This window comes from Psittacula echo, assembly GCF_963264785.1.
Source record: "Psittacula echo genome assembly, chromosome: 2".
Lineage (NCBI taxonomy): Eukaryota > Metazoa > Chordata > Aves > Psittaciformes > Psittacidae > Psittacula > Psittacula echo.
In genome coordinates, this window is record NC_137737.1 from 126,338,678 (window position 1) to 126,627,035 (window position 288,358).

Below are 288,358 nucleotides of genomic sequence, written 5' to 3' on the forward strand. Positions count from 1 at the left end.
CTTACTTTTGGCTCTGAATACTTAAATAACAGGTTAGTTCAGCAAAGAGAGTATTTTTAGTCTGCAGTGGTATGAGCATCCAATGCCAAGTGATGAATGGGAAATCATTATTACTATCTTCACTTGACAGGTTAATTACAGAAGGTGCAATTATGGTACCCAACTTCACAATAAAATACAAATGTATAAGACTTATTATGCAAACTTTCTGCTTTTCAAATTTCACCATAGTGAATTCAAAATATATGGTATCACTCAAGCACAAAGCAATCAATTAGTGTTGCAGAATGGTCTGTTTATGGCTACAATTGCAAAAGAACATAGTTCCCATTTTGCTAGATTAAGGACATGGGCTAACATCTTACTTTTGGTTTATATGTGTTAACAAAAAACATTATTAACTCAGGACTACTAGAAGACAGACCCTTCATCTTAACAGTTCCTATGTTCCCAGCTGACAACCTCCTTCCCACTTATGTGGGCTGCCCCTGCTGCGGTGGTGAGCACTTGCAAAGCACTCTCAGCTGCTGTTCTTTGAGGGACATGACCTCTAATCAGAGGGATAGTAACCATGAGCAGGGGGGAAGAGCAGTTCCTTAATGTAGGCTGTCTTGGTCTCACAAGCTGTGTCAGTTTCAGAAGAGAAAGAAATACCTACAAAGGCACCATCTTTTTAAGGTCATACTTTAGTTGTGATGAATTTGATGCTTTAAATGTCCTTGCTAATTCAGGGAGCTGTTGACATCCAACAAGGTGCCTCAGCCTTGTCTATTCCAGGCCACAAAGAGAGGGAAGAACTCAGCTGAAGGGCGGTGTGAGTTGATGGCTCTGCTTTTCCTTTAGTATTTCACACTTCGAGACAGGTTTTCCACTGGATGCGGTGCCACAGGTGCAATAAATCAACACACTTATCTTCCTTCCCCTTTTGCCTAACACTGCTGCCATTTTTGGGCAACATCTGCTCTTCATTCCCAGCCTAATATTAATAAAGCAATAAGCAAAACAGGATGTGCATTAGGAGTTTAATGGGCTTTATGTCCTCCTGGAGTGTGAGCATTGGGAAGCATGAAGTCAAAGGACACGTAACTTCACTCCTCAGGGACCCTCACCAAGCTAGTGTCCTAATGAACTCCGAGGGCAGCTCACTGCTGGGAGACAGCAGCTCATGATTTTTATTTGGGCTGTCAGAGAAAGCACTCATAACAGCAGATCCTAAACTAAAGAGCTCATTTAGTATGAGAACTGAGCTTAACCACAGCCAGATACCATTTAGATAAATCCACCTTAACATTTGTTGGTTTCCAGAGAAGAGCTAGCTACAGTTTCATGAATGAAATAAAGAAACCATGAATGCCAGGGAGGTGCAAAGCAATAGGGGAAAGGAAGAAAAGAAAAGGCAGTCTCAGAAATAATGGTTAGATTTAGGGGTTACGGCTGTCAGCATTGAAACTGTACATATCAGTGAAGATAGGGCTACCTTTTCTCACTGAAGTCATTATTCCACATAATAGGTTGCCCTGTGCCATGCCCTCCCACCCAGGGAGCAGCATTATGATCTACAGTGGGGCCAGGGTGATGGGAGCAAGGAGTAGCAGAATAAAGGCCACACCACCTGTATTAGTCATAGTGATGTTTCTCAGAGGCACACTGTTATCTTTTAGAAGATGCCAAGTCTCAAGAGGTCAGTTACAGGGAATCTACTTGAGATATTTTTAACAACTGTGTAAGCAAAAACCCAATGCTTAAGTGTGTTTGTCTGAAAAAGCTAGTTGAGCATCTTAAAAATGGGTCTAAGTTGCGATTAGGTCTATCTCCGATGCAAGTACACACAGAAAAACTCTTATTCTGAAAAATAAATTTAAGTGTAAAATGTCTCAGTTGTTCCTATACATAAGGAGTATAAAGAATAAAATAAAATTTAAAAAAGAATAGAAGAGAGAGCATAGAAAAAACAAGGAGAAACTAAAGCATGTTTTCTTTCACTACATGACATTAACCTCTGGAGATCATATCTAAGTGACAAACTAGGAGGCAAAATAATTCCCACTCCTGCAACATGTCAGACTGTGCTAGGAATTTGTCTAGTAGGGCAGAGGGAAGAGGGAGGATGCAGGAAGCTTTCTGAGTCAGCACAGGACCTCTGTATGAGCAGTCTGTCAGTTCCAAAGAGAGCTGTGAGGGCTCTCTCTGTCCTTGTGCTGAGAAGAGGAGCAGGCCCTTTCCTCCACTCTGGAGCAGAGCTGGAGCCCCTGACTCAAACGCCTCAGGGTGCTGAGGCTCTGGGCAGCTTTGAGCCACCGTTCACCCTGCAGCGCAGTGCTCTAAGTGCTGCACTCTTGCCCTAAGCAAGGAATATCTAAAGGCAGATAATCCACCAGCTAATCATCAAAAGTATCTTTTTTTTCCCCCAAGTTATTTACAAGTAAGATATACCAGATTAGTAAACACCAGAGTATTTTGTAAGGAATGTATACAGGGCTGTCATAGCCCAGCGGCAGAAAAATGAGATATGCTATATGCCTTGAATGCAAAAGCACTTTTAGTGCCTATAATTGTTTCCTAAGATCTATGCCTATGGTTTTAAGTCTTTTTTGTTTTTTTTTCCTACTGCCACAGCAGTATCAGGCATTAAGGACACATGAGATACTCACCCAATCTATGCAGGAGAGGAAGAAGGGACTTGTACTGTGCCTTTCTATGCCATTTCATTCTTTATTTTCACATTTTTTTCCTCAAAAGTCCCAGTTCCTCTACCACGCCCTGCTTTTAAAATGATAGAAGCATTCATCTGAAACTGTGGAAGCCTGTTTGAACCCAGGATCAAAGCCATGAATAAAGACTAAATCAGATTTCCCTCTCACTCTTATTCATAGAGATCTCATTTCTCAGCATCTGCTGATTTGTTTCAATGTCAACTTTCAGTGCCCTTTTGGCAAGAATTCTGTATTCATGTATAAGCTAATGCATTTATATTTGGTTAATATATGCATTATGACCTTAACCATCCTTAAACATCATTCTCCCCTCTACACTTACATGCCTTTAAGTGTGCTAGTTTTAAATGCTAAGTGACAAAGTCAAAATGCTTTGAAATAACAGTTTCAATCTGTATGAATTCCTTGCCCATATACAAATTCGAAATTCTGAATTAAAATAGAGCATTTGCTCATTGTTTTTTTCCCCCACCTGATCATTAGTTTCTCTCAGGGGAAACACACTGGCAGAATCACAAAATATTAGTGCCACAATAGAAGAAACATGGAAGAATGCCACTGAGTAAAAATATCCTCTCCAAAAGTCAGTACACAGGAGCATAAAAATGTCTGGGAACTCCTGGGTCATCATCCCCCAATCCCAGTTACTGTGACACCATAGACTTTTAGTCTGCTGTGTACCTCAGTGTGCCCTGACCACAAACACTCCTAACTGCAGAATGCAGGGAATTTAATACAAACCACCAAAAAACCCAGAAAATCTATAATACACCATTAAACAGAGTACAAGAAAAAAATCAATCTCATTGCAAGCTTCTAAGTAAATCACTGCTTGTCCAGAGGTAGTCACATTAAAATATACCTTTCTGGACTGTGCCTATGTCTCTGAATTGGTGCTCCAAGGTGTCACCTCAGCCAGTCACCTCAGATGGGAGTCAGCAATGTGCCACCTGCAATCAACACTTGTGCCTTCACAGAAAGGGGAAGAGCATTTGTCCAGTGAAAGGTCATGTAATTCAGAATCCATGATTTTAAATAAAATCATGAGGAAGTGTAATTGTTAAGTGGCAATAAAGTAATTGAACCTAGAATAATGCAGAGAAAAATAGCACAAAATAAGAGTAACACAAGCAGGAGTGATGAGAATAGACTCTCATGAGTCACTAAAATGTGACAATGTAATTGGTTCAGTAAATCTGAGAATATTAAAAATGTTCTTCAGTTGTGAGTACAGAGGCTAGGTTCCTCCTGTTTCAGTAGGCCTGAAAAGGGAGAAAACTGCTGAGATGAGGAGAATTATACTCTGAGATAAGTTCTTAAGACTTCTACTCCCTACATCTGGAGTGGTAAAGCCATTTCAAAGCCCTGGGGCTACTGTACATCTCCAGCACTTAAACCAAATTCTCTACTTAGAATATGAAAACCAGAAAGGAATGTAGTGAGCTATTCACAATTGTCTGGTCTGAAGCAATACAGTGTAAAAATCAGAGATACAAAAAAGTAGCCAGGAAAGCAGCTGGTAAATATGCACCAATGTTCAAAACAGATTTATACCAGATATGAGAGCAGGGCTTTGTTGGGTTTTAGGAATAAATATTTTGTTCATCAAGTCATGTTGTACAGCCTTAGGGTCCATCCATATACAAATAAAGCTCGCAGATCTCTTAGAGGAATGCATGCAAAATTATCCTGAAGTTATGTATTTATTTTTATAAGGTTGAAAAAAGAACCAAAGGAAATGCTCTAAGAGGAACCATATGCTGAAACATTATTCACGTTTTATCCTTAAAAACGTGTTTCTAATGTGGGCACTGTGAAAGCTTATTTCAGCAACCAATAGCCTCTGCAGCTGCTGACCCAAAGAAGCTTTCAGGCATGGTGGTCATGGAGGCTTATGTACAAAATCCAGTGGTAAATTTCAGCCTCCCATTCCGTGTTTAAGATCACTCTACTATTGCCCTGAGTAATAATCTCTGTGGCCCAAATTCTCATCTGAGTTACAGGACAAAGTGATTCTCCCATGTTCAGGACAATACTATGGGGTTTGTTCTACCCATAGGATTGAGCTACCACAAAGGACGAGCATCGACTCTAATCCAGTATCCATCATCTGGCAACAGCAGCAGAGTGGAGATCTGGTGACTATTGACCTGGTGGGTCCTGTACACAGCAGGGTTGGTGTTTCTAGTATTTCCTGAGTGTCATCAGACAGGTGGAGAGGAGAGACAAGCTGAAAGGACGCCTTCTCAAAAGGGAAAAGCAAGCAGGCACCATTTTTTCTCCCTCAGTGTCCTACTGCAGGCTCTACTGGTGCCTCCAGATGTGATTCAAATGCCTTGCTGCTGTCAATAAGAGGAAGGTGACTGTTGCAGTGCTTCTTTAAATTATAATATTCTCTATCAGATAAGTCAAGTCACCAGCCTGTGCAGCTCTTCAGCTTAGGATCACAGATACTAGTAAGATACTTAATGTCATGTCATACTGAGGAAGACCTATTCTCATTTTAGCTTTAATTAGCAGTTAAAATCATAGCAGGAAAATGGGAAATTTTCATTAGAAATACTGTTAGAATAGAGCAAGCATTGCCAGAAATGGAATTGCAAGAGGAGCTCAGGGACTGAAGTTCCCTGTTCTGTAAATGCAGTTTCCACTCTCCTGTGGAGGGAGAAGGCTCTATCTGGTCCCTTCCTCCACTCACCCTGGTTGGCAACATGATTGTGGCCTGGGTACTAAGTAAGTGCTATTTTGTCTGTTGTATCTGTGAACAAGTTGCAAAAAAGTTAGGTACCCAGCAGCGTGGGAATACTGTTGACCCAAGTGTGCTCTGGAGAATCAATCCATCCAGGCAAAGCCAGGCACTGCAGTCCTCCTCTCCCCCAGACAGTAATGTCTATATAGACCATTAAGTCCTGGGTGTTGTGCAGTGCTCGAGGACACACTGCAGAGTGTGACCTCGAGGCTCTCAGGGTGGGCTTGAAGTCATATAGGACATTGCTGAGACTGTGGCTCCCATTGTTAGCAGGAACAAACACTGAGTTTCTTATTGCATTTACTAGTCCACAGAAACCTTTCTGGTCCACAAGGACAGAGCTTGTGTTTGTATAAGAAATGCTGCAGTGTGTTCACTTTCAATATATAATATTACCTGTGTTGAATAGAATTAAATTATTTTACATATTAAACGGCTATGTAAAATTAATTCTAAATAGTTTTAAAAGGAAACTTTGCTTAAAATGATGCTTCTAAAGCAGATTTTCACTTAGATGTTTTTAGTCTGTCATTGTTGCCTCTGCAGCTATTGTTGATGGATCTGAAATGTCAGAAAATGGGCTTCCTATCTGTCACCTAAAGGACAAGATGAAGTAAAGCTTCAAAGGCAGTATTAGCAGGCTTCTTTAAGTATCAAAACTCTTATTTAGAAGTAGAAATAATACTCAACAAAGTGAAAGAGAAGACCATTAGAAACACGTGCACATGTGTACACACACACATGGAGACTGCACACACACTAGAAATAAATAAGGAGAGGGTTGAACTGAAGACTGACAGAAAGGGTGTGAATTCAATGGAGCCATATAAAACCACTGGAGAAAGCAATCCAAGCTGCAGAAGGCATTTCAGTTCTCTCCTTATAAGGTCCCCAATGCTAGCTCCTTTACTGCTCATTGTGTAAGCAGAAATTACCACTGACATGTGTTTGTGTTCTGTGAATTAGCAGATGGGGGGAGTGGTGAATTCAACAAGGGCATTTTTTTAAGTGTTGGCTATACCCAAGAGATGAAATGCTGTCCAAAGTCAGATAGTACTCTCTAGGTTATTGCCTCCTTCAAACCCCTTACTGTCTTCTGAGAAACAAAAAACCTACATGCATCTGAAACCGCTTTAGGAGTGTCTTTGACTCTATATTTGTGGAATCCTGAATACCTGGGGAAAAAAATATATGGTCCAGCCTTTTCAAAGGAGAACAGGCTGGAGAACTGGGAGGGCCAGTCCCATCCTCCCAAACATGACCTCCAGTTAGTGCCTCTGAAGAAGTTAGTGCCAGCAAAGAACTTAACCCAATGGTCTCAAAATATCAACCTCACTCAAACACAGCATTGTCTCACTCTTCCCCACTGGCAAGAGCCAGGTCACAGTATGCAGATGCCAGAGCATATGTGCTAACCACCACTTGAGGTCCCTGTCCCCGGCAGCAGATCCTACAACAGGGACAAGCGGTGGCAGACAGCCCCTCTCAGAAAATACGATTTCCTGTAGGACCCTGTTAACAGGGGGCCCTGTGCTGAGAAGTTCGACACCGCCATCCACCACTGGCGTTGGGTCAGCAATTATGTTTCAGTAACAAGCATATAATTCAAACATGAAGAGAAATATGTCTCCCAGAAGGATGACAGCAAGAAGCCAAAATACCTTTGCAGTTTTCAACTGTTTAAAGATGGTAGAAGTTAGTTTTTTGTGTAGGGATTGTAGACTAAGAAATCACGTTGTACAGCAATCCTCGAACAGGTGGAATCCTTGAATTCGCCAGTATTTTGGAATGTTTAATAGTGTTCAGATATGTAAAGCAGAAAATTTCTGTCTCTCTTCACAGACAGCAGAGAGACAGCAGTAGACAGCAAAGAGCCATTCACACTCAACTACCTGAGGGGACAAGTATTGCGTGATGGGTCTTCAGACAGAATTCAAACTACAGTCTTCAGGTGCAAACAAATTCCTTCAACCGACACTCTCTCAAGCTCCACTGCCATCATTTACAATTTGTCATGTCTTCCTGCATATTCCCTACTTTCCTACCTTGCACTCATAAAGAGGGAGGATGAGAGAAGTCCCTAGCTTTTAAATACTCTGTGGAAGACACTTCTGGAAAAGAAGACATGATAATATGCCCATCGTTCACAGTCTAAATGACAACATGCAACATCAACTTATAAATGTCAAGGTCATTTGTGGTATTTCTATTTTGAGTAAAATGGCTCCTGCTGTTTCCATGGTTTCACCTGAAATATGTACTGAGCCTCATTGTTAAGAACCTTGAAACCCAATCATTCTAACAAAAAAAATAGCCATCCTCTTCTGTACATTTGAATTTAAATACAAAGCAGGCTGTATTTGCCCTACATGGGTTTATGGATCTCTGCATTGCATTTGTGAACAAAACCAGATGTTTGAATTATCCAATTTACCCTTCTTTTTGGCATATTGTGTAATTACAGCTTTAATTATTTCTACAGCATAGATTGCTTCTGAAGCAGAAAGATCAGCTTTATTGTTTACTACACACAAAGAAATAGCAGCTTTATTAAAATAAACTATTGAGAAAACATAGTAGCTCACAGTTATAATGAAAATGAAAAAGAAACACAATACTCTTTAGAGAGAGATTTTAAAAGGTGAGCATGGTTTCAGATTGTATTCTGCATCTTCCCATTCAACTGTGGAAATACTAACAGTTATTAGGACTGCTGAATTTTCCAGGACAAAATAGTCATTTTCCCATCATTGCTGTTACTACTTAATAACTATTAATCAGAAACAGAATGCTGGAAGGAGGTTGAAGAATGACTCAAATGAATAAGGCAAAGAATAGTTTAATGAATTTTAAAACTCAAAATGCAAAGTTAAAACTGTGGATACTGAAAGACAGAAGATTTCCATATTAAGGCCTTCAGTACTGTTTGTTTTGAGTTGCCAGTTTCAGTATACTCATATTTGCAGTATCACTGGCGTAAACACTATATTTTGTCACCAAAATGAGTTACAGAGATGAAGCTCCACTGATTTAGAGAAGTTGGAGCAGTCACTGTACAGCGAGAAGCCCATTTGTCTCATTAAATGAACACCTTTACAGCCCAATTTTAAGCAGAATATAGAATATAATCAAGAGTTGAGCCAAGTCATTATTTAAATTTTTCCTTTCCTTTCCTTTCCTTTCCTTTCCTTTCCTTTCCTTTCCTTTCCTTTCCTTTCCTTTCCTTTCCTTTCCTTTCCTTTCCTTTCCTTTCCTTTCCTTTCCTTTCCTTTCCTTTTCCTCTCCTCTCCTCTCCTCTCCTCTCCTCTCCTCTCCTCTCCTCTCCTCTCCTCTCCTCTCCTCTCCTCTCCTCTCCTCTTCCTTCCTTTCCTGTTTTTCCTGAAACATATCTATCAGTAGACTGTCATCAGCTGAAGATGTCATCATTCATGTGACCTCAGCCTGTGGTATTTTTCTCTTTTGCTAGTTAGTTACTCCTTTTGCAGCTCTAGAAGACAGAAAACATAAGTACATAGAAGAAAAATTCCATTTTTTCTCTGATAAATATAGTAAAATCCCCCTACAAAATTTGTACATCTGTGCATTTTCCTACTCTTATTTAGTCAGCAATGTTAAAGAAAACTAGTGTCAGCCTGGCTTACATTCTCCATTCCTCCTGTCTGTTCCCATCTTCTTCTTTATCCAGCCTTCCAAAAACGTCTGTTCCATTGCTGTGCCAGCTATGCCAGAAGCCATAGGTTCTGGGGTCTGACCCACAACTCACTTTCTCCCTGCAGGTCCTGATCCCTCCTCATCCCAGAGGTACTTCCTGGCCGCACTCCCTACTGCCTTCCTCCCAGCTGGGACCACCACAATCACTGCACCACAAGCAAAAGGGTCTTGACCCAAAAGCACAGTTCTCGTCTTACAGCAGTCGAGAAATCCCCCATTGCTCCTGAGCTGGTTTGTACCCATTTGGTAGACGACTATTAGAGGACTAATAATTTTCTTTTTAATTTACCTGTTTCAGTGAAATATCAGGTTGTTTCTTAGATTTTGTTATTATCCAAAGCCATGACATCTCTAAGCTTTCAGCAACCATCAGTATAATTTTACACTACATGTCTATTTTAAATCAGCAAAACACTGTTAATAAAACCCATAAATACACTATCAACTTAAGTGCAAAAGAACAAAAGCACCTGAGCAGCAGGAGCTAGTAGGACCCAAACATTGGTAGTATCCAGTAAGGTTGAAATACCTAGTGGGAGCTTCTTACTTGTGCTGTGCTGTCTGCTGCATTTGATTGTATCCTAGTCCTGGAGCTGTGGCTGTGATTTTCAAGACAAATTCCCCATCAGTGTTAAAAACTTGGCCTCCCCGTATAAACTGGCTGATAGTCTGATCCAAACTGATCCTACAAAAATATCCTACTGTTACTATTAGTAGCTGATCTATTTGAGGAAAGATGGACCTAGTGTGATGAAGAAGTTAAAAATAAGCTCAGAGATTTGTGTGCTTGGCCACTCTGCTTTCTGTCCCTGTTATCTAACGTGCTCACCTTGGAAGAAACCTCTGATGTAATTAGAAGTACCAATCTGGGATTCATGCACTTACATAAAAAAGCACCTTGGGAAAGAATTTTAAAAAAGCATTTTTACCAAGAATGCCTTCCCCAGATATTAATTATTCATGCTTGTAATAATTACAGCACGGAACTGCACAACTAGCCAGCTCACAGCTTTGCATATGCTGAATTAAAATAGTTGCAGGCAGTGAAGGCCAGAACCTGTGTGATGCTGATCATCCTACAGAAATACGATGGGTTTCCTCTAGCTTTCATTCTTCACTGATAAAACGGAACATTTTCTTTTTTCTAAAATATATTCTGGCTATAGTTGCTTGGGGGGGGGGGGGGTGTTACTATTTTTTATAGCCAGACTATCTGCCCTCTAGCCAAAAACGGGTTTAGTTTCTATTTTTAAATCTCTGCATTGAATGAGTTTTTGGTTTGGGTAGTTTTGTGCTTGTTTTTTGTTTGGTTGTGTTTTTTTAAACTCAAACTCACATCTGCCACTTAAAAGAAAAAAAAGGCAAAGGCCATTGTTCACTTCATTTAGTGGATTTTTCTTAAATCCTAGCAGGTTGGCTTGGCATGATTTTGCAGAACACATAGGACACTTGGGATTAAAATCAGCCCTTGTAACTATGTTGTTAGCATCATAGCAGCATGCAGGCACTGATTTTGTTCTCTCTGCCTTGCTCCCACACCTCTAATCTCAGAGCTGACCCCATTTATATCACTAGCTTTACATGAGATTGTGTATATTGAAATCCAGGAGGGGAAAAGGCTGAGATTCTCTGAAAATAAACTCAGCTGGCAAAGAGATTAACCCATTTATAAATGCATTTTTGTCTGTTGTTGAGTGTACAGAGTTTCATCCATTTAAGGATCACAGACGTAAATCCAGATACTGACACTGCTTGGGAAGGGAGAAGAATGAAGCAGATGAAGTAGTAGTCCAAATGGATCAGTCACCAGCACAGCAATTTAAATTATTTGGGAGTCTTTTGGGAGGGAGGGAAGGAGAAGAGTGAATTAAGATCTAACATCTCGGAGCAGTCACTTGCAGCAGTTGATGTAAGAAGCTATTCTTTTCATTTCCAAGTATCACTCATTATAGGTAACCTTGGAAAACCTGATGTGCCGTTAAAAGCATTCCCAAAGTAGATGCAATCAGTCTTCACTGGCAGGGGTTTATGTAATTTCACATTTACAGTGGGGAAAACAATTTACAGAGGAGCATAAACATGAGACACAATGGCCCTCAGCCCTTTGTCAAAGGATTCCCGGCAAACAACTCAGCTGACACAGAGATTAACTAGTTTCTAAGTGTACTCATATGCTTTTTAGCATGAAGAGTTTCACCCATTCAACAATCCTGTGTCTAAATCCAGGTCCTTCTAAGCTTGAAAATACGTAACGCAGCTTATTTCCATCAAGACCATTTTTTGCACTTCTATGAAAGCTGATGCTGAAGCATCAAATACACAGGACTAGGTTTAAAAGTAGTCCTTTGGGAATTATATTCACCCATAAGACTAGAAACAGCAAGATGTGTTTAGGGTATTCCCTGAGCTGTGTATGCCAGACATGAGCGGAGGAGATGTGTGGATTCCAGATGTGTGGGTGAGACCTTTTTGCACATGGAGACCTCAATAATTGGGGAACCACAGCTGGGCAGGCAGAGCATCCATGGAGCTCAGCTGGACTGATGCGGATTCTGCTCACTCCTACATTTGGCTCTGCTTCCCTACTCTGGAAGAAGGCAAGTCAAGAACATTTATAGCTCTAAACTGTATTTTAGGCACTGTTATGTCAGCCCCAGCAGCACACCTGGCTGTAGACCTTGAAGGCTCTGCTAGTTCATCAGGGTGCATCTTCCAGGCTTGTGGAGGAGAACAGGGGAATATCCTTTCCTGGGACCCCAGGAAATCAGGCAGTACCGGGAATCAGGCAGTAGCTGTGCCTGGAACAAGCACACTGTGCTTATTTGGTGATTTCTTATAGTGACAAGACAGTACATGTTATTTCACCAGAAATGCTGGGGTTAGACTCATTTTTCACCTGTAAATATCTAGCAGTAAAATCTCCTAAAATTCCTGATAGTCCAAAAGAGGAGAATGACTTCTCCAAGAGATGACTTAGACCCTGACCATCGGTAGTTAGGATAATTTCCAATACCTTGAAATCAAATCAAAACTACATTAAAATTAATACAGGGTTAAGAAAAATTGACTGTGACCAAAATTCTTACCAGAATCAACTAAAGAACCCAGCCTGAGACTGTAAGAGGAATCATCCTGCCCTTGTCAGCCAGAAAAATGTGATGATTGCATTGTTGTCAACACTCTCTCTAAATAAAAAGCATCAAGTTTATTTTTGTACCCACTACTATTGCATGCCATATTAAATACGTGTAAAATTCTTTCTTAGGAGAAACATCAATTAAAAAAGGAAGAAAAAAGCAAGACTATGATGTAGTAAGCAAAACGTAAAAGATGTAGGAGGAAGCCAGGTAACAATCCCATTTTAGATACTTTGTTATGAGTCCATAGTCAAGGTTTTCTTCAGACACTTGCATAAATTTAAGTATGTAAATATTATATGGTCTCTGAAGGGTAATAAGAGAGGCACATAAGACAGTATAATGATCACTTCAGAAATCTATTCTACATTTAAGTGGATTTAAGGCTGAAAGCACTTGTCAATAATTCAAAAGTAAAATACATTAAGGGGCTACTGTAATTATCCAAAGCTCAAGCAATATAAACTGGAAAACTGAGAGTCAAAGAACTGATTATAAAAAATCCAGCCATGCAATCATCATTATTTTGTGGTTACTGTATAGTGTTATGACAGGGCAGAGTTAAGGCCAGCTGACTGCCCCTGTTGTGCCTGCTTTGTCTTCATGTATGTTGACTATTTTAAATGTAAAATAGCTATATATTTAAATGTAGCTATTTGCTGACCCTGGTGCCTCTCTAAGAGTCAATCAACCCCTCCAGAAAAACAGCATGGCTGTCAGAACACAAATAAGGTTATTCTCCCATGCATGCAAACATAAACAGCATACTTCAGTGAATTAGAGCAAGAAAGATTAAATTAAAAGACAACCCCTGGCCCCTGACAGCTGTGGTTCCCTTCCCACACACAGCCCAGAACAGGACATCTTGTGCGTTTGAAAACTGCCTAAAAGAAACTGATCCGTGCGTAAACTCATAGAAAACAGGCTGAAAAGGATTTCGGGAGTCCTGCCTAGCATATTGGTACACCCTGACTCCATGCAATGACTTTTTAGTAGGTCACTGTCAAAGATAGCAGCAAAAGGGAATCTATTTAAAAGAAATTACTGTCTCTGCTCTTCTTATTAATGCTTTGCCTTCTTAGCTATGACTAGACCTCTGAAGTAATAGATGTTCCTTTAGAAAAAATACCCTTTAAATATAAAGATAATGAAGTGCTCTAGGGAAAGCGCTGAAACTACAGATGACAGAATCAAATGAGATAAAACCTGTGTGATGGGCATTGGTCACTCATTCTCATGCACCCAAGCTGTTCAAAGTGACAGAGGATACCCCTGTCACACTTTGGCATCAGAAAAGAATTGTGATTTTGACTAGTTTTCCTAGTCTCCATACCATCAAACAAATCTGGACAGCTGAAGAAAAAGGGAGAAATAATAGATGGCTTTTTGCTTGTCCAGCACCATTTGTGCATCACAAATCAAAGCTGATTAATTCTTACAACTCGTGTTTTCTTCCTAGAGAATGTCCTGCTAATCAGATCGCAACAAGAGAATAAAAACTCTTCACCTGAAATTCAGCCTCATTGAACCACCATCGACAAAGATTGTCCCTGCAAGGTGACATGGTGTCAATGTGCCTCATGCAGACCACACAGCTGATGGCAAAACAGAAACAGGAGCAACAAAAATTGAAAGCCATCCACTCCATTTATTCTGTGGATGTATGGTTATCAGGATTTAAAAACATATTCTGAATGCTTCTCTCTCTGCTATCTTCACTCAGAACCTTTTAACGATTGCTCTGAAGCAGGTTGTCACAATAATGGATGCTTTCAGAGCTATCTGCCTTCCAGCTTCTTGCTGGTCACTGAAAAGCCAGTGCCTGATGCCAGCCAAGGAAAGATTTGCTCTCACAGTGGGTGTGTGACCTTACTGGTCCCAAGCCACCCTAGCAGCCTGGTAAAGGGTGTTTTCACTGTGTCCCTCTCTCTGTCCCAGGCTAGATGGTAGGAAGTTTAAGATAGGCCAGCTTGGAGGTAGATTTGCTGCTCCTAAAATGTTTGTTACATTGCATTGAGAAAATCTGTATTGCTAGATATTTTTCTAGAAACAGACTTAATCAAACTTTATCCTAATCTAAGGGTTGGGCTGCAAAACTGGATGTTGAGCTATAAAGAGGTCAAGCAAACAAATTTCTAGCTAGTGTACTGGCTTCATCCCTGTCCCTTCACAAGCCACAGTCATGGTAGTGGACAGATACCTGATCATCAAGTTCCTTGATTTTGGTCTTTTATTTTGTATTCCTGCTAAATTAGGAACACAATGAGGACAAAAAAAGCATGACAATAAATCTCAAAATCCTCCTGGTCCTTTGGGGATGGGGCAGCAGTCTAGCTTCATTTGTGTCTTCCTCCTTCCCTGCTCTTCTGCTCAGGGAGCTTGTAGTGTGTGTTAATAGGAATGGAAATGAAGCAAGCTTTCCCTTCTAAATCAGGCAGTCTGAGTAATGCTTAGTTTTTAATATAAGTGCTAGGAAAGGATTCTTGATACTTCATTGAGCTTCTTAAGATAATTAATTAACCAAAGATCTTTATTTCATTATAGAACATCAGAAAACACGAGCTTTGTCTGAGCTTCACCTACTAGGCTTTCCCATTGCAGTGGCACTCCGCTTTGAGTCTCAGAGAAATGGTAATCAGGACGGTGGAAACTATGTTAATTGTCAGACCTCTTGAATGAAAAGGAAAAGAGTAGATCTGGAATCAGATATGGAACAATATACGTTCATCGTTCCTCAAAAAGAATAATTTATTCTGTGCTCGCAGCAGTGACAATCTCCCCATTAGGTCTGATGATTAAAAATAGCATTTGTATTCATTGCAAGTAATGATCAAGATTACACTTCAAAAATATTCCTCAGTGTTTGACTGTCAGGTGGTACAAACTTGGCTGAGTTTATAGGAGCTGTGTCAATCAATTAAGCTATAAATCTGGCCATTCAACTCTCAGCAGCCCAAATATTGAGTAAACACAGAAACTCTATTAATACACAGTGATAAACATTCAGAAATGCAGAGAAAAACCTTAATGAATCCAGCTGCAGCCAGTTTTCTCTTCTCTGTAAGCTCTTTAACATGCTCTGCTTTGCAGTTCTGCCATACACTGTTTTGAAGGTTGACCCAATAACCTTGGCTCTTGCCCTATTTAATACCACAGCTTCACCTCCAAGAATCAAGGAAAAATAGTTAAAGGAGGCTCCCTCTAATGTAGCCATTAAGGGTATTAGTCATACATTGTTTAATGGGCTATGCATTTCGGCAATGCTGTGGTGAAAGCAACAAGGCAGATGCAATAAGCCGCTCTCATTTCCAAGAACGGCATTTGAGTTAAGCTGTTCCTCCAGTGGCTAGAAAAGCTTTAGTAGCTGTGAATCCTTTTTGTGCTTGGCTGCAGGTATGTTACAAGAGCATGCAAGACTGATTCGGTGGTGGTATCCTCAGGGATGGTGCCTTCCAGAAAGCATTCACCTGAGCTGTGATAATAAAGGACAGAAATAAGTCAGTGACTACATTATCCTGAACCTGCTCTAAAGACACAGAAGAACCAAGTAAAGAATTCACAGCTGAAAATAACACAAACAGGGCCAACTGGCAAGTTTCAAATTGGGAATTTTCTCTGCAACTGCATGTCCTGATGCTAGATCCAAAGTCTCCAGGCCATAAGCTACACAGAGTTGAATAGTCTGCAGCTCTGAGACAAGTTTGCTTGATCAGATTTGATTGATTAACTGTCCCCTCTTTTCTGTATGTGATTAAACTCTAAGAAATGGGGTTAAGGGTGTGTGGCCATGAGACCTCATGCCCTTCAAGGCCTGTATCTTCCTTCCTCGCTTACTGTTTCCTGTCCCTTCTCTGCCAGCTGCTCTTTTAGCTTTTCCCTATGCAAAGTCCAACATCACATTTGTAGTCAATCAGCCAGAGTGCCTTATCTCTAACAAACCCTGGGCCCAGGGGATCACAGGCACATTTGTGGGGAACATGGGAACTTTTTCTGCAGTTTGCCCAACTTTATCCCCTTTTCTCTGGCATCAGATTATATGAGTTTCCACTATGAGAAAGCAACTGTTCTGCATTTTTAACTCATTGCTCACATAGGTATATATCACTTTTATACTGGTGAAAGTTGTTCCTCAGACCTCTGAGCAGAGTTAGTCCCAGTGTTTATTCCAGTTTATGTAGCAGCCCTCTGTGGTGCTCTGTCATGTTTCGTGAGCCACGTAACACAGGGTTGTCTAACTGTAATGGATAAAGCAGGCTGAAATGTGGCCTGTTAATAGATCTGATGCAACCCCGAAATTCATAGGTCTGCTCTGCATGATGTGATGCCACCTAGGGATGCTCAAACCAGATCCAACATCAAATGTCATTTATGACCCAAACCAGGATGTTATATCTTTGCTTATCTATCCTAGTCCTCAGAGGACCCAAAATTCCTTCAGAAGAAATACATGAAGAGGAAAGAGATTCAGGAAATATTTGTTCATGTTTGGGGTGGCAGTACAGCAGTAACTGTGCTCCTACCACAGGCTCCTTGAGGATCACCTATACCAATAAGACAATAAAGGATCTGGGCCCAGATCCAGCATCACTAGTGCCAAAAGTAAGCTCCTGCTCACATCACTGGACCCTAAATTAAGCCCTCAGGCCCTGAGAGGCAGCTGCTCAGGCAATTATGCTAGGCCATGGCTAGAGACCGGGCACTGCAGTCCCAGGGGTTACTGAATATTTTATAATTCAGTTGTTAAAAAACACGTGTATCAGACATCTATCAGTTTGGGTATCCATAACCCTGATTGCTCTTGGGGAATTGAGGGAGGGCATTAGCAAAAGAGGTATTTCAGGACTGCAGGGGTCTGCCTCCAATAAGCCAATACTTCAGTGCAGCGAGGGACTTTGCTGGATGCTCTTGTTGCTGTCAGTCAGGTGAGGGGCTGCCTCACACCCTGCTGCAGTAAACAGCCGTAACAGATTATTCAGGGGTGAGCTGCCTTGTTGATGTCCCTGGCCTCCTGGGAACAGAGCAGGGCAGGGCTAGGGCAGACACCTGCAGACAATCGCTTCCTCCCAGGCTTCTATATACACAGGGTCAGGGACTTTTGCATGTGCAATAGGACAAAAAAGCTTCTGGAAAGAGGCTGAATGCAGGGAACTGGACACAGTGAGGGCAGGTTCTGACAGGCAGCTCAGGGTAAAGCTGTGATTTCAGCAGTTGGTTTGTCTAAACTGAATCAGCTGTTCCCAACACAACCCTGGAGGTATTACTTTGAAAAACTGCATCAGGAATAACACAGTTTCGTAGTTATTTCTTCAAAACAATTGGCAAATAAAACAAATAATTGTTAATTAATTTTTATTAATGATTGTTAAAGTCTGTTACGATATGAAATGCCAATAAATTCATTGTTTCTCAGATAAGAATAACAATTCCTACTTGATTAATTCTAGTCCTAACCTAGTTGATCCAAGATGAATACCAAAGACACATGGGAAATTAACTCTGTATTTTAAAAAAAAGTTAAAATAAAATTGTATAACCTTTAATAACAACAGCTGGTACTTTTTAACTGATTTAGTCTTTGCACCTATTGTATCAATGTTTGCAAGGCAATGAAATATTTCACATGTAAGACAGAGTAGTCAAAGACAGTACCTATGTGCAAGTCCCGGATGTCAAAGCTCATCTTCTACAAAGCAATCCCTTAATGACTTCCCTCAGTACCAGTTACCGCCCTCACACAAGTTCCCTGGCTATTCTAGCTGGCTGAGATGAGGCAGATAGCTCATCCATCTGGACACCATCTGCCTCACAGGAGTACTGAGTCATGCTAGTGACAGCTGAAGAGACCCCATACAAGCTGTGATGTGAATAACCCACATAGGCAAAGAAAATCCCTCTGCAATCTCTGCAAGGACACCGCAGACCTTGTCCTTAATCTCTGCGCAACTGGCGGAGTTACAGTGACGGGGCACCCGTGGGGTCCTGCCTTGTGTGGTTCAGCTGAATGGCAGGCTGGTCACTTTAAGCAGTTCTTGGTCTGTCTCATAGCTGACAGGCAGAAAGGAGATTTGATCATTTGGAAAAACAACAGTAAGCCTCTCTTGTGGTCTCTGAGGAGGTAAGGAGGCAGTGTGTGCTCTTAATTATAGCCTTCAGACTGGATCACTACCTGGGAAGCAGAGAGCAGGAGTATACAATTATATTTAATGCATATACATATACATTTAAGAATGACATAAGTCATTTTTAAAGTGACTTTGTGTGAGCCTTCGTGGAGCAAAAAAAACCCAACAAAAAGAATACACATGAGGACAGTACATTTTACTCACTGTAACCTGCATTTCACTGAGCATCAGATGTGCAAGAGCCACTTGGAATGTGGTTCCAGCAAAACTTCTTTCTCTCAACTGGCATTTGACGTCTCTTTGCTGCAATGCCTCTCACCATGTCATGCAGGAGGGAGACATCCCTGACCACTCTGCACAACACAAGTACTAGCCTAAAGTCTCAATCTGACCCAGCTAGGGGAGGAGAGGGAAATCAGAAATGAACGTGTTTGGAAAGTCTGGGTAATTTCAGCTGACTGCATTAAGGAAAATGAAATGTTCTCAAAGGATATTTTTAAAGCTTATTTTCATTAAAAATAAAACCTTCTGTGATCTTTAAAAAGGCAGTAGTAGTGTGGTAGGCATAACTGGTCAATAACTGCAATGACAAAACAGAGTCTTTGTAAATGCTGTGAATCATTTATATCAACATTAAAAAACAGCATTATAGCAACACTTCCTACTTCTGAAATATTAATGAGGAAGGAACTTAAAGTGCAGTTAACTGTCTGCTGGATTGTAATCAGGGACCTGGTTCTGGCACAGGAATTGATCAAATTTTGCTAGTACTTTCTGCAGGCTTTGCAATCTCTGCAAGAAAGGTCTGCACACCACAGTCACTCCCTGCTTTTGTCAGCCCAGAGAGGACTAATTCAATTCATTTGTAAATTAGGGTTGCAGCCTGAGCTGCTGAACTTCTTTGTCAGACAGTGGAAAGAAATAGGCACTTGAGGAAAGCAGTTCATTTTACTTTAGGCACTCAGTTTAAGATAGGATAACACATCCTGTGGAGATGCTTTCCTGCTTCTGACTAGGATCTAGATGCCACAACTGACTTTTACAGAGAGAGATGAACTAAATAAGATGAGACTCTTGATAACCTTGCAAAATGGAAGGACAAGCACAAATGGACAGCAACATTGCCCTGCTGGACAAGTCGTACTTCAGTACCTTTTGCCTTGCTCTAGTGTCTCCTGCCAGCCCTGGGGTAAGCCCAAAAACTGAGCACCATCAGTGTTATTCCATGTTATTCTCCTATGGTTTCTGTTTTCTTGGCTGGCCTTTCCACTTATCGGTTCCCTGTGCACATGTGACACAGCATAGCTTTGTCATATTTAGGCTTCCCTAGGCAACACCTGTCTTCATAATCTCTGAGACCACTACCTGGCCAAAATCACGACAGGATTCAAAATCTGCTAGGCAGAACATGAGGAGAACATGAACACACACCCACATATGTATATTTCATTGATAGCAAGTCAGAAAAAAGATCCTGAACATGGCCTGAGCAGTCACGTCTCTTTACAGTGTACTGGTGGCATATATATTCTATCTGGTCTCAGAACTAAAGGTAGGTATGTGCCTCACAATTGTTATCTTTTGCCTGCTCACAGATATGCCCAGAACCCATGTCAATTTTTTCATTATGCATACATTACATATGAATGGACAAATTATAGCCCATATTGTTTATATAAAAGTTTATAGCTAGATTGGAAAAATGTGTGTTTTCCTCATAAAAATTCCACCTTTCTGTGCTTAGATGGTGAGTGACTTTCATTATTCTATCTGTAACCACACCTTAATTACTTCGACAGCTCTTTCCTATCAACACATTACATTATTGTGCCATTATTTCATATGCTCTAAATCTATACCTTGCTGGATTCCAGAAACATGAGCACTTCTGCACTGTGTGCACTGTGCACTGAGTGTACCCTGAGTGTGCACTGTAGAGCAGGGCAGTATAGGAGGAAGAGAACCACCCTGATGTTCTACTCTATTTCAGAAAGTGCTGGTGGCCCTTTCATCCCCTCTTCTTGCTGACTGGTAAGAAACAACGATAACCTTCTTTAAATAGATTGAGAAGTTGCTTGCACTACATTAAAATATATACCATTCCTACCCCAGCTACAATTGTACCTGCAGCTAAATACTTGAACCATCTGTCCTACAATTGACTAAGAAAATTACATGAAAAGATATGTTGACAAAATCAGCAACTGCTCTTAGTAGGGCCATTTGTTTGCAACTGCTGACTGTTCTTGAAGGCTGTGCACTAGATTTTCACTAGTTGTCCTGGGTTCAGCAGTGGCAGTCAGTTTTTTGTTTTTTTTTCCTTCTTAGTAGCTGTTGCAGTACTGTGTTTTTGACTTTTGGCTTGGGAACAAAAAAAAAACTGATAACACCGATGTTTAGACTGACCAAGGATTTTGTGAGTCTCATGCTCTGCCAGGGAGGAGGAGGGGCCGGGAGGAAGCGGGGACAGGACACCTGACTCAGACTGGCCAAGGAGGTGTTCCATACCACAGCACGTCATGCCAGGGGATGGAACTGGGAGCTACCCGGAAGGGCACGTCCCCTGGTGGGGCGGGCTGTCTTTTCCGGCGGGCGGTATCGTATTCTCTTCCCTTGTTATTTCTCTTGTTGTTATTGTTGGTGGCGGCAGTGGTGATTTGTGTTATACCTTAGTTATTAAACTGTTCTTATCTCAACCCGTGGGAGCTGCATTCTTTTGATTCTCCTCCCCGTCCCTCCAGAAGCGGAGGGAAGAAAGGTGGGGGGGGGGGGGGCAGTAGACTGCGTGGTTCTGATTTACAGCTTGGGCTTAAACCACGACAGTTCTTTTGGCGCCCAACGTGGGGCACGAAGGGTTGAGATAACGACAGATCTGACCGGAGTGTGTCTAATCGTATTTGTGATAAGCATTCAGTGTTTTGGATTGATAGTCACTTGTCACAATGCTGATTTATTGGCTCTCAAAGTTGTTGTTTTTGATCTCACAGTCTCAATATGCCGTAGGTTACTTAGAGCCGGTATTTGCTGTGTTAGTGTTTTTCAAGTGTGGGGCTTGGGCTAAGGTTATTGTCTCATTATATTTTATGGTAATGACTTGTAATACAATAGAAAAATTGATCATGAAACTGATCTGGCTTATGTTCCCAGTGTGGTCACCACCTTTATACTTTGGGAGGTATATAATACAAATGCTTAGCAACTATACATCTTTTTTCTCCTTCCTGGGTGGTCAACCTATGAAGGAGACATTCTTTTACCCTCCCAGTGCCCCTTCCAGACCGTTTACAGCATCGTTTGAGAGTTTTGAAGTTTTTGAGTGGCCTTTTAATATTGTTGAGACCTGTTTGCTGATTGTGATGGGGGTCACCATGTTGGCACGCATACAGAGTGTGTTTTGTCCACAACCATTACGTCTGATCTCAAGAGTTAAGCAGAGTCAGGTTTGGGCCTTGTCTGGGGTTAGACGACAAAATAGGGGGACCGAGAGATTTTCCCCGAGGCTGGACAGCCATGAGTGGCAGGGTGTGTGGGATAGTATGGGCAAGTATCTAGGTCAGTGGGCCCCTCCAGTGTTTTGGAACTTCACCACCGAACAAGTGCAAAATCCAGAAGAATTAGTAAAACACTTAAATGAGGTGTGCTGTCATCCTGGTCATACCAGAGAGGGACAAATCATGTCAACGTGCTGGGGCTTGGCCTATGCTTACCGGGCCTTGTTCAACACTATCCAGCACCTTCAAAAGGAAGGAAATGTCCTTGGATCTGAGGGCGAAGCAACAGACAGCGCAGCTACTCCAGCTCCGAGCACAGCAGCTACACCACCCCTAGCGACAAGTACAGCCGCTACTCAAACTTCAACTGCAACAGACAGTGCAGCTACCCCAGCGACAAGTACAGCCACTACTCAAACTTCAACTGCAACAGACAGCGAAGCTACCCCAGCTCCAACCACAGCAGCTACACCACCCCCAGCGACAAGTACAGTTGCTACTCAAAGCACAGTGATAATGACTGCAGCTAAACCAGAGGACCAATTCGTACCAATATCGATTGCCCCCATAAGCAAGAGAAAAAGCAGAAAAGAGGCAAGAAGGGTGAAGCAAGATGAAGAAACAATGTATTCACCACCCAGGCCACCACCTGATCAGGAGTCATCATCCCATGATGAAGAAGAAGAAGAAGAGTTGACTTCTCGACCTCGGACCTCAACCGAGCTACGGAATATGCGAAAAGATTTTACCCGTCAACCAGGGGAGCACATCATCACCTGGTTGCTCCGATGCTGGGACAATGGGGCCGATGGTCACAAACTAGGAGGTACGGAAGCCAAGCAGCTGGGATCACTTGCTAGAGAAGGGGGAATTGACAAAGCAATTGCAAGAGAGAAAAAGTCCCTCAGTCTTTGGAGGCGGCTCTTGGCAGCTGTGAAAGAAAGGTTTCCATACAAGGATGATGTTACGAGTCGTTCGGCCAAGTGGACTACTTTAGACAAAGGCATCCAGTCTCTGAGGGAATCAGCCATCGTAGAGATGATCTATCACACCAAACCGAATAACGGAGATATACCCATAGACCCAGATGAAGTCGAATGTACACGACCCATGTGGCGAAAACTTACACAGAATGCACCGTCATCATATGCCCATTCATTGGCAACGGTAACCTGGGGTGACATAGTAACACCAACAGTGGATGAAATGATTCACAAACTCCGAGAGTTCGAAGACAATCTCACCCCTTCCATCATCTCAGCTGTGGAAAAACTGTCCCAGGATGTCAAACAATTGAGGGACGATCTATCTGATTTATCCAGCTCCTCACGTGTACCAACATACGTCTCAGTTGTTAACAAAAGACGTCCTATTGTTCAAGACAGAAGATATAGAAGGCAAACACCACGGGCCACCCTATGGTTTTACCTGCGGGATCATGGAGAAGACATGACGAAGTGGGATGGAAAACCTACTTCAGCTTTGGAGGAACGGGTACATGAATTGAAAATAGGAACAAGGGTCAAGACTAATCATCCCATGAGAGCTGCGGCTTCAGTCTCTGGTGAGCAGGTTCCCAGATGGAGCGGAAGAGCTGATTTTACTCCAGCTCCTGTGATAACGAAGAATAATCCCTTTCAACACGACTTAGGTGTCCAACGTTGTGATGACTGTTAGAGGGACCCTGCCTCCAGCCAGGTGGAGGTAGGGGATAATCGGATTTACTGGACTGTGTGGGTCAGATGGCCTGGCACATCAGTCCCGCAGAAGTATAAAGCTCTCGTAGATACCGGTGCACAGTGTACCCTGATGCCGTCAAGCTGTCAAGGGGTGGAACCCATCTATATCTCTGGAGTGACAGGAGGATCCCAAGAGTTGACTGTACTGGAGGCTGAGATCAGCCTGACTGGAAGGAAATGGCAAAAGCACCCCATTGTGACTGGTCCAGAGGCTCCATGCATCCTCGGCATAGATTACCTCAGGAGAGGGTACTTCAAAGACCCAAAAGGGTACCGATGGGCTTTTGGTATTGCTGCTTTGGAGACTGAGGAAAATGAACAGCTGTCCACCTTGCCTGGTCTCTCAGAGGATCCCTCTGTTGTGGGGTTGCTGAAGGTCGAAGAACAACAAGTGCCAATCGCAACCACAACAGTGCACCGGCGGCAGTATCGCACCAACCGAGACTCCCTGATTCCCATCCATAAACTGATCCGTAGTCTGGAGAGTCAGGGAGTGATCAGCAGGACCCGCTCACCCTTTAATAGCCCCATATGGCCAGTGCGAAAGTCTAATGGAGAGTGGAGACTAACAGTAGACTATCGTGGCCTGAATGAAGTCACACCACCATTGAGTGCTGCTGTACCGGACATGCTAGAACTTCAGTATGAACTGGAGTCAAAGGCAGCCAAGTGGTATGCCACGATTGATATTGCCAATGCATTCTTCTCAATTCCTTTGGCAGCAGAATGCAGGCCACAGTTTGCTTTTACTTGGAGGGGCGTCCAGTACACTTGGAACCGACTGCCCCAGGGGTGGAAACACAGCCCTACCATCTGCCATGGACTGATCCAGAATGCACTGGAACAGGGGCAAGCTCCAGAACACCTGCAGTACATTGATGACATTATTGTGTGGGGTGATACAGCGGAAGAAGTCTTTGAGAAAGGGAGGAAAATAATCCAAATCCTGCTGAAAGCTGGTTTTGCCATAAAACGGAGTAAGGTCAAGGGACCTGCACAGGAGATTCAATTTTTGGGAATAAAATGGCAAGATGGACGTCGCCAGATCCCTACAGATGTGATCAACAAAATAATAGCAATGTCTCCACCAACTAATAAGAAAGAAACACAAGCTTTCTTGGGTGCTGTGGGGTTCTGGAGAATGCACATCCCGAATTACAGTTCGATTGTAAGCCCTCTCTATCATGTAACCCGGAAGAAGAACGATTTTAAATGGGGCCCTGAGCAACAACAAGCCTTTGAGCAAATTAAACGTGAGATAGTTCATGCAGTAGCCCTTGGACCAGTCCGGAATGGGCCAGATGTAAAAAATGTACTGTACACCGCAGCTGGGGAGAATGGTCCTACCTGGAGCCTCTGGCAGAAAGCTCCAGGGGAGACTCGAGGTCGACCCCTCGGCTTTTGGAGTCGGGGATACAAAGGATCTGAGGCCAGCTATACCCCAACTGAGAAAGAGATACTGGCAGCCTATGAAGGGGTTCGAGCTGCTTCGGAGGTGATTGGCACTGAAGCACAGCTCCTCCTGGCACCCAGGTTGCCCGTTCTGGGCTGGATGTTCAAAGGCAGGGTCTCCTCTACACATCATGCAACCGATGCGACATGGAGTAAATGGGCTGCACTAATTACACAACGAGCTCGAATAGGAAATCCCAGTCGTCCAGGCATTCTAGAAGTCATCATGGACTGGCCAGAGGGCAAAGATTTTGGAATGTCACCAGAGGAGGAGGTGATGCGTGCTGAAGAGGCCCCACCATATAATAAACTGTCAGAAAGTGAAAGGCAGTATGCCTTGTTTACTGATGGGTCCTGCCGTATTGTGGGAAAACATCGGAGATGGAAGGCAGCTGTATGGAATCCTCAACGACAAGTTGCAGAAACTGCTGAAGGAGAGGGTGAATCGAGTCAGTTTGCCGAGGTGAAAGCCATCCAGCTGGCCCTGGACATTGCTGAACGAGAAAAGTGGCCAGTACTTTATCTCTATACTGACTCATGGATGGTGGCAAATGCCCTGTGGGGGTGGTTGCAGCAATGGAAGCAGAGCAACTGGCAACGCAGAGGTAAACCCATCTGGGCTGCTGCACTGTGGCAAGATATCGCTGCCCGGGTGCAGAACCTGGTGGTGAAGGTACGTCATGTAGACGCCCATGTACCCAAGAGTCGGGCCACTGAGGAACACCAGAACAACCAACAAGTGGACAAAGCTGCTAAGATTGAAGTGGCTCAGATGGACTTAGATTGGCAACATAAAGGTGAATTATTTTTGGCCCGGTGGGCCCATGACACTAGTACAAACACCATTCAGGAATATGTACCACACAAAATTCCAGTTATTATTATATTTTGCCATATATTAGATCTACAGTGTTGGGCATCTGCTCCAGAAGTCTAGTCTTAGAAATCTGAAATGCGTGGGTGCGAGCTGCTAAATGTTGTATTCACAGCCTGTGACACAATGATAACAGTGCTCTCAGCAAACCATTTGCACAAGATTGCAGCTGTTGTGTTTGTTATATACAACTCACCTGCAAGCAACGCCCTCAGAAGATGGTATTTGCAGAGAGGATGTCATAAACAACAGCAAATAGAAACGATTACTGGGGAAATTGCTTCCGTGTTCATACCTCTGACAAAAAAAAATTAGGAATGATGCTGAAAATCATCAAGGGAGACCTTGGAGTAACAATTCAAAATCATAACAGCTATATGTTGTTCTGCTCTTTGAAGAATATGAACATCTGCCTGCATATCGTCTGCCTTACCTATATGTGCTATTCATACCAGTGAGTCAACCCAAGTTGAAGTCATGCACTTGGTGGAGCCACACCAAGTGACTCAGCTGGAGTGAAAAGAAAATCTTCAGCTGGTTCTGGGGAGAGCTTTAGATTCCTAATCTTCACCAAAAAAAAAAAAAAAAAAGAATATATAGAGATGTGCAGTGACCCTATTTCACCTGCATAGAAAGGAGACCATCTGTGATTAATGAATATTGCCGTCAACAATAGTCACTTTGAAACTCAGTTTTTGAGACTTTAACAAAAATATACTGCAAATGAATCATTTTGCTTTATACCAAAAAGGCCAGCGAAGGCTGAATTATTTTTTAAAGGTGAACACTCCAAGAATGTCATACATTAAGTTCATGCCTTAAAGCCCATTGACCTTTAAAACAAGTTTGCACATACCAGTTCAAACAGTGCTGCCAGGCTCATGGCCATCTTCAAAATAGTACAGTTATGACAAGGTGCACCATGGTTTCAGGATAAGCTAAAACTTCTGAAGAATCAGCATATTACATATTGTAAGCCTTATGACTTTAATCAGAGAAAGTTCAAAGAATCACAGAATGGCTGAGATGGGAAGGAATTTCTGAAGGTCATCTGGTCTGACCAGGGGCAATCTAGAGTGAGTTGTCTATGATCATGTCCAGGTGACTTTTGAGTATCCCCAAGAAAGGAGAATCCACAACCCCTCTGAGCAACCTGTGCCAGCGCTTCGTCACCCTCACAGTAAAAAAGTGTTTCCTGATGTTCAGAGGGAATCTCCCGTGTTTCAGATTGTGCTCATTGCCTCTGGTCCTGTCACTGGGCACCACTGAAAATGTTCCATTCTCTTTACACCCTCCCTTCAGGTATTTATATACATGGACGAGATCTCCTGAGCCTTCTCTTCCCATGCAACCCCATGCAATGCTACTAGCCTGGGGAAGAGTGGCTGGAAAGCTGCCCAGTGGAAAAGGACCTGGGGATGCTGGTAGACAGACAGCTGAATAGGAGCCACCAGCATGCCCAGGCAGCCAAGAAGGCCAATGACATTCTGAGTTGTACCAGAAATAACACAGCCAGCAGGACCAGGAAGTGATCATCGGCACTGGTGAGGCTGCACCTCGGATACTGTGTTCAGTTCTGCACCCTCAGTACAAGGAAGACAGTATGAGGTGCTGAAGCCTGTCCAAAGAAAGGCAACAAAGCTGGTGAAGGGTCTGGAGAACAAGTCTTATGAGGAGTAGCTGAAGGAACTGGGGTTATTTAGCCCGGATAAAATGAGTTTCAGGGGAGGATTTATCACTCCCTATAACTGCCTGAAAAGAGGATGGAGAGAGGTGGGTGCCTATGTATTCTCCCAAATAACAAGTGATAGGATAAGGAAATGGCTTCAAGTTGTGCGAGGGGAGGTTTAAATTGGATATTATGAAATTTATTTTTCACTGAAATGTTTGTCACGCATTGGCACAGGCTGCCCAGGGAAGCAGTGGAGTCATCATCCCTGGAAGTATTTAAAAGATGTGTATATATGGCACTTAGGGACATGGTTTTGTAGAAGACTTGGCAGTACTAGGTTAACAGTTGAAGTCAATGATCTTGAAGGTCTTTTCCAGCCTAAACAATTCTATGATTCTGTGATTCTTCAGGCTGAACCATCCCAGCTGTTTCAGCCTTTCCTTACAGGAGAGATGCTCCATTCCCTCCGTCACGTTAGCTGTCCTTTGCTGGACTCTCTCCAGTATGTCCATACCTCTCTTGTGCTGAGGAGCCCAGACCTGGACCCAGCACTGCAGGTGTGACCTCACCAGTACTGAGAAAAGGAGCAAGATCACCTCCCTCCATGACTGGCAACACTTCTTTGATGCAAACATTATATATATATACCATTATATATTGACCATTATATATAGATACCATTAACCTCTTTGCTGCAAGGGCACACGGCTGGCTCATGTTCAAGTTGGTGACCACCAGCTCTTTTTCTGTAAAGCTGCTTTCCAGCTAGGTGGTCTCCAGCCTGTGCTAGTGCCAGGGGTTATGCAAGACTTTGTAGTTCTCCTTATTGAATTTGATGAGGTTCCTGTCAGTCCATTTCTCCAGCATACCAATGTCCTTCTGGATGGCAGCATGATCCTCTGTTGTTACTGGTTTTCCTTCCCTCAGAAAAAAGAAGAGCTCTGTCTTTGTCACCATGTCACCGCATATAGCAGACATGTCTTTAACCTGCACATACAAACGTGTGGCGGGATGCTTGTGTTCACATGGAGCCTCACAAATTCTACCAGACTTGGTGCAAAGGTCTTTCCAGACAGGGGCCTTTGAGATACAATTCTGCAGGACATCAGCAGCCCAAAAAGCCTGTTAACATTAGTGGGAATTCTGCACACTATATGCTTGAAGGCCAGGATTAATATAAATTAATATGAGCAACACCAATGACCTACATACAGGCTAAGCGTTTGTCTTCAGGACTCTGCTTGGGTGGAGATGGCTGGATGAGTCCTGGCTCTGTGCTGTGTTTTGATCCCATGGAAATCAGAATTTGAGAGGAAAGATGCCCAAGTCTTGTCCTAGCTCCATAACAGGAGCAGACATCTGGGCTCAAAATAGATGTTCTCTCAGGTCTTGCTGTTTGGATGTGCCTGTAGTGACCTCCATACGAACACCGTGAATTAAACCACTAAATAGCTTACTAATTCTGCATTTGGATTATATATTTCACCCTAATGGTGAGAGCTTTATACCTTCTGACAGCTAATAAATAAAGTTCCACTATATTTAACACATTGAGTGGCTCTGAATAAGTAATTCAGAGTCCCAAACAATTTCAAAGCTGGTTGAAAGAATGTCCTGCCCTGCACAACACAGCCCAGCTTCTGAATGGATGCAATGAATATCTGGCTTCTGCTTCAGGATTTTGGGAAGATGGGTGAAATGGCAAGCCAGTGCTACCCAGTAGCACACAGCAGACACAGATCAAGAAATCTGAACATATGCAACAGCATTATTTGCCTGAACAGTTATCCCAGCACTTCGTTTTACACTGAGTGTAAAAGGACCTTAAGCAGAAGGCAAAGGGGATAAGCTATTTGGTTGACACAGCAGTGGTAGGAGACCAGGTAAATCACTGGCATCATTGCACATGCCTGTAGGCCTTCTGCTTGCTCAGTGCACTGGGCACTGCATATCATTTGGTAAACGTATTTTTATCTAGCTGAAAAAAAAGGAGAGCTCCAATCCTCAAGAGCTAAAACCCGAATGAGCAATGCAAGAAAGCCTTTCTGAAACCAAAGCCAGAGGAAGCCTGGTTGCTACGGGAGTTCTAATAGCCATGAGCTTTTAAGACTTGTGATATGTGTATTAATATTAATTTTCACAAAGCAATCTCACTGCCAGATGCTACTCACCCAGTGTTTCTGATTAACTGAGCAGGTACATTTGCAGAACAGTTAGTGAGGAAATAGAAAAAGGCTGTATTTAAACCCTGTGGAATTTTAGCTGCAACTCAGTGGAAGTCATTATTCATGCAGGACTTGCAGCCCACCTCAGCTGGGTGGTGAAAGTCTTGGCCACTCTATCACCCCAACTAAGCAGCTTCTGAAAGGCCTTGGCAACAGCAGAGCATCAGCCCTCTGTGAGAGACAAGAGCCTCAGCATCTCCTGGCAGCATCTTGGTGGCACTGTCTGTCTGACTGCAAAAGCAGAAGAAATCCTAAATTTGGTCCCTCGATAGGAGAGGACTTCCTTCTTCAGTTACTTGCAGAATGGCTGCAGCCCAAAGCAAACAAACACCTCCGTTGCACCTGAGTTCTGTTTCCAAGATTTCCTCTGCTGCTGGAGTGATAAAACCTGTCCTTTTTATTACCAAACATTCAAATTATGCTGTGTACTCCAAAAGTGAGACACAAATCAGAAATTCATCTTCGTCCATCCAAACTGGCATGTTCTACTGTATGCAATGACAATTATTTTCCATGTAATGTTTTCTCATAGACTTAGAAAAAAACCAAACAACAAACAAACAAACAAACAAGGAGGAGGAATTCAGTTATGAGCTCCAATGAGCTCCACTGCATTTTGGAGGCTTCCACATGGGTTGTGCATATTAAATGTAATCATAGGAGAGTACATTGAGTATTCTGTAGTCAAAGGACAGACAAGGGAATGGCCGGGGACAAACTGACTTCAAGTGTAAATGAATAGCTTAAGCTTTCAAGTAGATGGTGCTGTCAATTTTCCCAATTTTAATGCAAGTCTCAAGATTTGATTTTAGTTATAAACACACATCTCTCAAGAACAAGAAAATACACAGCATCGTGACCTTTTTTCTTTTCTTATAGAAGTACAAGGTCTTTTCCTATGAAAAGATAGGGAGATTTTTTTTGTGAAAGAATACCTGAGAAAATTCACTTAAGAAAACAAAGACAAAGAAAAAACCTTCTCTGTGTAAAACTGTCGCTGTCTCGATTTTGTGGAGCTTAACTTAGACTTCCCAGCATTTTGGTCTAGCAACGTTAATTAGTGGTTATTTGCAACATGTGTTTGCATTTATGCATGCAAAAAGCATAGTGCAGTCATTTTTAGTTATCTACATCCCAGATTTGTGAGGTTGAGGAAAATCAGTGCCTGAGCTGAGGAACCACCAGGGCTTGATGCTTTCAGCCACAGGGAGATGTGGTGGCCCCCTCCAATGCATCTGCACGCAGGGTTACAGAGCTTGCTGTGGTGGTTGCTGCTTGCTGCACTTTGCAATTATCACGGAGGTTTCTTAAGCCTCACTGAACGTGACTTGCTTAGAACGGCAGAACTTGTAGTTGCTGTCGTTCAAGTCATCTTGCGTTTCCTCGCAGGAGCAAGGCTTGACACTTTCTGTTCTTTAACCTCAACCCAAAAAGTCATTTCCATATGTAGCCAGAAGATGGCACTATTATGTCACGTAAACCACGCTAAGGTCATGCCAACTCCTTACAGGCCAGAAATCCGTGCTTTGAAACGAAGGTGGAGAAGAGGATAAAGTTTTACACCAATATAACATGGCATTTCTACTCCTTTTATAATTATACTGTTTTGCTTCTTGATATTACTCAGGCACGTGTCCTGTTAGAGCCCTGCTCACCAGAAGAGCTTTCAGTCTTCCTGACTGCTGAAGCTTCCACCTGCAGGTCTGAAGTGATTTACCCTCAAACGGCAGGTATAAATTTAAAGCATATGTGCTAATGCACCTGAAGAACGGCAGAAACAAACCAATGAATTTATTTTAGGTTTTTGACAGTTCAGAGAAGGGAAAACAGTGGTCTGTGAAGAGGAGGTCAATTCTCATACTACTGCACTCGCATTGCAGATCTGCATGTGTGTGAGGCAGTGGACATGGAGTGCATGCAGCCAGCACAGCCTCCATCCTCCCCACCTCTGCTTTCTGCCTTTTCATCTTTCTGCCCTCCATTTTTACCCAGTGTGTCCTGCTTGCCCTCCTGTCACAGACCTGTGCACTCTCTGTGTGCATCTGCTTCTGTGGTCCCCTCTGCACTGAGTTTAATCACTTTCAGCAGTGTCACTCTATGCTTTGCCACCTTCCCTGTGAACGTAAAGTGCTTCTCACTGCCTCTTCTTCTGCCTCTCTGCTTCAAAGGTTTATGGGGGAAATATATCCTTTACTAATCCTGAGGAACAGGCTCTGAACCATGAGACATCCAGGGTGGCTGGGGGATGTCCCTCTTAAAGGTTTTTCTCAAACTCTCTGGGTGGTATCAATGCACCATTTTGTGGGAACTTTCGGCAGATCAGAAAAATGTGCATTTACTGAACTAGAAAAGTGAGTAAAAGTCATTTCTATTGAGGGCCAAGGGGAGGTTCGCAGGGTGGAGCCAGGGATCAGGAGAGCAGCTGAATGGCACAGAATCCTGCACCCAAGATTTTTTTTGGAAGTACCTCATATTCAAAGAACTTTTGCCAGATCTGGAGCAAGTTTTCTGCAGACTGCCAGGGTTTCTCTAACATTCACCCACCACAGATGATCTCTATCAACATTACCTCAGGGCAGTGCAGACCAACAGCATCTTCCAAACAATTTACTGGTTTCAGTCTATTTTTTTCACATCAAAAAGTCAAATCTTGCACAATTTGACATTTCCTTCAGAAACATTGCTTGCTGACTAACTATAATCAAAAAAAACCATGGCTAGATTCGTCTAAAAACTCTTTCATATGACCTTTAGTTGTCCTGAATAACAAGCAAGCAAGTAGCCTACTCTTGCAGAATCACTGGACACCATAACAACCATGGCTTGAGTAATTAGCAGCTTGTGTGCTTCAAAGAGCTGGAAAGAGCTTTATAAACACTAAATAATAAAGAGCATTAGCTCTACTGGCTAATATAACCAAAGAAAAAGAAGGCTCAGTTGACACACCATAGACATTCAGCTCTGGAGAGCACAGTGGCTGCACATTGGTTCAAGACAAAGAGTCAAAAAAAAAAAAAAATACTATCACCTCTTAAAAATTAAGAGGGACTTTAATTTAGTCCAAATTAGAGATTTAGTCAGTCCAAATACATGTGGCTTGACCTAGATGCTCCTGTGAATAGCTCCTTGGATTTTTAACTATTGTAAAACTAAGAACCTACTTGCATCCCATCAGCCCGACCAAAGGAATCATTGTGGGATAGTGGCTTACATGCAGGAGAGCTGCCTATTGTGTCACCAGCTGACACAGCATCTCAGCAAACGTACAGGGTCTAACTAGAACCAGCTCTGCTAACCCATGAGCTCTCACTAGTTCACTGTACGGGCAATAAGGCTGCTGCCCATGACCTGGGAGAGAATTAGTGTCTGCCAACATTTCCTTGACCATAGTACTTGTCATAGAATAGTGCTACAGAATTTAAACTGTCAGCAAAGTCAGGTCACACCATCATCACTTGTCCTATTGTCCCTCCAGTACTCATGGGAATGCCCTCAAAGACAACAGTGATATTGCTCTATTTATGCATTTGCACCTGCATAAAGAAGGACTCGGGCAGTGTGGGCTGGTTATAAACCACACTAGTAGAAAACAGGACATATCTGTGGCAAGGTCTGCACTACCAGAAACTCAAAGTAATCTTGACAAGGCCTGGTCTTACCACTTAAATGTAAGAAGGGGATGAGAGCTCTCACTAGGGTTTCTGAGTGACAGCATTCTTGTGACAACACATCTGGAGCAGACAGCCCAAGATGGGAGCTGTCAGCTGCAACACAGCAGTGTCATGTGCTGGAGATGGCTACTGAAGGTCCAACAGTCTGTTGGTCATTCTGTCAGAAAAGCCCGCACAGCTTATACCCATTGCACGTGCCAAGAGTTAGTTTCCTGGGTTCATGCTGTTGTTATGCAGCCATATAAAAATGTTCAGTCTGTTGGTGAGAAAAAAAAACCCATGATCACTAGGCAGAGCTAGTAAGTTGTCCTCTGATTTATTTTTTTACTTTCTTATGAGCAGGAGGCATAGTACCACTGCAGTGTCTTTCTATCTGTCAGTCCTCTCGCTTCTAGTGATGTCTGAACTTCTTGGCCAATTGTCCTCACAGATTGGGAGAGGAAAAGAACTCAAAGTTTTTATGTTGCTGCAGTTTGCACAGGAACAGCAGTGTGGCTAGAAGTAAAACACCCCAGCCATGGGGTTTTCTTTCTTATGCAGAGGAAAAACAGCACCCAGAAGCTCCTAACCAGACAGATCATGGACTCAGTGCAGCAGCGGTATGGGAGGTGGACAGTAGTGGATGTGGAAAACCCACATTTACTTTACCTCCATTTGAAAGCAAGCTTAATGGTATTTATAAAACTTTACTGTCCTTAGAGACACTGCTGTTTTTGCCTTTGACTAATGCAATTTATATATTTTCATTGGTTTCTTGCATTTTGCTTTCCTTATCCTGACATCCAGCACCTGGAATCTACTTTACTGTGTTTTATCGCCTAATGCAATAAACCTCTATTAAATTTACTAGAATCATGAAAGTTAAGTTTGCCCAGAATATCTCAACTCCGTTTTTCTTACTATTTTGAGGCTGGTTGATGCCTTTATAACATTAGTTTTCCTCAAATGGCTCAATGATTTTGAGTCAGGCAAAGCAAACATCATAAAAACCCAGTATCCTGACCACAGTTCACTGGACTGCATAGGGCCTCGGCTGCAGTTTATTGCCGTGAAATGCGTGTCAATAGAGAGCTTCTGTGACTCCCTCTTCTGCACATCATGATTTCTCTTTAAGGCTGTGTAGTGCCCAATTGAGGACCCTGACAAAGCTTAAAGGAAAATTTCTTTTCACCTGATACACTGTGGTCAGAATCTCCATACAAGGGTGTAGCTGAAAGCAAATTGGTTCACTGATAACAGACAGTTATACTAATAGTATATTATTATAATTATATATTTATACGTACAATAATATGTCACATATTATTATATTTTATTTTATTATAATAATATATTTTATTATTCTATATATACCGTATATTTTATTATACTATAAAATATTCAGGAAAAACATGCAAGAAAAAATAAAGTAAAATTCAAGTAGCTTTCTTCAGAGCTGAACAATATTGCAACTTTAGCAATTATAGGATGAACTCTTCAAAGCAAATTAGGCAAAATCCATGAAACTTAATTCCTTGGTTTTTTCCTTGTTTTTACCATTTTCTGCATATGTACCAATAAAGATGTAAAATTGACAGTTTTTTCATGACATAATAGCCATGACAGCTAATAAATTATTTCACAGGTTGAAAAAATATGAGAGGCTCTGGTGTAGTGGTTTGTGGGAGCCAGGAAAGTGCTAATTCCAATCACAAAGAGCCATTGACCGTTGTCTGCGGTCAGATCACTTGACCTTCTTGTTCTTCAGTCATCCTAGCTGGAAAGTGTATTAAATGCATTGCCCCTGGAAAATGACAGTGTGTGTTCATGCATTAATGTGTGTTTTACCGCATATAGGATATTGTACTTCTCCTTCCCCTTCAGTTTGTAGTTTCTGGTTTCCTGAAGTGTTATGCAGAATCCTGTGCAAGTGATGTTTTACATTTCCTAAACCTTTTACATCCTTGAAGTTTGAGAAATTAGATAGTATTAGCTTTCCTCTCTTGAATTTCTAAAGACATTTCAGGCTCTCCTTTTATCTAAATCATTTTATGGCCCATTAACTGAATAGATAACGTTTCTCAGTGAAGTCTGAAGAGTCACTTAACATTTTCGTCATGACACAGAGCATTTTCAGCTGGTAGGATGAAAATTTTTACAGTTATAACAACTAACAAGTGAGCAAGCCTTTGATATCAACTCCTCTTGATAAATGTAAACCTTTCCACTGAAATTTAAGCAGAAAAAATAGGTTTTTTGTTAAAATGGCATGGTCTCTAATGAAAATTCTGAAAGGACAAGGAAGGCATGAATTACTGATTTTAATAAGACAGAATAAAATCCCCCAAAGGCCTAGCTGCTAGCTTCCATGAAACTCAAAGAAAGCTTTCATATGTTAAGTAGTAAAAATATGTTTTCATGCAAAATGTAGCTATAACGTACAGTTCAACTCAAAATCAGTTTTGGAAGCTAGTTTAATCTCTGCTAAAGGGCTTTGTTAATCATCCAATTGAAAGTGTTTCTCAAGGAATCACTGCCATTAGTGGTCTGATGGCACAAACAGCCTTAATGCCTTATGTTAGGTAGGCTCATATTAAGTCAAACAGATAAGTCAAATTTCTTATAATTATTGGTAGTATTCTAAACTTTGTGCAGTATTCAAACCAGTCAACCTAAGTTATGTTGAGTCTACTGAGACATTATGTTGCACCACATGCCAAGAAAAAGGGACGTGCATCCTCCCTGGCATTCTTCAACCATTGCAAACTGGGACCCAGTCCTGTAATGTCTTGGAAATGTTCTGAGCTGACATGGATGGGATGATAAAATCCTTATGATCCTTTTAGGGAAATAGAAGGAAAACTAGGTTTAGGGGTTCAAAAAGTTCTGCAGGTCTAACATTAGATCTTTGGCTAATAATCAGTTTTTCTAAAGCTAATGAGACCGTTTACATTCTATAGTATTGGTTCTGTGGGAAATCTGCACCTGAGTTGGTGTAATTCGCAGTGGGTCTTTAATTTCTTAATTTTCAAGTAGCTACTTGTCTGGAAGATATTTTTTAATGAAGTTGCATTAGGAAGGGAGAAAATGTGTTGGCCATTCACCAGTAACTAACAGTTAGCATGTACCGTAAATCTTTAGTGACCACATTCAACAACTACTGCATAAGAGTATGGCAAATTATAGTCCATTGCATAATTATAAATCATGAAAACTTCAGGGTATGTTTTGAAAGACTGTATGCTCTCTTGGTCAATACCAAGTAACAATATTTCATTTCTAGAATTAGTCCCTATTATTACTATTCAATTTCAAGAAATCATAACTGTGTACTCCCATGTTACTCTTCTTTATTTTACAGTTGTTCCAGTGTCTACTTCTGAATTTCCAATGTGTATTAAACAGATCACTTAAAGCATGCAACTTCTATTTCAGTTCCTGCCTTATCACAAAGAAACAACTAGGCAAAACAGAAAAGAAGCATCATAATACCTGTGACATTGTTTTCTTATTCATAGGCTGCAGATGCTAATATAGGTTTAGAACCTCTGTGCAATGAGAATAGTAATTTACTGAGACAAAAGGTGTCTGATCTGCCAAAAGAAAATTCTGTAGACTTACGATCTTATAGAGAAAATGAGGGCAATCAGAAGAACTAATCAGCTTTTAAAGTGATCTCTGATCATCTTCAAACTACTGTAAACCCAGAAAGGAGTTAAAAAAGAGTATTCCTTGCGTATTTGTCTTTGAAAGCACCCACATGAAATGAGAATCTCAAATGAGCATTTACCCCACATGGTCAGAAATCTTTAGGATAGTAAAAAGGCTTTGAAATGGTACAAAATAGCAAGGAGACTACATGTGAATTAGGGCTGATGTAGTACTTTCTACTCTGAAAATACTACTTATAGAATCATAGAATAGTTAGGGTTGGAAAGGACCTTAAGATCATCTAGTTCCAACCCCTGCCATGGGCAGGGACACCTCCAACTAAACAATGTCACCCAAGGCTCTGTCCAACCTGGCCTTGAACACTGTCAGGGATGGAGCGTTCACAACTTCCCTGGGCAACCCATTCCAGTGCCTCACCACCCTACAGTAAAGAACTTCCTCTTTATATCCAATCTAAACTTCCTCTGTTTAAGTTTGAACCCATTACCCCTTGTCTTATCACTATAGTTCCTGATGAAGAGTCCCTCCCCAGCATCCTTATAAGCCCCCTCCAGATACTGGAAGGCTGCTATGAGGTCTCCACGCAGTCTTCTCTTCTCCAGGCTGAACAGCCCCAACTTTCTCAGCCTCTCTTCATACGGGAGGTGCTCCAGTCCCCTGATCATCCTCGTGGCCCTCCTCTGGACTTGTTCCAACAGTTCCATGTCCTTTTTATGTTGAAGACACCAGAACTGCACACAATACTCCAAGTGAGGTCTCATGAGAGCAGAGTAGAGGGGCAGGATCACCTCCTTTGACCTGCTGGTCATGCTCCTTTTGGTGCAGCCCAGGATGCGGTTGGCTTTCTGGGCTGTGAGCACACACTGCCGGCTCGGTTCATTTTCTCATCAACCAACACTCCCAAGTCCTTCTCTGCAGGGCTGCTCTGAATCTCTTCTCTGCCCAACCTGTAGCTGTGCCTGGGATTGTTCTGACCCAGGTATAGGACCTTGCACTTGGCATGGTTAAACTTCATAAGGTTGGCATCAGCCCACCTCACAAGCGTGTCAAGGTCCTTCTGGATGGCATCCCTTCCCTCTGGTGTATCAACTGAACCACACAGCTTGGTGTCATCAGCAAACTTGCTGAGGGCGCACCCAATCCCACTGTCCATGTCACTGACAAAGATGTTGAACAAGACTGGTCCCAACACCGATCCCTGAGGGACACCACTTGTTATTGGTCTCCAGCCGGACATCGAGCCATTGACCACAACTCTTTGTGTGCGGCCATCCAGCCAGTTCTTCATCCACTGAGTGGTCCACCCATCAAATTGATGTCTCTCCAATTTAGAGACAAGGATGTCGCGTGGGACAGTGTTGAACGCTTTGCACAAGTCCAGGTAGATGACGTCAACTGCTCTGCCCCTGTCCATCAGTTTCGTAACCCCATCACAGAAGGCTCCCAGATTGTTCAGGCAGGATTTCCCCTCAGTGAAGCCATGCTGGCTGTCACCAACCGCCTTGTTTTTCATGTGCCTTAGCATGCCTTCCAGGAGAATCTGCTCCAAGATCCTGCCCAGCACAGAGGTGAGACTGACTGGTCTGTAGTTCCCTGGGTCATCCATTTTCTCCTTCTTGAAAATGGGGGTTATATTTCCCTTTTTCCATTCGTTGGGAACTTCACCTGACTGCCATGATTTTTCAAATATGATGGCCAGTGGCTTAACAACTTAATTTGCCAGCTCCTTCAGGACCTGCAGATGGATTTCATCAGGTCTCATGGACTTGTGCACGTGCTTACCTCCCAAGAGACAGGAAAGTCTCATATTTTTGAAATATTTATTGTATGACTGCATGCTGAAATGGGAAGCTGTGCAGTCCATCCTTGAACCATGAGCCAACAAAAAGAGCCGTCTTTCCCTCAACTGACACACCAACCATAAAAGACTTTAAGTAAGAAGTTATAGAAGGGCAATTCAGGTTATTGTAGCAAACAGCTGCCTCAGCATGATGTGGGACAGATTCTTGATAAAAAAAATCCTCAATAGCCACCTGATTTCATGTATGATTTGACACCCAGGTGATAAAGAAACTCACCATCTGACACAAAGTAAGTTAGCGCCTATGATAGTCCTTTTAGAGATGTGATTTCAGCAATGTAATCATTGAGAGAACTGAAAGACTGAATATGTCTTAGCTTTTTTGTAAGACTATCAAATAATGCAATTTTCTTTCTACGAATCGCCTGAGCATCTTAACAACCACTGGGCAATAAGTAACAAAGACTTCAGGTATAATATAACTTAATATAAGAAGAAGAAGAAGAACAGTATCACAGAGACTACACAAAGTGCTGCCTGTGTGAAAAGGCATGGCTTTCTGAACACAGGCTGTGGCCAAATGGCAAGCAGATATATACTTCCCAGGGGAGAACATAAAAAGTCAAAGAAAGGACTATTACAGTGGAAGGTGGAGGGTAAAAAAAGAGCATTCACGGACTCCTGCACCCATTATACAAGCAGTAGAAAATGTGATGTATTTTCCCTTACATTGTATGATTTGAGGTAAAACTAAGATTCAGGTAGTAGAAGGAATCACAAAAGCAGCCAAAGCAGAAGTTACTGAATATCTAAACACATCTTTACAGCTGTGTGCATATTTTCACCTCTTTCTGCTCGTTAGCTCTTTATTCTAATCCTCTTTCTTTTACTCCCCCAAGCTACTGTAACTAACAATGTTTGCTGCCATATCACAGCTAACTATGCTGTCTCATGACTTCCTTTTCCTCTTTCTGCACTTATCTCATCCATTTGCATTGAAAGGTCTCAGGGACAAGGGACACTCAAATACTGTGTTTTCTTAGTACCTCTAGGCCAACTCTGGTTCCTGAACTGATTTATAAGGCCCTAATCCACTCACTGTAAGAAGCCACAGAGTATCTTGACCAATAGCGCTTTTAAAATAGATTATAGCCACTCACTGCTGAGTTTGAGACCAAAATAACACAATATATCAACTTTTTGTGACATTTATGAGAATACTTGCAATGTATCTTCTAAATGCCAGAATAAAACAGGCTCTTTCTGATCATTTCTTATGTGCATGTCTTGATAGAATCCAAATACTTTTTACAGTGGGCACAGAGAACTGAAGCCCTTGAAGGGAAATATTCTTTCTGTTGTGAAATGAAACTCCTCTCTGTTTTCCTCAGGCATGTTAAGTAATGTGTCCATGTGTCCTTTCTCAGACATTAAACAGATTGATGATTCTTTGGTAGTGGGGTAAAGGCTTGCAACTGAAAAGCTGTGAGCTCCTGGTCTGGGTAGAGCTGCTGTAAGTAAGTAAATTAAAATAGACATGAACAGCAGATAAAATAGATGAGAGAGACACAATCTGAGATTAGTGATTGAAGAAGCAAACATATCCCAATAAGACTGTGAAATAAAAATATAGGGACTCAAATACACCTTTTCTAAGGATAAGTCTATGTTGCAGTCAGAATTGTGACTACAGCATGCATACAGCTTTACCTTTAAACTAGCTAATACAGATGTTAATATCCATGGAGTCCAGCAGGAGCCACCAAATACCCAGAACAACACTGAGTGAACAACACCCATTCATTACACCAGTGGTCTAAGGTAAACACAACACTGCGTTCTCCATTTATTTGTTACACCAGAGGTCTAAGTTAACTCAGTTATCTATAGCCAAGAGATTTAACAAAGCTTGATGATTAGAAGATCATCATTAGAGATTTTTCAGGTTATTCTATACTGCAACTTCTGCCCCTGAAGGCAGAAGACGACAATGGAGAAGGAATGGATGGGGAGAGCATTGCATAATTCATATGAAACTGAATTCAGTTATACTGCCATTTTGTCTAGGGCAAAAAGGTCTTGAGAAGTCCCTCATTCTTATTTTTTCACCCCTCTTGCCTTCATGCAATTTGCTTCCCGTGATGAGGTTAGAGCCCACTATGCTGTGCTCATGCAACTATGTGGAGCAGTGCTGCAAAATAAATCACCATGAGTAGGAATTCCAAAATCACACAAGGAAGGAACTTCCCAAACTGGCTTTGCCAGCAGAGAAAGCAGAGTACCTATACTGTATCATAATTTCTCCTACCAAAATTGTTGCATTCATATAAATGGAACTTAAAATAGATCAGCTTTTCTGTTACGGTGGGAGCCAGGGTATGAAATCTTGATCCCAAAATTAGACCACTGCTGTAGATGAACTTCTATAGTCTTATTTGTGCTTATCTTAACCAAACTAGTGAAATCAGGTTTGCCTCTCTTATTTTCTCCAATTTGTGAATGTTAACAGAAACATCAGTGTATTAGGAGAAATCAGTGGAGACCTTGTGAAATGCAGTGTGTTAGTACAGAGGCAGAATTCTATACTAGGATTTTGCATCTTTTGGTTCATCAGAAAAATGTTAAATAAACAAGACCTCTGTAGGCACTCATCCCCTTTATATATAATATACATTCTTGATATTTTTAATTGCATTTCTGTATTATTGTTAGACCATATCTTCTAACTCCTAAAAGCTAGACTTACATAAGCCTGTGTAACCAAAAATTTGTCTCACTGATGTTTATATGGCTTTGATAATAAAGATTTTTTAAGGCATGTAAATGAGTATATTGTGTAAAGTTAGGCCATACACCAGCTTTATGATGAAATCACTTGTGTAGTGTCCTTATCTGAATTTCCATATTTACTTAACAAAAGGTTTCGCTGGGGTTTTTCAGTCCATATTTACATAGATCCATCAAAGATGGCATAGTTAGACTCAGGATGTAGCTGAAACCAGACAATAGCACAGCATGGTTAAGGTATTGGGCTGCAGCTAAAGTGTTTTGTTAGGAAGATCTGATAAGTGCTTAGACTTTTTGCTAAAATAAAGACCCTAACAACAGTGGGAATTCAACAAGGTAATCACCCTTAATGCAGACTGTTTAGAGCAATTAGAGGTGATTGGCAGTGTCTTAAAGCCCTTAAACAGAAACAACATATAAAAAGAACTGACCTCAACTGGATTTCAGCGTCGTTGTCTATTTCAGTCTGATGCATTATATCAACTGGTTTAATGCACATAAGAGTATTTTTTTATTGCTGTTGTGGCTATAAAGCATTGTTACCGAGACTTAGTCTGTTATAGAAATATTAAAATGCTTCATGTGATATGCAGCCTTATCAGTAGAGAGTGTAAATAAAGAGTTCGTACTTGCCAAGGGATAAATCTCTCTTCTATGATGTCCATGAGGTGTTTGTTTATCAGTGGATCAGGAATGCCGTGGGGAAGGCAGGGAAACAGTGACAGATGATCCAATAGTAGAATGGACTGCAGAGTGTGTTTTTAATGCAAAAGCAAACTTTGTGCAGGCTTATTTTCGACCAACTCTGAATTTGTGCCTATAAATAACACACAGAGAGATATTTAAACTACAGTGGATGCAATACTCTGATTTAAATCAATGCAGGCATACTGAAGTCACTGAAATACGAATACCTTTTCCTTTCCCAAGGATTAAGCTCATAGCTCTAAGTGGAACTAGCTAGTGTAATGAGTCACCAGGGTAGTTACACACACTTTAGGAGCCTCGGCAGGGTACATTTTCTTTGAGAGTGTCTTTTGGGCCCAAATTAGCTGAGGCATCATAACCACTGATATTACAAAATGCTGAGCAGTAGTCTGTCCTGGGTAAAAGGGCTTTTTGAAATTATGAAGTTGTGCTTATCCAGGTAGAGACAGGGTATGGCCAGAAAGACAAACCATCTACATGGATATAATATGGTGGTCCAGGTCAAAATTGCCATACTCTCACATGAAATGCAAGGCTAGAGTAGTTGTGTGCTCCTAAGTCATTGCAGTGCAGAACTTGCGTGGTTTAAAAGTTAAAACCTGCATTTAGGGGGCAATAAATCATTAAATCGTGCTGTCCTGGTGACTTTTGAATCTCCAATACTACCCAAATTCTGTATGCATTTTTTTGTATTTCAATTTCATCCCGTTTATATTTTTATTTTATTTTTTGAGGTTTTTTATTTTTATATATTAGCATTTAGGTTTAAGTTTATACTCTTTATAGTTACACAATGCTTTTCTGTTGGTATAAAGATGTCTTGTGCTGGTCTGATTTAGTCTGTTCTCAAAAGATCTGTATTAGTATGTTACCACCACTGTAGCAGTATATCTCTTAACTATGGGTGTTGGGAGCAGTTGTGAAAAGATGTAGGAAGGGAACAACCAGTCCACCATGACAGTCACCCCAGCCAGTGCTTCTTGGGCTCTGGGGGGGGGGGGCAGTGCTGAAATGCACAGCTGGATACATTCCTTTGGCAGCAGAATTTACACAAGGTAATCAATGTATATCTACAGGTTCAAAATAATGACCAAAGGGAATAATAATCCTCTGCCAGTTGGAATCCACAGTGGGGTGGATATATGTCAAAAGGCTTTCTCTGGATAAAATTTACATGCTGTGTAACATGTAGAGGGAGTCCAGGTGAGTGGGTCAGACCAGAAGTTTATCCATTGGGTGACTGAACAGAGGCAATTCTCACCCTTCTGTAGATGGGATTATGCTTGCTACACAAGCAACTTCATTCTAAGTTTCGTTTGCATCTTTAAAGCATTAACTAGAAGCAGAGGTTTATAGCTACTTAGAATGTTAGTTAATTAAAAAAAAAAAAACATTAAATTAACATCCTTTCCTTGCCACAGGGAGCAAACAGCCAGAGGAAAATGAGTTTTATTAACTCTCATAATGTCAGTGTTGATTGCATCCAAATATTGGATCCATTATTTGTCGGTCCCCAAGGAACCACCTTGAAAAGCAAATGGGTCAAGGATTAATTGATTGGTGCAAGGTTCTCCCTGCCAGTCATGGTTTTGCTACTGTGCCATTTATTTGAGTATTTGCAAGACAGGAGAGTCAACGTGCTTCAAGACTAGGTTGTTTTTACACAGCACCTACCAGCATATCACCCTCCTTTTTACTGACTTCTGTATAGTCAGTGACATTACTGCAACCTTTCAACAGTTGGGAAATGCTGTTACAAAAAGCACTCGTCTCAACTGGGAACAATTGAGGAATTTTGTAACAAAAGTTTTGGATTTTTCTTTTTGTTTTTGAGGGTTTTTTTTTTTTTAACCTCATGCTAATTTGTAGAGATGGAGACATTACCTGAGAATGTACACCCCTCCAGGAAGTTCTTACCAGGAAAGGACTCTCTAGCACAGGAATTTGGAGAGACATTTCCACCCCAGACTAAGGAATTAGGATTAGGACACTTGGCTGGGATGTTGAAGACCTATTCTTCCTCTGCCCCAGCTTTGCACTAGCCCTGGGCTACTTCCAGAGGAAGAGAATTTTCCTCAATCTCCTCCAAGAGCTTTCACCACAGATAAATACACCATTGCTTTCTGGGTGACAAAGCTGTGTTATTTTGTAATACTGACAAATTTATCAAACATCTGTTTGCTATTCCTATAGCTCCTAGGCAGATTTTCCACAAATTCTCTCTTGTCTGCAACATCAATGACATTTTTCCGTCTTATGTTTATGGGTGAGACTGGAAGAATAATAAGTCTACAAAAAAAGAAGGAAACATTTCTGCTCCCTCAATTGCTTCTTTGTGGAGGATCCAGGAAGCATCACTATTAGCACAAAGGAATCAAAGCACAATCAGGAATGAAGGAGCAAAACTGCTGTGTTTGGTTGCAGGTAGCCAACAGTTCATGTGCATTAAGTGATCAAGTCACAGCTTCACATCTCTCTCACCCTTGTTAGCCTCTTTTTTGGGGGGAAGGGAATTGGTTTATGATTTCTTTAACCTTTTAAAAATGCTTGGTTCCACCTCATCAAGGAATAGAAGGCTGGGAAGAAACATCATGTAGCAATTTTCCAGTCAAGAGATTTCGAGGAATTTTATTCAGTTTTTATTACAAACAGCCCTGAGCTGGAAATAAAAGTGGCAAATCCCCACGAAGATCCCATTGGTTTGGTGTCAGACATATTTTCTAACCTACAAGGAGCAGGTACTCCTGCAAAGTCTGAAAACACCACAGGTTTAGAGGAAGTAGATAAAAGCAATTGCTTCCACTGTGCATTTCTGTCAGATGTGTGTAAATTTTCAGGGATTTGCCTCATTCCCCACACCAGGCCAAATCATCTCTGTCGTATACATGTTGACTCATGGGCATGCAGTCTCAAGGAGGGACTCTCAGCTTTCTGAAATGAAACAGAAATGCAGTTTTTCCTATCCCTTAAACTGTCTGTACAGTGCATTTTAGTTTTATTTTAGCTCCTTTTCAAAGGAAAGTTGGGAAGCAGAAATGGTTGAAGGGAAAAGAAAAAAGGTTTATATGGTATTTTTCAATTACAAGTTCACTTATGAGTCAGCATTTCCTAGCTCTTTAACAGAAAATGTTAAATATGATGTTGAAGCAGTTCAACACTTTGGATATGAAGACTGAAATGCTCAGTTTCAAAATACACCATTATACTAAAAATAAACAGTGAAATGTGAGTGTAAAAATATTTTTTTAAACTATGCACAAAATCCTTCTGAATGAATTAAATAGGAGAAGCACTATAAATTACAGCACTTTGCACTGTGTTCCAACAAAGTTTAAGTCTCATCTGCAAAACTCTAGCAACAGATATAAACACAGGTTTTCATTAAATATGTTTTAATTTTACATCTTCTCATGTTACTAAGAGCTGAACATTGTGATTATAAAATTACTGAAGCATCTTAAGCGCAAAACTTTTAGGAGCTCATTTCCAAACGTCTTTTGTCCATTTCCATAACTATAGTTTAACACTGGCAATGTGAATGAAACATGCTCTGTGCCAGATTTGAAATCCAGTTTATTTACTTTATACAGCTGATAAAGTAAATCCCCAATAGCAATGGTAAACTGTGAGCCGGCAATGATCAGCATAAGCGTTCATAGTTCCACATCACTGAAAGGTAGGTGATATGCCAGGCCGCTATGATATACCCCTCTTGTCCATTCATTAAGATTCTTTCTCAATGGTATGCTGCTCCCTTAGCTGATCTAATGCAGCTGCTCATGGGCACATCCTCTGCAACACACTGACAAATTTACTCTAACAAATTAAAAATGCTTTAAAAAATAATCAAAAAAACAGCCATAAACCAGCACCATGAATTATATCAGCAACAGGAACACTATAAAAAGCAAGACAAAGGTGTTTTATGCAGTCAGTGTAACAAACTTTGTGCTTGCTTATTCTCAAAAGGCTTAGCGAAGTTTCTACTTAATAAAGCGAGCCAGCCTCTCCTTAAAGTAGGTGATGTTACTGGATATTAACACTCACAGCAATCTGCAACTTGGAAAGCTGCATGTATTTTAGACAAGCCAAATCCTCCAGGGTGGCCTTGTTTTGTTAAAATGGATAGAGAAGCAGGTTAAAGGGTCTGAAGATAAATAATAAATGAGTAACAGCTCAAGACCACAATTAGGGCAAGTTAATAAGCATCAATTTCAAAAGATAAGGAATTCATCTGTAGAAGTAACCACCACATGATAAATGCCCTACTACAGGCTTAATGGGTAAACTTACTTGGTATTACAGTTTATTACAAAACAGAAAAAAGGTTCTACATAAGAAAAGCATAAGTAAAAGTCAGATGACTAGCATAACCTTTCATAAAGTCATGCAGCAGTGTTTACCTTCTTCACTGTATACTGTTCCAGTACACCCAGAGAATGCTAAGAGCAATTACAAGGCACATCTGCAAACATTTTCTCCCTTGCTTTTTCCCTTGTACTGCCTCAGCAACCACATTTTAGTCATGAACCTATGGGAAAAAATATAGCAGAGCATTTGTCTGTCCTCCTGTCACACAACCCGAATCTTCAAGAAGGGATCTTTCAGGCATAACTAGCTTTGCTGTGTGTACACCACTGTCATCCCATTCTCAGCTGAGAGGTGAACCCCTTCTGTGGCAATTTAAAATTTGCTAATTAATAAGAAGTATACTAAATTCTGTTCCAGCTAGACTGGTAGGTCTTCTCAAGGCAGCTGGAGCAACCTGTAAAAAAAAATAACATTTCCAAATCAAAAATGGTGAGTTAAATTAGATCTTTCTTCTTGTTTCTTTCCTTCTTTCCCTTCCCCTCTTCTATTCTTACTGTTTATTTGATCAAATTGTACTGAATGACAAAACATCCCTCTGATACGTCTGGCTCCTGCTGAGCATACTACCTTATCTGTCTCTTAATCCCATCTTTTACAAAATGGAATGCTGTGACAAATCACAGCATTTCATACTGTTTTAAGTTCCTCAGCTCTAAATGACTTACTGCTATTTTACCTTTGTTAAAGGATACAAGTCTTAGAAAAAAGATAAAGTATGACATGAGATCAAAATAGGACAAATTATGACTGGTAAGAAACAGAACTTTAATACGTGATTATAAGACAATGACAACAAAACGTCAGAAGAGACTTTCAGAAATTAAGATGTAAATCACATAATTAGTCAGGACCGACTTTATGCCTACAGCACTGCTTTAGAACACTTCAACCAAGTGCAGGTTTTCATCATGCTGACTCCAAAAATGGTAATTCCATGGTCCTGCCATAACCATGGTTTATTGAAACTCGGTAGAATTATCCTTCAAACTTACTCTCTGGGTCTAGCAGGCATGAAGCCAATTTTTTTACATGCAGCTTTAGAGTTGAGAAGAATAGCCCATATTTACAACATAGCATATATGGGAACTTAGCAGCTCAACCATCTTTTTTTTAATGATGGAACATAACACTGCCTCAGTAGCATAGATATTCTTCTACCTATCAGGTAGCAAGGAAGCGAGTTGGTCTCTAGCCATGAAGGCATCTTTGCCTAAAACATTTAGAATAAAGAGAATAAATAAGAGACTATATCATTGTTCTCTTAAGGAAAAGTAGTGCTAGGAGTGATACATACATGCGATAAGGCACTTTAATAGAATGATATCCTCCAGCTATCAAGAATTTAAAAGGCAAGCATTTTTCTTATTAAAAATAATTACTTCATGAAACTGCAAGCTCTATATCAGCCCCGGAGTATAATACTAACACTAATGCTAATACTAATAACAACAACAGCTACTATCCGAGAGGTCATTCTACCAGCCACTGTTATTGCAGTCATAGTTTCTGTTGCTGAAGCAATGAAAAAGGTAGTGGATGAGGTAACACACCTCTTTCTGAGTGAAAATATTCTTGTTAAGGACCTGGCACAATGCTGATATCTACTGGCACCTCCAAAGAAATGCCAGGTGGTATCAGCTCAGGTAACCAACATATCTCAGCTGGGTGATTAAATGGATTATGGCCTCATTTCACAAACATTTACCCAACACTCAGAGACTGTTAGAAGCCCAGTGATTCTAAAATACAAATTAATACTGGAAATAATAGATCTATTTTCTTACATATTTAAATGGAAAAGTCTTCACAAGGCAATAAATAATTACAGCATTTGCAACTGCCTTTTTAAAATTTGGTACAATCTCTCAAATATCACTTAAATGACAGTTTGTGCTGGGAACTGGAAGGAAGAAGCAGATATCGTCACTAAACTAAGTATGAATAGAGAAAAAAACCATGAACCCCATGCTATGAGCACTGGATATTTCCAAAGCAACAGAGATAGTAGTAACTGGCTATAATTTTGAAAGGCTCTCAGACAGACAGTGAATGGCAGTGAATGATTGACATGGTCCGTTAAAAGCCTGCTTGATGTCAAACAAACAGCTCTGCTTTTCACTGTTGTTACAGGTTTCCCATTTTCCCAGCTCACACCACTGCACCCTGTCTGCCTGAGATAGAAGACTGTGGCAATCATTGGTGATTAGCGTGATAAACTCAGTGTTAATGATACACAACGGTGTCAGCCCTTATGTTCATGTATCACCTACCTATAGACCTGCACACTCCCAACAATAGTGATTATGTTAATGATTGATACATTCACTTTGTGTCCTTTCAGATCAGTCTAAAAGGCAAACACTTATTGGTCATCTTTATTATAAACCTGGCTGACAAAAAATCTTATTGGTGCTATCAAAGCTTATATTTTCTCATTTTTATTTTTCTCCAAATCTTTGAGAACTGGTTTTGCATTAGGCCATATAGCCTACATACCAGGAAGAATGAATGTATGCATGTGCAGTACTTCCTCTATATACTAACAGCAGCCTGAAATTCAAGATTCTTTCTCTCAGTCTCCATCTAGTTTTTACACTATTGAAATTCTCATTAAATCAGTTAGAGTTTTGCCTCAATGAGGACAGGACAGCTCCTGCAAGGATGATTTAGCCCCACTTGCGAGGTCATTTGGGTGGTCATTGTGTACATAAGGGTTACTCACCAATGGGTGAAATAACTAGATAGATCAGGGACCACTAATGTTTTGTTAAGGTTTTCAGTTCTGGATTACTGCTGCTTAGAATACGACTGATGGTAGCACCAGGTGACAGCTGGTCACAGACAGTGACCCATGAAAAATGAGCTGGTAGTAGATGTCAAGTCCTTAGGGACCAGACATCCAAGTAGGAAAGGAGAGTGGCAATGGTAGTAAACCCATCAGGGTCCAGCTGAGTGAACAGTAAGCATGAACTCCCAAAGTGCTCACTTTGTGAGGCCAGGAGGGCCCTGGAACACTGCAAATGAATTGCCCTACTTGCAGGTATAACTTTCATTTTCCATGCTGATGGAAACCTGTGCTGTTAATTAACCTCTCATTTATAGCTGATGAAACTGCTTCTTTGCTGCTGTGGAAACATTCTACCCCTTCCCCATGTGCAACCTGGTAAAGGAAAGCCGGACACATAAAACGTGGGATTACCTCCCTGTAACACGTGTGACCTGAAATAGATTCTTCCGTTTGTGTTAAAATTAAATTGTTAGGTTTAAGAAGCAGTGACAAGAAGAACCCTTCCCGCAGGGTACAATTACACTCATTGCCATGGGTTTTTTGGAGGGATGACAGCAATAAAAGTTGTTCCAAAAACAACTTGATAAACTTACAGCAAAAACGTTACTCCAGGGATTGTGTCAGCAAAAAGAGTTGAATGCAAGCACAGCTCATTAAATTCCTAAAATGCAGGTGGCAGGAAACTTGAAGAGTGTATCAGGAGTAGTCGTTTTCTATACTTGTCTTCTTTTCATATTCTCAGTAAACATGGAGCAACAACCACTCAGAGAAATAATTTCTTTAACCTCAGACCTGAACAAGTACTTGTATTCTTATATCATTTCCCAAGAAAGACAAAAATGGTCTTATGTCCTCTTTCTGCTTGTGTGTAAAGGAGACTTGAATTATTTCTGGACATGGCATTTTTTTGAACTTTGAGAACTTATAAAAATGTAGACTTTTTTCTTTCCTTTCCCCCTCTAACTTTCAAGGGTATCAAGGATGATTTATGAAAGATGTAGCATTTCACAGAAAAAAGATATTGATATATTTCCTACATTTCCTCCAAAATGTTGACTGGTAGACTTGGTGCATTTATTGTGGTTTTTTTCCAAATAACAGAGCTGATGTATTTTCTATGGACTTTCTCCAAAGTGTTACCCTGAAGAGATACCTAAGTATTAGTAAACATAAGCAAATGTATGTAAAGATGTCTTCGTATTTAGCCTTATTTTTCAGTATCTAGCTCTTTGAAGACACTGCTACGCTCTGGTTCATACTGTGGTTTTCCTAGACAATTAAGATCTGCAATGTATATGAGCGTACATGTGAAGGACAGAAAGGCAGACTTTAAAGACAGTAACTTTATAGACAGACAATAAAGACCATTGTGTTTTCCTATTTGATTTCCGTAATATTTTATTCCTAATTTCAGTGTTTGTGGATTAATAGGCTCATTTTCACCTTACAAGTATTATTTAAACATATTGATTTAATCCCCTACTACAGAACTAGGTAAGGTCTGATTATGCCTCTCTCCAAAACTGCAAAAAAAGAATAGACAAAAAAAGCCCCATGGAAACTATCTCAATCCCATATTCAGGCCCTGGCTACAGTTATTCTATGGATATATGTGTATACACACACACTCTATATATATAAAAATAAATATAAATTAACACAAACACCCATATGTACGAACAGAATTAAATTCTCACTCTGTACTATTCCAAAAATATATTTAAAGATGATTACCATATTATTGATGTATGGTTAATCTGTACTTATTTTCTCACTAACTAATCTTTCTTATTTTTTGTTATTATAAATGTTTTACTACATTGTTTGGATTGTTTGGGGTTTTTTTGCTAGGCACTTTGGAAATCAAAATCCCCTCAGGTGAAGATGTTGCATGAGAATGTCAGCTCATGAAAATTCAAATGCTTCACCTCCTCCTTTACTGCAGTCCTTTCTTCAGTGTGAGTTTCTTTAAATACTTACCTGAATTTTCCTTCAAAATATTATTTTCTTTTTATAATAAAAAGATTAAAATGTGAGGATTTTAGTTTTGAATTGAATCAAGCATAAATTGGAGATATTTTTTTTCCTGAATTTACCAATAAAACAATACATAGTTGAACACTGGATGTTAGTAAGCTTCTACTTCAGTTCACTGTGAATAGTTGGCATCAAATGTTAGATCCATCAGTGACTATAAATGTGGAAGACACATATTACATGCTATTTTTAGGCCATTAGTGGTTATTTCTTGTAAGCTCTTTGCTGAAAAAAACTCACCTGCATATTTGTTAATCTGACAGCAATGAGCTGCAAAATACAACCAGAAAAGCTATAAAACCTGCTTCTTAATGAAACCACTAAGGTTTTTTGTGTTACTGAGATTACTTTCAGCAAAGCAGTTGAGTAAAGAAAGTTTGACATTAGGCCTTTTATAGTAGACACTCAGTAGGCCACAAAACAATGCTTTCAAATTAATCAAACATATTTGGTTTTTAAATTGGGTTTGTAAACCATGTTACTTCATTCCATATCCTTGGAATAACAGCCCAAGGCAGTAAGAGAAGGTGCTGTAGGCCCTGATGTTGCAAAAAACCCCAACCTCTACGAGTAAACATAGATTTCTTGGCAATTAGACTGGGTGGACTGAATTCCTCTCTGACATGATTTACAAATTCATCCAACTTAATTTGCTGATAGGAAGCTGAGCACTGTACCTTGGTCATTTGGTTTGATTTGTATCAGAAAAGTGTACAAAAGAAAATGGAGCTTCTCTATCTTGCTCTTGTCATCTCTCAGATTCCTGTTACTATATAACAGGCATCCTTTTCCTTTAATTACTTTCTTCACGGCTTGAGAGTTTTGATGACTTCATTAAGCCTTGCAGTGCAGTTCCAGTCCCTACCCATCTGATTAATTAGCCCAAACCTTATTAACGTCCTAATTCCAATCAATAATGCACTGATGCTGAACTGTGCAAGGGCAAACTAAGGATAGCAATTTTATCTGAAGACACAGAGCCACATGTGCTTTGTTTTTTCACCTGTAATTCTTCATAGCTGCAAAATTAAAACTACTCAAGAATATAAGTAAGAATATATCTGTACAGGAATGCATCTTGTCACACCTGTCCCACACTAACCACATCTGGAATAAAACTTACAGTGACAGATGCATATTGGTGGCACCTCTGTGATGAGATGCCTTTTTCATATATCTAACTGTTGCTGATGAAGAATGGTACCCAGTGTGTAGGAGTTGTAGTCTCCTGTGCAAAATGCTGATGGCACCAAGAAGGCATGGCAGACCCCTGCCCTCCCCTACACACCCTCCCTTAACATGTCTGGAGGCAGGGAGAACCAGCTGGTCTATTTAACTTCATTTTAATGATGCCACTGGAGATATTTCAATGCTGAAGGGTTATTTCAGCAACTGCCAGCACAGCCAAAACAGCACCCAGCTAACTCAATGCAAATTTCACACTGGGTGGCTAAAATGGGACTGGGAGGTGGTGGCATTTCTTTTATGGCCCTCAGCTCCTCTATGCTAACTCTGTCACTGCACTGATGCTAGAGGCCTAAACACTACCCAAGTCTTGGCGAAAGGAAATCAGCTGGATTTTTTTCTTCCCAGCATGAATGTGCTGTCAGAGAATTCAGCACAGCCAGAGCAGCCATGAAATGTGTCAGGCAATACTGTTTCTCAGGCTGCTGCTTTCCCAGTCGATGATTGACAATTGCCACCATTTCATGCGTTTTCATCAAAAGTGTTTGTTAGACCTAAACCCTGGTTGGTTTTGTTCATTTCAGTTTTTCAGCAGCGTTTACAGTGAACATGACATTCAGGGGTCTCCAAAATTCAGAAGATTGCATATTAAAGTACTGGTACCTGTTGTTACGAAAAGCATTGCTCTTGTCTTCATTCAGTTCACTTCAGTTAGTCTAGTCACTTCACTAGTCTAGTGTAGCTTTCTTCAGCTACAAGGAGGGGGGGAAGAAAAATAATTCTTTACCATTTTTTCCACCTGTAGTACATAGTCCTGGTAATAGCAAAGACAATAAAAGATAACAGCTTACAGCACACCTCTCAGCAATACAAACAAACCATGTCTGGTTTTCATCGTTGGAATTTAGGATAAGACTTGGTGCCTAAGCCTGATGCTTGCTGCTAACTATCCACCGTTTACTCTCCAAATGGAAACACACAACTTCCAGACTAAAAGCATCTGAATAGAAGATCTTAAAATCACTGCAGTGTGCTCAGAATGTCTGCAAGAGGAGAGCTGCACAGGTAGGATAGCCAGTGGCAGAACACCAGGGATTCTAATTAAATGCTATTGTTATTCTTATTTTCACTGGGTTTTCATTTTCTGATCACATGAACAGCTTTTTTTCTTCTCATTAAGGTCTGCCTTGCTAAACAATCTATAGTACCAAGTACCTCTATTATGCTTTCCACAGGCCACTGACAGTAAACCACAACTCTCTGTACAATACAATGTCTTGGAGGTAGTGGGGATCAAAGACTCTTAATAGTGCTATGGTGAGGATCAATTGCTCGGCTGTATAGTGCAGGAGTGTCTCCTGAGCCTTTCAGTGCCTGCCTTGCTTGCCTTTGTGTACAGTATCACTGATGGGGAGTGACACTGCTTTCTTAGGGAACCTTCCATTAGAGAGGCTGCTTCCAGGCAAATCCCGTGGTGGAGTGTTTGGAAAACAAAGCATGGGAAGAAGTGGGCTTTTATCACATTTGGTCATGTGATTGATAAGGAATCAGACACTTTTCCTGGTACTCAGTAGAATCTCTACAAAAGTATTTTCTTTCCTGAAGTATTACTATTTCTCTGAAGTTTTAAATATAAATACCTGGCATCTCACTCACAGGGTAAATTTCCTAATATAGAATTTAAGAAAAATTCCAAAAATTCCTTCGTGTCTGCATTTGCTAGAAGGTTTACATTAGCAACTGGTATTTGGGTATCAATGGCTTCAAGCTACCTCCTAGAGTTTCCTAAAGGTGTGAAATCACACTTTTACATGTGTCTATGCTGAGATTTATACAGTAGGCAGAGTTAGGCCAGGGTAGTAATTGTGTAAAGCTTATCTTGAAACAAAGCTGTAGATGAAGTTTCAACCCCATGGAAAGTGTATCTATGCTGCAAGCAGCTCTGTTTTTGAACAACTCCTGTTTGTACCTACATATTCGCACGCTTGTCAATTTTGAGTCCAGCATCATGAGGTGTGAAGTAAGATTTCATCTTTACTGATGATGGTCTTTTACTGAACAAGCAGAATGTGGGCTTTTTTCTTGCATTAACACGGCCCTCCAAAGCCGTTCCACAGATCCTTGGCTCCTAACCTCCCTTAGGAGGGACAGCAATGGATGTGTGACACATAGAACTGCTCATTTGTTGGAATTTTGAGTCACATTGCCCTGGAAGGAACTTATGAGAAGCTTAACATCACAGTCTTGGTGGCTAAGCACCAGGAGATACGAGGAAGCACCCATAAAAGAGGGCATCCAGCCTCTCTGCCTCAGCTTCCCATCTGCAAGCTGGAAAGGATGTGCTGATAAACCCTAACAGCGGACTACGAACTCCAAGAAGGAGGGGAGCAACATAACCTGGCTTCACTGGCAAGTGGTTATATGTAGCTAGAGAAGATATGAGGAAATTATATTGTTGCAGAGTTAAGGTGCAAGTGGAATTCCAAGTTACCCAGATTGCAAACACTTTCTCTGTCCTGCTAAGGTTCACAAACACGTGTCCCCAGGCAGGAAGAATTTAAGCCAGTTTTGCTGCTGACACCTGAGCTTTGTAGGGGAGTCATGCCCTGCTACTGCCAGCACAGGACCCTGAGGGTGTGCCAGAAAGCCCTGTTCTCCTAGGGCCTGCACAGGGCGTGCTTGAGATAAGCATTCAAGCAGCTTGTAATAATCCTTTCATTCATTAAACCACAGTTCTGGCCTCTGAAACATGCTCTTCACCTTGTCTCTTCCTTCCTTCTCTTCTCTCCTTCTGCCGTTGTTTCCGTTTCCTCCCCACCCTCCATTACTCCCTTGACTTTTACCTTGCTCTGATAAGATGCCTAAAAAACCCAGCTTCATTTTCACAGATATTCAGGTAGCAACTGATACCTTCTAGGTGTCCTTTTTTTGTCCATTACCTGTTCTTCCCCCTTTCCCATTACCCCTCACTCCACTTAGAAACATGCAAGCCAGATAACCATCACAGGACACAGCAAGCCTGCCAGCAGACAGCACTGAAAAAGCAATCAGCTCCCGCTGCCAAGCCCTCACATACATCACAGAGCTGTGGAGCTGAGCACAAGTGGCTACAGGAAGAGAGGACAACAGGGAACAACAGGAGTTTAGGCAGGCATACAGAGGCTGCCATTCCTTTCCCAGGGTCACTTGGTGACAGCCTGTTTCGTCATCTCCTTCCCTCCGTGCAGACACTAATTTGCAGGGCTGCCCTCTTTGTCCTGTTACTGCCACAGAGGCGACAGTCACCACTTCTGACATTGGGCCATACAGCTTCTTGTGGGAGCCATGTCCTCAGGGAGCCATGCCCTCAAGGACTATATGGAGAAGTTCTTCCTAATCACTGTCTGCAAATATGCTCCCTACACCATGAATGTCATTATCTGATCTGGTATGTATTTCCCTGCAATGTGACCAAACCTGCCAACATCAAGTGATCATAGAAAGGTTGTTATGTTAGGTCCTGCAAAAGATTTCTATCTAGTGTAATGGAGGAAGGAACAGCTTAAAAGAAGGCTCCAAGGACAGCCAGAAGTGTCAGGATGGCAGGAACCACAACATGGGGTTGACTCTTCCAGCCCAGACCTTCCTTTAAGCACTCCCAGACTGTAAAACAATCAAAGTAAATACCAATAATAATTACTTAGTAGTTACTCAGCAAAACATGATATTACTCTATTACTTTTGTTTTCTCAATACTCTTATGAAAACCTGTGTATCCCATTCCAATCCATGTTATCCTGTTTCAACAGTAGCTGCTGAAATTACTTCCTCATGTTCCTTGGGACTGCAACAACAGGCTAGTTAAAACCTGCCTGGACTTCTAATACTAAAGCTCCTTCTCAAATTATACATTCTCATACCAGGTGGTTAGCTACCTGACAAAGCATTCATAGCTTAAACAGGGTGAACTTGCTTGTCAACTATGGTAGCTTCATCACGCATTAAAATCTTTTTCATTCCTCAGGTGTGTTAGGGTGGGAGGGGAGGAAACCCAGCTCAACAAAATCCAGAAAAGCAGGAAAACAGCTGGCTGTATATAAAAGAAAGCAAAAAAACCTCGAATTTTTCTGTTCATTTTCCTTCTATTCCTTCCTTCAAGTCTGTGGAAAAGTTGTTCTAAAGTACTTATAAGGGATGAGAATTAATAAAAAAATTGCTACAAGAAGGAAAGATCTGGTGAGCATGGATGTTATAACCCTATAAACAAGTGACATATTTCAGGTTAGGATCCATCTCACTCAGCATTTATTTTAACAAGTGGATTGCAGTGCATAAAGGACAGTGAAATCCCCCTGTTCCCAATATGCCAGGGGCCTGAGCTATAGCTTTCATTCTAGGACATTAATGGAAGATTCCTAACCAGGCTGAGTTTACTAAAGCAAAAACAACTCAAGGTCACACTTCTCAGGATGAGATACGTTCAATAGAATCACTGAAAAGGGCACATATGTTCCATGCAGATGTACTTACAGATGTCAATCATATACGTTCTTACATTTTGAAACCTGAAGTGTAATGAGAGTATATTTATGTTAAAAGGCATTAAAAAAATCAAGAAATCAATTTCTGGTAAGAAGCTTTCATATAAGGGAGAGCGAATGTTCTTTCCAGCTCTTTGGGTCCCTTTTCTTTCTTTCTTTCTTTTTTTTTTTTTTACTTGGAGACACCGTGATGAAGTACAGCAGGAGCTTTCTAACAGTTTATTGATGAGAACAGCCAAGGACATCTGTAGTCTTGAAAACCCGCCACCAACAAAAGTAAAAACCAACCTCAAAACCATGAAGTGAATTTTAAAAAAGGCCACAAAAAGCTCAAGTTCACCCCTCCTGGGGTCTCCCATGGGAATTCTTCAAAAAGTTGCCCCTTATTTTCTGCTGAGATTTCCTGTATCAGTAATAAACCAGCTGATGCCCTGGGATGCAGAAGAATTCAGCCTGTTCCTTAAAATAAAACATGCCATAAGTGGAGGAAGCAAAGTTCAAGTGCTGTACATGGAGCATTATATGTTTTCATAAGAAGAGTAAAATATTTTCAGATATGGAGATTCTGGTCTCTCATTTCAGTGCTGATCCATGAAATTCCCAAGACAAACTTCACAGACACTGGTTAAGTCCAGTCTGGAGGGTCGGTTATAGAATTTACCCTTCAAAGTTGTGTTTTTTCTCAAAAAAAACCCTGCACAGTCCAATCAGTGATGGACAGAGAAAGAGTTTTCTTGACTCACTGATAGAAAAGAATCAGAAAATGAAATGATCAGTTAAAATGATGAGGATTAAGAGAGGTCAGAATGGCAGCCGGACCTCTGGCTAGAGCATAATGGACTTTGATCTCCAACATTAGCCAAACAGTGACTAAAAAAAATTATTAAAATTGTACGTGTATACAGTCATGCACACACACCGCCCCTCCAATCTTGTAACTGCAGACTCTATAATCGTTTCACAACAGCTTGCAAAGGCACTGGTGTCACAGTTCTATTAGACTCCCTTTATTTTCTACTTCATTAGAAATATAAAATTGCTGAAAATTAATGTGTTGACATTATCTTTAGTTAATTAACGTATCAAAATATTTATGAAAAACTATTAATGTGCCTATTTAATGAATAAAATTCTGTGTATTGCAAAATATGAAGCGTGATGTTCATTTCGCTTCAGGTTTCAGTTCAGACTTCAGTCATGTGGTTTGTTATGCTGTTTTTGCAAGTTCAGGCTTTTAAATCAAGTAAAAATAAAAAGGTATTTTTTTCAGCTCTGGTGAACTTCAAACCTGGAAATATATAATATTCCCACTGTAGTTTATACATTTTTACTGTCCCTACTGCAACATGCCTTTCTAAATACACAAATACACGTTTACACATAAGAGAATTAAGAATCAAAATGGTCAGGAGCAAAGAAGAATATTTTAGAACTTAGCTGCTAGTGTGACAGGAATAAATTTAATAATTTTATATAATAATTTATATAATAAATAATAAATTTAATACAGGAATAAAGCGATGAGATAATGAAGTGTTCCTCTTTTAAGGAATGCTATCTATGTACCTTACACCACTGCTCTCCAGTGGCAGAGGAGTACTGACAAGGTTGCTGTCTCTCATTGTGCCATTCCTAGCTATCATGCATAGAACAAGGCTAAAACTTTGATGGTTCATTGGAATTAGAATTGTTTGTTTAATCTTTTTGGATTCTTACAGCACATCCACTGTGATACTCTCTGAGCATCCTCTAATATACACTAGCACACCAAAATGCTCAAGATGGAAACTTTCCTTACTTTGGATTGAGCCAATGAAAAAACGCTAAACAGTGGTTACAAATGTGTTGATCTGCTGCTTGCAACACTGAGATTTAGAATAGCTGTCTTGTTCCTTTATTGCTCTCATCCCCCACCCCACCCCCCACCATGAGCTAGAAGTAACTATGTATTGTAGAGCACATAAAGCAAAAGAGGGCCCCAAGCAGCCTATAGAAAAGACATGTGCTGCAGCTCCCTTCCAACCCATGTGCTGAGTCTCCTTTCCTTGGAGAATGTGCCATAATTGGAAGAGAAAAAGCTGTCTGTGGAAAGTACGTCTTTGTATCTCACTTCCGTATAGTACTTCTTTTTAGGCCCTTTTAACATGTATTTGGGCTATACTTTTGTCATCAGTCTCTGCAGTGCAAGGAAAATAATTTAGCTGATCTATGGCTCTTTTTTTCCCATTTGGAAAAATAATTATTGCTATCTTCATCTGTCTTTACAAAAGCCTCTAAGGACAAAAAGTGTGAATTGCTATCACATTGCTACATTAAAATATACCTGTTGTAGCTCTCCCAGGTTTCTGATGGTGTCCATCAGCCCTGCTCCCCCTTTTAGTGCCTTAAGATGACCATCTTTCAGCAGAGGAATGACTGTGTAACAGAAGATTACCAACATAGCACCAGCACCTCCCTCTGTTGCATGTTCTGGTCGCTGTAACAGGGCCTTGGAGAAGGTGGCAGTGAGAAGTCAGTAAGAAAGAGGTTTGGAAGAGACCAACCTGCACAAGAGCCTGCCCTGCACAGCTGGGAGCCAGAGGTGCTGCAAAGACCAGCCCAGTCTCGTCAGAAATTCCAGGACTGGGGTCATTGTGCTGCAAAGAAGCCACTGTAATGAAATCAATAGGGACGTTTAAAAATACCTTTACATGTCAATTCTGGTGTTAGAACAGAGCAGGTCAAAGAGGGTTGACCCTCATAGCAGGTTAAACTCCTGAGGGTGGAGATAATCTCACAGCAGGAAGGGAGGAAAGTGCTGTGCTTGCCTGGGCCGAGCTACTTTCACACCCCCCATTGTCAGCTTTAGGCTACAGAGCCGGCCATTGTCAGAGTCATTGTCATTATTATCTTAAAATCTGCTGCCTCACATTCAGTCATCTATCAGGATAAGACCCAAGACCCTATTAGTGCAGACTCCCAGAAGGAGGGGAGGAAACTCATAGACAAATTAACATTCCTGCTGTTACATCAGCTTTGTTAATTCTGACGTGACATTTAATTGTATATCAGATTTTACACCCTTTCCCATCAGTCAGTCAGGCAAGTCTCTTCCCAGAGTTTGTTCGGTTTTTATTGCCACACACACTGAACTGCCAGGCACAAACACCAAGGAAGCTGAGCATTAAGCCTCTCTTGGATGAAAACGGTATGCCCAAAAGGCACAACCGACAATGTGTCCTGGATGGGTGTGTGACATCTGTCTTCCTGCTCTGAAGCTGTATTTCAGGAAGCCAGCACCTTCACAATAAACTGCAAATCATGTGGAATCATGTGAAAGAATGTCACTCCATCCTCAAATGATGCTTCCAAAAACAGGATGCCTAAATAATAGAAAAAGCCTTTACCTGGAGAAGCTTCCATTGCAAATGCACATTAGAGATTTGAAAACAGTGCTCAGAACAGTCTGTGTACTTTACTGATACAAAAGACATGTTAGAAAAGCTGTGAGTGTTCATTTCTCACCTCAACAAGTCAAGGCCCACTGGGAATCAAATTCCACAAGATTTTTGCCTTGCTCTAGACGGATGGTCACAGAAGACAGGCTGTCATTTGCAATTTTAAGTTAATTGAATATTTTTTCAGCAACTGCATAAAATACAAAAAGAAGTAATAAATGGAATTTGTCCTCTGCCACCTATTCTTTTTGAGAAAGGAAATATTTGATCTTGATAGAATCTTTGAGTCAATAGATAGCAAAACGAATGTGTCGGTGGTCAAAAATACCCCAAAAGACAAGAACAATTCAGAGACTTACAAATTGTTTGACTCCTTATTCAAGACCCATACTAAAAACCTGTGATAGTCAAAAACCCACTTGCATCATGGCTGGGTATAAAAACCAGTTCGCTTCTTGATATATTACTACCCAAGTGAATAGAAACAGGTGGATGCTCTCAATAGTCCTATAGCTGTTTAGAAAAATAAATCTCTAAAATAGATGCAGGATTAAGTAAAATAATCCAAACTCATGAAATTGAGTGTGAAAAGCATGGTCTTTAAGGTGATGAATAGTACTAAAAGAAGTCTTTACCCTCTGAAGACGGTTAACTGAGGTCACTGCCTCAAGCTTTGAAAGCTTTAAATGTCATGTTTAGGAACGGAAAGATGGATTGAATTTTAAAATTTTTGCCCTTTTTTTCCAGCCATATATTAATCCACTGAACCGTGTAATTCTTTAGTTTTCTTTCATTCCACACTCTGCATGTGATGTCAAAAAGAGAGCAGGGAAGAGGCTGACATTGAAGTAAAGTAAGTTTAATGCTGTCCCCTGGCAGGTGTGAAGGTGGGCAGGGGGTTGCTGGCCGCTAGCCTCGCATCAGAATAGTTACAATAGCAGGGTAAAAGCTCTTTCTTACAGCTCTCCAGGGACTGGTATGTATGCAGCAACACATAATGCCACTGAATCCCACTGAGGCACTGCTGAGGAAGGCCCAAAAAGCAAGGAGAGATGGACATATGCATCATGTTGGACTGCACATGCAGAAGGGTTGAGGAGAGGCAGAGTTATTGGCCTGGTCTCGTCAGTGGCCATGCTGACCCCACCATGGGGCCACACAGCCATGATGAGACTCGACTAGGCTTTAACTATGGAACCTCAGATTAGATTCCAACAGGTTAAACTCCCGGCAAGTTTCTAATGACTGCAAAAACTCCTCTTTGACCTTGGGTGTTATAACTATTTATGAGGTTGACCTTTAATTACTCTCTCATGTAGAAATCTTTGATAATATGTCTTTGAAAGCTTGACAAATATGGACTACACACTACAGATCAATACCAATAGAGTAACACTACAAAACAGAGCAGCTTCCACAAAAAATAGATGCTAAAATGTATTGCCAGCAAAACTGCTTCAAAGGACTTATCCTTTCAGCTGAGCACTGTCAACTCTTTCATATTACAGAAGGGTCTAGGGAAAGTAAAAAAAAAAAAACCATAAATGCAAGTGATGCCTAACAATAGTGCACCATAAATACAGGAAATGGTATAATCCACTGGTATAAACCACTATCCCACTGGGGCCCAAGGGAATCATGGCTGTCATCAGTAATAGGACAAGATGAGTGACTGCCATCTGCCATTGCTGTAAAGTCTTCTGCTGATCCTCCAGATGGGGCTGGGAAATAAACTGGTGGCATTGAGTACCTAGTTTGAAAGTCATGACTTCTGGAAAAGAAGCTTTAGAAGATTCATTATCTTTTGCAACATTAATGCCATCCAAAGGAGTAATGAAACTGAGAGTGAGTGAATAGTTATTGCTTCTATATTCAGTTTACTGGAATATATAGTATTGCTTGGTTTTTCAAAAGGACATTTTTAATAGACATTACACATATGCATGGGCATACCTACATGTACACAAAGCACATATAAGTGCATATACATGCACACAAACACAAAACAGAGAGTCAGTGAGATTCTGTTAAGAATGGAGAATAGAAAATACCTACACAATGTAGAGTAGGGGGTTATCAGCACAACCATACAGTTATATAAGCCGGAAGTAAATAGGAATCTCATAATCCAGAATACTTAATTTTTATTTTAACCCACTTAAGTATCAGTAACTAAGTTTAATACTTTGTGTCATATGCATTATGGAAATAGGTGGGGATTTTTCGTATGGCAATGATTAAAAGTGCCAACCTGTATAAACACAATATGCAACACCTTTAGCCATCACTACATTATACAGAACTGCTGTTTGTTCCAACCTAGTGAAATTCTGCTGCAAGGAGGATGAGTTCCAAAGACATCGTTTGAGGAAAAAAAAGGTGAAGATAAAATTTAAAGGATTTTCTAATAATTTTGATTTCCTTATTGCTGCTAGAAAAATAAGTGATCCATCTACCAGACAAATCGAATCAAAGAAAACTGTCATGGACCTTTGATCTTTGGATTCTGGGGAATGTTTTAAATGGTACCAGTCACTTTAGGTTTTATCTTCTGAATTTCCCCCCAGTTAAATTATTTTCTCTAATTCAGAAGAACAACTGTTCTCCCTTAGCCCTCCCATAGAACCTTTTATCATAATATGCTGGCCAAAACAGCTCCCATGAGACAGAATCAAAGCCATAAAAGAAGAACGTTTTTGTCATGCCAGGCCCTACTGCTAATGTCTTACAGTTACAAAACCAAGAGCAAACTAAACTGAGTTAGACAGACCATCTGACTGGATCTGGCCAGTTACTCTAACCACAATCAACATACTTTTAAAATTTGAATATTATACAATTAAAAAACACCCCAACATACATAAACAAGCTATGTTAACACAGGGATAACAGTGTCATAATGGGATGGAAACACAGAAGTAGTTTAAAAGCCCTAAATCCAGGCACCTTCCCCACACAGAGTTAAGCTCAGAGTGGTTTTCTCTGAGGCTGCCTCCCTGTTTGCAGACCTGGCACCTGAACTCTCTCCTGGATAGAAAGAAACTCCATCTCTCCTTTCTCAAACCTCCAAAAAATTAGGCTGAGTGCACCTTTAGGAAGGAGTTGGCAGAGGGGGACAGGTGAAGAACCCGGATGCTTGGGAAACAACCAGATGTCTCTCTTTTCCAGGAATTTTCCCTTTTCCTGACATGCTTTTTCATGGTGAATTTTGTTTTGTGTGCACTAGAGTAACTGTGCATGGAGTCTCTCTAGCTCTGAAACTAAGGGAAAAAAGCTTAGAAGAGGCATGTTGAGGCTTAGAAGCCTATTGTGATAGAAAGAGAAGTAAAGTAATATCTATACAAAGTTTCACACTGCCCTTGACCATAGGTTGATCAATGTCAGAAGAAAAACTCATTTTGACTAGCAAAGTTTTGCATCAGCCTTGTTACACTCTGAAGAAAAGACACCTGGCAGAGGCCTGTCTCTGTTCGCCTGACTTCAGAGCCGATGTGCGAAGGCTTCTTTTAACTGCCAGCATGGGGAAAGAATGAAGCCTTAGAGAAGGCAGTTCTACACACACCAGGAAATCAAGATCCAAGCACTGCTGCCGTCCAGGGCAGAACTGTCTGTCTTTCAGCACTGCATGTGGCTTATGGAGGAAAAGGCCCTCAACCCCATCAGTGTCCTTCAGCACTGCTATGTCTAGCACTGCTATCTCCAGCACCCACTGTTCCTGTCTCACCCATCCCCAGTAGTATCAAGAATATGATGCTGCCAGCCTCTATTCCCATTTGCTGATGGGTACATCAGTGGGAAATTGCCACATATCAGGTGGGGGGAGGTTCATGAAAGTGAATGGATTCCTCTTTGGTTATTTCCTTGGGGCTTTCAGATCACTGTAAAAAAAGAAAGAAAAAAAATTCACTTTTCATTAAAAAAGTCATTTCAGTCTGTTGGTGAAACTGATACTACAGAAATACATATTCCTGTGTGCTGCCTTCCTGCTCCGTAATGGCTCTTGCATTAGGGACTGGGGGTGGGGGAGCTGTTGTCCATTTACTTGAGCAAAGATTGCTATTGAATGAAACCTTTAATGGGGTATTTATGCTCCCACTCAGCTAAGAGCTCCACTTGTGGCAGAGTAGTGTTTCCCTCCACCTTGACAGCTATTAGAGAATCAATACAGGTAATTCCTCGGCTGGCTGTCAGCACCCTCCAGCTGTGGGGCTACCCTGGCTACTGCGATGGGCTTACTTGTGGGAAAGCAAAACTCTGGAGAGCAGCCTGCCACCACATCCCCACCACCACTGTGCTGGGTGAGTGTCCCCCAAACCATGCAAGGCCAAGAGGGAATGCCACTGACTTCACCTGGATTAAGAAAAGGATGGACTTGACCATTTCCCCCTAAAAAGAGGGGGCTCCACAGATTGATTTCACTTCAGGGGTTACCTGTGAATTGCATTTTTGGCCAGTATAACCCAAGAATTCATCCTTTTCCCCTTCCTTGATAGACAAGGGGCATTTTCTCTGCTACTGCATTTCTGTTAATGACCAAGGTGTCTCCTACTGGCATTCTCACAACAAGGCATGCAACAGTGCTCTCTACTAAATTGCTGGGCTAACCAGAGGTCAGTCCTGTGAATTCAAGCCTTGTTTGTCATTGCTGCAATGTAGCTAAGCTGTGATTTCCAGGATAATCCCTACAGCAAGAGCTGCTGCAGAATGACTGGCTGGGGATGGAGATGGAGCAGAGATGCTTGGGTTCTGCTGTAGGAGAGGCAGAGATGCCATGATACTGTCTTCTGGTGCTCCCACGTACGCCCAGCTGCCAACACCCTACCCCTTTGTGGGACTGGCTTTTCAGAAAAAGCGTTCACTGGTGGACATTTAGCCTTTTTAAAACTTGAGTTAAACACCATAAAAACACAGCCAGATGCTGGTCCCACTGAAGATCTGGATGTATTTTACATGAGGTCAGAAAAGAAGGAAAGCAGAGAGCAAAACCCGCGTCTCCTGATACCCTTCATATGCTCAAGGCCCTTACACTATGTGCATCAGGGAAAACCAGAAGGGAGAAAGTGCAATGGGATATGTGTGTGTGAGGAAAGAAAGGCTAATTAATGTGAATGTGTCCGTAGCGGTGAAACAAGCACCAGAGCTTGCTGCAGAGGCATGTAGGAAACTGGGGACCCCAAGAAATGGCTTTCTGAAGGAAGGGACAGCCAGTCAGGGCTTCCCTGGTGAATGATCTCTCTTATTTAATGGACAGTTGGGCAGTAATCAATAGCTGTGTTTGTGGCATTATCTTCAACTCACTAAGCTCCTTGCTTTCCCGGTCCCTCAGTGGTTAACCACCTCTCTCTTTCTTGAATCCCCAAGAGTGCAGCAAGGACAGGGGTTGGGATGGCAGAGGGATGGGGACCAGGTGTTTGAAGAGCAGGGAGATGCAGGGAAATGCCGGAGGCAGCAGATGTCAGTGGCCAGGGCTTTTGTTCCCTCCAACTCCCCAGCCTGAGCTCTGGGACCACTCTTTTGTTTTTGTCTTGCCATTGTCATTCACCAAGGAGGGGCTTTTCAGGAGTTAGCCTCACAGAGGCTCATCTCTCTCCCCACCACCCCAATCAAACAGTGACTGTCCTCACCCTCTGGTTTCTATTTAGACCACTCTCCACATTTAAAAAACCCTGACACAGTTAATGCAAAGAATTCAAAAGTCAGCTAGCGTCTTACAGGACTGGTTTGTCCCAACACACTTGACTTGCTGCTCCCCTTGGCAGCACCATTTTTAATCCTAGTTAGGGGAAAGAAGAGCCAGGGTGCACAGCCAGGTAGTTTCTGTAATCCTTTGCCTTGGAAAATGCAGTGAGAATTGAGCCCTCAGCCAGGGAAGCCAAGCTACAGCCAGTTTAAGCCAAACCGAGTGAGTAATATGGGTACCTATTGCTCTTAGTGTGTTACTACAGTCACTATCATGGAAAATAAATGGCCCATAGTTGATGATACTAAGAAACGCAAGAGGTGGATCTGGTATAGCATGCAGAAAGCTGCAGGGATAGCCTGCTTTCTGCATCCTCAGCTCGGAAATGACCAGCAGGACCATTACTGAGTATCATGGTGTCTGCTCAGGAGGAACCTATAGCTGGGGCTTCTCAGTGAAAGGACTGAGCCCTTACAGTTGACTTGGTCACAAATATCCTCCCTTTAGTGGGACTTGCAGTGCAGGCTCCTTAATGCACATGGCCTCCTGTGCTGTGTAGTTGTCCTGGGAACATGACTGATGGAAAAGCACAGTGTGCACACACACCCTCTTTCTCTCCTGTTTTCTGTTCGTGAGTAAATACCTGAAACCCAGCTCCTGGTTGAGCTGCTCATTCATGAGGCTGCTGTCAGCAGGGCCACAGAAGTGCAAGCAAATGTGCAAATCCCAGGAGGAAAACCTCCGTTTATGGGCACACTCAGGGTTCATGAACGCCACAGGAGCATTCCTTAATCTAAATCCAAACTCTCCTAAACCCTGCCGAGCAAGGGTAGCAATGTTTTCAGTGACAGGCACTGCATTTTCCTCGCAGGAGACGAAAATCTGCTGCAGGCTGGGGGGATAGCTCAGCCTGCCCTCCCTCCTGCTTCCCTCTGCTAAATTTCTCCCCACCCTGCTGTGAAGTGTGCTGCTGGCCAAGTACCACCCCCAGGGCCCCCCAGCACAGCTGGGACTCCCTATTCAGAAGGGAGAGGACGGTGCTATAGGGTAGTTAAATGCTACAGGGTAGTTAAATGCCTTTTTTAGTGCTCAATCCGGATCCATCATCTTGCTTGCAAGTGGGAGTGAACTCAATCCAGAGCTGAATGGCTTCAGCTTCCATGAACTACTGGGACACTTAAGGCCCAATCCATCAAGACACTGGGTGCCTTTGACTTCTAATGCAGTCAGCTGCTACACAGCAGGACAAGAGCTAGAATTCCCACTAAGAGACAGTTTGACTCTGTAATGACTTACAAATGACGCACAAAACACCCTTCATCCGTTTGCTACTACCTCAAATACACAGCTCCAATACATCTGACAGGAAACAACCTATAGCCCACTGATGTGTGCTATAGCTTCCAATAATTTATTTTCAACTTTTGCATAAATGTAATTGTAATAATCTTACTTAGCATCAAAATTTATATATACAGGTTTAATGTGCAAGATAACCGGTACCTTCAATCACACGTACAAGCGAAACCACATACTCTTTTTTACAGACAACCCATCAAATACCGAAGAAGGGTACTAATTTTCTAGTACAACATATTTGGAGTTCTTCAAGCAGAAGTAAATGCACTACAGAAGATACACTATTTAAATAACCCTCATTTGCAAGAAACAAGGAAATTACCTGCTTGGGAAGCTAACACTGCATTTCATAGCACCTTGAAGCCATTCCTTGTCCTCAATATTTTACTTACAAGTAAGTGGTTCTGTAAATATTTTAATATTTTTACCATGAAAACAATGAGGACAGAGAAACCTAAGGTACAATAAAAACTGCATAAAAATGGGTGCAAAATCAATATATTTATAGATACATTATCTACACAGTACAATTAAATGTGCAGGTAACTTTTTTTTCCTAGTTCTATGCTGTATTCAAAGAGGTTGTTAAGGTTGGCACAAAATAAATTTTCTCTCTTATGTGCAAAGTCCTTGTTAATCCTAGCAGATCTAGGATATTAAAAGGGAATACCATTATCTCAGTAACATCAAACTACCTGTGTTAATCAACCAACTCCAGTGAGGGCTTCCATTATCCCTCCTGGATGACACACAAAGTCCCACTGACACTGGGAACCCCTCTTGAATGTACAGCCCCCTGCCAATTATGCTGGCCACTCAGTGATAAAATAGACTTCTGCACTAATTACAGCATTCTCTATACTCAGTAATGCTTCCAGCTTTTTGCTAAGCCTCCATCAAGCTGATATTTCACATTGCCAGGGAATGCCATTTTGTTAAAGATTTTTAACAAAGGCTCACCTGGGCCCAGAATGCAACACCTCTATGAGGCCACTCGACTGCTTGTGACCCACCTGAGCACTCTCTGGTGACTGGGACTATCTTCACATTTGGTCCCCTCAGCTGTGAGAAGGCAAAGCCAACCTATACTGTCTCTGCTAACTGGCAGCTACTCATCACACCCTGCTCCTCTCCCTCATGGCCAGTCAGCATCCTCTGGAAGAGACGTCTCAGTGCCCTGGAGCTCCCAGTGGTCAGGCAGCTGAATGAAGGAATTAAATACCCCTAATGTTGGTGCAGTAGTCAGTATCTTTGAAGCAGTTCACATTTAAATAGAGCAACATTAAAAGACTTGCAGGTTAAGGTGAAGTAGACCCCATACTTGGTTATGCATTCTAACAAAACAAAGAGGTTAAATTGGCTTTGGGAAATGCACTTGTTAAAATCATCCCTCACACAAGTTTTGGTATGCACTGCACCAGGCAGTCCACAAACATGGTACATTAGAGACATGGAAACACTCTTCACAGTGGTGTTTGTGCACAAAAGGTTCACGGGAGGCAAAATTCCTCCTATCTGTGTTTCCCTGATGAGAAAATTAGGGTATGGGAGGAGAGAAGGGGAAAAGTGGGATAGCACATCTTGGACTTTACCCCAGTCCAGGGTGGCATCAGGGTATCCAGGTGAGAAACTATGCCCAGGGTCCAGAGGACTGGATGTACCCAAAGAGTCACTGCGAGGGAAAATGTCCTCCTGTGATGTGCACATAACTATGAACAAACACATGCACGTAGACAGATACACACATAAGCTGGCCAGGACGTGTCCGCAGGGTTCTTGACTAATAAGCATCATGCATTTTCAGGTGGACTTGGTAATCCTCCTGCTCCAGGAAGTGCTCGCCGCACACAGAGCAAGTGCACTCCTCCTTGCTGTGCATGCGCCTCACATGGCTGTCGTGGGCTGCGTGTGAGGCAAAGACTTTGCCGCAGTACTTGCACTTGAAGGGCTTCTCCCCTGAGTGCTGGCGGATGTGAGTGCGCAGGATGCTGGATGCGGTGAATGCCTGAAAAGGTAAGGAGTTGAAAGTAATCCATTTTCACATATGTATTTCCCAGATTCAGTTAATCCAGGCCCATCAGAAGCACTGTACTCTGAAATTAAGCCCTCAAATAACATTCTCAGATAACTTAAGGGAAAAAACCTAACCTCACAGCAACAAGGAACCACGCTATATGGATGTGGCTGAGTCCATGGAATTAGATGAATCTCAGAGAAAGATTTCTGACCAGACACACCAGTAAATACCTTCTATATGTCAAGGGGTAAGAAGTCAATACTGTCCTAATTAGCTTTGCAGCTCTTTTATCTTTAGGGAACATAATGCAGCTTTTCCTTTCAGTTTTTATTTTCAGTGTCAGATTCGTATTCACATACTCTGGCACCTGGGGATTCAGGTACCAGAATTCATTCATGCAATTCAGCATCTATCTTTTGAGGTTTCATTTTCCCCACTCCATCATACTCTGCTCTTCCTTCACTCACACCCTTCCAGCCTGGTTCCCTACACACATCTGAGGAGCAAAGTGTGCACAATCACACTCTGCTCCCCTTGTAAAGGCTCATTCTTTATTTGGGGAGAAAACCCTCTCACCAAGACTGGAGCAGGAATGCTGCAAAGTTTTGAGTGTTTCCCCCTTTTTTTCCCCCAAGAGAGACACTTTCAGGCCCCTTGCTATTTGCAGACCACACAAAATAAATCCTCTTTAGCACCACTATGTTGCCGAACCATCACAAGTTTTCACAGCGTAGAGCGATACATGTCAGATACCGTTTCACTAGAAACCTTAGAGCTCAAACAGACCTGTGATTCCTATATAAAAGTCCCTGAAGACATATATTGAGAGGGCCAAAGTGTGTTTAAGGGCCAGAATGGTGATATTGGCCTCAGACTTTTGCTTTAATCACGATGTCACCCAGATAATGAGTAATGAGTCCAGGAAAGCAAAGCGGTTCCGGAGTACAACCATCATTAGAGGTAAAAGAGGCAAAGAGGAATCACGACTGCATAGGAGGCACACATGAGGATGCTTTAAAATAGCACCTGGCTTCCCAGTCACAGAAATGACAGCTATGTCCCAGGATAGCTGCAGCATCCTGCAGCTGTAGGGCTAAAGGTTTAACCTGATCCAATCTGCAACAGTCCTAACAAAATGGCTGTGTGCTGGTCAAGAGTCCCATGTGTATTAAGGGATCTGTTCAGATAGCAATCTGTAAAGCTTTGCCATCTCTCCCTGTGATCAGAAGATTAAAGGATGACATTTCAACTTAAACTCTGCCTACAAGTGTTTAGGCTGTCTAGGAGAGAAAGAAATGCAATAGCCAAAGGGATCTTCTTTAAGTATAGGATACTTCTGCTCTGTGTTAGTCCAGCCAGTCATTAACAAAACTTCTCTTTCTCCAAAATCAGGAGGACTTTGCTACATGACAACCGTGCTTCTGCATTGCATGGACACTCCCCAAAGCACCTGGAGCTTTATCGATTATTATACGATAGGAGCACGTATCGATTTTCACCCAGCAGCAGCATGTATGTTCATCCACCTTCTGTCTTCTGGAAAAGCTGTCAGTGCTCTCACTGGAAGAGCTCATCTGAATCATTCCTGTTGTGAGCATCATAGCTAGGCACATTTTTGATCAGTGCTGTATGACTTTACTCATGTTCTTTTTTAGATGAAACCTCCATGTCCCGTTGCACGTCAATGGCCCTGTTCCTTCAAGCATGCAGAGTTCTATCACGTAGGTTCAGCTTATGGGCCAAATCTATTCACTGCACTCCAGAAACAATGCCAGTAATTTCAAAAACTACCTATCTGATGAAAAAGCGGAATATTGCATCTATCTGTATGCCTTGGATGGCAATTGAAATTCTTTTAAGCTTTCCTAGATCCTTTCCCCACAGCAGTTCTCTCAGCTAGAATGAAACACAAATTCCACAACAGAAGGAGACCAGAACCTGTTTCTTCAGTCTCAGCCAGCCCTGTCACTTCAAGTCACAACTCTGCCTGGAATATAGCAAACTTATCTGGTTATCGACTTAAATAGAAGACATTTTCTTGAGAGAAAACAGAAAATAAGCAGAAAAAAAAGTAAAAAATGAAATTGAGATTGGAAAGAGCCACCCCCCCCCCCAGGTCCAGTGTGATGCTAAGCATGGCAGAGGACAGAGGGATGCAGCAGAGCACAGACGGGGCTTTGCCTTACCTTGTTGCAGTACACACATTTGTAGGGGCGCTCCCCAGAGTGAACCCTCATGTGTTTGCTCAGGCTGGAAGACTGAGAAAAGCTCTTTCCACACTCTGAGCACTGGGAAAGAAAAAATGGATAATGTTAAAAGGAAGCACAAAACAGCATAGTTCAAAAGAAAAAAAATAGGTATATAGAGTATGTGCATGTATTTTCCTATATATATTTTATATATATTTATACAATGTCTATGTATTTGTGTATATACACACACTAGTAATTTAAGCAGTAACAATTTCAAATACAGTCAGAATTTTTATCTGGTTTTAAGAACTTTTTTTTAAAAAAAAGAAAAATCATGCGAAATGTCAAAGCTTTTTTTTGTTGTTAAAATGGTTTAATTTAAAATCATGCTTCAGAACACAAACAGACAATACTGACTTTTGGTAATCAAAATCGAACATTTCTGTAAAATCACTTTCTTCAGAATGTAAATCAAGCTCCAGCTGTTACTTTTAATTTCAAAAATATTAAAGCAATCATAATAAATCTTAAAACAAAAAATAAATCTTAAAACAATAACCATTTATTTTTCAGAAATGGGGAGTCAGTCACACACCTAAGCTTACAGCTTGATCTGTCAGAAGTGCCTCTTGGCAGGAGTGAAACAAGTAGCATCCTCAAGCTGCTGCCCAGCAGCCAGCAGGACAAAACCAATTCACAAGAGTCACTTGAGAGATTTGCACTGATTCAGTGCAATTTATAAGAGCCCCAAACCATTTTCTCGCTACAATTGGAAAGAAATTATCTTTCAGAAGTTCAAAGCAAACTAAGCTATGACTGATCTTGAAAGGTGTTTATTTTTTACTGACACATTTTCCATCTTTGCTTTTTGAGTTGATCATTTTCAAATAAATGTGATATATTCAGAGTAAGTTTTATCTTATTGCCATTCTAAAGTATTTTTTTCATACACATTTCAAAACAAATGCTCTGGGAAATGAAATTAATAAGAATTAGGTGGTATTCAATGCCTTATTTAATAGAATAATATTTTTCACCTGTAACTAAATCAAGCTGATGTTCTGACATTTCAATATTGTTGATTTAGTTGAAAAAGTTTTCCCTGAAAAAATTTACATTATTACAGGAGTATCTATAAAATAGGTATTTTGAGGATTTTTTCAGGCCCAATTTAACTGTGCCATTTCAATCACTGGAACTCGATGTTCCCAAGCCTTCAGGAAGTCTGGTTTTCCATCCCCAGTGATCATAGAGAAAACTGATGCTATAGAGAGGCATTTGTTGCAGATGAGGAAAGCGTCTCCTCAATTATTTGTTTCCATCAATTGAAAATCTGCTCTCCATTGACTGTAAACCTTTTAGCTCCTGTTTTGTTTAACAGACCCAGATGTCTGTCGGTTCTCAGGCTGAAGGGTGGGAATGAGTGATAAGAGACATCATCTCCTCAGATCCAGGACAAGTGGAGTACCTTCAAATACAAGTTAGCACCACACCGTGTCAGAAAAGCAGCAAAACCCACAGGCAAACATCCAAAGAGCTCAGAAGAAATAGTTTCGTTTCAAGGCCTCGCTGAGACTGTGGAGTTCATTTTTCCAATGTAAATCCATTAAATTTCTCCAACTAAGCTCTGCTGCAGAAGACAAACTCCTGTACAGGCAAAGCAGTCCTTCCAGAGAACTGCTAGGGCAACTGGAGGAGGGAGAACACCATCAGCATCCTACCTCAGCCAGAAAGACTCCCTAATTAGTTCCCCCGGAAGAGCCAATACCTGCGGAGAGATCCGGAGCAGGCTCACCTTGTGAGGTCGGTGCCTTTCGTGAACGTGGAGAACATGGATCCTCAGCCTGTCTCTTTTTTCAAAGGACCGGTTGCAGAGGTTACACGGAAATTTGCGGTCCCCCTGGTCCACACAGCGGGTGTACTTGAGGTGCTTGTCCCGGTAGTACTTGTAGGCAAAAACCTTGCCGCAGCGGTCGCACTTAAAGCTTTCCCCGGCTTCTGTACGAGAGAAGGGAAAGGGCCACCTCTCTGTTACATGGCAGCACCAAGGGCTCCTTTCAAACCTGCTGCATTCCCAGAGCTGGTACCGAGTTAGGAATTAGAAGTCTCAACTTAAAATTCCCAACTTATTGGGAGAATATTAAGGGTAAATGGATTCTGGCAAAACCATTAACAAATACCCATCGGTTCTCACTGCTTCACTTGCCTATTACCTTTCTAACGGGGGGTGGGGGGTGGGGGTGGGGAGTAAACTGCAGCCCACAGCCTTGTATGATCACTGGGTTTAGCTACCGACTACAGCAAGGACAGGAGTTCATCCTTGGTTCTCTCTAAACAGGGAGAGAATGTGAAAAATCAACTCAAAGTCGCATGCAAAAGCATCTCCCCACACAGAAACACTGCCAGGTGTCTCATACTAACATTGTCCATAAATTTTAGGTCCTGTCCCAAAAAGAAAGGTAAACTTGCACGGTTTTTCTAGATAATTTTAAAAATGCTGTCGGACAAAAGCACATTTATTTGGTGGGGTTTTTTTTGTTGTTTTTTTTTTTTTTTTTCTTTTTTTTGTATTTAACACTGTTCTCAACCACTGAATTTGGAACAACAGTGACAGGATATTTTTCAAACGCTTACGCATCCTTTTCTGCCGTTAACAAAAGCAACTTTGGCTTAAGCCTTAAAATGAAACGAACGATTTACGTGAACCAGGCACCTGAAGACAACATTGCAAAATTCTCGTGTCAATCTGGCTCTCTGCCTCACTGTGGCACCTCTCCCTCTGCAGCCTGCCCTGCGCTGGCATACACCCGTTTTCCCTGTACATAAGCTTTGCTTATAAGAAGGGCATTTATTTTCTGAGCATTATAAGCAGAGTTATTCCGGGAATAAACGTGTTTGACATTTGAACTGCAAGCCATGCCGGCATTATTGGATCTCAACGACTTCTGCCTGCCACATTTACTGAGTGTTAATTGCACGAAAAATATAATAAAAGCAGGCATGTGCGATAATAAGATAAAACAGGACCAAAACCGGAATGCCGCTCAAAAGTCCCTCTTGTCTCAAAATGTGTACCCCCTCCCCTCCCTTATGCAGAGCCCAGCCCCGCACCACCAGATGTTTTACAGCCGTCGAGCGAACAACTTCAGCTCCCCCATGAAATGAGAACAAGAAGAGGAGACTTTTGCACAGAGCTGGCAGAAGCCCTCGGTGCGGTCCCTGGTGCCGAGGGGAAGCTGCTGCTCTGGGATACTAGGGTTGCAGGGAAGGGAAGGGGCAGGCAGGGCCGGGCACCCTGCCACCGGCTCACCGCAAGGACTGGGGAGCGTTCGAAGTAAAACATAGATGGAAAAAGGTGGTGCCCGAGTTCCTTTACCTCCCTTCGTGCGAGCCTAGCCCTGGCCAGACGCAGCACCATGGGCATGAGGAGCTGGCAGGCTCACCTTCGGGGTTCTCCGGGTGCTTCTTCCCCTCCTGCCCGTCCTTCAGGCTGATCGGGATGCCCAGGAACTGCACGTAGCAATCTCCGTACCACACCAGCAGCTCCTGCTTCGGCAAGATTTCCTTGCAGCTCTCGTAGAATATTTGCCCCTCGCACTGGATAGCTGTCAAGTTCTGCTCCTCGGGATACCTGGCACAGTTCACCAGAGACATCCAGTTGCCAGAGGCGCCTTTCCCGTCTATGAAGTGGCTCAGGCGATCGCAGTCAAAGATCTGGAGAGCAGGGAGAACCCGATCAAGTTTGACGGATCCTTCCTTCCCGCACATGTCCCGCTCGCACCGATCCACCCCCCGCACCGAGCCGAGCCCCTCTCGCAGGCTAAGGGAGTGGGGCGGCCGAGCCCAGCGGTGCCTCCACTACCTCCCACATCAGCGAGTTGTCGTCGTAAATCTTGATCTCGCTGATGCTGACCACTTTGCCTCGGAAAGGGCCGAAGCGGACTCCTTTGGGAATGGGGTCCGTGCAGAAGACTCCGACCTGAGACATGTCCCCGTACTCCACCTGCAGCACCGAGAGCCCTGCGGGGAACAGGGCAGGCTGAGCGCGGCTTGGCCGCGGCTGGGCGAGGAGAGAGGCGTGGGCAGCGCCGGGCCCCTACCTTCGGGCAGCTGCAGCGAGTCCCTGTCGAGTGGCGAGGCGAAGGAGGACTGCGCAGCACCTGCAGAGAAGGAGTCCGCAGCACCTGCAAGAAGAGGGACCCCTTCTTCAGTCGGCAGTGCAGGTGCAGCGGGGCAGGGGGACCGGATCTTGCTGGGCCCGACGGCGGCCGGAGCTCGAATCACTCCCGGGTTCTCCCGGTGTGAGTTCGTAATGCAAGAAAACCACGGGGAAAGGAAGCCCGACGTGCCCTCGGCGATGCCCGGTGGACATGGCTTCCGCGGGACCACCCGCACCCCACTCAGGGGACTGTCCCCAGGCCCCACCGTACACCCGGCCGCAAGGAACGACCTTCCGCCCCGGTGCTCCTCGGTGCCCCACCTGTCGCAGGCAGCCCCTTGCGCACAAGCCGGAGACCGCCTTACCCGTGCTGGCGGGGGACAGCCGGGGCCCCGAGATGGCGTGTATGCTCCCGGCCAGCTGACTGCTCCGGAGCGCCCCGTATAGCACCGCGTTGAGCTCCTCCTCGGTGAAGTGGTACCTGTGGCTCTGTCCCTCGAGCGCTCCGGCCTCCGGGCTGCGGGCAGCCTTGTGCGGGGGGCCCAGGTAGAGCGGTGGCGGCGAGACAGGGGCCCCTGCCCCGACGAGCGAGTCTTCCCTGAGAGAGAAGGGGTCCTGCGGCTTGGCGTAGTGGGGCAAAGGGAGGCCGGGAAAGGGCTCGGCGGGCAGGGGTGGCGGCTGGCTCAAGAAAGTGGAGGCCCTGCTGAAGCTGTAGTGGGGCAGCGGCGGGGAGGCGGGGAGCATCCCGCCCAGGGATTTTAGGGGCTGGAAGAAGTCGGGGGCCGCTTCGAAGTACTGGGCAGGAGGGTGGAAAGAGGGGTAGTAGGCAGTCCCGAGCGCGTCTCTGTAGTCTCCGGGGACCGACTCGCCGGCCAGGTACAGAGCCATGTCGGGGCGGGAAAGGAGGAAGGGAGGGAGAGAGCTGTTGGGAAGCGGAGGGGCAGACACCCGGGGGGTGTCTGGGGGTCCCGCTGCGGGGCGGGATAGAGGCGCTGGAGCCGCCGTTCGCTACTGTCCGCCGCCCGGCGCCGTCGAGGCAAGCGGATGGCCGCCGCCGGACCGCGCCGCTATATGCGCCGGGGAGGGGAGGGAGAATAAGGGGGGGCAGGCGGGGACGGCCCGCCCCGGGGGTCGCGGAGCCCTGGGAGTGGGCGAAGGGGGCTGTCCCGACCGGCGGCCCCTACTCCGGGGCGGAGTCGCGGCTTTTCCCCGAGCGGCCTGGCCGCCCCTCTCCACGTCGAGGCCAGCGGTGTCAGAGGGGCGAGGCGGGATACCCAACCTCCTGGACCCACCGCACCTGCCTCTCCAAGCCCAACCGCTGGGCCCGGCCGGGGCGCCGGTGGCTCTGCCGCTCCTCAGAGCAGAAGGCCGGGGTGCCGGAGCGATGTTCTCTCCGGATAAGCACCTACTGCCGTGGGTGAACACCACGGCCGGAGGCTGTCGTGCTCCCCAGCCGGATCCACGGCTCCCGCGCAGTGTCTCGGGAGTTCCAGGCGTAGGGTTTGGATATGGAGAATCAAACTCATCTCCAAAATTCCAATGACACAGCAGCATACTCTCAGCCACTGTAGGTTTCACGGGCATTGCTGAGGTGATTTTAGTTTACCTTGGAGCTGTCTGTTGCTTGCCTGGCAGGACATCGGGCTGTTGCTGGGGTTTCCCTGGCTCCACGACCAGGCCTACGCCAGGACCTGCTCAGAATGGGACTAGAGGAAGACATCTGGCCCTTGTCCCCCCGCAGAGGTGCTGGGTGATCCCCTTCTGCAGGGTTTCATCCTAGGTTTTGTGGGGTTTCCCCTTCTAATCTGCCCTTCCTCCCACATGGCTACATGCTACAATTGCTATAACAAGGGGACCTGGAAGGTCCTGCAGGATTCCAGAGGCCCAGGTGTCATTGGAGGATGTCATCTCTGCTGGTGTAGGGAGATGGAGAAATCTTCAGTCCAGGGCAAAACCCCATGGAAGGTGGGTTACTGCAGACCCCCTGCCTGGGTGACACTGAACATGCAGGCATGGAGAAAAGGGCCAGGATGGGTTGTGCTGCACTGTAGAGAGCTTGGGAACTTGCACCCATGGGTCCCTCTCGGAGCAAAGCAGCATTGGACTTCCTGGGGCACAGCACAAGACAAACTGCACCAGACACAGCTGGAGAGGGGAACAAACACGGCCAGGCCCGACTCCTGGAGGTTTATATGCCATTTGAGTGGTTATGGTTTAACCTTAGCCAGCAGCTGAGCCCACACAGCCACTCACTCATTGCCCCTGCATTGAGATGAGGGAGAAAATCGAAGAGTAAAAGTGAGATTGAGATAAAGACAATTTAATAGGCAAAGCAAAAGTTATGTGTGCAAGCAAAGAAAACAAGGAATTCACTCACCACTTTCCATCACAGGCATGTGTTCAGCCATCTCCAGGAAAGCAGGGCTCCATCACATGTAATGGTTACTTGGGAAGACAAAAGCCATCACTCTGAATGTTCCCCTGCTCTCTTATTCTTCCCTCAGTTTTATAAACATCCCCCCCCCCCCCCCTTTTTCTTCTTCCCTCAGCTTTACATGCTGCGCACAACATCATCTGGTGTGGAATATCCTTGTAGCCAGCTGGGGTCAGCTGTCCCAGCTGTGTCCCCTCCCAACTCCTTGTGCATCCCCAGCCTACTCACTGGTGGGGTGGTGAGGAGCAGAAAAGACCTCGTCTGTGTGCAAGCACTGAATTATCGACACCATTTTCAGCACAAATGCAAATCCTAGCCTCAGACCAGTTACAACTCTACCTCAGCCAAAAGCAGCACAGGTGTGCTATAAAAATTTATTCATGTAGCTCCATGTGATCCTCTGTAAGACACTGCCTTCATGCCAAAGAAGGGGTGTATTAGGAATCACTTGAAGCGCCCTCAGACAGAGACTGTGGCTCCAGACACGGTCACTGACTGCACTTGACCAGAGGTAAAGCCTTCCTGCAGTCCTTATTTCTTATCTGGCCTGAGTGAAGTGCTCCGAAACAGAGTTTGGGAAAGAATCACTGGCTGCCCTCAGGGAATGAGGGTGTTCGGAGCACAGGATCTCAAGCATTGTAATTCCTCCTACCAAAAGCTTTGAATTGGAACCTCCCCTTATTTTTTTTTTTTTACTCAGGACATAAACACTGAGGCAGCAACACAAACACACAAACACTACTGAGAGGGACACAGAACTCATTCAGGCTCTCCTAGCTTCCAAGACCCCTTCTACAGTCAGACCAGGACAGCTGTGTCCCCAAACCTTCGTACATTTGTGTACTTTGCATTAAATGTACTGGTCTAATTCTCCTACCTACAAACTCATTCTCCATCCTAGCCCAAGACAGAAGTACAGAGTACACCAGGGACAGCCAATACACACAAGGCTCAGGAAAAAGGTAGGAATACAGCCTTCTGAAACTTGCTTGAGATAGTCCCTTAGCTTCATTTTTTTTTACCTGTCTAATTTTTTACTTTCTCTGTGTTGTTCCGAACCTGTTACTTGTAAGACAGAATTGATGCTCTATTGCTTTCGTAAACAGTTTCAGGCAAGCAGTTTAGTATGGCTTTCTTGGTGCAGCATCAGTAGCATAAAAGTAGTACCAGCATTAATCAGATTTACAGGAATAAGCCTTTGAGCTCTGATTGTCCTGGGTTCAGCAGTAGCAGTGTCATGGTTTAAGCCAGTCAGCAAGTCAGCCACACAGTTTCTACTCCCCACCCCCACCCCCGGAGGGATGGGGAGGAGAATCGAAAGAATGTAACTCCCACGGGCGAGATAAAAACAGTCCAGTAACTAAGGTATAACACAAATCACTACTGCTACCACCAATAATAAGGTGGTAGGACAAGCAGTCACTTTTTGTCCTTCTTAGTAGCTGGTGCAGCGCTGTGGTTTTGACTTTCGGCCTGGGGACAGTACTGATAAAACCAATGTTTTCAGTTGCTGGTCAGAATGTTTACCCTGACCAAGGCCTTTGTGAGTCTCATGCTTTGCCAGGGAGGAGGGGAAGCCGGGAGGAAGCAGGGACAGAACACCTGACCCAAACTAGCCAAAGAGGTATTCCATACCACAGCACGTCATGCCCAGGGATGTAACTGGGAGTTACCCGGAAGGGCACGTTCTCTTTTCTGTTGAGCTTGTTTCCGGTGGGCGGTATCGTATTCTCTTCCCTTGTTATTTCCCTTATCATTATTATTATTGGTGGCAGCAGTAGTGATTTGTGTTATACCTTAGTTACTGGACTGTTTTTATCTCAACCTGTGGGAGTTACATTCTTTCAATTCTCCTCCCCATCCCTCGGGGGGTGGGGGAGTAGAAACTGCGTGGCTGACTTGCCGACTGGCTTAAACCACGACACTGATTGCACAGCAGTTTGAATTACCCTTAGAAATTAAGTTTTGCCAGATAATCTGGAATCCTTTGGCTACCCTGTGTCCAGATATCACAGCACAGGATGAGGAAAAGCAGCTTGTGAAGGAAACTTGCTCATGTTTGATTCAAAGAAATCACTCCACAGTACGTACTGTAAAGCACAAACTGTCATTGGTGCCGGGAGCACATGGGGGGTCAAACCTCCATGCACATGTCCAAAGAAGAGTAAATCTTATGGGTTCTTTTATACCTACTTTTCATCTTGATATAATTTTATCTAAAGCATACATTCATACAATTTGGTAAGTTACATAACTTTTGATTTTCTTATCGTATTGTGCACTTGGTTAGGGCTAAAATGATAGTCGATAGATTAGTATTAATCAGAATTCTTATAGCTGTTTACCTTTTAGCTTAGTGTTATTGATTAACTGCTAATACCTGCGAGCTAAGTGCTTGGTTCTTCGTTCAAATTGTTATCATATCTTGCCATTAGGGATGTCCCTGCTTATAAGCAGATGTCAGCAGATGCAAGGCTGCCTATGTACCTGAGTTCTAACTTTTTGTATATCATGCCCTAGCAGGAGGGCAGGTCCTTACTTGCAGATGGGTTTCTACTACTAAGCGTGTGCAGTAGTGTTTTTAATGCTGAGTCATACTCATGCTAAATAGCAAAGTTATGTCAACTAAGGCCTAATGTCTTGGATTCAATTGGAGATTCAGAAGAGATGAAGACAAACAAATACAAGGTGAGATTTTTTAATTCTCCCCATTAGTTAAATTGAAGACATGCCCAAAAATTAAAACACTCTTTTTTAGAAGCCTGATGACACATAGTCCAGGATAAGAGAAGGGCTTCAGGCACTGTTGTCACTGTATTACAGATAATCTTTAAAGGCTTTCATCCCCCAAGAGGTTAAAGGCATTTATTGCACTAAAAAAGTCCCATCCTCGGGAAGAGATGTGTGGTGAGAGGAGCAGAAGGACAGCGGTGCAGAGCCACACCCAGCAGACAGGCCAGCCCCAGTCACAGGGATGCTCCTGCTTTTTCCTGGGAATTACTGGGAATTCATCTGCCAAAACACGCCAGAGGTTGGTTTTGCTCAGTGTGACAGGGGAGCAGCTCTATAAAAATAATATCAGCTCAGAGGTGCTAGCCCTGATGTGTTTTCAGCCTGCTTCTTCTGCCTGTGGATAAAAGGGGCAAGCAGAAATACAGATTCACTTTGAGGGGAAATCTCTGGCTCACGCACACTCTACTTGATCTATTTGTTCCCCCTCCCTGAGAGTCTCTCAGACTTTTGGTTTGGGATTCTGTTTTTCTTTTGTGGCCTCCTCACACCAATCAGGAAATGCATCCCACTAAAATTGGAGCACCTTAGGTCCTCTGGACTCCAGGGCATTCCTTAAGCTTAATGCCTTCAATACAATCAGCCATGTTTTTTTCTTGGTCATAACATCTGTCATGAGCCCACCATGCTGGCCAAAGTCAGGGTCATTATCAGCAGTAACAAAGAAGGCTCAGACTGGGACCAAAGACAGAGAAGGGTTACTGGGGTCTGCCACACCACCCAAGTTTTTAGCTGCTGGGGTGATTTCTTTCGCAGCTGAGACATGTCTCGAGAGTCTGTCCTTAAGTGGCACAGACCTCAACGCCCAGCTCTGAAAGACCACCATTCACACAGGTTCATTTGCACTGTAATTCCAACCTGGACCTTTCCTGACTTACCTCTCGTAGGGACTTTATCAATCTGTGATCATTCTTCCCTCTTTTAGCTGGCTAGAGTGGAAATTCTCACTGGGACTCTGGGCTGACCTGTATCAAAAGCTGTGATTCAGCAGCTCCTGCACACTGCAGGAGCCAACAGACAATGCTTGGCTGAATCCCCAGCAAGAATTTATAAAAGGTAAGAGGAAACAAAGTCACCTATACCTGTATACCTGTTACACCTACAAGGCCACAGGACTGCTCAAGGCTACTTTGGGTTCTGCTTTTTTCAGTGCAAAACCTTACTTTTTGTGAAGGCTGCACTGTGATTATTGTTTCAGGCATCAGGTTGGGAGTTCAGTCAAGAGGCCTAGTCAGGTTCTACTTAGCTACACTTCTCAGCCCAAAAGCCAAGGCAGAGGGCAGATACCCCTGGCAGCATTCTTCCCTTGCCATAGCCTGAGCTCACATGCAGCCTTCCTCCCACACAGGGTACAACACATGAAGAACCATGATAAGCAGCGAGCAACAAGCTGGGGAATAATTCAAAGGCTCTGGGCATCCCAGTTCCATCGCTGTGAAAAGTCTGGTCTCCAAGACTTTTCATAGTGAACATATGGACTACCATAAGAAGGACCTGTCACTTTTTGTCTCTTTTGTTGTGACGTCAGGTTAGAGCAACATGTTCGTATCACATGCATTGGCTTCTGTCAACAAAGCTTGATCCAGAAGGGAAAGGCAGCACATTTCTTTCATTCCGTTACCTCGGGGGTCATCATTTTTAGAATATTATCATATTTAGAATGATGCCAGGACTTTTAGTTAAAACTATTGTAAAGACTTTTAATTTCCTTTCAATATGAATAAATTATAAAGTGATAATTGCGCCAAAAGGTGAAGTTCCAATAGGAAACATTTTTTGTCTTAGTATAAAGATGCTTTCTCTACTTGTTTCTGACCTCACATTGGGAAGAAACCTCCTCCTTCCTTGCTTTTCTTAATGTGGAAGTATTTTCCACCTGTCCAAGGATCACCATAATTTTGCCAAAGTCAAAAGAACTGTAGGATAACAGAATCATAGAATCATAGAATAGTTAGGGTTGGAAAGGACCTTAAGATCATCTAGTTCCAACCCTCCTGCCATGGGCAGGGACACCTCCCACTAAACCATGTCTCCCAAGGCTCTGTCCAACCTGGCCTTGAACACCGCCAAGGATGGAGCATTCACAACCTCCCTGGGCAACCCATTCCAGTGCCTCACCACCCTCTCAGTAAAGAATTTCTTCCTTATATCCAATCTAAACTTCCCCTGTTTAAGTTTGAACCCGTTACCCCTTGTCCTGTCACTACAGTCCCTAATGAAGAGTCCGCCCCAGCATCCTTGTAGGCCCCCTTCAGACACTGGAAGGCTGCTATGAGGTCTCCATGCAGCCTTCTCTTCTCCAGGCTGAACAGACCCAACTTTCTCAGCCTGTCTCCATAAGGGAGGTGCTCCAGTCCCCTGATCATCCTCGTGGCCCTCCTCTGGACTTGTTCCAACAGTTCCATGTCCTTTTTATGTTGAGGACACCAGAACTGCACACAATACTCCAAGTGAGGTCTCACAAGAGCAGAGTAGAGGGGCAGGATCACCTCCTTCGACCTGCTGATCATGCTCCTTTTGATGCAGCCCAGGATATGGTTGGCTTTCTGGGCTGCGAGCGCACACTGAAGCCGGCTCATGTTCATTTTCTCATCGACCAACACCCCCAAGTCCTTCTCTGCAGGGTTGCTCTGAATCTCTTCTCTGCCCAACCTGTAGCTGTGCCTGGGATTGCTCCGACTCAGGTGTGGGATCCTGCACTTGGCATGGTTAAGCCTTGTTTTGGTAGTAATAAGTGAATAGTGAAAGGTTAACAGTAGTTGGAGGTCTTAAAAATAACTCTAGCTTCCAAAATTTTTAATACGAATAGCTTTTCTCCCACATCCATTTCCCAGAGAGAGCAGAAGATCATTCTGATAAACAAGCATTCTTGTAGCAGCTTTTAGTTTTATTCCTTTTTTTAAATTGACCAAACATTCCCAACTGTTTTAAATTAACCATTTGGCATAGCAAGGGGAACCAGCCCTTAATTCTGCTCAGTCCTGCTTCACACCACCTGAGGTCTGCCTCTGTTGAAACCGTCAAGACAAGACACTCATTTTGTTCTACAATATGAAAAAGGTACTCCTAATAAACTGTTAACCTATGTGACAAACACTATAAAAGGACTTGAGAGTAACAACTAGTTGGAATATGTAAAAGCCTTCAATACAGAAAGCCCACTGGCTTTTTAAAAGCTGCCTATTCATCTACCCTCTAGTGCTTTAGTACTAAATCTTAGACCCTTCTAGGAATAAAAGAAGACACAACAGAAACACGTTGAAATCTCTAAAGCCATGTAAAACCCGAAGGCATTAAAATTTATTAAATGATGCAATAACAACAGAATTCTTTATTTACAATAGCATTATTTAACATCAAATAAGCAAATAGCATCAGCAAAGCAATATTAACTTGCATAAATGTATTTAAAATTTCTCTGAATATATCTACCTTTGCATAAACTGCTCACACTAGAAATACAAACATCAATGCAGGTGAACAAAGTGATGTTCAGAGTCAACTCCGTTTTGAAAATAAATCACAACCTGAAACACTGTAAGCTTTCTCCTGAAGAACCATAGTTTATATATTGCTTAATTTTACCCTTGTATAATCTTTTCATATACACACATCTCAGATGCAACTTCATGATGAACTGTACAAATAAAACCCACAAATGACATAAAGGGAAAAAAAAATTAAATGACAGTAAATGTGTGAAGAAATGTGTCCATCATCTCTATTGAACAACATAAAGATTAAGTGATGATGCACTTATTCCAAAATTGTACACAATTCACTATACAAATATAATACATCAGACAGCTATGTAGGAATATACAAGACTTAAAAACAGATCTAAGGCATTATGCTAGATTTTAGCATTTTGAGGTTCTTGCACATAGCTTTTACCTGTAGTAAGAAACTGAAAAGATTTTGTTTTAGTCTACAAAGAAACACCAGGGAGAAAATTCTAATTAAAATCAAAGCCACTACAGTAAATTTTCTTTTGTGCAGAGAATGCTTTTGCTCTTAGGCAGCATACTACCATACAAATACTAGAAAACTTTTAAATTCACACCAACAATTAATGGCTTAAGTTGCATTTCAAAACTGATTGTGTATCTTTGGGTTCTGCAAGTGGAGCTGTGCCACCCATTTCATCTGTTAAGCCCATATGAATTCCACTTTTAAACAAAGATTAAAAAATGTATTGTATAAACTGCAAAAACATTGCTTTTAATTAATACAGGCCCAAAGGGATACCGGTGTGGGACAATATTTTAAGATTGAGTACAAATTAATTCATTGTAGCAAAACAGCTCACTTCACTTTTTAAACTTACCACATTACATGAACACTTAAACAGGTCACACGACCGTGTATATATGCTTATTTTTCACATTATGCGCCTTTCACATTTAGTAATGTAAGTAGAACACTGATTAATTGTTCTGTTAAACAAAATCCAAGTACTTTCTCCGACAAGTTTACTGTATACAGGATGAAAAATACTGATAATGAAGGGAATTGATTTGGCTTTTTTGTTTCTATAGTGATCAATATGATCAGAAGATTCCTTCACTCACTTCTCTCTTTCATTAGTTAGAAGACGACTAAAGTCACGATGAACCCAAATGGAGCCAAAGTGATAGGTACAATCTCCTTTCTTTCAAAATGGCAATGGATGATGAAGTATCATAATTACGGCAGATGATCAGGGTTTGCAGGTCTGTTGTGAAATGGGACAAATTCTAACTATTTTGTCCACTGTGAAAAAGAATAATCTATCTGCAGAGGTTACAGTTAAGAACTGAAAAAGAATGGAATAAACCCAAAATTATTTTAAAACTCATTTACACTTTGTGGTGCATAAAGTTAATTCCTTCAAATTTATATATTTCTTATATAAATATTTTTTCTGTCAGATATATAATGCAAGTTGAACACAGATGTCGTTGTAGCAATGAAGCTGTGGAGCTCAGAACTGACAGTTATTTTGGGTTCCCATCAGTACGTAAGAGGACGGCTCAGCTGACTAAATATTCTGTTTAGGTCTGGTAACAGAATGGTGGCAGCTGATAAATGTTGTTTCTCCAGAGCAGTGGCACTGCCTTCCTTAGGAACAAACCCAACTGTACATTTCCTGGGCTTTCACCAAAAGCCTTCTACAGAAGCAGCCTATTTCAAACCACTTTTATCATATTTTCCTCAGCCTTAATAAGAGGAGAGCTGCTATTTAATTTCAACTCCCATCTGAAAACCACAACAAATTAAATGGCAACAGAACAAACCTTTCAGTCCCCAAAGGTATGGCTGAGGAGATATTATACAATGCACTGCATTTTACCTGACTGAAAAAAATTGCATTCAGGTTAGAAAGTTTGTAGATTAGGGGTCAGCAGAAAAAAACCCAGACATCAAAAACATCAATTTCTTAATATTTCAAGTCCTCAGAAACTGATATTGGTTTAGTAAAAGATTATTCCAACCACAGTGGGCAAGAAAAAACCCACCCCCTAACAGTGGCCTGCTTAGTAACAGTAAGTTTTACTAAGATTTGTTACGAAAGGATATAAATATACAAAAATCAAGAATTGGTTCCTACAGTGGCTGCATATAATATAGGTTAGATAAATGACATTATGAGCAGAATCACAAGGTTTAGAAAATGAGAAGTCTCAAGCCTACAAATTAGGTCTAATCAAGGCATTGTGATCCTTTACAAAACACTTTTCCAGGAGACACACACGGCTAAGAAGATATCTAATTTAATACTGAAGTACCTCATTTGGAATCAACTTCACAACATGTATATCTCACAAAAATTATACAAGTAAAACACTTAAGTTTTCAACTTAAATTATTGCTTGTTTACATATAAACTGGATTTTATGTACCTTACAAAACATCCTCGTAGTCCACACTGCTCTAAAATAATCAGAAACACACGATAGTGGTGAAGTCTGTAGTGATATATGCTATAGGTATTACAGGAATTGAATTGTTATTTTCCCAGCTAAGGGGATGGGAACCAGAAATTATTATGCTTTAAAGCAGGTATCTTGAACTCTTTGATATTACGCACCAATTCTGCCACTACCATAATCAGTACATGCATTACCATTGAACTTTGCTGCTCAGCATCCAGTAACTGGCCGTCCAGATTGCTGGAAACACACCTAGGGAAACAAAGGAGTAACCTGTTCTTTTACTCTATTAGAAAGAAAAGGAAGATGACAGAGGTCAGCAGAGCCAGGTAAAAAAATCAGGATTTGCTGATTGTTAGGAATTTAATTAAATAAGAAAGTAACCAACTTGTATTTTTGGATTCATGACTTGCATTATAAACATTACCACAAAACCCAACCGAAACGCCCCTTATAAACAGCCCTCTAACAGGGTAATTTTCATCTGTTTTACAACTTTAACCCCATTCAAAATTGGTCTGTATAGTTTTCTGCATCGGTTCATCTTCTCTGACTTGCCAGTGAAACCTGCTCGTTGGAGATGTCTGTATGTACCAGACGTTGCCTCTACACCCTCCTCCACGCCTCTTCTCTGCCCCAAAATGCAGGCCTTAGTCTAAAACACCAGTTTTCAGACAGAACTGAATCCTTTGCACCAGACTGAGTAAGCCAGGGAAAACAAAGCAAAAAAACCCCACGGTCTAGAACTAAACAGAAACAGAACAAGAGCATGGTTGGTTTTCCTTAAATACATACATTTAAATACATTCAATCTGACATGGTTTATGAAAATTGCCTGTCAACATTTACTTCGCAGGAGAGATCTAAGTTGCACTAAGGTGAATGCAGTGAACAGACTGAGCAACTGTCTGTACGCTAGCTTCAGACTGTCAAAGAGGCTGCTGTTCGGCAACAACCGCCCTGGCTCCCCTTGGGAAGGTAGGGCTGAGTCCTGTTGGCAGCAGGCAGCCGCCACTGGCGCTGGCAGCTCAGTTGGGTCACGACAAACAGACGCAGCTCTTCAAACCAGTAAGGATTTGGGGCGTAAGCCCAGTCAGCTGAAGAAAGGAGCAACCAAACCACCCTCAGGGTCAGCAATATTTCTGCAAAAAAAGAGAAATTGGAGAAAAACAAATGAATTTTTTCTTCTGGGATAGTGAAGATGAATAGGTCAACGAGAGCTGGATGCTGGATTGCAGCAGCCACCATCAACCATACATTGGTGTATTACTTTAAACCTGAAATTTAATTGGAATTTAAAAAGCTAGATTATTCTTTCTCTACACTGTTACAACTGACCTGTGATTTAATTCCAGGGATATCAGTGGGAGGTTAATTTTGCTGTGTTCTTAGGTCCATAATTCATTCCAGTTATCATGGATAACAACTTGGGCTCATCTACCTTTGTAGACTCCAGCTAATGCCACAGCAGTATGGTTTAAGATGAATCTCAACCTTTGAGTATATGCAAAAGCTCTCTGTGTTACTGCTGTATCACCCGTACAAGAAACAACTATCTTGGTTCACTTTCACCTCGAAGAATCATAATAAAAAATGGAATAGAGAAGTAAGAAAAGCTGCAGCTCCTGACCCCTAGCGATGTTCTTTACATCATACTTAACTATGTATACATACCCTACTACCTACCTACTAGCAGTGTCTTCACAGACAGTACAAACTATTTTCAGACAAGTTGATTATATTGTACTTTCTTATTTAAAAACAACCCCTCAGGATGTGGTTTTCACAGTTGTTTTAAGACTGTCCCTTCCCGTGACTGCAATCTGTGTCTCTTTGCCTTCCTCCCCTTGCAAAGTCTTGCTCCCATGGGGTGCTGTGGTCAGTCAGGTCAGAGAGCCAATCCAGCCAAACCCCATTTTTCTCCTCCCCTGGGGTTGCTCTTCATTGGTATCCTGTGGCTCCAGCCGTGGGGTGGTTCTTTGCTCTTAGCCTCCTGCTGTGCATGAGGAAGGCCCCATTTGCTCTGGGACAGCACAACAGTAGGCAGCTTTCTCACTGTTCCACAACATCAGCTACTGGGCTGCCTTCTGGAAGCTGTCTACATCACACTTCCCTCTGCAGCCACACAAGGCCCAGAAATCTATCTTTATTGACAAATAAAGTCAGTGTCAGGAACCATGCCACGATTCAAGAAAGCAAGGTCTTATATTTTGAATATCTGCTGCTCCCAGTCCGGCTGGTAAAGCTGAAGCTTTTGGGGGCAACCACGAGCATGGTCCAGAGGCCAACCCAGTGAATCCTGCTCCTGCTCCCTCTGGCTTCATCACAGCATAGAGACACCATGCTTGCATCCTTCATGCCCTGACTCATACGGACATGTGGATCCTCTTCCTAACACATTGAGAAGCAGTTCAGGGATGCTGCTAGTGCTTTTTGATCACAAAGTGTAGAACAGAGGTGAAAGTCTGAAGATGTCCTTATCTTCAGAGTGAACATTTAGCAAACAGTATCTTTATAGAGAGGCTAAATAAATGCTTCTATCAATTACCTGAATCCCTTTTTAGTCAGATGTAACCAAAGCAAACAGGACTTCAAAGAAGTGTGTCAAATTATTATTTCCAGGCTGATAGCAAATATGGGAAAAATTGCTCAGAATAACCTCCATGACTTCAGAGCAGAAAAAGAATCTGAAAACCCCAAAGATCATTGACTATAAGATTACTGCTATACTGTATGAAGTGGGATGCCTCATAAGAGCCTCGCCTAACAAACAGTATTCTTCAGATATTTACTTTTAAGCAGGAGCAGGATCAAAATTGTCTTTTGCCATGTGAAATTAGTTAATAAAAATTTGTTCAAACAATGGCAAAATAATATATTAAACTGTTCCAGTTGTAATTATTTTTAGCTCTACAAGTGAAGGACAAGTTGTGCCTTGAAAGAGACAGAAAATCCTGTCTTCTGCTTACTTTTAAAACAGCTTCTGTTAAACATCAGTATCATCCTTGTTAGTCTTAAGCTGTAGAAGTTTTATCCTTAACATGTTAAAACAAAGTGGAACAGTACTAAGCAAACAAATTAAAACAGTAAATGTAGAGATCTGACATCCATAGTTGTACTGGTTTCAGCAACAGCATGTTATTTCCAGGTTACTCAACTCTGAAGAGAACCGATCACAGTATCACACAGTATCACAGTATGTTAGAGATTGGAAGGGACCTCAAAAGATCATCTAGTCCAATCCCCCTGCCAGAGCAGGAACACCTAGATAAGGTCACACAGGAATGTGTCCAGGCGGGTTTTGAATGTCTCCAGAGAAGGAGACTCCACAACCTCCCTGGGCAGCCTGTTCCAGTGTTCCATCACCCTCACTGAGAAGAAGTTTCTTCTCAAGTTTAAGTGGAACCTCTTGTGTTCCAGTTTGTACCCATTACCCCTTGTCTTATCATTGTTTGCCATTGAGAAGAGCCTGGCTCCATCCTCATGACACTCCCCCTTTATATATTTATATACACTAATAAGGTCCCCCCGCAGTCTCCTCTTCTCCAAACTATAGAGACCCAGCTCCCTCAGCCTTTCCTCATAAGGGAGATGCTCCACTCCCTTAATCATCTTTGTCGCCCTGCGCTGGACTCTCTCCAGCAGGTCCCTGTCCTTCTTGAACTGAGGGGCCCAGAACTGGACACAATATTCCAGACGCGGTCTCACCAGGGCAGAGTAGAGGGGAAGGAGGACCTCTCTCGACCTACTGACCACCCCCCTTCTAATACACCCCAGGATGCCATTGGCCTTCTTGGCCACAAGGGCACAGTGCTGGCTCATGGTCATCCTGCCATCCACTAGGACCCCCAGGTCCCACTCCCCTACACTACTCTCTAACAGGTCGTTCCCCAACCTATATTGGAACCTGGGGTTGTTCCTGCCCAGATGCAGGACTCTACACTTTCCCTTGTTATATTTCATCAAGTTTCTCCCTGCCCAACTCTCCAGCCTGTCCAGGTCCCGCTGGATGGCAGCACAGCCTTCTGGCATGTCAGCCACTCCTCCCAGCTTAGTGTCATCAGCAAACTTGCTGACAGTACACTCAATTCCCTCATCTAAATCATTGATGAATATATTAAATAATACTGGTCCCAGTACTGACCCTTGAGGCACTCCACTAGATACAGGCCTCCAGCTGGACTCCGCCCCATAGACTACAACTCTCTGGCTTCTGTCCTTCAGCCAGTTTGCAGTCCACCTCACTACCTGATCATCCAGACCACACTTCCTCAATTTAGCTATGAGGATGCTGTGGGAGACTGTGTCAAATGCTTTGCTGAAGTCAAGGTAGACCACATCCACTGCTCTCCCATCATCCATCCACCGTGTTATTTCCTCATAAAAGGCTATGAGGTTGGTCAAGCATGACTTCCCCTTGGTAAAGCCATGTTGACTGCCCCTCATAGCCCTCTTATCCTTGACATGCCTTAAGATGGCATCAAGGATAAGGTGTTCCATCACTTTCCCAGGGATGGAGGTGAGGCTGACTGGTCTATAGTTACCCGGGTACCCTTTCAATGATACAGTTGTTGAGATCAACTTCATGAAACATTGAAAAAACCCTCAAATTTGTCATAGAATCATAGAATAGTTAGGGTTGGAAAGGACCTTAAGATCATCTAGTTCCAACCCTCCTGCCATAGGCAGAGACACCTCCCACTAAACCATGTCTCCCAAGGCTCTGTCCAATCTGGCCTTGAACACCGCCAAGGATGGAGCATTCACAACCTCCCTGGGCAACCCATTCCAGTGCCTCACCAGCCTCTCAGTAAAGAATTTCTTCCTTATATCCAATCTAAACTTCCCCTGTTTAAATTTGAACCCGTTACCCCTTGTCCTGTCACTACAGTCCCTAATGAAGAGTTCCTCCCCAGCATCCTTATAAGCCCCCTCCAGATACTGGAAGACTGCTATGAGGTCTCCATGCAGCCTTCTCTTCTCCAGGCTGAACAGCCCCAACTTTCTCAGCCTCTCTTCATATGGGAGGTGCTCCAGTCCCCTGATCATCCTCGTGGCCCTCCTCTGGACTTGTTCCAACAGTTCCATGTCCTTTTTATGCAGCCCAGGATACAGTTGGCTTTCTGGGCTGTGATGTCAGATGAGTTTCTCAGGATCTACATTTTTCTTCAGTCAGTGCTACGTTAGTAGAATAAGAGTAAAATCAGATGCAGTCCAGTGTGTCTTTACAAAATAATTAAAGAGGTTTTAAGAATTTACTTTTCTCCAGGTAAGACAAAACTCACCAGTGGCTATCATGCGTGGCCACTGTCTGTCTCACTGTCATGGCAGTGACTCCACTATTTCAGTATCAAACCTCACAGATTCCCTGTCCAAAGTCCTGCCACTCATTTCCTTTCACCTGCTCCCTCTTCCCTGGCTTCTCCCCACCCTCTCTCATACCTCTTCTGTCACATCCACTCTCTTTTCCTTCTCTTTTCAACCATTCTTTAAAATCATCTACCTCTTCCTTCTTCTCTAGTCTCCTTCACCCTCAACAGCCTTATGCCCTTTCTTTCCTCAGTGGTACCTGGTATTTTCTTCTCCAACAGCATGTGAAATTTCACTGGTTAGGGAATGCACTAAGTAGGAAGATAAAGCCTTGGTATTTGACAGCTTCCACTAAAGCAGAACGAACATACTGCAGCTTCTTATTCATCATCAAAGTGACCATGCAAGGGTTGCAGAAGAGACACACACATCATAGAATGATTTGGATTGGAAGGGAACTTAAAGACCATTTAGTTCCAACCTCCCTGCCGTGGGCAGGGATACCTTCCACTTGACCAGCTTGCTCCAAGCCCCGTCCAGCTTGGCCTTGAGCACTGCCAGGGATGGGGCAGCCACAGCTTCTGGGCAACCTGTGCCAGTGCCTCACCACCCTCACAGGGAAGAATTTTTTCATAATATCTAATCCTGCCTTCTTTCAGTTTAAAGCCATTACCCCTTTTTCTATCACTACAATTGCCCTTGTAAAAAGATCCTCCACTCACTGAGGCAAGGACTTGTATTTTAATGTCAACCATGAAGGTGTAAAAAGAATTGCCTCCAGGAAGTTTTAAACACACAGGTGTGCAAAAGAAAAGAGGGGTACAATAAAATAAATGTATGGTTACTTTTTCCTCTGTACTTCTGCATTCTTTATTTTCTTGACTAATCAAGAAAAATGTATCATTAATCTTGATACATTTGCAGTAAAATTTTCTTAATTTTCCCTGATATTAATTTTTCTTTAACAGTAGAAAACTTTGAATTTCACTATGGAATTCAGTGTAAGAAGAGAATTAGTTTAGCTCCATCTTTTCAATTTCAACACTGCATACAAGAAGCCGACAGGAAACAGCGGTGCAAGGGGCGGACAGCAGGCAGCTTCCAAAATGGGAGTTCCTGTAGGCACAACGGGGCACAGCTGTCCGGTTTGATTCCCGCAGAGACCTCAGGAAACCGACTGCATGAATCCTTCCCACCATGAGACCTGGGGGGAAGAGAGTGGCGGCGGCCCCTAGATGGCGCTTCGCCCGCGCCGCTCACGCACCCGTCCCGGTAACTGCTGTTCCCTGGAAGTGTTCAAAACCGTGTAGAAGAGGTCCTCAGTGACATGGTTTAGTGGCGGACTTAGAAGTCCTGGGGTAATGGTTGGACTTGATGATCTTAAAGGTCTTTTCCAGCCTCGTTGATTCTATGGTTCTGTACATAAAGTCTGCTGAATGTGAGTGTTAATTCAGTAATGTGATGCATTCTGTATTATTCACTTCAGCAGTGCTAGTGGGATCTAAACAAGGAACTTAATATAGATGTCGCCAAAAGCAGAATTAAGAAAATTAATAGCAACAAACTTAATTACTATTAGCCCGGGGACTTGTAACTTTGTAAGTAAAAAGATACTGTATCCATTCTAGATCACAGCGTATTCACTGTTCTGTTGTCTCTGTATGCTTCTGTATGCAATTTCTTACCCGTGCTGCATCTCCGTCCTGCTTTATCATATCCATTCCAGGCAGCTGGTTTGGAAAAAGATTGCCTCCCCTCATAGCAGGATCATTAACCTATTGGTAACAAGATATTAAAGGAGAATGAATTAAAAAGTACATTGGGAAGAGGGCTGGAAATGAAAAAGCAGCATTACAAACCACTTTGCTACTTGCATATACCAGCATTTACTTTTGAGATGATGTTCAATCAGGGAAGTGACTGTATAGCTGAGTACCCTTCTTATGCAGCACGTGTTTGACTCATATTATTCTGCTTCACTGACAACAACAAAGATTTCATTCCTGATACTATGACCCTTGTGCATATTTTACAAAGCAGGCTCCATAAATTAGGTCAGTATTATATGAAAAGGACATGTCTGCCATGAAAGTCCTGAAAGCAGAAACACGTAACTACTTTCCTAACCTCAACAACACACAGCTTTTCTGCTTGCAAACCACGACACAATCTTTTCAAAGCCTGATGAGATAACATGCAAGCTGAATTACACCAACTATTGACTTAGTTTTAATGACACTTATTTTTCTGCTTGTAAGCAATGGGAGAAAGACAGCGTTAAATGGGAAAACGTACAGCAGCATGCTTTCCTAAAGTATGATCTCAACAATTTTCTGAATGCAGCCACAGGAAAGTACTGAAGCTGTGTATTTCTGCACAAGCAAACAGTCTGTCATGCTTAGTTATGTGGAAAGCGTGATTTGCCAAATTTACAGCATTGCTTTCTTAATCAAAGGATTAATCTCACCATGTAGGAACTGGTACAAAATACAAAATGCAGCCCTTCAGCAAGGTTCTGAAATACTAGAAAATCCAGCTTTCCTTAGCAGTTTTACAGGGAAAGAAACCTCTTCCTAGGGAGTCTTCGTTGACTCAGTTCTCTCTGTTACTTCCCTCAGACTAGATGGATACTAATAGCAAAGATGTGCCCCTCCAGATCTTGTTGGAAGAAAAAAGATGCTTTCTGTGTCACCTGCCCTTTATGAGACTTACGTTGTAAATAAGAGGAGATTCTGCCACTGCACTACCTTGCTTCAGCTACAACAACCTGCTGCAGCAAGGTGGGGAGACAGTCTTGAATTTACCACACCAAAGTCTTCTCCTTTCAGGTCCTTCTGACTGTTGTTTCTGTTGATATTCACCGATTTTGCAAAATGTCATAAAGCTAAATGCAATGACATGCAACCACCTAAAGAGGTGGTTTCAAACACTGCCAGAGACAAGACTGCAGTTCAATAGGAAAGGTTCCAAACGTCAAATATTTTTGCCATGGGAGCTTTCAACTCTGAAAAAGTGAATTAAATTCTGCAAGACTCTGAGTGATGCTTTCTGCTTCTTAATAAAAATGGGCAGATTTTTAAATCTAAATGTCAAAATTCAAATCAGAAGGGAAGAGAACCACACTAATTTGCTCAGAAAGCAAGCAAGCAGAGAGCTTTGCAGCTTTATTACATGCATTTGACTAAGCAACAGAATCCATGTTTGGAAAGTGTTTTCTGCTATTATTCAGCATTCATCAGAATGCACAGGCACAAATACATTTTCTGTTTGCTCAGTAGACAACGGAAGATAAAAATAAAAAGCATAAATAAAAAGACTGCAGACTGAGCCATCAGCAGTTTTGGAAGGAAAAGATGACTGCATGATTTGCATTGTGGCAGTTAGGACAGGTATGGGTAAAGAAGATGGTTCCAGGATGCATGCCACAAAAGCAGCAAAGGCATCAGTGAAGTTCCTATCACAGGATCTCTTTACCAGTAACAATGCAATAATCCTGACTGGCATGATATCAGATACAAAAAAAAAATCTACTGTTTTGTTATATTACATTTACCTCAGAACTCCTTGAAAGACAACACCCCACATTCACACAGTAACTGTTCTGAAATAACAATGTAATTAGAAAAGTGTGGAAAAGAACAGAGAAATGGAAGGGGTTTTATAATTTTCTGAAGACAGGTCAAGTGGTGTTATCAGATATGAAATCTGACTAAAACAAGACAGTAGATGTTTTGCAATTCCTGTGCGATTAACACATCAATACACTTTCCTGATAATAAAGCAAAAGTATACACAAGGTGTCTAATAAGAAAAGCTTGCTACCACTCCAGAGCTCCTCTCATCCATGCTGAACAAAATCAAAATACTGTTTCAAGCTAACTCTTTGTAGATGCTTGGGAAGTACTACTCTGTGCAAATTAATAAACATCTGCTTGGAGTGGACATCTAGATAGGGGTTTATTTCATATACTGAAAAGCCTCTTTTGCATGGGTTTCAACCTTTTTCTCTGATAGTTCAGTAAACAACACAGATCCATGACGCAAAATAAACAACAGGAACAAACATGGCAACAGTCCCTTGTGCGAACAAGAAAATGAGGATAAGGAGACAGTAAGTTGTGTGAATGGCGTAACATCAGGAAGGTTTAAACTTCCTTGATGCCTGGGGAAGCTGTTTTGGAAACAGGGGACCTGCAGACCTGACAGGGTTCCTGGTAACAGCTTCCTAGAAGACACACTAGTAAGAGCAGCCTGAAGAACTTTTGTATCATTATAGGGAAGAAGATGATAATGAGACAAGGTCTGATTCCTGTAGCACATAAAAGAGTTTGTTAGCATCATAAATAGCAAGTCAATTTTGGGCATAATCTTAATTTTTTTAGTTGGTGATGCTGGGAGCCTAGGTTGTAAACAAGGTATGTTGGAGATACACAAGTATGAGCAGATAAACAACGAACTTAGTATTTCTGAACTCTGGGTATGTCTGTGTGATGCAGTATAGTGTCACAAAGAAACAGGAGACAGAGCCAAACCAACCTGTTTTGTTTTACTAAAAGTAATATATAGAATCATAGAATAGTTAGGGTTGGAAAGGACCTTGAGATCATCCAGTTCCAACCCCCCTGCCATGGGCAGGGACACCTCACACTAAACCATGTCACCCAAGGCCTCATCCAACCTGGCCTTGAACACCGCCTAGGATGGAGCATTCAGAACCTCCCTGGGCAACCCATTCCAGTGCCTCACCACCCTCTCAGTAAAGAATTTCTTCCTTATATCCAATCTAAACTTCCCCTGTTTAAGTTTGAACCCATTACCCCTTGTCCTGTCACATATCTGCTTCTTACTAGGTAAATAAACCCAAGCATAGCTTTTACTAACAGGTAATACATATGACTTCCAAAACCATCGATAACATGCAAAGTATTAAATTGTTTTCAAAAGCTAGTACACGTTTTTACTGTACCACTGTTACTCACTGTGGGTAGAAAGAGATGAGCATGTGAAGTTAAAATTATGTATTATGGAACAAAAATTGGCATTGAATAAGTAAGTAAAAGTGTAGGTAACAGTGTAAAAAAACCCTAGAGAATGAATGAAATGGCAACAGTCAGCAGAATTAAAGAAAATGTCATTTTGAAAATTATGTTACAAGAAAAAGTTTGGCACAGCCTAAGTTAATTGCTAAATAAATGTGTCAAATTGTAAAACACTGTGCCCTGAAAACAGAAAAATATTATCAATTTTAGTATTTAAATATACATTCTTTTTACTCAGGTCTCTCAGAAAGGAGAATGTAAAGCAGCACAGCAAACATTCCTGAGGACTAAAAAGTGTTGTCTTGTGGCCCAGAAATGGCCCCTCAGCTGTCAGTTGGCCACTTCTGACCTAGATGGAGCATGAAACATTTGCTTGCAGAGTTTGCAGATGACACAGTGCTGCGGTGGTAAATCAGGAAGAGAACAGGTTACTGATACAGAATGAGCCAGAGCACTTTGGTTAAACAGACTCAATCTAGAGAAATTCAATTTGATGTAGACAAAAGGAAGGCAATACATTTGGGAACAAAGAAGGCAGGTTTCATCTATGTCGAATGTGCTGAGGATTTAGGGATAAGGGTTTCAGTATGTGCTCCCCAGTGCGACTTTGTCACCAACAGAGCCAAGGCATCCCATGTATTATTGAAATAGAAATTACAAGCAGAACTTGACTCTACACAGCACTCACAGTTAAATCACTGTCTCTGGTTACTCTGTTCATACTCCTAGAAGACGTTACAACAGTGGAGTTTAAAGTAGATCTACAAAAGGGACGGACAGCCTAAAAAACAAATGTTGAAATGGCTGAAGAACCTCAGCCTATTCACTTACTGGAAGTTAGATAAACGCTATCTTGAAACAAGATCTTGTATCTAACAGGAAGGAAAAGCAGTGTGACAACTGTGCCAGTGGAAACAGTAGTCTGCATGGACATCTTTGAAATAAAACCAGACCTCTTTCTGTAATATAATGTATGTTTCTCAATTTGGGTTCCTGGGAAAAACTATGTAGAATGGGCATGCTGAGAAGTCAGACTGGGTTGTTACCTTCAAATCCCCACTCTTTTCTTTTCTGGTTTTACTACTGTTTTACTACATTAAATGTGTGCAATAGTATGCACTTGAGAATAATAATAATAACAAAGTCAGCTATAATTGGGCTTAGCAACTGGGAATATTGGAGAAGGTGACAGATCTGAGAGTATCAAAATTACTTCAGGTTACCAGTATGTGGCAGCTGTAAAAGACAAATGTGATCTGGGGCTATATCTGTCTAGAGTATTCCAAGAGAAATGGGGAAGAACTAGTGTTACGCACGTGGCTATGGCACTTAGGAAATACTGATTCAAACTGCAACAGGTGCAGAAAAGGAAAGGGAATTTGAAGCCTACAAGAAGAGACTGAAACACTGTGGCTTGTTTAACTTACAAGGAAAACTTCAAGAAACCCAAATCAGAACAATCCAACAATCTCAAACCACAACAAAATCATTTTGATTGAATGGCTCTTTTTAAAATACAAGAAGAGAAAAGAACTATTTAAGCTAAAGGACAATACTGGAAAAGTAAATACTCTTATCTAATTTAGGCTAGAAAAAGGACACACATTAACAAGCTAATAATATAACCAGCTTTAAATTGGAATGTTATGATCTCAGAAAAAAGGTTTACAGTATTGTCCACCATAGCAGCAGAGGCTGCCTGAAGACACAAGAGGTACTTTCCTACCAACATTTCTAAGAAAAGTCCATAATTTCAAGCCTGTGTTTTGAACGAATGGGAATTCAGCTCTGAAACAAACATGAACCTGTTAATTAAGAGGGCTTGTTTGTCATATGCTCGTTAATGCACTGTGTGAGTTTAACTGCAGGTCAACGAATGGAAATGTTATTTTCCTTATTTCCGATACCTTAAGCAGCAATCTCAAACAAAACAGAGTATGTAAACCTCTCAGCAGAAAAGAACAGGATACTTACCTATCGATTCAACAACCTATTCTATATGCATCACATTACAAAAAGTGTGGATCTTGTCCTCAAGCCATCTTGATAGTTCTTGAAGTTAACTGCCTATTGTCTGGTACTACACACACAGTGGCTATAGAAGCATCTTTCACACACTGGAAGCATCATTCACTCTTACCTCTGGGAAACAGTTGCCTGCCATTCAGTCCTAGTCTCTACTGCTGAGAAAATTAGCAAGGCCACTGGTGACCTACAGCTGCACTATGGAAACTTACCTACTGAGGACAGGAGCTAGATCAGCACACACTTTCCATGGAAGTCCAGGAGCAACTACATGTGCTATCTACAGTGTTGCTAGGTCAAAATGGGAGATTTAAATGTAAAAGTGCTCTCTAACTCATTGGTCACATTGGTTATCTGAGTGCAGAGCTAAAACCAAAGCCTTTTTATCAGCATAGTTTCTCAAGAAAACTAGTATAAGAAACGTAATGGCTTACAGCAGTTACAGCCCAACACAGCAGACCTGAAAAACTACCAAAGTCAAAGCAAATCCTCTGGCTGTCATCTCATATCCTTAAATTCTCACCTGCTCAGGACCCATGGAGGACAACCCTGATGTAGGCACAGAGGTCGCTGAGGTCATGCTGATCTGCCCTGTCATCTGGTTCATGTTGTTCATACCACTTGTGTTGGTTGCCATGGATACACTGATGTTCATGTTATTGTTGTACATGCTGGTGCTTGCTTGCTGCCCAAAATGTGGTGGGGACTGTTGTGAAAACATGCTACAGCAAGGAATGGAAAAAGCAGTGTGTCAGACTTAGAATGCTGAAGCCACTAAGAAACTATTTTCTTTTTAATATATCTTAAGCTAGAATTGATATATACTATCATTTATTCCAACTTCAAAGGAAAAACTAGGTTTTGACTACATTAATGTCTAAGGACTAGATTTTCAAAATTTAAGGTTCCATGTCTGTGCACAAAAATGCATGCCTTTGTGTGTGAAACTATGGCAGAGTACAAATCTGTTATGCATGTGCAATAACAGCCAATTAGCTGTCTAAATGGGCTGTGTATGTATTTTAAACACATTTGAGAAAGTAATTTTTGGAGAGAAAGGAAACACTTTTTTCTCCCTCCAGTGTCAGCACAGCACAGGACTGTTGAGCTGAAGTTGGACCTGGCCTGATAACTGTCTTTTTGCAAAAGAGGTGTTTGCACATATGAATATCAGATTTGTACATACAATTATGGGAAGTGGGCTCACAAGTAGAGACATGCAATTGTGCTGAAATCTATTTACAAAATCTTAGCATCAGGTTTTGAAAATGTGGCACTGTAAGAAACAACATAAAGTCTAAGTTAATTACCCTCTGTGTTACTTTAAGGCCATTTCAGAACAACTTAAGGAGGAGTAACTGTGGAAGAACACATCCCAGGTTTTATTCAAAGTCAAGTGCTTTCTGGATAGTATCTTCCTTCTCATTATGTCAGAAGTCATATGAGAGATTGTTACATTTCCTAAAACAATCTTCACTGTTTATATATCAGTCTTTTCTACTCTTTGAGCATAATTCAACAGTCAGTGAAGGAATTATTACTGACAATTTATCAGCTTAGAGGATCTGCATTAGACTGAAATATTGTGGGAGGGATGTGTGTCAGATGGCACACAGTAACCACTTCTGTATCAATGCCTGACTTTTACTTCCCTGTGAAGCACTTCTGCCACAGCTCAGGAAATCTTTCAGGGTTAACACTGAGCCTTGCGCTTGGGTAGTCCATTAGGTTATTGCTGTGCACTGTGAGGCTTGGTGGAGTGCAGTGGCATTCTGGGCACAGGACCAAACTTGGAGAATCCCACCATTCTCTTCCTTCCAATTCCATGTCTTTTCAGGCCACCTAACCCCATTTTTAAGTTGTTATCTGGATGGCTGAAACAGTACACTACAGATCATTGTGAATACTCAGTGGCTTGTGTAAACGCATCTGACATGTCTCCGCAGTAGAGCTGCAGTTCAGCAAGGCAGCCTTTAGTCTTACTGAGCTGCCCCTGCTGCCGCTTCAGCAGAAGCCAATACAGTGGGAGCTATGCCTCCTGCAGATGCTTCAGGAAGACAACGAGGAAGAGGCATGGACAAGGATGATGATAAGAGATAAATCAGTTGCTTTAAGGGGAACTTCATTTGGATCAGCCTCATCACTGAAGCAGTGGTACTTTGGGTTTATTAAATCTTTATCAACCAGCAGGAAAAATATTTGTTGCTGGGCTGAGATAGTAAGAGCAACCTGAGAACTTCAGGATGACAAAAGCACTATGCTAGAGACAACTGTGTGCACCTCAGCGTCAAGTGATAGAGGTTGTACACCAACCTGATAGGTCCTCCTGTCTTCCACTGAAAAGCACAGATCATTGCCATCTGGAACCTTGTTGCTGCCTACTGATAGTGTTCAACATCCAACCCGTTTAATGTGGACAGTCTGATTATTACAGCTATACCAACTGGGGCATGGGCCTCAACTGAAAAGGCGACTGCATGTGTCAGGCATGCTATGATGCTCTCAGAGAATGAAAATTATATGCTGACCCCCCCAGTATGTGCAAGCACTAATGGATTGAACCTGGTTGGACTCCAGTGCTTAAAGTGGGAGGTGATAATCCAGTCACCCCAGTTCCGGAGCAGTAGGGAATGTATAGGCTCTGGCTCAGCTGATCCAGCCATGTGGAAAGCAGTGTGGGAGCATAACATGAAAGTCATTTGCAGAAGAAATGCATCCACATAAATATTAGGGACTGGAGTTCACTGTGTAGCAGAGGTGCTTCTCAAGGACACAGTGTTTTACCAGTTATCACAGACAAAGCAATGCATTGTGTGAATGCAGGTCTTTTAGGTATGCACTCACTTTGCCTTGTATGAAGACAGAATTTAAACCAATTTGTCAAGCCATATTGAAAAGAAATCTCTTTTAGGATAGCCAGTTAAAATCAAACGACCAACCAAGCAAATAATTACATAAAACATAGGTTTTGGACTAGATGTACCTGTTTCCACCCATATTCCCTTGTGCCCACCCGTTCATCTCTGTAGAGGACTGATAGGCAGGATTAGCCTGAGACTGCTGAATCATGGGGCTTTGAGTATGAGCCAGTCTTGGGGACATCAGTGGACTCTGAGGAGTGGTGGCCCCTGTGAAGCCTGGATCGGGCTGCTGACTAATACCTGAAAAAATACAATGAAAAATTTAGCCGCTGTACGTTCAAAGTTAAAAGAAGCCAAGAGCTCATACCTGCAGACATGTCTTTACACAGTCCTACTTATGTCATCTGGAATTTGTAACCTTGTGTCTTAATCTGGCATCTAGATTACAAGCAAGACTTAATCAACTAATACTGTATGTACAACCTTAAAAATATAATTTTGCATAAGTATGTTGGCTACCTGTGTGCTCTAATCAATCACACAAGTGGTCTGTCCCCTCTACAGACCAAAAGGAAAATGCTAGTGACTTTTTTTTGAGTTTAGTCTGTTTTAAGTTCATCACAAACAGCATACTCAAGAGAAACAAGTCACTCTTAATGCTGGAGTAAGAATCAGGTGGTACGAAGGCTGTCCTTATATTCACTGTCTGTGTGACTTAACTTCCCTGTGTCTCTGTCTATATCATAAAATGATCACATAATTCATTTTCATAAAGTAACTATAAATACATGGAGGGAAAGCACTATTATGATTTAGAAACCGGTGTAAAAGATAAAAGATCAGTAAGAGTAGATAGCAAATTTAGAATTGGATGGACATAATTTGTTATAACTGCAGAACCTGTTCATAACATATTATTTAACTGTATTACAGCTTATACAATACTTATAAATAAAGAAGCTGTATAAGAGTAAATGTGTGGACGTAAGTGCCACATGCATCCCCAGAAGAAAGTGGTGTGCAGCTTTGTAGAACATACAAACAAAATAGTATTTACTACTGTATTACACACAGGTACAGGGACATGGAAAAGAATGCTTTATCTGAAATAGAATTTTTAATATTGAAATTCAATAGTTGTTAATTTTGCATTATAATGTACACATGAAGAATTATATTTCTTGGGGAAGAATCTGATATTTAAGCAATATCTCATTATAAAAATTAAAAAGATTAGGTACAGCTTTGCTTCTGGTCACTTTATGCTTCCGGCCAACAACAATTGGTATCATTATCTTCATTTGTACTTTTATCATATAAATTGATTTAACTCAGTCTAAATTCAGAGTCCCCCAAGCCAACAGATACACGTGTTGATGTGTGCATACACACTTTTAACTGCATATAACTGTAAACAAACACACACATCACGCTTCTGCTATTGCTCAAAAAAGAGTGGTGCTTGGAGAATATGTGGTACTAGAGCTAGGAAAAGTGGAAAGGCCCTATACTGCATCCCAAAGGGCTCCAACCCTCCATGTTTCCTATCATTCCCAGGGAACCAGGCAAGAGGGTGTGTGAGGGTAGCTTGGACCCAGCACTGGGTAGGACATGGAGGAGCAAGGACTGCTGACATGCCCTTGGGGGGTGGAACCAGTACCATAGTTTGGAGGAAACGGAAACTGCTGTGCGTTGGCCTGCGGGATCCGCGGATTGCTCATGGTTGCTGGTATGCCACCGGCGGCCACCATGCTGGGGGTCATACTCAAGCCCTGCCCTCGCATCATCAGTGTCCGCTGCTGCTGCACCTGCTGCTGCTGCTGCTGCATCTGCCGCTGCCGCAGGTGCTGGCTCAGGATCTCCCGCTGCCTCTGCGCCAGCATCTGCGCATTGATAGGGCCCTGGAGGGAGAACCACCAACACCTATCAATAACCCTTCCTAAGGCCAGCTGACCAGTGGAGGCATCTCCACTAGAGCAATCTGGAAGATTCTAGCTCTTTTTACCCCCACCACACAAGTAACAATCATATAAAATGGGAGAAAATAATCCCATTAATAGTTCTCCTGGGAAAGACTTCCAACAGTGCAAGAGTCAAAAAGTGAAAAAATACCAGTGTTTAATGTTGCAGTGATTTGTAATTGCAAATTTAATAGCTCATTTAAAAAAACCACATCTTTAGGAAATGAGAAGCTTGGTTAAAAATGCAGTTGTATCTCTAGTAAATAACTAGCCACCCCATGTAAATATAGGAAAGATTCTTGGAAATAAAAGAGTAAAATACTTCTTATCATATAGACTGCATTATTTGTATTAAAGCTTTAGAATTGGTTGTCATGGATTTAGTACATACCATTATTACTGTATTTAACTGGGGGTGGGGGTGGGGGTGGGGGTGAGAAAGAAGAAAACAAAGTAATTTTTTTTAAGTGCTATTTCTTTTACCTGTGTTGGCACTCCGGGTCTCAAAGACAGATTCATATTGGAGACACTGCTGATCTGATTTATCAGTGGCTGCCGATTCTAAAGGAAGAAAACAACCCAACACCAAACCCCAAAAGTTTTTAGAAGGAAAACAAGAAAAGGGAAATTTTATATACAGAGGTATGTGCATTTACTTTCCCATCAGGTGGCTTGAGTACTTAGTTTTATTTAAGTATTACATATTATATATATTTAAGCTGGGCGTAGTTTTCTTGCTCAAGTCCTACTATTATTCATAGAATCCTGTTTCTTAAGGAGATAATACACTATACAAGTAACAACATGGGCACTAAGCTGTTTACCAAACATGTTACCTTTACAGTTCCTGTTCCTTTTGAGTTTGGACTGGACTGTTGAGGTTTACTCTGAATTAGACCCTATCCTGATGTTTGAAGGTAGAAATGATCTTTCTTCCTCCACTAGAAAAGCATTGATATCTTATTTATAGCACTATAAACCTATTTATATAAAAATGAAACTAGAAACAACAACTAAAAATGATCCTCAAAAGTAGATCAAGGCCAAGTGAAAAAGAAAGGATGTAGGGAATGGGCAGCAATAAGCAAACAGAAAGAGTTGTATAACAAAAAGCATCACTGTAGCCTTGCTCAAAGAATTAGTGAGGCTAGGCTTAACTACTAGGCACATTTTTGCACAGTATTATAGAAAAAAAAACAGAAAGATGCAAAAGAAGATCAAAAAAGAGAATGTGCAAGCTACCACCTCAGCAAAACTCATGATGGCTAGTGTTTAGAAGTGGAATTAGGCTGTAACTAAGCAGGGTACACACTTAAGACCTGATCTTAAGCTGACAGTAGGTGCCACTCAGGAGAGACGCCTGTGCCGGCGTGGAACCAGGCATGGAAGGGGCTGTACCTGCTGTGCCTGGAGCCTGTGCTGCAGCTGGAGCCGCAGCTGGTTTGGCTGGTTCTGCACGATGCTGGCGGGCCGCAGGCCAGGCCGTGGCTGCATGCGCAGGGCTGCATACCCCGGGCGCTGCCCCATGGCGTGGAAGCTCGGGTCCTGCATGGGCGCGTAGCTGCCCTGCGCCATCTGCGCCTGCGCCGCGTACTGCTGGGAGAACACTGGAGCCTTCTGCTCCATCAGCATGCTCGACTCCTGGCTGGGGAAGGTCTCAGGGTCAACAGCTTGGCTCTGCAGAAATACGTGAACAATAGAAATAGTTGATGGGATATGGCTTTTCACAAGATTTTACACGACTAATACAGCCACCCTGCAAAACCAACCTTCTAGGATGTGAATGTTTTGAAGCAGAAAATTATACAAATTATCTTTACCTAAATATAAAACTTACAAATAAACAGCATTGTATTTTTGAGTGCCAAAGCGTATTCATGGGGACAAATTCCTTCTCTCATTTTATTACCCCTTTATTTTTTTTTTTAACAAAGACCCATAATCTTTGTCATGTTCTTAACACAGCCTTTGTATCATTCTGTTAACAAATGAAAACCTGAAATGAGAAACGCTATATCAAAATCTGTAAATGAAATGATGGCAGCATATTTCTGTCACTGATTCTGAGATAAATTCAAAGACATTACAAATGAACAACTAAATTTTTATCAGTACATTTAAACAAAATAATGGCTTCAAATAAAGATGCCCGAAAATATTACAGAGGCTGGTGTGAACAGAATGCCTAATTCTTTCAGGGCACTTTAGCACAAACTGATTATCCATTAGCATAAAAAGGCTAACACAGTTCTAAACTCCGTTCTAGATACTCCCCTAATATTTGCTCTAGCCAGAATAATTTTATAGCTTATTCCATGCTGACCTTGGAAATCAAGTTACTCTAAATTTCACGCTCTTATGAAAGAAAGACTGTAAGCTCCTACATAATGTTTTATGGCTATTTAAAAAAAAATGGTCTAAAATGTGACAGCTCTCTTATTTGCAAAACTCTTTTAACTGTTTCCACTGAGATTCTAATTAAATAGAAATATATTTACCTCTCAGTTTGAAATAAAGCATTATTCATATTTTTTTGGTGATGATGTTTCAAAAGCTATGTAATGTTGCATGAAAGTTTCACACTGCAATTGAAGCTCACCAATAAATTGTATCTCCATCTTAACACCTCACTGAGTTCTGTGTTGTACCAAATAGGATTGGAGATAGCTCTCTCATGTTCAAGACAGGACTTCAGTGGTCCTATTTCATATCTAAAATGCAGAACTAGTTCAGAAGTTATGCTCAGGGTGCTGATGAGGGCTGGGAAATGAAATGGGCATTCTAGGCTCTGAGAATATTAAATCATTATGGAGACATGCACAGCTGGTTTTGGAAACAGATTTTTGATGCCAGAAACATCAAAACCCAACTTTTCCCTAAAATCTTTTTTACTACATTTTTTTTGCGCCATTGAGGACTGAAATGGACAAGAACCAACTGGAAGCCAACAAAAATAGCTGTGAGGAGAAAAGAAAGGATGAGAAAGAATAGAACAATTTCATGCTGGGAAGTTTAGGAAGCATGTTCATTATTAAAAGAAAGTCAGTTTTAAGTGCTTAAGCTTCTTCAGGTGAAATTCATCCCTTAACACATATTAATCAACTAAGAGAAAAAACTATGGGTGAAATGGCATGTTACAGGTTTGCTCATCCAAAAGCTTGTTGCCCCCATTGCACAAAGGTCTTGATCTTACTCCTCTGCTCCTAGGTCTTCATATTCCTTGTTTTTCACCTTTCCTGTACCTTGTTGCTGACTGCAGTCTTGCATTTCTCCCACACGGCTGTTCCTCTGACCACCATATATACAAGCAGAAACCTGTTAGGTTTTTTGGTTTTGGTCAGGTTAGCCACATAAAGCCTAGTGGCTCAGCACAAGTCAGGAGGAAAGCTAGGTGAGGGTGGCAGAGGAAAGACTAAACCTGAGGCTGAAGGAAGCTTTTCAGGTTATACTAAGCCATTAGACAGAGTCCCACCAAAATACGTAACTCCATACTAGCTTGCAAGTAGAGTTTTTTATTCCCCTTCTTCAACACACATTTTACCTCCACCTTGACACCGTATCGTTTACACACAACAACGTAACACATGCAATGCAATGTCCAATATACCTGGCTGACTAGTTCTGGTATTCCTAGAGCCCTGTCGATTTCTTCTAAACCATCAAAATTCCTTAATGCCATGTAAAGCTGATCCAGGAGAGCACCCTCGTCACTTGGTGACTCTGATGAAGGATGATTACACAAGAGATCATCTGGTGAGCTGCCAAATGGTTGCCTGTGAAAACATGAGCACAGCATTGGTAAACAGCTGCTGAAAACCCATGAAATAGTATCAGAGGATTAGTATTCAAATTGAACTAACAAGTGGAGACAGAAATTGTTTTAATCTCCGCCAATTTTGTTTAGCAAATTATTCTGGATGAAAGTTATGCTACCCAAAGAAATAACTAAATTCCATGATTAATGCCTGTCAAGACCCTACAAGCATGGTGTATCCAACAAGTAAGCAAGCACACCAAAGGTACTCTCAAGTGGCTTTTTCATATTACAGGATCAGCAGAGGAACAAAGTCAGTAGTTTTATCGTCACTGAACACGGAAGATTAAAGAATTTTTAACTAATTGCAACTTTAAATTTCAGATGTTAGGTTAAACATCACAAGTAGAAGAATTTATTTCCACTGACACTTTTCTTAACCGGTTTTCTATCAGACTAAGCAGGGCAAAGAGGTCACAGAGAAAGGTCCCAGGGACTGAGCTTGCACAAACCAAACATTTGGAAAAGCTGGCCAGAAACATGAGGGAGCAGGGAGAAAAGGACATTCCCCTTTTTGTTTGCAGCAAAACACTGCATCAGCTCAACCCATCTTATGGAACTGCACACTTGGGTACCAGTTTATGCACTTGGTTATGTGCCTCAGAAGGGTGTCAGCAAGAATTTGGATACTGTCAAGCAAAGTGTGCTGGCTCTATAAATCCTACTTACCTCACCCCTGAATTTGTATGCAAAGCACACTCTCAGTTACAAAGGCAGAACAGAGGTTTATCCCGAACCTAAAGGACAAAACTTACCGAGAAACAAACTAAATCTGAAACAACACCTTATCTGCAGTTCACACAAGCCCTACTTCATGCACAAGACTACAAGAGAAAATATAAAGAACAAAGCATTTTGCAAGCAAGAGCAGCTACTATATGCACATCATGGAAGAATCTCATCGCAGCTAATTACTGAGAGACAACAAAAGCTGTTACACATGGAGGAAGGAAACAGCACTATGTGTGAATCCTTTTTACATGTCTGTTTGGAAAAACAAAGAAACATGTTTGTGTGTTTAGTTTCCATAATGAGATATATGGTTGCCATGGAAGTCTAATCTCTATGTCAAAGCTAAGCAGAAGGAAAAAGCTGCATCGTCAGGCTATACACTTAAAAAAGCAAAGGATGGCAGGGAAGAAAACAAAAACATATTCTTTTTAATTAGATCCTGGACTGTAAAAAAATAAAAATAAGGATATATATGATGCACCTTTAAAACGTCACAAAGTATTAATCAATCTCATGTATCTATAAGATTCTATAAATCTCACAGATGGAATTATAAATCAGTAAATCACAGGATCATAGAAAAGTAAATCAGTAAACGGGAAGAACAACAAAAAAATCCTTTGAGTAAAATTGTTTTCAAACTTTAAAGATGTCTTAGAAGATGGGATCTATGATCTGGAAAAATCATTGATGAGGTTAGCCAAAAAACCTCCCTCGAATCGTAGATGGACATGAGTACATGTAATAAGAAAAAGTTTAAAACATTTGCCAAATTTCTGTATGTTACATAATGACAATTACTTTGGGTTTTTTTCCTCTATTTCTTTTATATACCACAATGATAATGTTTAATATTTCTCTAAAAGAATTATTTTTACTCACAATTTAATTTTATCAAACTTAATACTCATAATGATAATCAGATTATAAAAATACAAATCCCAGAGATTAGTAAAACTGGAAATGGCAGCACTGAGCAATTTGTCATCTCTGGGTGTAAATGATCAAAATACGGTTACTTTCAGATGCAACACAATGGGAATTCTTTTCACCATCTTCAGCTACAAGGAAATACTGAGAAATGCAAAGTCAGAAATGCAGAGATATGCATTTGGAAGAATTCTCTGCCTATTATTTGCTACTCAAATGTGGCCCTGAATTTTATTTTATGGTGCCACTTTTTAAGTGGATAATTAAGTTATGCAAACAGTGCTTTTGTCATATGGACACCCTAACTAGGGGAGAATTAGCATTAGGAAACAGCTTGAAAAGCATGAAAAGTAGCAGAGAAAATGACAGACAAACTTACAGATACTAGTTTTGGACATTCTTTCATAATGAAAAATAAGCAAATTTAGTCAGAAGATTAACCTTTCTTCAAACAATTTTTTCCAGCTGCTTCCTTTTAATTTTCTTTTCAATGCTCGCCCCATTTACTACTGAAAAAATATCCAAACTTCACTGTGGTACAGAACTTCCAACTCTTCCATTACATTATATGGCAAAGACAGCATTTATAAGTATTACTGGAACATGTATAAATTTCCTGAGCATAAAATACTGCAGGCATTAAAATGGTATGTAGAACTTTGTTTCCCAGAGGTGTATAAATTATAGGCCTGGGAAATCTTTCCATGCTTTGATGGAAGACTAAGACTCACCTGTTCTGATTACCAAAAGTTGCCTGATCTATAGGCAAGATGCTGTCTGGCCATGGTGCAGTCTGATTTGGAGGTGCCTGTTGTTGGCTATACTGAGGTCCTCCTATATTCATCTCTAATTCGGATGGCCCTAATCAAGGAAAAAAAACCATATAACTTTTGTGACAAGAATCTACTTTCATGTTAATGCTTTCCATTAAATTATCTATGTTACAGTAAAAGCATACAAAACCACCAAGACATCAGTAACATCACTATTAAAGTATTACGAGCTTTTGTGAAAAACTGCTCTTAAAATTTGAGAAAATAGCATGAAAGCTCTGAAAGTGGTTGAAAACCAAAAAATAGCAGATACAACACCATAGATGCAAAAATTAGTAAGATAAGCATGAAGAAAAGACAGCATATAACGTCAGTATCATAATGTACTTGCTTTATGTTATCCTCTTTCTTTGGCCACACCACTGTGGAGCTATAGAGTAGCAAAAATTGTTCTTATCAATACATGTATTAAAAGTCAGTGTCACATACCTTCCTCCCACTTCCACAGGAAGCTTTCACTGTGGAATACAGCTCTCATCAAATCTATAATTGAACGATTTTAGTTTGTTTTTTCCTTTTTCTATTTTCTGCTTCTGACAATCCAGCGCATGCCAAAAAACCCAACTCCACATGTGCCCTGACTTACCCATATTCATGACCTGAGATGGAAGCATCTGCCTTGGGCCAGGCTGGTTGCTGGGTCTCAAGGGGATGCTGGCCGTGGGGTTGCGGATCATGCCTGCTTGCACTGGCCTGTTCATGGCACTAGCTGTGGGTGCACAGGTCACCCTCACAGCAGAAGCCTGGCTTCCCCAATCTCCAGATGTCATGGCAGGCCGAGGGGCACTGCCACTGATCATTCCTGCACAAAAGCCAAACAAACTTGGGTGCCGGCACATAGTTCAGAACATCATAGCATAGTACTGTAGCATTATTACTGCCTGATGAGCTGCATTTTTAGCACCAAAAATGTAGCAGTTTCACTCAAAGCACATTGTACTACCACTGCCCATCCAGATGTGCAACACTATAGAATGATGCCTTATGCTGTTTAGTCAAGCGACTGGAGATTATTATACATTTTACAAGAGGAAGATCCTTTTATCGTTTCCGAAACGCCGTTCAGAGTAAGTGTTCCCACATGCAGTCTGCAACAGGTGCTGAGCGTGTGTGGATAGGCCTAACTTCCTTCCTCAGGAAATGAATCACGTTTGCTGATGTGTCTGTCAATGCTTTAGTTTCCAAGCACTAAGTGAGAATGAAGAATTGAGTAACAACATGTTATCACTACACACACTAACAAATTAGGAGGATTGAATTTAAATTTGCATTCTGCAAACATCTTTTGGTGAGTCCTTTCATTCAGGACCTAGACTTCTTAGCTTAAAGGCTCACCCAGACAATCTCAAACCAATATACAGTGCAGGGAAATTACTCACAGGAACTTTCCGATAGATGCTGAAGTTCATTACCGTTATTTTAGGGGAAGTCCTCCTACATCTACTGTAAACAGCTGATACAGTTTATTTACACTTGGAATATATAGAGCACTATACTCTGACAGTAGCCAAAAAAACCCAACCAATCCCTAACACAAAAACCCCCAAAACTGTGAATGCAAGTCAAAAAGACTTACATTCATAGTATTCAAACATTTCAATTTTATACAGTCAAGACAGCAGATAAAACACTGATTTCAGATTGGACTACTGATCTCAGTTGCATTTTGCAACATCCTTAAATGAATACTAAAAGCCACACAATAATTATTACTCATCAGTTCAATTATCTGGTGATAAATAATCAAGGAGAAAAAACTCTCTGAAGAGGGTCATTGTTTCAGCTGCTGTACAAAATTTGCTTCAGTGTTACATCCTCATGTTTGTTCTATTTGTGTACATACTCTATCAGATGAAATATGTGGTGTGCTACAGCAAATGGCAGGAACACAGATAATACTCTAACTTGTATACATAAGATGAATAACATCCTCTAATATGTGTACAAAACATGAAAGTAATAGGACACTTGAAAGACTACAAGTTGACCTCTAAACTGCTTAAATAGGATATTTCAGTGTCTGGCAGCACGTCTTTTTTAAGACTGATGCAAGCTAAACATAAAATGTTCACAGTGAACAGCCATCTGAAAGGACTTAAACCACCCATTTATTCTTTGCAGTTGTTGCACACTTAAGACAGACTCAGACTATGCACTAGTTGAAGTAAGTTAATCAGCCAGACTTTTCTTGCGAAATCCGCTGTGATACCTTTGTACAATATTAGGGTAACATGAAGAAATCAAGGCACCACAGATCAGGCATACTCCACGACAAATGGTAATACCACTGCAACATCTGATGGTTCCCAAAAAGTTTACGTTTCAAAAAATGATGAAAATATTAGCATTTCTTTAATTTAAAATGAGAACTAAGGCTAATAAGTAAAGGATAACCCCAGGACAAAACCAAGGCCTGTGGAGATACACGTCATAAGGGCAACTATATTGCACATAATTTTGTTTTCAAAGAACTACCCCTAGAGACAAGCGGTTCTTTTATTTGCTTTTCTGAGGCAGAAAGATTGGATTTTTAGTTACGTAAGCCTCAGATGAATCTGGAACACTGATGGGAACCAACTATAATTGCTGATACACTGTTTTCATCTATAAGATTTCAGGTAGGTGGAAAGCAGTGCATAAGGAGCAGGACCAAAAATATACAGAAACAGAAATTCAAAATAATATGCCAATACATAACAGCCTATGATTTTTACCCAGACTTTTTGGAAAGTACTTAAAATAGCTTGCACTTGTAATAACCCCAATTTATAACATTATATAACCCCAATACATAACATTAAGTTAAGCATGCTATATTCTGTTACTCAAGTATATTTGAAAAAAAAAAAAAGTAAAGTCATCTTACCTGTGCTGCTGTTGCCTAAAGTTCCTTGATTCCCTACCATCCCTTCATTCCTGCCCATCAGTCCTGGCTGAGGTATCACTGAATAGGGGCTGCTCGTTCTTATGGGTGGGAAAGTTCCTGCACCTGTTGGGTTCTGCAGTGTGATGTCAAGTGGTAAGTTCTGGTTTGGTAATAACCTGCCCAGTTGCCCTGCTCGTGGGTTATTAAAAGCTAGACAGGAGGAGCAAAGAAAAAAAGCAAAGTTACAAGAATGGAAACTTGTTAAAGAAAAAAAGAACCCAAACATACTTGAAGCTCTTAGGTTGAGCTATTTAATGCTGGATGATTTACCCACTCTATTATATCTGTCTGAGAAACATCCCTTGACATTTTTATGTAAATTTCAAAATGGAACATTCTGACACTAAAACAGATATAACATAGATTTTTAAAACTTTAAACGATGCAATTTAACTGACAGAAGAGCCAGTACAGCAAAATATACCATTATGTGATATGCATACTAGTGCCAGCTAATCTTATACCTAGTAGGACTGTAATTGCATGCAGATGTCATCCTGCAGCAGATTGTTAGGAATTATCTCTATTTTGAAGTTTTCCAGCATAAGCTGTGCCCCTGAAGAAGTTATCAAATTTAAGGACAGACTGAGTCTCTATCGGATCCTGTAACCCTATTTCTACATCTCCCTCTTTTTTTTTTTTTTTTTTTTTTTTTTTTTTTTACAATAAAAATAAATACTGCAATGATTCAGCAATAACAAGTAAGTGGTACGGAATTAGAGCCGTGCCACCATAATATTCCGGTAAACAGAACCGTACATGATGGCTACTGTCACCTTTATATAACTATTTTCTTCTCTTGAAGTGTTTCGTGCTCTTAAAATCAGCTTCTACAAAGAAAACTGCACAGTCTGTCAGAACAGTGAGCTTCAGACCATGAGTGGCAAGCACCTCACTCTGTGGTCTTTGGGCAATGTTCCAATGTACGAAAGCATCCCCTATGTGCACAACTAGTTCTCAAACATGAATCAAACCCTGACCTTGTACCTATGATTCCATTTCCAAATCATACCAACAAGATACACAGAAGTAAATTAAGTATTTTTGTGAAATTATTATTTGCAATACTTCCTGATAGCTTAGGCTAGGAGAGTGTCTGATATAACAGCATCCTTTTCATATTCACCACATTACAAAGAAGTTAAAAGAAATTCTGTCTTATTTTAGATCAAAGTTCCGATACTTTCAAAATTGATAACCCAGACGAGGTTTACTAAGCTTTGTAAAAAGTACAGAAACATCTTATTACAAACGTCTCTGCTTTTCTTCTTATTTTATAAAACCGGACTACAAGAACTCACTGTATTTATTTATTTATTTTTAATTTAAGTTCTCTGCCTGGCGAATTTGCTTATATGCATGTATACGAAATATATCACATCACATACACCTAACCATGAAATTAAGATTTTGTCTTGGATATCTGTTGAAACAAGCAAAAAAACCTTAGGAGACAAAAAATTACTTTCCCAAGCTGAGAGGCATAATAAAGTCTAAGGATTGAACCAAAACTGAGCTTCAGTGACGGTTTCAGAACAGTTTGCCCCAGAAGTTTAAAAAAAATCACATAGAGGAGTAAATTATCATATGGGTATTTTTTGCCAGCACCCACTGATCCTACAAAAAGGAAAGCTGGAAATGCAGCACAAAAACAAACACCACAATTGATGAGATGTGTTGGTCTGCTCTTGGTCAGGATGGGACATGTAAAAATAGTTCTATATATTAACAGATAAAAATATTTTAAGCATTTTCATGTAAAACCTATAAAATGAAAGTTGGTTATTTCTTCAGAAAAAAAAAAAATTAAACTCCATAAACCTCTTTTGGAATTATGTCTTACGTGACATTCATTTTACATTGCTTTTCTGTGAGCATGTGAAAAGCCACTCACTATTTCTGTGCACCTGTTTTCTGTATGCTCTTCTACTGAAAACAAGGCAGAAGTTCCCAAGGGGAATAAAGCATAGATACAAGACTAAGCTTTGGGAAAAAAAGTTTTAGTGTTTTAATTTACCTGGGAAACAGGATGCTGCTAACAGAACTGCTGCTAACCACACTGAGACAAGTCTCATTTACGATCATACTGTTACTGTACTGCCAGTAGCTGTGAAAGCAGATTTAAAACTGGCTTAACTCTGGAAAGCCAAAAGGCTACATACAGTGGAAGAAACCAGCAGATACTGCTTTAGAAAGAATATGCCAAAGATTTCAGGTGTACAGAGATTTTCTTCTGACTTATGTGCTGCTGCTGCTAGAACCCCCATACTCACAAAAATGAGTACATTAAATCACAGCATCTCTTTCTGAGCAACACTGATAACAAATGATAATTTAAGGATCTGTAGTGGTTTAAATATGAATTTAAACATTAATATTTGCTATTAACAGTAATACCAATATTTATTTAAACATTGCTAAGTAATAATTTGAGTTCATTTGAAAGTGACATAGTGTTATTTTAATATCAACAGAATTGCTAAATATATTATCTAAGCCCTATGTTTTATTAGAAAAACACCAGCGTACATTTGAGAAAGTAAATAGCTGCTGCCATTCTAGCCAACAGGAGAAAAAAATGAAGCAGTGGCTTTTTATGCTTCAACATTCATAGCTGGTAAGACTACTGTTTTGCTTGTTTTCCATTATTCTATGGTGGTAGACCAACATTTCAACGCTGATTTGTAAGTTAATTCATAAAGTTAACAAACACTATCAGTTTGAAGTGACTCAAAAGCCACATTTTCAAATTAAACTCGGGCATTCCTCTTAATCATATGCCTTTCTATTAATCTTGTGGGTTTAGAAGATGACTCTCCTTCACACTTAGAAAAGTCTCTCTTCTCCCTTTTACTGAAAGAGCTGCTGGAAATAAGATCTGCATCTGAATGCACATGTTCTCCATGCCAATGTCCTCATAACAGCAGCACCACCTATAACCACAGCAGGGGACATTTCATTTAGTTTGAGGGTACCCCTTTAAACTCCTCAGAGGGCTTCCAGGATGCTGCTGTGTGAATTAGACATAACCTCCCCTTGTGTTATGAAATGGGATGACCGCAGATGGCGCTATGTCATCACGCAAGACCAGACCAGGAAAAGGAGCTGCCCGGTTCCTCCCCAGGCAACCCATGGGCACCCCGATCGCTGCTTTGGGGGTTCACAAGCTTGATGACACATGCGAGGAAGGTGGACTCACTGCTCTGTGAAATCCTCATTGCTGGTTTCTGGGTGGCCACAGCCGCACCAGGGCTGCTGTCACTGGTGAGCTGCATGAGGTCATTGATGATGGCTTGCTTGTCGACCGAGCCTGCTGGAGCGCCTGGGCGGCTATCTGGGAAAAGCTGCGGTAACTGGCTGTTCTGCAGGTCATCCAGAATTTCCTCCAAGTTATCCAGTTCACTGCCTGGCTGCAATTAAAAAAACACAGACCCATAGTACACATTGCTGCTCGCCTGCTGTTGGCGTCCTGCTCGTGCTGAGCCAGGCAGCTCGCAACCATTACACCTGCACTGGCTTCGGAGGTTTCCTGCAAGAAGCCTGATGGTGAGGCAGCTCACAAAGTTGTTGGAAAGGGACTGTGTAGGCTCCCCAGGGCTCATCTGCCTTGCGTTAGGGAAGTGCAGTGTGGCACTGGCACCCCTTTCCTGACACCCTAGCATCAGGTTATATAAATCCATGTGATCTGTATCCTTTGGGCAAAGGGGAGATGATCCTATGCACTCTGTGATCAGCGCAGACAGCAGGGCTAATCTGGTACGGACAGAGATCCAACAGTGATGAAATGGGGGTTTATGTAGGTATAACCAATATTCCTTTCAGCACTGTTGTATTTCTAGTCTCTTTATGACTTGATTGAAAGCATATGATGGAAAAGTTGCTTCATGGCTAAAACAATTCCCCATACACATTTTCTTTGTTACATTCAAAGCTTTAACACTGAATAACTCTATATAAGTTAACTGGCAAGAAATAGACATTTAAATTAAATTCTATAAATTACAACCTGTCAACTAGTAACTAGATTTAGGAATTTATTTTGCTTGCGACTTCCCAAATCATTGAAAATAACTTCTCTATGATAAGAAAAGAAAATAAAAAAAAAAAAAAAAGAGAAATCTAGTTATATTCAATTCAGTAAAGACTGTCATGAAGTAAAGATAAGGAAACAATTAAGTTCATCCTACACTAAACACTGACCTGCGTGTTTTCCTTAAAAATGTTGATTTTCACCTCCTTTTTTTGTCAGATTGTTTTTCTATAAGCCCTCAGAATCTTTTCCTGACTGAAACCTGGAAATTCCACAAGTATATTCTCCAATCCTAAATCTTTAATGGGATAAAACTCTTTTGGGTAATAATTTCCAACAGGGAGTCCAGTCTTAGTTACCACCAGGTTACACAGGAAACATTTCATGACAGTATTTATAATATAAAAGCTACTCAAAATCAATGCCTGCATTAAGAAATGTGCAATCATGGAAGAGAGGCAGAGAATGAGCAGCCAGCCATAAAGGATGGGGAACTGAGGACACCACAAACATGCACACAACTGAAATACAATTCTTCCTGTGTTTTTCTGTCCTTGTTACTTATTGAGAGCAAGCTTACACCGCAGAGCACAGGATAACATAGAGACACCTGAGATGGCTTTAACCTACCTACTGAGGCTCTCTCAGCCTTGCTAGGAAGCACTGCACATTAGTCTGTACTAAACTCTTGCTGCCACAGCTAACCTGCTCCTGGGGACGCCCAGCTATTTTATTCTAAGGTAGCCAAGATGCCTCAAGGTTACATCTCTACATACCTTTTTTGGATGACTGACTGCAGACAAACACAGTATTACTCTTTACTCCTTCCACATCACCTAGTCTTACAGATCAGAATGCACAGTGCAAAAGAGGAAGGAGTTTACTCTGTTAAAAGGCAGCATGTGGGCGATCTGGAGGCTGGTGTTATTGGCAAAATGGTAGAAAATCACAGAATCAGAGGGCTGGAAGAAATTTAAAGCCTCAAGGCAAAATCAGTGTATGCCATTGCCTACAGAAGTTCATATAGCTGCTTGTAAAGACATCCAGTGACAGAAAATCCACAGCTTCCCTGGGGGATTGGTTTCAGCACTCTGCCATCCCCATTATTCAAGTGGGTTTTTTTTTTATTTATGTCAATGCAAAAACTCCCTCAAAAACTCATTCTCAAAAATGTCCCTGAAATTTAGGCCCTTCCTCCCAGTTGCATTTTGAATTTGGAGAACAAATTGTGTTCCCCTTTTCTTTTTCTAACCTTTTCTGTATTTAAAACATATGCCTTTTTGGGTTTTAAGCTGAAGTTAATAAGCCATCTAAACTTCTTGAAATCTGTTCAGCATATAACCTGTTTTCTAAACCTCTCATTACTCTTGTTGCTCCTGTGGACTGTCTTCAGTTGACCCACACTTTTGCTGAAGTGCTGTGTCCATAACAGGACTTAAGATAAAGCCTTACAACTGCTGAGTAAAGTGGAATACTTACACATAGTACACTCGGATGATGTACTCGCAGTACACTGTGATTTTTTTTTTAATTACATGACATTACTGACTCTCACTCATCTTGCGCTCACTATGATCCCTAGACACAGCTCTGAAAAAGTCCTATCTATTTGCAGACATTCAAGTATCACATGCAGCTTTACAGAGCATACGCTCTATTCTCCCATCAGGTCATTTAGGTTAACTAGAATACGGAGCAGCTGTAGATCAGAGAATAGTTTGGGTTGGAAGGGACCTTCAAAGATCATCTAGTCCAAACCCCCTGCAATGAACAGGGACATATTCAACTAGATCAGGTTGCCCAGAACTACATCCAGTCTGCACTAGGTCCTGCAGCACCTCCATTCTGACAGTGAATCCTTCAATAACTATCTTTCAATAACTATAAGGATTTCCAAAGTTTCCTAACCACTCACAACAGTTTCATCTTAACCAACATTTCTAACCTGCTTACAAGAATGCCATGTATAAGAGGGCCAAAGAGTAAGAGGGCCAAAGAGACTTACTCAAAACAAGACACATGGCATATGCTGCTTCTCTTACTCCAAAAAGTCTGCTACCCTCTTGCAAAAGGAAAATGGGTTGGTCCAACGTTACCTGCTCTTGACAAATCCCTCTGCTGACTTGCAGCCTTCAGGCACTTACATGCAGCTGGATGGACACAGCACACCAACAGAAAAGGTAGAGCCATCAAATGCGATTATAAGAAGCCTAAATAATTGTGTGGACAGGTGATAAGCAGATTCAAGAAGATACTCTGAGAGACAGTAATGAGCAATTTTTATAGGAGCCACATTTTCAGCACTAGGAGATCTGGTACAAGAAAAAAAAAAAAACAAAACAAAAAACCAACCAAAATACAAACCCAAAATAAAGCTGGAGAAGAACATATTGATCCAAGTGTGTCAGAAAACTGCACTCCCTAAGATGCTTTAAATTCCCCTCAGGAAGTGGCAAAGAAAGGCCAAATACAACAGATATATTATAACACAGTACCTAACCTTACCTTCCCTTTTTTTGCTTAACATAATCAATATCAAGTATTTCTTCTTTATTTTTTGATGAGGGTTCTCAACTGCTGCAAAAGCTCCAAGATGGATTTAAAATTAACACTAAGCTATAATGTTAGCTTAAGTCTTTCCAGACTCACCCTAAAATGGCACCATATGCAGAAACTAGCATTAAAATATTTACTTGGTTACTTTAATGGCATATTTCTTTTCTTTATATTCTGTATTTATTTTGTTAATGGTCTAAATTGAACTTTTTGTAAACAGAAGGCACACCTTAACCTCCCTGTAAAACAATTATTTGCCATGGATTATAAAAATAAAATATGCCTGATAAAGTGCCAGTCATCACAAGGAAGTTCTCATGCACATATTTTCACTACCTCTGAGCAATGCAATTACAACAATCTCCATAGAACTTGGACACCAAGTGCCAGAAAACATACGACAAATTATGCTTAGTAACAATTTTGCATTTGAAAAGTACCTACTTTCAAAATACTTATTTGTCATGTAGAGAAAGGCAGATTAAAGTGTTAATTGCTTACAGAGTTTTTTCAGCTCTACTGAAAAGCAGTTACTCCTCAACATGAAGTCTGGTTTACAAAAGTTGCTATGTTAAAGTCTAGTTTCCATGGATTGTAAAGGACTGGATAAGATCCTAAACTCTCTGGAGATCTCTTCCAACACAAGCAATGCCCATGGCTTGCACTAAGACCCTGTATTCCAAACTTCATACATGTATACATTTCCTTTAAAACCATGTGTGACAGCAGCACCTGGGATTTCTTCCTTACAACATGATGACTTTTGGTGGGGGCACAACTTGAAACTATACCTTGCCTTATATAAACCTCAAGTTTATTATTTACCTCTCTAGCATGGCCAAAGCATTTGACCATAAAAAATAATCAAATCCCTGCTCCAAACTGGCAATAAATTAAAGGATTATAAGAAGCAAAAAAACCATAAATCAGAGGGGGCATCCGTAAAGTCTTTTTGTCCCTGGTAACTGCAACAAACATGAAATTGGCTAGAAATCCTGTAATATTATCAGGCTAATCTTCTATTAACTTTTCGAAACAGAATTCTAATTGAAAGAGATTCAGAAAATTGAATCCCCATTTTAAGGTTTTGATAGAATTTCAAGAAGAAACCAATGGCCTTCATGAATTTAATGGAGTTTGAACATCAGGAAATAGGTTTTTGGAAGATGAGTGGTGTGTGTAAAGAGAGTATGTTAGTACGGGGAAGATAATGGTTTCCACATAAACCAAGAGGACACCAGAGTTGATAAAGTGTGTGAGGAATACTCAAACAATTTATGAGTTTTAGGACAAAAAGATACATGCTTAAGAGGACTTCTGGAGCAGCACTGGTGGAGATTGTGGCATTGCAAAGACCCTGTCAAACAAGCTGTCTATATTGTCTACTGGTTGAAAAAGAGGAGAGCACATTTAGAAGGATTATATTCCACACTATGCCAATTGCTTTCATAGAAAATAATCTACTTCATCTTTCTACTTCTTGGTTTCTTCATCTGTAATATGAATATAATATTCCATACCCAATTTTACAGAAGAAAATTTTGCAGTACAAAACAATGAATAAACAAAATGTTTCTTTAGCAAGATAATACCCGACATTGTTCAGTGCATGATATTTCTCTGACATCCCCCTACACTTTCACTCTCCTTCCCCTGAGTTGTTAGCTGGTCCTTGTCATATTTGGCCATCTGCTGACCTCTACAAGCGCAACTCCCAACCAGCATCACCATGAGGTGGCTGCAGCCAGAAGCACAATGGGGTTTTTTTGAGGGGCAGCAGAAGCAGCAGTGCGCAGGGAAGGAAGGTGCAGCATGAATTCCCACCATGCAGCCCTGCAGTAGCTGGTGGGCTGGCAGGGAGAGTGGGAGAAGGCAAGGCTTACTGCTGAGGGAACACCCTACAAAACAGATCTGTAGCAAATCAGGACTTGTGTTCCCACTGCCTTCCCTTTTAATAGTGGAGAATAGTATGAGCACTTGTGGTGCTTGATACCAACAGTCCTACTACTGCTGGTGCTATAGGAAGAGCTCTGCTGAGCCTCCTGAGCAGCTCTCTTTCACCCTCTCCCCCACCGCTGCCTTAACGGGAATAGCAATCAGCCCAATAAAGCTTGATAACCATCGTCCCACCAAGGAAGGGAAAAAGGTACAGTGGCACTGGAAATATCTCTGCCATTTGAGAAAGGCTTCCTGTCAGTTGCTGCTCTCTGCAGAAGTATATGTTTAAACACACTACCTAGAAGAAGGCTATTTTTAGTATAGTGGCGCACTTCAAAGCATTTCCTGCTCAGAAAGTCAGACCAAAAGTAAAAGGAGAAAATGTAATGGCTCTGCCACCTCCCAGCACCCTGATCCCCCTTGCAGAGGCCATCGCACTGCCACTCCGCTGCAGTTTCCAGAGAAACTGCACACTTTAGTGACTAATTACTTAAAAGTACAACATTCCTCAGGGAAAAGAAGTTTTAAATAAACCTGCAAAATAGGTAACAAGCACATGGCTAATTTTTACATACGGAAGAAGGAGGGGGGAAGGATGCAGGAGGATGGAAGAATTTAGCACAAGAATCTGTGTTCTAGTCTCGTACTAAATAGTTCCAGCTTTGATCTAAATTTAGGCAATGAGCACTTCCTGTGGGAGACCATCTTCCAAAGCTGAAGAGTTTTTGATGCTAAATATTTTCACTGATTTTATAATTGAGGTAAAGTGGTTATTTGTGTAAAGGCCTCGCCTTCAGCTAGATAAACGCTTACATTATTTTATATTCCCCACCACTTCCTCTGTTACTCCACACTGGACTTCTGTTTACTCAGCTCCAGGTTTCATTACATTTTAAGTAGGTTTTAAAACTATTTACAACCAACAGGAGCAACAAAAGCGCTTCAGTCATTATCCAGCAGCCTTCCATCACAGCTGTGGGACTGTCTTCTCCTTAACTCAGTGCTGAGGAAGCCTAAGCACTTCAGCACTTCAGCCCTTACCGCTTTATCATAACTCCTGCACTGCTTTGTGGTTTTCTGAACAGCCTCAACTCCTGGACCTTCCTGCATCTCTGGTTCCCTCTTTCCTGGGAGATAATCTCCGCCTTCAAATTGTAAGAAAAGGCAATACATCCACAGTCCATACTCCAACCCACTCAAATCCCTTCCCTGAACTCAGAAACATGAAGCCTAAAAATAAAAGGTGAATAGACTATTCACTTTACAAAGTTCATAATACTGAGGGCCTGATTTTTTAATGCTTGAGGTTGGCAATGCTTGGAGACACTCCAGTCTCTTTCTTTAAAGTTAGTCTTATAGTTACATGTTCACACTTAGGGTGAGATGCAACTTGCCTATCTTTAGTCATGAAAAAGTAAGGCAGCTAGTTTAAACTAGGACCTAGGCTACAGCTAGTCAATGGGAACATCTCACTTTCCCTATTTTAGATACACATGAGGATAAGAAAAAAACAACAACCCTGAAGTATTTTTCTATTTTTCCATTAACAATAAAAGGAGTTCTTAGGACTACCTTGGACTAGAGAACTAACTTCTAGAAGGGACAAAACCTGCTCTTTGTAAATGGGTCCACAAGCTAAGTGACTGCCTACTCCATAGAGATCATGACAGAGGAAATTTCAATTCTTTTAGAAATGTAATTCTTGGGGAATAAACCATCTGAAGGCCATAATTTTGGTCTACTTAGATGGACATAATTGTTTTTGCGATTACCAAAACTGAAGACTGAAGGACCCCTGCCTTCAATCCAGTATTGACTTCTGCGCATGTAGGATCTGAACTAGGAATTGAAATCTATTACATATTTTTGAAACAGCTTACTCTTGCCAGTTTAGCTGTGGATTTCTTGATAGCTGCGTTTTCCTAGCCTAACAAACCATGAGTCCTCCCTCTGCAGGCACTATTAAATAGCAGCTGCATTCAGAACTAAACTAACATTCACAGTTGAGGATAAATCCCTGTAGAAATTAGTGTAATTTGGCTCAGTTTCCCCCTAAAGCATGGGGAGGACTGAAAACCACAATTGCTCCTACATAATGGCAATAGCTGTCAAATTCCGTTGAAACAAAAGTAGTGAAGTAACCTTAGGAGATGCCTGGATAACTGAGATTTTAACAATGCTTCATCCACAGTGTAGTGGCATGTTTGGCCTCTATGTTTTGTGGTTATAACCACTGTTGAAAGAACTATCTGCTGGTTAGAGACTGCTGAAAAGGCAAAGAAAAAAAAAATCCAGTGCTGTGACTAGGGCTAAGAAAATGTTATCCATCCCTCCCCTCAGTCTCAAAATACAAAATATAAAAAATTATATATTTACACATACACAGTAATGGACATTCAACAGATTCACAGAAATAAACAAGCTTAAACCCAGTCCACACATTAAAAATACACAATATTTTAAAAGTGAAGGATATGCCTGTGAATGAGGGAGTCATGAACATTTGCAGTGTAAGATCTGATTATGATTTACAAACTAAGGCTTCATGCACAAGGCACTGTCTAGGGATTAATGACCAGCTGGGAGAGTTGATAGTGTAGGACAAAGCTAAGGATCATTAACTCCAGCTAGTTATAAACTCCCTTAGAAAAGAAAATGCCTTAAACTAAAATTGATATTGTAATTACCCATTTTATAAATAAAATAAACAGTAATATTGAAGCAGCAAATTGCTTTTGCTGTGTCTCTTTTTCCTGCAAAGATCTGAAAACTGGAGCATTCTGGGTGATGTGAACCTGCTTTTAGAAAGTAAATTCTTCATGAAAGCCAGTGAAAGAATACTTTTTAGCATAGGTCCTGACAACATACAGCTTATTAGTAAGCTGGGCAGCAGAGCAACATGAAGTCACACAGAACACAAAGAAATTTTGAATGTAAAATTCAATGTAGATAACCTTGCACAGGGAGAAATGATCTCTGCACTTAACAATAAATCATCCATAGGAACTTGGGGTTGAATATAAAATGTTTTTAAGTAAAAAGAAAAAAATTACAACAAAACCTGTGGGAATTTATTTGCCTTGATTTTAATTTGCAGGTCAAGCACAGCACAAAGATCAGTAACACAAAGTTGGTATCGATTCTTTGAAACAACTCCCGTCCTTGAGCATGCACCTGCCTTCCATTGGAGAAGTGTAGTTGCTATGCTAGGCTAGGTCAGGAGCCCATCTAGCCCACAGCAGTTCAACAACAGCCTATAGGAAAAGCTGTCAGTAAGAGAGCATTAATCAAAGTATTTTCTCCTTCTCTGACTACCATCTGGGAAAGGTTCCCCAGTGTTCAGTCCCTGCGTAATCCATCTCCCAGGAAGATTCTGTTCTTTTAAACAGAGTGATTATCACAACTTAGTAACACCAACTGGGAAACTGAGTGAAGACTGGATTTCAAAAGACAGGTAACAGCCTACTGGAGTGTCAAGAAATTACTCTCACAGGCTGTCAGATGGCAGGAATGCAGGTTTAGAACATCTCACACGTAATGCAAAGATTTGCTTACCTGTTCATTAGGCTCAAAGTTTATCTCTTCTTTTTCCGTTCTCATAGGTATTAACTTTGTGCTACCGGAAGGGTCTGCCTTACTGTCCAACCGCTCCAGTTTTGGGGGTATGTCTGGTAAACCAATATCTTTAGTATCATCTTTATCTAGCAAGTAGCGAAGTAGTGCATTATTATTCTTCTTAGGACTCGCTGGCTCCTGTTTAACAGTCATCTCTGAACCAGGAGCTGTGCTACTGGACTCCTGGCTCAGTTCTTTGCCTGTGGCCTCTGCTGTGAGCTTGGCCAGATCTACAGGAGAACTACTGTCCTGCAATAGTCTGTGCAAAATTTTATGCTTCTCCTTGAGCGAGGTTCCATGTGCCGAACTAGACCCAGGCAACCCTCCTGTGGAGTCCTTGCTAACATCTCCCATGGTACTGGACAAAGGCGAAGGCTCCATCTGATCCGATTTGGTGGTCAGCAATTGCAAGAGCTTTGTCTGGCTTTTTCCATCATGCAATTTATTCTGTCCATCAGGTCTCTCACCACTGACAACCGGTGGCATGTTGCTATCGCTATTATCTTTCTGTTCTCCTGAATGGCAGCTGCCCTCTGTTTGTCCAGTTGTACCTTCTGATTGCTCCCCATATAGTCCAAAGCAGTCTTTAGAGTCCAGGCTTCCCATCTTGCTTAGCTGGGGAGGATTCATATTCACAGGGGAATTTTGTAAATTTCCCATTTTCAGGTCAGGTGAAGCCAACGACGATCCCAGAGAAACACCATGGCCCTCGCTGAGGGCCTGAAGTGCGTTCAGGGAACTGTTGGTGTAGTTATGGCTATTTCCTGTGCTGCTGCAGACTCCCACGGGTGAATGTAAGCTCCCTGCAGGGGAGAACTGACTGGGTGGGATGCGAGGACTTCCTGCCACTCCAGGGCTCACACGATGCCTTGGGGAAAGCATAGAGTTTGGCTGCCCTGGGTTCATGCCAGGGCTACTTTGTGAGGGGCTATTCATTTTTAGTGCATAGTTACTACCCTGAGGAGTGGACGCTTGTATGCTCGACACATGGTTCATTCCCCCTGAACCACCAAACCTGCCTGCTGGCATGCCCATTTGTTCCTTTGGGCCATTTATGGCAAAATTTATATTGCTACTGATGGTCATATCCTGACCTGGGTTCCCACTGCACATGGCCTGATGGGCAGGGCTGCTGGAGCTAATTGGGTTCAATATCTTCCCCATTCCTTGTCCAGTCAAATCCTGATTCATTCCACAGACATTCTGCTCTCTATGTGGCAAGGGGAAGAAAAACAACCCATTAGCTAAAATGATAGTGGCCAACTTGCAATTACCTTACAGAAAAAGAAGCAAAACCCCAAACCTCGCTTTAAAATAACACAACAAGCCTACAATTAAAAACAAATCAACAATTTGACAAAAGTGATATGCAACACTCAACATGGCTGCACATTAACAGAATGGTTTTTCAGTAGTTCATTAACAGATCAGTGGAAGAGTGGAAAACCAAAATTATACCTCATTTAAATGACAGTCATTAGAAATGCAGATAGGTTACAATTTCAGACTCCCTCCCTTTAATGTGTATCTCTTCTCTACAATTCAGCAAGAGCTAACTTCTAGAACTGACAGAAATCTCATCTGAAACATATGACCCAAACAAATCCATGTTTTACAAGACAGCTGTGGACAGCTGTTTGCTGGAGTTTTGAATTTCTGAGTTAGCCCCACCACAAGGCTGGAGTGGGCTATTTGCCCACCAAGTTCATAGTGAAAAGACAGTTGAAAAAGTCACATTTCTACACTGCCAGAGTATTTCGATACTGCTCCAAAACAGCATGTGAGCCAAGAGAACTACGGGATATTGCTTCAGAATGGGAACAGCCTGTTAGCAATCCAGTCTGGCACAGGCATTTAGGAAAAGAGAAAAACCACATATTTTAGAGATGTAAATTGTAAGACGGAGGAAATAGAGGAGACACACACACAGAAAAAGCTCTTGTGAGGGCACTTGATGGTCACTTCTCTTTTCCTCAGTAGATTGCAATTAGGTTATGGGAGGATGCAATATACTTTTTACTTCTGTGCTAAAACTTAAATCAGGAAAATCAGACATATTCCCAAATGCTAAAAGCTACAAAAGAGACAGAGTCAAGTAAAGTAGGAAGAAAAACCAATGAGATTTTGAGAAAAATCAAATCAACTCTGGACTTCCAAGAAAAAACAAATACTAAGAATAAACATTCTTCATATTTACTTTTGATGAGACAAAACCCATTCCGACTTGCACAGGATAAGTTCAGACAAATCTTTGCATTTTGCTAAGGCATGAAAAGTGAAAGAACTGAAGCATACAGAGTAGTGGAGCTTGTTACTCTGAATTTGTTACCTTAGGTGTAAAGGCAAAGGTGAACAACACTAACTATAAAGAGAGAGGTGAATTTTAAGAACGTTATTACAAATACAATAGTACCAGTGTTCTGCTGAAAAAAAACAACAACCCAAGTATATTGGCAAATACCATTTTTACCTTAGTGCTGCTTTTTTAAAATTTAAAATCTAGCACTTCATGAAATATCAAGTATATTCAGCAATCCAACGAAAACAAATTTCAGACAGCTTTTACTCAGTCATTTTCTAAATCTACCATCTCTGTAAAATGGTTTCAGTTTTAATTATGTTTACAGCTGGTTTGCTCCTTCCAAAAAAGTGATATTGTGGATACAGGGAAACAGCATTGTCAGTATAATCAGCAAATAAAACCTGAAACAAAATCTATTACAAATATACCAGGACATGCAACGACTTAATTCAAATTTTATTGAAGTTCTGAAGTCAGTGATTACTTGTCCTTGACTTCAAACATATTATTGCCTGTGCCTTTTTAAAGAAAGGCTAATAGTGGTGGCATTTCTCAGGACTGGACATATGAACGCCACTACTGCAGCCATCAGAAAAGACAAGGAATGGAGACAGACAAGGAGTTAAAATATGCATCTGCTTAAACTGCAGTTCTACTAATCATAACATTCTTTAAAGAAGACCCAGGCCCAACATATGACTGACTGTGAACTACAGGAATTTAATCCTTCAAAAGTTTTTTAGATTTAATTACACTTGGAAAGTTTCTTGTGTCAACTATGCAAAATACAGGAAATTAAAATACTCAAATTAAGAACATGAGATTAAAGGAAATTTTGTATGTTTAATGGAAGATTTTGATGTGAAAATCCAGCATGCCATTTTTAAGTCCTGAAATAACCTTATATCCTTTTCCTGCTGTAAGCACTGATTTCAAAAACTTACTTTGTTTTTATGCTATCAGTTCTAAGACAACTGAACATCTATCAGCCTTAAACAATCTATTTGCTTTGGCAGCTTTGTATTTTCCCTGTCCCTTTCCCTTTGCAGTGTGTGGATGTAATAAACTGCTCAAGATTACCTGTGAAGCATATGCAAGGAGATTACGAGCTGAGGTTCACTGGTCGTCTGAGAACGGATGAGCTTGCTTTTTGTTTGGGCAGAAACGATAGTGCCATCAGACAAAGAAAACCGGTAAACAGGACTAAATGCTAGTCCCTGCCTCAGCACTGCAAGCAAGCAAAAGAACAGAATTAAACTGATGAGAAACTACACAGGTAGCTTGGCTGCTCAACATCTGATGTTCTAAATCCACCAGCACTGGTACCACAGACACTGTATTAATTTAAAGAGCAAAACAAAACCAACCCAGAAGAATAAATAAATAGATGGAATGCATATAAAATAAAAGATCCCACCTACCATAGGGTGATCAAAAGAAAACTCGTAAGAAGTGACAACAGCAACAGAGACTACAAAATATAGAGTAATTCAGGAGTGGACCAAGAAGTCCTTGATGTCAAATATGTGTCTAACTCCTTTTGTTCCCCATACGTGTTTTTTCATCTGTATCATCTATATCACAATGATTAATATAAATGCCTTTAGTTTCTACATTATCTGTTTCCACTAGCCTGTATCTTTCCCTCCTTACTGCCTGCTGAAATTCTCTTGTAACAGTAACTTTCATTAATTTAAAAAGTACATAAATCTCTTACACGGGAAAGATCAGAAATAAGAAGAAGTGGAATAAGAAATCATTACTTTTTAAAGAACAAATACAACAATATACAGCTCAAGCAAATGATAAATACAATTATCTCAACCAAAAATAGGGCTGTGCTATTCTTCCCCAGTTTTGATATGTCTGCACTTCAGGTTTGAGGTTTACTTCACTGAACGTATTCTGCAGCCCTTAAGTTTTCAGTGTAAATCTGAACTTGAAAAAATTCAATTCTCTAACCTCTGCAGACCTCTATGACATTTCTTTAATTAAAAATTAAAATCATGTTACAGAAAAGCAAATCTCCAAACATTTATTCTACCATTCACTCTTTGTCACCAGTGAAACAAGTCTGAACATTTTCAATTCTTAGTCCAAAAGCTATCACATTAGGATTGCAGGTATGGCAGGAGGAAAATACTTATCTTCAGAACTTTCATATAATGGTTTAGGGAAAAAATAGGAATGAAGCACTACAAATACTTTTTCTTTTCCTATTTTTCCATATATACACATTTTCTGTGGTTTTGGTTTTCTTTCCTTCCCCCCCAATTAATAGTATCATCTGATCTGCATTTTATTGTTTGTTTTTTAATATTTCCTCTTGCAATGAAATGACATGGTTTTCCAAGTGTGGCGTTATTAGTCTCCTCTACAGAGCTAGCAGATTTTCAGCCTTGCAGAAATGGTGAGGATTGCTTGCCTTCCCTGTCCCCCCACTGTTACATATTGTTCTGCAAGGTTTTAAAGTATTATTTAGGCAGTGAGAAAACAGGAAGCACAATTTAAACAACCAGAAGGGGGTTTTCAGAGTAAAAATGTAAAGAAAAACAAAAAGCTACAACTGTGAAACAATACAAAGCAAAATTTCACTGTTAGGTGTGTCATTGTTTCAGTTTAACCTTTAGGCACCAGAAGGTCCGAAGCTCTTAACTTTAGCATATACCGCATCAGGAAATTCCAGGACTCAATGCCAACAGGATACAAGTGAAATCTCTACTTAAATCATTTTCCAAACTAATTCTTTAAGCAAACAAGAATGTTTCCGTATTCCTTTTCAGGAAATGCTATTTTTCTGACTGTGGCCAATAAAAACTTACCATATATTTTGCATTTTATACTGAGAGTTAATTTGAAAGTTTTGTTGTTTATCAAGCTAATGCTGGGGTCTGGTTTGGTTCTTTTTCCACACTGGAACTCTGAATTACATGTAGAAGGCCACTACTTTCTTTGCTGTTATTGTCAAACATAATGACTTAAAAAATGCAGGGGGCTCCTCAGTCAAGTACAAAGATGCTAAGACCCAAGATATGCCTTGTTTTTCTTCTCCATGCTGCAAAGCAGGGGAAGGAAATGTTTCAGCCATTACTCCTCTCTAGTGCTGGATCCTTTGCCACAAAGCAATTCCAGAGGTTTTTCCTCCTCCTCTTATCACTCACTCTTCACTTCTACAAGAAGTAAAGAGCCCCCTCATTTACACTAATTCTACAGTTTATATGATGATCCTAAGCCTCCCTTGCAAAATGATATAGTGTAAACTCCAAATCACATATATTTTTATCATTTCACAGATAACTTAGAGAGGACCCACTCAAACCTCAGCACTGGATGTAGGAGCTGCTAATTTGGCAGCGAATCATTTGAAGAGGTCTGAAGTAACAAGTGGCTGGATGCCATTAGAGAAACTCCTAAATTACCCTTGGCATAGACAAGTCTTACCTGAAAATGCTCTCTAAACCCCTAATTTAATTTCATTCCACCTTCTTCAGTTCTGTCTGAAATCACAGCATAAGGCTGTGAACTTTCAGCACTCCCACTGTACATAACCCAGAAGCTGTTATCACAGAATTTCTGTGCCCCCACATTCCCAAAATGAAACCTGAAGGTTTCATGAAAGCAGAACATATTAAAGAATATTTAACTAATGCTGCATGACTAAAGCTTTTTGTATGTGTGTGTACTTGGTGGAATAATTTGAGATTCCAGTTACAATTTAGTTTCCAAACCAGCATACCCGTTGACTAATGATCCTGGCAACTGTTTGCTACAGGCGAGCTGTAAACCCTGTTCTACAAACATGAACCCAAAGTATGATGCACTTGCACTGGAAATGTTCAGTTATTCCCAATTGGTTTTGAAAGGACTTTCCTGTGGACTATAAAAGGTTATTTGTTTTTAGTAATTTTGATCTGTGTCACTAGAATTATCAGTATTAGGCTTTTATGAGAAGATATATTCCCACACAGTCACTACTACAGAAATCTCATGGGGAACCTTTCACAGTGCAGGTACTCTCCTACATCTTACCTACCATAATCTTGACTGGTAGATATGCTTGTGGTGTATCCTGTAATACTTATCAGGTAGATACAGTACAACAATGTACGTTTCCAGATAGCATGAGTGCTGCATCACATAGTACGCATGCCGCAACACACAGAAACACTGTGTGTTTCTCACAGGAAATGTGGCAGCTAAAGTCCATTTTTGTAGAGAAAAGAAATACAGGTCAATGAACTGCCATGTGTGAGCTGAGGTTGTGAAGAATAATGAATAGTTAATGTTTTGATAAGGAACATGTAAGGGTCTTTCTTTCTAAAATTACTGCAACAATTTGAAGATTTAAAGTACCCTCCAATATGGCACAGTTATAAGAAGCAGGCTAAAACAAACAGGGAGAAAGGTACAAAACTTCTCTAGAGAGAGTCATTAGTCTGTCAAGCAAATCAGCTTGAAAAAAATACTGTCGGTAGCCCTTGATGGTTCCATGTAAACATAACAAAGAGAACACAACCAAGAGATACAAATGACAAACAGTTTAAATATAGAAAGTGCTAAAAATATGAATCCTAACCTTCCTGGTGATGCCTCTTGGCAAAAGATATTTCTCCCTCATGCTGTGAATGGAACCTCTGGATGCATCTTCTCACCAAATCCTCCCAGCCAGGTTTCATAGCTGCCCGCATGGTACTTGTGTCCAGTGAAGTTATTTTGCCTGATATTAGATAAAACATTTGTTACAGCAATTTCCCCTTTGAGATTAAAAAAACCCAAAACACAATGAAGATCTCCTATTTCACAATACCTTGTAGATCCTGGCGAGTAGTAAAGCTCTCTGATGAAGGAAGAAGTGGTCTTTCCTTCATTGGAGCTCTTCTTGCAACACAAATCAAGCAAGACTGCAAATCTTAAAGAAAAATGTTACTTCAGTAATTTGCACACAAGAGGAAGATTCTCTTTCCACAAAGAATGAAGAAATATTTTTTTAAAAAAGTACTTAAAATCTTTTTGGACCAAAAGAATAGATTTTGTGCCAACAAAAGGATAGGCAGAACTCAGTGGTTTTACATCTTCATTGTTTCACACAACATTAAACAACACAGGAGATGTGGATTTGTTTTCTTTTTTTAGAAGACAAATTATCAAGAACTCCACCACAGCCCATAATTACTGGCACATGTTTATGCATATACCTGTACAGCAACCACTCAGAAAATAAGTAATAAAAAGAATATACTGCATGCACAGAGAGCACATTTCTTAAACACTCACCATTTCATACCTTCTAAGCCACATTTCTTAAACATGCCCCAAATGCTTGCTGTCCCTTGAGAAAGCAGCTTCATAATAAACCATTTTTACTTATCTGAATAGTTAAAATACAATCTGAGGAAATTTACCTGCTGAAGTAGTAAATGGTAAAGGAAATGGTGAATCACAATTGTCTTCAAATTCTAAGAACTCGAAAAATTGCCCATTGAAACTTTCCTCCCAGTCAGCTACATTCTTCTTACAATTGCGGTGGTACAAAACTAGGACATTCCTTTAAGGTAAATGCAGTTTCTCTCAAATTCAGTTGTATTGTTTTAACAAATAGGTGCATGCAAGTGTATACACTTATAATCCCAGAGGAAAGTACACTTCTACGGTTAAATGAAAAAGGAAAATTCCTGAAAACTCTTCCATTTTTCAGGATTTTGAAGCCTCTTTATCAACTCTACCTCACTTTATCAACTGAACCAAAACTGCTGACCCACAACACCATGGAAAGAGAAAATACTAAGACAAATTGAATGCAGTAATTACCTTCACCATCTTCCTTGAATGAATTTGGTTGAGAAACAGCAAAGCACTGCATAGTTTCATATTTTTGATGTGCTTCCTGGTTATCATGGCCTTCTTCAGCATCAGCAAGAGGTTTTACCAGCATCCGACAATTAAAGGTATGGCTATTACGCCTAGGAGTGTCACCAGACCAAGATCCCCCGTTCACTAAGCAAAGTAAAGCAAAGATCACATAGTGAGATAAAACCTGGTAGCAAGCATTTCTGATGCTTATCCACAGGAAATTAATCAAGGTGTTTTGCAGACTGGTTGGGAAACAAGTTCATTTAACAACAATAACCTATTATTAATATTAGAGCCCAGAACAGCACATAACAAGGTAATTTATAAAACTAACAGATGTTAAGAACACTGTCAATTTGTTCATGTATCATGGGTTTTTTCAAGTGACTTTATAACAACATAGTAGAAAAGCAGAATGAAAGTCTAGGTATTGGTGTGTGTGGAAGTTATACAGTACAGTGAAAAGCCTACTGGATGGACAGTTGATTTGTATTCCTGGAAGAAATAAGGTGATATGTAGGATCTGCCCAGTCAATTTTAAAGTGGTTAATACATAAGAGACAGCAGCATTGTTTAAAAATCTGTGCCCAGATTAGAAATAGAAAGAAAAACTAATATGCATTTATAAACCCAGGAAGCTATACAACTGGGAATATATTAAAACATATAATCTCAGCTACAACAGAAAAGACCAAAGGGATCAGAATGACCTGGGTGCAGCAATGGATAGAACTGAAGCCTGACACAGTGCTTAAGGCAAGTAAAAAAGGAAACAAAATCCTGAGATGCACAAATATAGGTACTGGACATCAGAGTGAATTAATGTAACACCACATAAGGAAATAGGAAGGTCATATTTAAAAGACTCTTCACTTGCCCTCTTCAATCACGAAATGCAATAAAGGCAGTAATTTATGGGGTTTGGTCATTTACATTTTTGATTCTTCAGGGTTTAGAAGTAAAGTCATAAATGCTAAAGTGAAATGCATAATACTTTTTAAACTTCTGTAACTGAGGCACCCAGTATTGACTTTCTCTCTTTTTTTTTTTACCTCCTCCAAAAACCAATAACATTAAAACCAATGCTAATATGAATACAAAAATGGTTGCAATTAACAAAAACATTTTTGAAAGTCAAGGGTAAATACTGGATAAACTAAAAACATTGAAAACAAAATTCTAGCATAAGGAGTTTTCTAATTTTTCTTTTATATTCCTGCTATCTTGGGCCATTCTTAGCATAACCAGCCTACAGAGAACTATCAGAGTTCACATAGCTAATGCTGCCTTTTAGTGATTCACTCTGGAGATCCATCAAAAGTATCAGCTAACATAAGTTACTGAGAGTAATTTTAACAAATAAGAATCTGAAGAGAGCAGAGGATGCTTTTGAGAATAATATTAATCATTCATACAGCCTATATATACATTAAAAATAAATAGTGTATATGATGAAACTGTAAGTAGTGGAAGGACATTAGCTTAGGTTACTGAAATGCTGATTTATGAAATCAAAGTTAAATAAGTAATGGTATGTTATGAGGAAAAGATATATACCTAAAGATTTTGGCAGCAGGATTTTGACGAATTCATTGTGGTCCCCTACATGCAAGATGCTATATATGCTTGTGTTCATTAGCTCTTCTTGGTTGTACCTCAGGTACTGTGTCACATTCTCAGAAACAAACACAACATTACCTTCTGGGTTCACTACAAAGAAGAACCCATCTAGGGCCTAAAGGAAAAAAAAAAAAAAGGCACACAGGGAGAGAAAGAGAATGAAGGAGAGAAACACAATTAATATTTGTTATTAATAACAAAATAAACAGAAAGTAAATATTCCCTTCTGATGACATAGCTGAATCTTTCTGCATCCATCCCAGTTCTTATATTCTTGTCTGTAATAGCGAAAGACACATTTCAGACTGAACATCTAATCTCACTTATATCAAACCAGTGTAAAAGCACTGAAAGGTGCACACGTTGCAAAATCATGAAACCTGCACATGAAAACAAACCAAATCGCCCACCCCAAACAAACAAGAAGCAAAAATAATGGAAGAGGTTCCTATATATCTACCTGACTATGAAGTAAGAGACCTGGTCCAGAAGCTGGTTCTGCTAAACCTAGAGCCTGTTTGCTCCTCTGTGCAGCACAAGGAGACTGATTCCAGGAAAATACATTGCAAAATGGACATGCACAAGGCAAGAAAAACTGGGAGGAAGAAAGAGAGAGGCTTTTTCCCCACACCCAGCAGTGCATCTTCAGAGAAGTGATGCCCATGCAGCCAGGAACACAAGGAATTAAAAGAAGAGCAACAGGAGCTGAGAGGAGGCAATGAGCAGTGAAGCAGCTTTAGTCTACTCCCAGAACTGCTTTCATTTTTTCGTGTGACACCAGTTTAGTTCAGTCCACACACGATCCAGGGAACAGGAACCAGACTTTTACCTCTTCAACTCAGCTCCATGGTATTCCAAAGGACTTTAAAGTTTCTGTGAGGAAGTGCCTAAATGAATCAGTTTTGCTGACTGTTTTCCCCCCCTTATCTCTTGTGACAGTGGCAACCCAGCTGAAGCATTCTTTCCAAGATATCTGCTGTATGTTATCTGAAGCCTAAGCCAAATACTACAGTACTGCTACATGATGAGGATAAGCAAAAATTTCAGTATCAGTAAGAACTTCTCCTGCAAACTTCCTTAAGATGCAAGCATGACTGTGTATTGTAGAAGTACTTTAGAATACATCCCTCTTAGCTTTATGTTACATGAGCAAATAAAGGAGGATACATTTAAACATGAACACGAAAGTTTTTGGTCTAAGCATTCAATTAACAGTTAACCCATACAGACTTCGGCAGCTTTGCTTGATTTATTCACCTCTTGATGGATTGGTGAGAAATCCCTAGAACAACTGTTAGCTATTGCATCTCCAGGGACAGAAACAAGTCAGAAAAACTGGCAACCCATGATCCATTATGGCTTAATTAAAACTGAGTGGATCCATACTAAACCTGAACTCAGTTAACTCACTGCAGAACAGTCTAACAAGGAGGAGCTGCCATAACAAGTGTATACAGGCATATGGCATTTTTTGATAGACATTCAAACCTTGGCTGGGCTGGGACCTGAGCCACCTGCTCTAGTCAGAATTGCTTTCAGAGGGAGGTCCTTCCCTGGAGCTTCTGTTCATGATTTTGCTAAAGGGGAGGGATAGTGAAAGCCCAATAAGCAGAGTGGCTGAGCCAATGGTTGCCAAGTGCTTTGTTTGTTCTATTATTAAATTACAGAATAATAAACCCCACAAATAAATATGCAAGGATATACCTTTCCTGATTGCCTCTAAGATAAACTAGGTCTTTCTTTTTCCTCTGTTAATTGCCACAAATTCTAATCTCTAACTTTAGTTTTTTCCCATTGCCACCTTCTTGTTTCTGATCATTCTTGGTTCCTTCTCTAAATTCACTTTCTTTGGAGAGCTCCCTCCTTTCCACATACCTTCATAATATTCATGACATTTTCCTGCTGGCTAGTATTTATTTTAACCAGCAATGATTTAGAAGATTTAATTAATTGAGGCTCTAATACAATTTTCTATCACCATCTCTGCAAAGGATTAGTGTCTGAGACTGCATTTCAACACTGCTCAAAGCCAGTGAAAGCATGACCTCTTTGGTTAAGTCCTTTGTACATCATGACAGGTCCCTGTACCATCTGAGGATATAAAGAGCTGGACCAGAGAGAACTGAGTTAGCTGAAAACTAATGCAAGAAAAAAAAAGAGAAATTAAAAAAAATAATGCTAGCCACATCAGTCCCTGAGCTGGCCCATCATTGTGTTTAGAGCTGGCAGAAGGGTGTTCTGTGTTTAGATTGTATTTAGAGCTGGCAGAAGGGTGTGGGTTTGGCTGAACCACTCTGCTTGGCAGCAGTCAGCACTTACAACAGTTCAAAGGGATCGCAAAACCAAAGCCATAGCAGATGTTTATTGCAGTCCTAAGGAGAAAACTTTCAAAGGCGGGGATGGCAAGCAAGAGATGATGACAGTTACTGGCATCCCACAATAGCCTTCAGTTTTCCCTATTTCCTACTATGGCAACATATTTGGCAAGGAGATGCTCTATACTGCTACCTTACAGATGCTTCTTGGTTTGACCACAGAAGTGGTCATCTAAGCCTAGAGTAACACAGGGCCTTATATACTAATTTCCCATTTCCTTCTGTTCTGTTAATAAAATAATCTTGTAGGTAAGCACCTACAAGCTTTTGAGCAAGTTAATGCACCGAGCCACTTAAATATTTTAGAAGCTTCCACTTCTGCAATAATTCCTTAATTCTGCCCCAGATGTATGCCACCACAATAAGCAACTTATCTTCAGAGCTACTGGGACAATGGGGGAACAATTAATGGACAACATGCTGGAAGAGAAAACAAGATAATAGATATTATTTTAGACGATATACTGAAATGGGAAATAGATTTGTGTTTTTTGAGATGCTGTCAGCTCTCTCTTGACTGTGTTTTCATCCTTTCTCCCTATCTACTTTATGCTTTAACCAAGAAATATGTTAAAAATTCCTCAGGTGCAGCAGCTGCATGATGAATTTTACTTACTTTCTTCATTCAGCTGGAAACAGTATTTTGAGGATTCTTCAGTTTTAGTCTTTAATAAAACCAGACAATAATATTTTTAAACCAAATCAACTAATACACTGTTCATCAGGTTTTTGAAGAGGTTGTATAAAGGGGTTCGGTAAAGATGAAATAACTTAATTGCATTTCCTTAAGGAGATAAAGACACAAAGAAAGTATCTGTAGTCTTTTCACAGCAAACATACAGCAACTTTCAGTCCTTTTAAGTTTCTTGGTGCAAAAGGACTCTGGTTTATTAATTTAGTTCCACAATCTTTCATTGTTAATATGCAATGGTTTTACTGCAAAGGAAAACTAAATTAAATGGAATAACGGAACAGACGGGTGATTTTACATGTCATGTTTGCTGCAATAGCCAATCATACAAGATAAGCAGGGGAAAAAAACCCACCTTATCCTTATTTTCCCTCTGATTAAAACAGTTTCTTGCAATTAAATTAATAGAAAATTAGAGATAAATTTTAACATAGCAATGTAAGACATGAATGTTTAACTTTGTTTAATAGCAAACCCAACAACATTTGATTCAGTGAGCATGTATAATAAATATTAAATAAATTAATTTCTTACCACTACATTTCAAAGAAGAATGTTTTCACTCCAACCTGTCTACTAATCTGCTTAGTATTGTAATTTTGGAGCCTTTATTTTGCACATAGTACAGAAAACAAGGCTTTCATCTAACAAATCATGAAAAATAATGCAAATACTTAAAAATGTTACAACCTGCATTTTGTTCCTGCAAAATTCAGAAATGATGGAATAATTATGCTTCTGTCAAGTTGGTTCCTTTAGCTCAATTCAGAGTTTGTGTTTTATCTAAAGTAACATTTATTCTCCCTTACAGATAATGTCCAGTCAGAACAGGACTAAACAGTTTGCAAGTGAGCTTAAGCAGATAAAGCAGTAGTGCCAAAGGACAGTAGCATATGACATTAGGATCCCAGATAACATACCTACCCAACATTACTAGCAATACATTTAGAAGCTAGGTTTTAACCATGCAGCCTTCTGGGATATCAAAATAACAGCTAAAATCAGGCAGAAAGCTTAACTGAACAAACTGAAATGCATCTCTTGAAAAGAAGCTTTCCTAAATTACTTTCATATTCTAGAGGAAAAGAGACATGCTGTAAATGCTGAAATGATAAACCATTAAAACAGTATAGCAATGATATGCAATTTTAAAGTAAGGATTATTCATGTCTATACTACTGTATATGTAGGTCAATGTTTAGGTAAAATACGTCTTCCAAATCTGTGCCTTAGAACAAATAAAATATGCACATGCAGACACCCAAGACTTGCAACCAGCTGAAGCCCCCCACATCATCTTCATTACACAGAAGCAGAATTACCTCTTTCTCTGCCTCTCCCCACCCCAAGTTATGGAGAGTTTCATCACTGAATCCAATAGAAATATGCTGCCTGCTCTTAAATGACATAATCCTAAGTAGCCGGGATGGCTTGTTTCCCTTCAACATTCCTTTACAATGACCTTTGACTGCACTTTTTCATTTCATTACACTGCTCTTCATCCTAGGGGGAGCAGACCTGGGGGAAATATATGAATTTTGTGTTCTTCACCTCAAGCATCATTGGTCCAAGTGCATCCTTGTCGATGACACTCTGACCCGTAGATGATACATCTGCTTTTTGCACTTCATCTTCATTAGCTGCTGCTGCTTTTTCTGCAATAAAGAAAACTATGTGTTAAATGACAGAAAAGTGCTAAGTGATACAAAAGAGCCCACAGAGCATTGAGAATAGCTATGAAATGGTTACAGTGCATCAATTCTGAAAATGAGATTAAATAGTCTCCCATAATGACTCAACAAAAGCATAACTGTTGAGTCTCTGTTTCACTCTTAAAAACTCTCTGTTTCACTCTTAAAAAAAACCTATTTGCCTCTTAGTTTTGAAGTTTTATGACACAAATAATTCCTGCTGGTTCTATGCTAGATATTTTACTAAACTAAAAAACATATCACTGGGCAAAGACAAGGGCTGCTTATGAAGGTGTGATGAGTAAAAGACAGGATCAAGGTGTATTAAAAGGCTGATCTACAAGAGCATGCAAAGCTCACAGCAGAACAACTTTTCCACAATTGCTATATATATAGAAGGGAAAGCATAAGTCTGCAATCTACTGTTCCAGTACTGAGAAACAGCAGCCTCCTTTCTGTTCCCATGCCTCCACCCACATTTTTACTATCACATAATTTTCATACTGCTTTATTTACAATATGTTATTAAAACTACATACAATTTCAAGTGCTGTATTTGAAAATTAGAGGCAAAAAAATAATGATTTAAGGTTTCTGGAACATAATGCCACATACTGCAGTATGTTATATACAGAGAAAAATATCATACCCCACTCCAAATGTAACCGATAGTCATACACACTGGAACTTTCAAATCAAAAGAGTTTATAGTTGCTATAAAATAATGGACTGTATTAATTTTTCTATTTCAAGTATGATACTGGTTTTAAGAGAGAAATAATAAAATTAACAAATCACTACACAAAAAACATAATCTACATTGTAACTTAATGTTGCTAGTTCTATACTTAAAAGTCTTTTTTCAAGCAATTATGTAAAAGCTAGTGCTATATTACAATCTAGGATATTACAAATAATTAAAGATATCTTATTTTTAATATTATGCATTAAATTATTTTAATAAACATGCAAGCACACTGAAATTATGATAACAGGAATTTCTGCCTTCTACAACAACAAATCAGAAGATTCACTGTACGAATTACTAAAAGTACCATGTGCAGATGGAGCAAAGGCCCTTTGGAAAATAACCCTTAGTGAAAATTAAAGCATCAGTCATACAAATTGAAATGTATCCAAATGTACAGTATTTTCCACTATCTGTAGATCTACAATACTGCAGCTAAAGTTCCTCTGAACAATTTCCTTGGCAGAGGTTACAAGGTCAGTGTGAATATATGCTGCTTAGACATACAATAAAGGAACTGCTTCTGAGAACCCCTGGGTGTTCTTCTATCAGTGCTCACCTGCTAGCAACAAGGCTTTGGTCATTTGGGCTGTCTCATCCCAGATTTCTACCATTTCTCACTTTCATGAAAAAAGATCCACTAAAATCTTACCTGTCTTCTTAGGGTATGTTCATACACATTATAACACCATTGTGAATAATGATTAAAAAAAATTGTTCTGGAGATGGACTGTTGCAACTAATGGAAAGATTTGAAACCACTTTGATTAGCATAATCTGATAGACATAAATACACTAGAAATAACTATTAACCTTTCCTCTGCCACTTAAGCTCACCAAGATACAAAATTAGTATTTCTGGGTTTGACTGATGACTGCAGTGGGATTTTTTTTAGTTCTTTTTCCTTTTTTTTTTCCTCTTCTATTTCTTCTTCTTTTGGCAAAAAGCAGAGATTAGGTGTAACAGAGAAAAACTGAACAATCCTTCCCATACTACAATATAGCAGAAGTGGCACCATATGATGATGCGATACTGAAAACATGTTCTAAAAATTGTGAAAGAATTCTAAAAGATGCTAAAAATAGGGCTGAGCTTTTAATAAAGTCAGTGATGATATTGTTTCCCATCTGTTCCTGGTAGCATAAAGTGATCCCTGGTTTCACACTGCAAAATATTATAATGGCTACAGATACCAGTTTCCTGCTTTCATTCCTTCACTGCTTCAGCCATTGATACCATCTTGAGTATCAGAGAACATGTGATGATTCTCTATGTGCTAGAAATCGAGGGGACGCAGATATTGTCCAGCAATGGTGTGCAAGCACATTCATTACAGTGTTCCTTCATTTCACAAAGACTACTTTTACTGACTATTTTTCACATAACACAAAACATTTGCTGAAGATATTTTTCACTCTTAAAACCAGGACTTCATACAAACCACCCATAACATATCTATCAGAACAACTGTTCTCTTTCATGCACGCATCTGAGGTTTTATACAGAGAAATAGAAAGCTTTCAATTACTATGTTGGCAATCAACACAGAAGCTGCAATGCCGAGTAAGACCAAGGATCTCTCAAGCCTCAAGTCTCACATACAGCCCCTGACAGCAGCATGAAAATCGTTCCCTGTTTCTCCATTTCAACCCTTTGGTCCTCAACTGCTCCTGTTCCATTACCACAACCATTCAACCTCTCAATTTTCTTTTCCCTTAGACATGCCTTTCCACAGAGGGCCCAACACCTTTTTGGGATCAATAAACACAGTATTTGCTCAAGAACAGAGTGCTATGAATGGAGAAAATATGAAAATACTATTTAGACACAAATGTTGTTTACCTGTCTCTCCCAGTGATGGTGGCAATGTACACACTACTTGTGATGTCTGGCTAGGCATTCTGAAATATTTATAAATCACTAGTGCTTCAAAATGATGGACTTCATAATGGGATCTGTAACTCAATTGTGTTAGAAGATGGAGAGCTTAGAAGAGGCTACACATTCAGGCCATTGGCTCCGTATACATTTATTTTTGTGGCGCTGTACAGGAAACCAATGGCCTCAGACAACCTCTGAGCAGGACCATCGGTAGCTTCTGTTGATGTTATAAACTGCAGCTACTGATAATGTTCAACTACAGAATAAATTATCCACTTTTGACAGAACCACAAAGCCGCGTGTGAAGACTATCAGCACATACAGGCAAAGTAAGTGCAAACTCTGTCAGCAGTGTCATCCTGACAGCCAGGCATGGGGAGCGTCTTGAAATGCAAATCTTTTCTTCAGCAATGCAGCACGTGGGACTAATTGAGGATAAAAATTTGTTGCAGGAACGTTGGAAAAGAAACAACTGATACACGAATTTCTAGTGCCGACAACACTCACATATTTTTCACGAGTCAGTATTTTTTGGTTTTCTTAACAGTTCCAGCTTCTGGTGTTAAGAACTGGTGCAAAAACATAAAGTTTACTTTTCCTTTTTTTACTTCTCCTATCTTTTTTAGGTTCACTGGGGGCCCTACAAACAAATCAAAAGCACAGAGAGTTTATTATTTCTACACTAGAGTAATGATTTTTGAATGCTAGGGGTTAGGAAAATAACTGCAGAGGCTCAATCTTGCAAAGCCTCTCAGAAGCCTTTTTTCCAGCCCCATGGGAATTGCTGGTATTACCCTGTGACTAACCACAGCTGCTAGATTTTTCCACTGCAGCCGCTAACAGGAGAGGGGGAGCCGGTTCCCTGATCTCACTTTTCAGTGATGCTGCCTCTTAGAACAGCGATGGCCCTGTTCAAATGTAAAGCACTGGGAAATTGTTACCAGGCATCCTACAGGCACAGAGGCTAAAGCAGAGAAGAGGTTTAGCATGGAAAAAGAAATACAGCCTTGTGCCAGCAGAGGAAGTGAGCAGGGTGGAAAGGGGCTTTCCGTGGCTTCACCTCCACACAGGGAATTCTCTGCTGGAGCAAGAGCATTATACTAGAAACTGGTCCCATCCTTATTAATATGGCTACCAGGGATCAAGTGTATTTTATCTAAATTACAGTGGAACAAACTTCACACACATGAAATAATTATTAGCTCTGCTCAATTAAGAGTTTAGCCTAGAGAGAGAGAAAAAAATTCAAATAGAATAGAAGTACTCCTGAGAGACACACTACAAAGAATATATACATCCAATTATGTAGCATTTTAGTGATGTACGTAATTTAAACTGTGGATATGTTTATAACTGCGTAAGAAGTAACATACTAAAATACTTCTTAATATGTTCAATTGAGCATCTTCCTAGTGTTCATAAACTGTATTTACTTTTCTATATTAATATACAGAAGAAAGAAGGGAAAAAAAGCCCTCACAAATATTTTCTGACAAATTGATCAGTGGAAAAGCCTCGAGCTTTATTTGCAGCTCATTCCAGATTCTGAAAGCAAACCTTTGTGAAATCACATTGGTTTAACAGAAATCTGTAAGTCAGAGAAGAGAAGCCAAAAGCAATAGTTTGAAGTCTCCTGCTACATTTTAACTTAGGAGGCCTTGGTTTTCCATTCTCCCAACTCAAGCTATGTCAGTTCTCTGGATTTCTGACAGCAGACTCAGAAGGTGCTACTGATGGGCATCGCCTTCTCTTGGTTGTGTTTCAAATCCTCCCTTCCTACAGGTGGGAAGGCAGGACCAGTTGAACCACCCCAAAAGCTTTCTTTGTCTGTATTCAAGCTCTACTCCAACTTTCTTAATGAAACCAGCTACAGAACTATTTCCCTGTTGATGCTCTCTGTAAAACCAAAATGTATTTTCAAAGTAAAGAACGAAACTGTAGCCTCTGTTGGGACTGCAAAAAGATGAGGAATAGTCTAAAAGAGAAAATTTACATCAACACACATTTAGTTTAGTTCTTCACAGAAAAAGAGGAGCAAAAAAGAGATGCCGGTAAAACCCTGGACAGGGCTCTACAAACTGCCAAGGAAAGAGGTCAAGAGAAGAAAAAAACCCAACTGTAACAGGCAGAATGAGATTTATGATCCAATAGTGTTTAAAACAGGTTTTCTCAGGTGCCACATATAATTCTTGTTCTTCATAAATTTCTGGAATTGCTACTGAAATGCCACATCCATCTCAAATCATATACCCTCATTTATACAATAATAGGCAAAAAATATGAGGAGTTTTATTATAAAGGATACCAGAAAACTCAACTCTGCACATTAGAAAAATTACACCAATCAAGAAAAATCCTTATAACAGTAACAGCAACATCACTTGAAAGTGATTGTAAATGCTGTACGTTTAAACATGCAATGAAATTTTACACTGCAACTGCCTTGAAAACAACTTATCTTCTTGATTTTTTGCATGCATTAGCCACTACTTTTGTCTTGCCTCATTCATATTTGTAATTTTACCCTGTGTGATACTTTTGACCTCTCCTGAATTGCCATGCAAAAATAAAATCCAAACAAACAGCTAAGGAAACAGTAAAAGCATGTAACTGGCCAAAGATAAGGGTACAGTATAAAAAAACTAATGTTAACATATAATAGAAAGTATACTTAGCAAACTGCTAAATTTTAGTTGCCATTACAGTTTTAGATATTAGATGTAATAGCATTCGAAATATTAAAGAACATTTGTGTATGACTATTGCTAAGTAATAATATTGACTAATGATATTGCTAAGTCATGATATTTCAAGGCCAAGCTGGAAGGGGCTTTGAATAACCTAGTCTAGTGGAAGGTATCCCTGCCCATGGCAAGGGCTTGAAAGTAGATGATGTTTAGGGTCTCTTCCAACAGAAACCATTGTGAGAACGTACAGGAGGCTTCTAACATGAGTAAGGCTATACAAGAAGTACCTTCAAATATATCAACTTGAATAAAACCACCCCATATCCCCTCCAATTCACCCTTCCCCCCCCCCCCAAAAAAAAAAAAAAGCTTGTATTTGGCAACGTGAGTAGTTTCGGATCACTACAAATGGTGACGCAAAGCAGTGAAGAACATGTAAATTATTTTGTTGCTGGTCAACCAGAGGCAGGGAAAGCAGCTCTGCCTTGGAGCTGCGCAATTCCAAGCACTATGATCCATGGCTCATATGGAACTTGATACCCACATTCATGTTCCTTACTCAGTTCCCATTGACTTGACACAAGTTGTTTTCATTCCCTGAAAGCAAGTAATTTTTCAAAAGACCAGTGCCTAAGAAACAGCAACTATTTCAGCAATCAGTTTTAAGACTGGATTATCCCATCCCTGTAAGTAAAGTTAGCTACTATTTTAGGGAAGTGATTATGTAGTGAGGTTGCTCTTTCATCATACAGCATGCATCTGTCCAGAGCAAAGAAGCTATTAGGCTCTTGAATACACTTTTTTCCTCCAGAAACTAGAGATCAAGTCTTACAGGAAGAACTATGCAACATCTCAGGAAGGTTTTAGGAGGTAAAACAAGGGAGAATTATGCATCTGCACCGAACTAAAATTAGAAAAGCTGCCATATGGCTCTGTGAAGCCAGCAGCACGTTCTTATTCATTAGGAAGCATTCTGCTAACATAAAAACACAAGGCCTTCCTGTGCTCTCCAAATGTGTTTATCTTTTCAACATTAATGCATGATATATCATCAGGCTGCTGAAATCTCCTGCAGTGCATATTAAAAAAGCACAGCTGCACTTTTTTTCAGCACGTTTATTCACTGCGAGCAATCTAAGAGGACGGCTTTGCCCACCTCCTCGACATACAGCCCTCTTGTTAGCACAACTTGGATAACCTTCATTTGGAAAGGACCCCATGCCCACCCACCTGCTCTCCTACCCAGCCCAGCAGCACCCCATGCCTCCACTCATCACATCCACATGGTTCAGCTTCACATTTACTACTGCTGGTGGAAGCACACTTAAATGGCAAATGACCCCAGGGCTTAAGCTAAAAGCCCTTGGAAAGCTGTAAGCTCAATTACTCGCTCAGGAGTAATAGCACTTAAAACGCCGAGAATCCTTCCTTGCGGTGTTTTCAACTTTTAATTGGCACAGCTGCTTTCCCGTCCCACACATGCTCGGTCCACCTTCCTGCTGTAAAGAAGCATCAGTAAGAAATGAGCTCCACAAAAAGCTTTGCTCTCAAAACCACCAAATACAAGCAGCAAACTTCCAGTGGAGCTTTTCAAACTTTGAGTGATGTCTGCTCCTAGAAACTTCAGTAATAGTATCCAGTGTATAAAATTTTCATGGACACTGAAAGTAAAACAAGCACTGGAAAACCATGATGGATTCAGGAATATCAACAAACGGAAGTAATAATACATAAAATTAATACTAGTTTCATTTATCTTAATAAGTTTTACATGTCTCCATCATTCTTTTCTTCTACAAGTCAGCAGTTTTGTCACCCAATGCAACTTCTATAAGAAGTACTGACTGAGAAATAATTGCCCCCAGCTCAGTTAAACTGGAACAAGGACAAAACAAGTGAAATTCAATTCGCCAAGAATAATATTTAACGGCTGGACAGAAAGAAGTCTAGTATCTCTGTATGTTTTTTTTGCTAAATACTTTAATAGACATGCTACTACCTTTTCCTCGGGTTCTTCTCTTCCCCATTCTCATTTTGCCTGTCTTTTCTGTCATCACATGTATGATCCTTTTTTTTCTCTCGTTATTACAGAACCCAATGGTCTACACCTTGGAAGTGAGGAAGAGGACATGCAAGAGCAATGGAAATGCCCCCTCCCTCCTCTCCTCGCCCCAGGAGCCAGTTGGCTCCAAGCCTTGTGAGCTGGAGGATTTCAGTCCCGCACTCCTGGCACATGGTTCCATTCAGAGCACTGAGGGTGAGTCTCACCCTTTATAAATGCACTTAAATAGTTTCTCTGGAGATTTCTATCTCTTGATTTTAACAGTGGCAACTAGAAGTGACAATGTTATTTACAAAAATAGCATTATCTGCAGAAATATGTACTTACTATTCCCAGATTTGTCTATCGAATGCACTGGCAGAGATTATTCACATCTGAAATCACTTCAAAAGGTCACCAGTTTCTGGTAAATTAAGGACTGGGGAACTGAAGTAAAACCCAGAATTACAACACACTTGCTGCTACTTAACTGAAGAATAAAGTGTCCTATCCGTGACTCCAAGTCCTCAATGGCGTGATCCATCCCCAGCATGCAATAAGAATACAAACCATCACAGCAAGTAAAATAATTTTCCTGCTGAGATTACTGATAAATAAAAATACTAGAAATAAAGGCACAAAAGGACAACTGTCATCCTACCATTTCAGTGGAATCTAAAGTGAGTCTAAAAGAAGCCCTGGATCCAGAAACTATTTCTCACCTCATGCCTCATTTTAAACTGTGAGGGTATGTCAAAGTACCACATTGTGAGTGGAAAGTTGTTTTTCATCTCTTGAATGTATAATTAAGCTTCCATTACAAACATGAACTGCTGGACATGCTACAACATTGACCTTTTCCACTAAGGTTTTAAAAAAAGTGGAAAATAATCTAACTTGGTGTAGTTTTCCTCCTGTAGAATTTTTAGACAGGTGTTAACTTATTAAAATATTTGAGTACATTCAACATACAATTTTATATAAAACAAAAGGGTGTGCTTAACTTGCAAGCTGACAAATTAAATGTGTCTGTCTATATTGATGTTTTTAAGCTATATTCTTTCCTTTTTCCTCAAAAAAAAAAAAAAAAAAAATCTTTCCAGTTATACTGACTGACTAGAGAAAGAGCATAAATAAATTAATCATCAAAGGTGCTACCTGCCCAGGAGACGTCCTTAGCAAAAGGCCGAAATCCAGGATGGTGCTGAGAATTTGTAATTTTCATTGGTTTAAAATGCTTTTTTAAATGCTGGGGGGTTGTTTTTGTTTTGTTTGGTTTATGTTTTGTTAGTTTCTTCTTTTTTTTTTTTTTAACTTAACATTTCCTAGGAATGTGTAGTAATCAGTATAATCTCCAATCTCTGACTGGTTGCGGTGTAATTTAGGCTATTTTATAACTGCTTAAAATACAATACTCAGACAACAAAGGAATACACATGGCAGATTAAACACATTGCCTATCCCTATCGGTGCCTTACCCCAAAATACCCTCAATTTTATCAGTCACTTATTCTATTCTGAAATCAGATAAGCAGATTCAAACATATGTATCTGTAGCTGTATACACAAATATATATCCACGAAACAGTTTTACCTCTGTTGGCATTTAGATGACTTCAAAACACTCACATAAACTACTCAGCTGCACCTGATATCAAACACCATGCATCCATCAGCACTGACTTAAAATGTAGTACATTAATATGGCAGAATTTCTAATAAAAAACCAAGCTAGCTGACCTCTGCCCCGAAATATTAGACACAAATATTTGGCATCACTCAGTTTAAAAAAGTAATTATTTTCTTTGGTATGTACTGAATTAGGACAGAAAATTTTACTGTATTTTTTGGCATTTACAATTTTATAAGTGTTAGATAGTTACTCAATGAGTAACCTCATTTTGTTTTGATAATTGATCTCTAAAAACATTATTAATGTTTTCAAAGACAAGAAATAAGGCAGGATCTGATAAGTTTTTTCAAAGCAGGGCTCCATTGCTATCTCAGAAACAATATATTGCCTTCACAAAAGTTAACAGCTCTCCAGTTGGTTCTTTGATGCGCAAAAACACAGGCAAGATTTTGAAAATATAGATACAAGGGTTAACACTCTTTAGACTAGAATCTGTGGATGCAATTGCCAAGCTAATTAAACTTACAGGTTTCCAAAACTTAGGCCAAAATAACATACTGGAAAGGAATATTAATCTAGACAGCCTCCGTTTCTTGAAGCCTTACTCTTACATACTCAACCAACTGTTAAAAGGAAACAGATGACTCCCTTTTTTCGAATGCCACATCGTCATGATTACAAAATCTCTTATTTATTTTAGGCTGCTGAAGATAAATCCTTATGACACACCAACAGGCAAAGATCTTTTTGCTTTTATAAGTTGCCATCAACGACTGCACAAGTTTTCAAGAGACCTAATATGGCACACCAACAAGAAATATGATGGATCATGGGCTCCCCATGATCCCATGAAAGAAAGCTTCCATAATAAAGCATAGGCCAAATTGGAGCACAGATAATTGAAGACAGCTAAGGAAGAACAGAACAAGTTTAATTTAATGTGTCCATGCTAACATGTATAACAGGGCTCCTACTGCTTCTAATATTCCAAATTATAGTAGATCTTCTACAAAAAAGCTCTAAATCATTAAGGACAAGTAAAGTTTTCTTCCTATAATAACCCAGTGTTCAGAAATAGAAGCTGGAGCCTCTCTTCTTGCTTGTCTAAGCCACCATCACAGGCCACAGCTAAACATTTAAGTCAATTTAGAAACAGAAATGTTCCTGTTACTGCAAGGAAAGTCGAAGGAAAAATAAAAGCTTCCTAAAAGAACCTGTTTACTGCTTCCCAACACTAACTATTCTATGATTCTATAATTCCTATTTATAGGAATGTTTTAATCCAAATCCTTTGTGAAACAGTGTTTCAGATTAATTTCATATAGTTCAACAGTGGCTACATTACTTCAGGTATATTATGAATACAGCATGGTTCTTGGAAGGATGGCAATGACTACTAACACCTATCGTTTAAGATATTCTCTAAAATTAAAAGATCTTTTTTTATTACCCCAGAAAAGCTTGGCTTATCTTGTTGCTAAGACTTACATCCAGACAAAGTCACTTACCTCATTTACATTAATTTGTTCTGTCACATCTTAAAATGCCTACTAATAGAACTGATAGGTACAAATAGGCTCCCTTCAATAGACTGAACCATACTTACAACACAATTATTTAAGCGTTATCATTTCTTGTTCTTTATTTCAGAGTCATGAAGTTGGGATCAGCACCTAGTCTTAAATAAGTCAGCATAATTCATAAACAAAAAAATAATTAAACCCAAACAGTACTGCTTTCTCTATTTTCTCAGTTCTCCTCTGAGAAGAAACTGAGAAGTTCTCCTCTGAGCTGCCCTAAAAACAGTTCCCTTAACCATGGATGACAAGCAGGTCACTGGAAAGGATGCTCCGTGTCCCCTTGGCACAAAAGCTGGTAATGTAGGTCTGCAGCCAAGCCCATTCATCAGATTAGATCAAAAGTGATAATTCATAACTTTCTCCTCAAGTCTGCAATTTACTTATTTGCTTGCAAAAAGGAATACAGATGCCTGCTTCTCACTTCATCCATTAAAGCACTAACAGATGAAACCTTTTAAATAATAGTTATTTCCACAGGATTACGGGTCCACTTGAGCCTAAACATTTAAAGGTACAGGGATTTGAGCTAAGGATCTAAATTCTATGCCATTTGTCGATCTTGGCCAAAGTCCTTATTTAAAAACCAAAAAAAAAGCCCCAACAAACCCACCCCCCCAAAAACCAAAGAACAACTACCTCCACCCCCCAACCAAACAAAAAACACAAGAGAAGAAACTACCCCCCCACCTTTGGAAAAGGTTTGAGCTGTTGACGTAAAGGATATATATCCCTTGTCTGAGCTTCTAAGAACAAATGACAACTCCCAGGATCATTACAGAACTCGGGGAAAGGAAGAGGATTCTTGCACCATAACTCACAATGACCCTGAGAAAGCCAATATCCTCCCTCAGTTATATTTAATAAAGGTTTTATGGACTGGCTTCTCTGCCTGTATCACTGCCACAAAAAAGCCAACAAACAAAAAACTTACTGAGCATATTTACATTTTAGATTGCCAATTGCAAACACATAATTATAATTTGAACATTAAGTACAATGGCCTGGCAAGCTGTATTATAATGTTCAGTTAAAATCAGCATCTCTAGCAGCTACACAGATGGAGCCTCAACTTTCAAGCTTAACAGTAATCACAATAAACCTTGATATCAATCAGTGTAACACTCAACGACTCATTAGTAAGTTTTGTCACATACCCTAAAACTATTTAATGATTTCCTACTGCAGCACTAAGAGAAATAACAATATCAGAAAGACAGCAAATGGAATAAAACTGTCACAGGTATGGTGATGCTGGTCCCAGAATTATGGGGAAAGCACACTGAAGGCTAGAGAGAGCATAACCGGGAAAAAAGTGAAAAACAAAATGCAGGACAATTATTAAAAAGGAGAGATAACAGAAAGGGCTGGAAATTAAAGCCCTTCAAGAGAAGAGAAAGAAATAGGGGAAAGCAAAGAAAATTCATTCGACATAAAATACCATTTTTGAGAGCTAGAGACATTCAGAAAAGTCAAGAGGGATACTAACAAATAACTAAAGATAGAAAAATAAACATTCAACTATTTCCTCCTAGCTAGAGGGGCAAGGTTTTGTACAAAAGAAGGAAGACAGGAAGAATTTTATGCTACTGGCACAAAATACCTCAACATTTTTCCACCAAAAACCAAAGCAAACAAACCAAGAAAAATCTAAATGAGGATCCTCTGAGTTTTCCGATCTATGTTTAGAACTTACAGCCTTGGTATCTCTTCCTCCTCTTTCTTTTTTTTTTTTTTTTTTTTTTTTATTTCCAAGTGAATCAATTGTTATATTAAAGCACACTTCCTCTTCTATGTTGAACATAGGCCCAGACCTAATTTGACATAGAATAACCTGTCTCTGGAAGACATCTCCTTCAGAAGGATCATGGGAATTGCAGGTTGTTCCAAGTCTTTCTAGGAAATTGTGCCTCAGAAGGAAAAGTACCAGTAAAAAGCTACTGCTCTTCACGCTCACAAAGCTTAAGACAACAAAGGACTGTCTACACAGATCTCTATAACACATCCCAAAATGTTTCACCAAGTGACTTCTGCATGATGCCAAGAACCTTCTCTGAGTTACAATATATATTTTGAAGGACATTCAAATCTGTTTGGGAGAGCTGATAAAAACCACCAATGTCTTCATTAAGTTGCTTCAAATTTCGATTAACTTTTCACTAAGAATCTACACCTTACATATGAGTTGGCTTTGGCCACAGATTCCAGCTGTTAGGCTGCATCCTGCCTTTGTGTGTTAAGGAGTCCTCTGTGGCAGGCATGCTGCGTAGCTCCATTTTGCTTTGCATCAGTAAGCAAAGCAAGGTTTGCAGGGACATGCCTTTCTGCTTCAAGATGAATAGAGCCTCAGTGAGTAGAGGTGCCGCACTGCTGTTTCTTCCAAAGGGGCATATGGATATTATTCCAAATAACATGGCAATACCTGAAGCATCTCCAGTTACAGAGTATCTACTTTGAAAGATTCCTACTTTAGCAGAACTTAAATTTATGTACTTTTCTATCTCCATCTTCTGACATTTGCTCTGATCTTGTGTGAGCTAAAGAATGGTTTGCTTTCAGAGGGAAGAGAGCGAGCATGTGTGTCTTTAAGAGTGTGGCACACACACTAGAAGTACCCATTGTCTTGCAAAATACATACACATGTGCCAAACACACTTCCAATGATGAAAGGGAACAGAAGGCATATATGTCTTGGCTTTCTAACCATCTGTCTGAGGACATTCAACAGTGTACAAGCAGAGCAAGTAACAGATCATTTGCCACATCACCCTTCAAACTTCAGTATGTTTTTTCCACAGCTGTACACTGTGGGCTTTCATAAAAGAAACTGAAACATGAACAGTAATTGTTTTTTATATCCTCAGTCATTTTACATTCAAGGATCCCTATTTCTAACTAACTGTCCATATGCAGAATCTTTTACAGAAATAACAAATTGCATGACTTAGAACAGATGCAATTATCTTGGTTCTAGTTTGAACACAGAGGAGCCTTTGATCAATACCTCTTTTAATATGCTGTGAATCCACAGGTTTTCAGAATTCAAACATGGTATGAAAGGCATTGCACCCTATTGTGAGTAAATATTATATTATCACTTTTCAGGCTGCAGTCTTTAAAAAGAAAAGATAAAAGCTTTGTAACAAAAGCTAGGTTTCTTATAATAGATGATGTCATTTTGACTGAAGTATCATCACTACTCCCAGCAAATTAATTTGCTATTCCATAAATTAAGCTCCACAGAGAGAGTTAAGGTAACATGAAGTCTCCTTCCTCATTTACTTGCTTTACATACTGCTGAGATTAGTACATTGCATTCACTAATCTAAAGTGCATAGCAAGCACTGGTGTTCTATAGTCAGCACCTTTTACACTGCATACCTTCTAACAATAAGTGACTACAAACACTAAGACTCAGATCAGAAGCTCCCAATCCTTCTTTAGCACCTAAAATCAGTGTTTGTTATTGACCAGACACCTCTGAAGACAGAGCAGCTGGTGAGAAACGCTAGGCTCGAGAGCTTAGTTCATACTGTGGAAGGCTAGATGTCAGCCCATATTTCTGTATTTTATTTTTTTCCCCAAATTTAGAAATCTAAATGCATTTATAATGTTTATAGTTCATAAGAGATTACACAATAAACTGCAGGAGAAAAATGTTAAAGTGTGCAATAACAGTTTTAAGTGCAATCTCAGAATAGCACACTATCTGCAAGGAGGTAGCCTCCAAAATCCTAAATTGCAAGAAGAGATGTCTCCATCTTTCCTATACAAGACATTTTTACTAAACTCCCAGAAGTACACAGACTATTCTATGATCGTTAAATTTTAAAGTAACAAAAAAAAAAAAACTTCAATGAACTATTTCTGCAAAGAACAAAGAGGGAATACTTGAGATATATCCCCCAAACCATGTTAAATACAGAAGATGCTCAATCTGTTATAGCTTTACCCAACACTGGCATTACAGACCTCTTAGATTGCAACCGTCCTTGCAGCAACAGAACATAAAATAAACAACCAAGCTCCACTTCCTTGCATTATTTTCTCTTTTGATCATTTAGAAGTTAAGAAAGAAAACAAAGTAAAGATCAAAGAAAAGCAAAATACAGGTAAGATGCAAACCAAACAAACAACTTTTCCTGTAACACCTGCCCATAATTACTATTTCTACTTGAAAAACATCACTGTCTTAACAGTTAGAAGTGAACACTTAGCTTCTTTTCAACTTTGAGCCAAAACGTGGAGTCAAAGCTTAGCTTTCTGGTCTAAAACTTCAAGCAAATTATCTCTAGAACTGTCAATCATCATGACTTAGAGTCAATCATCATTGACAAAGTTGAAGCCCACAGACAAGAGACACATTAAGTGACAGTCATTGACTGACACTCTGCCATGCCCAACAATACCAAGACAGCTGTAGGCAATAGCCCATGGCTCAGTCATTGCTGGCACACTTGGACCCATGTTGGAGGGGGCCCCAAGGACCTTTGTGGAGACTGATCTTCTCCTCCCAGTCAAATAAAAGAACCTGCTCGGGCTCACCACTCAAACTCACAAATGCTACTGTGGGGGTAAGGGAGGGAATGGAAACTCACGGCCCGGAGGAGGGCAGGGATGGTCGAACCAGGGATTTTCAACAGCTGCCTCATTTCCTGCAGGTTAGTCTGCAGCCTGCACATCAACACCTTTAGGACCACTCTATTACTGGTTTTAGTCAAAACAAACAGTAACAAAATTGACCTAAATCTCCCAATCAGATGATGAGTAAACAGTCTCATTAACTTTGGGGAACAAGGCTATATTTATTCTAAAACAGCAGATAGGATTTAAACCATGATTAGGAAGCAAAAATTACAACAATCCCCTAAATCCTATTAAGTGCTGGTCTCACAATTTTGATTGCCGGTTTGATGATTATTTTTGTCTGTTTTCTTGAAGCAGGAAAATCACAGAATCACAGAATGGTTTGGGTTGGAAGGGACCTTTAAAGATCATTTAGTCCACTCCCCCTGCCATGTGTAGAGATATCTTCCACTAGACCAGGTTGCTCAAAGCCTCATCCAACCTGGCCTTGAACAGGTCCAATGATAAGGCATCACAACTTCTCTGGAAAACCTGTTTGATTGCCTCACCACCCTCACAGTAAAAAATTTCTTCCAATGTCTAATCTAAATTTACTCTCTTTCATCTTAAAACCATTGCCCCTTGTCCTGTCAGTACAGGCCTCAGCCAAAAGTCTCTCTCGGTCTTTCATATAAGACCCTTTTGTGTACTGAAAGAGCAAAATAAGGTCTCTTCAGAGCCTTCTCCTCTCCAAGTTCTCTCAATAGTTTGAGCCCAGTGTGGACACTATTTTATGTCATAAAGGCATCCTCAGCTACTCCTCTCATAAATCATATTAATTGGATTATAACATTGCTTCAAAAAAAAATTATTGGTATAGCTAAAACACCATAACTTACATGTAGATAAGGCCTAAATCTTATCCTGCATGTTACGCCACTCTGGTAGAATAAGCAAACCCTGGGAAGTTCCCCACTTGGTGAGTCTTGCTGGCTAATTATCACTTTTCATCAGAGCCAAAAAAGAAACTGATGGTCTGCATTACCTAAAACCAGTTCAAATTGTTCAGTGAATCAGTAGTTCTCTGGAGGCATGCAAGTAGTAAAGTCAACACAACTGGATATTTAGCCAAGACGCTTTACAATGTACAGAGGAAGATCAAAGACATTTTCAATGCATCAAATTCAGCTGTAGGTAGAGCAGACACCAAAGCAAAATCAGTAATAGATTTTTTTGGGGTTTTTTTGTAAATGTTCTGCATAAATTGTTTGACTTTACAGCACAAACTCCTCTGACACTTAATTCAGTCTTAAAATCTTATCAGGCTGAAAGTACAGCAGATAGAAATAATAATGGGCATGCAGAACTCCTTCAAAAATATATTCAAAAATTGGTATAAATTTTAAATCTCCTTCCATCTCAAATATGATTAACATAAAAAATATAATTACAGTAAAACTGACCAACTAGAATATTTGCAACACAAAAATGAACAAACAAAGCCCAAATCTACATATGCTTTCCTGTCTTAATATCCTGATTTGCTAAGATATTTATGCACATAACTTTAAACCTTTAAGTAGTTCCACTGATTTAACAGGGATTACTCATCTGCTGAAAGTTAGGCAGTTGCTTAAATACTTCGTGAAATGTGGATCTAAATTCAGATCTGATAAATTCAAAGTAGCAGCAGCCAAAGTAACACCTCATTACAGCTTTAAGACCATGCTGTTTTCCTTTAGCAAGCAATTTTACTTGCAGACTGGCGCTGGAGGCAACAATAGACTATCTGCTGAAGTGACCGTGTGATTACAAAGTAGTACTGCTACAGGGAAGCAAAAACTGGTTTTGCTATCAAATATGAAACCAGAAAAAGATGATATATATCATTAACAACAAGCCTTTTTAAATTCATACAGGTTCCATAGCTCTTGCATGTCTCTCTTCACTAAGTACTCCTCCCTCTGTTTAGCTTTCACATGGTGATTCATTCTGTCCAAGGTCTGTCTTGTAAAGCTGTTCTGAAAACAAGATCTGACAACTCAAAAGTGTACCTTAACAGCTACACTGATAATCACCACTCTGATATCCCTTCCCTGTACTACCGAAAACTGACCTACAGAACATAAAACCTCTTCAGAAACTTGTGACACATGAAAGCTGGACTCTACAGGAAAATGGAACCAAGGGTGGATGAAGAGGAGATGCTGGATTTCAGCAGGTTGCAGACATTCAGGCAAATTTCCACCAGTGCTGAGGATGGCTTTTCTACTCTCCTGAGCTGAGGCTGATATTGAACGAATGTCCTTAGCTTTCAGGTGTCCCTCCTGCTTCCCATGTGACAGAAGTGCATAAGGGGTTACTGCATACTATCCAGTCATTTCAAGGCATTTGCAGAATGTGGATCATGTTTTGTATCCTTCTTCCCCAGAAATCTCTTTTAATGTTAAGGGAAAATGCCCAATAAAACCCAATCATCTCCCCTGATAATATTTCTTTTGTGAAGAAGTAACAGTGATGCTATGAGTAAGTGCTCCTACCTAAAGAAGATGATTTTGAGAGACAGATGTACCTCTCTTCCTTTTTAGTTGTGGTATTGTCATGTTTGGTTGACTGAATGTGGCCTGGATTGAGAATTGGAGTCGATGATCCCTATGGGCCCCTTTCAACTTGAGATATTCTATGATTTGGGGATTCTTTGGCACAGTAGGTTATATCCCACAGTACGTAAATCTAAATAATACCGGTGGATGCCACCCTTAAAAAAGGCTACAGAAAACAGAAAGGCATGGAGGAGGAGAGAAATAAAAGAGATGCAGACCTGGAGTTTAATAAAAGGTATTCAGGGGACTTGAGGGGTTAAAAAAAAAGATAAATAAAAAGAAGTCTTGTACTTGATGTCAGGACACATTCTTCAGCATTCATACTGAAGGGGTCAGAGGAGACTGTTCAGCTAGAGAAACTGCTGAAGAAGCTTAAGGTGATCTTCAGTATCCTCTGTGTCCACTGCATTGCTGATATCCAGAGCAGAGGGTGAAAGCACAATGAAATAATGAAGGAGATTTCAAAGCCTGGACCAATAGATGGTGAAGCAGTGAAACGTAATAAATAACCTCTGCTTTAAAATGTGAGCTATTTACCTGCATGAGGTTAGCATGATGGATAAAAAGAGCTTTAAACTAAGGGTAAAGGTTTAATTTTTATATGCTGCTTAATATATAGAAGTAAAAAATATCAGCTAAAGGGGGACACAGCAACCAAAACAATGAAACAAAGCCACTGACATAATAAGGAGTCAGGCAGATGACAAGATTCAAGGCAAAAGACCACCTTAGGTATGAAATCAAATGAGACTGATGTGAAACAGTTCAACTGTCTGTAAACAAAGGAAGAAGAGAACCCAGACTCCTTTCATTTGCTCTCAGAATTTTGTTGTCTTCAGAGATAAGGAAACATTTTCAGCAGTACTTGTACAACTGAAATGAATCTGTCTTAAGTGCTGAAGTATTTTCTTAAAAATAAGGTAGGATCCTAAAACAGGACACTATTTTACTAAATACATTTCTTAAATACAACCAAATGGCTTTACAGCTTCTTGGCTGTCTGGCATATAAAGGAACATTTATCCCCAGTGGTCTTTACACTATGCTAAAACTAGCTTCTTTTTAATTAAACACTTGCAAATCAGAACTTATTGTGCTTGTACATATCTGTGTACATTATGAACACATCTGCAACATGTATGACTAACAACCATTCAAAGTAATTTAACATAGCTGCAAATAACACGAAACCTTACACTTTCATGACCATGTAACACAACCATAAAACCACCATTTCATATCACTTTTGTGCTATAAATAAAAAAATTGAGTGATTTTTTTCCAAGTGCTCAAAATACAAGTCTCAAATCCCCAGCAGAAATGTCCATTTAGGATTTACATGAATACAATGTCTGTTTCATCTTCATGCTAAAATCATGGATTTTCATCTCCTCTGGACATCCACAGATCTCTATCAGTGTGAGATAATAAGGTAACAGACTTCAATAGAAAATTCAGCTTTTGTAAAGAAACTTGTCTTCATTTTCCCCAAGGGCTGAAAACATTTCAAAACCCAGATTAAAACTACACATAATGTTTATATCTTCCAAATACCTTTAATTCTTCTAATTAATTCAGTTCTATGCATATCTTTATAACTTGTTTTCAAATTGTAATAAACCAAATCTCCAACATACTGCAACTAAAGAATCTTTGAAGTATATACTATGAGAAATGATATAAAGATAACAGATATAGTATTGCAAATATATATTTGCATATGAAATAGATCAGGATAACACTATACTAAATTACATAGTATTACTAGGGCAAAAAATCTACTTCTTTTTTCCAGCTACCAGCCCAGGAATCTTGACATGGGAAATGAGTATTAATCTGTATTTCTTCCTTCCTTGTTTTCACTCCTAGAACCTAGAATAAAGTCTCCTTGTCAAATCTCAGCAGCAGCTATAAAACTTGTTGCTTTCATTGGCTTTACAAGGTATCTATAACTGACTGCACTTCTGTAAGTAATTAGACCTTGATGTGCATTTTTGTTTATAGCTGAAAAAGAAAAAATTGCGAAGAATTTTTAGTATTTATTTCAAAAATCCAGCCTCTTTACTAAAACTAAATAACAAAACTGTAAAATCAGCTTTCACTAATTTAATCCGGTTTTTGAAGAAAAGCAGAGCAGATCCACTACACAAAAACTGAGCCATTTTAATTTGTCTGTGTTAATGTATAATCACTCAGGAATTTCAGGACATTTATTTAATTTTCTTCTACAGATATCTAATGTTACACTAAAAATCAACAACACACCTGTAAGAAAATGCAATTTTAACCCGAGTCTCATGGCACTGTATGCAAGTATAGTATTATTTTCATATAATAATAATAATATTAAATAATTAATAATATTAAATTAATAATTAATAATATTAAATTAAATAATAAAAATACTGTTAAGATAATGGAAGTGTTTTGCTGTTATAAAGGTCTTCTAACATGACTTGGCAGTAGAAAAGCCACCATAAAGATTTGGAACAATCTGCACATATAAATATATATGTGCAAAATTCCCAATGTGAGGTGATAAACTACCTAAAAAACATAGTCAGACTAGGTCTTCAATCTGTTTGCCTTGCTTAGGTCAAGGTTTTTGTGGCACTCAACAGAAGTATAGGTGTACTGTACTGGTTGTGCAGTTTGAATGTTTACTATACGTGAGACCTCTTTCTTAATGAAATACCTGTTCCAAACCAATGCTGCATTTGAATTTTTCTTAAAAGGAAAATCTTTTAAATTTGCCATTACAAAACCAGGTGTAGCTTCTATGCAGAAATCGGTATCAAACTTTTAATTAGTTTAAAGGAATAATTTCAAGTATCCTAATCTTTGTTTCTAGGCACTGAGATGCTATTAATGTCCACCTTGAGGGTCTCAGTGTTTTGCAATGGCCCTTTGAGAGACTTAAAGTCTAGTCTGTAACAGCTATGAGTTTTATCCAAAGACTCAAGCAGTTGTCAGACAATCTAATTGTTCTCAGCTGAAGAACCTTGTGCAACAAATCAACATCATAAAGAGTGATTTAGTATCTTTATTGCTCAAGGGTTGCAAACTACTTCTACTTGTGGAAATAAACAGTATTCATAGCACTTCAGTCTGTCTTTAAATTTGCATTTTTGGTTGTTTTTGCAGTAAAGCTTTATGAGGCTAGAAAATTAAGTGCACATTCAGCTTTGGTACAATTCTGGTCCATTATGACTTAAATAATTTAATGTAACCTGGTCTGATGAGTGAGAACATTTTATAACAATATGAAAAATGTTTTTATGATATTGGTCCTGAATAACAAAACACTGGATGTGCCAAAGTTGCCATTAGTTAGAGCCAGATTTTCAGACTGGATTTTCTAGAGCTGCTGAGAGAATTACCAGATGGGCTAACAGACTTTTCTCTGTGCACCCACTTCCCAGGAAAAAACTTTTTTGTCCTTATTCCTTCTCAGGTAATGGTAAGGAACATGTGTCTCCTGATGACAGCAAAACAAAAATCCAAAACTGAAAGCAAGAAAATGAAGAAGAACCAAGCATAAGGAAGAAAAAATAAAGTCTCAAAAAGCCAACAAGAAATGACAATGGGCAATGTGCAGCATTAAGAGGTATACTTCCAATATGGGTCACGGCAACTTCACTAGAATATCCGTGTAAAAAATTACTGCAACCTAATAGCAATAACAAGAGAACAAGCTAAGAAACACGAACATTCCCAAAAATTAATCAGTTGGAGCCACTCTGGAGGCAGTAAATACTATTTGACACTGCCCACTTTACATTTAGTTCTGAAAAGGCTGATGCCTGAAATGGCAGATCTACTTGTTTTAGAAATAAACCTATATCTAAATTATACATCTAAGCTCCACTTCTGTAATTTCACACATACGGCATAGAAAAGGAAGCATTATTTTCCACAGAAATCACAGAATACTGAAAAAGTGAAAAATGTAAACACGTTCAAAAAGCAAAGGAATCTCTCTAAACACAGTCTATAAAGAGATTGAAATCTTTCACCTTAAAAGAAAAATGATACACACCTACTTTAAGAATTTGATTCTGCCCCAAACACCTGCAGTGCTATTCATGCCTGCCCAGACAGACCTGTGCCACAAAACCCACTTTCAAAAATTTCAAGTTTCTAAATGATTTCATTTTTTTTTCTTTAAATAGGACATATATGTAAAGAAAAGAAATACAAAACTAATCTTCTAGACAAAGAACAGGAAGAAAACTGTCACGTTCTCTGGTTTACATCTATAACAAGACCCTATCTAGAGATTAGAATAGTTTCAAATCTATTGTAGTTGAGGATATGATGTCATCATTTGAGGGACGCAGATAATTTAGTCCACAATATCTATTCATACCAACAAAAGAAAGCAAATGGGGGAATGTAGAATACTTTCACACCCCCCTCTCCTGGATCATTCCTATTTTGCATGGATTCATCATCCATGTAAGAGTATGCAAGTACTCTTTTTTCCCCCCAATGCCATCTGCTAGTTAACTTTTGTAAAAACGTAAGTCATTTTAGTTCCATTAGATGCATGCATCGGACTGACTTTCTCTCTCTCTCTGTAAGTTCTGAATTTTCTGTGAGACTTATTTTTAAAATAGTAAGATACCACACTCTGTTCACCTGAACTACAGCAGTTTTCATTACTGATTAATGAAAAACCTGGGAATTTGCTAAAGAAAAGCTGAAGAGACCATCAGGTTTGCCAAAAATAAAGCAATAATCAACATAGAAAATATTCAAAGTCAATTAATTAGTCTTCTTACCTTGTTCTTTTATCTGACGAATTTGCTTCACAGTTTCTTTCAAGATTGCACATTTGTCAGGTTTAAAGTTAAAGTTGTCAATATCATTAAAATTTGCAAAAATCAGCTCTGCAAGTTCTTCTATGTATTTATTCTCTTGCTCACGATTGCGTTTCTCAGTGCTTCTTTTAGGGCTGGAAAAGGATTTTATTTAATGTCACTTTGCCTGCCTTCTGCCCAGCTCAAAGATGATTTCAAAAGGTTTGAAAGCAGTTTAACAAAACCAGAGACAACTGTCCCCTCTCACTTCAAAAGTCTAACTTACAAGTTTCTCAAGCAGAGAAGGAAAGGAGCATTAAAAGACACTACTTCTCCCCTGCTTCACTCCCAGCAGTTACATTATTGTTTCGAAAGAGGTTTGAGATTTGAAATTCAAAACCAAAGATTAACTGGATTTGAACATTTAACAAGCATCTCTCCACATAGTGTTGAGAATCCAGGGAGTATTATATAGTGACAGTGTAAGAGGAAATAAAACAGCTTCAGAAGTTAAACCAAATAACACATACTCTTTGCCTCCTTGCAAAATTATGACAGACAGTTGCAAGAAGAACTGGTAAATGAGTCGATATGCTTTAAAATCTATTTGTGTTGGTAATCCAATTGCCATAAAACTGAAAAATATTTTTCAAGTCTCTGATTATGATGAACAAGAACTGCCAGATTGAGTGACTGAAGACTCCTTGCAATGATTACCCAAAAAGATTTTTACATAGCTCCTAAATTGTCACCTAAATTTTGTATTTCGGCACTACACTGGATTCAAACCAACCAACCAAATAATAATAAAAGACATAAGCCCCCACCCCAAAGCCACATCAATACAAAATTGCTGCATCAGAGTAGTTTGGTATTAACTTCTCTTTAGCAGGAACGTAAGTTTGTTATTTTCTAACTGAAAAATGTGTGCACATGTAACAATTAAAGTGTTGCTTTTTCAGTGTCTTCAGAAATAAACGGTCTAACCTGGGTCCAAGCTGATCAGGATCCTTGCGCTTTCTTGACTCTGCTCTGGTTGGGTCAGAGGTATTTTCTCCCATCCCACTCATCTTGAACACATATCAGCAACTAAAAAGAAGAAAGGGCAAAAAAAGGTTATGGTGGAAGAATCATGAGCTCTCTGTTTTCAAGTTTCTCATTCTATGCTCAACTTAGTTTTTACTTGGCAAACTTATCATTTGAAATAGAGTTTGTTTGAAAGGTACCAATAAAAACTCTGTGTTTATGACACCACAAAATGCTACACAAAACTCCTTCAGAAGGAAATTCGTGGTGGGCAAGCAAAGTGTTCTCATCTCTTTGACTGCTACCAGATAAGTACGTTTTGTGCCTGGGTTGCTGAATTTTCATGGCAATTTTGCAAGGTTGAATGAGGAAAGACAAAAGAAAAGCCATAATGCCACACAACAAGAAAAACACAACAGAATTGAAATACATTAAATGAAATGTGTATCCCAGCTACATGAAAAGGTAGCACATGCAGCTTTAGTTAAAAATCAGAAGATAATACTTGCAGCACAAGAACATGTACAATACTGTAGAAACAGAACATCTGTCAGCACTAGAGATCACTGAGGAACTGATAAATATTTTGTATGTATAATCTACCTCATAAGGAAAATAACTTGTCAAGCTACCATGTGTTAAAACAACACAAGCTTATTACAATTTATGCAATAAACAGTCCATGGAAATCCTGCCTTGCTTCTGGCTGTCTGTTGTCCTGTGCACCATAGGGATACACAAAACTAACTTGCTCCTTAATAAATATCAATATTCTGGAGGCAGAAGTCACTATTATAAAGGGCATAGGGAAGTGATTCATACCATGCTAAAATAAGAGCTGGAGCCTGTAATTCTATGATCACTTCACACCAACATAAAATGGAAATCAGGTATCAAAACAAGGAGATTTACCAGCTTCTTCAAGCCCTTCACTTCTGTCCCACCAGTTCTCTTTCCTCTGCTGGCCCAGTCAGGATGCACTGCATATAATGAGGGAACTGCTGTGGGTAAAAACTGCAGTGCTCTTTTGCTTTTCCTTTTTGACTCTTTATAAAATCTAGCTGTGGATATTCACAGGTAATAGGTGTGCTGGCAACAGGATGTTCTGGAAATCTAAGTTTTCTCAACGAACTGGCTGAATGAAGATAGCAGCAGAAACAGCCTGGAGACTGTGATCCAAGCAGTTCTGCAGGGATGCTGAGAAAGGCTACTTACTGAAACTTGAGCAGGCAAACAAAGACTCCAAGCCATCTCAGAACTGAACACCAGCTAAACTTTTTCTAAACTAAGTGGGGGTTTTGTTGTTTTGTTTTGTCGTTTTTTTCTTTTTTTTCTAAATACTGCTCCAGTTTCATGGAAAAGACTGGATCATGCCTGAAACACAGCTCCCAGCTGGTCTTTGAATGGCTGGTGTCAGATTCTACTTCAAAATACCTTTTCTCTATTGAGCTTACCCATAGAATGGTTTGTGTTGGAAAGGACCTTAAAGATTGTAGTTCCGAATCCCCTGCCATGGGCAGGGAGACTTTCCACTAGACCAGGTTACTTGAAGCCCATCCAACCTGGCCATGTATATCCATATGCATATACACACTGCCAACCTTTTGAGAACAACCCACTGCAAGAAGAAGAAGGGAGCACTGATTCTGCAGTAAAGCAGAGCTGAGCTCTCAAAGGGAAGACATGCCATCACAAACTCCATCACTGTGTACTTGCTGGAGAACTCTGTAAATTCTCCAGTGATGCAGTCAGGGCATTCACAGTGTCACACCAACACCGACCTTACTGCAGAGCATGAAACATCTACTGCAGTCTTCAGTGTGGCCTGTGAAACTGGTTGTTCCTTAAATCAGTGTCTTCACTGATTTCTAGCCCCAGCAGTCATCCACATGTCTATTCAAATACAAAAGTAGAAATATACATCCGTCTGATGTGTTTCACGTTCATGAAAATATGCAGTATCACAAGTATGACAAGTAGAGCTCCAAGAAAGGAGCAAGATACTATTACTGTCAGTAATTAAGAGAAGTTGTTAGGAGACAACAGTTCCACATCTCTGTCAGTGGAAAGATGGAAGTGTCCTTAGGGCTCTGTTCAAATGACTAAATTTTTTACTGACCAGGGTGAGAAAAAGTCAGCATAAAGAAGCTGTACATTCCTGAGATCATCTGACCTCTGAGAAAGACTCAGATGGTGGCCTAAAGTTCAGGTGGCCTAAAGGCTGGGGAATCCCTTAATTTCTTATGTTTCCCAAGTAATACCTGAGAAATGTAAACCAATTCACTATTTTTCTTGAGAAAAGCAAGCACAACAATTCATGAAAATCTGTCGAACATTCAGCTTTCATCTTCTTCCCCTGAGTAGTAAGAATTAAAGCCAGAGAAAAACACTTAGGGGGAACAACCCCTCCACACCCCGTTCCTCCACAAGAAAGCAAATAGGAACAGTCAGTGACAGTTTTCCCAGCTACTCTGTCGGGGTTACTGCAAAGGGAAGTGCATTTTTGCAGTAACCAAAGTTTCACGGGCAGCTCCACCATAGAATCATAGAATGGTTTGGGTTGGAAGAGACTTTAAAGCTCATGTAGTTCCGTCCAACCCCCCTACCACAGGCAGGGACACTTTCCACTAGATGAGGTTGATCAAAGCCCCATCCAGCTTGAAAACTTCCAGGGATGCGGCATTCACAACTTCTTGAGGCAACCTTTTCCAGTGTCTTACGACCATCACAGTAAAGAACTTTTTCCTAATATCTAATCTAAATCTACCCTCTTTCTGTTTAAAGCAATTCCCGCTTGTCCTAGCATTACATGTCCTTGTAAGAAGTCCCCCTCCAGCATATGCCACCAATGCATATATCAATTCTTTTCATTCACACTGATGCTATTCTGTAGGAATTCCACTAGATCTACAGTATCTGCCTTCAAAAGACGTATTAAAACTATCCTCCCACCACAAACATCTTCAGCCTTTTGTATTTAAGGGAACAAAAGCGGTATCATTATTATGAAATTAGCACCTTCTCTCCTTATTAAACATAGTAAATGGTTCTAGACAAATAAATCAGTTATTTTGTTTGCACTTACATGCCATTACGTCTTTTCCTCTGCAGCCTTATCAGCTTGTTCTTAGAATGAGTTACCCGTTTCTTTTTACTCATCATAAATTTTTCTGGAAATCCACCGCCTACTACCATGTTTGCTTTCTGCCCTCCCCTATGTCTTCATTAGAAATTACATTCTATACCTCAAAGATCTGTACAGGCTTTGCAGCTCCTATGCTGTCTATGACCTGGTGCTCCAGAGCAGATGTAAAATCTAGCTTTAGCAGCTAGACAGACAATACTAATGCAATCCAAAAAAAATCTCACAGGCCAAAATGAAAGTCACTAAGCAGTATCTAGTACACAGTACTAAAATCAAGAGGATGTACCCACAAACTCTATCTCCCTAGGGATTATGCAGCTGACTAGGATAGGTTAAATTCTGCTATTCTTTGGGGATTAAGGAACTAAAATCTTCTCCTGAGTTAGAAGAAATGAGGAGAAATCAACTTTTATAAGCTGTGCATAGATAATCTGCTGCCCTGCTCCTCCATAATGCTACATACCAAATACAATAGCCAGAAACTCGGCAATGGATTCAGTTCCCTCTCGCAGGATTTCAAGCCTGTATTTTTCACCAGGCAGGACAGCCTCCTAGGTGGTAGGCTATCTGCTTGTGAAACCTGGATGTTCAAGAAGTTAAGAGGGCACTGCAGTGCAGTAGGAATCTTTAGGTTTGTAGACCATACTACTAAACTCACAAGTACTTCAAACACTGTCTTAAGAGAAGGGTAGCTTCTGCTGAGAAGGGTAGCAAACCTGTACTTCCCATTTCTCAGCACTGACTCCTACCAAGTAGAGTCAAACAGATAAGCATCCTCCAGCTTCCTCATGTCTCTTAAAAAGAAAGCAGCTTTTTTTTTTGAAGCAATGTGGGGATTTTTTTTTATATAAGCTAATTCACATTCAAGATCTATGAATATCAGTAGATGAAGATGTCTGGAGGATTTAGGTACCTCCACAAATTTAATGTGGCATAAGCAAGGAACTAAAACATTTTTCAGAAGAAAGTACCTCTGGGCACATGCAGTACCTAAGAGCAGGCACCTAGGAAACTTTGAAGTGAGAAGGGGAAAATCTCATGAATTTAGATTGAATTAATAGATGAATTGTAGACATGCATACTGTGCATGTCTACATGACCCACATCTGTGGGTCAGGAGGAGCCACACTGCATATTCTTAGGTTCTTCCCTAACTCCCTCCATAGATATTAATTTATCAACCTCAAAATTTCTTGGTTATTGATTATTACTAATAGTTTCATAATACACCAAGCTGTGTGGTTCGGTTGATACGCCGGAGGGAAGGGATGCCATCCAGAGGGACCTCGACACGTTTGTGAGGTGGGCTGATACCAACTTGATGAAGTTTAACCATGCCAAGTGCAAGGTCCTACACCTGGGTCAGAGCAATCCCAGGCACAGCTACAGGTTGGGCAGAGAAGAGATTCAGAGCAGCCCTGCAGAGAAGGACTTGGGGGTGTTGGTCGATGAGAAAATGAACATGAGCCAGCTTCAGTGTGCGCTCGCAGCCCAGAAAGCCAACCGTATCCTGGGCTGAATCAAAAGGAGCGTGACCAGCAGGTCGAAGGAGGTGATCCTGCCCCTCTACTCTGCTCTCATGAGACCTCACTTGGAGTATTGTGTGCAGTTCTGGTGTCCTCAACATAAAAAGGACATGGAACTGTTGGAACAAGTCCAGAGGAGGGCCACAAGGATGATCAGGGAACTGGAGCACCTCCCATATGAAGATAGGCTGAGAAAGTTGGGGCTGTTCAGCCTGGAGAAGAGAAGGCTGCGTGGAGACCTCATAGCAGCCTTCCAGTATGTGAAGGGGGCCTACAAGGATGCTGGGGAGGGACTCTTCATCATGGACTGTAGTGACAGGACAAGGGGTAACGGGTTCAAACTTAAACAGGGGAAGTTTAGATTGGATATAAGGAAGAAATTCTTTACTGAGAGGGTGGTGAGGCACTGGAATGGGTTGCCCAGGGAGGTTGTGAATACTCCATCCTTGGCGGTGTTCAAGGCCAGGTTGGATGAGGCCTTGGGTGACATGGTTTAGTGTGGGGTGTCCCTGCCCATGGCAGGGGGGCTGGAACTAGATGATCTTAAGGTCCTTTCCAACCCTAACTATTCTATGATTCTATAAAAAAAATCCATAACATTAAATAAATTAATATTTTAACAGACAATCTAGGGACTTTTAAAGTTGTTCCAGAACCACACAGACAGCTTCTCAGACCAGAAAATACATCTCCCAAACTTGAAGTGTGAATTTTTCCAGGAAACATGACAATTCAAAACTAAGAGTAGAATGATTAAGTCAGAGGCTCAAAGTTTTACTCCAATAAACCTCCCCTATAGGGAACTACCTTAGATTAGAAAGCAACATTCATCCTGCTCCTCTGATCTTTTCATACATCTCTGCAGGAATTCCCAGAAAAAAACAAAGACAAAGAAATTGCACAGTTCGGTTCATTTAGTGTTTTAGAAGAAATGGAAATGTAGTATCAGCTCTCCCATATGTCTTCTGAAACAAGTTGGCAAGGGTTATTAACATGGTAAAGAATAGGAAAAGGATTAACCAAATTGGGAATTAGTAAAAAACAAAACGAGGAGTAATCACTGCATTGAGGAGAGACAAACAGAGACATATGTTTGTTAATGAAAAAAATAGCATCATGATATGTCAGATGCTGAACTAAACCAATTTTTATTTGAAAGAAAATGTCTTACAAAGCTGAATTTGAATGCATGTCTTGCAGAATGAAGTGTCATGCAAGCCCAGGCACTCCCTTTTTCATTGTGTAAGTTGTCTGGGAGCTGTACTGCACTCCAAAATACAAATGTAATATCCCAATGTGGGATTACTATTTTGCCTTCAGTGCTGGTAGCAGATTTTTCTTCTCAACATATATTTAGGTTTTGTTCCATTTGTCCTACAAAAAAACCCCTACAACAATAACTAAGAGCCAAATTTCTAATGCCGATTCAGATGACCCTCAAGCTTCAATTCCACTGGGCATCAATGAGGAGCAATGGAGCAACGGAAAAATAAATACACCCACCGCAGGGTTTTCACATAAGGAAGGAGATAATTAGAGAAGCAGAATTACTATTACTAAAAATACCTAAAGAAATAATTTTAGGCTCCAGCAGATGACCTGTACCAACAAGACGTCTCAGGTAAGTAAATACTTTCTTTGTATTTACATTTAACACTGTAAGTGCATTGTACCACTTTCTCCATTTTGCTACCAGAGGTCTAATCATCCAAAATACTTATAGACAAAATCACTGTCTATTTTTTCCAATCATTAAATGTAAATCACAAACACTGAAATATTAAATCAATAAACTCTTTGACACTATATGACTGCAATTACAGTAATTGAGACCTAACCAGTTTCTACCAGATGCTGGGATACTGAAACAATACAGCCTGAAAGAGGCTTAAATTCATTTTTTCTTGTTATCAGTAATAAAACAATAGTTTCTGCTCTCATTGTGACAGCACATCCTCCTTCATATCCTCTACCAGCAACCTCTCAGAGTTAGAGTACACAGGCTTAACCTAATTATAAAGCAATAGTAAACATTCATCTTTCAAAGGGAAAAAAATAAAACCATGTGAACCCAAAAATAAAACACTTGGGAGAAAAAAAAAGAAAAACAGAGTCCCCACGAAGGAGGAGATAGAAAAAAATCTAGCACAAACCCCTTACATGAATTTGTAACATCTCCTCCATTCCTCAAATGCCACATAGGAACATGGGCATGCAGAGTAAACGTTCCAGCACTGATCATCAGCATCAGTGAAAGCAGCTAATCATCCAGAGTCAATGCAGAAGAAGATAATGTGCATTTTATCTCTTATCGGGACAGGCCATCTTCCAAACAAGGCCTGTTAAACTGTCAGATTTATTATAAGCCTAACAAATGCAGTTAAAGAATAAATGAGGATTACACCTTCAAAGCTGCTATTTCAACCTGAAAAGTAGCAAACAAAAGGTAAAGTACCATATAGCAGGCAATCAGGTAGCAATACTATACTATCAACCTTCCAGCACACCAATACCTGCATTTAGTGTAGCCTCAGCTGATAAACATAGAAGTGATTTATTAAAGTCACTATTTTATGAAGTAGCAAACAGTAAAAAAGATGTTTACCGACTAAAAATATTGTAAGTCAATGAAAAGTTAGGCAAAAATTTTCTCTAATAACCCAATTTAAAAATGTAAACAGCTCATATTCCTTTGGTTAATTATACACTAAACATGCAGCCATCATAATTCATAGTGTTTTCCTGTGAAGTTCTCATGACTAGAAGCTTTCAGTCTTGGTTTCAAAATTACTGATGTACATCAATATAGCATTTATTCTGGTAGAAGCCAGAGGAAAGTTGGAAGTCACATGCAACTTCTGATTCTTCACATTTTTTCCTGCTCATGAACTCTTTTTTTCACTGGCTCCACTTCTGAGCTGGAAAATATTTAATATTGATATACACTGCAGTCTTTAATCCTTTTGAAGAAGGCAATATTTGCTAGCCACTTTCCCAGGCCTCAGAAGGAAGTCGCTGTCAGAGGCAAGATAAGATTCTAGATCAGAGGCTAGAGCCACTGGAGCCTAGGGCCAACCTTTCATTGTTCAGCCACAGCAGCTCAGGAGGAAGGGTTGCTTTGTCTCCAGCACTTTTCATTGTAGACCCATCAGACTCCCAACCAGTTAATTGAGCCCACCTACCCAACACACCACACTGCTATTGGAAAAGCTCAGCCTTGTCATGTGCAAACTGTCTCTTCCGTGGGTATTTCAACAAATCCAGAGAGAAATGGATAAAGGTTTGGAAAGGAGTAATAAAATAGAGGTGAAGAGCAGGGGAAATGAAAGGAGCAGGAAAAAAAAGACTTTGTGTCTGGTAAAATTAAATTAAAGCAAGAATCCACTGCTAAAAAGTTTGTCAGAAAAGAAAGTTAAAGATATAGTAAACCATCCTCCTCCATCCTTTGCATACATAAGCTACATGTTCTACAACTAACTTACTGTACCCATTCTTCGTCACCGAACACCTGGAATTGGGATACAAACTACCAGTCTGCCAAAATAACAAGACGCCCAATTCCTTGGTTGGTGATGGTACCCTCAAATTAGAAATATAAATTAACTTCTTCAAGGATATGCTTTTTTCCTGAAACAGCACAAACACTTTCACTGTAGATGAAACTGCCTCAAATCTTTGGCACCCTACAACAGTCATTTAGTATAAAGTGAACAGAAAACAGAGTTTCTATGAGCAAGGTAGTAGCTGCAAGCTGAAAAACTAGTCACCTTTAAAGGACTTACACTAAAATCTGACATGCACCTGTAGCCTTTTCTATTTGAAAATAACACTTGCTACTTAGAAGATACAATTTTGTTTGAAAGAGAGTCTATTATAGGTAACATTAAAATGAGATTCATGGTAATTCTACTTTACTCTTGAAATCCAGAAACTAGAACTAAGAAGATAATTTAGTAGCAGATGCCATTGAGCCCATGTATAAAAGAAAACTGGCTCCAACACCTACTACTCACATTTTTGCTCAGTCTACAAAGCTATAACAGACTATAAACAAATGTTTAAGCCAAAGCCTTCTTCCTCAACAATATCTTTTCCCTTACTACTGTATAATGGCTTTAGAGTGGTGTATTAGACAGTAAGAAGATGACATATTCCATTTGCAGCCTGAAAGCCAATAACGCTCATGAATTTTTTACCTGAAAGACACTTCAAGATGCCACCGGGAAGATAGTCTAATAAACACATTAGGCTGAAAATGGGCGGCGGCAGCTCTTTTAACACATGCTGTAACAATCAAATAAATGGCTAACATTAATGTTCAGTGTTACAGAGTGGTATTTAATAGGATTTTCTTTAATATCTACCTAAATCGTGAAGGAGAAAAAGGTTTTTCTCAACTACTCAAAACCACAAGTCTGAGAAACCCCTGGTCCTGCCTGAGACTTTGCAAAACACCCTCCAGGCTGGTCCAGCACTGTAAGATGGCTCCTACCTTCTGTATTCCCATAGACAAAGGCTCTTAACATAGCCACTCAACTGCTTACGGATTAGGCTACGTCAGCCACCTCTAATATGCCCAAGAATAGCAAGATTAGACTATAAGAAGAAAACAGAGAAAAAATATCAGAGGAAGAAAGTATCTTTTTTTGGTTTTTTTACATAACATATAACAGGTATGCCCAATTCCCACTTTTAAAGAGGACAAAGTCTGTTTTCATCGAAACAGTGTCAAAGGGGAGGCAGGCTGTACCCACCACAAAAAATTGTTCAAGACTGTATAATAATTTCAGGTTTGGGATTCTACCTCTCTCTTGTTATTGAGATTCTTAATACTCAAAGACAAGAGAATTGCAGCTTAATACCACTAAAGCTCTCCATAAAACACCAGACTAAAACACCACGATACAATGCCAAAACATTATCTGTAAATATGCCAGTCATTATTGTGTCATTTTGTTTGTGGTGCATAGATAAATAAGAAAACAATAAAAAAACAGAGAAACAAAAGTAATTCTAAACCCATTTAACCTTCTAGGTTACATTTGATAAGTATCAAATTACGGCTCCAAAACTATTAAACGTGCAAGCATTTTCACTGGAAAAGGAAGAGCTGAAATTCCCCCCAAAAAATGTTTATTTAATCTAGAATTTTTCTTACAGCGCACAATTATTAACAACTTTACTTAAGAGACTGATGTAGAAGCCTAGTATTTCAAATCTAGTGTGATTTAAAGTAAAACTTTGCAAAAAACATAGCTGACAAATGAAGCAAATCTAACAACACAGAAAAGGGTAATACTACAGGAAAATTTGTACTTAAATAGCTTTTATTTCCAGTTGATGATACTTCTGGAACAGTGAGTTAAGCATATTTTAACTTCTACTCAATCCTCTGTGCCAATACCAGTTTCAAAACTTATTTGTCCACTAAAATTCCCACACCAATTTGCCCCTCCAGAGACCACCAAAGAGCATGGGGAAAACCAGACCAGAGAGAGAGGAAGACTGAAAACTGCTCTCGCAAGCGTAAGGCACCATGGAGAAACTCAAATGCAGGAATATTTTCTAATCTCATAAACATAACTGATACAATTGCATAGATTACTAAGAATACCAGTAATCTCATATAGTTCAGTGTGATTTTCAAGATGTCTATTTTAGCAGTGAGAAAAACATGAAAAATCACAATAGATAAAGGCATTTAAACATCTCTGTTGCATGGGTATGCCTACGTTAGGATTTAATACCAGTTAACTACCTGTCAAATACCAGTCTGGTTACTTTAGATAAAATATATTCCATTAATAAAAATATCATGAAACTCCAATCCATAAGGGTAAAAAGTAAAAACCAGAGGGCGAGTCAGAAAGAATAGCATCATGTTTCTGTACCAGTTGTATTCTGTAACACAGTTATCAAATCTATACATGGAGATATCAAACCTATCGTATTTGAATTGCATTCCATCACTTATCAATTTTGATTTCAATGACTTCACACACCTAGATAGGTGTCTGTCTTCCTGATCACGAAGATCAACTCAGCATCTCTACATGCATAGGTGCAATATGATGTGCAATCAAGCCTGCACTGGAATCTCAGCAAGAGATGTTTATGTTGCATGCCACCTTCCATAGCTCTAACCTGGTCATCAAAATAAAGTTCCTTCAGTTCTGGAGTAGATGCTGTTACTGAAAACATATGATTTTACCAAAATTTTTGCTGCCGTTCAGAAAACCCAGGTTTGTGTATCTTCTCTGGTGTCTCATTAAAAACTGAACCCATGTTTCTAACTTTCATATAGCTGCAGCACTAACAGGGTTTATTTTTCTCTTCTACCCAACCACCTATTACTAAGAAGCATGTTGAAACTTCAGGCCATTCTTCCGAATGCCAAGCATTGAATTAAAACTCTGACTTGCAGGAAGCGTACCTAAACATTATCTAAAGCATTTCTACATATTTTGACATTGTTATTGTGGCAAATGAACAGCCTACTCCACACATACCTGCAAGATACACTTATATACTCCGCACTTTATTCTAAAATACTGAGATACTCTCATAAGCATGGATTTTGTTTAACAGTGTATAACCATAAAGTTTCTGTTTAAGAATCAAGAATTCAAGCTTCTTTGTTCCAAAAGGTTGCAAGTTAACAACAGACCAAACACACCTATATACAAGTTAAATAAACGATAGCACTTAGCTTCACAAATGGCCACATTCATAGTAAAAGAAAAATTCAGCTTCATGTTGACATCTTCTGTCAGCCACGGATGTGGCTGGTGCCTACATGAGGTTCAGAACTCTGCACTGCTTCTTGAAATTGTACACCCAAATCCCCCTCTTCAGCACAGTGCCTGGCTTACCCATCCACTCTGCTTCTGAGGTGCATTTAGAGTATTTACCACAGAAAATTCCATGTTCTCCTCAGGCTAAGATGGCTTGCCTCAGCCTTGCTCCTAGAGGGTGTCCTGGTGAGAAGGACATGGTCCCGTCTGTTGTGGGAGAGACTAGATGGGGTTTGGCTCCTATTCCTATTCTGTGTTTGCATGAGCAAGTAGTTTCCTCCAGCAACTGCTTCCTGCTGATTCTGGTACCCCTGCCAGTATCATCCATTTATGCTGGAGCAGCAGCATAAGAGTTGGGAAGTGAAAAAAATTATATTCTTTTTTCTTATTAAAGTTTGAAGAACAATCAGTCTAACACATGCTTTCTGAGAGAACACAGCTATATGCATGAACTACTACACTTGTATCATCTCCCAACATGCTGAATTACAGTTTTGTACGTAATACAGGTGTACATTAGATGTATGTTAAACTCTTGGCAAAGCCATTGAGAGTACTAAGTCTGCACATTGTTACTAAGCACAAAAATCAAAATTAATAGAATAAACTCTGTCAGAGACCACACAAGTGTCTTCCAAACACTCATGAAGTACCATTAACTTGATAAAAATTAAATGTCCATAGTAGCCTGTACACCCTAATAAAATACATTCTTAATACATCCATGAGATTAAAAACTGATCTGTGAACATAAACACCCATTACTAATTACTTCAGATTTCATGTCAGTCTTCATTCTATTTGCTGCAACCAGCAGTAAGAAAAGAAGATGAAAGTTTAATTGTATTTTTAACACATCTTAAAGGAAAACAACTGCCAAGGAATAAAACCTTGTGGACACAAGCTTTGCATCTACAAGTGTGTGTGTATATACACACATGCATATATAAATATAGACTGTTACCAAATAAAACATATATGAGTGGCTACATGAGTCAAATGAAAGAGACAGTGACTGATCTGTCATTAAAGCTAATAGCAGATGCCTTAGGAAAAAGTACAAGGCAGATGCAGAATGATCCTTCTCCCTGGTATCTCCTTTCTCTATCTCTGACAATCAATGGTTTAAGCTTAGCTGTGGTGTTGCTGTCCCTCCTCCTTCCTATGAACCTATCTTCAGTTGTGCCTAATTCCTTCTTAAATCCATATATACCTTTAGCCTCCACAATGCTTACAGGCAACACCCGACAAGCTTTACCATAGCTCCTTTAACAGCAGAAAGGACATTCTGGAAAAAATTGAGGAGTTGTAAGGGGAAGTCAGGACTCAGCTGAAATAAATCAGAATTTTGTCACTGACTTCACCAAAGCTTCAATTTTTTTTCTTCCTAGACTACAAGATGTCAAACTGTTACTTCTTTCTTTTCTAGGACATAAATCATTCCATGAGCCTGACACACCTATGCTTGCATCCTGCAGCCCAACGAAAACAAACTTAGTCTACTATTAAAGTTGAATATTCTTTATCAACCATTTTAATTTTTTTTGTAAAAATAAACTGAAATTAATGTGTTAATGATAAAAACATTTATAGTAAAGAAGACTCACAAGTGCTAAGAAGGAATTAGCATATATTCCAAATATTTTTAATTTTGAAATATAATTACTAAACAGGGGATGAAACAGCCACTCCATTCATAGAAGGAGTTGACCAGAAACCTGCAATACACTGCCCCAATGTCAAAAATAACACCCATTTAAACTAGTTGGACTGAATACCCAGAAAAACTTCAGGAAAAGCAACAAAAATAATTTTATTACCATGCAGTTCTAACAGAAGCGTCTTCATGAGCATCTTGTGTTAGATGGTTGCCCAATCACAGCAGTCTATGTTATTAGGAATGGAAAATCAGAGCATTACAGTATCCTGATGAAGTTTCTTTGGGGACAGCATGCATGGGAGAAAAGGAAATGGGAACAAAGGAAAAGCAAAGAGGAGACTCAGGTACAACACACACTGCAAATTAAGTGCATTTATCATAAACTTTTGGTTTGATTCTTCATTTAGGATTTCATCAAATTCCTGTGATCTTCCTTACATTCTGTATCCTCATATCCCAACCAGCCCTTCCCAATCCATTACTGTAGAACTCCAGCTATCAGGGAAATTACCCACAGGGTCAGCCACAGACTCCTGCATACTGAGAGTTGCCCACTTCTGAAAGACACAGGTTTTCAAATCAAACCTTCAGAGACTGAAGTTTTACCTGCTTATTATAAGTAAATAATAATTTTCAGTCCTATTCAGACATCCTTCTAGGCCTGCCATAGGTGAAGGTAAGGAAGTAAGGAAAGCTAAGGAGGAATGCAGGCAGTAAAACAACTCCACCAGGATTCCCTCTCAGGTACAGTGATTATCAACAGTCTTTTCATTTAGTCATCTCAGATAGCTTGGCTTGTAGACCCACTCCTTAGCCCCTCTTATTACAATTATGGGGCAATTCTATAGTATTTATTTCATTTATTAATGAAGTAGATTCTGAGAATTAAGGTTGTTTCCACACCTTTCCTCAGTTTTTTCCATGTTATTAGTCTAAGTAAATAAAGAAAATGGCACTAAATGAAGCGCAAAATCTAACCAGGCAGTTGACTTCCTAATGACATTTGTCATTAAATATCACGCTAAGAACTCTGGAGTGAAATGAAATATTTCAAAGTACTTCTCTAGCTCAGGCTTTCCAAGATGGGCTTTTTCCTTACACCATGGTATATTTTGCAATGCAGTCATGTCTTCCCCCCTTGTACTAGAAATTCACCTTACTGAAGTAACAACAAAAGATTTATATAAGAAAAAAGGGAAAAAAAGCACAACAACTTTTGAACATTACCAGTGTCATTTGTTGATTACAGTAGCATACAGGATTTAGAAGAGTGGGCAAACAATATGACGCTGGTCAAAGACAGTGCTTGAAGTTTTATACTTGCTATATACTGTACTTTTGTAAGAAAATATTTATGAAAGAAAACACCTCGATTTGAGTTTTGTGAGCACACAGAGCCACCTGAAGAACACAGGCTGCACAAAATGCTGATTTTCTCAAATCTCCCCCCTTAACACATCTTAAAAGGCGTCAGGCAAATCATACTGACTTTACAAACAGCAAAAATCTATTTTTTTACAAACATAGGTGCCAGCATTGGAGCAAGCACTACTCAGCCTCCACTATCTTGTTAGATCTTCTGTAATGAAATTAAGGAAGAAAACACAAGAAGCAGAGAGGAAGTTTCATTGTTCTTGCGGCTTTGACATTTGGTGCCGCAAACGTGACAGGCTCTCAAGCTTCTACTCAACGGCACCACCTGCCCCGGGCCTCTGTATCAAAATGTAGGTATTTTGCAATTAAAATAATCAAACCTAGACAAAAGAGAACAAGCAAATAAATAGCACTAACTTGCTTACGGTTCTGGCTCTGCTCTCACAGTATGAAATAACGTCTCTTCAAACACATACTACATTAATTTGAAAAACAATAATATTTTCCTTCCCCCCTCCTATCTCAAAGTAGCACAAGTTTTTCAAAGTCCTAAATAAAATAAGCTATGGCATTTCCTGTATGTATTTAGTTGATTATTAAATGGATTCTAAGCATGATAGTCACCACTGCTATTTCAATATGATTCTGGGAAAACATACTTTAAGCAAACTGACAGTGCACTGCAGTAATGATCCGGTTTATGCATCTTCTCAATCCTGCCCTTAAGTTTGGAGGCAAAATTCTAACAAAGTGACAATGAGTAATCCTATGCAAAACCAAACACTTCATTTTATCTTTTTATTTTGGTGGCCTGGGATTAGTATTATCGCTGTGAGGTGAAGAGCAATGCTGGGTTTAATGCTGTGTACAACAAGAAAATAAAGCCAACAAGCCTGCAATAACTTCCCGAGCAGGGGAGACAGCATACTATCTTCACTGACTAAAAGTAACTATCCATACCCTTTTTTCAGGGGATATTATTATTTAATTAATCTGCAACATTAAATGTTGCCCTCCGAAGGTTAGAAGAAAGGTAAACATGCCAAGATACTTAATGACATCAGCATGCATAACCATGAGATAAATACAAGGGCTGAAGATTAACTGAATGTCATTCCGTTTATGGGATCACATACCTGTAAAGAAAACTATTAAGACTGGGGATAGAGAAAGTTATATAATGACTACAGATGTTTCAGTGTGTTTTGTCTACATAAGCTCTTGGTCAGAAAGAGAAATCTTTATTGCAAAAATATCTCAGTTTGACTTACTCTGTACTTTTTCATATGCGTAGAAATTACTGAATATTTAACAGTAATTACTGCAATGAAAAAGACACTCTCAGGCTCCACCTCCTCTTGACAATGGGAAAATATAGATGGGTTTGTGTGTTATTCTGGATGCCAGAAAATTTGCTTACAAAAATATTTCCTGTGCACTGACTCAGATATATTTAGTCTCATAAACCCATAAAACTGTCACAGGCAACCACAAGTACACCTGTAGCTATAAAAAAGGGGGAAACTACAGAAACCAGAAAATCCAATTTACATTATTTCGTTGTATTTTTTGTTTAGAAACATTATCTTTAAACTCTCTTGCTCAAAAGAAATTAGCTCTTCCTCCCACTCCTCCAAACCCACAATCCCTCCTTGTCCATCCCCTCCCTGCTCCCCCCACCCAGACACCTATGATGCACACACAGGAGCACACGGAAAAAGAGAACACTAACAATGAAGCCACGGCACTTCAGAAACACACCTTGTCGTCTTCCAGCCTTTGCAGTTGAAGGCAGATCTCACTAGTTTTTCTGTGTCTTCAGATCAAGATGTAGATAAATTCCCCATCCATCACACTGGCTTTTTATTAAAAGCAGGAGTGGAAGGGGGGGGGGGGAAAGGGGAAAAAAAAAAAAAAAAAAAAAAAAGGAAGGGGGAAAAAAAAAAAAAAAAAAAAAAGGAGACAATTACCAGTAAATTTACAGCCTTAAAAATATCAGCTCTCCATTATCCAAACCAGTGTTATGTCTTGATGTAAACCAAAGCACATGCTGAGTGAGGACGTGCGCACCAGCAGCTTATCATCTCTGTCATCTGCTTCTAATGACAGCTGACAAACTGGCCACGTTAATCCTTCCCTAACTGCTGATCAGAGAGATCCCCCTTTGACAATCCAGCATGGTGGAGTACTCGAAAATTCCTCCTGCTTCTGTTCTGTTGCTGCTCTAAAAAGCAGTTTCCTTTTCATTGAGATAATAGCCTTTTCTGCAGTCACGTGGTGCCCGGGCTACATTAGCAGAGCTTGATGATAATAGACAGAGTACCTCCCCTCCCTCCCTTCTGCTGATTTTAAGGGTACAACTCCAGGAGAAACCCAAATCCAGCACACTTGAAATCATTTTGCATGTTCCTCTATCGAGAAGCAAACTCTGCAGCCAGTGAAGAAGAGGAATACATGTGTTCTCAATACTTCTTGCATCAAAACTAATTAACAAATACATTTTTAGGCAGTGCCTTCATTGAGGCACACACACTGATCATAAACATGTCATATGAGACTAAACTGAATATTAAGCATGCTCAGTGCGGAATAGCTGGCGTGCTAGAATTACTCTTTTCCCCCTATAGGACTTTCTTTTTTTATTTTTGCCTGTAATTTTAGTTCTGCTGCAATAGATACTCTTCTCTCAGCAACATCCTATGGTTCAACCTCTCCCAGCACCCAACTCTCCTGCAAATAATATAAAAACACAAATAACAAATTACCTGCACCACAACCTCCAGTGAGACTGCCTTTTTGAAGTAACATCATTTATCTTGCTTGAACTCAGTATCCTGACAAACATCTCAAGCATTTTTTAAATACACTCCCTAGTGGGGAAACCTACCTAAGCTTCAGCTTCAGAGTTCCCATCCCTCCTGAGTGCCAAGCCCTGTTCAGAAGGCTTCCTGCTTCTAAAAGGCAAAGTATACAGACAAACATTCTGCTCTGTCCTTCCTTCACTGAAATATTCCACAGACTGAAAGCAGAACAAACCTTTCTCCTTCTGGGCTGGCACACCATTTACCTGTTACCTTGGCACACAGCGCAGCCTTCTACATGACATTTCAGCACTGGGCTTTGCAAACTGTTTGAGCAAGCTGCGGATGAAGTATTTTAAAGTAATTTTCAAGCCCACAAAAACAACTTTGTACCTACTCTTTTCCAATCTGAGGAAGAAAAATAATTATCTTCCTTTCTCCTTCTACTTCCATTTTTTCCTAGTACACCAGACTATTCTCCTTATAAACAATGTTGATTATAAACTCACAGTTTATCCAGACACTGGAAAAGTTAGAGACTGTGGGTTTACTTATAGGAAGATAAAGTGGAAATTATAAGGAAACAGTGGCTGCCCTGTTTGCCAATGTTGCCCCATCACCATCTGTTTACTCCTCTCCCTAGGGACAGCTTTACTCTGGAAAGTGGACCTGTCCAAGGCTCTGAGGGAATCCCTCCCTGCTCCAAGGCTACAATCAAAGCTGAGGCACAATCTTTCTGCTGCATGGAAGCTGGAACGGAGCAGGAATGGGGCTCCTTTCTGCAGCACCACAAATCCTCTTTTCCACTCCTCCCTTTTCCATGCTTTAGAGAGAATCTGTGAGAAAGATCCTCAGTCCAGGAGGAAGTAATATGGTTCCGTAAGGACACCATGTAATACACTATATTCAGTAGTAAAACATACACACTGATCTTTTTTATTGCCAGTCGCAAGTATGTTCTTCCATCTCAAAGCACCACACTATAGAGCAAAATGAACATTATTCAGAGCTACACATAACTTTAAGCCCAGTAGCACGTGAACTGCTTTGTTATCCTTTTATTAAAACACATTGTCAATTCCATTTTCCATAGTAATTCCTTAGCTGAAGAAAGGTACATCAAATGTACTATTTAAATTGGAAAATTACATAAATGTGGAAAAACCTGTGAAGATTACAGAAAACATCTTTGATATTCAAAAAATATATTAATAGAGAACCACCAGAAGGAAAATGAGCTTTTACAAGAACACACACACACACACAAATTACATCACTTGTGAAGTACAAATCTAAGGAAAACATAAAAAATGGGAACATACAAGTCAGATACCATAGCTAGAACTGTACTGCTGATATTTACAAGAATCATAAGATGAGAAATGCAAAGACAACACAATATGGTGAGCACAAATACAGTAATTACAGTGCTAGAAAGGAATTAAGTGTAAGTAAAAAGGAGGTGACAGAAAAGGGTGCTTGTATATGAACAGAAATACGAACTGAAGACTGAAAGCAGTGAAAGTATACAGATGTTGTTAAGTTGATTGCTTAGTGAAGAACAGAGTACAGATAAAGCAAATGGAGAAGAGGGAATATACTACTGCAGTGCACAGACTGATCCTACACAAAAAAAATAGGAAAGAAGAAATGAGTGGAAAAAATATTCCTGGTAGAAATCACTAGTATGAATATAAATAAGGAAATCTGCAACTGCAAAGGAGGAAAGGCTATTTGCTTTTACCAGGGAGAGGATACAGGCTTCCAACGGTAACGACAGAATTGTTGTTTTCTTCTAAATAGAGTTTCACAAGAATTGTACACAGAATTTGGGCATGAGCAGGTGACCTTTGAAACTAAATCTGACAATACAGATTTTTTCCTATTACAAACATCTTACACAGCAGAAGAGGTTCATCTAAGATTTCTTTCAGAAATATATTTCATTGATGCTTCCTATTGTTCGCCCAGCCACAGGTGGCTTTGCAGTAGGCAAGAGGGAAGCTGTACCTTCACTACAACATTCACAATCTGTATTTTAACATGATAAAATAACTGAAGTTGACAAAGCATAAAACTGCTTTCACTGCACGCATTTCACAGTTCTCTGGAGCCTGTGTTTTATTCTTCTTTATTTTTTCTTAGGAAAGAGTGAATTGGGCAGAGGCGAGGACATACCACACACTATCACGCTGTTTGCCCTTCTTCTAACACATCTGCACCTGAGGCAAGGATTAGTAAAGGAATCCCAACACATCTTTTCAGTCTTTTTAATACCAAAGCATGATTTTTCAGTCCCTTCCCTCACCCTTTATACCATATCCATGATGATCAAATTCTACCTTCATAATCCTTCAATCCTCTCAGTTTCGAGTACTCAAAGGGGGTACCATAGTTGCCAGCTGTAGCGCTGGCCCTTGTTTACACTGCAGAAAAGTAAGACACTTCAAGATGTATTTGAAAGATTACAAAGCTGACTCACTAGGCTTTATTCAAGGCAAGAGGCCACTGACTTTTAGGAAAGCTGAATAGGCAGCCTTAAATACTGCCTGTGAGAAAGACTAGAAAGGCAATGCCCCACACCGGCACAGAGAACAACAAGCAGAAACTACTAGGACTGACTGCCAAGAAGCACAATAAGGATATTGCCGCTCAGGTCAGGAACAAAGACAGTACAATTATTTTTCATGTGTTACATTTCAATAATGTAGAAGCAAGCATACAATTTTCAAATATTACATCAATTTTTAAAAAATCCCTCTATCTGAACACTAACAAAACTGATTGGGTTTTCACATCAAAACTGGAAACCTGTTGACTTTTTACCAGTTCAGGAGCTCCTAATTGACCATTACTTGAAAACCAAGCAGATTATTCTTTTTCTGTCACCAGCTGAGGAAAAACAAATACAATAAATAGGTAAGTACATATAAGTAAATAATTCTTGGTTTTCTGACCTTTGAATCTTCTCTTGAGGGACACAAGAATCGTACCAAATGTACTTCCACTGGAATTTGGAGGACTGGGCATTTCTCACAATCAGTCTCTGTCTTAACAAGACGTACACCTACAGTGCTAAGTACCTTGTGATTTCTGTCCGTTGAGGGCAATGAAAATGTTTCCCCTCCTTTCCCAGTCTCTCAAGATTTTGCAGCTGACTTCTCCTTGTAGTATGAAAACTTCCACGCTTCTTGAACACAGTTTACAAAGGCTCTCATAACTTCATAAGCGTGCACCCAGCCACCCACTTGAAGTATTCTGTGTGCAAGTTTCTGCAATATCTGACTGGAGAATTCAATACTGCGGTTTGCGCTATATATAGCAATTAAGTTCTGTGTGGGCATGTCCATTGACAACTGAGCTTTTTTTTTTTCTTTCTTTTTTTTTTAATACAGGTTTGATGACTATGGTTAACTGAGATTTTTGAGTAATGGTTGGTTGTGATTCCTTCCTTTTCTTTTTCTTTTTTAAATATCTACTGCTTCACTCCCTTACCTTTAATGAAGAAGGCACACAAGAAAAGAAATGGTCAGCTCCATTAGCTCAACTAAAATAGCTCAACTATTTTTCCTCTTGCAAACTAAAAAAGTGTTCAGATCCCCTCTCAGAGTCTCTGCCTTGAGGTGCTTGGTAGTGCTCTCTATAGGTTATATGCAGCAAGGTGCTTTCTGGTGGGGATGGGCCTCAACCCACAAAAAGACAAGTCCAAGACAGCACATTGCTTCCATCCGCACTGAGAGCACACAAGAGGAATCCAGCACAGGAAGTTGAGCAACCAGAAAAAAACAGAATGGAAATACCACAGCAAAGAAATAAATGCTGTAGTAACAAAACACATTACATGAATGCAGTAACATCTAGTGCTACCATCCATTTTTAACAGAATGTAGCTAAATTATGAAAAGTGCAGGTTTGGGTGTTTTGGGGGGAGGGGTATTTGTTGGGTTTTGGGTGGTTTTTTTTTTACAAGAAATTGCTTTCAGCTGTACAGATTGTGCCTTTCAGTGAATATATTTTTAAAATCAACTCGAACTCATTATTTCACCTCATCCCAGCACAGAAAAACCTACATGGGAAAAGACTTCTGACAATAAAAGGTTCCCAAAATCTGCAGACCAACAGCTGGCAAGATTCAATGGCTGAGATTTAAATTAGACAGAAGTTCAGACTAGAAAATATTTATTATTAACAGGAAAACCAAATCATACTAATTCATTCAAGGATAAGGTAAAGTTTTCTCTCACGGAGTCTCATCTACAAACAAATATATTTCTAAATGACAGCATATGACTTAATCAAGGTAGAGGATTAAGGAAGAAATCATTTAGTGAAATTTCATGGTCTCTGGTAACCAGGGAGGGCAGCATAGTGTAACACTCCATCTAGCCATAACAGCAACGCTGTGTGAACTCAGCAAGATTTGATCAGTTGCCTGTGGTTTTCCTTGAAACAGAAAGTTGCTGTTGTGTTTAATGCAAGTAGGACCTCTACCTTTAGTTCAGGATACAGCAAATTACCATACCCGATGACAAATACATGGGTTTCTTCTCCTAGACCTCTCTGAAGAGAAAGTTAACATTTTCAGTAAGTCACAAAAATCTCATGTTTCATTTGTGTTCAGTAGTTGTCTTCTAACTGCCAGTGGCTTGCAGACATTGCTGTGCATTTGAAAAGCCAGTTCACATGAGGAAACAGAGACTGTATCTGGCAGATGCTGAAATTCTGGGGTTTCACATGCCTCTAAGAGACCTCACTGAAGAAGGAAGATGCTACCCATTAAAACTAGCTTCACATGGGAAAACTGAAACAGGGACAGTAGCTCTTTACAAATTTGAGAATAAATAATAAGCTAATTTAATGCTGCATCATCCACTCTAGCCAAATCTTACTAACATGTCAAACAGCAGTAAGTCAGTGGAAATTCTGAACAGTAAACAGTGATAAAGGTAAACACTGATGAATGGTAAACACAGAGGACTGACCTCTTGCTTTAACCATTCGGAATTCAGTACACAGTAAAGCAGGATCATGCCCCAGATTTTAGTATTATTAAACATCTATAATATCAGTGGATGATACGAGGTACAGAAGAAAAACTAAAGAAAGTTAGCTTTTCTACTAAGAGTTTTAAAGTGTTGTAGTGATAATTTCTATCAGTATCAGGCAGAACCATGAAAAAATCTCTGTTTAACTGAGCCGAAGTACAAATATTCCTGGAAAACTACAAGGGCTGTCAAGAGATAACACTATTTGAGGAGGCAGAGACTGCAGCCTACCAAGTAAAACAAAAGTGAAAGAAGAAGCAGCAGCAGCTGGAATTAATTTGATTTACAATAAAATAATTAAATACACTGATATGAAATAAAAACCAACCTCAATTGGTATGTGCTCCTTTCTATAATGAGGTTGATGCAACAAAACTGAGATTTAACTGAAGCATTGTGAAAATCGAAAAACTCAAAATTTCACTTGGTGAAGGCAAAAGATAAAAAAACCCCCTTGTGCTAATACAATGGCAATCACTGAATGTAAGGTATTAAGGAATATTTAAACAAATGACAGTTATTTGTTCAACATAAACCTGACATGTTCACTTCTCATCCAACTAAAGTGCAGGTTTGCTACTAGGGCCAGTAATAACAAATGACAGCTCTAAAACATGGAAGATAATGAATGCTCAATTCATCTAAATAGAGAAAAAGCAAAATTTAGGTATACAAGTAATTTGCAGCAGAAACAATATGTAACATTCTAACAGAAACCTAATTCTGAGCAGAAATGCTACACTATCTCAAATAACCCCCAATGTGGTTAGCACTGAATATTAAAGTCTGTGATAAAAGAGGAAACATGTCTTGGTCTATTGCTAACTCTTAAGAGAAAAGTTCAACACACTAAATTCCAAAACAGAAACCTATGTTTCAACTTCTCCTTGTTATAGGTTTTTCCTAAAATGAACTGCAAAGTAGGTGCACATGTATAACTGAAGGGAAAGGCTCAGAAACAGCATACAGCTCAATCATTTTAATCTGAAATTTTTAGCACAAATAGCAAAACCTGTCCCATCCCGAAAATCTCTACACACACACATTGATGTTATATTGTACATCAATATGAAAAGTTAAAGTCAGACTCAATCTTTGTAAATAGATGGCAGACGCTTTACAACTGCTACCAACTGAAAGATCTTCCAGCAGCGTAAAATTAGTGGCCTGTACCACGTTTAAACATTTTGAATTTTCCACAAAAGCAATCTCAAAAGCATTAACTCAGTCTAACAAAAATATCAACAATATGGACTTCAGCGTGTTGTACTGAAGCACAAGATTATACAAGGTCACTTAAATGAGGAGAAAAGTCAAGTTTAGAAGAACACATTGTCATGCTTTGCTTTTGGCAAGGAGACTCCCATCTTCGTCTTTCAAACACATGGTTATCATGACTCTCTCATCTTGAACTACAGTACTTCACAGTTCACAGGACTACTTCTTAAAACCCTTAGCAAATCATCTTTAATATCCAATTTATGAGTTATTTAGATTTTTACAAATTGCCTGTCCTAGGTTCTTAAGAACCCACATTTTCTAAGCTGCAAGTTAATAACGTAATAATACTAACATTATATAAGCCATTTACCTTGAGTGAAGAGGGTATCCTTCTGAGAAGAGATCAGCCAAGTCCTGGAATTAACTGTCCTTTCTCCTGTGCAATTACTTTCCCCAAACTACAGAGAAAATAGGCAGGGCATGCAACACATCAAGATAAAAAGGCCTCATAGAGAATATTCAACAGCAGCATAGCTTAGCAAAAGAAGAGAGAGATGATCTGTAAAATAATCTGGTCATAAAGTCTTATATGGCTTGCAAAATCAGAAAGCCAACCACAAGCCAACAGACACCCAAAGCAATGGGGAGAGAACTGATGGTTGGAGGCTCTGTGCCTCCAAACTGCAGCTCCCTCTGAGAAGCAGGACGCCCCGCAGGGCCACCTTCAGGACCAAGTGTACGGCCAATATCATTGTCCACGTGGAATCCAGCCACAATGTTGCTGAACAACATTTCAAGACCATCTTGCGGTTTTGTTCTAGGATGTGCATTTTTAGCAGCTGATTTAGATACGACACTGCAGTGCTAAATCTGACTGCTAAGGCTGTCTACGGCCTTGGACATTGAAGGATGATTTTCTCTTTAATACATGTGCTGGGAGTTGTGGGTTTGGAATGCTGTTGTTTTGGAACATCTACCCAGACATTCTGATAGCTACTCAGATTTTGGAAATTCCTTCTAACTTAGCTCAGCAGAGACAAGGTTCAGGGACAGTCACTTTGCTCTCCCAGACAACAGCTTACCAGGGGAGGATATAACACAATTTAAGTGAACAAAAGCCATTAATTAATATTAAAAGGAGTTTTGTTCTCAAACTGGAGTTTATAAGCATGTTTAACACTGCAAGTGTTTGCTGATAGAATCATAGAATAGTTAGGGTTGGAAAGGACCTTAAGATCATCTAGTTCCAACCCCCGTGCCATGGGCAGGGACACCTCCCACCAAACCATGCCACCCAAGGCCTCAATTATTCCTGTTATAAATATTATAAATATGCTATAAATATTACTGTTTAAGCAAAATTAAGGTATTAGTGGGCAGCTGAAGGATGCTTTTTTTTTTTCTTGAAAAGCCTTTGAAAAAAACCACCACCTTTTTCATTCTTTTAATCTTACATGGGAGTGGGTGCAACATACAGTGATGACCATCCAGAAATGTAAGCCCTTCCAAATCAGTAGGTAGATATATCTAAAGTAAAAGAAATTTTAAAAAGCATGGAAAGAAGCCAATAAAGGATGGCAAATCTATGCCCCTATTAACAAAGAGAGATGCAATTTCTTAAATTACCTGCTGCCTGGAGACTCTGGATTTAACACAATTCTGAATATGCTACCTGTCCATACTATATATAGGCATATACTAATTGGCACTGAGGAAGGGTATACGTGTGAACACTTTTTGAGAGAAGCAACAGGGGAGAGCCATCAGTGGAAGTAATGACTGATGCATTGGGGACTAAGTAAGAGGATGACTTAAAATGTCTCAACTTTAGAAAACCAGGCCATACAAGAGAGATTACTGCTCCTGGCTGCAGTGTTGTTCTTCTCTATTAAAGCAGGGTTTTAAAAAACCTTCTGTGATGGCAATTTTATTTTATGAGTTCAAATATTTCATAATACAAGAGGGAAAAACACGCAAAGGGAATACTGAGACAGTTATACCCCTACATATCACTGACACTAATATTTGTATTTGCAATGGAGATTACTGAGAAGGATAAGGAAAAAGAAGAGGAAGTGATATTAGGTTTTAAGTACTTAGGAAGCCTCCATGACACAGGGTCCCTGCAATCTTTAATACGTCTCACTCACTTAATATCTCTGCTATATGTAAGTTTGTATAGATGAATTATCTTTATTAATATTTAGCCTGCAGTACCTCAGCCGCTGTCAGAATTGAAGCTTTGGGCAGATAAGAAAAATCAGAGCAGCAAGGTCCTTAGACTTCACAGCTGTGAAAAGTGCTAGATGAAAGAACAAATAAATACATAGAACAACCAAAATGATGCTAAAGAATAATGGAAGAGAACCAAGATGGAAGGCAACATGAAGGGAAATACTTCCAAGCAGATGGCTCCTTCTAACCAGACAATTTACTAGGGCCTTAAAGTACAATCCTCTAAACCAACTGTATAAAGACATGTAGAGGTAATTTTTCTTCAATCAATTTTTTCAAAAATCTCTTACGTAGGCATAACACTGCTTCCATCACAATTTCCTTTCCAGTAATATCTCCCCAGTCTTTCCAACCAGACATGACTTCAGCTGTAAAACTGCACTTCATCCAATAGTGAAGTAGAGAACCAAAGTTATCCAGGAGTCTTGTTACCCCCCAAGGGAGTTTTAAAATCTGTGCAAGAACCCTCTTGCCTCTACTGTTAGTACTGAAAAGTCTGGGCCCATCCCAAATAGTTAAAGGCTTTTTTTGATTTAGCTGAATAAAATTCTGACCTAATACTTGGACTTGGATTAAAAGCCAAGCACTTCAAGTTTATGCTAATGTCATGGATTTTGGATTTCAATGCCTCTGCTTAAGACCATCCCTTAAACTCTTTCAGAGTCCAAAACTGATACTGAGAAACCCAATTACTGAAGTAGCATATCTCCGCTTGTATACCAGTTCTCCAAAATCTGTGCTGGTTGCATACTGATTTCAAAGTACAGTTGAAGATGTTCACATTGAAGTATAAATTCCTAACTGTCTTGCAACATGGCTATTCTTGCTTTCCATAATTTTGTTTCTACCTATATGTGGGTGTATATATATATGTGTGTGCATATATATATATCTTATCTTGAACAATACACACCTACATTAGTAAAATAAATGCTAGAAATAGTAAGCAGAGAACAGGGTTTTTTTGCTTTATATACTTGGATGACAAATAGGGCCTACTATAAACCCTAGGTAACATACTAAAAAAAATCAGTTTCTTTCAAAGCATACGGCTGGCATTTCAAATATCAGGAAATGGATAATAGTGAGTATTAGTAATTATCTGGAAGTCAAGTGATCTGTTACCCTGTAGTAACCCTACAACAATTTTGATGCTATGAAATTCTAATTCCCTGATTCAAAAGCCAATATTCTCCCCACCTCTGATTATTCTTTCTAATCTTCTCATATTCATTCTTTATTTTAAAAATGTTTATTACTTTGAAAACTGCATTTGTACTTGTCAGAGGAAGCTGAATATTAACACTTGAAACCAGCTCCTTGGAGATACCAAAGTTTCAATACTATCACACACTAATACACCTAAAGATTATATCAGATTTCATACAACAAATACTTCTTCTCTAAGGAGAGCTCTGAAGGTATGACTTCTATTCTCAGGGGGAAAAGGAACCGACAGGATTTCTATAACCCTACGGTCTGCATGCTGTGCATGTCATGTAGCAATAAATAATTCATATTTTGACCTTATGGGACACCTTTTACTCATGGATTTCAAAGAGCTTTTGCAAAGGTGGATATATGTTTTATTATGAGCAGTTTATAGATCTCAGGATGAACAGAGACATAAAATGACCTATTCAAGGTCATTCAGTAAGCCAGGTGTATATGGGTAATACCAGGCATGCTACCTTTTTAACTCAGGTCGCAATTTACAGTCAGATACTGCCTTGAACTTCAACAAGACATATGAGAAAGCACAATGGATGTTAGCTCTTTTTCAAATAGAAAGTCTAAATATATTCATGGGGAGAAAGAAAAAATTACTAACTCTAGGAATGTGGTACTAGGACAGTACAGAAATGCTCCATAATCAACTTGTGCAAACATCCTGGAAAGGGTACTGGCTCCATGGGCAGAGCTGTCAGAATCTGCTAAACAGGGATCAAATCTGTCCTCTTTCACACTGAGAATTTCCTGGAGACCATATCAGATACCAGACTGGGCCTGAAGAAAGTAGTAGCAATTGTAGTATACTACTACATGAATTGTACAGAGAGGTACTTCAGTAGATTACTTTCTGATATTGATTTTATGGCACCTTGTAGACACTTCAACCAGAAAATTATTCATTTTAGAAAGAGTGATTCTAGTTATAGCAACTTTACCAGAAGCAGATACACTATTAGGACTAAATCTGTATGAACCAGAACTGAGCCACATCAAAAATTCTAGGCAATCTCAGATATTCTTTCATAATTCCATGAGCTAAGAAGTGGCTGAAAAATAATAAAACACAAATGTGCAAAAAGTTTTGTATGGAAAACTGTTTAATTGCAACCCCAAACTGATACATAAATGTGAGAGTATTTATGAGACTGCACCACAGTGGGAAGACAGTTTGCTAGTTATCACCACAGTAATAATGCTTTGGATTAAAGAGTTAATCTTGCAGTTCTCTGAACTGTCTTACCTAACATTAAATCCAAGGCTCCATTCATCTCCTTAACTATAAAGATTATATGTAAAAGCTTTCTTGGAGTAAGATCAGAATATTCTTTACTTTTCAGATGGAGTCTTTATGTTGTCTCACTGCTGAGAATTTAGAAGCATACAGAACATAAAATAATCTGTTCAACTGCCCTGTGAAGTGCAGCAGTAGTAGGAACCAAGGTTCTTCTGTGTTAGCCAAGAAAGATAACAAAGAAATAAGCCTTGGGTTGCTTCTTTGCTTTGCTTGTATTTGTTTCTTTTTCCTTTTCCCCAAAGAAAGAACATACTATAATCTGCCACAGAGCGAGCTTACTCTGTTCAAATAACATGATGTTTAAACAAACCAAAGATTTATATTTTAAAGGGGAAAAAAATTATCACTACTGTTATCACCACTGGCTTATAACAATTGGTAGTAAAACACTCTTTCATAAAAGGTCAGCACTTCAAAGCTAGATTTGACTAACACTACCACTGGAATGTTTCCTTTACAAAAAACAAGCTTTCAATAAAAAAAAAAACAAAAAAAAAACAAAAAAACCCAAACAAACAAAAAAAAAAAAAACCCAAAAAAAAAACCAAAAAAAAAACAAATTCAGAAACCACACACACTCCTTATTGTGCATGTACTAAAATGAGATAAACCCAAAACCTGGCTATTGACAAACCAAAGTATCGCTGCAGAAAAAAGACCCAACATCAAACAACAAGATCTTTGTCTATGCTATCGGAATGAAATGGACTTAAAAGACATACAGCAATGCACTGATAAGACAGATTCACCAGAATTTTCCTGGGATTAATTAGAAGGGAATCATTTTAAATCCTTTTCTTCTTCCAAACCTCTCCAAGCTGAGTTTACACCATTTAGGTAACAAATGCAAAGGAGGCAGGGAGGCATGTACTATTTTCCGATCAAGTCATCCACAGTAAAGCAGTATAGTTTAGAGAAGAGAATTTTTTAAGATTTCAAAAATAAAAAGCTCATTTGGAAGACCAAGTTGAATCTATTCCTCTGCACAAATGGTGTCCTTCAGCCAGTAGAATGAAATGTGCATATGTCATCAAAAAATCCCTATGCAGGATTTACCAGAAGCTGTCAAAAGTCTTGAAATTTATGCCATACTGCAAAAATATTTTAATGTAATGGAGAGATAAGTAATGTTTCTTGGTGGAGTTCAGCCTCCGATTCCCCTACAGCTGATGTGTAAACAGGAATATCAGCAGCAAGGGCTGGGATGAACACAACCCCCCTTGCAGAAGGAGCTGGACAATCATAATTGCGACACACAGCACATGGTTCACTACCATTTGCCCCATACCTTCCTTGTATTTAAGCTCCTTACCTTTCTTTTTTTTTTTTTTTTTTTTTTTTTTTTCGCTACTACTACTTTCACCACCTGTGCTTAAACGGAAATTATTTTAAGCTTATTAGTTGTAAGTGGTCACATCTACAAACACGGGAAGGGCTGGTGCTTGGTGCCAATCAGCTTTCACTAATCTGCACCCTACCAGTGCTCCTGCTGCTCCTTGGGACTGACTGTCAGGAGGTCAAAACCTCCCCTGAGTCAACGGGGGGCACAAAAATCACATTCCTGCCTCTTCAGCTAAAAGCAGATATCAACCCAATTCCTGTGTCTACAGAAAATGAATGTCCCTTCCCCCCCATCCCAAGGTATTTGTTATGTCATGTATGTTGTGCAAAGCCAGTGATCTCCATGGCTTAGCTGAGTACATGTTTGAAGAGAAAATCTCTCTTAGAAGATCACACACCTCGGGACCGGTGATCTTCATAAGATCCTAACTCCTACAGAGTTCCCAACTCCTTTACAAATGAAGAAAGCCAGATTCAACACTTTCTTGTAATAAATATTTCACCTTAATTTTGGTACTCAGTGTAAACCTGCACCTTGTCTACTCTTCCAGTAGCAACTGAAATGTATCAGGGAAAACCGTTATTTTAGCTAGATCTGTATGGGCAAATTATTACTTTTATTGTCCAGTTACACAGCCAGCACTTAGCTTGCTGAGCAGCATGCAAATAACTGTGCTATACTATAACTCTAATACATGTATTCATTTATTTGTAATGATTATGCAATGGTTTAATGACAATTTAAGAACTTCTCAACATCCAGAACATTCCTGTGACACTAATTCACTTGTAGCAAGCTGAATATTACTGGTATAGAGGTAATGGTTCACTCTTGCCACACTCATTTCAAACTCAAGTTAGATCAGATAAGTACTGCCACAGGTGAGCAGTGATTTGATATAGGACAAGGAAAGATTCCACCAGGCGTTGAAAGTTGTCTTCTGGGAGCAGAAAGAGCACATACTGCTTTACTTACGTCTGTATGTGAAATGCAGTCTAAGAAATGACAGCTTCTGTCAGTTACTCTTTCAGAGCACATACATAGGAAAACTCATTAGGTATTTAGATAACATTGAAAGGAAACTAAGCTTACACATACTGCATACAGGCGTTTCACCTACTTACCAGAGGGTAGATAAGAACTTTTTGTGCAACTTATAATGGAAACCTTCGTACTTAGCTTTGAGTGATACTAGAACAGTCATTTAACTATTTTATTTCCAGCAATGATTAGGAAACACAACAGTCTCTGCTATACTGTGCAAAGAAATAATGATCAGAATTAAAAGAATATGCAGGGACTATAAAGCATGCGTCACTGGTTAAAGTTTTAATATATCTCTCACTTTGGTTGATGTGTTAAAATGCTTTATGTTTTAAAGAAGCATACAGGGTATTTATTGAGTAGCTATAACTGTTGGAGGCATTTCAGTTACTGGCATACAAAACTAGTTAGTTTATTATTTACAAAAGAGCTGTGAAAAGTACATGTCCCGCAATTAGGTTTCTATTTTAATCAATGAAACTACGGGAATAATCCCATAATATTTTAATACCGTTTCACTAATATTTCAGTAATAACATTTCAATACCTTTTGTACTTCAATAAGAGTTTGGAATAACATAACTGGATAAAACTGTTGTCTTTCTTAAGTATGAAAACAATCTCCTTAATTCCTTTTCCTTTCTACTCCATATATTAAGAACTTTTTTTTTCTCTACAGACTTATTTTTGCTTTTGCATCTCCCAACTACAAGAAATCCAGAATACCTCTATGGAGTTGATTACTATCAGGCAGAAAGCCGGCAATAACTGCCCCTTCTTCCAGGAGGAGTAGTTGTCATGCAAACAGCCCTAATTCATACAAATCATTAATACAACAGACAACCACCTCACGTTAAAGAACTACACGATTACCTTTAGATTAAGATTACTGAATTATGTTTTATCAAGATCTGCTGGGTAACTGCCAACCCACTATCTCTGGAAGAGGCTGGCTGTAACGCCTGCAGCTCGGCCTCAGCAGGGAGCACAGGGCAGCACCAGGACTCATGAGCCTCCTCTGATGAGCTGGGTTCAGGCAAATTTTGAGTGTGGCTCAAACCTGGATATCCACAGGCTGATCATCAGCAAAAAGAGAGGGCTGCACGGGTTGTATTTTAAAATTATTTGAAGTTTGGGTTTTTGGTAGGTTTTCTTATTTTGTGGGGGGGGGATTGGAAAACTGTAGAAGGAATTAGTCTAGGACAGGGTGTGCTGTTTGGCATCTGAGAAGAGTAATTTTCATTTCACTGTATTTTAACAACCAGGAAAGTTTCAAAATCTTGTGTGACCGGATTAAACTCCTGTGGAAGAAGTCACTGAGCTCTTTAAGTGCCTTCAAGCTTTCATTAGCAGCTCTTTGCTGCAGGTATGGGCATGGCTAAAATGAATACAATTTGTCTCCAAAAAGAAATGGAATTAAACCCAGCAGACTATGTACAGTGCAAGCTTCAGCATGATTTAGAGAGAAAAAAAACAACCAACCACACTTTATTTTATCAGTATTTGAAAATGCTCTCGACCTCCAAAAAGCATTTTTCAGTATCTTATTTAGCTTATTACCATATGCTTGCAATTTCTACTCTCAGTAGAAGCCATTCTGGAAAACCAAAGGAAAATTTTTGTGAACCACAGATATAATAAAATAACCTCCTCCATAAAATGGTCTAAAAGCTTGGATTGCTTCTGCTCCACCTCCCCACATCTGGCACACGCATCAGATTACAGGCCAGAAGGCGAAGCGAAGAGACGGAAAGGGAGATAGTGGCTGGATCACAACTAGAAGGAAGCACGCCTTCTATAATTCAGGCTTTTTCCTTCAAATGCCAATACGTCAAAGTGTGATAAATAAAACTTAACATGGGAGAAGTCCACATGCATGCACAGCCACACAAACACCCGAAAGGCAGTGAATTACATGAAACGTGCTTGGATGACTTCAAAACTATCACTCTGTGCCAAAAGTGCAACTGGGCTCCTGATTTTGTTAACTGACAAAGTTCACAGGAAAACAGCGATCATTCATCTTTTATTCACAAGACTCTGTAACTTTTTATAATTTGTCAAGTATTTCACAGGTACAAACAAACCTGAAAGCCCTGAATTGTCTAAATGCCACAATATTATGAAATAAATAGTTTATTGATTGGTCTTTTTGCTATTAAATTTTGCAAACTAAGTTTTGCAAACTCAGAACTCAACCAGAAAAATGCATGCATCTACACAAGGATGTAAGGAGCTTGTTGGGAGCATTGTTTCCCAGACCTCTCTCTGAAGCCATATTCTCCTCATCTCTTCAGTCCCACATCAGCAGCACAACAGCATAAAACTTCCACCGAATCTTTCAAGCTTAGCAATAAATCCGCTGCAGTCTGAATTATGAAAATTCTTCAGACCATTTAAATGATTTTTTTTTTTTTTTTTTTTTTTTTTTTTTTTTTTTTTTTTTTTGTTCCAAATGGACTTGGCATGCTGGTCAGGAACTCAACAAGTCAAACACGAGTAACAAAAGTGGAATTCTTCTTGCTAAGCTAATTGATGGTCCTACAAAAATGAAACAGATAACTGCATATTCAAAACTTTCAAAGACATGCTGTATTACAGTTATGGAGCTCCTTCCCCTCTGTGCCTGGTGTAATATGATCATAATTGCTGTGAAAGGGCGAGAGACAGACTATATGTTAAATCCTGCCATCTGTAGGTGCTTTACACAGTTCCATTTGCTGCTATCGGGTCAAAAGTTTACCCTATTTTTGCTTGTTCATAACCAATCACACAAGTCTCTGTTACGTGTAATCTTTGACCCACTCTCAAAGCAATTTTTCTATTACAGTCATATGATTACATTGAAAAAACCCCACACATTTTATTAAGAATACTGTTCTTGTTGGTTAGCTTATAATTATTATTATTTCCATATTCAGTAAGCATACTGAACTGACCTTGTTCTTCCCAGTTAACTCCCTTGGAGCACAACTGTAATGCCATGAATTCTAGCTACAAAATGCTCCAGCATTTCTGGCTAGTTGCAATCCAGAACCACAAAAACAGGTCTAGAAAGAATTCACTGTACCTGTCATTTTAAAAGGAGGGGGAAGCAACTGCTCAGTTTGTCCTGATAGCAAGAGAAGATGTTCTGTAAACATTTAAATTAATGTTCACAGTGAAAACAAAAGTTGCCTCTGAAAATTAGGATTATCATAAGAATATCCCTACATATTTACTTTTAAAATTAAATATGCAAAAATATATTACATGGAAACATTTATGCTAGTGATATTATGATTATTAAAATATCAGAGGAACAAGTAGTCCCATGAACAACAGAATTAATTAAGACTCATCTCCCACAGATTTATACCCTCTGGTTGGTTGACTTGGGTGCTTAGAAAGGTGAAAGCTTTGAACAAAGTTTTTCCCACAGTGGGAACATTTGTTTAAAGTATTTCTTTTCCCATCACTAGGATTCCCAGGCAACTAGTAAGATTATTTTATGCTGTAACCTTTTCCTCTGTCAGGGTACCTTTAGGTGCTTCCACCTCATACACTCAGCTACTTATTTTCACAAAACTTGTGGGATCTGAATTATGAGACCTCCACTGTGCCAAAAAACATGATCAAAAACACCCAATATGTTCAAAAGCTACTAAGAGGAGATGAAGGGACGTGTGCATGTGCACAAGTGCATGGTCCAACCTCATGAGACTTGCTTCTATAGCAAATGAGGCTAACAATAAAGGAGACTATTTAACATCATTATAATTTCACAGAAGGCTAATTTAGATGGATCAAAGTAACCAGCTGGCTATACTAACAGATCACCTGAAAGTATTATCACAATATTTAAATCCATCTCGTAGATTTTGCTAGACAGTTTCCAAAGGAAAACAGACACACAGGCCCTGCAGCATCTGTAAGGAAAGAAGCTAAACACACACACACACACTGCTTTCACAACTAGTTCCACTTTATTCACTCAAGCATGGTAATATATAGCATACAGATATGGGTCCAAGCTATGAAGTCAAACGGCAACTATATCATTCGCAGTGACTGCTTTCAGTCACTATAAATTTCATTCTATAAACAATCACTCCCCAGGCTGCTTCCCAGCCCAACCTTGCACCCAAACATTCCCTGGCTTACTCAAGACTCAGGTGCACTATCAGCAATTGTTATTCTTCTTCTTTAATTATCCACATAGCCAGAACACAATGGCTTGCAGTTCCCACAGGCCCCATTTATCTTCTAATAGAAGACATACAGAGACACTTTTCTATAGACACGCATTTTACTGTAATCAATGAATTGTGATATTAATTCTTTTTAATCTAGCATTTATGCGTGTTCTGTCTCCAAGAATATAAACACAAGTCACCACTCACATGAAAAGTTGCTCCATTTCATGTTTGACTCTTAGATGGTAAACCCTTTATAAATGTAACAGAGAACAAAAGCAAGCTCATGCCACTGAGAACAGTTAAGTAATATATATATTACTATAATATATATTACTATATATATTCATATATATAAACTAATATATTATATATTATTATATAATATATAAAATTTTTATATATACTGCAACTTCTAATGGAAACCTTCATAATATAAGTATAAACCTTTCATTAAAATAACAGTAATGTATATATTAATATTTACATTAATATATTAATATACTATATATACCAGAGAATAATCAAATAACAGCATTTATAAACAGGTAATAAAATTTGTTCACATACAAAATTCAAACAGTTACAAAATTAAATCATTTACTAAAAGACAGAATAAAAATTATGCCAAGGAAATAAGCCAAAATATAGATTCAAAGGCCAAAATGGTCCATATCATCTCACCTCTTCTACAACAAAGAGCATAGGATTTTACTTATCAGCTCCTAAAGCAAGTCTGATACTCTGGCATCCGCCAGCAAGGTTTATTGCACTTAGGAACTGTTACCCACTTCACTCAGCTTATCAGCAGCAAAATGGGTGAAGAACAGTGAAAAAGCCTGGTATAAAAGAAGAAACAGAGAAAACAAGGCAACAGAACTGACCCTCGAGAACACAAACAGGAAGGCTGAAGGTACACAAAGGTATCTATGTGTCTGAACACAGGGAAATTTTTCACCTTGGCAGAAAAGTTTCAACAAGAACAGACCTCAAACAACTGCAAGAGACAGTAAGACTGAAGGAGTGAAGCTGAGAACTCAGGAAACCTGACTCAAACCCCAAGGTGATCCAGTAGCATGGAAACACTATAAGGGCATTTGCTAATTTGCCTAAGTTTGTGCAAGAAATCTGGAAAGGGACTTTTTACAAGGGCATGTAGTGGCAGGATAAGGGGGAATGGCTTTAAACTGAAAGAAGGTAGATTTAGATTAGATATAAGGAAAAATTCTTTACTGTGAGGGTGCAGACACGAGAAGAGGTTGCCTCAAGAAGTTGTGGCAGCCCCATCCCTGGAAGTGTTCAAGGCCAGTGTTGTGGTTTAAGCTGGTAACTCAGAATCATGCAGTCGCTTGCTCACTCCCCACTCTTCTTCCCTCTCCAGCCCCCTGCTCCCAGCCAGATGTGGAGGAGAATCAAAAGAATGTAAATCCCACAGGTTGAGATAAGAACAATCCGGTAACTAAGGTACAATACAAAACTACTACTGCTACCACCAATAATAATAAGGATAATGACATAATAATAATAATAATGTAAATAACAAGGGGAGAGAATATAAAACTAAAAGAGGAAAGGGAAAAAAAATCCCACCAATAAACACAAGTGATGCACAATACAATTGCTCACCACAAGCCAACCGATACCCAGCTTGACCTGAGCAGTGATCTGCCCTTCCAGGTGACTCTCCCCCAGTTTATATACTGGGCATGATGTGCTGTGGGATTGAATACCTCTGGCTAGTTTGGGAGTTTGGGTCAGGTGTTCTGTCTCTGCTCCCTCCCTGCTTCTTGTGCCCCTCCTCACCGGCAGAGCATGAGACTGAAAAGTCCTTGATCGGGGTAAGCACCACTGAGCAACAACTAAAAACATTGGTGTGTTATCAGCTTATTATTGTTCCCAGACTAAAGTTGAAAACACAGCACTGCACCAGCTACTAAGAAGGAGAAAAATAGCTGCTATTGCTGAACCCAGGACAGCCAGGTTGGATAGGGCTTTGAGCAACTTGTTCTAGTGGAAAGAGTCCCTGCCAATGGCAGGGGGGTTGGAACCAGATGGTCTTTAAGGTCCCTTTCAACCTAAACCACTCTGTTATTCTCTGATCTCTTCACATTTTTCCCAGTGAAAAGAAGTGATTTTTGAAAGTTTGCAAATTTATACTATTCTTTATATTAATGTGGTGATTTGGAGAGTTCAACACTGGTCTTTGCAACTGGTTAGCTGACTCATGTGGGCCCTACTCCTGATAAGGAGAAACAATCTATCCCTAGCAAACAGATCCTCCATGCTAGAGCCAGAAACCTTACAGGATATCCAATGAAGCTCAAGGGAATTTGCAAGTACCTTGATCTCATGTAGGTCCACAGAGAAATTATATGAGGGAATTACGATGCAGGAGAATTGGTTTCATTCAGTTTTAAGAACAACTCTGCTGTACATGCTAGAGGCCAGGCTAATTGCAGTAACTCTTTACAGCAATGCATATATTCCTCTATTCAACTGTATTTGAATTAAGTCATCCAGATTATTTGTATAAATACACATATGTAAAAGTAATAAGATTTTTATATCATCAGCTGAATGAGAAACACAGTAAATCGAGATCTAAAAGCTAGCACCCTCTTCATGCACAATTTTTCCATTATTTAATTTTCACCCAAACCGTCTTCGTTATCACAAGAGCTTAATGGTTTCCCAAGTGTGAAAATTCTTAAAACAGTGAAACTGAAAAAATACAAAAGCTAAAAAACATAAATCATCCAAAAATTTACATCTTAATTTAGTATTTAAGCTTATGATGATAAAAATACACAATCAAGTGTGGAGATAGTTGTTAGAGGCACTTGTTTTGGATGACCTGTATAGATAAAAAGGTATTCAGTGCTTTCATGTAATGAGTATGCATATTAATTCACATAATAAAAACTTTACAGACTATAACTGCAAGCCAATGAAGAGTACACGCACATTTTTATTTTTTCATTATCTTTTTTGTTATACATACATGTATATATAGACAGAGAGAAAGAAACACACACACACACACACAGAGCTTTCCAGCTTCCCATGCTTTTTTCAGGTTTAATAATTACAGTCTCAAACTAATTTCAAAATTCTTCTAAAAGGCAATATAAAAGTATAATATCAAAATCCACTCAAAAATTAGTATTTGACTTCTCAAATGGCAATTAGAAGTTTGAATCTGTATTACTTCATATGCAAATAAGATGCTTTTTAAATGGCATGGTAGCTCGCAATTTACAACAGCATTTTAAATGAACTGTTTTAAAGGATGTGGTTTTCTGTTAAAAAAGGTCCCTTACTACAAGGGGCTTGCAATCATATTTGTGTGGTTGGATGCAGAACCTCCCACCAGCTAATTCTCACAGACTCACTTCCTAGTCTTCAGGATAGTCACCAACCTGATCAGACTGCACATGCCACAAGTAGCTATCCTAGAAATACTGTCAAGAAGTCATCATGGAAGTAAGACTGGACCACGAGATAAGGGAGGCTTTTCTACCTGACCCCTTTCACTCTACCTTCTTCCACTACCCTGAAGGCAGCCCCCTGAATTGGATTGTGGCAAGCCTCCAATACAGCCCAGTTGCTGGGCAGCACTGGCTGCTCCAAAGCTGCTCTCCTCCTCCTTTCATAAAAAGCAGAGCAGATGGAAATTTCCTGTAGGCTGGTCTTGGCCCACAGACCACTGTTTGGACCATACTCCTCCATGAATAAGAGCAATCTATTCATTGCATCAAACTGACTAGCCCTACTGTCCTCTTTTACAACACAACCTCATCCAATCCCTTAACTCAGTGATAAAACAGGGCAATGTGAGCACATTTCATCGCCTGTGCTTGGGCTAGGAACTAAGCCATGAAGGAAAATATGGCCATGTCACGCTAAGCAAAGAAACACATTAGTAACTCTGGCAAGCACCTAAGATAAATCTTTTCTGAATGACTGAAGGCAATGTTATATTGATGTTTTAATAAATTATTATCCACATACAGAGACAGAGTATGCAGAAGCAGGAGCAGAAGCTGTGCAACCATCCTCTTCAGAGTGGAAGCTCTATGTTCTCTAAAAACACTGGAAGACATGGATAGGAAAAAATCCTTCACACAATTAAAAATGTTACAAACTTTGTTGTGTCCCAAAAGTTTCCAAATTTTATTTAGGGTGAAGCCCCTCAGTATATCGAACCACCATTGTTTTTTTACAGGACACAAATGAGTTCTCACATCCATTGGTCTTCCCTTGTCTCCCCTGCTAAATTACAGCTAAAAGCACTAGGGAGCTTGAAGCAGAACTCTGTCCTGATTTCTGTTCCCTTCATAATCACTGTCAGATGTACCATGTTTTTTTCTAGAGCAGCTGTTAAGACTGCTTTTGCTTTTAAAACTCAGAAAGATGAGTCAAGTTTCTAGTCATCATTGAAGCTCTTCTGGTTGTTCCAGTGACAACAAAACAGGTTAGCCAGCTTTTCCTGAAGACAGGAAAACTTTGGGTAACACAGGATAAAATAGTCCCTTTAAGGATTATTAACTTTATTGCATAAAGTCAAAAGATGGTCACTATGAATGTACGATATTTCATAATATCTAAAGTAAGTATTCTCCACTATTTATTTGTTAGTTTAAACAGAAAGCTAGGAAAGGGAAGGGAAATGTTTCATATTATGTATAGGCCAGAGTAATGTTTGTCGAGCTCTGCCTAAAGGTTTCTCACAGGTCTTTGCAAAATGCTGTGCTACCCCTCACATGAAAAAAAGCCTCTCTCCAAGGATCTGACACAAAGAAGAAAAAGCCCACCATCAATAACCATAGGCAGCAGGTGCTGCAGCTTCAGTAACCAAGCAGAGCTTCCCTGGAGAAACTCCCCTGGGAGACCTCCTTTTCTATGGAAAGGCTCCTCACTAGCTCTTCCCAGCAAGCAGAGTACGTGGGGAATATTCAGTAGGTATTCAAGGTCAGGCTGGACAGGGCCTTGAGCAACCTGGTCTCGTGGGAGGAGTGGTTGGAACTAGATGATCTTAAGATGCTTTCCAACCCAGCCCATTTTATGATTCTGTGATTCTATGATTTGCTGCTCAATGCTATCAGCAGAGACAGAGAAGCGATGACAAGCTTTTTGTGGATGAAACGTATACGTCTCTCCTCAAAGGCCCCAAGCAGCCTAAAACATATTTGAACCAACTTGAGAATGTACAGGAGCAGAAGAGGAACTCTTTCTTATCCTTCGTACTCATGCTTTTCTGCCATAGTAAGTGCTTGAGGAGACTCAAAGGCAGGATGGGTGAATAAACTTGGAAAAAAAGCTCTCCAAAAAAGCTGAGCAATCAGTCCTCAAAAAATTAATGATAAAGGACTTTGAATAAAGCCAATTTGTAATGGAATGTAAGGAGGGAAGTCCCTAAAGAGAAGAACTGTCTACCAGCTCTGCAGCAGGTTTTGCTGCCCCATGCAGTTTACCATGGCAAGAAGCCAACTTGGCAAGGCTCGCTCTTCTCCGAGGAGCCTGGCAGTGCGCCAGCCACATTCACAGGTCTCATTGCTGCTGCCAAGCTCAAGGGGCAATCAAAGATTCTGTTTTGTGAATCTGCAGATCTGGTTATGACCCAGAATATGTGTGTTTTAAAATGTTCTTAAGCAATTCAAGTTCCCTCTGTTTATACAGTGACTGAACAGGCGAAACAGAATACTTAACCCAGCTAGAGAAAATGAGCCACAGATTGTTAATTATATGGCTATTTGCACTTTGACTGGAAGAGGAAGTAAGCTGGTTGTAACTACTTTGGGCTTTACTCCTGCAACTGCATTGAAACCACATTTATGACAGATGAAACTATGCAATTTTATATAAATGTGGGCACTTCCTGTTTTTGAAACAAGTCCTCGGCTGCTTGCCCTTACTTCATGGTAACATTGCTGGAACCAGACTGCATTAAATGTGCTCAGTTCTGAAGACCAGTCTTAAGATCTTATTTTACTATTTTTAAACATATAGATAAACCTCATATATTGGACTGCTGCTGTCAAGTACCTCTATTTCTAGGACCTAACCATACTCCTTAGGCATTAGAAAACACATATGTTTACCATGTGTGAGAATGAAACGCCCAGCTGTCACCCAGGGCGTGCTCAGTCCCTAGTGACACGGTCACGATCATGCTCGGACAGGGTGGCAGGCGCATCGCATTCCCCCGAGCAGGAATTACACACATCGGCAGATCAATCTTTTTCCACTCAATATGCAACATTTCAAGTAATTTGTAATAGCAGGTTTGTTACTTTGCACAGTACGGTATTAATTCTTCATTGTGTCATGTATAAGTTCAATTTTATAGACACTGAGTACAGGGAATAACACAGTCCTCCTGGCATAAATCAAAGAAAAACATTGTTTAAATAGAAATAATTTTGAAAATACCATTTAACAACCCTAATAAGCAGCAGTGAGTTTCCAGTGCCTTTTCTCTTACTTTGCTACTTATGTTAATTGGATCTCACACACCAAACTTCTGCAACGAATACAGTTACATAAATCAGCCCTCTGCTTTTCCATTGACAGTCATTTTCCTAAAAGATTACAGCACGAAGACTGATCATATTGTTCAACTGAAAAGCAAATGCATATCCAGTAATTCCTAATGATAAAATGTGATAATTCTTACTTACCAAAAAACCCAACCACATTTAATTTACAATGTATTCCTCCAGATTTAGTTCATGACACACTGCTTGACAGTCAAGTACCCCCCCATAAATGCAGGATATTTACAATCAAGATCACCAAACCACACACAAATGACAGCATTTCTGCTACCTTTGTTTTGATCTCCAAGACCACAACCTCTTATTTCTGACCATTAGATCGCACCCTTCAACTATAGGAACTTGCCAGCTTTGCAGTGCTATCAGGGAGTGAATAATTACAAACCTCTTAGCCTCAAATTAGAAGAACATAAAATACAGATTCAGTTTAAAAGTCCTTAAGCAAAAACCTCCAACTAAAAGAAATGCTAAAGCTGAAATTTCAAATTCAATTACATGTGGTTTGATTTCTCTCACTTAACTTTGAAAGTAACATGGTATACAGTCTAAGTCATGCCCTTCTTAAAAAAACTTCCTTTGTTTGTCTTCTTCCTGCCTCAAGTCAAGGCACGGTTTTGAAGGGGCAGAGAAGCTGATCTGCAACTAGAAGAGGCTGTCCCTTTTCTAGGTCATCTTCAGCACAGATATTTGTCCGATTCTGCAGTTAGCAAGTTCAAAGAGTTGAAAAGCCAGCCAAGTAACCCAAACAAAAATGCAGTTAGCTGACCACTGGTTTGGCTTCCTGAGCCAACTCACCCCAGAGTCACAGCGGCAGTGGCACTGGCATGAGGGAGAGGGGGCAATACCTCAGCAGGGAGTCTACAAGCCGTTAGACCAAGGTTAGCTGCAATGATGCCACATTTGTGACATCTCCACAAAAACTGGCCCCATGTTCAGCCCCTGCCCTCCAAACAAGGGAGGACACATTAAAATCCAATTCATGGGATGCAGTCCCAAGTTCCCCAGGAGCCTCACTGAGCTATAAAGATCAACTCCTCTTTCAACTTCTTTTTTGTCTGAAGTCTTACCGTTTCTACACAGAAGCAGTCAAGTCCAGATCTCTGCAAAGCTATTCCTAAAAGGAATGTGAGCATTTCTAATAAGGAGAGGAAAAAAACAAAATAGAAAAAAGACTTAATGAAAGCAACCCAGATTAGCTAAACGATACATCATAGTGGAACAATTCTGCTGTTAAAGATCATGCAGATGTTACGATGGAGGCAAAGAAAGTCTTTCTTTAGCTACAGCACAGCTGCTGCATACAACTTCAAAAAGACTTGGCACAGGACTTCAGCCACAAAACTTCCCCCTCACTTCATTTCATGCACGTCATCTGAAACTTCAGCGAGCTACACCAAGGACAAAGCTGACATAAGGGGAGTTTGGAACATCTTATCAGCAGTGGGGCAGCTCCTTGTGCTGCCAGTATTCACATGCACCTTCACAAAACTCGACTATACATCTCCATTCCTCCTCAACCCAGCAATCCCTCAAAAGCAATGATATTCCACACTGCTGTCCTTCTTATTTATTCTTGCATTACCTTCTACTTAAAAGAAGACAGCTGAATTACCACATAGTTAACATATATTAAAGCTTCAAAAAGAGCCATAATAAAAAGGAATTTATCTGTTAAGGTAACACTAGAAAAGTATTATCAACTTCTGGTTACATACTTCATACACTGAGCTACTCTAAACAGACACGCTGACCATGAAGCTGAAAATGCCATAGCTTATAATCACATTAAATGTACATCTTTAATACCAGTCTTGTATTTGCCACATTATTGATGCACTACAAAGAAAATACATATTATCTGTCTAAATGAAATATTCAGCTTTTCTCTTTAAATGTCCCTTCAAATGTATTACAGCTTGGTACAGAAGAACATGCATTCATTTTACATGTTTAACAGTAAAGCACGCAGAACTTAATTTGACTTCCATATTAACATTACACTTGTGATTTCCTTTCAGTGATGATATCGATAGGAGATGTACCTGAGAAACCTGAACTGCTTTAAGATGCATGTATATGTATGAGATTAAATTAAGGCATTCCTGATGCATGAGAACAGAATCTTAGAAACTGTTTTTAATTTCTCCCTTTTTCTTCTTCTATTAATTCATATGACATCATCTCGTTGACTCTTATGACATTCTTAGTTTCCACCATGTGAAGCCATAAACCAATTTGTCACCTACAATATTCTTCCCACAACTGTGAAGTTACAGCCAAAGAATATTTAGTCCAAATGAGAAAACAGCAGTAAGGGCAACTCAAATTCTGTTAACATTTAAACTTTGTAAGTAGAACAGAGTAGAAAAAAATGGAGAAACATGGAAATACACACAGAAATGCACCAAAAGAGGGTTGGGCTTTTTTAAACTATTCAGTCACTTCATTACTAAGAACTTGGTAAAAGGCTGGAAACCCACAACTTTAAAGAATATTAATAATGTTGATTAAAAGCAGTGAATAAAACTCATTAAAATGAAAGTAAAGCTTGAAATACCAGAAATATTAACCACAGTATTACTGTATTCATGAAAACGTAACACTTCAAAATTATCTACTTTAATAATAGAAAAAAAAGAAAATAAATATGGGCACTAACCCCTCGACTCTACTGGTTTTTTAAAACACCATCTACTTCTCAGAATTAGTAACAGACTCGTGAAACTGAACCAATTTGTTCAACAGATGTTTCAGTTAACGCAAATGAATTTTACTTTTCTATTGTAGAAATAGCGCATGCTGAATAAAATTCCACTATTATTAGCAACTTTCCAAATATATTAGCTCAAAATTAGCTTCCATTTCCATTCTTTCCTTCTTTCACATAACAGAAAACATTTTCCATGCCACATTAAATGTGCTACCTAAATAAAGTAGGATCATTGATAAAACAAGTCGTCCTCCTCCCCCTGGCCCCCCGCTTTATGGGATACGCAGGAAGGGCAGAGCTTGTATTTTTCTTGGCTTTCCTTTCTCTACATTAGCCAATAATATTCCCAGTGTAGCTCTGCCAGTGTGCTGCCCTGCAGGCCCACGACACCCTGCTGTTCCAATCCCGTGATCTTCTCCAGCGGGCTCTACAAATTGTGCCATCCTTTTCTAATGCATGCTATTGCATCAGTCTAATGGCAACATAATTTTTAATGCTCTAGGTAAAGCAAATAATGCAATTTTGAACTTATGCTTGTAAAACACAGATTGTTTCCCCCATGCCCCCTCCTGCCTTTTTTGTTTATGTTGAAAGATTTAAAGCACGACTCACACTGCACAGCAGTAGTCAAACAAAAATACCTCAGGTTTTCTTAGAAAGCAGCACTTAAAAATACTGCTTGGCTCCTCAAGCATTACTGCAGCCTTCCACAGAGCCATATGTAGTAGATCCCCTACAAGCAGGCTGGAAGGGGAATGTGAATTCTTACTCTGTGTATTTAATATAATATTTAGCCATTATCAAAGCTTCATAGCTTTTACTGTCTCTCTCTCTCTCTCTCCTGCAATGGAGTGTAACAGCTTATCTGGCAAACATGCTCACCATGTTTCTAGGCACCAAAGACACACTCTTGGTTAATTCATAAAATCTGATCTAATGTGAGATATTTTGCACTCAGATTAGCTAAGTTAAAACAATATTTAGCTTAACCATGTCTTGCCCAAAAAATTCTCTATTATCTACTGATTACAACAGCATTGTAGCTAGCTATGGACATCACACTGGGAAAATACAAATCCTGAGCCTGAAGATGAAATTCTGACCTCAAGCCATTCTGATAATGGGTATTACATACACTGTCTACTTCGTATTTGATATAATAACTAGGCACAAGAGGCATGTGCCTGCAACGAATGATGAATTTACATGTTACTTTGGTTTTACATACATATATTATCTGAGCTCAAAGCATCAAAAAATGCTGTGCTTTGTGCACCCCAATCAGATTACGTGATACAAACATCTACACTAAAATCAATCTGCAGAGGCAAGCATTCACAGGAGGAAATATCAGAAGTACATTTTAGAGAAACCTAAACTTTGCCTTTGTTTGCTTCTTTGGCACGGTATACCCGCAGTTATGTCATACCATTTCCACAGCACCTCTGCTTCATTCAGCATACAGTATTACCACTAATGAAAACAGTAATCTGTTTTACTTTTGGTATTTGGCGTATGGTCCAATACCTTATTTACTGCAAGCTACTCAAATTTTCTTTGGAAGATGGCACAAGTAATTTCTTTGTGAATTCAAGGGTGCAGCTGAGTGTTTCATCAACATAATGGTTAGTCCTACTGTTACTCTGTTACTCCTTAGAATAACTATTCCTATTATTCCTGAATTCTTAAGGAAAGCAGTGACAGCTTTAAGGTCAAAATGATTCTTCTGTTCTGAAGCGAACTTTGTCTCCAGTTTGGCGTAACTCAGACCTAATTTTTTCATAGCACTTAGCATTGCATTGTGCTTTATATAGCACTTTCAAACCTCAACCCTCACTGCCTCACTCGCAGTTATCAGTGCTCAGCACTTTTCCAAATCAGATCCAAAGATCTCAAGTCATCCGCAAGAAAGACAGACACATCCAGTTAGCAACGACATGAGAAAAGCCAGGATTGAGCAACTTACCTAGCATCACCTAGGAAGTCTGCAGCACAGCCAGGAAGAGAGTCCTGTTTGCCAGGGCAGCATGCAGCTGCACAGAGCACCAGAGTGGCTTCTGCCTCCTGCAATCCCCTGCCTCGCCCACCACACGTGTCCCGACTTCTGCTGGAAGTGAGGCAGGGGTACTACAGAGAACAGCTCTCTCCACCGCATCAACCAGATTCATTCCCAGAGCAAGTCCATCCTGTGCAGGGAACAAGGCAGGGGTCCTGTGGGAAAAAAAAACCCAGCACGTCAGTGGGAGGCAGATACCATTAAATTGTAAGGCTTCCTCATGAGGGGCCAAACAAAATTGCTCTGCAAAGACAATCTCAGTGTTGACGTTCTGTGACTTGGACACCGACACACTACAAAAAGTTTGCATTCACCACTTCTAGAAAAAGAAATTCACACCTCGCACCTTATATGATGCAGTCACAGACACCTACAAGTAACAGCATTGGGTCCGAAATCTTTAGATATACCATGCGGCTGCTGTGGCAAAGGAGTAAACCAGTCGCAAATGCAAAACAGTTTTCTGCATGAGGACTAGCCATAGGTGACGGTTAAAAACATATTTTCAAGGATCTTCTACTGAAATCAAAGAGTGTATATTTATATTCTAAGATCTCTATAGAAAAAGACCTTCTAGAACAAACTCCTCTGCCCATTTTCCTCAAGCCACATCCTCCAGCCCATGTTGATTCAAGCCCTAGTACTTCTTCACTACTACCTTCAGCACCCATGCCAAGTCTCTCCTCACCCCTATCCCGAGGGTTTTCATCTGTCCTGGCTCTGTCAGTTCCAGGCTTAGCTGGCAGTGCCACAGTCTCCCCTTGACTCTCATTTCTTCTTCTCTCCTTTGTTCCCAAGTGCACCGTCATATTAACTCTCACTTTCACCCCATGTCCATCTCCCCCGTTCACAGTCTACAGTATTTTGGGACTGGGACCATGCCAGGGACCTGTGCATGTCAGTGCCCCATTAGTCTTCTTCTGGCTGTCAAATGCTGGGGTACAAGGCATCAGTTTCATCCCTCAGCTCAGCCTTCCCCTCTCCTTCCAGGCCATACAGCGCTCACATGCTCAAGACAGCATGTGACAATGGTGCTTTCTTTAAAAGGTTACAGTTTGGTTAGATCTGAGATTTTCACAGTGCTGACAAAGACAAAGCCATGACTCATAAGTCACTCTTCTTCCTCAGTGCCTATCTCCAGTGCTTCCCACACTGCCATCAAACTCCTAGGCTCTGCTTCAAAGGGAGGGACACAGAGCATTTCCTAAAAAGGTTCTTTAAAAGAAGAGAAATAACTTTTTCTACATATTCTTACAGATAGCTAAATAATTTTGGCAGGGAAACAAATTAAACTACATGCTACTGCCTAGCCCCAGAGGCTTTGCAGAGTTATAAAAAACTCCAACCAACATCCTATACTGGGAAGCATCAGGCATCCTTTCTTACTGCAATTTCTGGCACTTGTCTTTCAGCCCGTAATAGCTTAAGTCACTCAGCTCACTGAAATGAGAACTGTGCAAATATTAACACCTGAGACAAACTCAGTCAAACTGAGGAGCAGCGGCTGCAGATGGACAGTGCCAGAATGAACGCTATGCAAGCTGTCTTTGTCTTCACCACCAGGTTTATTGCATGCCTTCAAGCAATGTTCAAACAGCATAAAATCATAGAATGGTTTGGGTCGGAAGGGACCTTAAAGTTCAACTAGTTCCAACCCCCGTGTCATGGGCAGGGACACCTTCCATTTTCTCAAAGCTCTGTCCAGCCTGGACTTGAACACTGTCAGGGATGGGGCATCCACAGATTCTCTGGGCAATTTGTGCCAGTGTCTCACCACCCTCACAGTAAAGAATTTCTTCCTAATATCTAACCTCCCCTCTTTCATTTTAAAGCCATTTCCCATTGTCTTGCCACTAATCTGGAAAGGCCATTATAAAAAGTCCCTCTCCAGATTTCATATAGCTCCCCTTTAGGTACTGGAAGACTCTTATAAGGTCTCCCAGAGCCTCCCTCCAGGCTGAACAAACCCAACTCTCTCAGCCTGTCTTCATAGGAGAGGTGCTCACGCCCTCTGATCATCTTTGAGGCCTCCTCTGGACTTCTTCTAACATTGGATGACAGCACACAGTCCAGCTAGCATTCCTTCAGATGCCACCATTTTAATCCTAGAGGTACTAATGCCTGCCTGAAAATTTACAGCTGCTCAGGAAACACTTCTAGGTCACGAAAACCTGAAGTAAAATAGGTTAGCTTCGTTCCCAATGAAGGTCACACACAGCTAACGGAGCTAATTTAAGCAAATCCATTTTACTTCCCATTTCCACTAAATAAGGAGCAGTCATGTATCAGTTACAAAGAGGGAGGATAACTTCTTACAAGACTATTGCTTGTGGATCATCTGCCCCTGCCCAGAGAGGAAAAAACCTTCTTGTATGAAACCCTGGGAAAATTTTTCTTTCATTTTCTCCATTTAATTACTTACCTCAGCATGAAAAACATACTGTCAAGTAATATACAGAAAGAAAAAAACCTCTCAAAACAAATACATTCTTTTAGAAAAAAATCCAATTTACAGGGTTTTTTTACTGAGCTCTTAATAGCAAATGACAACAATTTCCCAATGGCTATTATAAATACTTCTGCACAGACACAGTCCAGAAGAGGAGACCAAGAAAAGATAAAAACAGTATCACATGCTCATGGATGGATCCAAATTATTATTATTACTGGATTAAATGCACTATGATGTTTATTTTTCAATAAGAAATAATTATTTCCAAGGAATGGCTAACTATTGCTGTGAGATCATATTTTGTCTAGAGACATCTGATGTACCTAATTTCAAAAAGCAGTTATTAACTATGGCAAAAGAAGTATGTGACCCACATGTTAAGTCCTAGAACATCCATGTTTATTTTTACAAAAATAATTTGAGAAGCTTCAAAATCAGAGTGTAAAACTAACGAAGCATTAAAAGCACATTTCCTATTTCAAAAATTACTAAGAAATACTTTTATCATACCTTGAATTAAACTTAAGTAGAGAAACTGGCTATCAAGCATCTATAATAGCAAGATTCTTTTCTTTATGGTCAGAATAATTTTCTGATCACTAGTTCCAGTAAAGAGGAAAAATATAATTAGGTGGAATGAAACTTCAGTACTTTAATGTTCAATCATGGAAGCCACACAAAACTTCTTCCTTAAAAAAGAGAGCAGAATTTCACGCACTATTTCACTTGGCAGAGTATAACATATTTGCTGTCAGCAAAGGACTTTTTTCAATGAAGAAAAAGGAAAAGAAACTATTTCCATTCATACAGCATTGCCCAACTGATCAGAAGTATCAGACACTGGCAGTTGTCTTTCAACTGTAAGCAACTGTGATAGATTCAGTTCCTAAAGACCACTATATAGTGTTCCTAAAAACTCATCTGAAATCCAGCAGATCTCCAAAAATTATATCTGTTTGTTTCACATTACCTAATCTGATTATTTTGTCATCAAAATTAGCACTTATGGGCTAAAACTACATCAAGTAGGAAAGCTTTAATGTAAAGCAAATCATAAAACACTGATAATGGGAACGCTTGAAAAGGCTCTAGGACTGCATGTATTTTTATAAAATTTGTGAATATATAAGCATCCTGTTATATACATCAGGAAAAAGGTGAGGCTCAATACAGTGAACTAATCATCAAAAAGACTAATCATCCTCAGGACAAGTGTATTCTCACAAGGACTTAAGCCAGCTGGCTGAAATGTATTGAACATCTTACTCAACAGTGAAGATTCATCCAAGACCATTAATTCATTGATTCATTGTAAGGTATGATTCTTTTTTTTTTTTTTTTTTTTTTTCCCTAAGTTGTATTTTTCAAGTGAGAATTATACCCTGAATACCTTCAGCAGATTTTTATTTCTAATAGAGTTATCACAAAAGCCACGCCAAAGAGTGTATACGCTATGATCAGTGTACTGGCACCATTTGATGAGGGATTTTTCTCTACATAGTAAAATTAATTCTGTTATTAAGTTTGTTTAGGGAAGCTGTTCTTTAAATCATCACAAGGAACATAATTTGCTACAATACTAGAACTTTCAATCATCAAAAATCTCCAAATCGTGCTTCTCGTTCTGATTTCAAGAAGTATCTCAAAGAATTGTAGAGTACAACTACTGCTACATTAGCATCAACACAAAAACTAGTCCAGGCACTGATCAACATGTATAGTGTAGTTTACTCTTTTATTTCAGTCTGTTCAAATAATATAATATGAGTTCAGTATAAAACATTATGTTTCTTATGCAAACAAACAGACTCTCACACTCAGGTTACTGCTCCACAATACATTGAACACAGCTGCTCACAGCTTGTCCTCACACTGAAAAGTAGATTAAAAGGGAATAAAAATCTTATACCTGTACCCCATTGATTTTATTGACTTGGGGCATAATATAAAAAAAATAAATTAAAAGAAATCTTGAGTTACCAATACTGACAACAGCACCTACAACTTCCCACTGCTGGGGCACAGCATCCTTAATTTTATGGCTCATCGTCATACAAAAAGAAGCCTGTGTTTTGTAAGCCAAGTCTGACACAATAAGCACCCACAACACCAACTCTCTACTGCTAACCCGTTCCTCATGGCAAGTCCAATGGAATTTAGCTTCAGTTAAATATTTTTAAGGTTGAAAGCATCTTCCATTCTTTACCAAGCATCTAGGGAAACACTGGGTACAAAATGAGTCAAAGTATCACACCTTTATGGACATCAGCTACTGCATCCCACTGACTTTCTCAGGTCAATTTCCAGCACCTTAAACACTATTCTGACTGACCTGAAGTTGGTCACTCCATAAGCACTTATTTTAGACCAGTATTTAAATTCACCCCACTTCATGCACTTTGAGAATGTTTATCTTAGTTTGTGAATGACAATGCCAAAAATAGTTACAAAGCTAGTAAAGGTTATATACTAGTACGCTATCCATATGGTATCAACTAAAATAAATATAGCCTGTTAAGTTTTCAAAACAATGCACTCGAGTCTCAGATTTGTGAAAAATTGAAGTTATATACTTATGTGTGGGTTTGTTGTTTGGAGTTTCTTTTAATTAAATCACAGAGTTATAAAACCAAAATTGAGTAACAGCACATACATAAGGATATATTGCATAAAAGCTAACAGAACGTCCTTTGAATAAATGCAAATACACCTGTAGTATTTTCTGGCCACTGAACTAGCTCTTAGGACATATGTCAAGAGTGAAGATGACTCCTGGCACACATTTGGCAGTACTGTACCAAAGCAAACCTTTTAAAGTTATCCCACTCTTATTTTCATGGCCAGGAATACGCTGCGTCCATTTGTTTTTGTGAGCAAACCCCATTTTTACTATAGGGTTTTATGAATATTTTTAAATTATGCTTAAGTTTTCATCTAGGTAACTTTCAGAAATTCATAAATATGTGACGAAATTCGTACATTTGCCAAAGACATAAGACAGATCTCCAGAGAGCACAGGAATAAAAAAAAAATTAAAACTGACAAATTTTATTGCTCCCAAACACACAAAATGCATGTGATGCACAGGTTCTTTAGTATAACAATGATCGTCAAATTTTATTATAGTTTGTGCCTCATTTGTGAGACTCTTTGAATAAAATGTCTTCTTTTTTTATACCATCTTGCTACTCCAGTAGTGTGCTTATCTTTAGAAATTGTAGGTTTTGAGCCCAAAACCCATGATGAGAAGGAGTAGAGCATATTTTCTGACAGATACTCTGTGAGCAAATGAGGGTTTGGTGCCTCAAAGCTTGACAGCTCTGATCTAATACACTGATTTCTCCTCTACTCCCTGGGCTACATTTGTAAAACTTAATAATCTGCTTTTTGAAATCTCATGTTCAAACCCACAAATCTTTCCTCTCATGGAAATACCCCAAACACCACCACGTTATTCTGGACAGAAGTGTCTGAAGTGTGCTGTTACACCAGGGTGCTAAGCCAACCTAACAGCTAACTATTAAAAGGTTTTTGTGCTCCAATCCCATTCCTTGCATCCATCCTATCCTTTAGTAAACCTGTTCAGTTCACTAATTTGGCATAAAACCATTTACTTTTTTCCTAAAATTAATGAATTAAACCAGTTCATAAAGGGCAGAGAAAAGTTTTACAGCCAGCAAGAAGGAGGGACAACCTAGCCAAGATTGTGGATAAGATAAGAAAAAAGACTTTGATTTCCAGAAGTAACCAGGTTTTTAGCTCTACCAGATTAAGTCAATTTATCCTGCACACCAAACCTTCTCATTCAGCTGTTGATGCTTCTCCAGTTTGCATAGATAAATCAACACCTGCTAGCCCAAGGACCAGAAATCAGGCATATTTGCTGTCAAGTGAGTGCACCTGACTAAGTTAAACAGCCCCTCTAAAACAGATACCTCTACTGCCCAATAACTATTGCCATCTCCTGCTTCTCTCCTACTGAGTGTGAAGAATCTCTGAATACCCAAACAGCAGTTTCCAAACCATAATCCATGGTTGATAGCCATGATAAGCGGTCTATAGCTAGTCTGGCAGAACTGTATCATACACCATAACTGTAAATTCCTAAAATTCACTGGGCTATAGCAGTAGCCAGCGAGAAAGTTTTGTACTGGGGGGAAACACCCTCGGAAACTTACGGATGCACCTAGTGATAAAGCTTGCCTGGCCTGTGTTCTTGTGCATGAACTGAAGAAAACCCCCAGTACAGCTGATGTCCGGAACAATCCTCATTCTATGGCCTCAGTGGTACTGCTGTCATCTTCAGCCAGTGAGGCTCGTAGTCATGAACACCACACACTTAATACACTTCAAACTGGATGCAAGTCTTTCAGCAAAGAGGAAAAAAAAACCCAGTAGCTTCAGTATTTTGGTTCAAACTGAGCTGCCTGGTTTCTATTGTTTTTGCATTTCTTGCCAAGCATCTTTTTTTCTTCCTTTACGCCAACTCACCAGCAACTCGCTGTGTAATTCATGAAGCAACAGCTTCTTTATCACATAATCTCCCCAAACGTGAAATGGTTTTAGTACTTACCTTCAGTGGCAGTTACGACACAGAAACAAAGAATTATTATGCATTAATCCCCTGAATTTCTGACTCAAAAAGAATGTACAGCATTTAAATACAAGGTTAAAATTAAATAATTCTAATAAAAAATAAGGTAGCCCATACTATGTATATGTATTTATATAGATATGCAGACATGCATATATATAAAATTACAAAATATATGCTATATATTTACATCCATTATACAATAGATAACATCTATATACTTACATATATATATATATATATATATATAATTTCTACTTCTGGCTAAAAAAAAAAAAAAAAAAGAGCCCCAAAATTGCTACTGAGTTGCTCAAAAATCAAGCCAGCTCTGATTTTATGACTAAATTTCATGACTCATTTTCTTCTTTGGTTCTAGGATCTTTCTGCAGACACCCCCAAAAATGAGGAAACTGCTTTTGAACACAAATGGACTAAACTGCATCTCTCACAAGAGAGAGAATATTTTAATTGTTTCAAGTGTTCCTGAAGCACATGTGGAATCGAATGGAAAAGGTGCCGTATCTACAGCTTAGTGCAACTGCGGTCCACAGCTTTCACCAAGTTAAAGTAATGCTCTCATGCAAGGTAGGGTGCAAAGAAACCATCACACCTCTTCAGAGCATCCTGAACACCCCCACACCACATTTCCATCCTCCTCTATTTCCCAGACTCTTGATCCACCGCAGCTGCTCCTTGAGTCACACGAGCACTCCTCCTCCCTTCAGCCACTTTTTGGGAAGCTAAGGGCCTTTTACACGATTGCTACCTGACTGGTTTGTAACCAGGCAGGCCAGTTTTACTGCTGCCTTAATGATTGCAAATGACACGACTGAATTTTCCAGTTTTCTGAGTGGCCACACCACCAGGGGCTGCGTGGAAACGCGGATGCACACGCCTGGCCACAGCCCTGCAGGCTCCCAGCCCTTTCACCACATCTGTGCAGTATCCTTGGCATGGTTGGTGCCACTGCACACATACAGAACATCTGAGCATGCAACCAGTAATCTTCAGATGCATTTTTCTTTTCAACAACTGGCCAGTTGGCATGCCTAACTCTCTATTTTTCTCCTCTTGCAGGATGATCAGCCCCCCATTCCTATCAATAGCCTGCAAGAAGTTTTGTAAATCATCCTTTGGTAACACTAGGGCTTCCCACACCAAATTTCTTCTACGTCCTCTTTCATCCCACTTCCCATGCACCCCAAATCCTCATTCCAATGTATCTTTCTTCTGTGCAGGAGGCAGGTCTTTCAGAGTGCCAACTTTTTGAGCTGCTCTAGGAGGATGGGTAGGGAGGGAGCTGAGGATATTATCCTGGAAGGTGTTAACAGCTACCATCAAATGATTCTTTGATCTCCAAGCAATTACAGAGCTGGGCCTGCTAACCAGATGCAAGGGGCTCCCCTCTTTCCCCTCTTCTTCCTTCTGCATCCCAGACGGACAGAAATGCTATCAACTTGAGAGCAAGGCCCTATAAACCAATTACAGGTTTATTTTGAATTTAAAAAGAAGAAAAGGATTATTTTGCTTTCCTAAGAGATGTCAGAAATAAGTCTGCAAACTCTGAAAGAGACTTTGGTAACAACTCCTGTCTGTTTAAAAGCTGCCTGAATATATGCAATTTGAGTGCTGAAGTTTAACAACCTTTAAGGTTCTTAGAAGTTCTTATCACAATCATATATAATAACAAAGAATTCTTTTAAAGCATATGAGATTGCTTTACAGCTTTCTACTAATTAGTACTGCTTTTATTATATAGGGCAAGAAAATGACAATTTTTTCCTAAACTGGCAGTGAACAGCCAATTCAGTAAGCTGCGTTTTTGTTTTCTGTGACAGGGCAGTGGAAAAATCTCTTTCATTTATTAGGTCTACAGAGAACAAAGCTGGCCGGGTGTCAAACCTGCTTTGTAAAAGCCCAGATCCATTCAGCCATGTGTATATTTCATAATTCTTTACAACCTGTTACCAGTATCAACTTCACAAAAGCTGAACCTTTGGTGTCTTCCAATGAGCATTACTGCAACCCTTTTTACAAGGGAGCAAAAACCTGAACTGACAGTTCAATACAGGGGAAAGAACAACCAAGCAGTGGCAGTGCCAAATTAAATTCTTCTTAAAATCAAAGATATCTTCCCCCCCTCCCCACCTCCAGATGAGCTTTGCATAAAGATATAAAACAAGATCTCCTACAATGGTGGATGAGCAAGCTGGATAACTATTTAAATTTTAATAACTCTTCTCCAAGCCTCACTGTTGTGCACCTATGCTACTTAAAGTGCCAGTTTCACCACCTCACTCGTGATTGCAGGGTAGCCAGAACTTGCCATGGGGCAGACAGAGCAAGGCCTTAAGCTGAAAGGGTGCTGATGGCAACCTGATATAGAAGAATGATTTTTTTCTCTAGAAGGATAGGGCTTTCAGGAAGGAAAAAAAATCCTACCATGGTGAAGTGATTGACTTGCTTTTAACTACAACAAAGGTGGATTCCTAGATGGCTTTGATGAAATGATTAAAATGCTCTGCCTTGATAAAAAGGTGCTTTGCACATTAAATCAGGTGCACACTGTATTACAACCAGGGAAAAATATTAAACTTCAGTTTTCAATAAACACACCCAACATCACATTCTTACATTTTCTAGAGCAGAAGTTATGAATAACAGCATCCACAACATTTCTTAATTTCAGACTTTAAAATTGAAAGAACTAATTAATAATTCTATTCAACTGAAATATTCCTGCTAAACTCATGGCCCGGTATCTGCCCGCACTGAGAGCACTTGCTTTAATTGTCCCATTTTTTTACCAATGGATTCTGTTGCATTCTTTACGATAAAAAGAACTGCAAACTAACTCACATATGTTTCCCACATTACTAAGTGCTGTAAATAATTAGTTACAAGTAATTCTTGTGAAACATTCAGTACACTTCACATAATCTAAAGGTCTAGTGTCCTAACTTGGTACTAAGTTTGCAATGCTGCAAAAGTGCATCTGACACACACATGAACATCAGCAGTCTTAACAACATCCTTCCATACAAGTTACATATACTTATCAATTCAGATAAACATGCAAACATGCACACAATTTTCTTCAAAGTTTAATAAAATCTGCAGAGTCTTTAGGTCTCCTGAAAGTAAGTGTGATTTTTATCACCACCACTTAAACAGTCCTCTTTAATACTCCTCACCATGCAGTCTGCAGATCACAGGAGCGCAGAGACTCTGAACTTAGTTTTATTTGCACAAAAGCACAGGGAACATTACACAGCAGTGTTTCTCGTATGGAGGAGAGCAAATCTGTACTCCTCACACACAGATTTGCCACAATTCAAACTTCAACCATAATTCGCAGATAGCTTGAGGGTCAGGATTAAAAATTTTAGAAGTAAACAAAGCCAGCATTTCTGAATACAACATAGAAATATTTTAGCACCATTTTTGGAGTACAATGTACAAAACCAGCTCATCTGCCTTTTAGAAATCCGCTGCAAACATTCAAACTCTCCTAATCTTTGTCCCTCGCTTGAAGCAAAACAGCTTTGTGTTGCCTCTAAAAATAGGGAGGGAGTAGTGGGGGATGGGAAGGGGAGAGAATAAGAGGATAAGTGGGAGTAAGAACTGATACACCACACTGGCATTGATTTACGAAAAGACCAGTGAATTGTATTCTTAGACTATGGCTTTCCTATCAAAGTCAAGCACATACACAATTATCAAATAAAAAGGTCATCCTGTACTTTTTATTTTGTACATGCACATGCAAAGGAAAAAAAGGAAAAGTTTTGTTTCATCTGTTACCAAAACCATCATTCTGCAGTCAACACTTTTAATGAAATACAGGCCAAAGGATTAGTCAGAACAGATCCATGGAAAAACAAAGGAAATCTGTATGCAAATACAAGCCCACCACGTAACGAAGCCCAGGAATGAATCCTGCTTGATTGAGTACCTCTGAATACTGTCCTATAAGGGTCCCTGAAATGGCTCCCACTCATCCCAGCTCCAGAGCAACTAGCAGCAACTTTAGTAGCCACTGCCCTGAAGAAAACAAATGATACTAATATCATCATTAAAGCAGTAACTTAAGTATTCTTATTAATAAATGTGTCAGAAATATAGTCCATGTGTGTTTAAAGTCTTAAGATTATGTTCATATTTTTTTAGGGAAGAAGCAGACAGGGACCCAGCAGGGAAGGCTACAGGGAAAGCTACAGGAGAGGTTATTGGTCTCAAGGAAAGGCTCCTGCAGAGCTATTGCCCAGCTGGGAAAGACAAGCTATTTGAAAGCTATGGTGTAACAAACAAGCCAAGAGAGTCAGCCAGTCATACTTGTCGCAGGAACATTCTGGTGTCGTGATGAGCCAGAAGCTAGCTGATGGACAGGCATGAGCACATAGCATCACCAATGCAGCATCGCAGGCCTTGCCCAGAGAGGCGGAAGCAGCAACCCAACGCTTTCCATGGCTTAACATTAGTCTAATCTCAGCTGGGTCTTTGCATGAGTAAATATGACTCTAGGAGTTTTTCTCAGAGGGTTATTTTTAAATACCTGACCATATGAGCTTCCCTGGAATAGGAAAAAAGGGGAGGCAAAACTAAATAGTCATTACATGTATGTTTAAATATAACATTAAAAAACCCACAAGACATTTAAACTGACTAGAAATGTTCACTTTCATTTTAATTTTAAAGCTGGCAATGGACCCGGACCCAGAAAAGGTTATATTCTGACTGAGATGCAGCAGCGTGGAGTTTCTAAACCAGTCTTTAAAACAGTTCAGAAGAAGGAGAAAAAAACTTTGCTGAAAATCTCTCACTTAGAAAAGTAGCAATTTGGGTTTGAGTCCTTATTCAGGGATGTGCTAAAATCACCCAGAGCTAGATGAGAAAGCTCAAATAGGAACGGCAACAGTAGGAAGCGCACAAGAGAATGTGGCTGTAGAGAGTTCAGTTAACAGCAGCAACATTAGCAAATAAGGTCAAGGAGTCTGACCTTGAGTTTTCTCAATACTGCTTTCCCTGCAAGAAGCATCTGCACTAATGCCAAAAAGTCACTTGTAAGCCTTTATCTATTTCTGTTTCAAAATATAGACGTAAACACATCTAGTTATAGGTAAATCGTCTAAAAGGAGGCAGTGGAATGCTCAGAGAACACCTGGTCACAAGCATCAAGGATTATCAAGAGACAAGGCTGAGACCCTGAATGAAAACACACCTAAAGGCACATTTTGGAAATACTGATCTAACAACTGTATTTTTTCTGCAGCAATTGTTAATATATTTAGAATTAAATTCTATAACACTACCTAAAATTACAAAGCAAGCAGCTGCTTGAAAACACGCTTTCAGTATATAAAGTATTTGTGTATCAATTAATCTCAAATCAGCTGTCCCTTACTGTTTACTTGTGATTTTTATGGCTGTCACTATCAATAATGCATGCAAAAATTTTCATAGTTCTGCCATCATGCTGATTAATTACCCATTTGCTGAACTTGTTCTGAGCAAAATTAATTCATTTATCTATGATTCTATTAAACAAAACTGCCTTTTTAATAGGGTTTTAGCAATGGAACTGTAAAATTTGACAATGGAGCAGCAAAGTTTAAATATTAAAATTACATTATATGGTCTCTATATATGACAGTATTAGCCATTGAAAGCGTAGCACTTCTTCCGGTGTGCACATTACCTTTCATGGTCACTGTAATTGCTTACTCCCTCATCTTCTCTTGGCTTTCCACCTTTGGCATTTCAGATCATCAGAACAAACTGATAATTTTGTTTCAAGGAGAAAAACACCAGAAAGAGCCAACCCCAGTGATACTGGTCAATACTTACATATTTACTAATTTTAATCTTTGGATAGTCAACACATTTTAATTTACTATGAGCACATCTAGATTTCTGGAACTGCAGAGCTTCCCTTCACACGGCAGAGCACAACAAAAAAACTCTGTGCTATCTGTCTTAGACCAATTTCCTTTCTGCTACATACACACTATCTATTTGAGATGATCTGATAACTTACTTCTGCGTGTGAACAAGTACTGCAACTAATGAAGTTTTTGGTGGTTTATTAGAGGGGGAAGGAAGAGGTACACAGTACATAGACTTCTAACCAATCTCTGTGTTGCCATACAAATCTTTCCTACTATGGCCATTCTTAAATGTTCATTTCAGTTCCAAAGCACCAATTTTCTTTCTGAGCTTGTAAGATTTTTCTCAAAGTACACAAATAAATAAAAAAAAAAAAAAAAAAAAAATATAAAGATTCACAACCACCAACAAAACAAAAACCAGCATGAGCACTCACACGAGATGTATAAGTGTGTGCATCTAGGTACAGAGACAGAATAAACCTCTCTATACCCACATTTTTGAGTATCAACAAGTTCTGTACTTAGTCATATTTGCAACACCACTACGGGTCCCCGTTGTGCCCCAGAACCCTTCTTCTCAGACAACGAATGTATTTTGGGTTCCATCACCCAAAACAGCTGACAAACGGCCGAAGGCAATGAACTGAGACTGACAGGGGAATGAAATTAAACATTTAATATTTACAACTGAGGACTTGGGGTTCCAACCATAAATAAGCTTTCTTTGGAGTTGTTTTATCCCTTGGTATTTATAACCAGTTACAAGATAATAGTTAATTTACCATGAGTGTAACTGAGTATCTGCAGGAGACTAATGCCATTAAAACATCTGCAGACAGCAAGTGGAAGTCAGTGATCCAGGGCTACAGCTTTCTGCTGTTAACTTTGTATCTTGAAAGAGACACTGCTTCCCTTCCAGCCATATAAAACTTTTCAGCATTCAAGAGAGTCCAGTTACAAAATCACAAGAAGAAAAAGCATGAAAAACCCTCACAAAATCCCTTAGCACCATCAAAAACAGGTTTCATGTGATAATAAGGGTTATCATATTATTCACTTTGCTTCCATATTAGTATACTACCCCAAAAAAGTACACAAGAATAGAAAACCAAGCTCTTCAGTTAGGAGCTAACTTAACTTGCCTGATCACATCAAATGTCCTCACACGAATAAATTAAAACGTATTTAACCACATACATGCCTTTTTCCAACTGTGCTACCCTCTGTGCTTCACTACAATATTCACTCTATTCAATGTTTTGTCTCATTTTCATTGCCCAGTGCATGACTGCACACACCATTTATTGCAGTAGTCAGAAGTATTCGGTGTTGAGTATTACTTTCACAAGAGAACTTTCTATTAAGCTCATCAGTAAGCTGACCTGCTTCACTTATAGCGTCATTTGCGTTTAGGATGAGCATTATGCCTGCTTCCAGCATGAGCAACAGGCAGTATATAAATGTAGGTGGCTATTATGGAAACTTAGGCCCTTATTTTCCACAGTACTTGGGAAATGAATTTATTTAAATATTCAAAGCACATCACTTCCTGACTCAAAGCACAGCTTCTCCTTGAGAAGACTGAGTGCTCAGCATCTTTGCAAATCAGCCCAGAGCTGAGCACATGCAAGAAAGATGCATATTTAGTGCCGACCACCTAAAAAACTGAGTGACATGCGAGCATCACATGGGAAGTGGGTGGTAGAGCCCAAGGGCAGAATTCAGCTCTTTACAGCTGCCTTGGTCAGGAAACTATTTTCTGACTGTGACCCTTGCCCTGTTCCATTCTCACCATCCATTTTCTCCTACCAGCAAGACAGCAATCCAACAGCACCTCTATGAAGAATCCATCATATGAGTTAATTAAAATAAGGGTCCAGTAGTAAAACTGTAGGCAGTGGCAAAGCTGAAGCCCGTGGTATAATGCATACACAGCCAGGGAATCCAGCTACACTTGCACAAATAACCTGTTTTTTGGCATTTCTAACTTCTGCACCATACATTTTGCACCTGTAAGTATTCCTTCAGGTTTTTTTTGGTATGTCATTTATTGTGTTTTGGAAAAAGCAACAGCAACAATAATAAATCATCACTTGGCATTATGACTGCACGCATGACGAAGACAGGGCAAGCAAACACTTTGCAGGCCCAGAACAGATCTCCAGCACCTTGAGCTCACAAGGCAAGCAAAACCAATCAAGACAGCCACCTGTGCTGGGTTCACTTCACAGAAACTATGAAGGGCTGAAAGACAATCAGTGTCTAATCTTTGTTTTCATTCTTAAATAAGACTATTTTCTGAAAGTATATGCCCCCCTGCCTCCTCTTAAGCACAGCATGCAGTACCAGACACCTACCACAAAAACGTGGTAAAGATGGAAGCAAATGAAAATCAGATTTCATATTCACATTAAGATCTGCTGGCATAAATTATAAATGTTACCCTAACAGTTCATCTTAAAATATTACCTTCTCCCATTCTTTCCCCTTTCATGTGGGTTGTCAGCTTTACAGGCCACAATTTTTATGCAGATTTATTTTTATTTATACATATATATAAAAAAGTACATGTTTCTACATGTTTATCTATCTTATATATAAATAGTTTTTTATGTTTTATATATATATATATATATATATATATAAAAATATAAAAGACTTTAGCCAAAATTTCATTTAAATATTAATAAATCAGACTTTGGGGAGGGCGGACAGGGAAGACAATATTTTATAATTTACGTAAATGAAGCATCCATTTTGGATGCTTTGGAAAAGAATAAAGCATCCATTTTGGAAAAAATGGGCATTTGATAAAAAACCTCTCAACTAAATATGAAATACATTAAAAATAGACTGCAATGGCAACCTCTGATTCTTTGGCACCATATTTCTTGCTTAACTGCTCATTTATGGACTACTAGCACAAGCTCCAATACAAATGGAATGTAATTAAACATCCCCAATTCAAGATGCCTGTGAACTAAAAATAATAAACTCATTCAGGTCTCAAATGAAAAGCCAGATGTTATGAACTGGGGATTTCATACGATGATGCTTTGCACCTTCCCTTTTGGGTTCCCTTCATGCTATTAAGATGTGTAGTAAGCAAACACCTGACCACATTACATAGCACAGATTAGTAAACCAGATCTACTGTGATCCAACAATCTTACCACAGGAAATAAAACTAAATGATTTTTTTTAATTAATCTTTGAAGTAGTGCTTTTCTTCATAGAAGGACATCTGATCTCGATTGAAAGTTGCTGTGAAATCAACTCCTGTATATGGCAGTGTAATGTTCTGCTGTTGTTATCCTTCCTATAAAAACTTGCACCTTTAGTTTTGAATTAAATTTATCTAACCTTCCTGCCCCCAGATCTGCTTATGGATTTGTTTGCTTAACCTATGGGCCTGCTATTGCAGAACTGCTCATTGTGTAAGAGCACAGAAGCAGACGAAGGTCATGTCTTCCAACTTTGGCCTTGTCTTTTTGAAGAGAAGCACACCCAGGTTTCTCAGCTGTTCTCTGATTTTTTGAATCAGAAGATCTACTTGGAGCAGTTCCAATTTATGAACCCAACTTGTGGGTGCCAAACTAAATAATTACTGTAGCTTAATACAGAACTTATACAACATCCTGACTGCTGCAATACATCTTTCCTCTGCTCTATGCTTCCTGTTTACTTAACCACATTTGTATTAGTTCTTTTCACCAGGAGGATTTGGGAACTCCTGCATTCAAGAGCCACCCTTTGTTATTTTGTTTCTGGATGTAAGACTTCATATTTGACTGTGTTCAAATGCACATTTTGTTAGCTTGCTACCACTTGTCAAGTGACCCATATGGCTCTGTAGTACTTGCTTGTTCTCTTCACTGTTCGTAACTTCAAACACTTGTATATCATTTGCAGACTTTTTTCATGCAAAGTTCAATTTCATATCACAAAACTCTAAAGGGTATATGACCAAATAAGTAACTCTGTTCTATGGGAAACTGTTGCTCAGTAATGCATTAATTAGCCAGTGTTAACATAGCAGGTATGTATCACTTTGAGTTTGCCTTGTTCTGTATTTTTAAATTTTGTGCAAAATCAGCCCCAACTGTTTGGTCCATGGGACCATCTAAAAACTTTTCCAGAATGAATGACTGTCATGGGTCCAACTACACTTTCAATACCACGGTACTCAAATCCTCATCATTTGCTTTATCTGCATATGCATTTCACTGTGCAGAATGACTGGAAGAAACATGCACAAATTGTGACAGCAAATGTGTTTTTATTTAGACTACAGCTAGAGAGCTCTTTCAAGGAGAAGAAAGTCCCGATTCCTACCCTTTGTTCCCAAGTCTGTTTCTGTTTGGGTTTGGTTTTTTGTTGTTTTGTTTTGGTTTTTTTAATGACTCTGGGTTAAAAGAACAAAACCGAAAAATACTCTTAAAAAAAGATAAGGGAAGATTGTTCTGTCCTTGCACAACTACTTCTGGAGAGGAGGAGCTGGACAACAACCTCTGCACTTAGTCACCCAAAGTTTATCTGAGCTCTGTTCTGGAACATATGGTATCTTAGTATATTACATGAAAACTACTAATTGCTCCTCCAGATAAAATCAGAGATGACCATGTCAAATAAACTGTATTGGCTAGTATTAATTATATTGCACCATTTTTAATTCCTGGTTAACCAAGTCCTTGGTCAGCCTTTTCAAGATTTTATCTAAGTTTAGAGTCAGGCTGTTAAGTCTAGAATAAGCAGCTCATCCTGCCCAAGACAACATTAAATTTCTTCCAAGTATATCTGGATTTTCCACATGTGACAAGTTTGGGGGTAGTGGTGGAACACAAAAAAATCAACAGAACTCTGCAGAAAATACCACAGAGTTTTAGACAGAAGTTGGCAAACTAACCCCGTATGCCTAATGGCTCTGCTGTTTCATGGCCTGCTGAGCCAGTAAAGGCAAGTGGTTCAGCATCAGCTCAGGATATCAAAACACAGTGAGTTGTTTTGGAGTTTTGTTTGGTTAAAAAGAAAAAAAAAGGAGCAAAATACATTCCTCATTTTCTGTATTGTTAATTGATAGGTTAACTTTCTCCGTGGGTTGCTTTGCTTCTTCTTGTCTTACAATCACAAGCTTCCAATTATAGATTTGTCTTTTCCCCCTCACCTTTGATTTGTTACACACCATTTCCAAACTGGCTTAATTCTTTCCATAATATTAAAACTTTTAAACTATCACTTTCCTCCGTGGGGTGTCGGTTTGTTGTTGTGGGGTTTTTTTGAGCCATTCTTTTTCAAACCACGTGGCTTATCATTGTATATTTCACACTTTCTGCAGTGTAAAATACATAAATATAAAGCTAGGTAAACATAAATCTGTGTAGATAGGGAGGAGGAAAAAAAAAAAGTACCTAACTGGTTCAGACTTGATCATGCCTTGAAACTTGCAGCACTTTCAGTTGCGTGTTTAATCTTTCATTATTTCACACAGTGGGATGTAATGCCTTTTATTCAGAGCAGGATGCAAAATGTCTTCTGTAAGGAAGTTGCCATCTCTGTGTTTAGAACACTCAAAGTTACAGTACAACCAGAGGGAGACTTAGTATGTACTCCTAAGCTTGAAATCTCCCACAGTATCTTCCTCTCCTCTTGCTCATCTCTTGGAGGGTCAGTCATTCTCATCGGTAGTGTGACTTTAGCAGATCTTCATCTTACACTCTGTCATAAACATTTAAAATCATTTCCCTGAGGGTTGTCTGAAAAATCATAGATAATTAATAACACCATTGCTGACAACGTCAGATGTCCTCAATACGCTTAGGTCTGTTTCAGTTTTCCGATCATAAATCTACATGTGAGGTGGAGGGAATTTTTGGTGGTGGTGTTGTTTGGGGGGTTTGTATTGTTTTGTCTGTTTTTCAAAGCTTACCTTATGGAAGCAAATGCTCCTCAGAATAGACTTTGGGGTAAAACATTATTACGTTTTCACACACATTTTTCACACAAAATATTCACTGAATTAGCAGTACTGCTTAGCACACTACCTTCCAATTCTCTTACAGCGAGAGATGAATCTTAAAAGTCTCTTTTCATCAAGGAACTGAAAAGAATGGGACAAAAATTTGTGATGGCTATTTTTTTTTTTTAATAACTCCCATAGCTTCCCCACCTAAAATACTATCAGTCATTAAGGTTTTTTTTAAATCTCATCAAGTGCTTTTTGATCTTTGGATTGTTTTGTCTTATCCAAGTTGTTCACTTTTCTAGCACAGGAAAAAACCTAATCAGGGATTGTATACATAGTTGGTTTTTTCTCCCCTCTTCTTTGCTATATATTTATAACCTGGATCAGATGTCCACACTGGAAAAAGCACTCTAAAAAGTCCACAGTGATTTCACAAGAGACGCCTTAACTTGATCCTTGGCTCATTTCCATCTAGCTGCCTTTTGGGGAAGAAAGTTCACTTCCTTCACCTCCCTTCATTTTATTGGAATGGAAAGTGAACCAAAGGGAAACAGGAAGATTCCAACCACAACACAAAGGAAAAAGAAAAAAATCATCTCCAAATGAGAAGCAGAAATCGGCGAAACTGAGGACTACTTTAGGGGGGTTTCTGCAGCACAAGTTAATCACAGCTGTACTCAAATTAGTGCAATTACAGAATTACCATCTGCATACCAACACGCAGGGCACAGGGACTCCATCACTGCTCAAAATTGAAGACGAGCATCGCTAAAGCCCTCCAAAATAATTTTACTTTGTTTTCAAAGAATCATTGAATCCCTAAATTTTGTTAGCATCTTCTGTGGAACATGGTCATAATTGCATAAAAATGTGGACGGTTTGATTTGCTGATGGCACCAGTTAAGAACAAAAATGCTTTGGCTTGGAATGGCTGGCACCCTGCATCCCTGCTCACCGACTTCAGTGTATCTTACCCACCCCAGCCTGTTTCCATCATTACTGATGTACTAAAGATCTGCCATGCATAAAAAAAGTTATTAAATTAGCATCCTAATCTGTAAAAAAAAAAAAAAACCAAACAAAAAAAACAAAACACACACACACACAAAAAAAAAACCCACACAAAAGCACTAAACTTCATTTTCCTTATTAATAAAGTGAATAAAACAGCAAAGCAGGACAATGGAATAATATCAGTCCACAGAGATATAAACAACAGAAGCCAGGCTTATTCATTTTCATTAAGGAGAGAGGAGAAACAAGGAAAAATGAAGCTATGCTCTCAAAGTAGAAAAAGACTAATTAAAAAAAGATGTTTTATTATAGAAGTTATAAGACATTTTATACATTTTCGATTTTTTTGAGAACTTAACAAAACTGTAACTAAAAGCAATAAATATCAGATTATCACATTTGCAATTTGACTGACATAAGGAATGCTTTAAATGAAAACCTTTCGAAGGCAGTGACAATGTTAGAAACAGATATCAGATAGTTCTAAGATTTGCCAAAGAGGCTTCATCTCATCACGCAACAAACGAGTTTCTGAGTTAACAGAAAAGACAACACATTCGCAAGCAAAGAAAATTCCATTTCTTCCCAATTATCTAAACAAACAGATAACATTACAAATACGAAGCAGTAGTCCTATGGGAAAAAGCAAACAAACTCCTCATTAAAAAATGTCCTTTGCTAAGCACTTCTACATACACTGCAAAAGTGACCAGCCTACTGATGCTATTATGCAACCCTTATTTTCATATATGCATGTTGATTTTCATATACAGTGAGGAGTGATGAGACACAATCAATGATCTAATTAGTATCAAGACTCAAGTCTTATACAATTTCCCAGATAGAGAAAATCAAGACATCATGTCACTCTACAAAACAAAAGCAGTATGAAAGATTTAGATGAGCCTATCCTCATATACCAACTCTGATTGTGATGGTGGACTGATGCTTCCCAGAAAGCTGAAGCATTTTTGCCCTGCAACTGCACCTGAACATTCCTTCTCCACTATTGTATATAGAAATAAAACCTCTCTGCTCTGACACCTGGACACAAACTACTTGAAAAGTCTTATTAGCACAGAAAAATAAAAACATTTACATGGAGGATTACACCCAAATAAGACACACCTACAGAATGCCTTTGAAAGAGCCTACAAAGTAACATTAACAAATAAATGAATTTGCAAGCCTGTTCTGAATTAACTTTTGTTCTGAAGCAACTTTAGTCCATCATCTCAGACTAGGCTTTGACTTTACTAGTGACAATGTCATGAACCTTTGAAATCTAAATTTAGCAGTTAATTCAACATGAAAACAATAAATTGCTGACTTCAAACAGCCACCTTGTTTAATGCAGATTGCTGAAGGTAAAGCTAATTGTAAAATAGTATGTGCTTGCTAAACAGTCATTCAACAAACACTATGACTAACAAATCTCACTTTCCTACATGTTTGTGCCATGAGGCTGACTTTGTAAAGCTCTTCCCATGCTCAAGACATTTATGAAATCACCCTAACTTAGGCCAGCTCCTTCGAGTTTCACACTTTTCCTTCTTCAGTTAAAGTACTAATAAAGTCTCCCTCCTTTACTTGACCTTCTGTTTTTATAAATGTCTTTGAGACATTTATTTCTCCTCCCTTTGAGATATTTGCCAATATATATTAAAAGGGCTAATAATTCAAAACGAACAAGTGATGAAGCCCTAAGACAGGCAGACAGCCTAATCATAATCATTCCTTTTAATGCAAAACAACTGTAACCATTGCACTCTTGAGTTTTATATGGTCATTATTAGATCCTTCCTAGGAGAAAGGTATCTTGGTACATAGGCAAAGCATGGAAACTTTCATCACATTTGTGTTGTACTACCTGCAACTCACAAAAGCTGATGAGAACAGAGAAATTGCACTGAATCACAGAAAGCTTGAAATTCCGGAAGCGCCCAGTTGAGGTTCTGCCTTGCCTGGAAATTAAGAGTGATGTTGGAACTGTTACCTATTTTGACCTAATTAACTCCTTACTAAAACTGTAGTGAAGACAAAGCAATTTTTCTTCCAAAAGTGCTAAACCTCACAAGTTAATGCTTAAGCTTCCCCCTAGGCTTTAACTCCATTAACTAGAGGTGTTAATTAGATCGAGCTAGGTAAATCAGTCAGGATCACACCTTTAAAGCCTGGACTAGACAAGGCCTAACCCTCATATATATTGAGTGGATAGATTTATTAGCATGCTTATTAGCATAACTGACTAGAAAATATCCCACTAGGCTTGTAAGCATCAACGCCTGTAAGGTGCAAGAATATAAACAGATTAAAAGTTTATTGCAACAAAAAGAAGTGATGACACTTACCTTGGGCTAAGTGAATACATACCAGTTAAACTCAACATACACTTTTCCTTTAATTTGACATAGGCTACCATCTTTCAGTGTTACTTAAATGATAAACCTCTAGCTGTAATATCTCTAAATGACACCTTCAGCAAGGTATTATCTGGTACTGGGTTTGGCTTCTGAACTCAATAATTCCAAACACAGTCCTGGTGTAAGGAATTACATCCATAGCACTGTGCATTTGTTGCAAGATCAGCTAGATTTTTACTGAGGGATAATCTATTCTGCACACTTGACAAAAATAATGGCAAAGGGGGATACATTTAACAGGTTAAGAGTATGCACAGAAATCTGAGGTTGGTCAGTTAGACAAAAACTTGCTTGCACTCTACGAACACGATTTCCCTTACTCCAGACTTAATAAGACTTTAGATTCTAACCGAGAAGAAAGAGCAGCTCATTACTTCCTGAACATTTTAGTAACATGTGAGTGAGTTGCTCTGGGGAGGGGCAGAGTTCGGGCCACGCAGGCAAAAACCTGTGTTTTCCTTTTACTGCAGCTTCAGGTGCAAAAATCCTAGATCAGCAGCATGTAAGAGCATCAAGAGCACAGACTACTTCAGAGATTATTACAAGAGGCATTTATCAATTTAGTATTTCTATTTTTAAGAAAAGATAGAACTCCAGATTACCTTCTGCACCAGGAGTTCTCCAGTTTTTTGAAGTTGAGCAATTTTATTTGAGGCTATCACACAACTGGGAAATCTTGCTGCAAAAACTTTGAGCATATTAAAATGTTGTGGTTTTTCTAGAGCTATCTTGCTGGAAACAGTCCTTACATTCATAGCCCTCTGAAGATGTTAAGCATGTGCCAAGACTCCTATTTTAGGCTCATCTTCCATCTATCTCCCTTATAAGGACAAAGTTTTCCAAGTTTGAATCTATCCAAAGCACTGATTATATATGAAAAATATCATGCTGAAAGCCCAATTACTGAATAAATATTAAATTAGTTTTCCTTAACTTTTGCAAAATAATATAGACTATTAAAAATATAAACGCAAAATCCCAAGTTCAATTTCTCTCAACCAGTACTACCTCCTTTCAGAGTCTGAACCCAGGACCAAGTGCAACAACCACTCTTCACAGAGCTTAAGAAATGCATATTTTAATAGTTTTCTAATTTCTTCCCTTATCCAACAAGTAGTCCAAATATAGGTTTTATAGAAGATTTTTCAATGGACTGTGGTAAAATTGCATTCTTATAGTTCTAAACTGGTTGTCCTAAAATGTTGCATATATAATTATTTTTCTTTAAATCTGCTTCACATTAAACAGAAAAGACACAGCAGTGCTCTAGCCAAAAATATAAAAGAGTATTTCTACAAACTGTCCATCTCTTAGGTGAGTTAAGGCAAGATACCAGTTGTACGCATGTAGCGCCTCACAAATGATGTAACCAGCAGCAGAATTCCAACCTTATCAGAGATTTGAATGCTCTCCTGAAGACAATGTACTCAATTTTTCTTCCTACTGAATCTTTCTTGCCTTGGCAAGTCATGAAACTTCAGCTCCAATCTCATTAATGCCTAGATTTATCTGATACTATTTGAAAATAGCAAGATTTTCAAACATTGGCTATAACTTCACCGTTCCTATTCATGAAACAAAATAAAACAGGATAAAAAGTGGAAAATAAAAACATTTAAAAGGTACTGTATTCACCACCTTTTTATATCTTTGCAGATTTAATATCACTTTAGGAAAAAAAAAAAAAAAAAGAGCTGCTAAGTATGCATACCTCATTCAATTAGCAAGAGTTACCTATTTGTAACTTTAAATTATAATCCAAAGCCTGGCAGATTTTGGGTTAGGGGCAAGGTGATCTGATATTTTGGTTTGGTTTTTAATATATTGGTCTACAAACTAAAACACAAACCAGAAACATCACCCTCTCACACACACCACCACCACCCCCCCCAAAAAAAAACCCCAAACTCAAAATAAGATCCTAAAACAGCAACCATTTTCCATCCCTGCCTACAGCTGAAATATCCAACCCTTATAGCCTCCTCCTCTTCAATATGCAGAATTGTGGTTGTAGCTAAAAAATGCTTTAGTCAACTGAAAACAAAAAAGCATTCCACTGTATTTTTAATTTGGCTGTATCTTTATGGCCAAACTTTGTTTGCAACCTTTACAAGTCAACTGTTTCAAGCAGATGGGAAAGCAACATGGTATTCAATAGAAGGCCAAAAAAGCTGTTTTAAGGCAATAAAATGAAGAAAGCATTACTCTACTGAATCCCAATTATGGTAGCGAGCACTTTCTGAAGATCATATCCAAGGTAACTGAAAAACTTGAAACCTGAATAAACAATTACAGACTAGAAGGATAGGCATCTTGCCATTCTGTAGAACAATTAGGAATATTAATTTTTCCAACCTACTTCCAAAAATCCAACTCACGCGCTTTTCTAGTTTTCATCTGTGATGAATTTACCCTTTCAACAGTTGTAGCCTTCTCCCCAAATAATAACTCTACTTAACTATTTAATGTACTCTTTTATATGCAAAGTGTTGTTACATATTTTATAGAAGAAAAAATTTGAGTTCGGATGTTGGGGGGGTCACTCTCTCTACAGGTGAATGTAACTGGGAGAGCTATAAATCCTAGAATTTTTGCATCATTCAGGGAAGGTGGGATACTAAAGTTCTAAAGCCTTTCTTATATCAAAAGTTTATCTGAAAGGTTATTTTACAACCACTATATCACTAAATAATTCCTCAAACCTCACTGTTGTCTAGTAAACCTGCAGAAAACGATGAAATTTTGCCATGTATGTCAAAAGTAGACAAGTACACATTTCTGGTCTGTTCCCAGTTCTTTGCAGGATGATTCCCTATCTCGAGGAAGGCCAGAGGGGATAGGCATGTTACAAAGGGATGCCATTGCTTATCGCTCCTCCTTAGTACATTCTCTTTTTATTTCAGTCTTCATGAAAACTAAAAATCATAAGGCTTTCTCAATAAGTTAATCCTGCTACAACTAGATCAACTTTTCGTGTGAAGAAAAAAGAAACACACAAGAGGCACCCCACGGAATTGACTGTACACACACCATAGCAACAACAATCTGTTCAGGCATGCTTGAAACCCTACAGGTTTTGATCTTTCTGTTTACATTTTTAAACCAAAGGACATGGCTTAGAACATGGAAGTGCACAACAGCTACTTAAGAGTCAACATGGGGAGGCAGGAGTTAAATTGCAAAGTCTATCATAAACAACTACTGTGTCCTTGGATCAGATGAAATTCATTTCTGCAGAACTGAACTATCCGTCTTGTCCTCTATGATCATGGTTGAGGAGCTGGTCCTTAACAAAGCTAGATAAAACAGATCAGTACATAATAAAGTTTCCAAGGTATGTGATACTTGGTAGAGAGACCAAAGGTTAAGGAAGAGACTAAATTATGCCCTCAACCCAAGCAGCAACCCAAAGAGATCCTTCCACAAGGCTTGTATTTCCACAGAAAACTTTTCCTTTGGACAGAGAACAAGTAAACCTAGGACCTTCCATAAACATCTAGCATACTACACAGGTATTTGATTTAGGAAGACATGTCAACATCACTTCAGTAAAATAACCTTGCTTTTCAGTAAACACAGTCAAAATGAAATTTCTAAGACACACAAGGACTCTAATATTTCACTGAATCACAAATCTAGAAACCTTTCTCAACTTCCCAAAGCCAATTTTGCCCCACATGTAACTAAAAATTTAGGAAAATGAGCCAAATTGGCAAGAAAGTCTCACAGCCTTTTCTTGCTCACAGTAAGAGCATCTGAGCTTGGCATACATCAAGTGTACTTTATGGCAAGCATTCTATTGTGTAAATATTTATGAATAATTTCTTTGTATTTAAATTAAAAATTCAAATCAAAATACAAGGCTGCATACCACAAGGGTTGTTTTAATTAGTGTAATGAAATTAATTCATGTTAAATGTCAGCCCATTTAACCCAACCAGAACCTGCGTGTCCAACAGATTTTGAATAAAAATGCCATCAGACCATATTAGTGACAGAAGACATACCAAGCCCTCTAGGAAATATAGAGAGGTCTTATTACAAAAAGATAGGTTTGGTTTTAGAAGTAATATTTTGGCATGGGTAGGAGTGAATTAGCATTACAGCCAGTGAATAAATTCACCTGAAAACCAAAAACTACAGCCATGTATTATTAGCAATGCTACATACCAAGTTGTTCCAGCAAGATCGTGCCACTTAAGACATAATCTTTTCATAATTCAGCCACACAGATCCCAGAGGCTCAACCCACATTTCCTGATTTCTATAACAAAGAGTGTCATTAGCTACCAGCATCATCAGGAATGCAGTACTACAGTAACCATACTTAAAGAAACCTTTCATCTAGTTTGAGAAAAACAACAGCTTGGTGAGACTGGTATGACAAGTTAATCAACTTTTAAGCTATTAACCATTAGCTTCAAACAAGACAGCTCAACTAGTAAGCACAGTCATACATGTACAGAACCTTTGCTGAACTCAAGTTAATACGAGTATTAAATGTTCAGTTTAGTCTGCTTATTCAGATTCTTGACTTCAGTTTAGTCTGCTTATTCTAATTCTCTACTTCCTTTTGTTTTCATTTGATTCATATATCAAGTAATGCATAATTTTGTATGATTTAGCTGCTAAACCAAAGTCTAAAATGAGGTTTTCCTTGCTACACAACTCTACCACTGGATTTTTACATAGACATGGATTCAAAATGCCTTTTACTAATAGACTGCCGCTCAAACAAATCTGTGCTGTTGGGTTGGGGTTTGACTTTTCTAGGTCTTATCTTGCTCTGCAAGTTGCGTTTAGCTGTTGATTTTACTAAAGCATTAAAATGTTCTTCTATACTTAGAGTCAGTTGAGTCTTACAACTTCTACTAATCTCCTTTAATTCCTTACATTCCTGTATGTAATTTTGCTATGCCACAGCCAGTCTAGTTGAAATGGGAGCCAAGAGCTCTGCATACAGACCCTCTGACTATGTCTCTTCTTGTTGCATCTTCTGCCATCTTAATATGTTCTATTAAAACAACACTTCTGCTTATACTTTTACCTTAGCTTGTCCTTACATCGCCTTTTTCATAAGGTAGATACCTAGAACAACATGCATGGATGAGGAGCACACTGATATAAACAAATAAAGTCCCTTAAGCTCCTCATGTAAAACACACAAAAATTGTACAGTATTAAAAAGAAAAATGGGAAAAATTAAAAACACATACAGCTGCTGAAGAATATTGTTCCTGCTTCACCTGACTGGATGCAATATAGGTGGGAGGATTCAAGAAATGTCTTCCAGCAACCCCACAGTTAACTTGCCTGGAACATAACCTCCACTTCCAACACCACTCAGACGACTAACACTTCTCATTACGTACCCAGGCTGGCTTGTGCTACTGCCATCGATTTCATTACAACACATGTGCACCGAGTTTCTAGAGATCACAGGTTAAATAATAGAGATAATCCTGTTGCAGTTATCTGTAATTTGTTCACATATATGTTGATTATATTGGCCAGGTTGGTGGAGTAAAATCACTTGCATGATGGAGAAGCACTGAGTGCTGTTCAGCCAAATAAAAGCACTGAAGGTGGTACTGCTGGCAAAGAACTTGATTTTCTTTACTTGCAATTCCTTCTCTATTTTGTTTACCAGCGGTGTTGATATGAATGGCTGCATCAGTAAAATCTGCAACCTTCAGGAAATTACCTTCTAAAACCCTTTTGTTTAAGTAGTTAAGATTGATTACAAACATTTATCTCTGCCTGTTTAACTTCACAGAAATAGAAAGAAAATTACCTTAAAAATAATTCAAATATTATTTTCAGAAATCCTGATTATTTTTATTTTTAATGCATTTTTAAATGAAAACTAGAAAGCTCCTCAGCCTTCAGTGGCAATCTTCTCATTACCTTGCTTTTTTTTTCCCCTTAACTGATTCTTCAGTCTCCAAACAGCAACTACGCTTAGTCACTGAAGGTGTCTACTAGAGGAGATTAAGACAGTTCCAGTCATACCCTGATTAAATCTACACACACCGAGCAAATTAACTTTAATTACAAAGTTATCAAATGTATTTGCCTTTACAATTTTATTAAACTTTTTGGGGTTTCCACAGGGATACCCAGGGAAGCAACATATGCAAAACTGCAACATACCTGCCAGTTGCAAATTTTGACCCAACTGGCCCATGTCCATCATGGCTGAAAAAGAGAGAACGTCATATCTGAGAAATGAAAACCAGGAGCAGGCAACTCAGACATCCTAAAACTCCTTCTTTCAATACATGTCTCAATTGTTCTCAAAGACCCTGTTTAGAATTAAAGCCTCGCTCTTCTGCGACCTGCACAAACATAAGGTGACAGCCTCTCTCTTGCAAGGTTTGCCAGGAAAGTTAATGGCACCCTGCAGGGGTTTCCTATTATTCTCAAGACTGCTGTTTGCAGGGTAATAAGAATCTGGTTAGAATTTCAGTAGGTTTGGAAAATACCATAATCTTCTAGTATACCTCACCATAATTCTTTGTCCAGCAGTTAAGTATATAATACACACACACTAGAATGAAGACATCTAACTACCAACAAATGCATTATGCCTAAAAGCTTCAGAAACCGTGATATTTGAACCCTGTAATTTCAAGACTTGCTTTTAAAAGACTGAAGTTTCTAGCAACTTCAGGACATTTGTTTGCCAAAGTTGAATTTGGCCCAGTGTGAGCCAGGCCATTGAGATGAAAATGACAGGCATACCCAAAAATATCAAATCGCAGTATCTTTTCAACACAGTCTCAATGTCAAACAGCAACAATGAAAAAAAGACATAATACAAAGACCTATTGAGGTCAATGGGACATTTCAAATAACACTGCTATGTACTTTCTAACGAGACTTGCAGTAACCCTTATACTCAACTGCCTAACTCCTTTCATCATAAACGATCTTGAAACCTTTTCAAGCAGAAGTGCTTACACCTCAGTGGTTTACAGTATACCTTTGATATTCAGCAGAGGAAATCCCCATGGGCTATATAACAGTTTTCATTTTGTCCCATGAAATTCCTTTCAATTTTGGATGATGTATAAGCTGTTAAACTCCAAATTTTTCTCCTCTCTTGCATTCCTGCAAATTTTTTGGCAGCACACTATAGTCAAAACCAGCGGTTATAAAGCTGGGCTCACTTTACCACCAAAGCAGCAATGGAATTGCCAGAATCATTTTAACTGGTCAGCAGAAAATTCTTTCCTCCTGCATCTTCTCAATTTGCCTTCCAAAAGTCACTATGTAGGTCAGAAGATCCCTTACTTCCAACCATGACACAGTGATCCTAAAAAAACAGGTACAGTGCACAGCTACAGCAGCCAATATTCCACAAGGCGGTAACAAAGAGAATCATTTCCTTAAGTCCTGAACAAGGCAAAAGACTGCATGTCCACTCATGACCAGAATTTTTCTTGCTCATCCATCCTACTGAAGACTGATGTCAGACAATTATGTAGTTCAGTTGAATACTCTAAGACATCAAATGCTGTTGTTCAAAAATTGTTTCCCAAAAATTAAGCCCAGGAATATTCCTGCACAAGGTATCAGAGAATGCAATTTAGGTTATACACTCAAGACTTTGAAACATGGGAAACGGTAGCTTAACAATCATGAGTGCTGCTTTGGATTCTACAGTGTCATGCAAATGCATTCTGATTGAGTTTTTTTACTCATGTAATACCATTCTTTCATTATCATCTTTACCATGTAGAAAAACAATATACAAATGTCTGAAAAGGGCGAGTACAGCAAGCAAATACTAGCAGACCAGGACACTCCCATTGTAACAACTTCCAGATGAAGAACATACTCTCATTCAAAAATTCTCAATTCATTACCATAGGAAGATTTCTCCTGGTAATATGTTGTTTTTCCTCAAGATGCCAAACACTTTTTTGGTATTAATGAGAAAAAGCAGCTTTGCTCTGGGGAACCTTGAACTCTGAATTCCCTTTCCCCCTGCCCTCCTGCTTCAGAACAGAGAAGCACAGAACAAAGGTTTATGCTACAAGAGAGCTCACAAATAACAGTACCACCAGGATACAAACTACATTCTTCTGCCTCAAAAGGAAGGATATAGATTGCTTCACCACACTTTGAATTAAGAATAAGACACAACCCACATCCAGAGCTGAAGATTTCAACTGATCCTACCTCAGGAAATCTCAGAGCGGCAGCTGCTACCCAAGCCAGAGAGATAATCTCAAAGGGGCAAATAGCCTGCAATTTTCTTCTTGTTGCTTCCAAGTGCATGGAGTTATATCTCCATGTAAATTTCCCCAAACTGGGGAAATTTACACTGCGATCATTGCAATACTAGCAAAGAATCACAGAATGACTGAGGTTGGAAAGGACCTCTGGAGGTCATCCAAGCCCAACCCCCTGCTCAAAGCAGGTCAGTTAGAGTGGGCTGCACAAGACTATGTTCAAGTGGGTCTTGAATATTTCCAGGGATGGAGACTCCACATCCTTTCAGGGCAATGACCAAATTGTATGCCATTTTTCATTTATGATGAGCCCATTCAAACACTGTGTTTTGGCATTCCTGCCCTGCTGAGCTTTGGAACATGAAATATTCATCCAGCTTTAGAACTATACATTCGTCAAAGCCACTTGAAAGATTCCGGCTTTCCTGAGCACAGTCACCAGACTCTCCAAGCAAGACTTCTTCCCAACTCTACTTATATTCATATAATCTATCCAGAGGCTAGAGCTCAGTGGCTCTGTATGGCTACATTAAAACATTCAAAGTGTTTACACTTTAAAAGAAAAACTGGTAACTGCTATCTGTCCTTCTATGCAATTCTAGAAGGGAGACAGACCTGATACAGTTCATAGTAGGCACATTAATAAGAATAGCTGAACAAGACTTGAGTAGCTTGGTAGCTCACATTCGGAATATCAAAGAGAATGAAGATCTTCCCGCATGATATCCATGGTATCCCAACAAGAACTTCCAGAAAGCTTGAGGAAGTCCTGGCTAAACTAATGAGACATAGCCTTAACAAACAAGATGCTGGAATCTTCATAGACCTCTCAAAGATAACTGATTTTGCTTCAGATGGAACTGACAAGAGGACAAGGAAAAAGGCTTATCATTTGCAAGGCAGAACAATTCAGTCCTGTGCTCCATCAGAACTTCTTATGAAAATAAGAAAGGAAAACCAGGAAGACTTCTCAAAGTAACTTAAACAGGGATATTTCTTCAAGGGATGCCTAAGTGAAGGAAGAAATCTACCAAGATGAAAAAGTAGCACTTTTCTATTATGACAGAGACTTGAGATACATGGAGAAAAAGCAACCCTGGTGGAAGATTTCGGCCCTGCATCAGACATCAAGCAGTCCTGGTAGAAGAAAACACCATCTTCACCAAGAAGTACCAGTATGTCAACGCTAACACTGCAGGAACAGTCATACTTTGACTCACTCAAAGATGAAGGATTCAGTACTGACTCCAAGATATGTAAACCTCCAGCCTTAACCTCACAGAACTGGTGTGACTCTAACACAACAGGTGTGCCTGCTTAGAGAAACCCTCATGAAATCTCTTATCCCCCTGTTTAGCCATCTCTGAGAAAGCAAATAATGTTGGGCTGCACCTGGGAATCTTTGATCTTTCCTGCTTCAGGGAGGAGCAACCATCAGCCCAGACAGATGGATGAAGTGGGTCAGAGCACTTCTTCATGGCATGAAGCTTCTTTCAATCAATAGATCTCCTGTCTTCTGAAGCTGGCTCTTGTAACCAGAACTTGTGACAGAGCCAACTTCAAAGCAGGAGTGTGCTACTGAGACAGCACCTACAAGTTACAGCAGCTTTTCATGAACTTTTCCATTAAGAATCATCTCAGATAGGTTTCACAGACTTCCCACAAAATCTCCATAGAGAGTTTAGAAAAGGGGAGTTGGGGGGAGTGGAATGCTAGAAAACAGGCCCCCTGAATGACTGTCCTACAGCAAAAGGCATTTCAAAGACCAAATGATTTGTTTTCAACTACCCTACTTCTTTAGGGTTTCCCCAAGGCCACCAACAAGACAGGACCTGCTCACTCTGCCGATAATGAGATACAAAAATCAGGTGCAGTCAGAGAGCACCCTTCAGCACACACACAGCCTCAAGCACCTCAGAAGCACACTTCTTCACACAGCAAGACATACGGCCTGGGCAGCTCAAGAGACAGCAGTTACTAGAAACAGGGAGTCTGAGGGGCAAAATGTACATATGGTCATTCTCAGGCTAAGCACCTACCGATTGCCATCAAACACAGATGGTACCAAGAAACAAAAACAATCCCTAGTGCCCCACATCTTGGTAAAAAAACAGAGCTTAGCTAGAACTTCCCTAGCAAAAGTAACTCCTAACTCCCTTCCGGTAAAAAGGAGAGCACAGCTGTGACAGAGAGACACTGATGCTGCTTCATCTGCTGTATCTTTGTTGAAAGGCAAAGCACATGCACTCTGGGCAGCTGCACACATCTGGTATTCTGCATGTGCAGCTACCATGGGCAATCTGGGCACACACCCAGCGTGCAAGGTTTCAACTCAACAAGAACACAATGAAATAATTACATAACAAGAAACGGCCTTTAAAAATCAAAGCCAAAAGCCACTAGATTCAAGAGGTCTGCTAATGTCACAGAAACAGCATCACAGTTACACTGAAAAATCCCAGCTTTGATTCATTGCTGCTGTTTTCAAGTATTTATAGTTTTCTTGATGAAATACATGTAAGAAACTATCAACCAAAACCTGAAAGCTGCCAGTATAAAAGCAACTCAGACTTCTTTCAACCCCTTTTCAACAGAGGGGTTAGAACTAGATAATCTTTAAGGCCCATTCCAACCCAAACCATTCTATGATTCTATAAATTTAACCATATTAACCTTTTTTCAGTTACTGTTTGCAGTTCTGCTATTGTACTTTGATAATATCCCAGTTGGTATGTCCCTAATAATCAGTTACAAACGCTGGGCTTGCTCAGAATCTTTAAAGGCTGAATCAAGGAAAAAAAAAATTTAGCAAGCTTAATTTCCAGCTCAGGAGATAGCCTTATTTAACAAAGCGTATGTACTCAGTTAAACGTTACGTGAATGTTTTCTAACGTAAAAAACATGTATTTAATCACTGTTCTCAAAATCAGAGCCACAAAAAGTCCGTACGTGGAAATTTATTTATTGTTATTTTCAAATGATTCCACATGTACACTTACTCAAGGGTAAGAACTTAAGTTTTTCAATACAGCAGATCAAACATGAAAAAAGCTGGGGAAAAAAAATGCAGTAATAGTGGAAGATTTATCTAAGAAGAAAATCACGGCAGTCAGTGTTAAGATTTTTACAGTACCAACACTATTAAAATGCATGTTCATGTTGTGGCCAAAAGAATTATATTATAGGCCTACAAATAAATGTAAAAAGGCAGCAGTTTCCCAAACGGTGGCCCAAAAGGCCATGGTCGGCACATGGTCCTATTTAGAGTATTTTCCTGTAAGTCCCTATTAGAAGTGCATGGTGGTCTTGAATATATTGACAGAGCAGAGCCTTTCCACTGCTAAAAATTTCTGGAAACCCCAGCTCAGTTTAGGTTAAAAAAAGTACGTTTAAGTCAAACAGTTAACCTTTCCTTTCATACCTATTTAATATCCATTAGAGGTTCCATAGAAATGGTACTTAAGACAAAATCAGTAATTATTTAATAGTGTTTTCAAACATATTCAAGTTATTCTGGCAAATTGGTGTGTTTGGAGCCGTGTTCCTTATTTATAGGGTGAAATGCAGAGGCTGCTCACACTAATCAATTATATAACCCTTTTTTACACCTGAAAAGCTAATATAAATTCTCCAGGTTTTTCAAGACCTGAAGGCCATCTCATTAATTAGCCTTATAAGCCAATTAAAAGATGGTTTTTAAGCATCACTCAGACAATGTTTTGTTTAAATAACTGTAAGGAAATACCATTCTATTCAATATTTAAATTTATAGTTTCAATGACTCACTGAAATTTTACAGCAGTATTTACTATCCTTGGCAAGCAAATCAGAAGCATCATTTTATTCCTTAAGTAGAGTTAAACTCTATACCAAAGTGAGCATATAAAGCAAGATTTGCGAGAAATAGACCAGCTTTCATCTACCTAAGGTCAAATATGACACACAAGTGCAGGAACTAAGCGGAAAGTTATCGTTCACTTGAGCTAAGCCCATGCACAGGAGCAGTTTCTGCCCACTGTAGAAACTGAGGAAACATCAACTCAGAATCTGTACCATAACATGTATTTTTGCACTGAGTTGCACAACAGCCTTTCAGGTTGACATAACACTCTTTTGAACGTGGCATGGATCTATATATACGCCAGTGTGTAGTGGACCACAATATTATGCATGGCTGATAAATAAACCCATGTTAAAGGGTCCATCTTCAGAAACAGCAAAACAAAAATACCTCAAATACAACATGCTCTACTAGTATTTCACATTCGGAACCTATCAATAGCTAAAGTGAACTCAAGGCAAGCTTGTTACAAAGATACACAGCTGTAAGGAGAAGAAAGGATGCTGTTTGTTCAGTCTCACCCACCTCCAGACGGGATTGAGGGACTTCAAATCGCTAAGAATTTCACTATTATGATTGTTATTAAACTTACTATGGCTTCATAATAACTACATCCTGGCAATAATAATATTGCTCCAGAACTGAGCTTCTCATCTTCTTGATACCTACTAAAGTTTACTTTTTACTTTGTCCACCTGATAAAAAGCCAACGCACTTTGCCAAAACACACATATAAGATTGGCAGCAAGTAGGTATGTATGTTCCAGACTGTATTTTCTACAAAATAGTCAGATTTACACTGTACTGTAAAAAGTCTGATTTTTCTTCTTAACTCAGCTGTATTGTAACCTAACATTTTTTTGCTGTTTATAGCTTGATTGGCATTTATGTAGTTTTATGACATACAAAATGCTGCTGCACACCACCATGCACCAACCTTTGCACACATGCATAGTCTACCCAAAACTAAAGCCACAAAATAGGAATAAATCTGTATTTTTTCGTAACAAGTTTCAGACATTATTTATTCAAGGTTAAAATATTATTTTCTTCCTGTAATGGCAACTTTTTCAAAGTTTGCTGTTATCATCTCTACAGGTTGCTAAACACTTTCAGGGTACAAAGTCACAAGTTCTGTGGAATGCTGCTCTGTGTACTCTGCCACTGCCAACACAACTTCCCTAGGTAACACATGCACCATACAAACATCAGCTGTAACTGCAGAGTCACAGGTCTGTGCTTTTAAGTTTTGTTAACAGGTTCCACTTTACCATGAAAAGCATCCTCTGGGTTTTCTGCAACCACAGCATGTGCAAGTGAGTGCATCCCTTCCGTGCAGCCAAGAAGGTTTAAAAGATAATCTGGGATGTCAAGAAATCACAGGATTTGTGCAGAATTTAATGGAATAGAGAACAGTGTTTTTCTGCTCTGTGATGCAGTGAAGAAGCATGTCAGCAGTCCCTCAGTTTTAGTATTCAAAAGTCTTCATAAAAAAATATAAAGAAAATTTTTTATTTTCAAAAAAAAAAATTCTTCCAAGTAGTATTATTCTACATGAACATTATACTTCCATTGATTTATCCTATTAGTAAACAAATATATATGGTAGCATATTTATTTCTATTCCTTGGCACACACATGCATTAAATCTCAGTTCTTGAAACAAGTCTCCTTGCTAAGTAGGATTTCAAATAATAGCTGGAAACATTCGGGTTTGTCTTCTATGTTCAAAAGTTAGTACAACATATGTTTAAATGACAGAGTCCTTGCTGAGCATTCCTGCAAAACTCAAATTGTGCTTCATAACATTCAGAAAAGCCCTAAATGGGAGAACAGGCAGCCTCCTGACAAATGAGCCCTCTTCCAGGGCAACATATCCCATGTCCGACAAACTCTGCAATGTACACAGGGGAAAATGGCAAGGATTGCTTAACACCCTAAAGATCAATACCTTTGCACAAGTGGCATGACCTAGGAAACTAAGCATGGAAATGGAAGTCAGCAACTCTTCAGTTTAATGCTGGTGCAGAAACAAACATGTATCTTCCTGGTTTCTTAAATGAAAAAGACTGATGCAGAGTTATAATTACAAAAGTGTTGCAAAGTTCTCGAAGAAATATATACATCCCAGTAAAGCATAGAAGTTTCTCAAGCAACAAACCATTGCTGCCTCCAGTTTTAGGAATTTTAGCAGTTAAAAAAAAGAAAATATTAAAATTGGATACTGTATCTCTTTCAAAAAAGAAAGCATTTCTCTAGTGTTTTGATTAGCTCAGCAAAGAGAACACATCTCCAAAGGGACATTCTTCCAAGAAAAAAAAATGCATTAGTGAATACGCCAAAACAAATAAAAGCTCATACAAAATGACACTGAATGATAGGGGTATTAGAAACATGGACAACTAGAGCAACAGCTCCAACTGTCAAACTTACCTTTCATATTTAAAAGATGGCAAAATTTAAGTTACAGACCATATTTAAGTTACAGAGCATTATCAGATTTTTTTTCTTCTGGCTTATCTTAAAACAACTAATGAGAGATTTTAGGAAACACCATGTACAAACATCATGAGAGAAGAACTATACAAACAAATTTTAAGAACATTTCTCATTGCAATCATTTAGAACACAAAAAAAAAATCCCACAGATAAATTTATATCTGGCCTAAAAATGTCTTGCATATATACTGGAGGTGCCCTTAGAATTCATTAATTCTTCTAATTTCCTCATTTATTTTAAGAGGATTGAAAAAATCTTAATTGGCTGACAAGTTCAATTTTTTGTTTTCTAGTCATAGTACAATATTTTAGTGTCGCAAAAATTCTAACTAATGCTTTAAAAAAAACCCTCAAGTATAACCTTATGTCAGTAGGTGTGCTCAAAATGGCACCAGAAACAAACACTATCACACCCACGATTTATAATTAAGGAAAATATTCTTCACATCTAGTTCACTCTAGAAAGAATTGAACTGCTAGAACAGGCAGTTCTGCAGCAAAGCCGAGAACCATCCTGACCTCTCAACTCTAGAAGCCTCATTCATTAAGGTTTTCTACACGAACATGCAAAACCAATAGTAATTAAATAAAAAGGAGAGGTTAAAAAAAAAATAGCAGAGCAAGTACCCAAGGCTGCAGCCTTAAACCTAGTTTTAATGTGAAAGAAAAAATAGTTCCGAAGTACTTCTGACAGTAAGCACAAAATGTTAACCATATGATCAGTTGGAATATATACCTGGTTTGGCTGAGGTCTTTCCTTCTCAGTATTGCTGACTTCTGCCCAAGAGTTAATCAAAATAAGCTGGCCATATCTATCGAAAGTACAAAAAATATGTAGCAACTATAGCTTAAGCTGAAGACAGGTAAATTTGTATTGATTTATAGAAGCAGGTCTTCTTTTTAACCCTGCAAACAAATTAAATGTTCTAATCAGCAAGCAAAAGTAGACAATTTTCAAACCTGCATGTACCCAAACACACAAATGGAAAGAAAGGAGATGCAGTAAAACCTGTTCCGACATGCTGTACATTAGAAATCTGACTCTCATATTTCATAGGAGCCAAACTAAAAGAAAGATGCAATGAAAAGCAGGTTAAGAAAAAGGTAGAACAAAAAACAAACAAAGCTTCCACACACCATGGTACTGAGGGAACACATTAAAACACATTTTTGTAGTTTAAAAAGGTCAAAAGAAAATTCCCAGAGAATTTATTCTTAATTCTGTCTTTAAACACACACACACACACACACACACACACACACACACGCCCTTCACATGTGTCCTTGGATTTTAAATTAAACATACCTTCCCTTCAGATCATGAAATTGGCAATGTCAGACACAAATGTTTGGCTAAACCAAGATAACTAAACCAAACATCCATAATTTAGCAGAAAAGTTAAAATGTTAGAAACTAAATGAACACACAAATAGTAATAGTTTGCCACGAGGATTTGAATTTTATATATGGCAGTCTTCTGAAATTACAGAGCTGAAGAGCGACAGCATGATGAAAAATTCCAACAAAAAGTAATTTCAAATGCAACCAAATGCACAGAAAAACTGCTTGTCCTTTTGTGTACAGCCCATTCAAATCTGGCTTTGCAATCACAGCTATTTGTAGGATGACAGGTAATTATTTACGCACAAGTTTCAGGAGCAAAGATGGACATAATATACAGTTAAGGCTGGAGAATGAAAGGCAGCTGAAACCTGTGCAGATACACTCCAAAGCATTCCCTATGCGGAAAGCTACTTTCACAAGAATTCCCACTAATTTACAACAGCGGTGGAATCATCCCTGACAGCTGGGCTGAGATTTTACTCTGCTGTTGGTTATATTACATTCCTAGCAACAAAACTTGTTGACATTAAGGTTGGATAGTAGAACTGGCACTAGAATAAAAACCATCCTGCATATCCTTCCAACGTTTTTTCACTACTGACAGCACTTGAATGGCCCAAGAACTTTGTTTAGAAGTTTAAGTACAAGACAAATTTCATAAAATGTGATCAAGGAAAGGAGTCTTATACTCTGCCTTACAGAAAGCTGGTGTTTTATTTGCTTTTCATTGGCATAAGCCAGTGGTACTTTGTCATTGCTTTTGAAGTCGTCCACCCATTTCTACTTTACTTTCCAGTTCCTAGAAAATGCATAAACACCAGGCCCAAATGTTTCAGGACTCATTTTACCCGAAGGCCATTCCTTAACGGGACGAGCTCACACATGTGGCTAACTATATTAAGGAACAGGATTAGTATCTGAAAACCGATCAACATCTACATCACCATTGAATGGAATAACTGAAATTACTGCACCATCATTCATCGATAGGCCCACAATCAACTCCAAGCATCGCTCACATGGTACATGAGAACAAAAACGAGGCTTTAAAAACTCAGTTGTTTTCCTAACAGGGTTGTCACTGTTGCAAGACGTGACCTGGAAAGCTTATGAGGTGCAACTGAGTACTTACTCAGCTGGAAGTAATAGAGTGATACTTTCACAACAGCCTTTAAAAACCAAGTGTGCAAGTGATGTAACACCATAAGATAGAAAAAGGACAGGAAAACAATGTGTAGAGCAGAAGAATTAAATACATTTATGTAAAAAGTAAAACTGTAACTCTGAAGGGTTTTTCTCATTTTTTCATTTTCTCATTTTTGCTGGTAATAACAGTGCATATTTTAGTAACATCCATTTGTGTATTACACTTGGGAGACAGCTAAACACTCATTTAATTTGTAGAACAGCACTAGATGCAATAGCCCTATCTTTCCACTTCTGCCAGAGTTTATAACACTTTATTTACTTGGTTATTTGAACCACGAGAGGCTGGACTTTTAGCTGCTTCTACTGACCAAATCCCGAGATATACGGAATGTATATAAACACTTAATTCACATAATTATGTTGAAACAAGGCTGTACATGTAGATACTAAAACAAACACAGACATTCATGACTACTGAAATCACCATTTTAGCTCTCAACTTAGGAGTTTGGGAGCAGAAACCTTAGGATATACTCACACATGAAAAATAAAGAGTATGTGTTAATTTAGACTTTCCTGGCTATTATTGATGCAAACAGTGCAACACAAATTTATGTACTTTGAGATTGCAATATGTTAACATAAAACATGTTCTTAAAGGATGGTTATAAAAATATCCATCATAGTATTTGTAGTCAAATATACAAATTAATATATTTACAACTGAGCCAACATGCCATAACAGTTTCTTTGCCAAAAACATTCATCACTTGAGTAGAATAAACAAGTATCTTAAGTTTTTAAAGCTTTCTGCAGTTCAAATGTCTCGTTTTATTTCCCTTCCCCATCCACATGCTTCTTTGCATTTATCGCCATGATTATGTTATATTAAAATGCACGTAAGTTCTGCATTTGGTAAATGGGAGATGAGAGATTTTTCATAAAACTAGAATCCTGAATGGTGTTCAAATGTATGCAGATAATATTACTGGTTTTGTAATGCTGGCACAAATTAGGTCCTATTCATTTTTATGGTTTGTTACCAAAGGGAAACAAAGAATGAAAGTGCTCCATTTGGTTTCTTTAATGCAAAATAACAAAAAGTATCAGAAGTACAATTCAAAGTGATGCTCATTTGAAAGCTGAGGAAAAATATTTGCGAAAAAGAGAAGTGTTAACGTTTCAAGCTATTATTTGAAAGCTCTTAAGGGAGAAGTTGAGAGAGGGAAGGACAGGATTACAAACATAGTCTTATAAAGTATAGTGGAGCAAAACAAGTGTGAGTGGGGGGTAGGACATTATGTAAAAGGAAATACATAAATGAGTCAACACTTACATTTATTGTTTTAAAAATACCCATGAAATTTTGTTTCATCATCTAAAGCAGACTTTAGTGAATTCCCTCATCATTTTATTGCTGTAACCACAGGTCTTTTTCCCACCATTTTGTTTTCTCCAGAATTAAATCTCATTTGGAAGAAGATAGTAAACTTGACAGGGCAAAAGCGATGGCACCTGGTTTCTGTTCCTTTCCATGCATCTTGTCACCACAAGGAAGTGAGAAGGGGGCACCACTGACACTGCAGACTGCTCAATATTGGACTAGCAGCACTCTGATTTTCTAAAAGACAGCATTCATCAAAAACCACTAACTTATCAAAACAAGTTACTTTTCAAGAACATTCCAGTTTGAAGAGAGTCTTGTTGAGTAGCAATCAGGATGAATCTGAGTGAGGGTGAGAGTATCAATCCAAGACAACCCACTGAACACTCCCTAGTACTTACTACAGATGTTTAAAACCCTAAGTTGAATTGGACAAGTTGGCAATTTTACAACTGAAGTCCCTGTCACTACAGGAAAAAAGCATAAAACTGGCTGTTTGTTATTTCAGAATCTCTTCCCAGCAGCCCATGAAAAACTTCTGAAACCATAATCTCATTCTCACATGTAACAAGTATATATCAAATGTCTCACAATTTGTGAGAAAGGGAAAATAAAAATCTGGCTTAGCCCTGATTAACTTCTGACACTTGTTAAAGTCTTAAACCATGTTTCTTACTCTTCACTCCCATTTCCTAATATACTCCCATGAATAGGGGCTGACAGCTGGTGTGAGTGTACAGCAGGAGCTGTAGGACCATCAAAGGACTCTGTTTTTTAGTTCTTCCTTGGGAGACACTTTCCAGATGCATTAGGAAACCAAGTGGCAGAAGGGCCAAACCCAAGAGACAGCTCAAGCTTCAGGAGTATTTCACTTGTTTGTCAAGGATTCAGAGACTGGCATAAAGAAATATATATCATAAGAACTAGCTGAGTTAGTACAAAACCTTAAATTATACACTTGATTATGGATAACTGGACTCTGTCTGCTCCTTAAAGCACCATTACAAGAGTTTCTCAAGAGCCATCATAAGGCAACGAAAGAAAAATACAGCATTATGCTCCTCAGGTGGTCAAAAGCTTCTCTATTAGAATAAGATGCTTTCAACTCCTTTCTATAAAGCCTAAAGATTGGTTGTACATTTTTAGGTCATGTTTTTGGTAAGCTTTTACTTTCTCCACAGCAATTTAAATTACAAGTATATTTTGTGGTAAAATTTTAATCTACTGAAATATAAATCTGCATAAAAGAAAGACAATTAAGCTTCATCTGCAAAAAAATATTAAAGCTGCCAATATAAAATGCACACATGAAAAATTAAGCCTATAAAAATATATAATGAAAGACATCTGGCACAAATGTCAGTTTTTGCATGCTTGTTTTGTCAGCTGTCAAATCATGGTAATACACGATGGTAAAAGGCACACTGACAGCAACATTCTGGTATTTTAGAGAACAATCATAAAATACATGCAGCTATAAGAAAAAAATCTGCATTGCTACCAAAGTAACTGAACAGGGCTGGTGGTCTTCAGAAAAACTAGTAACGGTTAATGCTTCTGACTCTCAAATGGGAGCCTGTGCAGGACAGGTCCCAAATCATTTCTTTCCCACATAAAGTGAAAAGTTACCTGGATTTCTGAGCAATTGCACATGCAATCCTTTATAGAGTTATTGTAGCTAAATACTGTTCCAATAGAGCAAATTACATAGCATCAAGAAATGTTATTCATTATTTGCTTACTCTTGTCAATAAAAAAGTCTTAAAATATATGTAAAAGGGGAAAAAAAAATTGTCCAATGATTTCCTGCCTGATTTCATCTAAAATAAGTCAATTATTTTGGTATGTTTTACCGATTTAAAAAGCCAGTGTTTTTCCTCCGTGTAAAACACAAGTTCCAGATACACTTTGCACTTGTACATAAGAAGCACCAAAACCTGAAATGCTTCACGATGTGGCCCTGTGAGTTACCTGCTATGATCCACCCAGACCAACAGCAAGGAGTTAGAAGGAAAACTAGAACATTATATTGATACAGGTTTTGAATTTAATACTTTTCTTCACCAAGCAGTAACTGAGCAGTAATACCGTGGGACAAAAAAAAAGTAATTGTCTGAGATGATGCTACATACCTGAAGATTTTATATAGCATTATAGTCATCATCTCCTGGAAACCAAGGGAGCAGTAGTAATAAGAGTTAGTCATAAAGACTGCAACCTAGTTTCCTGTTAAATATATAATCATGCCGCAACAAAAACACATTACTTTTAAATAACCATTCCTTAAAAAGCATGCCTGAATTTTTTTCTGCTGTAGTCAGGAAGCTAAATCAGGCTCGCATTTATTCACATACCAGGCACACTGTGCCACTTAACTTTTAATGCTGAGGAAGGTGAAATGAAGAAAGTTTTCACTGGAAAGAAAGTTTATTTCCCATTTGATTGGCATTTGTTTCTTGCCTTTTGTTTCTTCCTTTGTAAAGTTGATTTCTTCCTTGATGTTCTGAAGAAGAAAAGTTTTAGCCTTTCTTATACTAACTGTACAGTGAGAAAGAGAGAAGACGGATGAAACAAAAGGGATGAAACTAAGACTCCTGGCTAGCAGAGACAGTGTAGCAGGCACTGGATTTGGCGGGTCCTGGTGGTAGCTGGAAGGGCTTTCATGGGGAAACCCCAGTATGAAAAATTTATTAGGTGTCATTTTTGCAAGATAAACTGAAACAAAGCCATCCAACCATCACAGAGTTTAGAACTAAAGAAACCTAGGTTAAAGCTGGCTTACAATCATGCTGAAGAACCTCTGGGGCAAATAAGAAGAAATTGTGTTTTCCTGAAGTACAGCTGGCCTCACCAGAGGCATCAGACCTGATCAACAGCATCTTCTACCTCACAGAAATCTCTGATGAACACAAAGGTGGACAGTAACAACTTGAGTTTGTGACATTTCTCTATACCACGTTACCATTCAGAGAACTTTTTCTTCAACCCCTTTATGGAGTAACACTTAAAATAGACTACCTACATAAATATCACTGCTTTCACTCATCCAAATATGAATGAAGCACATAATAAAAAGTTCTCATAGTGGTTTATGTCTACAATCACCCGTGCCAAAAGATATATACACACATATATACCTCACTCTTTTCAGTGAGTTTTTGTTATCACCAAGACTATTAAAATGGAGCTTTCCACATGAGCAGTAGCTCAGTGAAATATCACTGCCATTTCAAATGCTTTCTGTATAATATCAAATACTGCCAAGATACTTAATCAGACTGATTATCTGAGGCTGAAACAAACAACTTGCAGCACTGACAGGCAAAAACATTATATTAGACATGAGGAAGGACAAATGAAGGCCTGCAGTGCCCCACTGCCAGAGAACACTGTAGGTTTTCTTACTGCCTCTACCTTGAAAATCAACAGAGACTTATAAAAAATAATGGATGTTAAGATATGGCATTATGGCTAGCCCACAGATGGAAAAATAAGACTACAACTATCAGCAATAACTTTAGTACAAAGAAAGGATCTGTAATCTGCATATTCAACCTAAATTTCCCTATGTAAGGCTTTTCACACTTTAAAGAAAAGGAGTTCTAAATTTTAATTACTCATATATCTCAGGATTATGCTAATATTGTACATTACTTCTATCAATACCTTTTGAAGCATATAATGTCTTGATACAACGTATCTAATGATTTTTAATATAAAAGTCTGAAGCCTCACAGTTTCTCTGCATCAAGCAGTGTTTCAATCTCCAGCTGACAAGCAGAAAGAGTAAGGCACGTGGAAATCCAGTTTGACAAACACGCCAACACCTCTGCACTTGACCGACTTTGTGCCCTCAGTCATCCATAATTTTGCTCTCCCGCAATGATTTTCCAATGCCAAGTCGGGGTTGTCAACAGGTAAGTTCCTTCTTTCACTGACACTGAAAGAAGTCATCTACTTGACCATGTATTTTCTTGCAACCTGTAGAAGAGCAGTTTCTTTGGGGCAGTGGAAGGAAACAGCAAACACACACACTACCCCACGAATACACATAGAATCATAATGTTTTGTCTCTGTCACGATCACAAGTTTCATTTCCTTTGGAAACCAGACTGAAAACAAGAAGGGTAGAGAATATGCATAAATACACAGCTATAGGATTCATTTATTCTCACACCTTTTTATCTCTCCTACTCACTTCTCAGTAATTTTTGGTCAGCCTTCCCTGTTTCACTGTACCGACCATCAAAGAGAAGCTCAAGAAGCATTTTGGCATCCATGTAATTCTTGTAAAAACACCAGGAAGTATAATCCTCTCAAAACAAGGATCCTAGGGAACTAGGGAAGCAGTATTTTGGCTTTTTACCAACCATTTTACAGCAAAGGTAATTAGTAAGTTACATACCATTGTAAGCACACTAGCACAAATCCAGCTTTCCTCACCACTTGCTCTCTTCTAATGATGCCAAGATCGTGACAGGCTTACTTAGCATGGTTATTGTTTCCAATTTCAAACCCTTACACTTAATTAAGTTTCAGCTCTAGATGATCTATCTTAAACAGCCAAACAAACCAAAAATACTCCAAACCCCATTACTTCACCCTTTTTTCCCCTTCACTATAGCAACAATGCATGCAAAACACTTCAGGAGGATTTTGTTTGTGTTGAATGGCTAAGATTTGGTTAAGTGCATGTGATAAGCTACTTTTGAAATAAATTACACAGAATAACATACATTTCAGTAACAGAAAGTATCCAGATCCTAGTCAGTCTGTTCATATCAAGAGAGAATTACATATATCAGGAGCAAAAGCCTGTGACAGAAGTCATACAAAAAAATAAAAGATGACTAATCGGCTGTTTCATGCATATTAGGTTCAGTCTTCCATCACCTGACAAACTGGAAGATCTGCCTCTCTCTCATAAAAAATCCTATTGCCTTTTTGTATCGAGAAGTATCTGACATTTGCAACTGCTTTTAAAGTTTTATATAATACATAATAACACATGTCCCTCCCTCCCCCATGCAATTCCAAGATTTCCATTCAAATGCAGAAAGAAGAGCTGAAAAGATCGGGACAGTGATCAGCATCTCAATACTCCTTTCAAGAACCAACAGGAAATGATAACTAATGAAAAATTCCAAATATTATTAATACAGGAAAATATGTCCAGCTTTGACAACCAACTCAGTCATGGAATAAACACTTCCATCTTCAGTAGCCGCTAAAACTCTTTTACAGGCTTTGACAGAGAACAGAATTCATTTCCCCTTTACAGCTGCGCTGCTTCAAAGTCAGTTAAACATCAATGTGACAGCCTTACTTGTGAGAGCTCAGATATTTACTATATTATCTTAGCCGGACATGAGCAGAAAGCAGAGACTGTGAAGGCAAAGAAGCAGGGGGGAGAGAGGGAAATCGAGATTGTTTTTCTTAAACACCTTATGAAGTGTTCGCCTTAGTTGTTGCCAGAGAGTTATTTTTTCTTGTTTATTTATTCTGTATTCAAAGACCCGGCTAACACAAACTGCACAGGTCTGAAAGCAAAAAGTTCACTAGGATAGAGCTTGTTTGCCCAGATACTGCATGGTTACCAACTTCTCACTCTGCAATACAGTATGCTTCAACCAATGAAACTCAGTTGCCTGAGCTATTATCAACACTTACAAATTAAACTACTTTATTTGCAGCTAGCCATCACCCTACTGATTTTCTTATTAATATCTAGAAGACACACAGCTAAGGTTCTTATCCTAATTTCTGCAAAGAACTTTCCTGTACAATCCCTACCTCAAGACCATTGTGAAGCTAAATATATCTTAATTTCACACAGAGCAGCAAGCACAGTAATAAGTACTTAAGAGTAAGCAGGAAGGAGTACTGGCCAGATGTCAAGCTGACCCTAACAATGTGTACAGGCCACTAAATTGAGTATCTTGAACAAAAAATAGTCACCAGATAACTGTGGCAGCCATTTGCAAAAAGCGATCAAGAGTATTTCCTGACATTCTGTAGAAAGCTGGCTGCTCACATGATGATGGCTCTGCTTACTTCCAGATGTTTAATTGCATTAAAGAAAACTAAAAATACAGCAATCCATGCTTTTACTACTGGTTTCCCATGAAAGCAGTTGTTGCTGACATTGGGGAAAATGACATGATCACAAAGACGTCTTATGAATTACCTACCCAAACTGCTAACCAAGGATTTGCTTAGTGCCAAGTTCTTTCATGGCAAATGATCCCTCAGAATCACAACTTAGAAAAAATTCCCTACAATACTGAAGAAGTTTTCCATTAGGACTTTGAAAATATTGATCATTTCTCTATGCAAAAAACAAAAAAAAAAAAAAGAAGAAACACCAACAAAAAACAAACAAACAAACACAAACAAAAAAAAGAATCTGTATCTCTTCCTTTATTCTTATTTATCTGTATTTCTTCCTTTATTCCTTTATTCTTCATCTTGTACATAAATGCAGAAAAGAAAATATATTTGGAATACAGCCCAAACCAACAATCTACTATTAAAATATATATATATAAAAAACAGTAGCTATAAACCCCCAGATTATGGAACTCTGTCTGGGGACGGGTGAGCAGTCGACAGAGAGTTTGTGGGTCAGGGTTAAAGGGAGAGCAGCGATGGGGGACATTACTGTGGGAATCTGTTACAGACCACCTGATCAAGAGGAATCTGTGGACGAAGTGCTCTATAGGCAGATAGGAACAGCCTCATGCTCACAGGCCTTTGTTCTCATGGGAGACTTCAACCACCCTGACATCTGTTGGAGTGAAGGTACGGCCCGGCACAAGCAATCCAGGAGGTTCCTCGATTGTGTGGAAGACAACTTCCTTCTGCAAGTAATAGAGGAGCCAACAAGGAGAGGTGCCGTGCTTGACCTCGTGCTCACCAACAGGGAAGGGCTGGTTGGAAATGTGACGCTCCAGGGCAGCCTTGGTTGCAGCGACCATGAGATGGTTGAATTCGAGATCCTCAGAACAGTGAGAAGAGCGTGCAGCAAGCTCACTGCCCTCGACTTCAAGAGAGCAGACTTTGGCTTCTTCAGGAACCTGCTTAGTAAGGTTCCATGGGATACAGCCTGAGAGGGCAGGGGGCCCAAGACTCTTGGTTGTAATTCAAGGATCACCTGCTCCAAGCTCAGGAGTGTTGCATCCCAACTAGAAGGAAGTGCAGCAGGAGGGCCAGGAGACCTCCTAGGCTGGATAAGGAGCTGCTCAGGAAAATTCAAAGGAAAAAAGAGGCTTATAGAAGGTGAAAGCAGGGACAGGCGGCCTGGGAAGAATACAGGGATGTTGTCCGGGAAGCTAGGGACCAGGCTAGGAAAGCTAAGGCCCAGTTAGGATTAAACTTGGCTAGGGATGTGGAAGATAACGGGAAGGGATTCAATAGGCACATTGCAAATAAAAGACAGACTAGGGACAACGTAGGCCCCCTCCAGAAGCTATCAGGAGAACTAGCTACCCAGGATTTGGAGAAGGCTGAGGTTCTTAATGACTTCTTTGCCTCGGTCTTCACTGGCAAAGGCTCTGACTGCACCACCCAAGTCTTGGAAGGCGAACGCAGGGACTGTGAGAATGAAGACCCTAGGCCCACTGCAGGAGAGGATCTGGTTCGAGACCATCTTAAAAACCTAAACGTGCACAAGTCCATGGGACCCAATGAAATCCATCCGCGGGTCCTGAAGGAGCTGGTGAATGAAGTTGCTAAGCCACTGGCCATCATATTTGAAAAATCATGGCAGTCAGGTGAAGTTCCCGACGACTGGAAAAAGGGAAATATAACCCCCATTTTCAAGAAGGGGAAAATGGATGACCCAGGGAACTACAGACCAGTCAGTCTCACCTCTGTGCCTGGCAAACTCTTGGAGCAGATTCTCCTGGAAGGCATGCTAAGGCACAGGAAAAACAAGGAGGTGGTTGGTGACAGCCAGCATGGCTTCACTAAGGGAAAATCCTGCCTGACCAATTTGGTGGCCTTCTATGATGGGGCTACAGAACTGATGGACAGGGGCAGAGCAGTTGATGTCATCGATCTGGATTTGTGCAAAGCGTTCAACACTGTCCCACGCGACATCCTTGTCTCTAAATTGGAGAGACATCAATTTGATGGGTGGACCACTCAGTGGATAAAGAACTGGCTGGATGGCCGCACGCAAAGAGTTGTGGTCAATGGCTCAATGTCCGGCTGGAGACCGGTAACGAGTGGTGCCCCTCAGGGATCGGTGTTGGGACCGGTCTTGTTCAACATCTTTGTTGGTGACATGGACAGTGGGATTGAGTGCGCTCTCAGCAAGTTTGCCAATGACACCAAGCTGTGTGGTTCTGTTGATACACTGGAGGGAAGGGATGCCATCCAGAGGGACCTCGACACGTTTGTGAGGTGGGCTGATGCCAACCTGATGAAGTTTAACCATGCCATGTGCAAGGTCCTACACCTGGGTCAGAACAATCCCAGGCACAGCTACAGGTTGGGCAGAGAAGAGATTCAGAGCAGCCCTGTGGAGAAGGATTTGTGGGTCTTGGTTGATGAGAAACTGAACATGAGCCGGCTTCAGTGTGCGCTCGCAGCCCAGAAAGCCAACCGTATCCTGGGCTGCATCAAAAGGAGCGTGACCAGCAGGTCCAAGGAGGTGATCCTGCCCCTCTACTCTGCTCTCATGAGACCTCACTTGGAGTATTGTGTGCAGTTCTGGCGTCCTCAAGATAAAAAGGACATGGAACTGTTGGAACAAGTCCAGAGGAGGGCCACGAGGATGATCAGGGGACTGGAGCACCTCCCATATGAAGATAGGCTGAGAAAGTTGGGGCTGTTCATCCTGGAGAACAGAAGGCTGCGTGGAGACCTCATAGCAGCCTTCCAGTGTCTGAAGGGGGCCTATAAGGATGCTGGGGAGGGACTCTTCATTAGGGACTGCAGTGGCAGGACAAGGGGTAATGGCTTAAAACTTACACAGGGGAAGTTTAGATTGGATATAAGGAAGAAATTCTTTACTGTTAAGGTGGTGAGACACTGGAATGTGCTGCCCAAGGAAGCTGTGAATGCTCCATCCCTGGTGGTGTTCAAGGCCAGGTTGGACAGAGCCTTGGGTGACATGGTTTAGTATGAGGTGTCCCTGCCCATGGCAGGGGGTTGGAACTAGATGATCTTAAGGTCCTTTCCAACCCTACTGTTCTATGATTCTATATTACCCCATGAAACAGCCTGCATAAATTAAGTTTTTAATTGCTACTCTTATTTCATTTGAACCCCAGCTTTGGGCAGGCCAAGTTGAAATTCTAGAGAAAGCCTGATTTCTGGTCATATCATTTGGCAACACAGGTAAGTTTATATTCAGGAAATCTCCAGATCCTGGCTAGTAAGAGTTTGAGCTTCCTTTCACCTACTGAAAGGTCACCTCAGGGTCAAGGAAAAGGCAAATCAAGATGCACTTCACCTACCAATAATAAAGTCACTCTTCTTCACACCTGATAGCAGCCCTGATACAAAGATTTCTCTTGCACAGTAATATTATGTACCTAAGGTTTCTCTCTGGAAATTGTCTTGTGTGAACTCCCATACCCCAGACTCCCCCAGCTACTGCAGCTGGAGTCAGAAAAGACACTTCATTTTATATTCCCCCTCTAGGAAAAGAAGAGAAGCAAATCAAGCATTCCCTAAGAAAGCTTTTTTACCTCTGCATCTTGAATCCACCCTCTTTCCAAATAGCTCAAACAAATGACCTTCAGGGAATGCTACAGACCCAGTCAGACTCAGGGGATGAGCTGACCTACAACTCTGCCAAGGTGGGGAGATAGTGTGTTTAGTTTAAGTGTTTACTTGTTAAAATCTTAGTGTTTGGAGGGTTGAGGAGGTTTGTTTGGTGCTATGCTGCTGTACTCTCCCTTACTCCAGCACTACTATTTTTAGTAACCAGCAAACGGGTAGCTGTAGGACCTCTCCTATCACCAGAAAGCTATCCAGCTGGAAGTGGCAAAGCAGCCTAACTCATGCATGCTAGTAATTCTTCAGATAGAGGCTTGCAAGACCAGCCCTGCTTGCTCCTGCTGCAACCAGCACTTTGTTATATGCACTTTAATGCAGTGGGCAGAAGGGCTTTTTTGCCTTTGTAAACAAAGATCTGATGGAAATTTTGTAAAATAAATCTGAATATTTTCCCTCTTTATAATCCTTATTGCACCATGTTATTTACATCTCTGCCAGCTCCTAGAAAGCACAGGAAAACTTCCATACCCTAAAAAAAATCCATCCCCCCCACGCGTACAAAACTGGTGATTATGTTGTTTTACCCAGTATTTCCTTCCCAAAATCACAAGCCCTCAGACCTGGTCAAGACTTACATTTCCATAGCTATTACCAGTTTCAAAAACATGACACAACATATTGATACGCAAAAATTAAAATTTGATTACAAATTGATATACATGGAACTGTAGAAGAATCAACATATTTGTGTTCTTAAAGAACCTTCTTTCTCAGAAGCAACAGTAGGTAAATTCTGTTAAATATGCAATTCAAATTATGTACAACCACAGTTATCCAAATCAGAAATCTTGGGTGAAATACATGCACGTGGTACGTGACACACTGGCAGTGGAAAGTTCTGCAGGCCAGGCTACGCTCAGAGCAGCACTGGAGCTGGGCCCACGGCTCATTTCAAAACTGATGTCAAAAAGTCTTGTGAGATTTCTCAGCATATGCAGTGCACACTGCACAGTTTGTCTCCATTCAATACTCCTGGAGAGACACTACATGCCGTTAAAATGATGTATTATACTAAGCTTTCCATAGCATTAATTTATATCCTATGACATAATAAACTATAGATATTTAAAAATTCAATTTAATTTGTAAGGTAGAGACATATGTAATCTGCTAAAATATACGTGTGCATGGTATATGGCTTTTAAAGGTGAAAAAAGTATAACAGCAATATGCACAGAATATCCAACATAAAATAGAGTGAAAGTAACATGTTGGAGTGAATTTATTATTAACTGAAATCCTGCCTTTACACCACCCATCCCCCCCTTCAAGTTAATTAGTAACTGCCAAATATTTCCTTTATGTATGACGCAGCACAAAACATTTCAGTATTTGTATTTCAATACTTTGCAAATTAATTTTAAAGGTTTTGGCAGGATAAACCTTACATGCATAAACTTGCAAAATATTCAAGCTGCTGTTTTGTCTACTTACAAAAAGCAGAACTTCTCCCTTTGGTTCCACAGTCACATGAATGTCATTTAATAATCTATTATGAAAAAAATTGCCATGGTTTAACCAGGGCAAAAATAAAGATTCTTCTTTCTGGGGCACAAAACATTAATGTAAATAAAATAAACACAAAACAGAAACTTCTCCATGCATAAATAACACTGAAGACAAAACAGATACTAAAACCTTAACCCCAACCTCCCCTCCCCCTCAGGTAAAGCAGACATGTTCCCCTTATCCCTCTATTATATTAATTTCCAATTATACAGATGATGGTAAATAAAAGGATGGAAAAAAAAAACATGCAACTTTCAACCTCAAGGCAGATCCTAAAAATAAGCCCCATTCATATAATCTCTTAGTCATCAGGTGACAATCCTAATTTAAAACAACAAATTCTCCATTATAAGGTGATAGCTAGCAACTCTAGTAATTTAAAGACATCCCATTTTCCTTGAGGTTAACCAGACAGCAAATCAAATAATCCCACAGAGGATTCAGAGCAGACTTGACCCATTACTGAAGTGTTAAATTAGAATTTCAAAGAATAACTCCATAGTCACCCTTTGCAGAGATAATTTTTAATTCTTCCTCTGTGAAATGTGAAGTTAAGTCAATACTCAATGTTTTATCTCATAATATAAGCAGACAAAAATACCGCTAACTCAAAACAATCTAGGTTGATTCTTGTTTAATCAAATAGCAAAAGGCCATTTCTCCAACAGTTTAATAGGTGAATTTTCTCTAGTATTTTCTACAATTTCAGTATTAATTCACAACTTGGATAAAAGCAGACATTTTGTTTACATTTGATGAAGTTAAATACATAAATATATTTTTATTCGTTTTCCCTACACAATCCACAAACACCAGTGAATCTAAATTCTGCATATGGAGAAAGTAACGAGGGTTGACCCCATTTTACAGCTAAGAAAGTGAGGGACATACAGCTAAAATGACTTGTTTAGTACACCTCTGGCAAACCTGGCACTGAAGAGTAAGATCCTGGTGCTCTAGCAGAAGGACTAGCTCCATCCCTGTCATTACCCATGTAAGATCATTCCTGCGGGTATAATTATAGGGAAATTCCCATCACATGCTGGAGCAAACACTGACAGTCCCCAAATTCTACAAATGCTTCCTGCCACAGCTAAATTATCTGTTGATTAAACAAAACTTGTCCAATATGTTTGATTTTCATAGCTGATCCTCAGCCAGCCTGAATAAATTGTTTCAACTGCCTGTTCTACTTAAGAACAGCAGAAGCTTGACACAGTAAGTGCCATAGAGCCCATCACTGGCATGGCATAAGAGTGGCTAATATTACCCAGTACCGTTAGCAAAGCAACAGGACAGAACTAAAAACTGACAATACAATCAGTACAAACTACAACATAGAAATAAACATATACACAGAGAAAAAAAAAAAAAAAAAACCTACACATTTTCAACTATTAAAATATTAAATAAAAAAATATCATGTTGTTGCAGGTATGCACCCCCACAGAAAACCACATTGTATTAATTTATTCAGCTCCTCATAACATTGTCTGTGTAAGAGAATACCAGTTCCTTTTTACTGACTTCCTTCCCTGCTAGTGATAAGCAAAATGAGTTAAAAACCAGTAAAACAGCGTTGCCTTTACATTCAACTAATGCCAGCAAGAAATATTTTCAACTAGCAGAAAAAGGGTTGACCCAATATTGGATTTTACATTTTCATCTTTCTTGTATTGCTAGTTAGCTCAACCTTTCGGCAAGAAACCCTCCTATTTCCCTTCTCAGAATCTTGTCTCTCAAAAAAAGTCCCTCCTCCCCTGAGGAAATACTAAGGGCAGGCTCACAGTCTTCCTTTCTCAGCTTCTGCAACACAACTTGAGTAAAAATGATTTACACAAGTGTAACAGAACAGAGTACAGCTCATTATGAAAAAGTTACTGCTGAGCTCATACAACAGTATTTCCACACAATCAGAACAGTAAGAACAGTCCCCAGATCACATTAACAGCAAGAATTCATGGCATATGGCCCTTCCCACCCTAGCAGAAAATACTCACTAGTGGGTTTAAATTTTTGAAGGTTTATTTCTACCTTTGCCAGACATGCTAGATACAGTTCGCATTTTTACCTCTCATTTGCTCTGAGAGCTAATATGCTTCGATTTGATCTTTTCAGGGTTTTGAGAATTCATCAGTTTTAGATGGTAAAATACTTCACACAGACCTTATCAAAGGATTTGGGAAAAAAGATGGCATACACAGTGGCAACTATGTGAAACTTTAATCTGTACTGTATCTCTGTAGTCAGATGTATCCATTTAATTATGGACAATGATACCTCTGATACAAGGAACAGAGTTGTGCCTATAATGGATTTTTCATTTCAACCACTGAACAGGAAAAAAAACATGCGTACTTTAAACTGTTTCAAGTTGTGCAAATACTCAAGTCACCGGGAAAAACGCCTTGTTTCAGATAGCTCACTTCATGTCGAAGTAGGGTAAGCTATCTCAAAGCATTAAGAGCATCCACTAGGGGATTTAATTGCTAAATATATCTGTGAATGTATACCTTAGCTTTCTTTGCAGTCTGAGAAGACAAACTTTTGTATAGGTAGCAGATAAATAAAAAAATTAGATCTTAAAAGTGGGCAAGTGAAAAACTACTGTCCTTTACTGTAGGGCACACACAACAGATAGGGCGATCACAGCGGTGTGTGGCAATCTGCCCTCCTGTAAAATGGGCATACCCCCATTTCCATATGCTGGCGCCCATGTAGGTACAGGAATGGGCTCCCCAGCCCTTGCAGTCGTCCCAGGTGAAGTAGGTGACTTTGGGAGCCACTCTCCACCATAGCTGTAAAAAGGTGGCAACCAGCCCTGTACCAGCTTGGTGCAATGGGAAGAGGCAGGGCTGCCCTGAACCTGGGAGCAGCAGGGTAAACTGCAGCTCACAGGGAGGAAAAACAGGCATCAGGAAGCAGACAAGCTGTCCAACCCATCATTAGTTGTCCCTCTGCCTGGGGCAACCGCCCAGTGAGAGTCCTCACCTTGCACTCTCGCAGCTACCCACTCTGAGAGGTACTCAATAGCCAGGCCATCTCCCTATGGCTGTTGAGTGTTTTTGTGAATCTAGCCTCAAAATCCAAAACTTTTAATTTCAGAATTTCCTAAGCGAGCTATTATAGCATTTCTAGTTAGTAGGGAATTTTCCCCCCTTCCTCAACAAAGCTCCTTACGAAATTCAAGCCATTCAACTCATTTATAGCTTCAAGCTAATCAAAAGTACATTTTCAGTATGAAATTCCCCCTCAAAACAAAAACACACAAATACGTGCAACTCATAAGAGTCTCACAACCATGGATCAAACTGTCCTGACCCAAAACATCCCCCCTCCTACATATGCTGCCTGAGGGCTGACTGATGGCAAAGGTGGAGAATGGACTATCCCAAAGCTGTATCAGATTGTATCAGAAGACCACAACACACAAAACAGTTCTCCTGGAAGCTGGGGGCGGAAGGAAATAGCTCAGAAATTGAGTGATGAAGCAAATAAGAGGAAGACGAAGTAGGAGGCAACTTCGATAACTGTTACTGGAATCAAGCTCAGCAGCAGCAGGCTGTTACTTTTTTTGTTTTTTCCCCTCTCTTTCGTTTAAGAAGTGCCCACAGTACCTAAAATAGGACCAGAGCACCATACGCATGGTTCCATGCCAACATTAAGAAATAAACACACACTATTGCGTACCAGATGTGCTATACACACAGTATATTTGACTAATCAACAAAAGTAGAAAATTCATTTCACTGTTTAGGTTGTGGCACAAAACCTGTGCTGTACAGTAGTGGTAGTAGTGTGTTAAGGGTGTGACAGTGGTAGAATAGCATTTCATATCAAATGGCCCAATTTGAGGTGATTTGAGGGTTTTTTGCTTCTGTACATTTGTCTTGAGTATGTTTTAAGTCTGGAATCATAGTGTTATGCAACAGACTCACAGGTATTGATTCCTCAAATATTTCAGCATTGATTAACAGATTAGAACTTGGACAGTGACAGAAGAGTGAGCTCATGAGGAAGGGAAGACTAAAATCACTCAGGGACAAGTAATATTCTAAACATCAGTAGTCACACATCAAGCTTCACATATCATCAGCTGCACATAAACCCTATTCCACTGCAGGATACATTCCGGAACTTACATACTGTAACTCCAAACAGAAGAAGTTTCACACGAGTCTGTTCAGCAGGACTGAGCAATAAAAACACAGTTAACCAGGACTTGTGAAGAGAAGCCAAGCAAAAAACCACAACTGAAAACTGAAAGGCCATAAAAATTAACCCAAGTGAAATTTCATATGTGTTGGCCACCTACTTTTAGAGAAACGTAGATGTTTTTATCCCATTTTAAAATACTACTGAACTGTAGCACCACACAGTAATTTCCAGCTTAAACCCTGAAGAAACGTAAGAGACATCTCACTTTTATAGCAGTAAAACAGGTTCCTAGAGATTGAAGGACAAAGGAATCTAATGCAAAAAGGGATCTACAATTCCATGTTACTTGCAAGGATGATGATTCAAAGTTTAAGTGAGAATATCCAAATATAAGGAAAACATGCTAAAAAAAAAATATGAATGGAAACATTTTAACTCCCTCTGACACAACTGGTGTTTCCCCTCAAGGATAAACTGATTTGCAATACCTACTATAAGAATAATTCTTTTCTCAGTTCTAATTTCAGATATCCCTAGATTGCCTATTGTTGTCATTTGAAATATAGAGTTTGGTGTATGCAGAATGCTGTAGTTTATTGAACTGGGATTGCTGAAGGAACAAAAGTACTGGTAACAAAAAAAGGGAAGAGCCTAGACCATAAAACCAGAGATGCTGGAACAGAAGAACAGAGCATATTCTTAATTTATCACTGCCAGAGTTGTAAATAGTTTTACCAACACATTTACACACTGTCAGATACTGTGTATGTAGTAGGAGTGTCAGAACCCTTTTTTGCTTGTGGCAAGATGACTTCAGAGGACTTTGCAAAACATTTTGAGTAGTTAAAGCTCTTCACAATAATACTGTAAAACTCACCAATATTTCTAAATCATTTTAAAACTTTCATGACTTCTCCAAAATCTTTCATGTGAATTTTTCAACACCCAAAGTTTGTTTTAAAAATAAAACCTGCAGTTTCTTCCCAGCCCAGTTAATATAAAGGTAAATTAATCAGATGGAAACACACTGTGCCACACTTTATACTAATCAGCTGCAAATTCACTTACTATTCTCATCACATAAGTCTTCTGAGCCTAACATCCCAGCATTGTGACATTATAAAAATTCACCCACTTTAATGTGCAGAAATATCCATGAACTTCAAATTATTGTACTATAATACTGTCAAATAAACAGACTATGGGAATTCGATTTCCAGAAAGCCAAGGCAAAATTTACTGGCCTTAATCTGAAATACCAGTGTCATTTTCAAGCCCTGTATTTAATTAATACTATTTACTGTCAAGAGCCAAGCTGGGTAAATATTTCACTCTTCCCAATTCAGGGGCTAAAGGCAGGCCCAGAGGAAAATCTGTGCAAGTAAATGCATCTTATCTTCTTTGATGATGCAAGTGCTCAGTTGTCCTGTTCTTGACCTCTCTAGAATTCCCAGGTTCCAATATTGATGGTACAATGTCATCAATCTATATTTAAAATATATATTGATTTTCCATGAACGATAATGACAGCTATTTCTCTGCAAATGTGTATATACTATACCTTTGATCATATAAAAAAAGGTTCCTATCAAGGTAAGAAATGAAAAAGTCTTAGAAAAGCCCATTACTAAGTCAAAACCAATATTTAAGAAGTGAATAAAATCAAGTTAGCAATCTTATTTCCTAAATATTTTTTATCTCACTGAAACCAAAATGTTAAAAATAATCTTCCAGAACACAGCTACATACAAAAGGCAAGCTTCAATCAATTGAATGACAGTGTTTTCACCAGTTCTGGATACACATGAAGTTTGGTTCCATCAATTTAGTAAAAACGCTCACTGACAGAGCACTCCATTTAAATCAATTCACAGTAATTAATGAGCTTTACATATTTAATACTGGTTTACTCCACATTTATAATGAAATTGAACATCGTGGACTCAAAACTAAAGTACTTTAAAACTGCTTTCATTATTAGCAAATCTAGTTCTGCTAGCTGCAAGCATGATGAAATTTCTCTTTACAATACTCTTAATTTTCATCAATTTTAAAGTAAGTGCAACGTATTACCTTTGTGTAAATATCAGGTTTTCCCACAAATATAAACCAAAAATTTCCATAAGCTCCCTTTTCCAATTTTGAACACACACACACACAAGAAAGAAAAAAATTAAAAATAAATAAACATAAATAAATTAAAAAAAAAAAAAAAAAAAAAACAACACAAAACACCAACTGTGGGGTGTGATCTTATAAATCTTAATAGATGCTCATTTCTCAATACTTCTGTTCTCATTGTACCACCCACACAGAACTTCACTCTCAGATTAAGAGTATCATTTTAATGCTGATTGCATTAAATTCACTATAATCAAGCATCCACTTTTACAGGCATCTTTATAGGCAATTCATGTTAACTAGCATCGCTACTGGAGTGACTGAAAACAGAAAAATCTCACCATATTTCATGCAAAACAACTCTTCAGTTTCAAGGTCTAGGAATGGGAACACATTCCCTTTATTTATCACAAACCACTTCAACATAAATTAAATATCTCTCTCAGATGCCTTTGCAAATAAGATGACCTGATTCAGTAAAGATTATCCATACCTGTGATCAATTCCTGCATTTTATTTCAGGCATTTCAGAAACACAGCTCCTGTGGGAATTAAGGTGATCTGAAGTGAATCTCCAGAGATCTAGATAGGCACCGTCCCAGTTTGGCTTTGCATGCTGATAGAAGTGAGCTCTCTCTTACTCAGGTTTGATATTTAGAACCTCACTTAGGTCATTTAGGTCCCTCACTTGCACCCTTAAGCTAATACTGAAGGCTCTTAAAACTCGTTTCAGTAAGGCACTCTATTTTCAGTACTGCACTTTATTTTCTGACAGCATTCTTTTTACACACAGATGTATGAGGAGGACACAGTCAAAAAAGAGACATCTGTCAGAATTTTCTTTATCTACTACTGCTGTAAACAACAATAAGGAGCACTATAACTCAGAACAAAGAGACATAAATATTTTCTATCTATCATACTTGACACTAACTACAACATGAACGCCAATGAAATCACTACAAAGTTAGATTGAAACAGACTCTCCAGATCGAGAGTGACAGAAAACTGAGATTTCTCTAATCTATGCTGCTTTTTTTGCTGCAGCGTGTTCCTTACAAAGCAAGCCATTTCATGAAAAAAGAAAAGGAGAAAGGGGGCCGGGGAACGTTTTCTGACTGAAAACTTCAGACTAGGAACTAAAATTAGTATTTTTAACTGTTTGGGGATTTGTTTTGGTTTTTTTTAAGTCTAAACCTCTCATCATCCTAATTGCATGGCTTTTTGGTAGCATACAGCAGCTACTTCCCACCATGTCAACAAATAATATTCCAAGGGAGCAGCCACAAATTCTGTCATTTCCATTATTTCTTATCAGTTCATATACACATATTTTAAAGACATTTAAGCAGTCCAAGATTCACACTCTTATCTGTTACACCATATAAAAGTAGATCCAGTAAGTATTAGGAGTAGTTTACCTCTCCAAAGAACTCCATACAGTTGTAGATAGGCTGAACATGGACAATTTCAGTCACAGCGATGGTATAGTCTCACAAGACACAGTCAAACACAGCATCTATTATTCCACAAGCAGCTCCAATCAAAAGTCAAGGCCCAGATTTCTTAAATGAAACTCCAACTCATATATCCTTCAGACAGAAGTATAATTTCAGATGGGTATACTGGTCAAAATATCTGATAACACATCTGATCTTGTGATGGAGGTGAACATACAAGTATCTCCTCATACTCAACAGGACTGACATCCTGTACTGTACATTCTGAAAGCAATGGAAGAATTTCCAATGACTCAAAGGAACCAATATTTTAAACTATTCCTTGTCTTATGCAACCTACTTCTCCTGAACTAGCACATGAACACATGGATAACTACTCACTTCAAAGCAAAAGGGAGAGAGTTCAAGTGGAGAACTACTTCTCTACATCATCCTTGTCTTTCATGGGATCCATTTTTTACAATGGTTTCTTCCTTACTGTCATCACCAAAGACTTTATATATAAATATTTATCTCCTATTTGTTCTTATTAAAGGTTTTGGACTTACCAAAACAGCAACTATGTTTTTTAGACAGTAGCTATAAAGGCACTACATTACTTTTTGGCACAGTTACAATGAAATTTATAATTTTGGTGCAGAATGTGGCAAGACTAAGGAAAAGGAAGGGGTTTTTTACCTCCGCATATATACATGTATTAATTAGGGAAAAAAAAAAAAAAGGCAACTATATGCAAATTGCTTTTTATTTGAATATTTACCTTTTTCAATTTTTACCTAATGAATCTCTTTTTTTAATGAAAAATTACAATTAAGAGTTGAAAACAAACATACTGTCAACTTGTCAACAAGATTTCCTGTTCTTTTTGGAGGGTATTGGCAGTTACAGTTTGTGTCTGTCTGTATTACAGATACCTTGTTCATTCTGAGTCCTATTCGCTAAAATAATTAAAAAAGAAAAAAGCAGATTCCTCCTATTTCCTTTTTTTTTTTTTTAAGCAATTTGCTTCAATGATCTCAAAACCAGCTTATTATGGAGAAGACCTGCACATGCACATTATGATCATTATGCAGCCCAGCTAAGTAATGTAAATAAATAATAAGTAATATAGTGTAAGTAATAAGTGTAAATAAGTAATAACATCTATGTGGGTGAGCATTTTCAAGTTAATATAATACATAAACAAACTATTAACCAGCATTATAAACTCCATTGAACGCAATGAACTACAAAGTGTTTTATCAGAACAGCCAAGGGAAAATGCAGAAAAAGCAGAAAAGCACTGGAAAGCTTCCTAATCTGTTTTCATTCACTGATGCTAGAAAAAGTCAGTAAGTTTAAAGAAAAGCACTGTTAGCTTGCAAAAACTGGTCAACATAATTAACAAAAGAGGAAATGATACTTCATGTGGACATACATAATTTTTCCCATAAGCGGTTGGCATTTTGTAAACAGTTATCCCCCAAATAACTAAAAACCTTTTCAGCAGGCTAATTTCCCACCTCTATATTTAGCATGCAAGCCTCAAAAATACATATTTCTGACCTTAATAAGTCACTCTGTGTGTTAAAAGACAACGTTTATTCATGAGACCCTGAAAAGGTTCTCACATAAAACCTCAAATGCACATTTGCAAGAACTTTATACCAAGTGAGTATGATGACATATTAAACATACCTAAAATAAGACCATGGCATTTATAGTCTACCTTCTTTCACAGCACTACCAAACTATTATTAGTCTGCATTTAAACAATCCGCAGGGGTCCCTTTTTATAATTCTCAGTGGTATTATCCCTTCTTGTGAGCAGAGTTAAACAGGCACAGCACTGCCTGATGGAGTCATCAGACAGTAATTCTTGAGCAACAAGCAGTTTAAGTCATCAGTGTCATTATACCTATTTCAACCCTCAATTTAAGTAATTTATTAGCGCAAATAGTTAAATGGAAAAGCTTATATTATTTCACACTCAACCTTTGCCGTAAGACAGACCATAATCAGCACCTTTGAAAAATGTCAATTCCTTAGTTACAGTATAAAATATCAAACAAACTTAAGGTGAAAGAACATCGCATGTTGATCCCTTCAGCCTTTCTCAGCAGAAAGTCCCATCCCTGGTTTTGGCACTAAAGCAAGGTCCTAACCGTAACCATAGCTAGCCCATAACCAGTCTGGGCATTATTTTTTAAAATCTCTAAAATGCGATATTTCACCTCACTATATGGTATCATACATTACTTAAAACCAAGGCTTGTTCTGCTGTACCCCCACAATCAATTCAAGACATCTCTCATCAAATTCCCCAGTGAAGAAGACAAAACTGTAACACAATCCAATTAAACACAATAGGATACAGACAACTCACCAAGACTCAGAGCAAGGCAGGCAATGAATTCTAGGGGCTGTGCATGTGGGGGGCCTCACTGCTCAGATACATCTCAAGCATGCTACGAACAAAATTGAAAGAAATATATTAGTAATTTTTTTAAGGCAGACACAGAAAAATAAAAATATGAAACTTAGCACATGGCACTTTTAAGCATAACACAAGGAGGGAAACAAACTCTGCAGAGCATTATCTGCTTTTCCAGACATAACTGCAACCCCCTTCCAGTTGCACAATCACTCCAGGCACACAACTTCCTCTCTACCTGCTGCCTACTGCAAATTCACAGTGATAGCAACTAAGATGTTTACATTAACTTACATAGGACACAGCCTGTATTTTCACAAAAGAATCTGTGGGAACTCTCTGTGAAAGTGGCTTGTTCCTTTTTTGGTTGACTGCTTGGCTGGTTGACTTTATAGCACATCAGTTTCAAATCTCTAAAAAGGAGAAACTGGTGTTCTTATGTCTTTCAACCATTATTAAAAGTTGTACATACAGAAGCATGTTTCTTCTCTGAATCTGCACTTAACAACAATCCTGACCCAAGTGACAAGTATCAGAGGACAAATAAACAGAAAGCTTTTCATTAGTATAGAGCTGAAGAGTCCAGTAGAGCAGAACACATACATTGCACAGGAATACACATTTCTTCAGAAAAAGGAGCATACCACTACCCACCTGCATTTTTGTTTGCAGGTCAAACAATATTTTATGTCAAATGTACCCAAGCAATATACCAAAGAGTTTTCTACCTTCTTATTCTGACAAGCAAAAAGGCAAATTATAAAGAAAATGGAAGATACACTGCAAAAGTCATCAACAGAAAAAAGAAGTACATTGATTATGCCTCAAGAGAAGTAGACTTTAGAAACAACTTCATTTTTTCTGTCATCTCTGCTATCTCACAGAAACCTTCCTCAAGCCACAGGCAGGTTACCAGTATATTAGTAGGCTATTCAGAGGTGCCACTACCAAAGAAATATTCTTGTATAACATAAATACAGAGCAGATATAACTACATTATTTCCTCAGGAATTCCCAAAAAGCACACAAGCCCTACAGATCATAAACATGGAATTTCAAGAGGGTCCTCCTTGACAGAAAACATCATCTCATATAAGAATAAAATTTAAAGTAAATCACTACTAGATCTTCTGATGATTTAGCAAGATTTAAAGTGTCTGTCAGACACCTGCAGTTCAGAGACACACCAAAGGGAAGCTGCTGTCTCACCAGCAAATGCGAGCTGAAGCCCAGACCATACTAGGGAGACCTTTTCCACAGAGGAGCAATAGTGGTAAGAGTGCCTGTGGAGAGAGAAGCGTTTCCCCTGCTGCATGCCCGTGAGAATGACTATTCTACTACCATTTTGTTTCTTGACAACTAGTGTGGCTGCTCACCATTATTTTCCTTCTGCTGATTTTTTTTCGGGTCCCAGCTCCTAATCTACACAGCCTCCAATACTGTGGCTCTAAGGGTCTGCACACAAGTAACGTGGCTCCTGACCGTTATGCTGCAGCCCATAGAGCGCCATGTGGCAATGACTGAAGTGACAAGTTTTGCTGATTCTCATTTGTTCTATTCATAAAGTTTAGTAATAATACTGTCTGAAAAAAAAGACCATATATTTTCAGAGTAGAAGCACTGCCTTCAAAATACTACTAATGAGGTCTTTCCAAATAAAACTCTTGAATTACACAGCAACTAGTGACAAGCTTATGTACCCAAATAGATGTACGACCTGGTATATTCCAGATGTATTCCTCCAACTGAACTAGACTGTCAGAGAAAAGTGATGAACATGAAGTGATGGACAATGAAATGATCTATTATTTCTTTGCCTTCTCAAGCCCTTTCTGAATCTTGAAATAAAGGAAAGCCAACTCTGCAGCAGCAGGCAATGCTGGTACCCATGCAAATTCCCACCCACTTCCATAAGAATCAGGAGGTTTTTGGGATGCCCCTCAAAACTTACAAAGAAGGCACTTTTACATAAATAAAACCATCAGCCTACACACTTACTATTTTCCAGTACCACCATTCAATGCTTCATCACACAAACACTAAAGGAAATTTTTAAATGTCAAATAATAACTAAAAGCAAATTATATAGCTCAGAGTAACAACCATCCTCTAACTTCAGACCACTTTACATCTTTATTTTCCATTCATGCAAAGTCATTTCTTTCCTTTCAAGTGCAAAGGGATATCTGTATTCCAGGTACCAAAGATGTATTATCTCTTTGTCCCATGAAAACTTTTGAGTTTTGAACAAAACACAGTAACAACTTTACAAACCACAGTTTAGCTAAAAAGGAGTGATCAACTACCACTTTCAGACATACTTGGAAGATATCATCATCTACAGTGTGCAAGCTAGTGACCATATTTTTTCATCTATATGAAGTCTTCAGGTTTCCTCATTCTTACACTAAGAAGAGGTGCCACGAATAATCTCACCATTGTGCAGTTAACACTAACTTCACACAGAACTGTAGCAAGAAAGCAGTTTGAGGCCTCATTAAAAATTCAGTATCTTTGTATCAAAGCAAGCCATGATTCTTAAGAAAAAAAAAAGCTAACCAAGCAAAAGTATGTTTGCACTGCAAATGCCAACACAAATTGGCAAGCAATTTAAAAAGTAAAAAAAAAAAAAAAAAAAAGTTTAAACTGTGTTATTAAAGCTACATTATATAACCAGTAGGTATCAACAGGTCAACTTTTAAGATAAATCAGCAAGTATTCTGGACACATTGAAAAAAAAAATATCATATTTGTAGTTGTACATTTTTATTTTGGAAAAAAAGAATAATTTAGATTTGAAGAAAAGTTTTTCTCCTTCAGAATATAATTTAAATCTACTAAAATAAATCATGTGTTTATCTATACACACTCATCTTCCTCCACTAAGAATCTACTTCAGGAAATTGATAGAACAGGAGGGCAAGATTGCTCATGTCTCTGGAGACCAAGGTACAAATTTGTGTAATGGTAACAAGTGAAATTAGTTGACAATAATCACATTTATTCCTCAGAATAACATAAGGGGTTGGTCAGCAGGTCCTGACATTAACTTTTAAATAGTAAAGAATAAAGATTCAAGAGCTGCCTTATGAACTCAAAGCATGGTGGAAGAAGTATGAAGAAGAGTTATCCCCACTGTAGACTGAATGACAGCTGAACTCTCAACTTGCCCAAGTATTGTAACTTATGACCTTGGTATTGGGTTGGTTTATTTTTTAAATTTGATTCCATTACACAGGCATATGATGAATTTGTAAATTCATGAAAATACCTGGAATGAAAGTGTCAGTATATGCTACTAAATTTATTCATAGGCAGACTTTCCTTCATTCTCATAAAAGTTTTCTTTCTAAATGCAATTTAGTACCTCCTACACGATCTGCGAGATACAAACAGATGACATACTGCATTGTTTTTAATTTGAGTGATTTTTTTCAAAATCCATGGGGCAAGGCTCATTAGAGATCAATACTGCCAGCAATGGAAAACTAAATCTGTTCACACACAGACAAATTACAGCATAGGCAGAGTAAGAGTGAAATTCCATAATAATTCTGACCTAACAAGTAAAATGTTATTTCACTTTCCATGTCCATTCCTCAGTCCCAGAGTTTTCCACTGAGGCAGCCAATAAAGCAGCCAATTGTGATATGCCCACTATAAATCCTACCAAAGAGCAACAATATGTCTTATATAGCTCACTCAAAAAGCATCAAAATAGCAACTCTTAGTCATCACTACATCAGATATATGTTCTCACTATGTCCCAGTATCCCCACACACAGAAGCTCATGTGATCCATACTACCCAAGATCTATGGTTAAGTCAACACATTCAGTCGATATTTTAATTAATTTGTCACCTATACTTTCTGTCCTTTCATTAATACATTAATGGCTTCCATACAATGTGGACTATATCAGCAAAACACAGGTTACCCTTTCCAACCAGCAAATAACTTCTTGAAGCTTAAAAACAAACGGAAAAATTTAATTAGGCTTTACAGAGAGCCTGGCATCTTAGCTGCAAAAAGCAAATGCACATTACAAAGAGGCTTCTAAATATCTAAGTAATGGGAGCACACAGAGAGAAATTTACCATCAGTTATAACTGCTAAAATAACAGCAAAGCAAGAACAATATGTGCCAGTAACTATATTAATGGGAGATTGTTATGGAAGACATTTAAGGAAATGCAAGACTTAGAACAGTAGAATGATGCAGTTGCAGAAGAAAAAAATGTGTGCATTGTTATATGTTGTTGCATGGCTTCAGACATGTACGTTAATGAACTAATTTCAAACTTCAAAATGCCAAGCACCCCAGTGACCATACACTTTCCATAGGAATTGTGCCTATTTTATTTCCATAAAGCTCTTCAGTAAAATTTCCATGACTATTTAAATTGAATAACCTGCAATTTCCACAGAGCAGGATTGAAAAATCATAAACAGTAACAAAACGCAGTGCAGTAAATCCACCACATTCAAGACATATTTTTCAAACTATTCATCAACCCAAAGTAATTGCAGAAAATCAGCAGAAGTATTCCAAACACTCAGGAGAGGAAACGCTGTTCTAGGTAATAAGTAAATGCAGGATTGAATATAAGAAAATTCATTTCTTCCACTCAGTTTTTTCATCATGTAAATACTATTTCTGAATACCCACAACACTGACAAAACAGCTTTAATTTAAAATCTGGGTTTAAAAATTCCCTGTCTGGGGGAAGGAGGAGGGGTCTGTTTGGTTGGGTTATTTTAATTTTGTATCCAAATTGATTAGACTATACAAGCTGTCATTTTTCATGTCACATTTCTACTTGTTATGTTTTGAAAAGGCTAAGACATTGAATCATTAAAAACAGGGAGTGTTTGTATAATGCTAATACTGCTGACAAACTACTAACCGTAGAACTGGTAAGATGCCTTAGTAATATGTAACCACTGATGTAATATTATATATTATTCTTACTATGCAAAGTTGCCATTTCATCAGTATGTATGCCTGTGCAAGATGTTATTCCAACATAGAGCAGGAGTCCTGGCAACTGTATTTATTCCCTGAAATCTTAAAATATTATCAAAATATAATCTATAATAAGTATGTGAAATATACATCATCTCAGCTCAATTATCATGATCAGTAAAAGCCAAAGAATACTTCTACAAGGCTTAAAATTCCCGGGAGAAGAAGAGCTCAGATCCTGTCTGCAAGCACACAATGGAATCACAGCTGACGATGCACATCTTTTTCTGGATGTCTCCATATGCTCAGGAGGGTATTTCCCCCCCCTCTTCTTCTTCCTCCCTGTTTCTCCCTCTCCGCCTCCCTTTCTCCCAGCACTACATTGAAGAATTTGTCATTATCTGCTGCCAGGAGTACGAGAATGTTTTAACAACTAACAAAAATAAAGTAGTGCAGTGAACTTCACCTCATTTAAAAATAAAAATAAGGGATCCTGCCAGAGTAGCCATCTGTAACTAAGTTAAGCAAGAGCAGAAAATGAGAGGATGAATGGACGCTGTAATACCTCCTTCTACAAACTAAATATCAATGTTACTGTTCTTAGTTTAAAATGTGTCACACAGCAGTGTATACTGTAGCAAGACACCTAACCTCTGACCTCCAAAGCCAAACACAGAAATAAATGAATACTGAGGATTTTGATGCCTGTAAGAATACAGAAGAAATGTGCAGAATTTGTTAAATACTTTATACCTACTTGCATACAGGCTGCATTGCTTAGACAGGACAAGCAAATGCAGAGAAAAATGAACGTGGCAAGAGCAGTTTTAGGTCAGTATTCTTTCTCCAGCAAAAATTAGCATGCGGCAGACAAAGACAGTTACGTTTATACTTGAATTTGGTACCAGTCTTTAGTTCAGCTTTTTCTTTTCAATGAACTGACAGCATCCTCGAGGCTTAGAGCTCATAAGCCCCTGCAATTCTGGTGTCAGGTGCTAGAGAAACTCCAGCTGAGTGCAGAAGCCCAGATTTTGCCAGTGAAACAGTGACATCAGCAACAAAGGCAAGGAGCAGAAGAGAGTGGGCATTGGAGCAGCAGCTGGCTTGCTCACTGACTTTGTTCTTCCTGCTGCAAAACCTAGGCTCCCTGCAGATGGGCTAGCTCTTACTGGCCTTTCTGAGGGCAGAGGGAAAAGTTGGGAATGTCAACATTACAGGCTGTTTACATGCCTCTTCCAACAGAGCCCTTCAGCCTTAGAATGAGCAAGTTACATCCTAAAGGACTATAAAACATAAACATTCTTAAATAATTTTAATTCAGAGCTTCAGTTTAGTGCAATACACTACACAGGAGTAAATCCCTTGCATTTTCTAATCTTTCCACCAGAAATAATCTTTATTTTCACTCTCTCACACATAACAGTTCCAGTCTAAAAACATAAACAGAACTGACTTATTCCAAAAGTATCATTCTTGATAGCAATAAAGTATTCCTTCCCCAGATGCCTTGAGTTTCAAATTTAGCACTGACAGCACCAGGACACGAAACAAGGAACACAAGAAGATTTACAAGTTTAGCAAAGAAGTGCCTTCAGACATTGCAGAGATACTGATGAAGCCAGTCATACATGGATCCTCTCCCTAGTAAAGACCAAAAGCTCAAGAAAAGTTGAGAAATCTCCAGGGTTCATGTGCAATAAAAAGACTACACTGGCTGAAAAAAAAAAAAAAAAAAAAAAAAAAAAAAAGAAAATATGATTACAATCACCTTTGTCAGGCATTTAGTGCACAGCACTCACCAAACAAAGAAACAAACATCTTAAAAATTGCATGATTCTTCTAATATTTGCACCATGTTAAAAAGATTAACTGTTCTTCTTAAAGTTGTTTTCAATCTTTCCGAAGGTTGAGTCCCTAACAAAGTGTTTTCTTCAAGACTGTAAATAATGAAGACTGGCTACAAACATCAACCTTATAACGGCACTTCTCATCAATTTAGGGATTAACCATTTGGGGGAAATTTACATCTTTCTTTACGTCGTGTGACACAGCAGAGCTGACTTCTATGGTCCAGTCCCCAAGCAGCCATATCATAAATGCAAAAGGAAGAGACACAAATGTCAGTGTCCATACATGCCTGCATACATGTCTGTACATGCAGATATGCACAAGCCTGGTATATCCCATGTGCGCCACCACTGCTGACATAAATAAGGATACGTCCTAAAAAACACAAAGGAGGTACAGTGCCTACACTGAATGGGATGAAACAACCGGTTTCCATTCACAGCGGCCTTAAGCCTCATGTAAGCAAACAAGAGCCCTACTTTGGGGAGTGAGAGTTTTGGTGTAACATTAACAACAGTGTGCAACATTGTCATTTCTCCAAGAGCATTCGACAAGCAGAGCAGTAGCTCTTTCCCTTTGGTCACTCCCAGAGGATTCCTGCAGGAGAGGAGCCCACCAGGTGGCTCAACGCAGCTCTCTGGTTGTAAAGAGCCAGGAAATTAACTGGCTAGAGTTGATTTTATAGTTCAGTACATAAAACCCAAAGGGATAAAAAACAAACGACTGCGTTCAGCCACAATGGCAGCAAACTATGAACACTAACAACAAAAAAATAATACTTTAAGTAAAAAGACTGGCAGTCTTGAACTACTTACTTATTTACAGCAGCAATAGAGCTCTGGTCTGTCATAGCCAGACACTATATGCTTAGCTCAAACTGTACTTAAATGCCATAAAAATATTATTGGTTCAGTTCTAAAGCCTATTCACCTGCTTCCTACTACGCTGAAAGAAAAGAGGTGGAGGAAAAGATGAAGATAAATACAAAAATAATTGATTATTACAGCACGAGCAGGCTGTTCTCCTTTTACAAGGAGACTCTTTCCTGGCTAAATTACAAGTGTATTTAGCCAGTGGGCCCTCAAATATGCACACTTCAGACTAATACAAACTCAGGCTAATACAAACTTAAGATTCAGATATCATTATTTCCCAGCAACTACCAGAAACCCCCTTGACTTTTCTATTTTTATTATTATTTTATTTTTCCTTTTTTTTTTTTTTGCCCCCCCCCCCTTTTTTTTTTTTTTTTTTCCTTTCCTCCCCCCTCCCCAACCCTTTTTTGCTAGGCTCTCGGGCAGGTTTCCTGCAGACAAACTACGCGGCCTGAATGCCCCTCTCTGGAAGGAGAGGCATGCAATTCCCGGCCTGGGAAGAAACGCTCAGGCCGGAGCGGAGGCGAAGGAGTGAGGGGCAGCGAGGGAAGAGGGGACGAGGCGGCTCCGGTTACACCTCGCCCCGGGGCCACCGACGAGCGCAGCGGCGGCGGCAGCGCGCACACACCGCCCCCCGCGGAGGCGGGAGGGGCTCAGCACCCGCCCTCCGAGGAGGCGGTGGACACAGACCCACCCCTCCCCCGCTCCCGCGGAGCTGCCCCATTGCGGCCGCCGCCGCCTTTGCGCGCAGCCCCGCGGCAGGAGGGCGAGAGCGAGCGGAGCGTCACCCGCCCAAGGACCCCGCGCCCAGCCGGCTGCGATCCCCCCTTCGCCGCCTCCTCCTCCCGCCGCTGCTCCCCGCCCCGCGCACACACACGCAGACACACGGCACTGCGGCGGCCGGGCCCCCACCCCTCCCCGGGCCGTGGGGAGGCGGCAGCCGGGCGCCCCGGGCTGCGCTCGCACGCAGCTGTGCCGCCGCGGCCTGCCCCCTCCCCACGGCACAGCAGAGCACAGCACGGCGCGGCCCGGCGCTGCGCGCACACGCAGGCGCAGCCCCCACGCAGAAAGTTAGAGAAGTTGCCCGCTTTGCCCCCTCCTTCCCCGCGCGGCTCCTGCGGGCGCACCGGTGCAGGGGGAAGAAAGGGGACAGGGCATGGGGCACCGCGGCCCCTGCCTGACGCTGGTGAAGGGGCAGCAGGCTCGGCCTCGCGGAGGGAAAGCGGAGCGGCCCGCACACTTGCGCACCAAGTCGTTGTCAGCCACGGGAGAGGAGGGAATGAACACCGCCCTGCTCCGCAAGTAACCCCTTTTGTCACCGGGGGAGACCCTCCCTCAAGTTTCCCTGTCGGTGTGTGCTCGGGAATGAGGAGGAAACGTCCTGAACAACCCCTTGAAAATTGCCCTCCGCGCACCCCAGCTGCCCCATCCTTCCTCAGCGAGGGCAGGGCAGCCTCTGCCCTCGGACCAGCCGCAGTACCCCGCGCCTCCCCGGCTCCTCGCACTTTCGCCCCGCCGCCCTCAGCCAGGGACGCGGAGAGGCGGCACCCGACCTCCGCCTGGCCTGAGAGCAGGAAACCGGCCCCTCGGCCCGGCAGGGTGGGGTGCCCTACCACACCACCTCCAATCCCCCGCTCCACCGAAACGGAGAACGTCCCGGGGAAGTAAATCCCCGCAACCCCACCGTCTCTAAGCCCGGCGGTGCGAGCACGATGCCACGGCAAGGGGCGGCCCCACGGTCACTTGCCCCCGGCTCCCCCCCGAGGGGCCACAGCCCCCGTCCGGCTTCGCCCCGGGGAAGCCGCCTCGCCGCGGCCGCGGTGCCGCCCGCCAACGCCACCCTTCCGCGCACCGGCGCGGCCCCGGTCGTCCCCCCGGCATTACACAAGGCGGCCGGGGAGGCGCGGGGGGCTCAGGCACACCCCCCGCCGCGCCGAGGCCGAGGGGGCGTGCGGGAGCCGTTACCGGGGTCAGTGCCTTCTCCCGCCGCTGCTGCCGCGGCTGCCGCCGGCGCTGACCTTCGCTTTGTAAGATGAAGCTGAAGCTGGGGCTGCGGCCGCCATGTTCCCGTTTTAATAACTGCCTGCTTGTTTATTTCAATGGAGACCCTCCCACCACTCGCCCTCCTCCTCCTCCTCCCCTTCTACCCAGAGGAGGGCTGGACGGGGAGGAGGCGGAGGGAGGTACAAGTCACTCCCCCCTGCCCCCGGGCACAGCGGCAGTGGCCGGGCCCCGGGCTGGGGTAGACCGGGCCGGACCGGGCGGGCTGCGGAGGGCGGACCGGGGCTCCGCCGTCCCTCGCTGATGCCGGCGGCCGGAGCATGAGGTGCTCCGCTTCTCTCCCTCTCCTCCGCTCCCCTCCCCGCCGGCGGGGACAATGGCAGCCGCCCCGTTGCTCGCAGCCCTGCGCGGCGCCCCCGGGAGCCTCCTCCGCGACGCCCGAACAGGGGAAGAAAGGGAAGGGAAAGGGAAAAAAGCCCTTCGCCCTCGGAGGGCGAGACTTTAAATGTGGCCCTTTGCGTTCTGCCCTCGGAGGAACCTCGCAGTGAAGCGGGACCGGGGCAATCGGCCCTGGTACGGCTTCCAGTGGCCCGTATTCACAAAACCGGGGAGGCGGGGGGGGGGGACGGGACGGGGGAGGACGGACGGACACACACGACGACGACAATCTTATTTCCTTTCTTTGCCTCCTAAACAAAAAAACAAAACAAATTAACATACACATGATGAAAATCGTGTCACAAATACACGGCATCAGCTGTATGTCCCTCACAGGAACGGGGGGATGAAGATGCAGTTTTTTCCTAGGCTAGAGGAGTGAAAACACGAGTTAAAAATTATTAAGGGCTGTAGGGCAATTGTTAAACATTGTCCTTCAGTTCAAGAAGCAGTCCACGGTGCAGAAATCTTGTCTCAAAAGGAAAGCTTTACAATTGTACACGTGTCGATAATGGCGAGCTATGCTCCGCATGCCCTAATAATAGTTATTTTTGACGTTTTCTCACAGGGGTATGCAGCTCCAAGTTTTTCTGCAGCTATCCGCAGATTATGTACACTGTTATGGGTGGTATGGCTAACTGCTTGCAATTAGGCTTGTCCAATACTTTTTTGACCGTAACCCTTATTTCTCAGATGGTTGCATTTTGCTCTACTGTGCAGCATACAATTTCCCATACTTGTGTCTGACTCAAATATTCTTTTAACTTTTTTCTTTCACTGGGCAAAAATAGTTCAATTGTTTCTCCAAACAAATTAAAGGAAAACTATCTTTCCCACTCTCCTCCCCCATATTAAAAGAAAGTCTTTTCAACCACGTCACTGAAAATTTGTAATATTTTCCTCTTCTGAAGAAAGATCTTGGATATGGAGGGATAGCCATCAGAAATCTATTTACATGCAATCCCATTAGGAAATGGGGTGGAGGGATTGTAGTTTGTATAAGCTCAATTAATACTTTGCTGGTGAAGTAACCTGAGATCCTACCTATATTAAATGCCACTGGTTTAGGGGGAGTACTTCTGGCATCACCTCCAGGAGACAAGTGGATGTGCTCCAGCACTGGGCTGCAACAGCTGGAAAAGACAACCTTTCTGAGCTTGTCCCCATCAGTCCTACTCAGCAGAGAAATTACTTAATCTTCATGCAGCTCTTCCACCCTGCCTGTACAGCAGCAGGCAGCAAAGAGATTAAAGGTTAATTCTGTCTGGGAAGCAGAGAAATCACAGAGAATTACCTTGAAATCAGATAGCAAGTGAGAGTAGTTTGCACGTAAAGAAAAAAAAAAGCAACCTGGGGCAGAGTTGTGGAGAGACAGAGCTTTTCCTCTGGCCTCATTTTTATATCCATGCAAAACTCTGTAGCAAATAAACTAGCAGTTATATGGGCAATAATCTCATTTACCTCACAGTTGTGATTCATTCGCTCTCCTATGCTAAGTGAAACAGTGGCCCACTGGCAAAAAGAAAAAAAATATATATATATATATATATCTATCTTTAATTTTACTACCATAAGCAGTCCAGTTTAGAATTGCACAAGTAACTTTAATTCCAGCACTTATTTATGAAAGCTTGATTTTTTTCCAACTTCACATTCCTTTAAAGTAACCAACAGTCTTTATTAAACTAGCATGTAAATACGCCAGGGAAGGCAAGGAAGACCTTTTAACTTGCTGCAGTACCAATATAAAAGATAGCCCATGTAACACAAAGTTTATGATCTCAACACTGACAAAACTCCCTGACTCTGATGTGGCTGAGTGTCCTCCTCAAACTGGGTGAGGGAGGGGATTTAGCTACATACCTAGACACAGATCCACTGAAATTTGTTACAAACTTCCAACTCATGAGCAAACGCATTTTGTCATCTAAGGCCAAAACCCTGGTTACAAATATCACTGTGTGCAAAGACCAGTAATTATGTTATTCCTAACTGCTATTCTTTAAAGAGAAAGCACCATTTTCCAGATGGGAAATAGATTTGATAAACACACTTCAGTGTTGGAATTTATTCAGCATTACAGCTCTTCTCTGAACCTTCTCCAGTGCCACCATTGCTGCGTTATGCTGACTAGAGCTGGGCTTAGTTTTTAAACAGAAGATTCTTCGGTTCTAAACAAGAGTAATATAAACTTTCTGTCATCCTCTCACTTTCATCTTCCTCCCATTTATGCTTCTGCTGGCTATTTTGCTCACAGCATCACTTTATCCATTCACTTAATTATTGACTGCGATCTGCAGATCTTTCCTGGTGTGAAATTTAACACAGAGAGAAGGCTTAAATTATTTGAATGTCAGTGGAGTTCACTTAAATTTCCTCTAATAACTTTTTTTTTTTCCTCCATAAATCAACAGGAAAAATGCAAAATCTGAATGCAACCATGTTTTCCTGATCAGTATAGCTGTATATTGTCAATGTTCTTTCTTCTTACTTAGCTTTTCTTACGTAACATATTCATTAAAAAAAAAAAAAGGTACACAGGGTAGTGAGTAAAACTAGCATTTGCAGGTGTGTTTCTAACTGATTTTCAAGTAAGTTAAAGCTGTCTTTCCATAAGGTGAAAGGTTATGAACAAATTGTTGAGTGCTTATGAACCTGGTGGGCCGCTCAGGTACAGTTGCTGTCTCATAAAGCTCTATCTGCAGCATTAATGTGTAATGAAGAAGGGTTTATGTGCACCTGCTGACACCAGGGCTATATGGAATGCAGCTGTTGGTGCACAACGCCTTTTTCATGAGCAGCTGCCTTTACCCTGTAGAATCATCCTGACCACCTTTATGGGGAACTGAGTCCCCACTTACCCATTAACCTTTCCAAGTGGATTTAAATGTGGTTGATACGAAACCAATAAGGTTTTTGTTGACAGAGTATACACCTACCTCAAACCCACCAAGAAAACAAAATTAAATTTAAAACTATTTAAATCTACTATACCATCTTCACCCTTTTGGGCATGGGGGGGAGAACTAGTCAAGGTCTTCTGATTGAACCCTCAGCTCCATGTGGGCACAGTTTTCAAGTTATACCAGGTTTTCCAGTGTCATATCCAGCTTTTTACTATCTCCAAGGATGAGGAGTCCACAGCCTTTCTAAATGACCCATTTCGGTGTTTGATCACGTTTGTGGATTTTCCTTCTCCCTTGATATCTAACAGATCTGTTCTAGCTTGTGGCTGTTTCCTCTGACAGTGAAAAAAACACTGTGGCCCTCAAAGAAGGCTCCATCTTCTCTATACCTGCCCATTGGTCGGCTAAAAAAACCAATAAAATTCACACCAGCCTTCTCAAGACTAGTGGCCTGACCTTCTCAGCACCTTATTGTACCTCATGTGCTCCAGCACCTCACCACTCTGGTGACTTTCCTCTGGATTTGCTTTTCAGTGTTCGTGTCTTTCATGTACTTGGTAGCTCAAAACTGCACACAGTAATCCACATGCGATCTCACACATATTCCATGGACAGGAATCCCATTGCAATGCACTAATCACTCCTTCCCAATTTGGGGTTATCTGCACTTTTTTTCGCCTCTGAAGTCACTGACAAAGGTGTTACACAATATCAGCCCCAGTATTCACCACTGGAGCACACTGGCTATCAGCCAGACCTGCTACTGCTGGCCACAGCCCTTCAGCCCAATGGTCCAGCCAATTTCCCACCTCATTTACCTTCTACTTCACCTAGCTCATAGCTCTCCAGTGTGGTCAGAGGAGGTCCCTGGGTGATTTTGTCAAAAGCTTTGCTGAAGCCAAGGTAAATTACATCCATTGCTCTCCCATTCTCCACAGACTCAGTTATCTTCCTGTGAAAAGCGGTCATGTTGATCAGGCAGTATTTGCCCTTTGTAAAGCCCTATTGCCTGTTCCCAGTCACCTTCTTGTCTTTCAGACACCTAGACATGGCATCCAAGAGGATTTACTACTCAATCCTCCCACAGACTGAGGTCAGGCTGGCCAGCCTGGAGTTCCCTGGATCTCCATTCTAGAAGATGGACAGAACATTTGTCTTTTTCCAGCCACCACCACCATCCCACAACACACACACACCTGTCATGGTACACATACCCTGTTATTACACTTACTGTACCCCTCTGACCTCACATTACATCTCCAAACTATTGCTGGTTATCCTCCTTTCATTAGGCCTTTACCATGTTCTGCTCACCCAAAATAACAGATCAACTTACGTAGCACTATGTTCTTTTAAAGCTTCTAATATCTGGCTCAGCTTCTTCTGTGGCACTTTGGATTTACTGCTATTTGATACAGTGATACACTGGCCACATTAAGAGCTTGCAGTGAAGAGAATATCCTAGGAGTTTTAGTGCTTATGCACTAAAACGAAAACAATCTTTTTTTTTTTTGTCCTGGGCAAACTTTAAACACATGAAAACCAGGCTTTTTACACCTCAAATAGCAAACTTATAAATTAAAAACTGGCTAATCAAACATCTCATTACATGTTGATGTCTTATTCATTTAATAAATTGCTTCACATTCATTTTTCTTTAAATCAGATAACCTTGAAAAGCTCCACACTTTTTAAATACAACAAATCGATCACAATCAACTTCACCTTACAAAATGTTTTGAAGAAAGCTATTAATGTGTAGAGTAAGAATTAGAATTTTAATCAATATTTGTGCAAATATTTTTCTGCTAGAATAAATGATCTTTTTTTACTCATGCTACTTTGGTAGCAGTTCATGGTAAGGCAAAATAATGTTTAACTGAGGTAAATATACCTGTAGAGCTAAAGCACAGCTGCTATACAAGTTTCAAAAGGATATATATTTTTCTTACATTGTAGTATACCAAAACCTTTGCATTTTTACCTTGCTGGACCTGCACCTTCATTTACCCAGCCCACTTGCTTCTGCCACTTTCCTTTAGCTATCTATACCTATATCTGCCCCTAAAGTTCTTCTCACACACTGTGGTGGGGCTGCTGAGCAGGGAGCACCAAATTCCAACCATGAGGAAAGGAGCAGTGCCTGCTGGGCAGTCCTGGGCAGCCTGCTGGACATGATCCTGCTCAAACAGGGACCTGGACCAGATTACCTCCAGAGGTCTCTTCCAGCCTCAGGAATTCTGTGGCTCTGTGATACTTCTTGTGTAAAACAGATTTCTGCTGCTTTGCTTTATTTCACACTGCTCTTCCAATGTCTCCAATAATTCTCTTTAAACATTTTTTTTCCTTTTGTCCTTATTTTCCTTTATTTGTTTTTTTTTGTTTGTTTGTTTTGTTTTTGTTTTTGTTTTGTTTTGTTTTGTTTTTTGCTAGCCTTTTATTCTCAGTCTCTTTCATACTCTCATCCTGCAGCACATACTCAACAACAGCTATCCTAGGACATATTCTGTGTATTCATGCAGTCTATTTAAAAGAATTGCCATTCCTCCTACTGAGGGTGAAAAAAGCCCAGCTCACCCCTATACTCCAACTTTAACCAAAAATGTAAACAGCCCTCAAGCATTAAGGGGTATAAGTGAGCTACAAATAAGAAATAGAGCTGGAAGTGTTTCATTATGGTTTTGCTGTTTAAAGAGCAATATTGTCTTCCCTTTGTAATTACGCTGTTGAATATGTTAACTTACCTATTGTTTAGAATTGTGTAATACTGTCTTCTTCCCTTGATTTCCTGCACTTGACTACACAAATTTTTGCACCTTCA

General features: G+C 39.7%; 2 protein-coding genes across 5 annotated transcripts; both read right to left on the bottom strand.

The window, feature by feature from the left end:
• Positions 1 to 69,661: 69,661 nt before the first annotated feature.
• Positions 69,662 to 77,137, bottom strand: PRDM14 (PR/SET domain 14; the record flags this gene model as incomplete). The annotated part of the gene is made up of 7 exons (XM_080609715.1): positions 69,662 to 69,886; positions 72,085 to 72,186; positions 73,886 to 74,088; positions 75,534 to 75,804; positions 75,953 to 76,110; positions 76,191 to 76,239; positions 76,607 to 77,137. 7 exons carry the CDS (start codon positions 77,135 to 77,137, stop codon positions 69,662 to 69,664), a joined length of 1,539 nt encoding a protein of 512 aa, XP_080465841.1.
• A 7,675-nt stretch (positions 77,138 to 84,812) lies between these two features.
• Positions 84,813 to 210,352, bottom strand: NCOA2 (nuclear receptor coactivator 2). 4 transcript variants are annotated; one of them, XM_080611027.1, is made up of 22 exons: positions 210,172 to 210,352; positions 164,011 to 164,112; positions 163,006 to 163,178; positions 140,345 to 140,448; positions 135,665 to 135,842; positions 134,066 to 134,251; positions 133,065 to 133,166; positions 132,834 to 132,974; positions 129,338 to 129,485; positions 125,896 to 127,165; positions 117,016 to 117,226; positions 113,757 to 113,966; positions 111,477 to 111,692; positions 110,789 to 110,918; positions 108,189 to 108,354; positions 105,980 to 106,258; positions 105,065 to 105,142; positions 104,281 to 104,521; positions 102,743 to 102,920; positions 100,283 to 100,481; positions 94,381 to 94,470; positions 84,813 to 88,527 (listed from the first exon to the last, which is right to left on the bottom strand). In XM_080611027.1, exons 2-22 carry the CDS (start codon positions 164,091 to 164,093, stop codon positions 88,516 to 88,518), a joined length of 4,395 nt encoding a protein of 1,464 aa, XP_080467153.1. In that variant the 5' UTR covers positions 164,094 to 164,112; positions 210,172 to 210,352; the 3' UTR covers positions 84,813 to 88,515. The 4 variants fall into 4 exon arrangements, with proteins under 4 accessions (XP_080467153.1, XP_080467155.1, XP_080467152.1 ...); XM_080611029.1 differs by lacking the exon at positions 210,172 to 210,352 and adding an exon at positions 180,310 to 180,935 and having other exon boundaries at positions 102,773 to 102,920; XM_080611026.1 differs by lacking the exon at positions 210,172 to 210,352 and adding an exon at positions 180,310 to 180,935.
• Between the last annotated feature and the right edge of the window lie 78,006 nt (positions 210,353 to 288,358).

Excerpts from the sequence above, each read along its gene's own strand:
- NCOA2 (XM_080611027.1), bottom strand. The coding sequence starts at position 164,093 with ATGAGTGGGATGGGAGAAAATACCTCTGACCCAACCAGAGCAGAGTCA. Across the intron at positions 135,843-140,344 it reads TTGGACCAATGATGCTTGAG|GCCCTAGATGGGTTCTTCTT; the intron begins GTGAAGAACACA and ends TTTTTCCTTTAG. Across the intron at positions 117,227-125,895 it reads ACTTTGAGCCTAATGAACAG|CCAGGCAGTGAACTGGATAA; the intron begins GTAAGCAAATCT and ends TTTTAATTGCAG.